Here is a 288358-nt window from a genome sequence, read left to right as displayed (position 1 = left end):
TAGCTGAATTTATGTGTATAATATGAATTGTAAGTAAAATACTTTGATTTATATATTTAGAGACATTGCAGTTATTTATAACAGGTGTATGTGTATACTATAATATCTAGTTTTGGTATTAAACTATTGAGTAGAAATCTTTGTGGATTATAGATTCCTTAAGTATTGGAAAAAAACTTGAGTAGACAAGACTTCTAGGGGAAAGTGTGAAATGGGTAGAAGTAACAAGACTGTATAGGAAAAGTGTACAAACCATACAAACATACTCAATATGCCCTATTTTCCTACTACATTTATGTATATTTATATACACACACATAATGTTTTTTGGGGTCTTTCAATTCTCAAAATACGGAATACATTTTTTCATGGGAAACGCTTCACTAAGGATCCCAGAACGATGACACACTCATAATATGGTTTTCTGCTACAAATATAATAACAATCAAGTTGAGCACCACAGGTTTAATGAATGGTAATGTTGGTGGAACCAGTTCATAATTTGTTAAAGTAAACAATCTCATAAGCATTCTGATAATAATGGCTCAAACATAAAAGGGGAGTCCGTTGGAAAATTGGCATTCGGTACATACCGTTTAAGTATAGAAACCAGTGAAGCCTAGGCCGCCTTTAACAAAAATCAGTTTGAACTCTTGTGCATGGCACCCTCATTTTATTTATTAATTACAGCTGAAACTTTGCTTCAACCTTTCCTTCAGTGTATCCTCTGGAAGCAAAACCTGGTTTCTAGCAAAGTTTTACTCATAAACTAGGATAGACACAAAGATGACATTTCCTTTCCGTCCAACATGAAGTCTCAGCGCTGCACTCCAGTCCTGTTCGAGCTCTGGGATCTGTCATTGAGCCATGTGCTGATGTGCAATGGGAAAGAAACTGCTACCAGCAGCAAATTATTACCTCAATAAGGAAAGAGAAGTTTCTTTATGTGGCGCAGTTCTATCTTACACCCTATTTTACAGTGTCTGGTGAAATTCCATAGACAACTATCTGAAGAAACTTTTTGACAAAATGATCTTCCTCCAGCAGTTTGACTGGAGTCAATATACAAATAATCAGATTGGGTACATGTTGGCAAACGCCCTCTCACTTTGAACTTGCCCACACATGCATACATGGGAGAGGGTTTGCGAGACGAGGAGAGAATGAAAAAAAAGTGTTGTTCAGTGCTACTGAATTAAATGTACCATAAACATATATTAAAAAATAAATAAATCATACATTTGGCGTTTACATTGTTTTAATCTTAAACCAGTCTTATTAAAATCAAGTAGGGTCAGAATCCCAGGGAGATAGGAGAGTGCCAGGGAAGAGGGTAAACTAAACGCAAATGAATCTATGTACCATTTTCATTTTTCCACCTTCTGTGATATTTTCTATTTCCTCTCCAGTCTCTCGTCTCAGTCTACCTCTGTCTAAGTTTTACTCCATGCTTCATGATTTGACTCGCCCGCCACTCAAAATACCTTTAATTAGCAGATAAATAGATTCTACTTATTTCGGTCATATGACTGACATCCTAGTCCACTCCTGGTCAGGAAAGAGTTGCCAGGGAAAGCTACAAGGTGCCTTGCGAGGAGACACACAAATTGGTTGAGGAGAAGAAGGGAGGCGGACCGACTCTTTATCAGACAAGCTGAAGGCTCCGGAAGAGATAATGTTTTGCTCAGTGAAGCCTGAAGAAGCCGGTGTTCGCGGCATATCAGCTCAACAATTTTACCAAGCTCCTACCTGCGTCCTATAAATACGGCTGTACTGAAAGGATTAGCACTGTGGTGAAGTTCCTGAGCTGACCTGCCACTCATACTGACTCCATCTAGTTTCGTCAAGTCCCTGAAAAATCAAATTTCAGGCTATTTAACTGAAAATGGCAGGTAAGCCTCAGTGGGTTGTCCTTTTTTAGGCTAAAACAGAAATCCTTAATTATAAATAATATGCGTAAAAGTCAACCAATTCAAAAATTAAAGAAACAGAATACAGGACAAAACAGAACCCATACTTTGTCCACAAATATTTAAAACATATGTACCCTGAAAATAGTTTTTTTAAATGGATTTGTTTATAATTATGTTAATAAGCAACAGCTCACCTTTCCAGTGGTGTCAGAGCCATCGATTATACACTGGCCTTTCTTGGCTTTTTCACCTGGTGCTTTATGTTCATATGCCCTGACTCGAGCACATGTCATCATGCTGTCAAAATACAAATAGACCGGATCCATTTCTTCCAGATTGACCTGTGAATTGATGCAGTGATGCTTAGATGCTAACAATGGAAATGAATAGTAATGACAGTGATAGGATTCTAGATGCAGCTAAGGCTAACTATGGGAGAAATTCGGTATAAGTCTCAACTTTATTAAATGGGTCTAATTACTGTATTCTGCCCTGCTGGGAGGATACGTGTAAATGGGCAGGTTTCCAATAAATTATTATTAGGCATTGGCACACTGTCAAGGTTGCTGTTTGCTCTGGCCATAGAACATCCAGCATATATAATTAGAAACTATATGGGTCTCCGTGGCTTAGCAATTCCTAACTGACCCAAGTGACTCTCTTAAAACATTGCTGCCAGTGGAGGAGGGGTCAGATTTTTTTCTGGCCTTAAAATTTATTGGACAAAGTCAATTAATTTTCCAGTTCAGAGGCACTATCCACAACAGTTTACACATTCCTATTTTTGCAATGGGTCACTAAATTTAAATATTTAGGATCTGAATATCCAATATCCCAGCAGATTATATTCCGCATAACATTACCCCTTTGATTGAATTCCTACATATAAAAACCCACACATGGAAAAAACAATGTCCCTCATGTTAACAAGTAGAATTGAAGAAAAATGATAATTCAACTAAAACTAAAAGGCATTCCAGCATTCGCCGGTCTGTATACCTATGCATAACTTTCTAAAAATTTAACAGCATGTATCCGGTCTGAGCGAACAGTAGAGCTATAATTAAATGACATCTATTACATAGATAGTGTGCATCTGGTGGGCTGGCACTTCACAACTTTATATTGTATTATTATGCACCTCAGTTGGTACATCTTAGAGAGTGGTTTTGGGATCCCTCTAATAATAGCTTGCAAAAGTATCTGATAAGAGTAAGTGGACTTCAATGATGCACACCTTTGCAGGCCCTTTTGAAGGGGAAAATCAAATAGAAACTTAGCCCCACTTATCATACAGGCTATCTGCATCTTGGGTGCAGAAAACTCCCTATTGGGTGGTACAGGAGTGAAATCAGATAAGACACTTTGTATAATGTATAAATGGGTATCTTTCTAAAACCAGGAGTTGATGGATTTTGGTTGGGATACATTGTTACAATAGTAAGAGATCTCTTTGCTGAAAAGCATTTTGAAACTTTTACAAAAATAGAGGTAGAATAGAATATTCCCAGAACATACTTTCACAGGTATCATTAATTTCTACTTGAGGCTCAGTCTGAGAATGGCAAGTCAAGGTTTGTGGTCTCCACCATGAAAATAAACCTTCAGCGTATAGGACCACATAAATGAATATCTAAAATATTACACTACTATTACTACTGCAACAACACTACTGATGAGGAATATAAATACAGATAGCCTCACAATGCTCCAAACAAAATAGGAAGATGACACAGAATGGGGAATAGCTTTATATTTTGTGAATAGCTAGAGAATCTACATTATGTACTAAACATCAGCAAATCCAGTTATAAAGATTTACATAGTGTTCAACTCATGTAAGATTAATGAAATTTGGAGGCAGCACCAGCTCAATTTGCTTTAAGTGCTGTGTAGGGGTCAGTACATTTTAGCATCTTCTATGGAAATGACTAAAAGTAAACATTTCCCGCCATTGGGGGACACTGCGAGACATTGGGGTATAGTAGTGGGTCTAAGAGTTTAGGCACTCATCAACTTCTTTGATCTTTACTCTCCTCCTCTACTATGCCCCTCTTCTCCTGTGGATACCTCAGTTTTTGTTTTTTTTTAAAGTGCCTAGGAGAGGACACGTGGGCTTAGGCTCCTGCCTATACTTAGTATAGTTTAGGTTTTTACATGTTTTTATTTTACTTTTTCTTTAGGTGCTGCGCGGGGAATCGATCCTAAGACCCAGAGGGGTGAACAGCCTGTTGGCTTCCTTCACTCTGGGTCTCTGCGCAGTTAAGCACCAGCAGATGCTCACTTGCCTTGCACCTCTTGTCCGGCAGTCATCCCCTAGAGATGAACGTTTTGGCTCATGAGTTCTATTTCTGCCATTAGGGCTTTAGGTGGCCCATATAGGAAATAGCCTGTAATTTTTTTTCCGGGGCCATTGTTAATAGTTGCGCGGAGGAGCTGCAGCGATCCACCTCCCCCGCCGACGGACATCCCGGCAAGCACCTCCACCTAGACTACGAGCATCGGGGGACTAGGTATCAATCGCGCTCCCTAGGAGGCAACTCGGATACCGGAGGGGACACCGCACACACTGCTTGGGCACTGTAATTACAGTGTGGATGCGATACACGCCGACAGCCATATTAAGTATGCTCTGATTGGCATTTCATAGAGGCAGCGATATTGGGGGCGGATTCAGAGGAGGAACTTCCCTCCACCCCCATCCTGCTTCCTGGCACAGAAGTGGCCATATTGGGACACAGAGATCGTTGGCTGCACGTCCTCTTCAGCGATCCCCACCAAGGAGCGAGTTTCTCTGAGGGATCCCACAGATAAAAAGTGTGATCACTCCCTCCGCTTAGCTTACATAGCATCAAGCAGTATGTTTAGACCCACCATGAAAGTGGCCTTGGCCAACAAAGCTATAATTAGTTAGTTAAAGGTATTTCAGGATAACACCCCACGCGCTGATCTCCTCTCCTTGGCCGAACATATTCAGGAGACTTCTGATAATGTAGGACAGGCAGCCCATGGATGCGGTGTCTGTCAATTCTGGATTCTGTTGTCTCATTATTGCATCTCGTCGTACCCAATGGCTACACTCGCGGGCGGCGGATGCAGATTAAAAACGAGCTCTAGAGATCTTGCCATTTGATGGGGTTACTCTGTTCGGATTAGAGCCAGAGAAAGTCATTCAGGTGGCTACAGGAGGTAAAAGTAACACGTTCCCCATGGGCCCCAATATACCACGTCAAGCATGTTTTCGGTCCTTTCGTTCATTTGCCCTGGGCCCCCCGTCGAAAGAACAGTCATCTGCCCCCAGGGCAGGGTACAGCAAAGGCAGGGGCGGTTAGGTGCGGAGCCTCCAGGCCAAGTGATAAGCCTGCAGCATGACCCTCCTTTCCCTCAGGAATCTGTGGTAGGGGCACTCATTCACTTCCAACGCCAGTGGTGGGCAGCCACCGTGGACGCTTGAACATGAGGAATTGTATCCCAGGGCTATGTCATAGACCCAGCTCTGTCTCCACCACCAAGGTTCTTCTATAACTCTATCGCCCTTTGTCCCCTCAGGCGCAGGAAACTTCAGGAAGCTATCCAGAAGTTGCTGACAGCTGGTGTATTTGTTCCCATCCCAGCACAGGAGAGAGGTCAGGTGTTTTACTCCAGCCTCTTCCTAGTGCCAAACCCAGATGGATCTTTACGCCCAATTTTAAATCTGCAGCCTCTAAACAAGCAGGTGATAGCTCAAAGGTTCAAGATGGAGTCCCTTCGGACTGTTATCGCAGGAATGGAGCAGGGAGAGTTCCTGGCTTCCATCGACATCAAGGATGCCTACCTACATGTTCCCATATGGAGGCGGCACCATTGTCTTCACCGCTTTGCGGTATGAACTTCCCACTTTCAGTTCAGGGCCCTACCCTTCGGCCTACCTACCGCTCTCCGAATGTTCACCAAGCTCACGACCATCAGGGTGAAGCTTCTGCGGCAGAAGGGAGTCACAATAGTCCCCTGTTTAGACAATCTTCTCCTGAAAGCTCCATCGGCAGAGCTCTTAACTCACTATATTCAGACCTCTATGCAGTTCCTGGAAGCCCATCGGTGGATTCTGAACCCACCAAAATCATCTCATTGCAGCTCAGCGAATGCGCTTTCTGGGTCTCGTGTTCGACACAGTGACCCAGAGTGTCTATTTACCGGAAGCCAAGGTCCTCGCCCTATTGCCCAGAACCAGGACCTTGTTGGCGCAGGCAGAGGTATTCCTCCTCAGTTGCATGAAGCTCCTGGGGACCATGGTTTCAGTATTCAAGGCCGTGCCTTTTGCTCAGTTTAACTCTCGACCTCTTCAACTAGAGATCCTTCAGAAGTGGTTGGGATCTCAGGAGCATTTAGACAGGCTGATTATTCGCCTGTCAAAACCCACTCGTCTCTCTCTGGCATGGTGTTGTCCAGACAAAATCTGGACAAGGGTCAGACCCTTCAGAGCGGCCCATGGACCTTAGTTACCACAGACGCAGGACTGTTAGGCTAGAGAGGGGCGACAGGGTCCCTAAGATTTCAGGGTCGCTGATCCACCCTAGGAAGCCATACTCTCGATCAATATCCTAGAACTCAGAGCGGTAGACAGGACATTGACGAGGGCTCAGAGGTTTCTAGCAGGGAAGCCTCTTCAAATTCACGGACGTGGCATAACTGAACCACGAAGGGGGAACTCGCAATCTAGGAACCATGCGGGAAACAGCCAGAATCATGGCATGGGCGGAGCGCCACATACACCAGATATCGGCCTCTTACATCCTAGGCTTTGAAAATTGGGAGGCCGACTTCCTCAGCAGGCAGAGGGTTCACCTGGGCGAATAGTCTCTCAGCAAGGAGGTCTTTGCCCTGCTATTGAAACGCTGGGGCATGCCGGAGCTCGATCTTATGGCATGCAGGCTAAACCATAAAGTCCCTCTGTATTGATCAAAGTCTCGAGACCCTCAAGCACACTTCACGAATGCCAAGTCAGTGCCATGACACTTCCGACTAGTGTGCCAGTTAATCCCAATACCCATGCTCTCGCGGGTATAAAAGAAGCTAAGAGAGCGGGTTCCGGCTATCCTGGTAGCTCCTCATTGGCCGCGAAGGGCATGGTCCTCAGACACACCGAGACTGTCAACGGATCCTCTGTTCCACCTGCCAATGCAACTGGATCTTCTCGTTAAGGGCCCTCTTCTCTGCCACAATTTAGATCGGCCAGCTTTGACGGCGTGGCTATTGAGACCTTAGTCCTCGGGCCAAAGGGTTTTCTCAACAGGTTATTGGCACTCTGATCAAGGCCAGGAAATCGTCCTCCTCAGCCATATATCAGAGATTTTATAAGGCATACATCCTTTGGTGTGAGGCACAGGGTTTCCACACATCCAGGTTTAGTCTTCCTAAGCTGCTGGCGTTCCTGCAGGCCGGCTTAGATAAAGGGCTCCATCTGGGGTCGTTTAAAGTTCAGGTCTCAACACTCTGCATCTATTTCCAGCGGAAACTGGCGGCTTTCAGAGATGTTCAGACCTTCCTGCAGGGGGTCCTTCATGTGCAGCCCCCTTTCGTTCACCTGGTAGAGCCCTGGGACCCCAACCTGGTGCTCTGGGCGCTCACCCATCCACCATTTGAACCTCTAGATTCTGTGGAGTTGCGTCACCTCATTTGGAAAATATTCCTCTTAGCTATCTTGTCAGCTCATAGAGTGTCGGAGTTAGCAGTGCTCTGCTGCACTTCCCCTTTCCTAGTTTTTCACGAAGATAGAGCAGTTATTCATACCAAACCTTCCTTTGTTGCCAAAGTCATGTCCAGGTTACACCTAAATCAAGAGATTGTAATGCCTGCATTCCACCATCCACCTTCTTCCCTTCCCACTTTGACCTCCACCTCTGATGACGATTTGCGGTTGCTGGATGTGGTCCGTGCTCTTCGGCATTATGTTGACCAATGTCCGTACAACCAAGGATCTCTTTATCCTGTACGATTCGCAAAAGCACGGTTGGCTGGCTACCAAACAGTCTATTGCCTGCTGAATCACTTCCACCATCAGACTGGCCTATGTCCGAGCATCTCTGCCTGTCCTGGTATCGCTGAAGGCTCACTCTACCAGTAATCAAAATCATGAATGTATACTTCACTAGAGACTGTAAATATAAAAAAAAACAAAAAAAGAACAACAGATTGGTCTAGGCGATTAACCTCTAAAAATGCTATTGCTGTTGATGACTCTTTCTGATAATACAGGCGCTCAGACCTCAAAACTTTTGTAGGATTTCCCTATGTTTGCAACCAATAATGACAAAATAGATGTGTTCATCTATACTAATTGTATTTGAGTTAAATTACTGCATCATTATATACTTTTGCAATATTTATGGTTTCCAAAATTTCCTGATGGTAACATTGGAAGCATTATTTCTATTCATCCTTGATACTGGACAAGGTTAGATATATTTAAGCTTATTTCAAATAGTACGAGACCTTATTGAACAGTTTATTTGCATTTGAATGGTGTGACTGGATCACATATAAATAACTTATGGTATGAATTTATTTAAAGGAAATAGCGCGGGGCGCTTATTTATATAAATTGCCAATGCACTTACTTTTAATATTGTGTATAATTTGAGATAGGAAATCGTTATTTCTGAGAACCGGGTAGTTGTTTTTCCTGTTTAGCCTCTCTAGAGGAAATGCATCATGTCTGATGTATATATTTGATACAATGAGCCTTTGTTTACAAAGCCTTTGGTGTATTGTGATGTGTGGAAGTGGCTTGTTTTAGGTTTTTGTTGTTCTGTGGGAATGTGTATTCAGTGAATGTCTGAAGAAGGTATTCATGTCAGAAAGACCTTTTGACTTGCCAGTATGTATTCTGCCTCTGAAATAAGACGCAGGATATCACAGCAAGGTTTTTAATCATTTCATAGCTAAGTGTAACTATTATTGGCTTTGCAATGCATGTAAATCCATGTTTAAACAGGTTATATCCTGATGCTAAAAATAGCCGGTGTCTGAACTGTATAAAAGGCACTAGCTTGTATTGGAAACTTGTTCTTCTGATTTTCATCTGACCTGATCACTGGTACCTCCAACTAGTGTGAGAGCAAATAAACATCTTGCTTCAAAGACCTGCTTGAAAACATATTCAATATTTCTGTATTCCTGTGACCTGCAGATTAGACCCTAACTCTAATCCGTTCTCCGGCTGTCTCTGAGGTTTAGATGCAAGCTTTCCGGTACCACCACTCCGCCTGCTACCCATGCAGCCCTGGTCAGTGTGATAGGCCAGGGGGGATCCACCCACAGCTTCCCTAATCCATAGTAAGAGGTCAGGAGTACCAGCCCAGGTACACCAGCAACGAGATACGCTAGCAGCATCAGTTACCCAGAAGAAACCCGGTACTGAAAACCGGTTAGGAGTCCAGTTGTGGCAACACGTGTAAGCCCCTCCTACTGCGGCAAGAGGGCGCATTTGGGATAACGAAAGGGAACGGTGGCAAAGTAAGCCCAGCCGGATCCCAGCAACAACAGACGGGGTGTAATACGCGGTCCATCCTGTCACAAATGGTTGTATAGTTCGAGTAATGTAGGCTATTATAGGAAAGGGGAGAATTTTATTGTGCCGTTTGTATTCTTTACGTAAAAGTATACAACTATACTTGATTCAAAACAAATGTAAACAAAATTATAAATGAAGGACTGCCTCAAAAATATGGAACATGCAAAAACAACACCAGATCCCAAAATATTGTTAAGGGCAGAGTACCGTGAGATCATAGACTGCTAGAACTGCTTCTCGAGATATTCACTTTTAGTAGCAACCTTTCTAAAGAACTTGAAAAATTCCACAGTACTCAGTTGCCACTAGGACTTAAGCTCGCATTTGTTGATCTAGCACTTGGCCAGTAGAGTGGAAATTACACGGTAGTAGGTAGTGAGCAAACAGGATGTTAGCAGCAGAACTCAAGAGCCAGATAGGCAGGGGTAAATGCAGAGTAATAAACAGGCCAAGGTCTGAAGCAGAAGAACACAGCAGAATCCTTTAAGCAAGCCAGAGGTCAGGATAGATAGAGAAATGTATGCAAATCCGCTTTACAAGCCAATGTTCAGGAGTGGAGAAGATAGCAGAATCCTTTAAAAAATCCAGGTCAAAACAGGTTAGGATACAGGGAACACTAGGGCAAGCTGAAACGAACACCAGCATTGGTAGGGTGCAAGGAAGAGGTTTATAAAGCCAGCAGCACCAATCAGAAATTGCAGGATAAATAGCTGCATGGATGTGGTAAGTATTAGCACAGCTAAGTCTGCTAGAATGGGAGCTGAAGAGAAGCTTGTTGCTATGTACCTAGCAAGGAGGTGAATCAGTGAACAGCAGGATTGATCCTACACATGGCTGTAGCAGTAATGCACAGATGACAGATGAGTCAAACAGGAGAGATCCTATTTCTTAATACAGTCCCTGGGTTTGTAGTGCAGTTATTATTGTCAATTAATACATTGGCCTGCTGTTCCAAAAACTACAGATGAATGTCATATTTTAATAAGTAAACCCCTACTTCTTATTAACAGTGAGCTGAACTTGAGACATAAATAATAAAAAGTAGAGGTCTATAAGAAGAGCATGCAAACTCCAGTTTAAAGCAGCCTTACGCAATATACATATTTTAAGAATCTGTGATTTAGCACCAAAAATTTTGATGGTTGGACATGAGGTTACTGGGGTATATGCCTTTTACAGCAAAAAGTTGCGCAATAAAGAGCAAATAATTACTAGACTAGTAAATAATCTGCTGCCATTACAAGGACAATCAATGACAGCTTGGGGTTCACATGTTTCATTCATTATTCATAGCTGTTAGCTAAAGGTATGTAGAAATATTCAAAACAAGCAGAGGTTTATAAATATTTTCGACATGTTCACCATCATCCTATCAGGATCCAGCCTCATTCAAAATTAATTAACATCGCTATGTTTGTAATATGCTTTTCTAAAAAAAAAGTCAATAAAAAGCTTTTCAATTAAAAAAAAATAATTAACATCAACTGCAGGTGTTGGGTAGATGCTCTGACCTCTTATAGCATCATTTACCAAATGTCACACATTGCAAAATCCAGATGAGCATGACTTAACCTGGGAGTTTGAGAGAGAGTTAAGACAGCAAACCGGAGGGACCACCCAGCCCCAAAGTGTGGATAAACAAATAATGTTCATTGGGTTCTTTAAATAAAAAGTACAAACACACTCACATACATGCAGTACATAAATCAATATATCAGGTCTGATTCATTAAGGAAAGTAAAGCAAACAAAATGAGTAACCTTGCACCAGGAAAAACCATGTTGCATTGGAGGGGGAGCTAAATTTAAAATGTGAGGACAGATTTATAGTTGGGGAAGGGCATGTCCTAGATCAACTTTAAATTTCAGTGTAAACATAAAGCTATCAAGTATTTGTGTGCTACATGAAAAAACCCAGAAAGTATTGTTAGGGCCCACGACCACAAAGATGAGTTTTTAAAACAGGTAGAGTCTTCACCTTTAGCAGCAGCCTTTCCCGTAGAGCTTTATATGCTCACAGGTATTCAGATGCCCCCAGTTCTTAGGCTCAGTATAGTAAAAGCTCATCCAATATGGCCTTAGCGCAGATGGAATCGGGGACGGTAGCCCAGACTGGAGCGGGTAGTCAGTAGCAGAAAGAGGTCAGGGGTCTGAAGCAAACAGGTAAATCGATATCCAAGGTCAAGGTCACATAAGTCCAGAATACCAGCCAAAAGGTCAGAGCAACAGGCAAGGTCCAAGGTACAGGCAAGGGTCACAACAATAGATCAGTCAAACAGGAATCCAACAGCAGGTCAGCACAGTACAGGAAACACTATAACCGACACGGAGGCTAAGCCCTCCCTGCCTTAAATACAGAAGGTAACCAATCAGGGTCCAGCCCTAGAACTAGCCCCAGATGCTGCCTAATAAATTAATACAAATTAATTAGCCCACAGGCTGTTCTTTAATCTGCGCGTGCGCGCCCGCCCGGTTGTCAGCGTTGCCGGGACGCGGCGCTGTATTAGAAAGCATCCCGACCGTTGCCATGGAGGTGGTCGGGAAGAGGAAAACTGGAAAGGACGTCCCGGCTGTTGCCATGACAGCCGGGACGCAGAAGGAGGAATCGACGTGACAAGTATTTAACTTATGTACAAAACAATAAAACTAATAAGCACCCTTTGCATTGTGACATGGTTTTGCCCAGGAGAAAACTTACTCTTTTTTTTTTTGAACTTATTTTCCTTAATGAATCAGAGATATTTCCTATGCACATATGTTTTTGTCAGTAAGCCTATTGAAGAACACTGCAGGTTAAAGGTCCTAAAGTTCTGTGTAAAAGTGAACAAAAAATAAAAAAAAAGGTTAAGAAACAGTAATATTTGATAAACTTACATTTTAATTTTAGAGGCACTTTTTCATACAATCAAGTTACAATAGGTTGTTTTAGAAAACCAGTGAATCTGCCAAGTGTTTGAGACATGGGGTCCTTACCACAGTGCTGGGTGTGTGCGAACGATCAGATTTACTTCCAGAGGAGGATTTGCTCTTCTCTAAATGTCCTTTGTGGTGTTGCACTTTGGATTCAACAAATTCAGCTTTTTCAGGAATACAAAGTGGCTCTGGATCATTCTCCACATCCAATCTATTCCAAATGGGAAATGATTTTGAGGACCGAAACTCTAAATCCCAGTCATCTGAAAATACCCAAAGAATAATAAAAAAAAATAAAAAATAAATAAATAAAAAAAAGTTAAAATCATAGCGTACTACTCATAATATCAACTTCAAAAGACAGGGAAAATGTTAACAACAAATAAAGCTTTACCAGGCAAATTTATTTTCTCCAGCAGCATAGGTATATCATCAGGACATTTTCTACAACTTTTAAGCAGCACTACATTTTGTGTATATTAAATTCATAAGACAAAAAAAATAAAATAAAAAGTAAAAACGAATAAAACAAATCAAAATTAAACACAAAAACACAAAAAAACAACTATTCCTATATTATGCTTATTATAAATATATAGTGAACAAGCCATAACATTTGCTCTACTTCCACAGTACAATTAATAAAGAAATTGTAAAATAAGTGAATGGAATTTCACAATGAAGGGAGTAGGAGAAGCAGTAGTATTGTATACCACCATATACCAGCCCACTCCGATCACTGCACACACACACTCCGTGCAAACAGACGGACAGAATTTCTAAAATACTCACTAAAATCAATAGATTTCTTCTTTTTTGTCGTACTGGCCCCACTCTTATGGTCATCTTCAACATTTTCAATGGGTTCTTCTTGTGCTGACCAGGGTGAATCATCTGTTTGTTTTGTTGGTTGAAGGTTCTCAGCATCTTCTTGTGTGGGCCTAACTGATTTAACCTTGAATCCATCTTTTCCAAGGTAAAGTTTGCTCTTCAGACAATGACAGCCAAGCATACAGGTTATTCGGCAACAGTGAGTAGGTCTGTGCTTTGCGTGACTTAAACTTGAACATATACAACCTAGACGGCAAAACTCTTTCTTGCATGATGTTGTCCGTTTGTTAATTATTTTGTAGATAGGCTTGTTTTTCAGAGAAGCCTTGGAGGAGAAAAAGAAGCTGCATATTGTTACTTTATTCTGCAGTGGCAAAAAAAACAATTTTTACAATCAATGGTTAATTATATTACATAGCTTACACCACAACATACATCACTGCACAATTATTACTGCCTTGCATGCATTCCAGGAAACCCTCTCTTAAATAACAATCCCTCTCCTTCACAGCACAACAAACAACACAGCCTTGAAACTGTGTGAAGATAAGCAAACAAAGGAAGAGCTAAAGAACAGATTTAGTGCAAAATCAAAGTGTTTGGCAGGCTTGTCAGTGAGGGAAGTCTGCCAAAGACGAGGTGCTGTACAGGGATGCCACCTTCCCCCAGGGCCCAACATAGAGAACAGACCCCTCTGCCTCTGTATAATTAGTGCAGGTCTGCTATGGCCAGGAGTTTCAAAAGTGCCAAAGCTCTTATGCCGCGTTCTTTCCTGCCCCCCCCCCATAGGTTGAAAGAGAAAACGATACCCATTTATAAGCCATGCGCTCAAACGAGTATGTCCAAACTCATGCAAACCTCCCATTCAATTCATTGCAAAGTACACAGAGGAGGATGTTCAACAATGTGGTATACATTTGAAATAAAGCCTGCTCTAACAGGCAACAGAATCTCCAATGCTAGACCGTTACAGACATGCCGATTCCAGGGATTGGCGAAAACTGCTACTTTGAACACTAAACCATCGTTACTCAGTCTATGGAAAAATAAATGTTTAGGTTTAGTTGCAATGACTATGTAACGGACAACGGCAGCTACATTCTTACCTGAGCTGTAATAAGAGTGGACAAAGAAATATCTGCGCGCTCCTCTGTGATTAAAGTGCGTGGCTTCCCTTCCCAGACAGCACACTCCTCCAGCTCCATAAGCTTCATTTGAGCTTTGGAAAATCCTAGAGGCTTCAGAGAGATTTGATGGCTCTGTAACTGAGCTTGGTGTAAAAGTGGCAACAAATTCTCTTCCACGGGAGGAACAGAGCTGGACTGAACTGTAACCTTCTGGTCTGCCACTGGTAATTTTCCTATACGTTGGACTGGGGCTGGATATTCCACCAAATCTGACGCAGTGAATTTATTCATGGAGTGTGCTTTAGTATTTTTCTTTTTCTCTGCAGAATGTCGTTTGCAAACTTTCTCCTTTATGGTTACAGGAGTTGGCACTATGGGTCTCAATTTAGATTTCGTAACTGGTGCCGAGATTTTGCGCGTATACTTCCGTTTTTTAGTTGGCAAGGGAAGCGGCTTAGAAGAATTTGAGGAGGATGTTGCATGCGGAGCCTGCTTCTTCAGCACACTGTCCAGAGTCCTTACATAACTACTGCTTTTCGTGGGAAGCTGGTAGCTGATAGAAGACACTGTCTCGTTTTGTGAAAATCCTTTGATATCCCCCATTAGCTTTGCTTCATTTTCTAGGTACTCATCAAGCTCATCACTGCAGAAGGCAGAGAGATTCTTCAAAGAGTGTTCTGTTCTGCTAGCTGTAGACAATGAATTTTTAGGCAGCAAAGTTAATAGAAGTTAAACATTTTCAATACTATGTACTACTTTCCAGAAAAAGCAACAGTCCTAATGTAGGTGGCTAACCTATGATTCATGCTTATTTTTGTTATAAACTTTTAATAGGTAGCAACAGCTATGAGATCTTTTATTTGAAAACACGTTAGCATGACAGACTAGAAAAACAGAAAGAATGAAAACTAAATAATTGGTGTTAATAAGTGCATATGATCAGACAAGGTTATTCTCCTGTAGCCCCTGTTTTAAGTTAAGTGATTGAATGTAATGAAGCGGTAATTTCAAAAGTAATTCAGTATATGTTGGGTATGGTTTTCCACCAAACAGAAAGAAACCCTGATATTTTGGATATTAGATCTCATACCTGTTCTTTGGAAGAAATACACATGTATGAAAAATGTGAGGATTTTAATAAAGTTTGATATGCAAACATTTACACTGTTTTCATACACACAGCAAAAATATAATATTCTTCTTCATCCACTCTGGGGGACACTGCTACCATGGGGTTGTATGAAGGCGCATGGAGTTGGTACTTAAATAGTTAACAACTAAGTTTGCTGCTGACTCCTCCCCTGTGCAACCTCAGACCCCAGTTTTGTTTAAGTGCCCAAGGTGTTGGGCTGTTTAAGTACTGCTCTGCAGTACTTGCTACTATATTATATTTTTTTTATTTTCTTAGTGTTACTAACATGTCAGTTCGGTTAGGAGTGGATTAGCGTCATGTTTTACACTGGTTCACTTAGGTTTTAACTGGAATATAGTTCCATTTATTAAAAAAAGAAGAACAAGAAAGAATATAGAAAAGAATCAGTCTGCAGCGACAGCCGCTATGCGACTGTCACTGTATTCTCCCGAGCGCCTCTGGCATAGAGCACGGGGACTTAGTCTGAGAAAAGGCCATTTTCAGGGGAATACCAAGTTTCCCACCGAGGTGGAGGGGGGGAAATGGATTTCATTTGGCCACAATCTGAGTACAGATTAAAAGGCTGCAATGCACAAAAAAAAAACAAAGTAGAGCTATAATAAGCAAAAGCCTCCAGTGAGCGGGTAGGATGATCCTCCCCAAAGTTTACAAAAGCCTCCAGTGCGGGGAGTGTAACAAAGCCCCCCCCCCATGCTGATTGGTGCACTCCAAAGGTGGGAAAATTCAGCTAGAGTTTACCTCGGACAGACTCCTGACTGAAATAATGGAGAATCCATCTGCTGCTGGCTTCCCTTCCTTGTTTTGAGGCTATTAGCCAGTCAGAGCTAGTAATCATTTTACTGTATTTTTCTCTGTGAAAGTTGCCTAATCAGTATCTCCTTAAAACAAAAAAAAAAGAAATAGAATGTCTGATAAGAACATGAATTCTTATGTAGAATTTTATTCCTGTTCAAAATGCTCTGCAAAATTACCTGTGGGGCAAAAAGACCAGGGAGCAGTTTGTGCACAGTGTGAAACTGTGTTCGGCAGTACCCCACGGGGAAATAATTAGTTAATGAGGTTCTTTGTGGTAATAGAGAGAATACGGTCTATATATATGTACCTACAGTTTAGGGTTTTATTATAGAAGGCTCTAAAGTTAATGGAGACAGTATTTTACATGAGTGTTCAGTCATATTATTATGAGACGTTCATTTTATTATCCAGAAATTAGCTATCTATGTGGTGTGATTGTTTATGGCCTGTTTCTTTTTAAATAATGACATATAGTGGTTAAAAACTGAGGAGGAGCATGTCATTTTCAGATCGGACTGCTCCCCCTTCACAAATAGGTATGTTCCTTGAAGCCAATTCATGAAACTGGACAGTAGACAGTTGAAGAAACTCCTGTTAAGTGCCAACTCCACCTCCACTCTCACAACCCCATGGTAGCAGTGTCCCCCAGATGGAATCGGAGAAACAGATCGTAAGCATAAAAATCCTCTTTTCTCCTAGCTCTACAGGGATAAACCCAGAGATGTACTCCCCAACACAATCTTTTGATATATATAACAGAATAATCCTCACAACAGAAGACTCTCAACACTAAGTTGATAGCTAAGTGAAGGAATTAGTAAATATTATAGAGATATCTATTTGTACAGATATGTGTAAGGCAAAACTGATGTCAACCCCTAGTCCCTCCAGAACCATGTCTAAGACAGAGTACCCGCAGATAGAAAGCAACTTGTCAGACAGACACAGTCTACTGCTGATAGAGAGCAGCCTGTCAGTTAGACCCTGCTACAGATCAGCGGTTTTCTGTGTCTGTTAGGTAAAACTGCACAGAGACTAAACAGCAGAAGGGAGGGAACACAGTGTCCCCTAGATGGAATCAGAGAAACAGATTTATCGTAAGTATCCTATCTGACATTGCTACCATGGGGACGTTCTAAAGCAGCCCCCTTAAAGGGAAGGACCGCTCTGACAGCCCAGCATGTAGAGCACTACTGACAAAAGCAGTGTCTGCTGGCGCAAATATATTGAATTGATAAAAATTTGTAAAAGTATGGACCAGGGTCCATGCGGCTGCTCTGCACAACTAGTCAGCTGAGGCCCCATTTTGTGCAGCCCAGGGCGCTCCCACTGAACGTGTATAATGGGCTACAATACGATCTGGCACAGGTCTGATAGCACTGTCATAAGCTTGCCTAATTGTAGAAGTAAGCCACCTAGCAAATCGATTGCTTAGAGCCCGGCCATCCTCTGTTAGAGGAGTTGAACAAAAATAAATAATCCGTGCGGCGAATCTTTGATATCCTCTTGACATAAATTCTTAGAGCCCTGACCACATCCAGAAACTCCATGGAACCTGTCCCTGAAGACTGTGGGCCACCCTTGACTACCAGAACCACTATTTCTTGGTTCACATGAAAGCTGGACACCACCTTTGATAGGAAAGCGGGAACTGTTCCGAGAACAGCCCTATCATCGTGAACGATAAGATATGGTTCCTGACAAGAGAGGGCACCAAATTCGGAAACTTTACGAGCCGATGCAATAGCTAGTAGAAATACAACTTTCATACTCAAGAACCGTAATTCTGCCATGTGTAACGTTTCAAAAGAAGGTCCTTGAAGCATATTAAGCATCAGGTTAAAGATCCCAGGGTGCTGCTGGTGAAACATGGAGGTTGGATATGCAGGACTCCTTGCAAGAAGGTCCTGACATCTGGAATGTCTGCCAAACGCAGGTGAAAATACACCGAAAGGGCACACATCTGTACTTTCAATGAACCTAGACGAAGGCCCGCATCCAGGCCATCCTGGAGAAAAAGCTAGAAAACGTGTGGGCATGGGTGGCTCTCACACCATCTGATTTAGGTTTGCCAGATGCGGTGGTAAATACGAGCCAAAACTCATTTTCTAACCCGAAGGAGGGTGTTAACTACTCGTGAAGAGAACCCTCTGGACCTCCACAGGCTGGCCTCAACAGCCATGCCATTAAATTGAGCTGAAGCAATTCCTGATGTGTGAATGGTTCTTGTTGAAGAAGGTCTTCTCGAAGAGGTATTGGACAAGCAGGGGTCACTAGTATGACTGGAATTCCACCTTGTTTCACTCGAAGGACTCTGGGAATCATAGGTATGGGAGGAAAAAGGTATCCCAACCTGAAGTCCCATGGCATTGTCATTACATCGATGGCCACCGCCAAGGGGTCTCTTGCTCTAGAGCAAAACGGAGGTACCTTCCTGCTGTGACACGTCATTAAGACCAGGTCCGGGGCCCCCAATCGTAGGACCAGAGACTGGAAGACCTCCAGATGGAGCGACCACTCGCCCGGTAATATTGCATGCAGACTGAGAAAGTCTGCTTCCCAGTTTTGGATTCCTGGAATAAAAATTACTGAGATAGCAGGAATGTGGTTCTCTGCCCAGGTCAAGATCTGAGCAGCTACCCTTATTGCTCCTGTCAGTCTGTGGTTACCAAGATCCAGGACCATGGGGCAAAGGACTTTCCCACTGTCAGATTGTCCTGGACCGTCCACTATCTGAGGGAAGCCTTCGCCTCTGGTGACAATTGTATAAGTTGTCTCTCTAATATCAGATGGGTCCTGCCCATTTCCTTAAGAGGTCCCATTGGAAGCAGCGTGAGTGCAGCCAACCATAAGAAATGGTCTAAGAGGTCGATACCAACTTTCCTAATAGACGCATGCACAAGTGGACCGATGGTCTGCGGCAGGTCATAACCCGAGCCGTCAGGTTCCTCAGGGATTGAGATCTGTCCTCCGGAAGGAAAACCTTTTGTTTGCTGGTGTCCATGATTAGTTCCAGAAAGGTAATTTTCTGTCACGGAATCAATTGTGACTTTTCTCGATTTATGATCCATCTGTGCGTCTCCAGGATCCCGATAGTGTGGACCAGATGCTGATTCACCAGGAGAGCTGAGGAGGCTTTTATGAGCAGATTGTCCAGCTAGGGCACTATTTGCCCTCCTCTGGAATGAAGAGAAGCTGCCATTCATTTTGTAAACACTCTTGGTGGTGTTGAAAGGCCAAGTGAGAGAGCTCTGAATTGGTAGTGATGGTCCCACTGTGAATATGAGAAGGGCCTGATGAGCCTTCCAGATAGGTATGTGAAGGTAGGCGTTCTTGATTTCTATAGACGCCATGAATTGATCTGGGTCCAGTCCATTGATGACAGACCTCAGGGATTCCATTTGAAATCTGACCATACGTAGGTGCTGGTTTAACGGTTTTAGATTTAGAACAGGCCAGAACGAGCAGTCGGGCTTTGGGACCAAAAAGAGACTGGAGTAGAATCCGTCTTTTTTGGTGTGCTAGAACCTGGCAGATAACTCCGGTGGAAATAAGAGAAGCAACACATGTAAGCACCGCCTCTTTAGAGGGTCGCAGGTGAATGTCCCTAAACCACCAACTCCGTATTTTGGGTCTTTTTGGAAATCCTTTCATGTCAACATGGGCTATAAAGTTCAGCCCGCCAATAGGGACCCCTTGCAACACGAGGACAGTCGCAAACGGGTAGAGATACTTACGCCAAAAGACGTCCAAATCCCAAGATCTAAAAAAATATAAAAATAAAATAAAAATAAATTAATAATAATAATCCGCTTGACGGGACCTTACTCTCCTCGCGACTATGGAGGTAGGGGTCACCTACATTTATTCAAATATCAGTGGGCGGCGTCCACCTGAGATATTTGGATCTTGGGGATCATGTCCAGAGTGGCAGAAACACCGGGGGTTTTATTCAAATCTGTTCTTAGTGCCTTAACCAACATCTACGAGTAGGCAATTTTTGGATGGGATCAGTCCTTTGTTTTTACAGTAGGAAGCTCTCATTAACAGTTCAGGCCATTCCCCTTTGGCTTTCCACAGCCCAGAGAGTTTTCACAAAGATTATGGCAGTAATGGCAGCACGTTTACGTGCATTGGGAGTGAACATTATTCCGCATTTGGACTATTTTCTCCTCAAACCCTTATCAGGTCATTTTCTCCATCAGTATCAGCCCGTCTATTCGAATTCTGAAGCAACATGGTTGGATAAACAATTATTCCACATCCAATTTGATGCCCTCACAGACAATGAGGTTTCTAGGATTAATAATGGACACCACTCCTCAGATCTTTCTCCAGAACCTTCTCTACAGATCCCTGCAACTCTCTGTATGGTTAATCCTGAGGCACCCTTGTCCTTCCATGCGCTTGGGCACGTGGATTCTAGGTTTGATGGTATCGGCATTCGGAACCCTCCCATACGGTCATTTCCACTCTTGTACGTTCAAGTGGAATCTAGTAAGACAATGGGGGGGTCCTCCTTTTTCATCTGGAGACCCCAACGAGTCAGATTTTCCAGGGAGACTCATCAACCTCTGAAAAGGTGGTTAGTTCAAGAACTTCTGATGATGTGGTCTTGAATTCTGGTGACCAGAGATGCCAGTCTGAAGGGCTGGGGAGCTGATCTCCAGCTTCGTCCCCAGGGTCTTTGGACAGACAGGGAGGCGCTTCAGCCCATGCTGTTAGTCCTCCAGGGAGCTCAGTCTCTCTTTCAAAGGAAAACAAGTCCACCTCCAATCCATCAATGCCACTGCAGTGGCATATGTAAATCGCCAAGGAGGAACAAGAAGCACAGGAGCTATGCAGATAGCGGAACAGGTCTTCTTGTGGGCGGAGAAATTCGTTCCAGCGATTTCGGTAGTGTTTATTCCCGGGGTGAAGAACTGGAAGCGGATAATCTCAGCAGGCATGCAATTCTTTCGGGAGAATGGAACTGCATCCTCAGGTGTTTCAGGAGTTAGTCCAAAAATGGGACCTGCCAGATATTGATCTGATGGCATCCAGACACAATCAAAAGATTCTGCACAAGAACCAGAGTTTCTCTGGCTGTGGCAGTGGATGTAATGTCCATGAGGTGGGACTCCTGTTTTGGATATCTCTCTCCACCAATTCTGATGATCTCACTGAATCTAGGGCGAATACTGTTGGAACGCCTTAACGGTCATTCCGTTGCCACCGAATTGGCCCAGGTGGCTCTGAATCGCCAACATCCTACTTTTGGTGGAAGGGTCAGGTTGGGTTCTTCAGACTTGCCTCAGCTGGATTTAATGCAGTGGCTGTTGAAGCCGACCTCTGGCGGTCAAAGTGGTTCTCTTTCAGGGTAGTGGAGAAATTTATGAAGGCTTGGAAGCAGGTATCAGCTAAAATCTATCACAGGGTGTGGAGGATCTATGTACAGTAGTGCGAGAAGAGGGGTCATAACTCTGCATCTTTCAGATTAGCCGTTTTCTGGCCTTTCCTCAGGATGGGTTGGAGATGGGACTAAGACTTGGTTCTTTGAAGGTTCAGGTCTCTGCGCTTTCTCTTTTCTTTCAGCGCCGGTTGGCTCTCCTCCCTGACGTTTGTACTTTCCTTCAGGGGGTGATTCATGTTCAACCTGCCAACATTCCTCCGTTGGCCCCGTGGGATTCAAACCCCTGGAGTCGGCTGATCTGCGTTTCTTGACGTGGAAGGTGGTGTTTTTGCTGGCCATTGCATCTACTCAACAGGTGTCGGAGCCTTGTCCTGTAGGGTTCCTTATCTGGTGTTCCATGAGGATAGGGCGGTTCATAAGACCGTACCTACTTTCTTTTCATATAAATCAGAAGATAACGGTTCCGGCCTTTAGAGAAGGGATTGGCCTCCTTCCTCGGTTAGTCTGGATGTGGTCCGGGCTTTAAAGTTTTATGTGGACAGGACTTCTGCTGGTTGCAGGACTGACTCTCTTTACGATTATCATAGGATAGGTTGGTCGGCCATCAAGCAGACCATTGCTCGTCGGATTAGGTCTATGATTCAGCTTGATTATGTGTCTAGGAGTCGGCCTGTGCCTCAGATTTTCACGGCACACTCTATCCGTCCAGTGGGGGCTTCCTGGGCTGCTCTCCATGGAGCATCTGCAGAGCAGCTCTGTAGGGCGGCGACCTAGTCCTCAGTTCAAACCTTTACGAGGTATTGCCAGTTCAACTTTTTTGCGTCTACGGACGCCAGTTTCAGTCACAGTGTTTTGAAGGCTGGTAGACCAGCCCCTTAGGGGCTACTTTAGAAGGGTCCCATGGTAGCAGGGTCCCCCAGAGAGGATGAAGGAGAAAAGAAGATTTTTGTACTTTCGTTAAAGCTCTTTCTCCGACTCCATCTAGGTGACACTGCGTTCCCTCCCTTTTGCTGTTCTACAGTTAGTTGTGTTGTTGAGCCCTTTTCTTGGGACTTTAGAATTACTCAGGTGTGTGGGGTGGCAAAGGGGAGGAGTCAGCAGCAAACTTAGTTGTTAACTATTTAAGTGCCAACTCCATGCGCCCTCATACAACCCCATGGTAGCAGTGTCCCCCAGATGGAATCGGAGAAAGAGATTTAACGCAAGTCCAAAAATCTTCATATTTCCATTCTTCCATATTTCCATGTCAATTTAAAGTACAAAGCAAACACAAAGAATTCAGTCTCAGAATCCACCAGTAAGTGAATAAAAACCATGTATATTTAAGCATGGAAGATGTAATGCTTATTGGGGTTATTCAATTGTTAACGATAAAAAATCTTAGCGTTAATACGGAAATTCCGCGAGTAAACTACCGTATTAACGCTTTTCGCGCGCAATATTACTGTATAAACGGTAATATTTTTTGAGCGCTCGTTTTTTTCGTCAACGCTAACAATTGAATACCCCCCTTAATGTCCGACTATCTGCCGTTACATCACAAAGCTTAAACCTAGAACCGGTCAACTCACCTTCAATTTTCAGTGGTGGGGCTGTTGTGTTCATAGAAAATTTATCACGCCAGCCTTTAATCTTTGTGTAATCTGTCGTCTTCCCAGTTCTGGAGACAAATGGGAATCCTGACGCTAAAAAATAAAGGATGGAGAGAAAACTACAGATAATAAAACATTACCTGCATATTTTAAATTGGCAAAATAAAATAAAAAAGACATTTTTAAGATATTTTAATGGTCACCAACACCGAGCACCATATTACACTATAAAAATAATATTTAATTGTTATAATTAAATTCAACACTTACCGTTATTAAGGTATCACTACAACTTTCCAAAAATCTCACTTGTGTACTACCCCATTTTCCATAATGTATTCTTCTGAAAAGACATTATGTGACTATTACTCACCTTGTGCACATAGGCCATAATTGTCCCATCTGGTATTATCAGTAAAACGAGGTAATGGAAGCTCAACTCCTAGATACCTTAGATCAATGCTCATTGTAAGATCTACAATGTTCAGTTTTAATCCCACTGCATAAAAAAAAAAAAAAAGAATATGGCTTTAACTGAAGCAACAGAGACAAATACATTTCCATACATCAAAAAATAAATAGAATTTAGAAAACATCTTTAAATTTGTCCAATACCTTGTTGTAGGGCTGGATGGATAACCTGCCTGTACCTCATTGTCCTCAATTGAGCTATCAGCTGTCTTTCTAACTCTGCAAATTTCCGCACTTCCGCTGAAAGAGAACCCCAGGTCACAAATGTTATGTAATGCATTACTTTCTTACCACAATAATTTTCTATTTGGAGGGTAAGGTGATGTCACATAACCACCTGGATTGAGCTGCCACAAGAGGGGACAGTGCACTAAACAGAAAAAACATACATAACCCCCTTCACGGTCAGACAGGATCAATTAATAAACATCAATGAGTGGAAGAAGAAGAAAAAATAGCTTTCCTGACAATGTGAACTGTTATTAGTGGTCTCTAAAAGTTCATTAACAAATTTTAAGCCACAAAGTTGGGAGCATTGTCTAGATCAAAGATGTCCAGAATATGGATTAAGAATCTCATTCTATTGTACAAAGCCTGGAACATGGTCTGGTAAACAGATAACCCATTTTTAAGGCTGCTATTTGCCAAAGAGTACAAATGTAAAAGGGGAAAAAACAGAAAACAAAGTCAGTCCAAAACCATCCACTCCTAAACAAAGCTAGGACAAAATGTTCATTAGGCAGAAAAAGGGTTTGCTATTTGTGCTAAAGTAGGGTCCTTTTCTAGAAATGCATTGAGCACGAGGATCAGCAGATATTGACTAAATTGGGAATAAACTTGCAACATTTAACTGAATTAAAAAAGAACATCAAAATGGAACGATGTGGCACAGTTTGGGCTTATACCCATGGTTCCCATGTAACATCCAAGGTACTTCACTTGCTTAAAACATAACTGGGAAATGTGGATTTCTAAGATCTCATCAATGCTACATTCCAGCATTTTATGTGTGTTGTACCTTCATAGGTGTTCGGATGTGAACCGGTGGGAGTGATTGTCATAGGAATCAATGATCCCCAAAAAAGCAGCATTTTCTGTTTTTAAACAGTTTGCCTCTTCCCACTGCCAGCTCTCAGATGTAAGCCGACCTGATCTGCTCCAAAAATAAGATGATTGGGCTATACAAGCAAAAATTGTGAAAAAAGTATTTTATTCATAAATATCAGCCATTGCATCCTCTGTGAAAAAAAGCCACAAATACCCCTTCACCTAAGGGGGGTCTATAAAAGCATTAACTAGGCTGGACATAGAAATCAGTCTATAAAAATGAGCACAATTAGCCAAGAGGGATCATCAACAACATTTGCTTTATTAAAAGGACAGTTGTCGAGTCTCTGCCCTGGTGGTGTCTCTTGACGCAGAAAAGGCTTTCGACAGAGTGTCATGGCCGTTCATAAGAGCTACTCTCAAGAAAATGGGATTCAGAGGACAATTCATGAATGTATTAGCCTCCCTATACCATAACCCCTCAGCAGCAGTGTGGGCTAATAGCGCCGCATCACAACCGTTTCAAATAGCGAACGGTGCTCGCCAGGGCTGCCCACTTTCCCCTTTGCTGCTTGCCCTAACAATGGAGCCACTAGCATCCCGAGTTCGCAATAACCCAATGATAGCAGGGATTCAGACAGGTGTAAATGACTATAAAATTTCCATGTACGCGGACGATATTTTGCTGACAATCACCAATCCTCTCTCTTCTCTCTTTGCAGGAGGAATTAGACAAATACGGAGAAATCTCTAATTTTAAAATTAATATGGATAAATCTGAAATCCTCCCCCTTAATATATCTCCTCATCTATTAGACTCCCTCAAACGTCAATCCACCTTTAGATGGCAATCGGATAAGCTTGAATATTTGGGGATCTATTTAACGAGCCAATATAGTCAGCTTTATGCGGCTAACTTCCCCCGGCTCTTGAATGCACTTAAGAGATCTCGAGAAACTTGTACATCTCGTGGCTAGGCCGCATAGAGGCGGTAAAAATGAATTTACTACCACAAATCCTATATCTATTTCAGGCATTACCTACATGGGTCCCTTCGCTTGCGCTAAAGACTTTACAGAAGCAGGTCTCTCGATTTATCTGGCGGGAAAACAACCTCGCGTGCAAGCCCGCACTCTTCATCATCGAACTTCGGAGGGGGGAGTGGGTCTCCCAAATATTTCTAAGTACTATATCGCTGCACACCTAACTCAACTAGTCCTGTTTCATTCTCCCCTTGGTACGAGGCTATGGGTTGACATAGAAGCTAACCTTATGCATGTTCTTTCGCCCTACACCCTTTTATGGATATCGATCAAACACCGACCGCCTCTCTCCTCACTTCCACCTACTACCCGTTTTTCACTCCAGATTTGGGACTACTGTACCCGAACATTCCATTTACTAGCGCATCGCAAAGTTATGTTTCCATTATGGAATAACCCAGCTTTCCCCCCTGGACAACAACAATCCTTTTATCAGCTCTGGTCTTCATGTGGATTCAGGTTCTTGAGAGACATAGCCCCCTTAGGTATTTTTCCTGAGTTTGCAGACCGCCAACGTCGACATGGCATCCCACATAACCGTTTATACCAATACCTACAACTAAGACACTTATATAATTCAATCCCAACACTTAAAACCATTTACTATCTTACACCTTTAGAATCCTTCAGCAAAAGTAAATCCCTCCCTACTGGATTAATCTCAACATTTTACACCATCCTGGTGGCATTTCGTCAACCCGACAAAGATCGGTATGAGCTTAAGTGGGAGGAAGACCTTGGAGAGGTATTAGAAGTGGAGGAGTGGGTTAGGATCAGAGCACGTGTTGCCAAGAGCTCTATATGTGTGAAGACTAAGGAGAATGCTTATAAATTACTTTATAGATGGTATTTGGTCCCTACTCGCCTAAAAGCCATTTATCCCGATTCCTCTAACTTATGTTGGAGGAACTGCGGGCAAGAGGGCTCCTTCCATCACATATGGTGGTCATGCCCTAAGATGGTGGGATTCTGGCAAAAAATCCATAACTTAGTACACAGAGTAACCACGCTACAACTTCCCCTCTGTCCTTCCTACACACTCCTACATAGAATTGACCCCGACATTGGTAAACAAACAGCAGCGCTTGTGGGCCACATTCTGAACGCCGCTAAAACTGCAGTAGCGTATATGATACAGTCGGGCATGAAAGGTTCATGTATACCAGCAGGAATTTGGTGGATAAGTATGAAAGAATATGGTATAGATGGAGGATATCCCCGTATGTCACGGAGGGATTGAGAGAAGTGAAACTCTCCTGATTGAAGCTTGGGGCAGACATCCAGCCGCCTATTATGTTATTAAGATCAACGATTGTATCTTGTATTGCCAAAGCTGTACCATTATTTCACTATATCTTGGAAAAATTTATATATCTCTACTTGGAAATGCGAATGTCAATGTTTTTTTGCTTTTTCTAACTGCATGGTGTACATATACTTGACAATACTTGTATCACTGTATGGGGTATAGTTGGGGGGGATAATTTACTGTGTTGGGTTTTTCTTTTTTGTTGTCTAAAGGAAAAAATGCAATAAAATTTTACCCGATTTAAAAAAAAACTGCAGTAGCAGCAAACTGGAAAAAAACAGAACCCCCCCACTCTAGCTGAAATCATAAACAGAATATGGCAGACTTATCGTTGTGAACACATCACAAGTAAAATAAATGATAAACCCATTAAGTTTCAAAATACCTGGCAACCTTGGCTAGCCGCCTACGGAGCAGATCAACCAGGAACCGATCAAAATCAGAGTTTAGGTTAAATGAAAAGTAAGATATTGTGACCCCGATTGCAAATGGTTTACTGAACACTTTGATGACATCAGGATGCCGGGCTGAGTTTCCTTCCCCCTCTCCCCTCCCCCCTTTTCTTTTCATTCTATCTATGTCTTTTTCTTTTTACCTTTAATTCAGTGGATATGTACCATATAACAATGTTCTTGAGAGCTTACTTTTATTAACAAATTGTTTGATTTACAGTCTAACCTGAAATTGTAAAACTTTCAATAAAATATACTTTAAAAAAAGAAAAGAAATTCTGCACAATATGTTCGTTATGTGTCTTTTTAAAAGCACATCTTATGTCATCTAAAAAATATTCAAGATTTAAAATTATTGTACTGCATAAATAGTTACCAGGATGCACTGACATGCTTATGTAAGTTTACAATTGTTATGACCAATGTATTTGCAGTGTGCTCACTGAATGTATGTGTTTTTTTTCTAATTAAAAAGGTTGGGATGACATAAAACGTTCCAACATGTTCTCCTTTTTAAAAAAAAAAAAAAAAAAAAAAAAAAAAAGAACAGTTGTACTACCTCTCCCTCCACTGGAGTCTGTCTGAGCTGAAAAACTGAATGTTCCAATAGTCTTTGGCTTCTCCCCTGTATGAACATCCAACGCTTCCTATAAAAAAGAAAAACATTCATCAAAGGGTTACAAACAAGTCCACCTCTACTCTTAAAGTGCACAAAATATCATATATAAATAAATAAAATGAATCCAACTGACCATGGGAGGGATGCACAGACTGCTCGAGCGACATCTTGAGGATTATGAAACAATGGTGTGGGTGCAGCCCTCATAGAATTTATAAGAATTGATATACGAGATCACATACCAAGATTGTGATCGTTAAAAACATCTACATGAGGCCTTTTTTGCGTTGGCATACCTGGGTGGTGATGCAAGCATATATAGACTTTGTGGACATTGTATATTTATCTTAAGTCAAATCCCAAAATAGCTGTGTTAAAGCTGCACTACCACCTAGCAAAATATTTGACCAATTTGTCCCTAACTTGAGCTGCTCTTTGCAGCCATTTTTCCTTGTGTGGCTACGATTCTTTTACAAGACGGACAGTAAACTTGTGTAAGGGGTGTGAGCGAGAGGACCAAACATAAATTACAAGCTGCAATCTCATTTTCAACTTGTCTTCTGGCTTATATCCCCCTCTGTTGCAATTTTAAAGAGGTAAAATCCATGTTTATGAATCCGTTTGGGGCACACTGTTTATAGAGGGTGATGCGCTGCATGTAAGGCACTAATAAAATAACTACTTGTCTGGTCTGCTCCTTCCACTCTAAGCCCCCTCTACAAAGACCCATGAAATTTTTAACTAACAAGCAAAGGATAAGACTTACCGTATTTACCCATGTATAAGACGCACCTTACCTTTGGCCCCGAAATTTGGAAAAAAAATATTACGGTAGCTGTCAAAAAAGGCAGGGAGAGTGTAATGGCCGGCTGCTCTGATAGTGATCAGAGCAGCAGGGCAGCACACTCTCCCTGCAATCGCTGCCACTGTGCCTTTGTCCCCCTCCTCCTGGATCCCCTCTGACACTCTCTGCCTGTCCTTGCCTGCTGGATCCCCGCTGACACTCTGCCTTCTGCATCCCCGCTGCCTGTCCCCCGCCTGCTGGATCGCGCTGACACTCTGCCTTCTGCATCCCCACTGCCTTTCCCCGCCTGCTGGATCGCGCTGACACGCTGCCTGTCCCCATCCTACTGGATCACCCCCCTCCGATGCCCCTGTAACGCTACCCCTGTATAAGACGCACCCAGGTTTTGGACCCAAAATTTTTGGGAAAAAGGTGCGTCTTATACATGGGGAAATACGGTAATTAACACGCAATAACCAGAGTAAAAATCGGAACATAAAAAGGGAAGTGAGCGTAGTGTTCCCCAAATGGATACAGAGAAATTAATTCTTACAGGGAGTACAAAATGTCTATTCTTTTCTCATTCATTTCATTTGGGGTACACCGCTTACCATGGGTACATTCCAAAGCTGCCCCTAGAGGTGGGTACGCTCAGATCAGAACTGGCGTCTTTAGAAATACAGATGTTCAACCTGTAGAAACTGGTGAAGGTGTGGATGGATAAACAGGTTGCTGCCCGACACAACTGTTCAACTGAGGCTCCATGCAGCGCCACCCAGGAGGCGCTTACCAAACTGGTAGAGTGTGCTGTAATTGTGACCGGATGGGCTTATTTCGCCACCCGGTCTGTTGGGGTAAGAAGGATGACGGGAAGTTCTTCCTGTAGTTTATGTGGGTTTCTCTCACCAGTCAGTAATCAACTGTTACTGACCACTATTACTGGTGTCACCTTGCCACCAGACACTTGCCAATCTGCGAATGCTAACTGCGTAATAGCTGTAGGAGAATCTCGATGCCACAACTAGGCTCCTTTGCATAGCCGAGAAACGCTTACTTCTGGGGTAGCTAGTATAGCTGCTGCAGCGCCACTTTGCTGTGGGGTGGTTGGTACCTCCTGACCACTTGCTATGGATCAGGACTGGTGGGTAGCAGGCAGAGCATGGATACAGAGACTGTGGGTTCAACACAGAACAGCCGAGGAACAGATTAAAATGTAAGCTCTTATCTGTTGGTCACAGGATACAGCAGGCAATAGGAGTCAGGCAAAATCTTCAAGCAGTGATGTGTATTTGCTCAAGGTGTCCTTACAAGGACCATTAGACACTAGTTGGAGGTACTAATGACCATCCAGAAATACAGATAGTATAATACAGTTAAAATGAAAAATACAGCTCTAATTTACTGTTTTTAACACATGTTGGCACGAGGGAACCCAGTCCCCTTGCTAACTGGCACCACAAAGTCTGAGATATTACATTAGATATTTAGCATCAGGATGTAATATATTCTCTAATTTTGGATTTAACAAAATTCACATCAATCTGTGATTTCTTAAATTACTTGTTGGTTGCATTATTCATGTAGTTTATCTACCTTTTTTAACAAGACAGGATAAAAAGTAATGACCCCCATCTGTGTATTCGGGCTAAGTGTTGATCAATCACAGCTTAAAAAGGCTTAATTAGCATGGGATTTCCTTTATTCAGACAGATGTAGAAACAAATTTCCTCCAACATGACATCAGTATATTTCCAATACAAAACTTAGTGGTGCAGTGTTTATCATTGCAAATGTACTAAGTGAAATAAATTTATATAATAAGTTATTTCTAAGTGACCCAGCCACAGTAATATCGTCAGGAACTGGGGTCATCCCTCCAAGATATAAGCCTGATGGATGGTAGCCTTGTTCCACCTCACAACTGTTTATTTCACTGCCGACCATCCTCTCCTGTGCGTACAAAAAGGACAAGGAGGATATCTATTCTACACAAGAAGGCGGATCGGTTCACATACATCCTCAAAGCCCTAGCCACATCCAACAGGAGAAGAGAGTATTCCCTTCCAGAAGCAAAATTCTGACATTAAGCAGGAATAACAATATCTTGTTTGAGATTAAATGTTGACACCACCTTGGACTGGAAAGAAGGCCTGGTGTGCAGAACAGCTCTGTCATTGTGAAAGACCAGAAATGGTGATCTGCAAGACAGGGCAACCAAGTCAGACACTCGTCTCTCAGAAGTGATAGCAAGCATAAAAGACACCTTTCAGGTAAGGAATTTAAAATCAACAGGTTTCAGAGGTTCAAGAACCGGCTTCTGTGGCACTGAAACAACTAAGTTCAGATCCCATCATGCTATTGGTGGATCAAAGAGCGATTGCACATGAAGAACCCCCAGAAGAAAAGGTCTGGACATCAGGTACTGTAGCCAGTTTTCTCTGGACAAATATAGATAATGCAGATACCGGAGAGTTATTCTCAACCCCCTGTCCAGGCCACCCTGTAAGAAGAGGTGAGCCAATCTAAAAGAAGAAAAAGTGGAAAGACAAAGATATATCAAATTTCAGAAAGGCCCTTTTCATTTTTACAAAGAATCACTGCCTCAACCACCATGCCGTCACAGCCAACCCTGCTAAATCCTGATGGAAAAATTGGCCTGGTTTAGAAGAACTTCTTTGAGAGTTAGTCTACATGGTGATTTTGCCGTCATGCTCAGAAAACCAGTATACCATGACCTTCTCAGTCAGCGAGATGCCACCAGAATTTCTGGCACGCTCTCCCTCTTGGCCTTCTTCAGTACCCGAGGTAGAACGGGAATCGAAGGGAAGAGAGATACTAGCTGGTACCGTCAAGAAATAGTCATGGCATCCAACAAGAATGCTTGCAGATCCCTGGTTCTTGAACAATACAGAGAGCTACTTTGTGGTTCGGCCGAGAGGCCATCATGTCTACCTACGACTGACCACACCTCTCCACAATTTGGTCGAACACATCTGGATTGAGGGACCATTCCCAGGGATGAATGGCATGCTGACTCAAGAAAATGGTCTTCCAATTGTCTACCACTGGAATAAAGGCAGCAGAGATTGCTGGAACATGATGTTCTGTTCAGCGCATGATCTTGGCCGCCTCCTTCATAGCAAAGGACTTCTGGCCCCCCCTTGGCGATTTACATACACCACAGCAGTGGCGTTGTCCGACTGCATTCGGATGGGTCTAATCCCATACAGAGAAGGATCGCCACTTTGTCCTCAGCTACCACAAAAGGGACTGACTGGCCTTTGGCGACAGTTTGAAAAACTGTGCTGTCAAATAAGGATTTCACCTCAACCACACAGTCAGTATCTCATTTTGGAATGTACGGGAGTGGAAGCAAGCAAACTCCACAGATTCGAAGCAAGATACCAGCTTCATGCAATGAAGAATGGAAACTTACCTGAGAGACAAGGCCTTCACTTGTTTTGGAGTAGCTGGAAACTTCTCCGCTGGCAATAACACTGACACCTGGGGGTAAATGTATGAATCTCCGGATTCTTCATCTCCGGCGTGTTCAGCCTCTTCAGCGCTTAAATTTAAAGCGGCGCTGCATTGTACAGGGAAGTTTCCCTTTACAATGCAGCGCCGCTTTAAATTTAAGCGCTGAAGAGGCTGAACACGCCGGAGATGAAGAATCCGGAGATTCATACATTTACCCCCTGGTGTCGAAAAGGAGACAAAGAAAAATCATGCACCGAGCTGGGACAAGACTGGGCTTTTGAAGGTTTAAAGACCCAGCCCTGTAATTCCTGTGTTTCTACAGTCAAGTGCAAATGAATTTGGAGAAGAGGGGCAGAGTTTGCATTTATCAAAAGGTAGTCCAAGTATGGTATGAATGTCAATCCTTTGGTCCTTAAGACAGCTGCCATGACCACCATAACATGCGTAAAATAGGATTTTTATACTTACATAAAATCCGTTTCTCCTAGTCCATTGGGGAACATTAGCAATATTGGGGCATAGTGTAGGGGAATAGGCATTTTGGGCACTTTAATAAGGCTTGACACTTGACCGTAGCTCCTACCCCTCTATTGAAATCCCTCAGTTTATATTTAACCAAGCTTTACAGAAAAGGTTACAATATAAAAGAGAAACAGAGAAAGAGGAAAACAACATCCTCTTGAACAAAAAACACAACATGTCGCACTAAAGGGGAAACCAGAGCGTCAAGGTTGGGCTCCCAGTGTCCCCAATGGACAAAAATAAATGGATTTTACCTAACTAAAAATCCTATTTGCTCCCGCATCCACTGGGGGACATTGGGAACATTAGGAAAGTCCTAAAGCCATCATCAGGGATGGGAACGTTCAGAAGAAGTGGTGCAAAACACCTTTCTCCCAAAGCTGGCATCTACTGATGCAAACACATGAAACGTGTAGAACCAGGTAAAAGTGTAAAAAGAGGACCAAGTGGCCGCCCTACACAGCTACTCAGTAACCATGCTGTGCAGACCAAGAAGCACTCATCGACCCTGTGGAGCGAGCCCAAAGATATCTGGAAAAGCCTGCCCAGCCCCACAATAAGTCTGACGAAATACAGCGATATCCCATAGAGTAAAAGTCACCTCAAAGGCTGGCCAGCCTCTCTTGAGCGCACAACATGGTTCCACATAAAGCTCGGACCACATCCAGAGAATGAAGAGAGACATTGTCTTCCGAAGACCAACATTTGGTTAGGGCAGGAATGAAAATGTCCTGATTTGTGGGAAACCGAGAACACATTAAGGAAGGAACGAGGGTTTGGTACGAAGAACAGACCTATCCTCAAGAAGAGAGTTGTAGGACAAGGCTGCAAGTACCAAAACTCTTATAGCCGAAGAAATGGCTAAAAGGAAAACAGTCTTCCATGTCAAAAACTTCAAACCCATTGTGTCCAAGGGTTCAAAATAAAATTAAATAAAAGTAAACAAAGTATGCAAGGGGCTGCCCAGCAGTCCCAATGCGTCCTACACGCTTAAGGCACTGAACTAAATGAAGGCCTATCAGGAGAGGGGGAGCAGCTAGGATTAAATGTCAAACTTTCTTAAAGTGCCCACATGGCTATCGTCCTACACTGTACCGCAATGTTCTTGGTGTCCCTCAATGAATATGGAAGAAATACCCTTGGTGTTGTAGACAAACCAAAGGGTAGTTCCCTGAATTGATAAAGGGATGTTTCCACCACAAACCTGAGAAGGCTGTGGTGGACTTACCACATTTGGATGTGGAGATACCCATCATTTATGTCCATAGAAGCAAGAAATTCGTCCCATTCCATTGCAGTGAACACCGAACGAACACACCCATCCTGCATTTGTCCACCTTCAAGTGTAAGTTTAGGGATTTCAGGTTTAGGGTGGGCCAGAGACAAGTTCGGTTTCTGCACAAGAAACAGATTTGTGTAGTAACCCCCAACCAAAAAAAACTTTTCAGCGCAGAGTATGATTATAGGGCAAGGCTAGCAGTTGCTGAGGATCTGCCTTCCCCAATTACAAAATCTAAATAATAAAAAAAATGGTGCAACTGCGCTCTCTGCTCTATAACAAAATTGTGTAGAGATTTGTGAATATTGATATCAATTTTATTATACAATGTATAAAACATTCAATAAAACCTAATCAATTGCCATATGAGCTCATATAGTCTAAAAAACTATTTATCCAAATTATATAAATGACACAAACACATTTGCAATGGTACATCAGAGCAAAGAAACCTCTAATATTCACCACTTCAATACTTCTATTTAGTCAGTGACCAGCTGACTCAAAGCTTGGGGGAACTCTGTGTTTTTAAGTTCAATCCTTAATTGTTTCCAAATGTTGAATATTGATCCACGGAAAAATTTTCTTCTACAAAATTATGATTCCGTAGAATTCTCACAAGGGGACTAAAGACTGAATGGCTTCCCTCAGTCACTCTTTTTGCATTGTCTACTGCGAACAGTACTGATGAAAAACCATCTGGGCAGAGGACTTCAGGAAATCTATGATGAAGCCCCAATCTATGACCGCTCGCCCAGGCATCTGAAGTGGTATTTCACCACCGAACCTGGAAGAGAAGTAGACCGACTCCCAAGACAGTTGCTTCTGAATAGGCAGATTGCCCGTCATCATTCCGATGGATTGGAAATCAGACCTCTAAGTTTATCAAAGAAACAAAAAAGGACCAAAACCTGGGACTCCCTAGTTTTGGGAGCATTCACATGCAGAATGAGAATTCTTTCCTCCCGTAGCCTGGCTAATGATTTTATCAAATTCAGGACCAAACAAGACCTGTAAATGGTAGGATCTCAAGAGTGTTCTTAGACTCCATGTCTGTGTCCCAAGCCATAAACCAAAGTATGAATATAGTAAAATAAATACATAAATAAATCAGTGAGTGAATGCATGAAATGAGTGAATGAAAATATGAACCTGGCACACTGCTGTCTATGGAGAAGTGCCTTTCTCGTGAGGCACTTAGAACAAAATGAGTCCCAGCAAGATAGGGGATAAGGAGTTTGGACAGTCAGATTTCTTTAAGTGCCCAACCCCATGAGCTTCTATACCTGATGGCTCCAGTGCCCCCTCACCCCTATATTGGATGAAAGATAGATACATAACTAAAAGGTCAAATATCATGCTCTTTCAAGGTATGCGGATTTGTATTAATAAACCTATATGTTAATGCTATTTTAAACGGTTATATACAAAGCAAATGGTGTTTTAGTAGAGAACCTGATCTGCACTCATTAGGGAGAGGCAGAATAAAGATTGTTAAGAATAAAATAGTTACTATGTAGATTAAAAAATATTTTTCCTGGTAGCAAAAAATCTGTATGCCAGTTATAATACAAAATACCTTAAATGTAAATTAAATGCTTACATAGTGCTTAGTAGAAAGTGCAGTCTCTCACTGAACACCACTATTTGCTCATTGTGACTGTAATGAAATTTGATGAATGAGAGTAAAATATTTTTGGGTTTGATAGGAAAAAACAAAACAAATTAGTTGTAGAACAAATATATTGAATGCTTTGCATTTAATTATTCTGTTACACATTGAAATGCAACAACACTTTCAAAGAATACAAAAAGTGGATTTGATCCAAATCTTGATACATATTTTGGTAGTTTTTTGTTAAACTCGGCCCATATAAAAAAATAGATATAATGGATTTCAAAAATCTGAAAAAGCATGACATGCTTTCACTAGAGCAAAACATGTGAGAAAGAAAAATAACTTTTTATCTGGGGCAATATAGTAAGATATATAACAGGATACCATAGCCAATGGTTGGTTCTCTGCTCTTAGACAAAGGCTACCGTGAACACTAAACTATTTTTTTTACCTTTGAAGAAAAAGCAACAAATAGGACTCCATCCACATCCTCGAGGTCTGGATTGAAATCTGGGCACAATCGTGGAGCTTCTATGGGACTGCCTTTTTTTGTAGGGCGTCCTACCTTAGAAACGTTATGCTTGCGAGGTCTCCCTCTCTTTTTCACTATGGGCGTCTCATTTCCAGGGGTCACTGTTACTGAAGATTTAGGTAGCAGGAAAGGGAGCTTCTTTTTCGGACCACATGAGGTGCTCAATGCAGTCTGCGGGGTGTCACATTTCGCATTAACTTTGGATTTACTTAATCTTTTTCTCTTGTCTGTTTTTGAGATGTCTTCTTCAATACTGGAAATAATGTTTGGGCTTTGAGAAATTTGACAACTCTCTACAGAAAGGGGAGTGTCACGTACCTCCGTGTTTTGTATTTTATTCTCAGACAATATAGGATCTTGCAAATCAGGAAGCTCCATAGAGTTTTTGGCAGTGACACATGGCTCCAGATATACCATAGGCAGACTGCCGCTGCCTAGTTTTAATAATTTTGCTTTGGCAACCCCAGAAGGGCTGTTTAGTGAGTGCTTCCTATCTGCGCGAGGCTTTGCCCTAAACTGTGCAAAGTGTCTCTCTAATATAGGATAGTCATTATCACTGTTTGAGTACTCATCCGTTACATCATTCTCAGATTCTTCTCGCTTAACTTCTACTCCTTCTACAGCTACTGTCTTATTATAATCATAGTTATCCTCGGGTTCCTGTTTGATTTCAACTTTAGGCTGCATAGATGGAGATGCCACACCAGAATGGTCATCAAAACTGTAAGAAATAAGAAGAAAACATGTTACATCCCAGCCAATCACCTTTGTCCATTTCTCTATACTCGCATCAAAAATATTGGCAACTTATGCTTCAAACAAAGCTTTAAGGGATTTAAAAATGTACATATTTTGCATATAGTCTATGTATATTTCAAATGATTTTGGAATTTACTATTTCTGTACATTAATCTATAGAATTTGCAATAATCCCTAAATTTCGCACTGTGCTAATGGTTTGTCAAATGACAATGTGCTGCAAGCAACAGGTAACTATGCAAACACGTAAAATACCTCTATCTCTATCACTAACTCAATGAGTGAACAGAGCAAGAGATATCTCTACTTGAGCATTAACTGCTGCGCAGGGCTCTTGTAGAGGCAGTGCACACCGAGACTTCAAAACAGAGAAACACCTTAACTCAACTCATCTATGAATATAAGAATAAATAACCACTACAGAGAAACATTGAGGTTTTATTTTTCTAAGGTTAATTATTAGCGAACTATCTACCTCTCTGTCAATTCTTATGATACTAAGTAACACGCTTTCCACTTTCTGTAGGATTACAGCAGCTCATTTACGGGCATTGTATTTAGGAAAATGTGCACTGAATTACAGCAACCAATTAGCATTTAAAGTTTACTATTGAAAAGAAATATACAGTCAAGTCCATAAATATTGGGACATTGACACAATTCTCATATTTTGGGCTCTATACACCACCACAATGGATTTGAAATGAAACTAACAAGATGTGCTTTAACTGCAGACTTTCAGCTTTAATTTGAGGTTATTTACATCCAAATCATGTGAACGGTGTAGGAATTACAACGGTTTCTATATGTGCCTCCCACTTTTTAAGAGATCAAAAGTAATGGGACAATCCACTCAAAAGCTATTTCATGGACATGTGTGAGCTATTCCCTCGTTATTTCATCCTCAATTAAGCAGGTTACAGGGCTGGAGTTGATTCTAGGGGTGACATTTGCATTTGGAATCTGTTGCTGGCGACTCTCAATATGAGATCCAAAGAGCTGTCACTATCAGTGAAGCAAGTCATCATTAGGCTGAAAAATCAAAACAAACCCATCAGAGAGATAGCAAAAACATTAGGTGTGGCCAAATCAACTGTTTGGAACATTCTTAAAAAGGAAAGAACGCACTGGAGAGCTCAGCAACACCAAAAGACCTGGAAGAGCACGGAAAACAACTGTGGTGGATGACAGGAATTTTTTCCCTGGTGAAGAAAAACCCCTTCACAACAGTTGGCCAAATCAAGAACACTCTCCAGGAGGTAGGTGTATATGTGTCAAAGTCAACAATCAAGAGAAGACTTCACAAGAGTGATTATAGAGGGTTCACCACAAACCATTTGTGAGCCACAAAAACAGGAAGACCAGATTAGTGTTTGGCAAACAACATATAAAAAAGCCATTACAGTTCTGGAACAACATCCTATGGACAGATGAGAAAAAGATCAACTTGTACCAGAGTGATGGGAAGAGAAGAGTATGGAGAAGGAAAGGAACTGCTCATGATCCAAAACATACCACCTCATCAGTGAAGCATGGTGGTGGTAGTGTCATGGCATGGGCATGTATGTCTGCCAATGGAACTGGTTCCCTTGTATTTATTGATGATGTGACTGCTGGTAAAAGCAGCAGGATGAATTCTGTTTCGAGCAATATTATCTGCTCATATTCAGCCAAATGCTTCAGAACTCATTGGACGGCGCTTCACAGTGCAGATGGACAATGACCCGAGGCATACTGCAAAAGCAACCAAAGAGTTTTTTAAGGCTAACAAGTGGAATGTTATGCAATGGCCAAGTCAATCACCTGACCTGAATCCGATTGAGCATGCATTTCACCTGAAGACAAAACTGAAGGGAAAATGGCCCAAGAACAAGCAGGAACTGAAGACATTTGCAGTAGAGGCGTGGCAGAGCATCACCAGGGATGAAACCCAGCGTCTGGTGAAATCTATGCCTTCCAGACTTCAGGCTGTAATTGACTGCAAAGGATTTGCAACAAAGTATTAAAAAGTGAAAGTTTGATGCAGAATTCTTTAGTTTGTCCCATTACTTTTGGTCCCTTAAAAAGTAGGAGGCACATATAGAAACCGTTGTAATTCCTACACCGTTCACCTGATTTGGTTGTAAATACCCTCAAATTAAAGCTGAAAGTCTGCAGTTAAAGCACATCTTGTTAGTTTCATTTCAAATTCATTGTGGTGGTGTATATCTGCATAGAGAAAAACTCAAAAGTATTCTTCTGGTTATTTTCCTATTTCCTAATACTGTACCTATTTACTATGTTACGAACGGAAGTACCAAACATTGGTATGCATTCAGTATTTGTGTATTGAATCAAGTAAAACAGCAAGTCATCTGAACCTTTTATTCAAGATCTTGAATGGCATGTTACTCTACGGTAAAATTACTATGTTCTTTTACCAATTAAAAAAAATAAACCAAAAGTACAATATTTAATTAAATTTCATTTTACACAACACATTTACAACAGTCACGGACAACATAGAATTTCTTTCACTCTACCTGTCAGGGTTATCTGCCTTTAGTTGTGAATTTTCTTTAAGTCTGGACAGTGGATTCATAAAATTTAGGAAGTCACGCTCAGCATTGAAAGCTTCATTCTCTGTGTCAACGTCTGAATACTCAGACATTCTGAATAATTCTCTCAACTTTTGGATACTTTCGGGATCATCATGTTCTGCTGATTTTTTGCTGCCTGCAGAGTCTTGGTCTGAATTTTTGGGCTTAGATTCTTTAGTGAACCGTCCCATTACAGCACCCTCCCGAAAACCTTTGGCAAAAGGATTGCAATCAATTTTAAGTTGGGTAATCTGAAAATTTTGATATGCTGTGACTGCAATAAATTCTGTCTGCGGGAAAGTGAATGTGTGCACATCAGGTCCATTAAGTTGAATTACTTCAGTGGCCTTCTCAGCAGGTACCACATGTAGCCGTGGCAAGTATCGGTGCATGGAGTGAAGGATGATGTGACCATCTTGGTCCAAAACATTGTTGGTCAACTTTAGTTTATAGAAGGAAACTGGCTGATGCATCCAATACTGTCCTGTAGATGGAGACTCTGGGTGAATAAACACCCTACCCAGAACGTGTGGTTCTGCTTTCCCACCAGGCTCCCACCACTTCCCATTCCACTTATACCGATAGGTGTCCAATGGTGTGATGTCCATAACAAGGATGTATTTCAGATAAGGGTCCAAACCAGATATCCAATAACGACAATAAGGAAACATACGTCTTCCTTGCTTTGTTAAAACCATTTCTGTGCTACAGCGGTAAAATTCATTCCACATGTTATTGTTGTCAAGGGTCACGGTAATTTCCTTAGAAACACAATCAGATGAAAGAAATATATCAGATTTCGATTTGTCAGGTGTGTTTGAGACAAATGGCGCAACAGAGGATACATCCTGGTTTGCTACAAGGATCCCTTCATCTTTCGAGCCATCACCCTGAGACTGGTGCAAAATGACAAAATATGCAGGAGTAGTTGATGGTGGTTTAATCCCGCATTCTTTGCCACCGTTTAGGGTCTGTAATTTCTCCATGATGTTGAGACTTCGAAGCTTAAGTAGTAAGCTATAGCTTGTACTGAAAATTCATCCCTCTAAAACAAATATATAAAAAGAAACATTTAACTAAACCATGAAAAGTGAGCAAGTTCTCTGCAAATAATGATGTGTTACGCAAACCAGTATTTTCTTAAACCTACCTCTAAAACACACACATGCAGTAGATGCTGTCTAAAGAACTGTCAAAGCATAAAAACCAGTGTACATTAAAAACAAAAAAAAACCTCAAATATAACTACATCGAAAAGTACATGTTTATTTTGCTTTATTAGGTCAGAACACTTAATTTGAGGTACTAAAAGTTAAACGACAATATGGTTTACTCTCAATACAAAAAGGATAATTGACCTATTCCCTTGATACACTCATACATTTGATTTTATGAATTAAAAGTTTGCCTTTCTATGGGTGATCTGATGCACTTGTTCAGTATCATGTACAGACCTTGAGCAGAAACCCAGGAATTGTATCAGTATTGTGTTTTGCACCACAACTATGAAATACAATATTTGAAAATTTCCTTTTAAAAGTTGCACTACCATTATTCACTAGTACATCGATTCAGCTTTAAAATAACAAATTATATGGGTTTTTTTACAACATGGAGAAAGAAAAATGATGGAAATAATAAGAGTGTGTCAGCATCCACTTGCCTGTACTGTAGAAGTACTTCAAAATTAAGGCATTATAACATCAAGTTTGTTAATAACCGTGCAGATATTTGCACGTAGACTGTCACTTCAACAAACACGTTTTGTAGCTCGTGGTTAAATAATTTCCTGTTATCTTTGCAATTAGCGAAGTTTCCCATCTGCCACATTGTACAGTGCCCACTTGTGTCCCTTACATAGGCAACTGATGTTCAGCTCTCCCTTGCAGTCCACACCGATCTACCCGCAGATAGAGTTCAGGAATACCTGCGACTGCCGGGGCTATACAGCAAATGCCTTGCGTTCTTCCCCCTTCCTGTGCGACCACTTGACCACTATTAGGCAGCGGCCGCCAACTGGAAGGAAGGGACGGAGGAATCACCTAATCCTGGCGGCAGATACCTTATCTGTACTGTGCATGGGGAGACGCGTGTCTCCACATCTACACTATAGGCTCTCTACTATGCACAGATAGCACAGTCAAATCTTATCCATTGGTGGACCTGTCACTATAGATTCATGATCAATAAAACATAGGACATTACCTAGCTACTTTTATACCGATACATTTTTGACATCCTTGCTTTGAAGGCATTTTTATTAATTTATTTAGCTATGTAAGTGACACTTTAACACAAGGGAATAGAAAGGTACGAAATATTGGGTTTTATATGAAGGAATACTATACCACTTGCTGTTAGAAAAATAATTATTTCAAAAGATTGATGGTTTCACATTACCAATCTTTCTACAATGTATTATAATCATTTAAGCACTAAAATTAAATTAATATTTGTTTAAACATTTTCCTCATAAATTTCAAAAACTGAAAATCATGAAGTAAAGATAAACTCTTTATAAACTGTGCTTAAATTCTATTTAATGTGGCCTCCTCAAACCAAAGACCAGTAATCATCACGTTTAATTGAAGTGCACATCATATGCAATATTATTGCTCAACTAATTTTCAACAACTTTCAATTTACAAAGGGAAATGTTATTCAACCACAAGCTGGGTGGGTCTACAGAAACTCAGAGCTAGTATCCATCGGAGGTCTAGCCCTACTGTATGACCAAAAAGTTCAGAAACATGAACATTTTAAAGACGTACCAAGAGCTTCTCTTGGACAGACGTTTCTGTTGAACCCAAAAAAATAAAATCGAAAAGACTTCTCTTTATAGTTAAAATTTAATATTTTTTTCATGTCAACAATCTTTTAAAGAACAATGAAATTAGCGAAAGATGTGGGAGGCAGTCTTCAAAAAGGTTTTTGTATTAATAGATCATTTCCAGAGCAAACCTAGGCTTTTGATACAGAAGCGGTTTTCCCTCTGCAGGAAAACATCTCTTCATATTTCAGTATTTTCCACATAATATCTGAGCAGTTTCTGAGTAGCAGTTTATTTTGTGGCAGGTGTAGGAGGAATAACAGACTTCTATGAAGCACTTATTTGTGTTAGTTGCTTTCCTGCTTAACCCTAAATGTGGCTCATCTGTCATCATCATCATTTATTTATATAGCGCCAGCAGATTCTGTAGCGCTTTACAATTGGGAACAAACATTGATAAAACAATACTGGGTATTACATACAGACAGAGAGGTAAGAGAACCCTGCTCGCAAGCTTACAATCTATGGGACAATGGGAGTTTGAAACACAAGGGCATGTGCTACATCATATTGCACAATGGACTAGCTAGAACGCAAAGGTAAAAGTATTGAGTGGGGGGTGTGTGTTGCAGTGTTGGTCAGAGGGTTGTTGTCTTGCGTTAGCTGTGTAGAGGATGGTAATAGGGTAATCTAGGGAAATTAAGATGGTGCCTGAGGAATATCATAACCTTGTCTGAAGAGGTGGGTGACATCATACAGAAAAGTAGAAACATTCATTCCAAAAAAACACTCCTTGTTTATCCTTGAAAGAGAAAAAAAAAAGAAAATAAAACAAGCTCAGCGTAAAAAACGACTGTCTTCTACTGGTACTTTCTTGGTAAAGAATTAGAAAATCAAATTTGGCTGTCTGTAGATTTATGTTTTACAACCGTAATTTTAAACTCCTATGGCTTGCTCTGATAGCAATAGAACAGGTTACCCAGTGAACAGTTTAAAAATATTTTTTACCATATTTTCAGGATAACCAATGTTTCTCGATAGTATACTTTTAAAGCTGAACTAAATGTATTCAAAATACAGCTTTTTATGTCTCAAATTATATATGGGTAAAATATATTGATTAACATCAGACCTACTGTCTCAGGCTCTCTCAACTGGGAGCTGCAGTTCCTCTCTCGAAATAGTGTTGTCAAAGTAGGTATTTTTTGTAGCTACATATGTTTTATAAATATTTTAAAAAAGCAACATGTATTTACAGTTTCAAGTCATTCATCCTGCTATACTGGATTGATTTTGCAGTTTTTGCTGAGAGCACAGCAAATGCACCCATTCCAGCTTGAAAAACAAGACAAAACTGACATTATACTGAGGAAAGGCTTATACAGAGGGTGACATAAAAACACACACATTTTAATGGATTTTTGTGCAAAGACTATGCCCGGTGGTAAGCGAGGGTTGCGTTATGAAAGTGTAGTGTAAATTATGAGCATGGTATATAACAACTGAAATACACTACCATGATTTTTAAATGAGACATATAAAACTGGTAAAATTAAACAACTCCAGTGGAATAGAATGCTGTTAAAGAGATTCCATCCTTTGTACACAAAAATGAAAAGAAATGGACAGATAGATCCTGAGAAAATCTGAACACTTTCACAAAGAAAAGACTAAGAATATATAATAAAACAAAGCATTGTAAAACCTCATGCACAGCATTTTTCATTGGAACTAGAATCAGTTCTACAATTTCAGTTTTTGCTGACTGGGGACAGTCATTATACCCTCGTCTCTCATAGTGTGGAGTACTATGCTAGGTGTGATATGTAAATAGGGAGGAATAGAAAAAAATATGTTGCCACATACAATACTGCTAACTGGGTAGATTATTTATCCAACTCTATTATGATTTGTGATTTGAAATGGACCATAACGTAAGTATGGCAACAAGCACAGAGCAACTGTGAAATTCTTAGCAAAAAAAGTACAGTCCACTATCTGATACAACATATTTTTGCAGATACAATTCAACTGTCATTATATATATATATATATATATATATATATATATATATATATATATATATATATATATACATATATACACACACACATATATACTACATTTCAGATAGTCTTTTCATTTTGTTTTTAAACCAATAACAATAATTTCAGCTGAATCCGAACTCTGCATTTCTGCTTATGTTATCATTCGCGTTATATAGTTCCCGACACAAACCATGTTTCCCTATATGGTTGAATATGGATACATCCTACTGACATGTAACCATCCTCAATGATCAAGTACTCCATACACTGTCTCCTCACAGCCTTATGTGGAGCTCGACCCTCCCTAACACTTCCGACAACGGCACTAGAACAGAATGTGTCAGTTTATGGGAACACAGCAATACATCTGCATGTACTGAAGACACTTCATCGAAGGTTGTGTAACAGGGACATGTTATACGAGTCGCAGCGATACATTGTTTTATACAATCACACATCTCAGAAGCCACGTTGGCTCGGTGTACCACTTACACTGCAGGCTCTGTATACATCGGATCTTTCCCCCCAATCACACACTCCCGGAAGCCAGCACACCTGAGATACGCGCAGGGGAGGGGTATGTTACCCCCTTTACAAACACGTGTCTTCATTTAAGTTCTTTTTTTTTGGAAATACCGAAGTTGCTCGGCAGCATTTTTCACACTATGGAGCCGTCAACTACACATGCGCAGTGAGCTGGTTACGTCACCCGCCTCGCATCGCCAGCAGGAAGAGCGCGAGGCTCCTATCACGTGCCGCTCACAAGACTAGGAAGCGGAGAAGCCACAACCCCTAGCACATGTCACACCACACCACACACCATCCCATATGTCCTGTCACACACCATCCCATATGTCCTGTCACACACCACACACCATCCCATATGTCCTGTCACACACCATCCCATATGTCCTGTCACACACCACCCCATATGTCCTGTCACACACCACCCCATATGTCCTGTCACACACCACACACCATCCCATATGTCCTGTCACACATCATCCCATATGTCCTGTCACACACCACCCCATATGTCCTGTCACACACCACACACCATCCCATATGTCCTGTCACACACCACACACCACCCCATATGTCCTGTCACACACCACCCCATATGTCCTGTCACACACCACCCCATATGTCCGGTCACACACAATCCCATATGTCCTGTCACACACCACCCCATATGTCCTGTCACACACCACCCCATATGTCCTGTCACACACCACCCCATATGTCCTGTCACACACCACCCCATATGTCCGGTCACACACCATCCCATATGTCCTGTCACACACCACCCCATATGTCCTGTCACACACCACACACCACCCCATATGTCCTGTCACACACCACCCCATATGTCCTGTCACACACCACCCCATATGTCCTGTCACACACCACCCCATATGTCCTGTCACACACCACCCCATATGTCCTGTCACACACCACCCCATATGTCCTGTCACACACCACCCCATATGTCCTGTCACACACCACACACCACCCCATATGTCCTGTCACACACCACCCCATATGTCCTGTCACACACCACCCCATATGTCCTGTCACACACCACACACCACCCCATATGTCCTGTCACACACCATCCCATATGTCCTGTCACACACCACCCCATATGTCCTGTCACACACCACCCCATATGTCCTGTCACACACCACCCCATATGTCCTGTCACACACCACCCCATATGTCCTGTCACACACCACCCCATATGTCCTGTCACACACCACACACCACCCCATATGTCCTGTCACACACCACCCCATATGTCCTGTCACACACCACCCCATATGTCCTGTCACACACCACCCCATATGTCCTGTCACACACCACCCCATATGTCCTGTCACACACCACACACCATCCCATATGTCCTGTCACACACCACCCCATATGTCCTGTCACACACCACCCCATATGTCCTGTCACACACCACCCCATATGTCCTGTCACACACCACCCCATATGTCCTGTCACACACCACACACCATCCCATATGTCCTGTCACACACCACCCCATATGTCCTGTCACACACCACCCCATATGTCCTGTCACACACCACCCCATATGTCCTGTCACACACCACCCCATATGTCCTGTCACACACCACACACCATCCCATATGTCCTGTCACACACCACCCCATATGTCCGGTCACACACCATCCCATATGTCCTGTCACACACCATCCCATATGTCCTGTCACACACCATCCCATATGTCCTGTCACACACCATCCCATATGTCCTGTCACACACCACCCCATATGTCCTGTCACACACCACCCCATATGTCCTGTCACACACCACCCCATATGTCCTGTCACACACCACCCCATATGTCCTGTCACACACCACCCCATATGTCCTGTCACACACCACCCCATATGTCCTGTCACACACCACACACCACCCCATATGTCCTGTCACACACCACCCCATATGTCCTGTCACACACCACCCCATATGTCCTGTCACACACCACACACCACCCCATATGTCCTGTCACACACCACCCCATATGTCCTGTCACACACCACCCCATATGTCCTGTCACACACCACCCCATATGTCCTGTCACACACCACCCCATATGTCCTGTCACACACCACACACCATCCCATATGTCCTGTCACACACCACCCCATATGTCCTGTCACACACCACCCCATATGTCCTGTCACACACCACCCCATATGTCCTGTCACACACCACCCCATATGTCCTGTCACACACCACACACCATCCCATATGTCCTGTCACACACCACCCCATATGTCCTGTCACACACCACCCCATATGTCCTGTCACACACCACCCCATATGTCCTGTCACACACCACCCCATATGTCCTGTCACACACCACCCCATATGTCCTGTCACACACCACACACCATCCCATATGTCCTGTCACACACCACCCCATATGTCCGGTCACACACCATCCCATATGTCCTGTCACACACCATCCCATATGTCCTGTCACACACCATCCCATATGTCCTGTCACACACCATCCCATATGTCCTGTCACACACCATCCCATATGTCCTGTCACACATCACACCAGCCTACCATCCCATATGTCCTGTCACACATCACACCAACCTACCATCCCATATGTCCTGTCACACACCATCCCATATGTCCTGTCACACACCATCCCATATGTCCTGTCACACACCATCCCATATGTCCTGTCACACACCATCCCATATGTCCTGTCACACACCATCTACCATCCCATATGTCCTGTCACACACACCACCTACCATCCCATATGTCCTGTCACACACCACCAACCATCCCGTATGTCCTGTCACACACCACCAACCATCCCATATGTCCTGTCACACACCACCAACCATCCCATATGTCCTGTCACACACCACCAACCATCCCATATGTCCTGTCACACACCACCAACCATCCCATGTCCTGTCACACACCACCAACCATCCCATGTCCTGTCACACACCACCAACCATTCATGTCCTATCACACACCTCCCATAATGTCATGTCCTGTCACACACCACCAACCATCCCATATGTCCCGTCACACACCACCAACCATCCATGTCCTATCACACACCTCCTATAAATGTCATGTCCTGTCACACACCACCAACCATCCCATGTCCTGTCACACACCTCCTATAATGTCATGTCCTGTCACACACCACCTATCATTCCATGTCCTGTCATGCACCTCCTATAATGTCATGTCCTGTCACGCACCACAACACCATCATCCCATGTAATACCACCTCAACACTATGATCGAATGTCAATTCACATCTGTTATTCCATGTCATATTGCACACAACCACAATTGTCTTATGTCTCATTACATGACATGTTTTATCCCATGTCAGTACACAATACAACACATTTCATCCCATTATATATCACATAACACCAATGTAATTGCCCAGGGCCCTTAAAAAAAATTCTGGACTTTATAAAATGCCATGGGGCGATTATGTTGGGCATTGGGCATGTCATGGGACTGTAATACTACATGTTGAACTGTCTTGATGTGACTGGGCTATTAAGCCACAACAGTACAATATGTAATAATATCATAGTATAAACTATCAATATAATCATGTGCAGGCTCTGTCAAAGGGAATACATTCCACACCTTCTTTGTACACTACTCAAAAGCAGTAATTACAAGCCAACTACCCCACTCCAGAAACAACATCTAATGCCAACATCCCATGCTGCAAAAATACTTATGCCCGATAATGATGGGCATGTGGATAAACGTGGAGGGAAAATTACCACTATAGATTTGTGTGCACTAACATGCTCCAATGATTCTTTCCTCTATAGCAGAAATACAGTAGCTTATTCCAATACAAATTACAGAAAAGTTTTGAGAGTCATTTGTAAAAATGGAGTACATAGCTTTACCTTCCTTTAACGAGATACAGCCCAACATTTTTTCCACAAATCCTTCAGCATCACTGCCTGAAGGACTTGAACTGTGATGCCTGCATCTGATTAGATGGATTCAGCATTTATCCTATATATTTGCTCTATACCAAAACATTTGTAAAGATTTCATGATGTCTGCAGGGTACAAAAGCTGTGGCATACTATATGTCAGTAACAGCTGTGCAAATGCTCTACCACCCTTTACTAGATGGTAGGGCAGCTTTAAAGATTAAACCCTGTTAACATTAATGCCAGTTAAGTCGGGGCACAATTTGTCATGTTACAGTATGGGTGGAATTCAATTCCCCAAGAATACTGCCTTGGCAAGTATATTACCGTTACTATGGTAAATGTAACCAGGCTTTCTGCTTGTCGCAGCGAGCCACGGCAAAAACCAAGAGTTGAAATTACTGTATTAACGGTAATTATGCGCACTATTACAGGAATGTTGGTTATAGTGGGCAGGCTGCGTTACTTTTTACAGTAACGCAGGCAGTTGAATTCCTCCCTGGGGGGAATTACTGTAAAAAATGTGGCCTGCGCACTAATGCCAATGTTGCAGTAATAGTGCATGTAATTAGCTGTTTGCGGGTTTAAAATTACCATATTAAAGGTAATAGATTTAGCGCCATGTTACTCAGAGAATTGAAACCCCCCCCCCCCACTTAGTGTGTCATAAAATATTTTAACCTTTAAAATGATTCTGTGTGCGGGTCACAGACCAGTGTATATTTGTTCTTTTTTGTGACTGTCATTTTGGTCGCTCACTTTTCCATTTAATTTACTATATTATTAGAATTCCATAATTGAACACCAGTATTTCAAGACCTATCAAGTTTGTATCTCCTACACTACAAATATATTTGTGTTCCAAACAAAATAGAAGTACTACTCTGGTGACAGCAGCATTGGCAGTGAGCTGCTCACACAGAAATAACCAGTCTGGATCGCATTTACAAACAGAGGGAGTCAGCATGAACTGGGGGAACTTGAAATATCACGAATTGCATACCAGACAAAGGGACCATTATTGTGAGGACGTTATGCACACAGCCAGCATTGCTGTGCACGTACTACAGGCAGACGGTGTAAACGGGAACAAAGGGTATCTCAGGCACAAGGAGAATACGGCCGGGCAGGAGGTACGGGTGTTATATGAATGGGCGGATAGCGCCTGCGCGCCACGTGGTTGAACACACAGCCAGCACCATCACGTGACCCACCAACCCCACCCATCCACACTCAGCCAGCATGCTTCCAGCCGCCATTTCTCGACTAGCGCAGCTCTACCATCGACAACAAAACCGCCCTCACTTGGTCGTGGTATGATGCAGGACATATAAGTGAAATCGGTCTCACTGTATTACTGTTATTCATGGCCACTTTCTCGCCTTGTAGCTTAAAAAAAAAAAAAATCTCTCCTCGCGAAGCGACCAATCAGACTTGGAGCAGACGGCGCCAAAACACACAATGCTAGACTTGCGCGGATTGGCTGTTAGGGACCACGTGATGATCTACACTTTCCATCTCGCCTGTGCGGTAAACAAAACACCTAACGGGAACACAGGCGTCAATCAGCCGCAGTTTTCACAAACCAATTCCCCTTTATATGCAAAACTGATCGCACCACTGCATTGACTTCATGATTTGGCATCTGACGGGGAATAATAGGAACTGCACGGGCTATTAATAGATAGTGGAGGATAACTTATAGGCTGCTCAGTACCTTTCCCAACGTGTGTCTTTTCCCGCGCAGTTCCCCTCGAGTGGCGCGACACACTCCACGCAACCCACACTACTCAGCTGATTATGTCGGAACCCTCGTGCGGTGGACGCCAGATTTGGGTTGATTGGTCAAGAAGGTATCACGTGTTAAATGATGTAGCCTCGCCCACTGTTGGAATCCAGTTAGCACGCAGCATGAAAGGTGTCTGCATGCGTGGCAGATCACAGTCGAGGTCAACAATATCAACTGAATCCTCGTCGCTAATCATCAATCACCCTTATCGGTATCATGCATAGAGTGACATAACCAGGGTGCTATTAAACCAACACCTAGTATCTGACAAAAAGATCTAAAGAAAAGCGTCAGAAGAGATAAAATGTCCTCTGGTTGGTTGCAAGGTCGAGCTAAGGAGACGTTAGAAATTACAAATTATTTATTGTTTATTTGTAGGGTGGTGCAAATTACACGGCACCAAACAGGCTCTGTAAAAATCACATGAATACAAGTTAAACACAGTGAAAACAACAGAGCAAATTCAGTTACAAATTATACAAGTAAAATTACCAATAGCATATAATTACAAATTCTAAGAGTATAGGATAGACTAAAACAGCAGATGCAAAGAAGTTAAGTGAGCTGTGTAACTGGTAAATGCGAGCTAGACAAGAAGGGGTCATTAGTGGTTCTAGAGAGGGAGATTGAGGCCTCTCCCCTGCAACCCTATCTACCTGTGCATAGCAGCTGGGAGGCAGACAGAGGATCTGGCCCAACCGCCAGAAAATTATTAGCACAAGGTTCCTCTGGAATGGCCATGAGATACCTGGTGTGGATGTTTTCTGACAGAAGTATCGCTGATTTCTGTTTGCGCTTCAAAGAGAAGTGGACATAGGTGGAAAAGAAAGAAGAGGGAGAGCCTAGCCTAGGGCTTAGGGTAGGCAGTGGTGAGGATTTGGGGTTTGAGAGAGCACTTCAAAGGTTTGGGGAGAGACTTGTTGTTTGAGCGGGGAAGGGCGTTCCAAAGGGTGGGAGAAGTTTTGGAGGCAGGTGTAAGAGATAATTATGATTTATAATAAACTTAATTGCCAAATAGATGGCTGCTGGGCAAGTGCATCCAAGTAAGTCATGTGAGATACTCTCATTTCAAAGGATTTTGCAGCCTTGCAATATTCAGTCATGTCATGCAAACAACACAGAAAATGTGTTGGAATCTTGGATAGCATTTGTCAAATTCGTATAATTGAATTGACGAAAGTATATTGGTTTAATATTGGTTTGCTGTGCGATTGCGAAGCGTACGCTACATAACACGTGGCGTGATGCGATCGCACGGTAAAATACGCACGCACACACTCGCATTACAACATTTAGTTATTTATATAATTCATATTCATATTGGTTTCGTCACTGTAATTTATGAGCAGATAATATTTGGTTTATTAGTAGTATATATATATATAAATATATATAATGATTATACGTACACTTCAGTAATATATATGGTTCAGGTTGTGGGAAAGGTGGCATGTCTGGTATCATACTAAAACCCTATTCATCAGCAGCTGTCCGGTGCAGTCGGCGAAGAGATCGCACATTGCATACTTTAGTTATTGATATTAGGGAATAATCCTTTGTATGATGCTGGCTATGAAAGGAGCAGACCCCCTGGAGAGACGACCCCCACCTTTGGATTCCTTAGATTGAATCAACCTATGATCTGTTTACCCTGGACCCACCCAACGTCTGGACCTATAGAAACAATCTACGTCATCTCTATTGTTCAAGTGTAACACTGTACTGTATATAATCATCGCTGCACACCCCCTGGTTCTCAGTCAACTCTGACACAGACATTTAGGGACATATTAAATTCTCGACGGAAACGCAGAAAATCTCGCGGTCCCCGCACGATTACCGTTATTACAGTAATCGTGCACGGAAAAATGTTAATACAGTAATTTACTCACTGGATTTCAGCTCGCGGCTCCCTGAGCCGCGAGCTGAAATCCAGCTATCTATTACCTTATTAACGGTAATAGTTTTTCCGCGGCGCGGAATAAAAATAATTGAATATGCCCCTTAGTGTTGGACAATGTTTTTAGAACCTATTAACATTGTTAACAAAATGTTGGATGCGGTGAATAACCTGTAGGGCTAAGGTGTGGGACTTGCGAGGTACTGCTAGAGATAGGAGGGTTTTTGAATGACTTAAGCTGTGTATTATATTATTGCCACATTGCTGACCAGACCACAAGACAGCTAATAGTAGATTGTTCTGCAGTATGATAGCATAATTTGACTTGTAACAGAAAGTCATATTACTGGTACTCATAAAACTGATTATATAGCCATTAATATTAAATGCCTACTTGTTAAATAATAAAAAAAAATGTTAACCTTGCTAAGTTCATCAGCATAGTGGAGACTTCTTGATTTAGCAATTATTGTTTGAACTAAATTGATCAGCCATGAGTGTATATATTATAGATTTGGTGCAGTATTTTTATGATGTTATTTGCATTTGATGTCTTTGTATTTGACTAGTGGCTCCAGTATGCATTCTTTAAATCAGTGGTTCCCAAACTTTCTCAGCTCGAGGCACCCTTAGGGTCACCATAATTTTTCCAAGGCACCCCTAAGCAAAAATAATTACCGGGTAGTCCCGTTTTTTAAGTAGTTGGGTCAAAATGACGTAAGATGTAAGAAGACCCCTTCACCATCACATTGTGCCCCTTTATCATATCACTCTGTGTCCCCCTCTTCACCATCTCACATCCTGTGTCCCCCTCTCTTCGCCATCTCACTCTGACCCCCCCTTCAGCGTCTCTCTCGGTCCCCCTCCTTCAGCGTCTCTCTCGGTCCCCCTCCTTTAGTGTCTCTCTGCCCTCCTCCTTCAGCGTCTCTGTCCCCCTCCTTCAGCGTCTCTCTCTGCGCTCCTCCTTCAGCGTCTCTCTGTCCCCCTCCTTCAGTGTCTCTCTGTCCTCCTCCTTTAGTGTCTCTCTCTGCCCTCCTCCTTCAGTGTCTCTCTATCCCCCACCTTCAGCGTCTCTCTGCCCTCCTCCTTCAGTGTCTCTCTCTGCCCTCCTCCTTCAGTGTCTCTGTCCCCCTCCTTCAGTGTCTCTCTCTGTCCCCCTCCTTCAGTGTCTCTCTGTCCCCCTCCTTCAGCGTCTCTGTCCCCCTCCTTCAGCCTGTCTCTCTGTCCTCCTCCTTCAGCCTGTCGCTCTGTGCCCCCTTCAGCCTCTGTGTCCCCCTTCAGTGTCTCTCTGTCCCCTTCAGCCTCTCTGTGTCCCCCTTCAGCGTCTATCTCTGTCCCCCTTCAGTGTCTCTCTCTGTCCCCTTCAGCCTGTGTCTCCCTTCAGCCTCTCTGTGTCTCCCTTCAGCCTCTCTCTGTCCACCTTCAGCCTCTCTGTCCCCTTCAGCCTCTCTCTGTCCCCTTCAGCGTCTCTCTGTCCCCTTCAGCCTCTCTCTGTCCCTTTCAGCCTCTCTCTGTCCCCTTAAAACTGATTATATAGCCATTAATATTAAATGCCTACTTGTTAAATAATTAAAAAAAAATGTTAACCTTGCTAAGTTCATCCTCCTTCAGCATCTCTGTCCCCCTCCTTCAGCCTATCTCTCTGTCCCCCTCCTTCAGCCTGTCGCTCTGTGCCCCCTTCAGCCTCTGTGTCCCCCTTCAGTGTCTCTCTGTCCCCTTCAGCCTCTCTGTGTCCCCCTTCAGCGTCTATCTCTGTCCCCCTTCAGTGTCTCTCTCTGTCCCCTTCAGCCTGTGTCCCCCTTCAGCCTCTCTGTGTCTCCCTTCAGCCTCTCTCTGTCCCCCTTCAGCCTCTCTCTCTGTCCCCTTCAGCCTCTCTCTGTCCCCTTCAGCGTCTCTCTGTCCCCTTCAGCGTCTCTCTGTCCCCTTCAGCCTCTCTCTGTCCCCTTCAGCCTCTCTCTGTCCCCTTCAGCGTCTCTCTCTGTCCCCCTTCAGTGTCTCTCTCTGTCCCCTTCAGCCTCACTGAAGGGGACAGAGTCCTTTGGACTATTATGACTGTATAAAAGAGAGAAATAAGAAAACTCACACATGACACAATTTTTCAATGAGTTAGTTGCAAATCACAAGTACCTCATTTGCCTCTACTTCATAGTAATATATCACATACTGCAGCCATGGAGAAAATTAATGTCTACCTAAACAAGGTTAATAAATTTGTCCAGACGTTTTAACAGAAATACCCCTCAGACTGGCTCCTCCCAAGGGGTTTTTGACCTATACATATAGTTTACAGTAAGCATACTATTTGAAATTCATCATGAAGTTGACCGTCAGTTTTGTTATGATGACCGGACATTTCTAGTTATGCTCATGGTGTTATACAGTATGTCATGAAATAAGCCGAAGCTGGAACAAGTGCAAGATCTTCTCTGGAAGTGAGTTTCCACTTTTGCTCAGCAGATATTAACTAAAAAAACGTAAAAACATATATGGACAGCACGGTGGCTTAGTGGTTAGCACTTCTGCCTCACAACACTGGGGTCATGAGTTCAATTCCCAACCATGGTCTTATCTGTGTGAAGTTTGTTTTCCCCATGTTTGTGTGAGTTTCCTCTGGGTGCTCCGGTTTCCTCCCACAATCCAAAACACATACTAGTAGGTTAATTAGCTGCTATTAAATTTACCTTATTCTCTCAATCAGTGTTTGTTAGGGATTTAGACTGTAAAGCTGGGTACACACTACAGAAATTTCAACCAACTTTTTATGCCGAGCGATTTTACATGTGACCGATGGTCCGATCGCTCGGTCCATGGACTGCATACACACTAGCCTTGTTTAGGAGGATAAAGGGAAGAGCGGACGTCCCTTTAGCGACTTTTTACAGCCATGTTGTCGTGAGCAATGACTGTAATTTCGTACTCACTGTTGTGGATCGGTCTGAATTTTATACACACTACACAGCGGAAACGAGATTGGACCGAAAATATTAAATGGTACGACCAACCAAATGAGGCAATAATCGTCCATTTGGGCAGACTTTCGACCATCGTGTCACTGCACACACTGACCCGACTTTTGAACGAGCGGTCCTATGTCGGCTGTTTGAGCTGATTATTGGACGAAAACAGTGTAGTGTGTACCCAGCTTAAGCCCCAATGGGGCAGGGACTGACATGTGTGTTCTCTGTGCAGTTCTGCAGAATTAGTGGCGCTATATAAATAGCTGATGATGATGATATTGGATAATGCACTCGCTACTATAAATGATATGGACATTAAAAGTCACATAGGAGTACTGTGATTATATGAAAAACACTGAGTGTAAGCTGGGTGTGTTTATACATGTCACATAAATCAAAGGAGACCTCTTATATTTTTAATAATTTGCAGTACAGGGTGTAGTATTACTTATATACAAAAACTTTCCTAAAGAATACCAGAAGTACCTCTGAGGTGCTGCTGTTATGACTTTGGACATTTCACCTCACATGCAGAAGTTAATAATCTTCTCAGAGTATATATTCCCACCCCTCACCTTGCTTGCCATTGATTGTTTCCTTTGAATTGTGTTTTGGACATCCTACTACCAGTGTTCTCCAGCTATCCGAATTATGTTCCAGTGCTTTGAACAATCTACAAATCTGTGTTTTGTTCCCGTGTCTCCTTGGATCTGTCTGTTACAGTTTGTCTACTTTTCCCTGCATTTGTAAGTCCTCATATTTTCTGCTATTTTATTATTTATATGCTGCCATTGTGATTGTTTTATCCAGGATAACAGGATACAAGACCCTGTATTTGTTTTTTGCTGTGCTACTGTCATCAGTAAAATCTTCCTTGGATGCCATTATTTCTTTACTACTGTGTGTGATGCACAGTGAATAAACCTGATATTTTTTCACCTACTCCTGAAGCCGAAAGCTGGGTACACACTGCCTAATTTTCCACCAACTTTTTATGCCGATCGATTTAACATCTGATCAATGGTCCGATCGCTCGGTCTATAGACTGCATACATACTAGCCTCGTTTTAGACGATAAATGGAAGAACGACTGTCCCGGTAGCGACTTTTACAGCCATGTTGTCGTGATTTCATACACACTGCAGCAATATTTGCAGGCCATGTAACGATATACCAAGGACATTAGCATAAAGGGGCAGAGCTTTCACTATAGTTAACACCAAAAAACGCATAAAAAACAGAAGACAACAAAATTCAGCTAAAATTCTCAAATATTCTTCACTCACAATGCTTCATTCTCATTCTGTAGTGCATCATCGCTATGTGGTCCACAGCAGAATCTAACGCCCATGTATGAGTGTATAAAATTACTGAGGAGCCTGTGTGGCGCCGAGGGACGAGAGAAGATGGTGGATGAGGAGCAGGTGTCGGTGGGGGCTGGAGCAATGGAGGCGGAGATTGTGCTAGATAGTAAAAGAGTAAAGTCAATGAGCTATGCTAGACGTATCAATGCAATAGATTACTGCTATTTCTATTCCGTTACAATCAGCTAATTCACAAGTCAGTGATGTGCGGATACTGCACCACATGAGACAGGTAGTGGCCTCTGAAATTTACATACACACCCCCCAATGGAGCCCCATTGGGGGGTGTGTATGTGGAGAAAGTATCGGAGGATTATCATGGATCGATCGTAAATTTATAAACACTACACAATGGAAAGGTGATTGGAATGAAAATATTGAACGGTACGACCAACTAACTGAGGTGACAATTGACCATTTGAGAAGACTTTCGACTATCGTGTCACTACATACACTGACCCGACTTTCGAACGAATGGTCGTATGTTGGCTGGTTGAGGCGAGACCACCCTTGTTTCTTCAGCTACAACCCCAGGGACCCTGTACCAACTTTTCTCTAAAGCTGAACATCTCTCTGGGAAGCATTTCCCAAATATAAACTCTCCCTGGGGTTTTAAAACATGTTGGTGAGGAACCCGAGACTAATATAACTGCATGTAAACACTATTCTAGTGTCTTTGTCACTATATATATATATATATTATACATGGCCGCCATCAGGGGGGTACTGATGTATGGGGCCCGGGCTCACCGGAGGGCCTGCTGCCCACCAATAAGCAGTTTCATCACTGCTGTGTTCTCCCCAACGTGTCCCTGCTGCTGCTGCTGTGAGTCTGGCAGTGTCAGGCATCTGTGAAACACAAATTTCATCTCCGATTAAAGTTTGACAGCTGCCTGTCACTGCCAGGCTCACAGCAGCAGCAGCAGGGACGCTGGGGAGGACACAGCAGAGATCGCAGGGGAATGTTGGCTCCGCCCATTTGACCATGTGATCAGCCTCCTCTTCCTATCAGATGATGGTGTGACCTCACATCACACAGAGGACTGCAGCAAGCAACTTATTTTTCATTCTGGACAGTGTAAGTAATTTTATTTTATTTGTACTCATCTTAAGCCAGTAGTTTACACTATTTATATTTTATATGGGATTTGCCCCTCATTCCTATTATTTTGTCACTTGGTAGTTTCACTTCAATAATAATATGTAGTGTTAATTTCAATATGTATATTATTCATTCAATATAGGATGTAATATATCCTTTTGATTTATTGTATGATAATGGTAGGATTAAGGGTATGGATATTATGATACATTAGGCAGATGTGCTAATGTATCTCTTATTTATTTTCTTCACTAGGGTAATTTTATTAATAATTAATTTAGTTGTTCACTATAGGGCACTGTATAGTATTAATAGGTTTGTTTAATTTTTCTCTTCTATCTACACTTTATATTTATGGAATATTAGGATTTATATAAATTGATATGTCTTTCTAAGGGTATTATATTACTGCTGAAAACGTTTTATAGGAATTATCCATTGACTTCAGGGTGATCAGGTTTGTATTTTTTATTTTTATCTTTTATTTTTTTATTTTTATTTTTATGTTTTACTGGATCGCTCACATATGTTCCATTTCTCTAAATGGGAGGACCCTTTAAAGCCTCACATTATAGTGCTAATGCTTTGCAACTTTCCTGTCATTTAATTTTCATTATAATTTCAATGCCTTGATACTTACCTTCTTGTCATTTGCTGAAAATGAAACATTCAGGGGCATATTCAATTAGCTTTCCGGTTCGCGGTAACGCGCGTTACCGCGAAACATGCGCAGTATTGCCGGTAATACGGTACCGCAATAACGCGGATTTTCGGACGCAACCCTATGGGCTGCGAACGAAAATCCACGTTATTGCGGTACCGTGGATTGACTTTGCGGGCCGTTCTGGCGCAATCCCGCGAACCGGAAAGCTATTTGAATATGCCCCTCAGTGTTTAACAGCATTTTCAATTCGTATTTACAAACATGTGGTAAGAACGGTTGTCCCCAAGCGTCACTAGCTATGACGCAAGTAAGGGGGTGGACCTATTTCTATAAATAGCAAATAGAAGGGTCGCCTCGGACTGCCTTGAAAAAGATACAAACGCGCGTCTGCGAGACAAGCTCAACGCCGGCTCCGTGCTATATAATTAAACTTTTAGGCATGGTTTGACTTAAAAACAACAGAATTACCATTGAGAGTGACCTTAATTTAAAGTAATAACTTCCCCCATCGCTAATTGAATATATCATGTCACAAGAAAGAATTACTAAGGGGACTTGTCTACTTAACAGGAGCCTGGGCTGCGTGCTTTTAGCGGCTATTTGTCGCTATCTTAACAGTCATTAATATTTTTCAGATTCAGCATATTTTTCTCTTAATTATTTCGCTAATCTTGTTTTTAATAAATACAATTTGATTATTATATTAATGCATATCAATAAAGCTTATGAACATGTTTTATTATAGACAGGACCATTTGAGTGCCCTATTAGCCACATTTTCTTTATTTCTCTTTCTCTAAGATTATTGTAGGATTTTCAACAAGCACAGTGTGGGGAGGATAGAGATAGAGTAAACTAAGTGCAGGTCTGTAAGGAAACATATATTATTATGTACTGTGTCCACCATAACAGAGAAAGTAAACAAACTAAATACTGTGCATAGAAAACCCTTGTTCACCACACACAGCACCACAGCTCATAGAGAGGGAGACATTAACTGTGCTTGCAGGGAGGGGAGAGGGGGACATTTACTGTGCTTGCGGGGAGAGGAGGGGGGGGACATTTACTTTGGGGGGAAGAGAAAATTTACGGTCATGAAGGAGTGGGGAGGAATGTACTGTGATGAGGGATAGGGAGCGCATGTATCTCGAAGAGGGAGGGGGGCACATGTATGGGGAGGGGTGGTCCCGCCAGATTAATTACTACTGGGCCCCACAGTTTCTGATGGCAGCCCTGTATATAAACACACTCTGTGTCCTTGGATTATAACACACCTTGCTAATACCTACCCACAGGTGACTAAAACAGTTTTTAGTGTTTGCTTGAATGCAGCACAGCTTTTCACCTCATATTTAGTGTACATATATAAAATGTGAATTTCTAGTTTCCAATCACAACAAAGACCAGTTTGTGCAAGTAATTATTGGATCATATTACTCCCTACTGGATTTAGTCTCCACAAATGCTTTAGAGAAAGTCACAGCAGTGAAGATAGAAGAAAGTCACCCACCTTGCTCCAGTTACAGAGAAAAGCTTCACAACCAGGGGCAGATTGGAAATTTAAAGTGTCCCTGGAAAATATTCTGAAAATAACCTCATGTAGGTGTGGCCAAATTGACAGGAGGCGGGGGCAAATATGGCTACCAATCAGTTGGATATGGGAAGACACCAGCACACAAGGAGTGTAGCTATCTCTTAGACAGTGTTAGGCCATCCTCCAACCACTTCCCCTTAATACACACTGGTGGCTTCCCCTTAAAGCACACCAGCATGAAAAGGGGCATACACCTCTGCAATTGGGGAAAAATCCTGAGTACAATAGACAGTCCCAATACAATGGAGAAAGTTGTCAGACTTGCAGCATTCACCACCTGCTGGTATCATAAGCTCAGATACTGCTTGGCCAGATCCTGGAATGCTGGGCCCTGTTTGGGATATATACTATTCACCTCCTGGAAAGTTGAGCAACTAATAGACACTCTATCCCCCCAACATTAAATCAATAGCTGCCATAAATCACCCTACCAGTTAAGTTATCAGAACCTGTTGTAGATGAGAACGTCCCCGTTAGCAACCCCCGTTCCCATGGAACCAGATATGTTCTCCAGTACTTGGTTGTCCCCAGGACTTAATCTTGAGTAGTGATAACTTAACTCAGGTAGGTGGGCACCCCAGAGGACTAGGTAGTGGGATGCTGAACAGCGATCTCTATGGTAACAGGGATGCAGGATGTACCTGGACCATATTAAGCAGATATACTCAGTAGCAGTAAGGTGTAGTACCAGCCTCCACCAGTATAACAAGTTGTCAGTGTTGAGTAGATGAAGGATGTAATGTCAGTAGTGGCCTATGTGGGGATGATGCTGAAGAGCAACAAACGGCAATCAAATGTGCAGAGGCAAGATCGAACTACAAATCTGGATGGGGAAACACAGCTGACACAGGAAGGTCCAATGAAGCAGATAGCGGGCACCATGATCCTGTGGCTGGGAGGTGGTATCACAGATGAAAGGCAGAGTCAAGCACCAGGCGAAAGAGTCAGGCAGCAATCAGGGGTGGTCAGGTCACAGGCAGAGTTCAAAACCGAGTATTAGACAAAAAGCAGAATATACACATGTGAACACTATAACTGCCAATGGTTCATTGAACCTGACAGGTATTTAAAGCAGTGGTAGCCAATCAGGGCAGTTGTCAGATTAAGCTGCAGGTGAGTGGAGTTCTTGTGATCAAATCCAGGCTGACTGCAACTACCTGCTTTTCCTAACAATAAGATTCACATTTTACAATTATCCCAATAGCACCACTTAGCCTCATCACATTATACCACTGCCTCTCCAAATTACACCAATGCATTCCCACCCTTCAGCCCCTCCACATTACATCAATGCCATCCAATTCCTCAGTCCTTTCACATTACACCAATGCCACCCCACTACTTAGCCCCTCCACATTATGCTAATTCCACCTCAACACCTCCATTTACACCAATGCCAAACTCAGCCCACGTTATACAAATTTCACCCCACCCCTCAACCTGGTCACAATAACAGGGCACCCCCAGGCTATCTACCCTTGCCAACAGGTGGAGAGTGTGCACAATCCCTGAAGTAGATGCATTGGATTATATTTATAATTGAACTCGCACATGATATTTCAGCACTACATGGCACTGATAGACATTAATAGTTGAATCAGCAGCATTTGAAATCCTCTAACACATGCCACCGTCTATACGCTAGCTACCAGTACAACAATAGCTGTTTCCTTTCACCCGCCCACCTCCAGCAAAACAGAGAGTAGAATTAGGATAAGTGGACTTAGAAACCATAAGATAGATGGAACCGGGAACTAGCACCTGCAAGGATAAGATACCCACACTCTGGTTTTTCTAATAAAATACTGCATTGAATCTTAGATCTTGTGCTCCAGTGAGCTATAAATTCAGCACCAATTAATTTTCCATTAATATGAGGTATAGTTAGACAGCTGTTATAAATTACAATTAAACCACTACATTCAGGACCAAATTAACAAGGCATCTTTCCGAAAAACACTAGAAGCTCTACTCTAATTGAGAATCTGATTATACACCCAGACTTATCTTTCCTCATCAAGGATAACATAACAAAGAGTGTTCACAAAGTATTCCTATTTTGTATATTGGCTAGAAAGGCCCATATAGAAAACATTTGTTTTTTTGGTCTACAAATTTCAAAAGGTATTGACATCTGTTCAGTTCTGCATAACTTTGATTTGTATCCTTTATTAAGACTTTCTAAGAAAAACAGAACAAGGTTATAATCTACACCATAGAGACCATTTTTTGTTGTAGTATTCTGACCTATGTTTTTTGGTTGTTTTTTTCTCCTTGTAAATAAGCTCAAGAAAAGCTTAAATCTTTGTATTTACGTTGTTTGAATTTTTGTTTTTGTTACACAAGACCATTCATCGAAGTCAAGGTCAAATTCAAGTATTATTGGGAAAACTGGCCACATTTTTCATATTTAATTTGACCGAGCGCTGGTGATTTTTTTTTATTTGTGCTGTTGGAAGGCTGTTTATCTTATACTTATAGCAGCTGTCATGTTCAACATACCCCAGATTCTAAGAGCGCTGGCATTAATATTACACATTTGTATTGAGACAATTCTAAACCCTAGATTATTATGTATCTATGTGCATACAATAAGATATATTAATGTATGCTTTGTACATTGGGCCTTTGTTTTGATTTGCAGGAGAATCCAGCTGTGGAAAACCTATTACCGTTAAGATGGTAATTTTAATCCTGCTTCTGAGCCGCAAGCAAAAAGCCGGCGTTGAAATTACCGTATTAACGGTAATTAAGCGCAATGTGTCCGAAATATTGGTAATAGTGCGCAGGCCACGTTACTTTTTACAGTAACAATTGAGGGCCAATTGAATTCCCACCTTAGTCTGACACTGCATCTGTGTTTTATTATGAAATATTCATTATTTTGGTCTTAAAAGAGATCAACATTGTTATTAAAAAAACATTGATTATGATCATAATGATTAGTACATAATACATCATTAGCTTGAAGCTGTATAACAGTGGTTTAAATTGAAAAAGATTCAAATGCACTCATTTAGTTGGTGAGCATAGCACCGTGGGGCTGAATTAGTAATTACTGAGCATTAAACAGACTTGCTACTGCAGTGATTTGAGCATCATGTAATGTCGTCAACTGGCGTACAGTATGAACTACGCAAGATGCTAAATATTTTAAAGACTTCCCTGTGGTGTTTCACTATGGGTTTTGAAGCCCTTCCTTACCAACACTTTAGATGAGCACACAGCTTGGTAATGTTTTTGATCTAATGTTCGGAGAAAGCATTGTTTTGAGAGAATATATATAAAAGTATAAAATATTTTTTCCTTTTTTGTAGATATTGATAAGTTACATTTAAAAAAGGGAATTTAATTTTCTGTGCAACACAAATAAAATCTTTTTAACTTTTTGAGTAGCTCATTTGGGTTTCCTTAAATAAGGATAAGAACATTTGCAATTAAGGAGTATTGAATCTACTAGCTTAGGATTCTGCTAAATGTTATTAAAATGTTTAAAGTATACCAGAAATTGCTAGAAAACCTTTATCTAAAAATTAAGCCATTTTCAAATTTAAGGAATGAATGGGTTATAGTCGTGGTATGGATGTCCACCCAATTTTCAGCAAAAACAAGTTGTTTATTTTTTCTCTGTTTGTTATGTGTTCGCGAAGGTTCCGAAAGGGGAAAAATAAAGTTTTGTTTTATAGCTTTCTAGACAGGCTGGCATATTACACTGGCACATAACAGCTGAAATATCTAGAAGCCAATACTTTTTTATATACACATTTTATTTTATACCAATATGATTTTAAGTTCCCCTTTCATTGCCCAGCAGATTTCCACTTCTTTCTCTTCTGCTCCTCACTTTCCAGCTGTTTCCCCCCTGCAGTTCTGTCTCTTACCTCTAGTAGGGACTACAACTCCACTACAAAGCAGAGTCATTACATCTGGAGTTAGCTTCTGCTGAAAATATTCCACTCCCATGGTACAAAAAGTTATGGAACATTCATTGAGATACCAGGCTGCTACCCGCAAAGCTAGGGACAGCATAAGTCCTCCTTACTACAGGCTAGGACCTTGTGGTGTTTAACTGGTTGGGGTGCTTCCTCTTCCCCATATCTTCGACTCCTAATCGCACACTGTCTAACCCAGTGGTTCCCAAACTTTTGCAGTTCACGGCACCCTTAGAGTCTCCAAATTTTTTCAAGGCACCCCTCCAAAATAATTACTGAGCAGTCCTGTTTTTGAAGTAGTTGGGTCAAAAAAATGTAATAAGTATTTAGGTCAGGACAGAAATACTTATTTAGTTGTATGCAAAAATGCCCCCTCTACATCCAGACACACTGCCCCCTCTGCATCCAGTCACGTTGCCCCCTCTCACACTGCCCCCTCTGCCATCTCTCACGCTGTCCCCTCTTACTGCCCTCTATCACGCTGTCCCCCTCCTCTGCCCTCTGTCACGCTGTTCCCCTCCTCTGTCACGCTGTCCCCCTCCTCTGCCACGGTGTCCCCCTCTGCTGCCCTGTCCTCCTCTGCTGCCCGCTGTCCTCCTCTGCTGCCCTCTGTTCTCCTCTGCTGCCCTATGTCCCCCTCTGCTGCCCGCTGCACCCCTCTGCTGCCCGCTGTCCTCCTCTGCTGCCCTCTGTCCTCCTCTGATGCCCTCTGTCTTTCTCTGATGCCTGCTGCCCCCCTCTGCTGCCTGCTGCCCCCCTCTGATGCCCTCTGTCCCCCTCTGATGCCCTCTTCTGCTGCCCACCGTCCTCCTCTGCTGCCCGCTGTCCTCCTCTGCTGCCCTATGTCCTCCTCTGCTGCCTGCTGCCCCCCTCCGCTTCTCCCAGCCATAAAAAAAATGAAAGAGCACATAAACTTACCAATCCGCCGGGCGCCGTGACCCAGCAGCCTCCTCTTTCCCACAGCTGTCACTGACGTCGATATTCAGTGACAGCTGCGGGAGAGAGGAGGCTGCTGGGTCCCGGCGCCCGGCGGATTGGTAAGTTTATGTGCTCTTTCATTTTTTTTTGGCTGGCGCGCGGCACCCCAGTGACAGCGCCGCGGCACCCCTGGGAGCCGCGGCGCACACTTTGGGAACCGCCGGTCTAACCCCTGGATTTTCACCATCAATCTGGGATAGCGTATATTTTTTTCAGAACTCCTTCCAAACTTTATTCATGTCTTGAGTTCACAGAGATGAGGGTGACTAAACTGCATGTTTAAAAAAGTGGAGATGTTGCCAATAGCAGCCAGTCAGATTCTAGTTAGCATTTATTTAGTTCATTCCACGAAATGACAGCTACAATCTGATTGGTTGCTATAAGCAACATCTCCACTATTACAGACCTACAGTTTAGTAAATATACCCCCTGGAGTGGAGAAATTATTTTCACTTGACCATGAGGGCTGCTGCATGCCGAGATCATCTGCCCTGTGCATCAGAGGGGTTGGGTTTTACTCCAATCTCTTCCTGCTGACATAGGAGATGTTTATTTCTGACCTGTATTTGATCTGAAAACCCTCAACAAATTCCACAGTAATATAAGATGGAGTCTCTTGTCAATGATACCCAGGTCATGAGGAAAGGGGGATTGCTGGTGTCCCTGAATATCTAGGATACTTACCTTTATATCCCAATATTAGTAGACCACCAACACTTCCTCCACTTCACTTTCAACGGGGGTCACTTCAAGTTTGGGCACTGCCTTTTGGTGTGGTAGAACAGAGAAGACCTTTTGGTTCCCTTCTGACCAAAGTCTGAAAAGGACATAGTGCCTGCAGCTGTAAGTCAAGTGTAATATTTAGCTTGAGATCTGGTATGGAAATTCCGTAACCCATTGATGGCAATAGAGCAGTCAGAGATACTGTGAGGTGTGGTGAGAGATAATAAGGTGCAGCAAAACCAGGTGCTTGATCTGTCAGGAAATCGAGGGTCATGAGCATAGGTGTCCTCTTCAAGAGATGTCAATAAACCAGAGTATTTAGTATGACAGTGTGCATGGTAGATCAGCGAGATATATCTTGCAGTAATGTGAGAGTAGGTCAGGTGGAGTAACCCTGGTAGAGCAGAGGCAGGAGAGTTGGACAAAAAGCGACAATCCCAATCAGCAAATGTCCTGGGTGGCAACTTCCAGAGGTGGGTGCTCAGAGATACACACCTACAGCAACTCACAGGCATACAGCGTCTACATTATCATTACAAAATTCAGCCACAAGCCAAGAAAAGGGCTGGATAGAAACTACCTAAGTTTTTACATAAGCACAATTTCTAATTCAGTTAACACACACTTTGCTTCTATTACCCCTGTATAACAAAATATTTTGTGTTCGTTGCTTTTTTAAAACTTTTTTTTATTGGACAAATAATGGATGCATTCCACAGTAATTATGCTATAATAGAACATCCTGAAAACATTGTTGTAGCATAATATATCAATCTTAGAAAATAAAATATTAAAGGAGATGGATTGCGTCAGCTAAAATGCATTATTTATTGAGTTTGACTGGGAGGCATGACAGCAGCAGGGTTGGCTGTATTGATTGTCACATGAGTGGATGAAAGCCCATCATGTGACGTTTACATCCAGACAGGCAACGTCTTCTTTGACCAGATACAACATGCTGCCGTGCCTTTTTTCTGGATGCAATAAATTATGTGATTCAACCATGGGTTTCCATACACTTTAAGTTATCTAGTTTTGTATATATTTTATTGATTTGGTGGCCCAGTGTGCAGTTGCACAATGCCGAGACTTCCACTCCAGTTAGGTCACACAATGCTTTGTGCTATTGTCATTCCAAGAGGAGGCTTTTTTACTAAGTTACCAGAAACACTTGTCAGCTAATGAAAATATGTTAATACATTTTCAGGGCATGTTTCGGACAGTTAGGGGCAGATTCGATTAGCAAAGCGGTGCCACCGATGTCCGACTGTGCAGTCTCCGAAACGTCCATAGAGACACATAACACCGATGTTCTGGCTGGAATCTCTGAACATTTTTCCACTCACCCCAAAGCGGTGGGAGGGAAAATAAGCGGAGATACCCTGCCATAATGGCTGACAATGTGCGCTGCCGGACATCGTCGGCAATTGAATTCCCCTCTTAGACTTCAATCAACGTCAAGTCGATCTTTTAGAATAAATATTAACAGTACAAAACAACCAGTTGGAAAGTTGATTTGGCCATCTACATAATACCCCATTCATACTGCACCAAAATCCCGGGTTTTTGCCGGGGCGAGCTCAAACGACCCGGGTCTTGGTGCAGTATGAATGGTACAAGTCAAAAATCCCGGGTCTAAAAACCCGGGTCTTCAACCCGGGATTTATCGAGGGGTAATTCCCGGGTCGCCTGCACTATGAATGGTGCAACCCGGGTTTTTCAACCCGGGTTGCACAGAAAACAAGCTGATTGGCTGTCTGCGTGTCTCTGGAGGATTTGGAATTAGGCATTTCTCATTCATTTGCCAAAAAGAGGCCATTAATTTTCCATCTAGAAGTCTAGTCTTTTGGGGTAATCATTGAAATATGCAATGCCTAGCTTTAAAAGCTCCTACAACTTCCCTTAAATATATGTTTCCCAATCTCTTTATGCCTTTCAGAAAGCCCTCCTAGACTAGTACGACTAAATATATAAGCCAATTGGAGGTATCCTTTATTCATTATTGTATTATTGTATTATTATATTGTGTATCACCATTTTTCAGCCAATGAAAACTGCTCTGGTGATGACTCACACAAATTGCCAGGGCACAGACTTGTGCAGTATGAATGGGGTCAACCCGGGAAATTCCCGGGTCCGAGGTGCAGTATGAATGGTGTTTCTGAGCTGGGACGCTCCGAGCCCCGGCAAAAACCCGGCTTGAAAAACCTGGGATATTGCCGGGGCGGCAGTAAGAAAGCGGTATAAGATAGCTGATGATGATGATGGCACTGGATAGATAGTTACCCACGCATATTTGGTTTCTTCAACAATTTGATTATACACCTGGCCAGTTTAAAGAGTACCTGTCATGCCTGTCAGTTTTAGAACAAAATGCAATGTACAGTTATTAATGCAAATACCATTGTTGAAAAAAATCAGCTGTAAAACTATAACCCTCACTGTGTCATAACTGCCATAAGCAATTTGGGGAAATAGCTGTTGGTATGGGCTGAAGTTTCTATGATACTGAGCTCATGTGATGATTTGAGTCAATGTGCTGATTAACGCTGGCAGCTTTATGTTGTCATAGGATATTTGTCAGGAGCGCAGTGAGCATGCACCTGCTAGTACATGGGTTATTCACTCCGTCAGTTATGCTCATGAATATTCAGGCAGCAATATGCACATCCGAACATTGAGGCTATGTTCAGCAGCTCCTCAAGCTGAATTGAATGTTTACATGTAGGGCTTCATTTAGAGTTGAACTCCCAGGCACAATAATCCACTTTGTTTTACTGTACATTTACATGAGTGTGGAACACTCCCTGGAGATGCGGCCTACTGTCTATAGAGTAGGCAGCATCTCCAGATACGCCTCTAGGAGGTATAAAAGTTGCAGCTCCCTGAGCTGTGTTGTAAAGATTTGTATTGATAATGATGATGATGATGACTATCGGTTTGTGACTTTACTAGTTACATTTTTTTGTAAGTAGTTAAAGACAAAAAAAAATATGCCCCCCCACCCCAAAAGGGTCACCTGGAAAGGGACAAAGAAAATGGGGTCCCCCTGCAAAAGCGACAACTCAAACCAGGCTATATTAGGCTGGTCACCCTATAACAGGCAGACCCTAGCCTTGTCAACACGAGGCTGAATTCTGCACGGGAATTGTCCCTGCAAAAGAGCATGTGGTCCCGTGAACAGCCCTAGGTACTGGTGGTTGGGGTCATATTTAAAAGATCAATAACCATTAACTGTGTGGGACTACATGTCCCAGCAAGACCTGAAAGCCATTAACTGCTTTTTGCATGTTGGCGCTTGTAGAACTACATGTGCCAGCATGCCCATAACTGCCAGGGTCAGATGCAATATGTAATTCCACACATTTCGGTAATAGTAAATTAAGACAAAAAGGGATTAAAATAAAACTGTATTAGAAATAAATATTCACTCAAACCCACCTTTCCATCTTTCCTTCTATCATGGATTTCTCCAACAGGAATACCCCCCCCCCCCCCACAAACCATGTTAAACAAAGTACTACCTTCTTCTAGCAGAGTCATAATGCGGATGAATGAAAAGGGGCCTGTTTGGGAATAGCCAATACGAGCAGTTTGCATCTGAGTGGCTGAGGCTTTAGAAAACTGTTCTGACTGTCTAGTTAGCAGCAGATTGTGCTTCATTTAAAAGGGTTTTGTTTTTTTGTCCCCATTGAATTAATTTTGGATTATTTCAGGATGGAAGACAAGATGTTCCCTATGGATTAAGAAATACAATAAAGATGGTAATGTGGGTTTAGGCGAGTATTTCTAATAAAGGTTGTTTTATTTATTTTTTTAAGGGTTTTGGCTGCCAGGGCTTTCTGAGAATTTTCATTCTACATGCTTAAATAACAATTATCTATCCTACATATTACCTATTCAACACAGGGCTAGTTTTTACAGGCACAATTCTCCAATGGAATTGAGCCCATGCTGACCAGTTTGAGGAGGAAGCACATAATGACAGGAGGGCACTGTGCTGTGGGTCTCTCTGATACATTTTGAACAGCCTGCCCTGGCAAAGCTTGGTGTGATTGCTGCTTTTACGGGGTACTCTTTGCCCATCCAAGTTAGCGGTAACCAGTCCAGGGTATAAGCTATGATGCTTGTTACCCTTATTTTCAGGAATGTACGGCAGTCATCATCATCATCATCATCATCATGTTGACAGTGGCCACACCCAGATAAGTCTAAAGTGTATTTTGATGTGACCACATATTTACACTATGTTTTGAGTTGCGCTTATGTTAAGATACAAAATAAACTTGTAAGACTGTAATTTTCCATATACTTTTGCAAGCTACTTCTTATCAGCCCTTTATTGTGCAATGAGCTGCTTGCAGTATCTTTTTTTTTTTTTTTTTTACACACATCCATAAGCGAGTAGACTAAAGCAGTTGAAAATGATTTTGGATATTTCTGACAAATTTGAAGTGGTTTTCACCCCAGTGAGTACAGTCCAGATCATAGTCAGATGTAAGGGATAACTCCAAAATCTGTGTTTGACTGTTTTCATTTTACACTAATTAGACCGTTCGTGTATTTTTCCTAATGAAAACCCCTGCCTAGCTCCTTTAGTTAGATGTTGCCTCTAATAGGACTGTTACCTGCAATAAGACATTTTCTGCAAGCACCACACAGAGCTGCATATGGATCTCCCCCTTCTCAGACTCTGGTGATGTCACAGAATGTGTAGCTTTTCTAGAACTAATAAGAGGATGTAAGCAAAATGGAACAAAAGCCTAAAAGCTACAACAACCCACCCCCTAATGAAAACACCTACAACAATACAGGCAACAGTAACACAGTAAAACAGTTAGTTGAGTTTGAGCATTATATTATGGGGGTAATATATATAGTGCCACATGTGTGTAACATAAATAATTATTGTCCCCATTATCGTAGCTTTGTAAGGTGCCACAGTACCATACAGTAGATACAGTAAAAAACAGTACATACATAAAACAGACATACAAGATAGACAAAATAAATACAGACATGAAAACAAAGGGTTGCTCATCAGAGAGATTACATTCTAAGTGGAAAAGAGGAGCAAATGTGGTTCAGAGTGGATATTGGGAAAGTTTTGAGGGTGCATTAGTGTGGATAGTGTTATCAGTGATAAGGTCATCTCTAAAAAAAAAAAAAAAAGATAATGGGTTTTTAGAGAACGTCTAAGGAATTGAAAGCTGTGTGAAAGTTTGATTGGGCGTGGTAGGAAATTCCATAAGTGGGGAGCAGCACGCGAGAAGTCTTGTAGGCGAGAGTGAGAGGTGGTTACCAGAGACAAGACAAGGCAAAGGTCAGACCTAGATCTAAGAGGAAGGGAGGGAGAGTATTTTGATATGAGATTTGAGATGTCTCCAGGTGTATGGTTGTTGAGGGCTTTGTAGGTAAGGGTAAGTAATTTGAATTTGATTCTAGAGGACACAGGGAGTCAGTGTAGGGATTTGCAAAGTGGTGCAGCAGATGTGAAGTGGTGAAAGAGGAAGATAAGTCTTGCAGCAGCATTTAGGATGGATTGAAGTGTGGATATATGGGTGTCAGGAATGCCAGCTATCAGGAGGTTGCAATAGCCAAGACGGGAGACGATGAGAGAATGGATGAGTTTTGGTAGCATGTTGAGTAAGAAAAGGGCGTATTCTGGCAAAGATTTTAAAAAGGAGTTGACAGGACTGGGAGAGAGTTTGGATGTGAGGAATAAAGTAGAGAGTGAAGTCAAGTGTGACACCAAGGCAGCGGGCTTGTGAGACTGAGGAAATTGTGGTGTTATTGACAGGCAGCGTTGAGTGCACGTGGTGACTTTAGCAGGACGGAAGATAATAACCTCTGTTTTGGACATGTTGAGCTTTAGGTAGTGTTGGGATCTGCATGTGAAGATGGCACGTGGTGACTTTGGAAGGACGGAAGATAATAACCTCTGTTTTGGACATGTTGAGCTTTAGGTAGTGTTGGGACCTGCATGTGAAGATAGCAGAAAGACAGTTGATAACGAGATAGTACAGAGGGAGAGCGGTCAAGGGAAGAGATATAGATTTGGGTGTCATCGGTGTAGAGGTGGTATTGGAGGCTGAATGAGCAAATTAGTGCCCCAAGACAAGAGGTGTATAATGAAAAAGTAAAGGGCCAAGAACAGAACCGTGTGGGACCCCAACAGATAGTGGGAGTGGAGAGGAGGATGTGCCAGAGGTAGAAACACTAAAGGAGCGGTTTGATAGATAGGAAATGAACCAGGAAAGAACTGTCACGAAGACCAATGAAGTGAAAGTTGTGTAGGAGAAGAGGGTGATCAACAGTGTCAAAAGCAACAGAGAGGTCCAGGAGAATGAGTATGGAAAAATGACCCTTAGACATTGCAGTAAGTAGATCATTGATAACGTTTGTGAGAGGAATAACAGTGGAATGTTTGGGACGGAAGCCTGATTGCAGAGAGTCGAGCATGGAATGAGAGGAGAGAAAGTGAGACTGGCGTTTGTACACTAATCGCTCAAGTAGTTTGGAGGCAAAGGGCAGGAGAGAAATAGTGTGGTAGTTGGAGAAAGGCTGGATCGAGAGATAGTTTCCTTAGAATTGGTGAGATGAACGCATGTTTAAAGGAGGATGGAAATGTGCCAGTGGAGAGAGACAAGTTGAAGAGATGAGCTATAGTTGGGCATGCAGTAAAGGAGAGGGAGCAGAGAAGTTAAGAGGACAGGTCATAGGGTGAGATGAAGAGATGAGTGCAGAGACTTCATATTCAGTTACTGGAGAGAATGAATTAAGGGTGGATTGGGGAGTGTAGGTAAAAGTGAGTAGAGTGGTGGAGTGAGCGGAATTTGGCATGAGGAAATATCTTGTCGAATGGTGTTGATTTTGTCTTTGAAATAGGTTGCAAAATAACGGGCTGTGAGGGAGGAAGGGGGAGGAGGTGCAGGTGGGCAGAGAAGTGAGTTGAAGGTGGCAAAGAGGCATTGTAGGTTAGAAGACTGGGTGGCTAGTAGAGATTTGAAGAATGTTTGTTTGGCAATTGAAATTGTAAGATGAAAGGATGAATTTATAGTAGAGGAAATTGGGATAGGATCGAAATTTCTTACAGTGCCGCTGTGCAGTGCGGGAGCAGTTTTGCAGGTAGTGGGTTTGTTTGGTGTGCCATGGTTGGGGTTTGGATCGTCGGAGACCATATGAAGTAGCTGGAGCTGCACTGTCTAGGGCTGAAGTGAGTATTTTGTTATAAAGTCATGGCCAAAATTTTTGCGAATGACACAAGTATTGGTTTTAACAAAGTTTGCTGCTTCAGTGTTTTTAGACCTTTTTGTCAGATGTTGCTATGGTATACTGAAGTAAATTTACAAGCATTTCATAAGTTCAAAGCTTTTATTGACAATCACATAAAGTTTATACAAAGTCAATATTTGTAGTGTTGACCCTTCTTTTTGAAGACCTCTGCAATTCGCCCTGGCATGCTGTCAATCAACCTATGGGCCACATACTCACTGATGGCCGTCCATTCTTGCCTAATCAATGCTTGGAGTTTGTCAGAATTTGTGGGTTTTTGTTTGTTCACACGCCTCTTGAGGATTGACCTCATGTTCTTAATTGGATTAAGGTATGCAGAGTTTCCTGGCCATAAACCCAAAATTTCAATGTTTTGATCCCCGAGCCACTTGGAGCACCTTGCCATAAGGCAAAAGTGATAACTATCATGCTGGAAAAGGCATTGCTTGACACCAAACTGTTCTAGGATGGTTGGGAGAAGTACCTCTTGGAGGATGTTTTGGTACCATTCTTTATTGATGACTCTGTTCTTAGACAAAATTGTGAATGAGCCCACTGCCTTGGTTGAGAAGCAAATGCTCATGAATGGTCTCAGGATGCTTTACTGTTGGCATGACACAGGACTGATGGTTGCGCTCACCTTTCTTTCTCCGGACAAGCGTTTTTCCAGATGCCCCAAACAATCTGAAAGGGCATTTATCGGAGAAAATGACTTTACCCCAGTCCTCAGCAGTCCAATCCCTGTACCCTTTGTAAAATATCTGTCTGTCCCTGGTGTTTTTCCTGGAGAGAAGTGGCTTCTTTGCTGGCGTTCTTGACACCGGGCCATCCTCCAAAAGTCTTCGCCTCACTGTGCGTGCAGATGCACTCACACCTGCCTGCTGCCATTCCTGAGCAAGCTCTGCACTGGTGGTGCCCCGATCCCGCAGCTGAATCAACTTTAGGAGACGTCCTGGCACTTGCTAGACGTTCTTGGGTGCCCTGAAGCCTTCTTCACAACTAATGCACCGCTCTACCTGAAGTTCTTGATCTGATAAATGGTTGATTTAAGTGCAATCTTACTAACAGCAATATCCTTGCCTGTGAAGCTCTCTTTGTGCAAAGCAATGATGACGCATGTGTTTCCTTGCATTAACCATGGCTAACAGAGGAAGAACAATGATTTCAACCACCACCCTCCTTTTAAAGCTTCCAGTCTGTTATTCTGACTCAATCAGCATGACAGAGTGTTCTCCAGCCTTGTTCTCGTCAACACTCTCACCAGTGTTAACGAGTGAATCATTGACCTGATGCCAGCTGGTCCCTTTGTGGCAGGGCTGAAACACAGTGGAAATGTTCTTTTTGGGATAAAGTTCATTGTCATGACAAAGAGGGGCTTTGAAATTAATTGCAATTCATCTGATCACTCTTCATGACATTCTAGAGTATATGCAAACGGACATAATAAAAACTGAGGCACCAGACTGTGCAAAATAATATTTGTGTCATTTTCAAAACTTTTGGCCATGACTGTAAAAAGAGGCAGCCTGATTAGGACAGGACAATGCAGTGAAATTAGCAATCAAACAATATTGCCTCCTTAATATAATTATATATTCACATTGTCCCCTTAATAAAATGAAAAATAAAATGTGTCCCCATAAGTTAATTATCAATATATTTGGCCCGTCAATCAATAAATATTGATTGTCCCCATAATTTATAAGTCAATGGTGCTTCCTCTTATGTCCTGAATGGCAAGATGTTCAAGCAGTATGTTTGAGCCATCTAGCCACTCCGAAGCAGGTATAAAAAAAAAAACACCTGTCCTCAGTCTGGCAATTTAGCTGTTTCCAATCTGCCACACATTGCGAACCATTTAAGCATCCTAGGCTCAAATTGCCCTATAGTAAATGCTGCGGTTTGGAGCACTAAATGGCCAACGATGTGGGGCAGTTAAAAACTACCAGAAAACATGATTTTTAGTAAATATACCCCTACTGTAATAGTAATGACTAGCAAAATCTTAAAAGTGCATTCCCCCATTATTTTGCACTTCCATGTCTCCTAAGAAAAACAGAATATTTCCGTTATTCCCAACAAGATGGACACACCTCATGCTTGAACTTTAGCTTGGAAGAAACAGTAATGTGCAAGAAAAAAAATTAGTAAAATAAATGAAGTCCTTAATGACTAGATCACTGGTAAAGTAAAATGAGTTATTTTATATATTATAGTCATTTTATAACATTTTAATTCAAACCACAAATTGGCAAAAAACAAGCAGTATTATATGAAGTAAATAGGAAAGAGTTACAGTAATGAAGCATTTCTACTTGATTTGTGTTGATGCTGCAATCTAACACAGTATGTACTTGCCACAGTATACTGCAATCTAACACAGTATGTACTTGCCACAGTATACTGCAATCTAACACAGTATGTACTTGCCACAGTGACTAAACTGGAGAGACACAAGGCCAGTGCATGAGTTAGGGGCGCCTGGCTGTGACATCACAGCCAAGCGCCAAAGTTTACAAATGTAGAGAAGCAGCCGCCGCAACTTCACTGCTAAGATGCTGCCAGTTGCTACCCCTCCATGTCAATGGTGGGCACTCAGTGTGAGTCCATCACAGTAATAAACAAGACACTAAATTAGTGACATTATACTTATTCAGTGTTATAGTAGACTGCTAACCCTTGTGTCCTAGTTAATTGCCAGGGCTTGCCTAATGGTAGGTCTGGTCTTGTGGAGACATGTTTAATCAGTTCTTAATATGAGCAAGACAATCACTAACATTGCATAAAGGTACAAATCTGTATGGTTTTAGTTTAGGTGTGTAACTTTGGTCAAAGCAAATACACCCTGATGTGTTGGTAAAAAGTAACTTTATTTTCTGGAATGTCTGAAGAGCCAGAAGAGCCATTGCACATTTGCTGCCCTGGACAGGTACTTTGTTGGACTATATGCCGAATACAACCTTGAACATGGTAAATTTTATACTAAGATTATGACATGGATGAATGTATTGCTCCCTGCACTGCTGCATTTATGTAGTGTATATAAGCCACACAATGATATTAAATGGTTTAAGAGGGTAAGGCTCATTTCTTGGGGAGGGGGGACCTCCTAACTTCCATTTACTACATATTGACACTACATGTTACTCTTCCTGTTGGCCCCCACCACACACACACACTGTTCCATGAGTCTTTAGCAGCACTTCTTACCAGGTACAAGTGCCTCCAGGTAATGTTATGTGGTCACCATACATCCTGACCTCAAACAGTTACATTACTAGGATATTACATTATCATCTCTGCCAATTTCTTTGCAGCTTTTAGGCATTGGACTAGTTGTATTTTATTGTGTGTTCAGTCAGCTTCATAGTTCAAGCAGCAATCAGACCACATGCAAAGCATCCATCAACATCATTTATTGAAATTGCAGTAAAAGAAGTCTAACCCCTAATTCTAATATGTGCCACTAGGTGGCGAGCCTGTTCTTTTCCTAACAGAGTACTCTGCCGTACCTTCAGAAAATTATATGCCAAAGTATTCAAGTGCCTAGAATTGAATGAATAGTCTGAAAAGTATCACAAAATAAAACATGCTGTGACATTCAAGATGGACAAAACCCCCAAATGTTTACATTTGACACCTAAACAGGCCGATAAAGATTGAATCTAATTTCTAATTAACCTATAATGGGTGCTGTGCCATAGGCTCCATTCCTGCCAGGGTAGCATGAATGTCGAGTTCTTCTTGTGTTTGTGTGTATTTACTCTGGGTGCTCTGGTTTCTAAAAACATACTGGTATCTGTAAAAGCACTGGATAGCTGTAACTCTGTCCCACCTGACTGTATATTATTATAGACCACCCATGCTAATGGTGCTCCACCTGAATGACTTGCCTGCTGCAAATCTCACTTATGTACTCTTAAGGGCATATTCAATTCCGATTCGCGGGATGGCGCCGGAACGGCCGCGAACATAATCCGCGGTACCGCAATAACGTGGATTTTCATTCGCAGCCCATAGGGCTGCGTACGAAAATCCGCGTTATTGCGATACTGTGTTACCGGCAGTAATGCGCATTTTCCGCGGTAACGCGCGTTACCGCAGATCGGATCGGAATTGAATATGCCCCTTAGCGCCTTATTTAGGAGCATATTCAATTAGCTACGGAGTGTCTCCGGAACGGTCATGTAGGTACCCTGCAGTGATTTTTCGCCGGTTCCCCCCCCCAATTGGTACAAATTTTCTGTAGTGTGTACCCGACCTTAATAGCAAATGTGTAAACAGATATAGGGTTGAGATGAGGCCTGTCCTAGCCAACTCTAAGTTAGTGTAAAAATAAAACTGCTCAGTATTTGAGTGCTACATACAAAAGGCGGCAGTATTTTCCCTGCAAGGTTTATCAAGGTGCAAATTTGCTGCCTTCAACAGGACTTGTTCCCAATTATAAATGCATAAATATATACAAAGTACTTAATATGTCTGTCAAAATGTACATATTATTTTGCCAACTTTCTAATGTCTGCATATTTCCCCCCATTATTTCTGTAACGGTTTACCAAACACCCCATTGTGTCAAATAATGCCACATACAGCTGTCTGAGCTTACCAAATACCCTTGGTGTGTCACATGATTCCAATAACCCCTTTAAGTCTTTATAACAGAATCCCCCCTAATATGTCATATCATTGATATGTACCTCCTTAAATTATACAAAGTAACACATTGTGTCAATGAAAGTTAGCTAAAACCCACTTGTTTTTATTTTATAATATTACAGTACATGATTTTTTACATTTAATAGGCTGAAACACCTCTCGGAAGTACCCTGTGGGTAAACTAGCTTGAGAAACTTTAATGCTTCATAGTTGTTCATATATATTGTGTTCTGTAAGTAACATATATGATAAATCCCAAAGTTATGCTTGTTAAAAGGATGTATTTGTATGTTACGTTAAAAATACCTATATGACAACTGGTTAAATAAAAGATGGACATTTCCATGTCATCCGAGAAGTAATTAAAGGAGGCTTATGGAAACTTGTGAAAAGGGAAAAGCTGATGTAACATATAACATCATAGTCCCTTTTTGTTTTCTACTAGTCTAGAACATAATGGGCAACAAGCAGGTCACCGTGTATGTACCTGTGGCCCGCAGCTTCTTTCTGCTTTATTCCCCCATCGACCCCTTTTCTCTGCTCTATGCCCTCTTGCTCCAGCTCTTATTCTCTCCATAATGCCCAGTTGAGCTTTACTGGCAGTCCCAGTTTTTATTGAATAATCAGAGCATAAGACTGAACTTTATTATATTAATTTGCAAAAAGCAGTCAACTTCTATATCAAATGAACTCCTCTACATCACATGACTTCCTTCGCACAATGCGGGGGATGTCCGACAGTGCCAGTAGCATATCTGAGATCAGAGGAGAAGAGACAAGCAGTCTGCACCACGTTGTCTTCCTCCATGGAAAAGAGCTCCATGATTCCTGCTCATTTCATGAAAGCAAGATTAGAATTTTTTAGAGTGCAATTAGATTAGTAGTGTGTGAGGGGTTAGTGGGTGGATTGAGGTTTTGTATGGTGTCACACATGTGGAATTTGTAAGGGGGGGGGATTTGGGGGTAAATGGGGTTCTAAAGTACACTTTGTTTTTGGACAAGAGGGCATTGTGGAGTATCTGAGGGGTCTTTGGGATGAGTGGGAGGTTTTAGGGGCATGTAGGTAAATCTGAAGGGTTATTTTGGAGTAAATGTGGGATCTATGCTAAGAGCATGCAGGGTCTCTTGCTTTGTTTAAATGTATTTTTAAACTTACTAAGATTAAGAGGTATATTTACTAAGCTGTGGTTTTGAAAAAGTAGAGATGGTGCCTATAGCAACTAGTCGGATTCTAGTTATCATTTATTTAGTACATTCTACAAAATGACAACTAGAATTGGTTGCTATAGGCAACATCTCCACTATTTCAAACCCGCAGTTATGTAAATATACCCCCAGGAGTAATGTGTGTCACTTGACAGTTACAGGTCAAAACATGCAACCATTCAAGTATATCAGATTGCTGTCACTAGTTTAGAAAATTAAAGCATCAGGTTACAGTACCTTTTCCTTGTGAACCAGTATTCATACTGATCTTAATTTTTTGTATAAATGTTTTTACATATAAAATGATTTGGTTGTACAGTAGCACTTCTTTATTGCTATTGACGAGATGCCCTAGTGCCTCACACAGCCTGCAATTCACCCCATGTGAATACAGATTTATTTATTTTTTCTCTTTTGATGCCCTTAGTCTAAACTTGAGTGACCTTAAACTGCTTGCTGAAAGTCACTGACCTTATCATTAATACCAACCACACAGTCGAAGGGCTATCATGGTCCCACAAATAAGAGATTAGGTTTAGCAGCGAGTAAATAAATCCGAACGAACAAAAAAGCAACATCTGATCATCTCGCCGTCCCACCAAAGCTACATAAGTTTGACTGATGCAAATAACTTCAAAGCCACACATTCTAGAAAAATATTATTTTGGTTCTGGAAGCATAAAAGGTACAACATTTGTTCGCTTAGCTGGAAAACCCTCCCAACATGATTAATTAAATACAACACATGCAATCACCCAGTTTGTTCTAGCACAACAAGAAATCTACAGAGTGATGCAACCACCAGTTTTTGCAGCTGAAAACTTCAGTAGTATGGTGATAATTGACAATTCTCCCTCTATTTCCCATTCTTTATAGTCAAAGTTTCTTTAAAGGTTTTTTATTAGGTTTCTTTAAAATAATAATAAAAAAAAGTCTATGCACCTGAATATATATCAGGGCTCTCTCGAACGTTTGTATTTCTTCCGATATTGCATTGAGAAGTTGACCTGGGGCTTCATATGAAGATGTGATGCCTTAGTAGGGGAGAAGGACAGCGTGGTAAGGCTGCGATACCATTTAAGTAGCCCAAAAAAAAGATTTACTATGAGTTTTATTCATGTAAAAAAAATATACATCTAAAGTCATCATAGGAGTGACTATCAAGGACTTAAATACGGGCAAATTCATTATTCTCAAATGTGAAGAGATAGATTTTGAAGTCAACTGATTTGTTGATTTTTTTGTTCCTAACAGTTGAAAAAAGAAAAGAAAAAGATTGAGGTTTTGTTTTGATGATAAAACGATATTGACTGATTTTAAACGACTGGCATTAATAGTAACCAATACAGTGACCATCTGGATCTTTTCTTGGGCATGGCTGATATAGTCATGTCACATGGCTTTAGAAGGAACCACTATAGTCTTGGTGCTATACAAGGGTATTGCAGCCTGTTTCAAGTCTCTTTGCAAAGATAAGAGGTGTGTACTAAAGGTTGATGACAACACAAGCTTCTTGAATTTCTTCTTCTTCATCCTCCTCCTCTTCATTTAAGAGACCTCTGGCTTCTGGGGTTTGTGTATTTGGAGGCCACTCATCTGCTTCTCTAAGGCACCCAGGGTTCACAATATAGCGATAGTTGCTATTGACTGCGGTTGCGCCACATGACCGTGAAGTGTCCGCACAGCAGTCCTCCTCATTGTCAAAAGCAGAGTGCAAAATAGAGTCTGCTGTGGAAGCTCCACAAGTCTCCCCGAGGTTTACGTACAGTGGATCTTGACTAGCCGATAACATGGACAGACGTCCCCAAATAGCTTCCAGACGTCTCTTAAGGTCTGAAAAGCTGGGTCTCCGCTTGGGCTCAGTGATCCAGCACTGGCACATCATCTCATACCTGCAGAGAGAGACATTTATTAAGACCTAATAATATTTAAAAAGCCTGTTTAAATTCAACTGAGAAACATTGCTAGAAGCCATTAAAATAATACAAATTACTTTGCAGTCTGATATTTAATGTGATGCTCTTCTTTAAAATAAAGATTTGCAGCATGTCAGTTAGAGTGAACTTGCTTATTGCATAACACTTGATTTGTGTGGTATGTGGTCGACTACTAGACATTCATTTGGTCGACATTCAGAAAGTCGACAGTATTAGGTCGACTTCTAGACATTCATTCGAATGACGGTCTACATTACAATTGTTGACTTAATAATATGGTCTACATTAGAATTGTCAACCTAATAATACGGTCGTTACTATTACGCCAACTTTCCAACCCTGTGTATATTATGTTGATCATATAAATGTGGATCATGTAATTGTTGAACATATGTATCACACCAATTTGTATATCTATACTTATTTAAAATAAAACTGCTGCAGTAACATTACAATTGTGGGAGAAGTTACAGATGGGGTGCACTATTGCACTTAGCTATTGTGATGGGAGGAGTGTGCACTGGAAACATGAGTTCCTCAAACTAGTGAGCCTAGACAAAAATATTATAATCATCTGTCTGTAGTCGTGGAGTGTCCTGTTGTCTTAATTTGCTGTAGTATTGTTTTAATTGATTATTTCTCTAATTTTTATTATTGAACTTTATTATATTGTATCCTATATTAATCTATCTGCAAACTGTCAGGCGCCGTCCCTGCTGTTCTTCAACGAAGTGGTGATGACGGTAGCCTGATGTTTCCGGCCGGGGGTGTCCCTGGCCGGCTTCCAGCTGTCGGGCGCACGCGTTCCTCGTCCCGTACCAACGGGACGTTATGTTCTTCCCGTTCCTGCAGGTCCGTCCTATCAGCTGCAACAAGTCTCTATATTAATCTCACTCTGGCACCATTAGGGTGCCAGAGTATCAGGTCTCCATTTTGGTCTCCCTCTTTCCTCCAGCGTTCCTTTTTACCTATCCTATTGGTTTTTACCCAACTTCCCTGACTATTCTCAATGTTCCTGCGTTCTGGTTATTGACCCCGGCTAGCTGACCATTCTCTGGATTCTCGTGACCCCTGACCTCAGCTTGGTTGACTTTGCTTCTGGATCTCCCCGTTGTACCGCCTGTCTCCGCTGGTTTGACCCGGACCGTCTTGACCCTTCTTCACCACGCTGGTAACTGTCTAGGTGGACCGCAACATGCGTACCCCTTGCAGCTAAGCCCAAACCTGCTTGCAGGGGTCCCTGGTGAAAACCAGGGGTACATTAGACTCTGTACCTCCTAGTTCAGTGGTGCAAATAACAGTTGGTGTTCTCAGTACATTCAGCGCCTTCTCAGCTTGACACAAGTTACCTATATCCCCACCTCATCTACTCATTTCTGAAACACCTTGTTTTCTATCACTAATCCTGTACACATCACAATTCAGTATCCAATTCTACCTACTTTATACACCTTTCAACATCTATTCCTATCCCATCTAACACACCTACCTTTTACACCGCTAATTCACGCCACAAATCATCCACTACCCCCAACTCTATCTCCTGCTCCGTCCCTCCTTTCTGCTATCCTAACCCCATATCCTTACCACTGCTACCCTCCCCACTCCCACCCTCATTATCAAACCCTTTCATGCACACCCCTCCCCATCACCCTACCTTTTTTCACCTCTATACCTAGCAAAGTTCCGAACTTCACTCATTCTACCATTACCTTTACTTAAGCATATTTTCACTTGATTTGTTTATACTGTATGTATAACACTAATAGTGCTCATTCTAATATTCACATCACTACCTCCTACAACCACTATCTCTCTATACCAGGAATCTCATACCTCCACTCATTCGCCCTCTATGGACTTGGACTACAACTGCACCACCATATACAACATCTATGGACCACAACTTCCTAGCAACCACACCAACTTAAGACTAGAGGTGCTCCACGACTGATATATTTGTGGGAGGAGCCAGAATGACAGAAGCTTCTCCCACTTTTGTGTTGTGGAATCAGAAACTGGAGAAGAGAGGGTTTATTTAAATGACAATAATTAATTAATAGGTGGTATACGAGGACATGGAGGAGAAAGAAAGTCAATGTGAAGGACCAAAAGCAAAAATTAAGGCTAAGTTAGGACTGGGGTCATGAGTTTGATTCCCCTTCATGGCCTTATCTGTGCAGAGTTTGTATCATCGTCATCACCATTTATCTATATAGCGCCACTAATTCCGCAGCGCTGTGCAGAGAACTCACTCACATCAGTCCCTGCCCCCATTGGGGCTTACAGTCTAAATTCCCTCACACACACACACACAGACGCACAGACTAGGGTCAACTTGTTAGCAGCCAATTAACCTACCAGTATGATTTTGGAGTGTGGGAGGAAACCGGAGCACCTGGAGGAAACCCACATAAACACGTGGAGAACATACAAACTCCACACAGATAAGACCACGGTCGGAAATTGAACTCATGACCCCAGTGCTGTGAGTCAGAAGTGCTAACCACTTAACCACCGTGCTGCCCCATAATATGCCCCTTCTATGTGCTTCCCATGTTTGCGTGGGCTTCCTCTGGTTTCCTCCCACACTTAAAAAAACATACTGGTAGGTTAATTGGTTGGTGTCAAAATTAACACTAGTGTTTGTGTATTAGGGCATTTAGACTGTAATCTCCAATGGAGGAGGGATTGATGTGAGTGACAAATATTCTCTATACAGCACTGCGGAATTGGTGGTGCTATATAAATAAATGATGACGATGAGGACTTTGTCGCCAAATACTAACATTTGTTGTAACAAGATAATCAATATATTCCATAAAATCAAAGATCTGAATTTTTGCACAAACCAATAGCACTACAGTGTTCAACAATATACTCTACAGACTACCAAAGACAACTACAACTAAAATATAAGATGATTTATAGGCTTACAGTTTGTCTGTTTTGAAAATAGAAGAGGAACCATGCGCAAAGAGAAGCTAATTTTACTGGCCGATGTACTCTGGCTTGGATTGGTCATTGGATCACATCCAATATGACCACTTATGTGTATGGCCAAATTTGCTCAATAATAGTGCCTTGTAGTAGGATCAGCAAATGTGTGGCAAACTTTAGACAATCAATGCAAATGTTGGGTCCCTATGGGTCTTCTTGCAGATCTGCACCTTTCAGCAGTGATAGTAAGTAACCCATAATGTCCTTATGATAATATCCTTACACTTGATTGGAAATTGGAAAAAAAAATAGATTTTATACTTGGGTTAAATCCTTTTCTCTTAGTCCATGGGGGACACTGGACCATGGAGTATAGAGCCTCCTTCAGGACATGAGCACTTTAAATAATTTTAACAATTAAATGCTCCTCTCTCTTTTACCTCCCCATTCTGCAGGGAAGTCAGTTATTTTACTTACCAAGCCCCACTGGATAGAACCAGAAACAAACAACAACTTCATCCCGGAAAAAGAAAACTTTAACTTTGGTAAACTTCTTCTCAGGATAAGTAGAGCGTAATAGGGCGCTCAGTGTCACCCATGAATTAAGAGAAAAGGATTTAACGTAAGTATAAAATCTCATTTTCTCTATCATCCACTGGGGGACACTAGACCATGGAGACGTACCAAAGCTACTTCCTTCGGGTGGCCACACTCACAAACCTGTAGCGCGCAGCACCCTATACCCAACCTAACGTCCTTAGACTTGTAAAGGTATGTATGGAGCCCCACGTGGCTGCCCGGCCAAACAGCTCAGCGGAAGCCCGATGCTGCTTCGTACACAAAATGCTCACAGATTACACCATTAAAGCCAGCTGTGCTAATCTCTGTCATGACTGGCTTCACCAGTCTGGTACCACAACTGCACCTGGACTCCTTCCTGTTTTACCCTTTTAGGGTGCGGGAAGCATCACCATTAGAGGGATCCAGTAATAATTCTAGAAGCTCATTGCAATAGAGTTATTTGTATATACCTGATGATGATGATGATGATGTATGCCACTGCAGTGGCATTGTCTAATTGAATCTGTGTGGGATTTCCCTGTGACAGAAGGTAACCCTGAGCTAGAGCGTTTAGCATCGCTCTTAATTCTAGAACACTTATCGGAAGCTTCTCAAGAACAGACAATGAAAGGAGACAGCCTCTCAGCACTAGAGGCAAGTATCTGTTGTCCCAACTGTCCAATCTTATATAGCAAAGGGACAGGCCCTATTAATGCTGCTAACTCAACTTCCCGAAGAGCAGCGTCCATCTGAGAGCCAACAGACACCCTGTTAATCTGAGTATGTCCACCTGAACATGAGTGCTGAGTGTCCCAGATCATCCTGCCGAATGAACCCGTCTGATAGCTTAACCCAAACAGCTTTTGAAAAGATAACCCCTCCCACTGTGTTATACTAACACTGAAAGAAAATCACACCCACTGTAAGTAATGTGGGATTGGCTAACCGCATGGCAATTAAAGCTGGTCCACAGGGCAACAGTAAGTGAGAAGGTAGGAAATCAATTTATCCCCTCACACAGGAATGTGAAGTGGACTCCTATAAATCAGCAGACAGACACACACAACTGCTTCTGCGGGTGGGCAGAATGTCCATCATGCAGCCTGTTATTTCGAGGACCTAGCTGATGGCATCTTAGTGGAACACGTCTGCTGTCCTCCATGAGGAGCCGGGAACTGCCGAAGCGATTCCTGACCCCTGTGCCTTTACCACTATGCGAAAAGGCCTGAAACTAAGAGTCCTGAGCTTACGGCAGATATACCAGAAGGAACTCTTTCACCTGTCTCCTGGCTAATTTGCTTATACAAGTCAACCCCGAACAGACATCACCGTAAAAGACAAGGACACCAAAAACTTTTTGACTCATCTGCCTCCCAAGCATTGAGCCTATTAGCTCTGCAAGCTGAGACCATCAAGATAAAAATTCTGGCCCCCGGTTTGACCAGCATCTAGGGCTGTGCGCCCAGATATACTTATTCCTTCCAGAAGTGTACCGACAAAGTCGCCATTACAGACCTATGCCATCCAGACTGCACACCTGCAAAGAGTTGCTCTGGCCACTTTTCTGTGGTCAAGTTGACCCAATCTGAAGCTAAAAATGCATCTCAGTAAAGCACCAGCCACTAACTGTTTTAAGAATGGTCTCAACTTTCTGTTTTTACCATTCTTAAGTGCTGTGGTATTGGTGGATAAGAATAGACGTGGCATTAGACAATCGCGCTATAGATGCAACCCCTTAGGTGGAATTTCTTTGTAACCTACTCTGGTAAGTGATAAAGGGTCTGATATCTGCATATAACATAAACCTATGTATAGGTTGGGTCCCTGACTCACACAGCAACTTTTTTGCGGAGAACAAACAAGGAAAGAAACTGCTTTTTCTTTCTTTTAAACAGCGTCCTTCAGACTCTACCCACTGTCCTAGATGTATAGTACCTGGGAACAGTCCACACTAAATCATCCACACCATGCTGTCGTGTAGAGTCCTTGTCAAAAACAAGCAATTCTCTTTGTTGGATTGCTCTGCTACCTCACCCTCTTTTTGGGAAGAGCACTCAGAAACCAACTCTCTCCAGGACCTGACTAAGACAGGACTGATTTTTTCGCAACATAGTCAGTGAAGTGTTCTCTAGAATATTTTCTAAGAAGACAGAAACTCTTACAAGACCCTGTACAGTTTTAACAAGGCATATCGCCTAAACAGGCTCATCTTGTGGCATTGCCAAGAGGCGCTTGGGGTAATCGGCTGAAGATTCAATGAAACCGATGGAAGGACAGGTCCCTTCTCCTACAACCAGTGGACATGAAGCGAGCTGATGGGTAAACCAGAACTAGACTGCGCTAGTGCCTTAGCCCAGGTTGGTTCCACCCAACTAGAGATAGAAAAGGAGAACCAGGTATCAACAGACAGCAATAAACTCATCAGTGAATTGTGCAGAAATATATCAAACCATCCCCAATGCAATCCCACTCCAGCTAGAAGTAACTACCTCCTGCTGGGGAAAATCAGGGGGGGAGAGCACATTATGCTACCTGTACCTCCACCCAACACTCAGTATGCATAAACCTCTCTTTATCCAACCTAAAAAGAAAAAGAGCAGAACAAAAGATAGATACAGAGTAAACAATATGGAAAAATGAACCAGGTATCAAAAGACACACATTTAATTCAGCAGATATAGAACACACAGTCTCCAATGCAATCCCACCCCAGGTAGAAATAACTACCTGCTGCTGGAGAGACAAAGGAGAGTTGCACTGCTGGCACATTGTCTGTTCTACAGTGTATTGATATTCAGTACACACCTGAAATCAGTCAGGGGGGGGGCGGGACAGTGTACATTATACTGCTTGCACCTCCCCCTAGGACTCAGTAGCCCTGGACCTCTCAATATTGAAAAGTGAACAAGGTATCAATAGACAATAAAACTCAACAGAATCTGAGTATATTATATATTACATATTTCCAATGCAATCCCACTCCATCTTCAGTACACATGAAACCAGTCAGGGAGGGGAGTGCATGATGCTGGCTTGGGCCTGCACCTCTCCTTACCCCTTCCCTAGGACTCAGTCATATACCTCTCTTTATCCCCATCATAAGGAAAAGTGCAGGTAAAGAGGCAGCAGGGCTGCTGGCAAAGTGACTAGTTTAGACTGATCCTCAGAACACAGCTGAAATCAGTCAGGGAGGAGGTGAATACTATGGTGCAGGGGTCTTTCTTTACACCTCCCCCCAGGGCGCAGCACGTCAGTGGCCCTCCTGTGCTGCTACTGTGCCTAGGACTTATCTTGCCGCTCTCTCGGTGCGGTCTGGTGCTGATCTAGCTACCCAATGGTGCGGTGGCAGCTCCGGGTTCCCAGCTACAACCTGCGGTGCAAGGCCCCAGGAGACAACAGACTGTGTCTCAGTGGCGGATCAAGGGGGGCGATCGCCCCCCCCTAGCAGGGGCTTGCTGCCGGCGGCTGCACACTGTGCAGGTTCGTTCAGCAGTGACAGTGTGCTGCCCGGCTGCTCTGATTGTGTTTTAAACACAATCAGAGCAGCGGGGCAGCACACTGTCACTGCCGAGCGGACCTGCACATACTGTGCAGCCGCCGGCAGCCTTAGAAATAAGAAAGGGGGCGGGGCCTAAATCGCGCCCCCCTAAAATCGCCCGGGGTATAGCAAAAGTCTGGATCCGCCCCTGCTGTGTCTACACAACACATCTTCGCTGCTTCCGTTTGCAGACAGCCCCCAAGACTGCCTGCCCTTAAAAATTGAAATAAAAATAAATAAAAGAAATAGTCTGCCGAGGAAACACCGTCCTGAGGACACTCTAAAAAAATAAAATAAAAAAAAATGGGACTTCCCTGCAGGATGGGGAGGTATAAAAGAGGGAGGAGCATTTAATTGTTAGAATTATTTAAAGTGTCCAAGTCCTGAAGAAGGCTCTATACCCATGGTCCAGTGTCCTCCTGTGGATGATAGAGAAAAAAAGCTATTTAATTGACAGCAAGAAGAACAAGATTATTTTGAAATATAATTATTATGTGGATTTTTTTGGTTGCCTTTGTAAAGTAATGTTCTCCCATGTTTGTAAGATGCCTCATTTCTGAAAAAACCATTCACACATATATAAATACAGTTTAAAGTTGCACCAACTAGTATAAGGTGGTAGTGCAGGGGCTCCCTCCCCGCAGTTGGCTAGATGGTAGTGCAGCTTTAGTAATGATTACAAAATGATAATATTACACTTACTTAACAAGTCTATTTTTTTGGTCTTTCTACATGACAACCATAAGGTGGCACTGCAATACCAACTTTCGCATTGCCTCTTACATCACCAAATTCTGTTTTCTTATTATAAAAGGCGGTGAACTGGGACTTTTCTACCCACCTGTGTGTTTAGTATCTCATAGGTGATTAAAAAATGGACATACACATAAGTTTAGGAATATCTTATTCAATAGATTACTGGAAGTAGTGAAACTGGAGCAGTTTATACAACGGCGAGTATTTTATTGTGGAAATGCAGAATGTGCCTTTAACTTTGTAGCTTTCTATAGGTTTCCACCCACCTCCCAATGTCAGGCCTGCATGAGATTAAAATGTTCTTTAAAAAGCCATTATTATTATTAAACTTTCTGACTCGTATTGGGATGTGGGCGAAGTTTGAACATGATTTTGTGCATGTTGATGATGTAATATGAATGGCTTTGTTGCATCATTCAGAAAAATGATAAAACCAGAAATAATCCATAGACATCGTTTTAAATGTTATTCTAGTTTAAAGAGTTCACAATGCAAGAAAAACAAGCAGACATAATATAATGAAGAATATCCTTTAAGAGTACCAGTCACCAGCACAACTGCACATTGAATCGATGCAGAGCAGACAACAAATAAATGAACATAAAGTGCATGTACAGCTGTATAGGTTCCTCTAAATTCATCCTTTTACTTGTCTGCATGAAGTAAGCCATCTTCTCAGCAACTTTTAATGATTGTGTAAACATGTCTTCTACTGAATGGGAAATATGCACTGCTCCTAAGAAAACATTTTACAACAATCAAACGGTAGGAAATCTGCCAGGATTCAGCATATATGGGCAGGGCCGTCTTTCCCATTAGGCACAATGGGCAGGTGCCCGGGGGCCCTGCAGCCTAGGGGGGCCCGTCGGAGGCAGCACAAAAAAAAAAAACCTGATATAAAAAAGAAGAAGAAAATACTTACCTTGCTGTCAGCTGGCGATCCGGCTCCCTCCATGGTCTCCTCCTCTGTGAGGCACTGGCAGTGCATGTCGGGCGTGACATCATCACGCCCACCAGACATCCATTGCGGAGCGCGACGGAGGAGGAGACCATGGAGGGAGCCGGATCGCCAGCTGACAGCAAGGTAAGTATTTTCTTCTTCTTTTTTCCCAGGTTTTTTTTTTGTGCTGCCTCCGACGGGCCCATATATATATATATATTATATATATATATATATATATATATATATATATATATATATATATATATATATATATTTATAGCCACATATATATATATATATATATATATATATATATATATATATATATATATACATATATATATATATATATATATATATATATATATATATATATATATATATATATTATATGTATAGGGGCCCCGGTGCACTGCTTTGCCCGGGGGGGCGAAAAGGTTGTTAAGAGGGCCCTGTATATGGGCCCCGTGCACTGCACCAATGGCTCCACCACTGTATGTGAGGGAGCAGGGAAGTTTAATCACTTCAATCATTTTTGTTTTGTTATCTTAAGAATTGGCAGTGACAAGTTAAATACAATGGGATCTATCTGGGTACTGCTCAAGTTATGGGCCCCACTCAACATACTTTTTTTGCACTAATCCAACAACTGAGATATCAGAATTCGTTAATGTCCACTGTAAGCTTCATACTCTAAGTTACTTCAATAAAGAGCAAGTATATTTCTCACGAGGTTATTCGAATACACAATCCCTGATCCCAATTTAATTTAACATTTTGTGAAGGTCATACCGAGTGTGGACTGGACTCCATTATTACCTTGGTATCTGGTCTATCACCCAGAATGTCCTTTTTATAATTAACCACAGTGCATGGGTAGCGCTCTTTTCACTCCTCTGTTGAAAGCCAGTAAGGACAGTTTGGAGGGTTGATGTATTTACGAAGGAGATTGACGCTTGAGAGCCTTTCTGCTTGTTTAAATTATTAGTAAGCAAGTTAGTCATTTATCTTTTTTGCTTAGGTAAGCCCCTATCACCATGTGTGACCTAGGGGGGTGCATGGGTAGCTCTAATGCACCTCTGTGTTTGCACTTTCCTCCGCAGTGGCTGGTTCTTGGGTGTGGGCATAAGTGACTAGAAGGTCCCCGCACAAACGAGTTTAAAAGCAATGTCTGTTAGCGGGTGTTGTTGCATGGCAGTGCAGTGCGATAGTTGTTGTAGTGAGTTGGGCACCAGATCATCTCTATATTGCAAAATAAAAACTCTTTATTGACAATCCTCCTCCTCATCCAGGACCATACCCTTGGGTTGCAGATAATAAAGAAACTATATATATCTCCTGTCTCCTATTTTTTTATGTTCCCCCTTGAAAATGTTAAAATTGGGGTTTGACGATAGACGAACAGACAACTATCATATACTGTTGGCAATAGGTTCAAGAAAAAAAAAAATCCATTCATGCCTAAACTTGTGATGCTCAGAGCAGGAAACCAAGAATGTTTAATATTCGGGGAAGTGTTACTTCCATGTGTGCTGCCTATGCAACTTTTATGTTGAAATAAAGATTAAAGAAAAGCTTCAAACATAATAAGATTCTTATGGTAAATCCACACTCCCCAACTATAAAAATGTCAGAACCTCTATAAATCTTGCGTTAACTGCAGCTGCTATAAGCACGAAAGTGCCAAGAATGGACCATTATCAATGTGTTGTGGGTTCAGAATTTCACGGAAACTGGACCCCCAACTTTCTGATAGCTGGACGGGCGAGGGTGGGTTACTTTAAAAAGTAATGTAAATGGTGTTAATGCATTTTACTCTGCTACCAGACTGAGCGATTTTGCAAGTACATCCAATTGACTAACATACATGTGGGAGCTGCTCCTAACCAATAATCAGGCCCCAGAGTAATATTCTGTGTAAGATGTTCTGTGTGTCATCCGGAGATTATGAAAATAAAACAGTGCAAGGTACACTGATATGGATTTCATGAAAGACTTTGTCAGAATGGATTTTGATTGATATCATAGAGCACACTTTAAAGATAAAAAGAGTTTACGCACAATATAGCAAAAAATGTGCAGAGGTGATTGGTCATAAAACACCTGGATTATAAAGCTGGTAGCCATGCACTCATTAGTACAGCTGATGCTCCATTCCCCCAGTACTGCAAGTGTTCAAAATTGTTCACATAATATGAATGACTCATGGTTTATAGAGCCTTCTTCTGCTATGGATTATTAATGTATATTCCTATAAGGAATTCCGAATACTGCAATGTTGGGACAGTGGGTTGCAGAGCCGGATTTAGACCTTATAGGGCCCTAGGCAAGATACTGGTTTGGGCCCCCCTCCCTGAAAAAATCCATAGCACTATAGTTTTTTAGCATAACATATAGCCCTATTCAGAGGCTGGCTGGCAAACTTTAGCCCAGGGGGGCAAGCACATAGCACTGGCCCATAAGCAGTGGCCTATTTTTAAAGGTTGGTCTCACCGCCGGCACTGGGAGGGCCCTCTGGGGACTGCTGAGCCCTAGGCAATTGCCTAGGTTGCCTAATGGTAAATCCGGCCCTGGTGGGTTGATTGTAACTTTAACACCCACTCCTTATATCCTATATTCTCCTCTATTACATGTATCCTGCAAAGAGCATTGATTTATAAAGAGGTTTACACTCCGTTGTATGTTGTATACAATTAAACAGGTAGCTTCTCTTAAACGAGATCTCTTTATGAAAAAAGGTTTTTGTTTTGCAGAAATAAACTCTTTCTGCCCAAATAGCAGAAATGTGTGCGATTCATGTCTGGGATCCTTGCGGTTCAGGAGAAACAACCTCACCCGTGCCTGCATTCCCATGTCCTCAGGATGCAAAGCCTGAAGTTTAAACATACTGTGCTGCATATAGATGCAGTCTATAGAGGTGAATAGATCAGGCACATTGTGAACCTCCGTCTGCAGCCGCTTACATTAGAACCCAGATTGTGACCTGGGAACTGGGGGCACTGACAGGAAGGAATCTACCAGATGAGATTAGAGCGTCCTGGAGTTATAAGAGGTTTAAATAAAAAAAGTAATTGCTCTTAAAGGTGAAAAGAGAGTTAAAGGATGCAATCATCATGAGGTAAGAGTAACATTTTAAAAGGTGGGATTCCATAAAGATAGAGAAAGCAGAAAGTGACAATTTTAGACCAAAAAAGAAATACGTGTCATTATATATAGTACCGCCACTTTAAAGACCACTTTCATAGACTATTCCCTATAGATATGGCACAAACGTGACAGCGGCAGAGGAAATTATACATAAAACTATATTTTGATATATGCAATTGTAATTTGTATATTAGCACATAATTGGTTATATTCTCCTGATAAGGACTTGTTAAATCCTATGAGCTGTTGTGGATCTAAACTACTAGCTGCTTCTAGGTGCCATTACACAGTAATGAAATTTGCAGAGCGTGAATTCATGCAGTCTCCGTTCCCTGGCATTCAGGCAAATTGTAAATACATTTACTTTTTAATGAGTAGCAGAAGCCACACTGAATGTACAGCAGATGTCCTCATTACGCCTTATTTTTTGATCAGCCTGTCTTTAGATCTTTCAGCTACATCTCACAAAAATAGATGTTTGCACAGTGTGTGCAGACTCCAACGTCTGCAGGATACGGCTCAGGTGGACACTTTACTTACAGCTCATCCAGGCAGTCTGGCGGCTCCTTCAACCTATTCCCAGCAACGAGGTAGCTGTAGATTTCAGAATTCTCAATGCCAGCGTAAGGGGTTTGTCCTAGGGTCACTATCTCCCAAAGAGTCACACCAAATGCCCACTAGGAAATAATTAGAAATTAAATAGTTACCCTGACAAGTAATACAAAACAGCAAAAGTAAGCACAACACATGTATGTAACCTTTTATCTGTAAATTGTTTATCTAGAAAAATTAGAAAGCCAGAAGAAAAGAAATTACTTTTGTTTACCAGTAAGTCATACACATAAGATGCTCATAATCACCAAGTGTCTTCCCCTATGGGCACTGTGAGAAGCGCTGATATACAAAATGTATGAGAATGGCAGAAGAAACATAGGAAAATATGTGGGTAATTTTAAACTGTAATTTACAATATTTTAAAAAAAGAAAAAAAAAACATAACCGGAAAATACCAAGTATTTAAGATTACAGATTCTATAAAATGTATTTTACTTTATAATCGGTTTGGGATATTAAAAAATGGTATTAGTTGTCCTTAGAAGGACCACTATTCCTAAAGCATACGTTGATCCGGTATGAAGATACAATTTGTAACAATCACACATGGATTTTGTTGTACATTAATAAATCATACACCTGTTTCACTTAAGGTTTCGGTGTAGGGTCAGACTGGGGTTTGGATTGGACATTTTTTTTTTTAAAGGACTAACAGCTATTAAGAAATATATGCAATTTTATTTGGAAATGTCAGACTGCCTGTCTTCTACTAGTGGGTGATAATAATATTGATACTGTGATAAGGACTCCAGGCATTTGACAGGACACAGTTCACAATTCTTCTTTTATTTTGTCAGGATAGCAGAAAATATGAATTTTTCTTCCATAAGACAAACAAAACCTAGCTCTGACTAACACAGTCCCATTGTCTAGTCACCGGTCCACTAGTTAGGCATCGGTCGCTCCGGCCCAAACAAAAGCACACACTTATATACCCAACTTCCACCCAAGCATTAATCATAGAACTTCCACCTGTGCGAGTTTACACTGTATGTCTGTGTAAAGCTGTCTCCCCACACTGCGGCCCGGTACACAGCCATTTCAGACTGAACTGTCTTGGGGAATGGCTACACTTGCCACAATACCTATATTCATATAACATATTTAATAGAATATGTCTATTTCACAGGTTTCCTAAATGCAGATCTGATACTCTGGAGTTTACACTATGTACTTTCACCTACTCTGAAATAGCCAATAACTTGATGCCCTGTAGATGGGAACCACTGGCAGGTTTCAGCATTGCCACATTCTGCCAAGAAATAATGTAGCCTTTTCCTCAATGGAAGGAAACGTTTGCATGTTTCCACTACTACTCAGTATCCCCCTTTGCTGCTATAAATGTTGAGGTATATACAGTAGCGGGCTGGGCTGGGCCAGGCGGCCGCGCGCCAGCGTCATCAATGACGCGGCCGCATCCCGTGTCATGTGATGCACCCGCCTGTGCGGCCCCCGGCCCGCACCTGGGTGTATATCTAACCAAATAGTGCCAAGAAGGAAATAAGGAGGGACAGGAAGTATGAATACAGAGCTGGACATTCTATTTTAACAAATCTTAGATTGTTGCAAAACAAACATTGTTTATATCCCCAACATGCAGGCGTCCATGTTTTCTATTGAATGTACAAGGTAACAATACTTAATTCCAGGATGAAGCACCCACCACATCACTGTACATGGTGTAAACATTGTCTGCCAGGCTCTCCAATGCCAGCCACTTTACAGGAAGCTTGGATGCACATCCTTGACGGTAATAGTCCCCACTGTAGATTTTCTTGGAGAGGCCAAAGTCTGCGACACACACCCTCATATCCTCATGTAACCTGAGACAAGTGTTGCAGGAAATGAGTCATCATGGATCTGATATTATACATTCAAGTCCTTACATCAGAACAGATACATTTCTGTATGGTACTCATGTTGCATTTGGGCAGTGTATAGATCGTACTTAACCCCTTATCCTCTAGTGTGTCTTTACAGGAAAAGATGACACAAATAAATGCTCATTTACATATGCAGGAATAGGATACCATGCACAATGAATCACATTTCTATGTATAATTGCATTAACTAAAAGGACAGCGATACAAATAAATATCAACATTCACAATATATTACAAAATGTTAGAAGCAATGCACAGAACTAAAGATATATACAGTGTATATATTATCATATCAAGAGATATTAAGAAAGGTTTATTTTACTAATATATTTAAAGTGGTACCCATTGTGACGCATTAATGAGTTAGTCACACATACAGAGGTGTCCTGCATAGACAAATTGTTTTCATAGAAAACCACATTTCTACACTAATTTGCATTTGATAGTGTGAATGAGATGTGTTTTATTGTTTGCTTTTTCTCTGCTAATTGAACATTCATAAATAAAATGACATATCTGCCACAGTTATTACAGACCCTCACCACTACAATGGCCAAAAGCCTATAATAACAGGGATGATAGCTTAGTTACTAGTTTTCTATGATGATCTTTCCCTGCCTGCTTAGCAGATACCTTAAGAGCGACAACAGAAAGAATAAATTTGCACCTTGCTCTTCCACATCTTAGACTTACTACTTTGTGGCACAATTAACTTACTTCTTCTGGTTAGTAAAAACAACTAACCCAGCACTGATAGGCACTGATGAAGCTCTTGACTAGCTTAATGTATAAAGATGGAAGCAAATGTGTGTGCATTATCAATGAAGGTAGTCCTGTCGGCACGGAAAGAGACCCCTCAATCATATACCAGGGGAACAGATAAGAGGAAATGGTTACCGTACAATCCATTATAAAGAAACCATAAATTGCCAGAACTGCTAAAGCAGTAATGTTTTGAGAACTGGTCCAGAAGAGGCGTTAACTATCATGGTCAATTATTTTGGGAAGGAACCTTTTTGTCACGTCAATCTCCAAAAGTAATGTTTTTTAGATACTTGCAATTGAGACATGCAATAGGGTTGCTGGTAGGACTGATTGGAGTTAAATTAGAATGCGATGTACTAGAGGAAGATGGGCTTTACTAAAAAAACAAAACAAAAACAACACAAAACAGTACCAGCATTGTATAAAATAACGTTACATGAACTTAATTCCTCTTCCATATACAATACTTCTATCCCTGGCGCCACATCTTACATTCAGAATAATCCAAATAAGATATAAAATATATTTATGTATTTTATTCTCAAGTAGTACTATATAATCAAAAAAAACATCAGCATATATATATACACTAGGTCTCAGTTCATTACACTCGTCAGTGTAATGTTTAGAGTCCTTGTTAAAAATGTTTTCCTCCTCAGTTGCGTGAGTACTCACGTTTATCCTGGCTGTGATGTTACTTCCATAGTTGTAAAATTTACAACTATGGAAGTAACATCACAGCCAGGATTTACAGTGTAAATAGTAGATAATATTCAATCTTCTCCTTAGCTGGTAGTGTCCTAACACAGTCCTTCGGCAGGTATGGGCTAAGGACACCGCTAACTACATGCGGTCCTTACTTCCTAGTTGCTTGGAATGCATAAGCGTTCCAACCCCCGAACTTCCGGTTCCACGGCCTGTTGCTCATTATTTAATTTTTCTTTCAATGCCACCAAGGCTTCTGACTATAGATATTGTTTTTTATCAGTTTGCTCAAATAAATCCAGGTGAAGAAAAATCGCTATCTGTGCTCAATGTACAGTTGGTCAATTTCTTTGGAACGCACTTTGCGTTCCAACCTCCGAACTTCCGGTTAACGGCACCTAGTTCACAAAGTAGCTTCTTTCTGTCTTAGCTAGTATTAAAGGTTATGAATCAAAGTCTGTGTCCTTGTGTGAGTTCCCATTCACACCCAACGCGTTTCACCTCTACAGGCTTCCTCAGGGATTGGGAATTTTGTGCGAGTTGATTTCTTAAATAATCAGCACTCTGACGTCAGTGTACACACCTCCCTACATCCGTAAGCACACCTGCTGATTATTCTGCAGTTTACTGACATAGTACAATCAACCTATATACTTAGATATATTATCCATGCATAAATTGTTTACATTGTACAAATATACTTCCTCATGTAATATGATACTATACAGCATATAATTATATAAAAAAATGTTTGTCTAGGCATTAAAGTTTTTCTAAAAAACTCCCCAACTCAAAATCAAAATTAAATCCTTTTGGTGCCAGAGTGGAAAGTTCAAATATCCATTTTGCTTCCTCTTTCGATATTTTAATCCTATAATCTTCTTCTCTCCATGACTTTTGGGTCTTTTTTATACCCATGAATTTTAAACATTGGAAGAATGTGTGGAATATATTAACACCAATACACTAAATTTAATATTTACAGCTAATATCAGTAATAACAAAGTTCATTACTTAGACTTAGAGATTTTTGTAGAGAATGGGAAACTGGAAACAAGAACTTATTTAAAGACGGTGGATTGTAATAACCATCTATTAGCAACAAGCAATCATCATAAGAATTGGATAAAAAAAACATCCCAAGTGGGCAATTTCTAAGAGTATAGAGGAATTGCTCAAAAGATACAGAGTATATAACAAAAGCAGGTCAAGTGAGAGATAGAATTATATTCTCGTTCCAAGAATCTGAGAATGTTAATGCGCAATTTGAGAGAATATATAAAATGGACAGACAAGAACCTTTGACCTGTAAAAATGAAACGGCTAGAAAGAAAGATCTAGAAGGAGAGATTAATAACCCAATATAGTGATCAGGCAATTAAATTGAAAAGAATTGTAGAGAAATACTGGCCTATTTTATTGAAAGATGAGAAATTACAAGGAATTATTCAAGAAAAACCATCAGTAATTTATAGAAAAAGTCAGAACATAAAGAATGAATTAGTGCAAAGTGCAATTCCATCAAAAGAACCCACAAAAGAAGGGACGTAGTTGAATGACAAAAGAACAGGCTTTTATCATTGCCATAGATGTCAAGCATGTAAAATCACTAACATCCAAAACCAGTAGAAAAATTTGTCAAATTAAAATAAAAAAAGTTTATTCCGTGAAAGATAAAATTACACGTGACACTAAAGAGGTGGTGTGTCTCCTGGAACGTCTGTGCAGCCTACAGTATGTTGGCCGCACTATGTAGGCTGCACTACTAGGAGTTTGACAGTGAGGTTGAGTGAGCACTGTAGGAACGTATGCAAACAAGTTGAAACACACAGTGTATCAGACCACTACGCCAAAAAGCATAATGCGGACCCCTCAAGTTTAAAATTCATGGGTATAAAAAAAAGACCCAAAAGTCATGGAGAGAAGGAGATTATAGGATTAAAATATCGAAAGAGGAAGCAAAATGGATATTTGAACTCTCCATTCTGGCACCAAAAGGATTGAATTTAGATTTTGAGTTCGGGAGATTTTTAGAAAAGCGTTAATGCCTAGACAAACGTTTTTTTCTATAATTATATGCTGTCTAGTATCATGTTGCATGAGGATGTATATTATTTGTACAATGCAAACAATTTATGCATGGATAATATATCTAATTAAGTACATAGGTTGATTGCACTATGTCAGTATACTGCAGGTGTGCTTACTGATGTAGGGAGGTGTGTACACTGACGTCAGAGAGTGCTGATTATTTAAGAAATCAACTCGCACAAAATTTTCAATCCCTGAGGAAGCCTGTAGAGGTGAAACGCGTTGGTGTTGAATGGGAACTCACACAAGGACACAGACTTTGATTCATAAGCTTTAATACTAGCCAAGCCAGAAAGAAGCCTTGGTGGCACTGAAAGAAAAATTAAAGAACGATCAACTGGCCATGGAACCGGAAGTTCGGGGGTTGGAACGCTTATGCATTCCAAGCAACTAGGAAGTAAGGACAGCATGTAGTTAGCGGTGTCCTTAGCCCGTACCTGCCGAAGGACTGTGTTAGGACACTACCAGCTAAGGAGAAGATTGAATACAAGTTAACCCGTGCATGATACTCATGCATTCTAGTCAAATCAAGCTACTTAAGGTGTTAAAAAGGTTCTTGTCATGCATTTGGGCCATAGCCCAGGCCTCCTCAGGGGAAGAGCGTTACTTCCCGACGTAAGCGCCCTTTTTTAACGTGGTTTTGTCCACATGTCACCACCTCATCATTCTTCTCAATCACCTCATCCTTCATTTTCATCGCCACATCTATCCAGACACAGGGATCTCTCTCAGCGGTCCTGAGTATCACACTCCTCTCACTCTGTCACCCCCGGCAACCACCAACCACTCCCCACTGTCACCCCCGGCAACCACCAACCACTCCCAACTGTCACTTCTCCTTCAAGAAAAATATATATATATTTTTTTTAAATCTTTATAAACACTTTTAACAATTAAGAAATTAAATTAACAAATTAAAAACATCTTAGTATACCAAATTTCAGCCCTTTCTGAATTTTTTTTTCCACACACACACTAAGAATTTAGTAGGTCAGTGTATAACTCCGCCCAGCAGGTGGCGCTGCAGCTTGGTTTTATTTTTTCCACACACACACACAGACAGACAGACTAACACACGCCACTAAGCATTTATATTATAGATTACCTACTATTTACAACTATGGAAGTAACATCAGAGCCAGGATTAATGCGAGTACTCACGCAACTGAGGAAAATATTTTTTAAAAAGGACTCAAAACATTTCACTGACGATTGTAATGAACTGAGACATAGTATACATATGCCGATGTTTTTATTGATTATATATTTGAGAATAAAATACAGAAATATATTTTATATCTTATTTGGACTATTTTGAATGTAAGATGTGGCGCCAGGGATAGAAATATTGTATATGGTTGAAATTCTAGCAGTCCGGATACTGCTACTAATCCTGACATTTCATTCAAATGTGCCTATAGTATATTTTGGTACTGTAATACAAGGCAGCCTTAATTACATTCTTAAGAGAAGCGCTATTTTCACTATTTATTAATTCCTCTTCAGATAAAGCCCTGATGAAATGGAAGGGAATTCGAGGACTTGGATGAATCTATGTATGAAGAGGTGTCTTTCAGTTTAATATCTACAGTAATCAATGCTAGAGATCATTAGAGTCAAACTAAATATATAATTTGCATCCATTATAAACTATGCTGATTAAAGGCAATGGTTATTATCCATATGAATACCTGTGGAAAATATCACACAGCATTGGGAACGTTTATGCACTTGGAATAGGAATGTCCCCTAATCCCAGACTATGCTATATTAATGTTTAAATAAGACTCACAAAACTGACTCTCCAGCAGCTTATCTTTCAGGCTAGTGGAGGATAGTGCCGACAAAGCTCAAGAGATTCTTATGAAGACTATGCATGTCCTATGCAAAGAAATATATTGCTAAACTTTATAAATATGTGACACAGGCACTGCTGTGCAACTGTGTATATGCCAGGGTAGGAAAAAAACTGCATCTCCTAGCAAGCTCCACTGCTGCTGGGGAGATGCCAGAGGAGAAGTTAAGCCAGCCCCGTGTATATGCCTACACAAAGGGAGAGAAAAAGGCGCCAAAATATGGGGAAATGTGAGGAAAAAATCTGAGGGAGAAGCCTGTGAAGACAGAAGCTGAAGGACGAATACACCAAGTTTTTGAGAGGAGAGAAAACAGAGCTGAAGCAGAGAGAGGCAGCAGCAACACAGCGAGAGAGATACTGAGAAGAAAGAAAAAATAGAAGCCTGAAGTTGTCATTTGGGACAGAATGGTAAACAGCCATTGCAGGGGAGTTGAAACAAGGAGCTTTGGAGTGGAGGAACTGCAGATAAGAATAGCTGGTTATATCACTTATTGGCTGGTGGGCTAATATACTACTCTTGGAATGAAGAGATTAGGAGTAGTGTGGGGAGTCCTGAAGATGTGTATTTGTGTTATGCTCTTGCTGATGCTAGGCTAAGATATCTTTTGCAAGATCAATAGAGATTAGGGAGAGAGGGTGGTTAGGTTTGAGAGACTGAGTTTGACCTACTTCAAGTAATATAGATGTTTGCTGAGCTAAAAAATTGCTACTGCTGTCAGAAGTTGTAGGACTACAGAAAAAAATAAAGCTGCTGAATAGAGAGAAGTGAGTTTGCCACCCACCATTTTGTGTGAATACATTTCAGCCCGTTATGACCAGCCATTTTGAGATTACAGAGAAATTTGTGCTATGTGCCACAAATCCCTGAGGAGACTATCCACGAATGCTATGAGTAAGCCTGACCTTTTTTATAGTGTACCCATAAAGAAGAGTCCTTCTTTATCGGCACATAAAGAAGGACATTTTCCTCTAATGCCTTATTATTTTCTTTCATCTCGGCTTTTACATATAAAAGTATTTGGACACCACTTTTGGAGTCAGAATGACAAGGTCGTGCTTGGTCATGACAGAACTTACAAGAAGATGCCTCAGTGACAGTTATAGAACTAGCACTCATAGAGAAAAGCGAAGGCCTCAATCTTTCCTTGCCACTGTGTGTGTAGAATGGCATGTTGGCAATTTTATTTTTTTCTGCCTGGATTACAGGTTTTTTTTCTTTACCAAGGTAAAGGTGTTTTTTTTACATTTTTGTTTCCCCGACTTAAAAACACTATGCACTTTAACACAGGCTTTAGCAGATGATTTAGAGGGATTACTATCATGTCTTCTGTGTACTGCTGTGAATCCATTTTGATAACATAGTAAAATGTCACTGCAGATTTTGAAGAACACTGCCAGCCCTATTATTTCTATTTCAGCAATGACAATTCGCAATGGAGCTGTCCTGTTTCTGTGTTAGCTATAACACAGTAGAATGTCACTGGAGACGTTGAAAAACACTGCTACCCCTCCTTTCTTTCTTTCCTATGACACTGACCAACTGCACTAGAGACTGCCAAGAACCGTACTACCCCTTCTGTGTCTCTCTGTGAAATGGCACTGGATCGCCGTGGAGGGTGGCACTTATAGAATCCAAAACTCGCAAGATCCGACGACGTAACAACGACGTTTTGACTCGGTTTTAATTCTGAGGGCACGCGAAAGTACCGAGCCAGCTCGGCACTCGGATCTGCTAAGTTCGGGTGGGTTCAGTTCTCAGGGAATCGAGCCTGAGCATCTCTACATAAAGTGTTTTTTTAAACCCAAATTAATTTTGAGAAATGTAAATTGTTATTTATCGCAAAGTTAGCGGATATCCACATGAATGCTATTTTGTAACGCTTGCAATTAGAAGAGTGAATTAACAAGGACAGTCAATAAGGATGCAAGCGCATATCTGTCCCATTTGCTGAGTGCTGCTTACAAAATAAAGAAAAATGGTTAATACAAGTTAAAATATAACGTTTATTAATGTAGTTAATAATGAAAAGGAGACACCATATCTCGAATCTCTTTTATCTATAACAATATTATTACAAAATATGTTTTAACCCTTGTTCGCTCTACTTTAGCAAAATCTGTATTTTCCAACTCATTTCAACATTGATCTTATCTACCCAAAGACCTACTATTCACCCTTTGTACAGGGACAAGTGCTGCTTCTTTGTTAACTGTATATATTTTTGTACTCTTCATTTTTGGAATAGGAAGGTTACTAATAAGGTTAATAAAATTCCAGGTCACATTCTCCCTCTGCTTTTACTGGTATATTTTTAACTAACCAGAGGTATGGGAATGGAAGAGGGAGAGGATAAGATACAGAAGAAGGGAACTGGAGAGTCTACGTTCAGTCCTACTGCCACATTCACCTGAAAAGCGTATAAGGTCAAGGGAGTGTGGGGGACATATCAGCCGATTTAACGTGCTGTAAAATAGTTATAAGTAGAAGGAGGAGCTCATGCATATTTAAGGAGATATATCCTTTTACATCTAGAATAGTTGGTGCAGAAACCCTAATTTATAAGAATAGGTGTTGACATATTTGCACCTTACACTGTATTATCATTGGCACATCAGTGATAACATGGGGAAGTATAACAGTGTATGGTTTAAAATACATGTTATCAGAATTATGAAATGCAGAATTCTGATAATTTTCAGAAATTGCTTCATAAGATTAGGTGTTACCAGTAGTCAAATAAAAACAAAAAACAACAAAGGCGTTGCTATAAGCTGCGACCTTATGGGGTCTTAAATAACAAGCCCTTTGTCATTGTTTCGTATTGTATTAGTAAAAAGGAATCTAAAGTGAGAATGAAATAAGATCTTCTGCCACTTGATGGGGAAGGGAGCAGACAAGACTCCATTAACTTTGGTGGAGAGGAGTGACTTGGGGTATTTTCCCTGTCTGGGCAGTTTAGATAAAGTCAATTGCTGAAATTTTATTATCTTGTGCTTCTCTAAATGGTATAAAGTCTAGTTCGTCGAAACGTATGAGGTTTTTATTTGATAATAATCTTAATCTGGAGAAACAATTGACCTGCAAAAAAAGGAAGAACTAAAATAATTTTGCAATGGCGAAACTGCCCCACAAAATTACTGCTTACATATGACCTAAATCACTACTAAAAGTACATAAACATAGAATTGCTTAGTGTTGCCTCACTGACACTGAGCTTATCGGTTGCCAAGCAACAGTATATTAACCTGTGTAAAGTAAATTAGAAACTAGCATAAAAACAAAATCACAAGTCTTTTTATGCCAGGGCTGTAGTTTAGCAAGGGGAAAAATAGATGTTTCCAGACAACAAGGTAAAATAGCTTTAGCCAACAGATGAGAAATGAAACATATGGTTAGAATACAGTTAATTTGCTTTTGTAATGATAAATTAAACAAAGTATGCGTGAGTTAGTCATGGAAAAGATGTCACTTTACTGAATTTTGAGAAACATTTCAGTTGTGAATCACAATTAAATTTAAAATCGTATAGCAAACTGGAAAATAAATCTGGAGGACTTGTCATCAGGTAGATAGTAGGTTTTTTTTTGTTTGTTTTTTTAAACCAAATAATCAAACAAATATAATTTCTAAAACTTGACCTCACTCAATGTAGAATTAATAATCTACATATAATTATAATAACAGTATTAACAAAATAACAATAAAAGAATATCTCTGTCTAGGAACAATCATCGGCTTATTTGCTTTGTTATTTTCCAGGCTCGCTGAGTAACGTAGCAACTGCATATATGCTCTGCGTTTGTGTCTACTTGTTCCACATTTTAGGAATTCTGTACCAAATATTTGTATTTAAAAAAAATAATAATAATTCAGTTCATAGGAACTCGTTATTTTACAAATGGATATCCCGAACTTGAATAGTATTTGTAGATATTCTTAATAAAATATCAAACAGAATACAACATGCATTAATATGGTTACATAACAATAATTAATATAAATTACTCTATGTTCTATAAATGTGCAGAAATTGATATTAATCAGTTAAAACAAAAGAGTCCTACGTGAATTAGTCAGCGGCACTGCCCAGTACGCGAGTACTTATGTAAAAGCCTGCTGGCATAATGTCCACACGGAAGGCAGTAAGACAAATTTATAGTTTTGATGCAAGGACATCTAATGCTTGTTTGGCCCTTCAAATTCTCCAAAAAGAAAAAATGAAGCCATCTGTGCTACTGGCTGCAATCTCCTACAGCTTCGGATCTGCAAATTAAATTAAGTAGTGAAATTCTGTTCTCTCAATCTGGTAGCAGGGCATGTTTGCATGGTTCTTTTATTAAATCATATAGTCCTCTCTCTGTACAATATTTAATGTAAGGATATTGTATCTTGGATGTCCAAGATTTCATCAGTCACAGGCTGTGTAAGCCTGATAGGCTGTGTCAGCAAGTGTGGATTTCTTCTAAGTGAGGATTTTTTTACAAGTCTATTAAAAATTTAGATAACATAGTAAGAGTTACACAAGAGTTGAACAAGAGGAGAACAAGAGGAGAACAAAAGGAGAATATGCTACCTGAAAACACTGCTACATGAGAAAAACATTCAACAATCATCTGGGAGCTCTGAAATCCTCCACCACCTGCATTGTGCACTGCCTGCACACACCCTGCTGATCCGTTTCTCAACCTTAATTCTTGCAGCTGCTGTTTTATTATGACTTGTTGGTTTCACGTATACTGTTGCTCGTATTCCCACCTTCAAAACACACTTGTTGCTCCACTTACCCACAATCTTTAACTGGCTTTCCCCTTGTTCCCCCTTGCACTCTGTTCATACACAGCAGCCTCAGTGCACCTTCCATTGTGGCTAATGTTGTATAATCCCTCTCCACTTCTGCCCCGCCACTGTCTTGTCTGTTTCTTACCTATCCCTTATCTCTGCTGTCCTAACTACTTCACATTGCCTTGCTGATTCTTTTACATATTTTCTTCCTCTTCACTCTCCTACTACTTCTACAGTCTCTCACTTTACTCACCTGTCCTATTCTCACCTATTTCTCACCTCACTTGTAACCTGTCACAGTCCTTTCCTTCTGCCATACTCTCATTTGTCTTTTCCATGCAAAATGTTTATTTTTATTTTTTTCTCTCCTATTTCATGACTTTGCAAGGTCTCAATTACTACATCTCCTGTACCTTACTACTCTGCATTCAACACTTCCACCCACTCCCCTCATGGCTCCCCACATCACTACTCCATACTACAGACCAAGCCTATCCCCTTCATCCCGTTACTCCTGCCTCCACCACATAATCACCCTTTCCCCCCCTAAACATCCAATCCCGCCAACCTTATTCCCCTGATTCCTCTTATTCACCTTCCCCTGTCCTGTGCACTCTGGAACGCAAGATGTGTGTGCAACAAACTCACTCCCATTCATGACCTCTTCTTCTCCCATTTCTTTGGTCTCCTGACCCTTACAGAAACGTGAATCTCCCCCTTTGATACTGCTTCCCCTGTTGCACTCTCCCACGAAGGGCTATCCTTCTACTACACTTCCCATCCTGGGGACTGCCAAGAAGGTGGTGTAGGTGTCCTACTGTCTCCTGGCTACACCTTCAGTGTTATTCCCAGTGAACCCTCCTTCTCCTTCAATTCCTTTGACGTTCACTCCATCCGCCTCTTCTCCCCAATCCACCTTCGTGTCTGCGGCCATCTATCGTCCCCCTGGCCCATCCTCTGAATTTCTTGATAACTTTGCCGCTTGGCTTTTCCATTTCCTCCCTTCTGATCTTCCCACTATTATCATTGGTGATTTTAACATCCCTACTGACTCTCCTATTACTACTGCTGGCTCTAAATTCCTCAGTCTCACTTTCTGCCATGGCCTCTCCCAATTGACAACTTCCACTACCCACGTTGATGGATACTTCCAGGATCTAGTGTTCTCCCTTCTCTGTGACATCTCCAACTTCTCCAATTCTGTCTTCCCCTGCTCTGACCACAATCTCCTTTCCTTTACACTTTCTTTACCCCTTGTCCCAACTTTTCCATCCAAAGGTGCTCAGAACACTGTGTTCCATCAACAGCATTGACCCCATCATCTTTGCGTCCACTCTCGAAACCCTTATCTTGCTCCCATTTCTTCCCTATCATGTCCCAATGCTGCTGTTTCTCTTTACAACTCCAGACTCTCTGTTGCCCTTGAAACTGCAGCTCCCGCCACCTCCCTTCATCCTTGCCAATCTAAGCCCCAATCCTGGCACTCCCCTCTTACTAAATTCCTCCAAAAGTGCTCCTGCTTCTCTGAACCTCAATGGTAGAAATACTGCTCCAATGTTGACTTCATCCACTATAAATCCATCCTTTCCTCCTACTATTCTGCCCTTGCTCTTGCCAAACAAACCTATTTTGCATCCCTCATCTCCTCCCTGTCAAGTAAACCCCAAAGTCTCTTTGCTACCATTATTTCTCTACTGTATCCTCCCCAATCTCCTCCCTGCTTGACCATCCTCACTTTTGACTTTGCCACCTACTTCAAAAGACAAAATTGACTACTTGCAATGATATCTGTTCTTGTCAGACTTGCCTCCCCCCACCTGCCCTCTCTATCACACGCTCTGCCAACCTTGGCTCCTACCCTCCTGTAACTGTGTCTGAGATCATCTCTCTTCTCTCCTCCTCTTCTTCTACAACTTGTCCTTAGATCCTGTCCCCTCCTTGTTCACCTCTTTAACCTCTCGCTCTCTCCACTGGTATCTTCCCCTCAGCCTTCAAGAATGCTCTCATCTCTCCTTGTCTCGAGGTACATACTACCCGGCCACTCTGCTCCGCCTCTGACCTCCGCCTCAATTCACCTCTCGTTACATCCTCCCATGCTCGCCTTCAAGGCTTCTGCCGTGCTGCCCCTAATCTTGGGAACTACCTAACCAAGTTATAGGTGATGAGAACAGGAGGGACGAGGGCACTAGAGCTTACAATCTAAAGGGAAATGGCCATACAAACGGTTGACACATGGGCATAAGCCAATATAAGTATCTTGCCTTAAGCTTCTGTAGAGCTCTGTTTTATAACAAAAGCGTGCATAAGTTTTAGTATACATTGCCATCACAAGCAATCGCCAACGTGAATCAATAAACAAACTTCCCTGTTTGCAGAAAAATATTCAAGGGCAGTCTTTTTTACCTCTTTTACATAAAACACTGTCTAGTTTTTAATCAGAGTAATACAGTCCCACTGACATACAGATGATAGCCTCCAGTCAGGAAAGAATAAGAATATATTTGATATAAAGCAATATAAAATATATGCACATTTATAAATAGATGTGGGGTTTAACCAATAGTGTTTTTACTTTTCATTCACAGCTAACTCGGCATGGAGTAATCAGGTGGATTAATTTGTTGGTTTTTTGGGGGGGTTTTAACAACCAAACTGCCCAGACATCTCTTGGCATGTGGAGCCAAAATAAATAATTAATCCAATTAAAATCTGATCAAAATCAGTTAGATTGTTATTGGGCATGTTTATAAAATCCAGCTGGAATATATAATATAAGATAGATGTAATAGCTCTCTTAAAATACATAGCAATGAAAATTAATGAAATCCGTATATATTTTGTAGGTATGTAATTAATAAATGATTACATTTTCTTCCTAAGGAAGTCTCCCTTACCCACCCTCCACTACTATGTCCCATCAAATAGCAGTCAAGTGGGGCGTACATGTAGGGACACTACACTTCACCTCTCGATCGCCATTGGACTTCCCTCAAAAGTGCCCTTTTCTGAGCCTTACAGGAGCAGATAGAATTTAAAGGGCGAGTGTACTGAAAGTGCCTCTGATGGACCAGGTACCACAGCGATCCAAACAGGCTCCGATTATAGTGCACACCTCTAGTTAACAACCATAGTAATCTTACAAGAAGGGTCCAATTCTAAAGAAATTCCAGCGTTCTAGTGGAGATACGGAGGGCGGTGAAATAGTGCCAGGGAAGGGACCATCACAAGAAAGTTAGTCATTGGCAGACTTCCTTAGAAAAAACCCCCCTCCTTTTTAAATTGAGTTTCCCATTAAATGAAGGGCGCTTTTTTCAAGACATATTGGTAAATATTTACTTCCAAAGAAATAAAGATCTTGCAAAACATGCCTTCCGGCTAAACAAATTAATGAGGAGATAACAAACTGTTCTACTCGTATTACAGGGATCATTTTATATAAGCCAATAAACTTTACCTTAACAGCCAACTTGTATCATTTGCCTCTAAAAGAGTGAATGTGTTTGAGAGTAAAAATGCTGCACATTCATTCCACTGTATTTAACCAGTTCAGAATCTAGAAACATCTGATATTGTTTTGGAACATTCTTGTGTTCTAAACCAAAAGGCAGCTTCAGGGCTTGACAATCTTCCAGGCTAACTGAATGATCTGGACAGGGCTACGGGTTCAGGTGCACTGTTCATGCTGGGGCCCTCTGCACAGCATGGCTCTGGGCAACAGACACAAATGAGGGTTAATGACTTTACTGGCTTCCAGGCAGCCAATTTCCTCTCTCTGCTCTTCATCGAACATTTGCTGTTCTAGTCATCAGCATGGCATGTGTTCCTGTGCCAACTTGTCTCAGACAAGAGATTGGTGTTTTCTGAAACGCCATTTGTGCCTCACTTCCCATCGACATTATGTTTTTCATACGCACATAATTTGACACCATGGGAATCTGATGGCAGAGATTGGATTTTTCTAGTATCTGTGTCATAGACTAAGGTTAAGAGTGCTAGTCAGAAACCTTGTCTGAATATCAGGATCAAATCTATGTAACAAAGCTGCAGAGTTCAGCCATATGTATCAAACAAAACGCAGAAGTAGATCCTTGCAAATGAGTCGCCATATGGTGCCTTATGGAATGCCACATTTCAGTAAATATGGCCCTTACAGCTCCTATGCTGCAGGCAACAAACATTACATTTTTATCTCTGTGGCATATGGATTAATTGTGCTTCACAATGCCATATGCTGTTAGCACTGCAAAGGAATAAATTAGTACATTACCTCTGGCTGAAATCTCAAAATGCATTCAATATTACAGAGGTCTAAAAATACACAAGTTAGTTTTACTAAATGTGCGTTAATCTTGCATTGCGTAGGTAAAAAACAGCATGTAACAAGTATGTACTAGAAAAGTGGAGTACACATTCCTAGGTGCTAACTGGCAAATATTAGCTCAGGGGGGAAAGACTCCGCTCAGCAGCCTATTAGAAACATTTTTTTTTAAAATCACTTAATTTTTATTGTAGAGTTTAGACAAAAGACCTAGTATAATGAAATAAAACAAATGAAACAAAAAACAAAACAAAAGATAAAGCTGCACAGCATAAATAGTTATATGATGTAGGCGAGTTTGAACCAAGCGGAACAGATGGACACATGGATATATATATATATATATATACACACACACACACACACACACACACATATATATATACATAGTGGACAGTTATAAAACTTGCCATCAGCTCCCACTATGAAGGAGCGGTTAGAATTAGAACTAGATTGGATTTTAATAAAGCAGGAACATTTTAAAAGGAAAACAAATGCAGGTAGCCCAGTGACCCAGCCCAAGGTAGTCCACCATGGGACTGGCCCAGGGGGCCCACAGCCAAGCCGTTCCTTTGCACCTATGGTTCCATCTGAATGTGCAAACTGCTTCGAAGCTGAGAGATTTGCAACAATTAAATGGCAGAAATCACAGCTTCCAAATATTTATTGTACCCAGAGAACTACAAAGCCGGTGTCACTGACAGAAAGGGCTCCTAAATGTTTGCACATGGCACACTGACTTTTGTTCTCCATTCTGTAAATTGGGCAAATACACAATAATTATGCAGTAAAAGGTATCAAATAAATCATGTTTAAGTGTGTACCCCACAGAGGTTATGCTCTTTTTCTACTCAGAGATTCAATAAAATGTGCAATTTGGCCAGGGATGACCAAACTAATTACCCAACTGAACAAACAGTTCCTGCTGAACGAATTGTGAAAAATTATACTAACAACATTGCATAGCCTGTATCTATATATGCAGGAGCCTGTAGGCACACAACCTTTGTGCTCTAAAAAACGCCTCATCTTCTAAACCACTTGTGGGCAACATGCGGCCTAGCCTTCTCTCATAGACGGCTGCTCCCAACCTTATTAGAACGGGGCAGCTGACTTCTGCATCACGTGACCTCCTTTCCACATTACAGGAAGGTCACACAGAATACTTGAAGGAGGAATAAATGCACTGTGCACTCCTTCCTGTGTATGGCCCCTTTGAAGGCTAGAGGGCTGCTTCTATGGCCATCCAACTACTTCATGTTGCCCCTCACTGATCAAAACACACCTCTTTCAAACAAATCATTTATTTTCCTGGCTGATCCTTTAACACAAAACAGAATATAGTTACACTACCTTGCACAATTAATTCCATTTCCAGAAAATCATGTAAATGTATAAGTCTCCAACTTCTGTTAAAATTTCCTCAATCTCTTAATTTATTTTTTTGCCAATGAAAGAACAAACTGCATGCTGTTCAAGCAAAGCACCACCTCTCAGCCTACCGTGCCGAACGTCAAATCAGGGTTTTTCACGTACTTACATGCAATTGCGGGTGGCAAGATCTCTGTGTATGAAGTTTTTTGCACTGAGATATTCCATGCCGCTGCAGATATCAATCATGAACCTGATTAAGGTTTGTACAGGCAGTGTCTGTGGACAAATAAATATGGTCCATTAGGCAAATCAATAGATACATTTAAGGTATCAATACAATGTTTTAAGTCATAAATTGCAACAGAGATGGCTTTGCATTTACATGCAACACACATATGCAAGTATGTACATATTCATGTGATTCCATCACACACTTGGAAAATGGAAACAGAAATAGCCAAAGGCCAACACATCTCACACAAAGGTGCAACAGTCAACCATCGGGAAGAACCTTGAAAAATATCCCTTTATGAGGGGTGAAACGCGTTGGTGGTAATAAACTGAACAGTGGGACAGACGATCTAGCAGAGAGAACTCTGGGAATTTCGAGCGCTTTCATCTGGGATTAAATAATTTACTTCTCTGTTATTTCATTATTCTCAGTCTAGTAGAACATCAAATCCCACCGCAGCTGGGGAACTGTTATGTATTGTATATGTGTTTTAATGTTAGTGCAATATGTTTACAATTATATAAAAGGCTAATGCACGAGATGCAGTTCTAACTTTTGTTTTTAATGCTATAACCGTGAACGATCAACACAATTTCAATATGGAGTGAAAACAATCGGATGACATGCCGATTAAATAAGTTCATTCTGTAAGCAGAACCACAAAAGGGGCTCTGGAGATTTGTATTGTTTGCTCACGGTGTACATTCTAGATGTCTTCCTTCCATTAATATCAACTGCTTGGACAAACTACTCATCTGAGGATACTTACCATACAATGACTTTCCATTTTTTGAAAAAAGAAAAAAAAGGCCTCTGAGGATCTACACTGTGATGAGTCTATATTAGAGGCTAAATAGAGTATTGTAAGTATGTAACCTATCTTTCTGTTCTCTGACTGCTGCATATGGTTAGCACTTCTACACTGTTAAAACTCTTAAGGGCTGATAAAAAAAAAAAAGTGAAAGCCTCAACGTTCAGAGTGGTAGATTTCTCAAACCTTCTAAAAAGGAGAGTTGGTGGTGTTGCCCATAGCAACCAATCAGATTCTAGCTATCATTTATCTAATGCATTCTAGAAAATGATAGCTAGAATTTGATTGGCTGCTATGGGCAACACCACAACTCTCCTTTTTAGAAGGTTTGATAAATCTACCCCTATATATGAGGTTACCGTTGGCAAAAGGGCTTGTTTTTTATTTGCACTATAGAAAACATACTGGTAGATTAATTGGTTGCTGACAAAATGGATTCCCTCACGTGGTTATCCAATATTTGGCCCTCTTGGACACACTTGGAAGCGGGATCATGTTTGATGACATCTAGAGACCCCCATTTAATTGTTGGGACTTTACTGCTCTATGTATTGTTTATTTGTGTTACAGTTATCTATGTATGGAGCTGGCATTCCTATATGTGTGAACCATCTAGCGCTGTAAGTTACCAAATATTTGTTTCAAAATCTGTTTAGGAGTTGGTGGCTCCTTCTATGGTAATTTAGGCTGCTTTTTTGGTATATATCAGCGCCCACTCTTGATTACATTGTATTATACTTTATTTTGACATTTGCTCCCATTAATCAATTTTGTACTAGACTGACAAAGTTAGAATCTGATTAGTTGTTATTGGCAACTTATTATAGAAGCTATTAGGCCAGCACTGTTTTAAATTCCAACTACTATTCAACATGTCTTTGCTTAGATATACATAGAGGTGAAACTATTTCTCTGTATAGGCTATAAATCCCCAAGGTACTGTATTTTGAGAATCTTATCCCACATGTAGTAGATTAACTGGATATAAAGGGATTATTGGACGGACAGTTATTGGCAGTTTACTGAACGTCATGTTCTGTCTGCAAAGTCTTTTCACATTACTCTTTATATATTCATATCATATAAGGGAAAAAGTGTACTTTTAAGACTTAAAAGGCATAGTTGCATTTCAGCCAGGGTTCTGTTTCGAAGAGTTGGATTTCCAGCAATTTGATTGGTCAATAGTGCCGGCCATTTACAACAAGGGCATTTGGTACTCTGGCTGTTTAATAGCGGTGGCTATCTAGAAGAGTGAGGATAACCACTAGACGGCTCACAGCTCCGATTGGTTGATTTGGGCTTTCATAACATTCTTACCATCCCTATCTCAGATAAAAGACCTTTGGAGACAGCCAGCAGAGCCCTACAACCTTTGATACTCATTAAAACCAGTTTGATGGCTGGTATCACGTGGAAGAGATTTTTCTAAGCTGGAATAATACAGAATTCAATAACCCATGTGACATCAGCCTTACAACTCACCAATGCAAAGGCTTTTTTTTTTTTTCTTTTTTTTAAAAAATAAAAATAAAATAAAAATGAAAAAAATAATAATTTCCAAGTGATTTAAAAGATCACGCTGTGAAAAATCACAGCATGATCCAGTTCTCAAAAGAAAACCTAAGGGAGAAATACTGCAGGCACAGGTAACAGACACGAATGAACGATGCCACAAAAGCATTTGTTGATGTTGGATTTTTTATAGCTTCATGTGTGATCGCAGAACGATAATTACTAAAGTTAAATAAGTAAGGATCAACAACAACAAAACAATTAAAAACAAGCATGTAAAGAAGAAGACCCCTTCACTTACAATGGGCTCTTCTCCAATGCGTGACATCAGTAGGAAGGTGTGAAGATCGCCATGCTTCATGAACGGTAGAATCACCATCGGAACCGGCAGTCTTCCCTTGGTACGACTTCTCAAACTTACCCCTGAGTTTGAAAGGAATATGCAGAATTAAAATCACCTGACTCACAAGGTTACTGGATGAATGGCCAAGATGGAATTTGAGTATAAATTGATCACAAACAATATATTTCTATATTAGTGTATAGGATATTACTACATTTTTTTTACAATGTAAACAAGTAATATAGGGAAGCATAATCACTTCAATCAGTACAAACACCATAACTATTACCAGGTGATACTGAAGTTAAATTCAAATTCGGAAACATCTTACTTGATGACTTTTATTAGCAACATACAACTTTGTGAAATGGCGACAATAGCTGGCTATAAGAATGTACCAGCTAAACCTTTGAAAGTGTTGTTGTGCGATTTGTTTTCATACCCAGACAGCCGGACTAGAAGATAGGGGAGGTATATACTCATTAAATGGAACACTGAGCTGATTTTTAATGTCCCTTTTCTGCCTTACTCTGACAATGGAAAATTGAATGTAGACTTTTTTTGAAACACACTCATAAGGTTATTCAACTAGTGGTGATTCAGAGCTTTCTGTGACCCTCAGCTCTCGCTTGAATCCCTATAGGATCTGCTTCCAAATTTGTATTTACAACAAATAGGGAACTATTCAATTTCTGCGTTTCATCAAAAGCGAAAACACAAGGAATTTATTACTCATGTGCAATGCACCCAATGAGATTTTTTTTTCCGGTCTTTGTAATCTAATGGGAGAAAAAAAACCCAAACACAACAGCTCTCCATGAATGTTTAATGCTGTGATACAGAGTCCCATTAGCCAATCACAAGCATTTTCTCACACTAGCCAGCAGCTAATATAGGCCCATTGGATTACCAAGAGAGAAGCATTTTTTTTATTGGATTACAAATACAGGAGAATTCTCCACTGGATTACCATGAAGAACAACGATCAACAACTTTTCATAATAAAGTGGTGATCAAGGGGTTTCGATGAGTTTTTTAATTCAAATAAACTTTTAAAATAAACTTACCGTATATACTCGTGTATAAGCCGACTTTTTCAGCACATTTTTTATGCTGAAAAAGTCCCCCCTCGGCTTATACACGAGTGAACTTACCTGGTCTCCGGTCCCTCAGCTCTTTACTTCCGCAGTGGAACGCATGTGCGTTCCAATGACAGGAAGTTCGGCATTTGGAACGCAAGTTTGCGTTCCAAATGCCGAACTTCCTGTCATTGGAACGCACATGCGTTTCACTGCGGAAGTAAAGAGCTGAGGGACCGGAGACCAGGTAAGTAAGTAAAAGGCTGAACATTCCTAATATATTGTACTGAAGATTAATAACTGTTATGGATTTGTCAGACTAGACTGAGTGAGCCTTTGAGTGAGCACTATAGGGCGACATTCATGACCCAGTACGATTAGTAGACGCGTGTTCCAGCCATGTACACATCAAGGAGGGATTTTCATTGGCATGTTTCTGGCAGATATGACACAAGTAACAATGTTCTCCAACATCCATTTAGTCTGCCATGATAGGTAGTGCTCGGCAAACGCACACAAGTATCTGGTAAATCTATTCTTGCCCGTTGAAAATCTCTTGTCTGGCTTTCAAACAGGACACTTAAATAAATGAATCATGTCTGCTGAACACTTCATCATATCCACATAGGTTTCAACCACAGAAGTCCATTTATATTTAAATATGGACATTTTCATTGTCACTGCTATTCCTTCTGATGTGTGGGCTCTATTGATTGCTGAATGTTTTCATTTCTTGAAACATTTTTTTTTTGCAACAATCTTTGCGCTTGCAGTGGCTGTAGGGAGGCTGGAATGTGCAAAATGTATAATATTACTTTATATAAAGTGCAAAACTAAATCTTAAACAGTTATAGCTTTCTAATCTTTCCTTTGCTCTGTACACACCAGAATAGTCTTCAGTCCAAAAGAGAAAATGTAATGTAGCTGCAGGTCAGGGAGATGTACAGTAGTTTGTAGTAACACTGACGTGCTAGAACTTACTGACTGGTTAGCCAGTGCTGTAAAGGAATAATTATTTTTTTCTCTTCCCTGTGGCAACATACTAGTAGGTTAATCAATCTCTCGGTCTCTCTCTCTCTGTCTCCCCTCATTAGGTAATAATAGCTGTATATGTATTTATCTAATGCATAGAAGCCATCCCCCAATATTTTTATTTTTTAAATTTACCAGTAGCTGCTGCATTTCCCACCCTAGGCTTATACTCGAGTCAATAAGTTTTCCCACTTTTTTGTGGTAAAATTAGGTGCCTCGGCTTATATTCGGGTCGACTTATACTCGAGTATATACGGTATATTGTGGAATTACATATTTCAGCAGGCTCTGGCAGCCAATGACGGAAAGGGCATGCTGTCTATAGTTCAACAAGCTTCAGCATACCCTTACAGTCAATGGCTGCCAGTGCCTGCTGAAACATGTACATATTCAATTCCGATCCCGATCCGCGGTAACGCGCGTTACCGCGGAAAATGCGCACTACTGCCGGTAATACAGTACCGCAATAACGCGGATTTTCGTACGCAGCCCTATGGGCTGCGAACGAAAATCCACGTTATTGCGGTACCGTGGATTAAGTTTGCGGCTCGTTCCGGCGCGATCCCACGGATCGGGATCGGAATTGAATATGCCCCGTAGTTTCACAATAACAAGACAAAATTGCTGGTGAATCAAAGCTCCATACAAAACTTCTCTCCACACCCTGCATTTTTTCACGAGATCCTACAAGCAAAAGCCTCGTGTTGTCCGTTTAGGACAGTACTGCTAGTCTAAAAACAGACATTAGAGTGTACTTGAATAGCAGTATGCAGTACTACGCCACTTGTAATCAAGATGGAGCTTAATCGGTGCTGTACACTTTGTAATGACCGTATAGGTCAAAATTATCTAAAACCTAAATGGTTATCTCATTCCTCACTGTAAATGCCAACGTTTGTCAAATTCTAAAAATGTAAACGTGATTACATAGTGTAACATAAAATCACAACATGAAAAAGAAATAGAAACTTGCTTTGCAGTACAATCTACACTGCCTTGTTTTTTTAAAATGTAGTGAAACGAGATGATGGGTCTGATTCATTACGGAACATAAATGCATACGTGCTGTATTTTGCGCAAATTTGCACTGCGCATGCGCAGAACCGGACAGTACGTCAGTGAACGCAGCAACATCCAATTCATCTTCGAGTGCAAAGGTCCTTTACTACAGCCTATGATTTCATGGAAAGAACTGAAAGTGGAATGGGCTTCTGCATGTAGTCAATGTACTGTTAGGGTGTGCCAAGGTAGAGCGCACGCAGCAGCTTCAGATTCAAGCTTTGGGCATCTGAAAGGTATGTGTTTTCCAGTCATCACTTGCACCAGCTGATGAGTCGCATATGCAAGCTATAACATGTGTTTGCATTTTAGGTACAGTAGACATTAATAACTTCCTAACAAGTGTGTTTTTTTCTTTTTTAATGTTCTGTCATTGATGACTATATTATTAACAGGTAACAATCATTGAATAGTTTTTTTGTTTTTTTCTGTGGGCTCTTTTGTGACTATATTCCACATAAGAATTGGACGTATCCTGCAGTGTATTGTCTGACTAGACCTATATTGATCAAGAGACTTATTTTTACATTTGCTCCTTGTTGAATACTGATGTGCTTATGCCTGATGTACGTATGTTGATGAATCAGGCCTGGTCTGTTCGAAGGTTATTTTGATGGAAAAGCCACCAGATGGCACTGTTCTATTATTGTTTATGTAATAATTATACTGATAACTGTATCATCATCTATTTAGCGCCACTAATTCCGCAGCGCTGTACAGAAAACTCACTCACATCAGTCCCTGCCCCAAAGGAGTTACAGTCTAAATTCCCTAACACAAACACACACCCAGACTAGGGTCAATTTGATAGCTGCCAATTAACCTACCAGTATGTTTTTGAAGTGTGGGAGGAAACCGGAGCACCTGGGGGAAACATACGCAAACACGGGGAGAAAATACAAACTCCACATAGATAAGACCATGGTCGGGAATCAAACTCATGACCCTAGTTCTGTGAGGCAGAACTACTAACCACTTAGCCACTGTGCTGCCCATGCAAAGAGTTTAAAAGCTACAAGTCCATATTTAATGGGTCAAATTTCTAACATACTCAGCTGATGAATCATTTTAATTTAAATGTGCGTCTGTGTTTGCAAGTACAAATGCTGCACATTGTAAAATATTCAGTTCATTAAGTATCCAATATTGTTTTTTGGAACAATCTCCTGTCCTAGAACTAAATGACAACCCAATACTTGACTAATGGTCTGAGCAATGTGCGGGATCAGGTTCTGGTTCTGCACACGGCAGCTCTAGGAAGTAGACAAATGTTAACCAACACTGCTACCATTTTCTATGCTACTAGGTGACACTGTATTACTCCTTGTACAGTAATGTTTTACTAAACACACAGTGTATGTGTAAATAAACCCTGGTTAATTTGAACTGGTGACCAAGCCTCTCCAGCTATCTTTTCTTGGCTGCGATAAGAACTAGCCAGTACAAAGGCAAAGAGAAAACACTCCACTTTTCTTTGTGACAAAATATTTATAGCCACTGAGAGCAGACCTAACCTTCAGTCCAAACGTTTATGAAGATAGTATTTATAGAATTCTGCTATCATGGCCACACAATCCAGTTCTTCGTTCTACCACAAATATGGGATTTGTGGTCAGTTTGGCTACACACTTGGAAAGTCATATTTCTGAACTAACAGATTTAAATGTAATATCCTTGCTTTCAGGTCCTCAGTGACCTCCTTCACACAGATTGTGTTCCTCAGTTATGGCTGACCTAATTTTCAGTTCTAGCCAGTCAAATCTGATTGGACCCTATTTTGACATATTCAGAATGAATGTTTGGGGGGGGATTTCACAAATGTGGCCAACAAGTATTTACAAACCATTATTAAATATGACATTAATTTATTTAGAAAGGTTTCTGAATTAAATGTCACCACCACTGAAATGTTACAATGTCTTTTTTTACCATCAAGTATTTTAGGGCACCAAATCAGTGTCACAATAAAAAACTATCAAATTCAGTTGAAACAAACACTTAACATATGTGGGGAAAGGTTAAGCTTTGGAGAGAACAAAATATTTTCACACAGACATGCATTAAATATTCTGTTACATGGGCTTTCATGTTGGTAATATTATGTAAAGTGAATTTCCCTCTGTGTTGACATAACGATAGGAAATCGATATTCCTATATCTGATTGCTACTACTGCTGACATAGCAACAATCTTCATAATACTCATTTTCAAAGCCAAATGCATTTAGCCCATGTGATAGATGGAAGGGCAGATAAATAATGGAATGAAAAAAACAAACCAAAAAAAACCATACAAACTGATCTATGGTACTGTGTTATGTGGACCTGGGATTTATTTCATTTAAATATTAAGGCAGCGCGGTAGATAGTGTTAGCACTTCTGCCTCACAGCACTGGAGTTATGAGTTTGATTCCCAGCCATGGTCTTATTTGTATCTTTGAGGAGTTTGCATGTTCTCCTGTTTGCGTGGGTTTCCTCCGGGTGCTCCGTTTTCCTCCCACACTCCAAAAACATACTGGTAGGTTAATTGGCTGCTATCAAATTGACCCTAGTCTCTCTCTCTGTTTGTGTGTGTGTGTGTGTGTGTATATGTTAGGGAATTTAGACTGTAAGCTCCAATGGGGCAGGGACTGATGTGAGTGCGTTCTCTGTACAGTGCTGCGGAATTAGTGGTGCTATATAAATAGATGATGATGGAAGTACAGTAGCTGGGAACAATCTCGTGATCCCTATTTCTATGATATAAAGAAAAATCCACAGGAGCAACATTGCCATATTCTTCCCTGCTGATCAATTAAGATCATAATCATCCACTATTTAAATAACGCCACTAATTCCACAGCGCTGTACAAAGAACTCACTCACATCAGTCCCTGCCCCAAAGGAGCTTACAGTCTAAATCTGGATAAGGGGACATTGTAACTTTTCACTATATGTTACAAATTGTAAATATGTATATTGTATCTTGTGGAGATTGCAGTGATTCATTGTGCTTAAAGTGAAGCCAGGTGGGTTATGGGTAAGGATCAGATTGCAAGATACAGGTGAGGGGGAGGCCAATTAGTATCCATTGTTCTCAACAGGACTAGTCCAGACATTTTGTCTGCAACCCAACAGGGTGCTTCTTTGGAAGCACAGCTCATCTCCCACTTCCCCTCCAAACCCCTGATTCAGCAGCCACCAATGTTTAAGAGGGAGAGAGCCAGGGGTTTGTCCAGTGAGTGGAAAGCACTGTGGAAATTTGACCCTGCATATAAGGAACCACTTGAGGCGAGGAGGGGTGTTCATGCTGTGGATTGATTCCTGGAAGGTGCAATCTCTGGTGTCGAGTTGCCGTTCTCTACCAGTGAATTATATCTGCAGATCCATGGGTCTTGAAGTCAGGACAGCCAGGTGACTGTAACTCCTTAAGCTAGTGGGGAAAGGGACAAGACTTGCGCGAGGAACAAGACAAACACAATGGGGGTGATGGGGAACAAGTGGAATGGATAGGAGAAACATGAGGGAGGAACTTGTCTTAGGATGGGGCAGTGTAGGCAAGCGTGATGAGATTACTTTTAGGGAGCACTTTAAGGATTGAAGGTATGGGGCAAGTCTGGTCATGCAGGACAGGGTGTTCCAAAGGTGGGAAGCAGCGCAGGGGGAAGTGTGGTGTAGTGATAAGAGAGGCAAAGATCATCGGTAGAACAGAGCGGGCATATAGGAAGGTATTTCTTGACAAAGTCGGAAATGTAGGTGGGGAAGCATTAAACGGGGCTTTATAGGGGAGGGTAAGCAGCTTGAATTGTATTCAACTGCCCTATGAAAACAAAAGTTTCCAAGGTTTAATTGCGTTTACAAGCTGGTTCTGTATATGCGACTATTATAAGTACACCTGCCATAAACCTAGTTCATATGCTTCAGATACAGCCCTAGCCGCCTCTAGAGATGGCATATGGTCTGAAATACGCTATTTTTGCATGCACATTTTTAGGCCATAAATTACGCCCAAGTTGTGTTCAACTCTGCATCAGTCTTAAAGTCCACACTGCTCACTCTAAGGGGCATATTCAATTAGCTTTCTGGTTCACGGGATCATGCCGGAACGGCCCGCAAAGTCAATCCACGGTACCGCAATAACGTGGATTTTCGTTCGCAGCCCATAGGGTTGCGTACGAAAATCCGCGTTAATGCGGTACCGTATTAACGGCAATACTGCGCAGGATTTGCGGTAACGCGCGTTACCGCGAACCGGAAAGCTAATTGAATATGCCCCTAAGATCTGCTTATTCCTTATCATTTCACTGACAAAGTCCGGTTTGGTATAAACAAAAGTATAATCTAAATCTGCTGTTCTGTACTTGCAAAGTAACAAGCACACCAATGACAGTAAACAGCAGAGATGCACGAGAGGGGCGCTATATTTGGCTACCAGCAAGTCTGAATTGTGTTTGCCATCTCTTTGTTTGCTCTTTTTTGTATATTCAGACATCCCTCCAATAATACCATACCTTTGTCTTGCCAGTAGAAGACATCTTCAGGTTATTGTACTGTGAGAGGATGATCACAAATCATTAAGATTGACAGGAGGGCTCTAGGTGATTGATATTTATTTTCTTTACAAACAATGGCAACTCTAGGGACTCTAAAAATGGTATAGTATACCTGGAAAAGTGTGGAATGGGGCATGTTTGGTCAAATTGGGACCTTGATTTAATTTGGCCTGATTAATGTCCCATAATATGACAGTTGCAGTCACATGTATAGTAGTAGTAGTAGTAGTAGTAATGAATAGTAATATGCCACTAGTAGTGATCCTGAGTAATATGACAGAGATAGATGTATGCCAATAGTTATTGCCCAGTAACATGCCAGCAGTAGACGTTATATATGCCAGTAGTAGCTGCCCAGCAATATGTCAGCAGGAATAGCCATGAATACGTCTGTAGTGCAGTGCTTTGCGGTTACACCTTTTTTTTAGTGAAGTTACAATTCCCAAGATCTAGCTGCGAGTTTCATAACACAATAAGTGGCGTGTTTTTGGCACGTTAAATTATCCCTATTACTATAACTGTTAAAACAGAGAACAAAATCTTAGAACATTTTCACAACGTGATGTATATATTATCTAGTCACATAATTAGATGCAATGTACGCTGTCAATCTGCATCTAGAACACATGCACGTTTTAAAATCCATCTGCATTTAGCAACATTGACATATCCCAAATTCACTCCCCCCACCCACAACATAATGATCTATATGAACTTTTTCATTCACCCAAGCAGGAATTCAGTTAATGATTTGAGATAGTAAATACATAACCCGTGGCAGAATAAGGCCATACTGGGCTCTGAACTCAACCGTGAACTTTTCTCTAGAATAGACAAAATAAAGTTACAGTGTATGTATATGCAGACCATATTTATTTGAGGGGCAGCATCTAGGTTTATGCACTATTTGTCTGGCCTATACATAGTATAGGCCTTTATTCTGTGTTTGGAAGTGCATCAATACAGAAGCTTTACATAATAGAAATGTACACATGTGGGAAAAAGTAAAAAATCACTTCAAAATACTACCTAATGGAATACTTAGTCCAGTATTTATTTATTAACTGTTATTTATATAGTTCCTATATATTACACTGAGCTGTACAGAGATGTATTTATTCCAATCAGTCCCTGCCCTGGTGGAGCTCACAATCTATATTACCACAAGGACACACACACTGAGGTTAAATTTAGCAACTTTTTTCACCTCCCCTCCGAATGATCCGTAATGACACAGAAGCGTAATTTTGCTGGGCGAGGGGGGGGGGGGGGGGGGGGTAAAGCAAAATCACTAGGAAGTCGGCAGGATGTGAGAGAATGTCCTGTCTCCTGGGAGTCAGAAATCACCTTTAAGATAAGTTTTTTTCCCCTCACTTACTGACCTTTCTAAAATATAACTACTCAAAATGTTTTGTGCATCAAGTTCCTTCAAAAAATGTGGGGGTTTGGGGGTCTACTTCAGTCCATTTGCAGCAGAGTGATGCAAGTTTCCATTTTTCAAGCGATTTCCAAGTAGATTTCCAAATCACGGAAAGTACTAAAGACAAATCAACCTACAAATTACGTTTGCATATAACTGTATGCAGATTCTAGATTGGCTTAGGTTTTAGAAAAAATACTAATAAAAATAACCTATTAATTGGTCATATGATATTTTTTTTTTGTTTGCATGTTACAGTAAGATTCTCCATGCTTGCAATAAAGTTTAAAAACAAAAAAAAAAGACTATTAAAGTGAACGCAAATCTTACAGACAATTTTAGGACTGAACCAATATTCATGTATGCAATGGTGTCCTTTAACAAACAGAAAATGAGAAAAACATACATTTAAATAAAAGTTAAACAGTGTAATAAACTTGCCTTCACTTGATATTGTCAAGCAGATTGTGTTTAGAGGCTATAGTGCTGATATATTAGTAGTAATGCTATACCTATAGCAAGCTACAAATAAAAGTTTAAATATAATTCTACGCATAATTGTCAAATATTCTAAACTTTTTAAACATACCCAAAAATACTACAAGTCATCAACATAGCTCATATTTGCCAACTCTCCCGGAATGTCTGCGAGACTTCTGAAATCCAGGTAGATCTCCCGGACTCCAGTGAGAACAGGCAATTCTCCCGCATCCTGCCCATTTCCAAGTGATGTGGGCAGAATGGGAGCCTAAAGGATGCGCTTTGTGGTGAATAGGGTAATTATGGCCCTGACTCCCGCTACAAAATAAACTGGTAGGTTAATTGGCTGCTAACAAAATTGACCCTAGTCTGTCTCTGTGTGTGTGTGTGTGTGTGTGTGTGTGTGTGTGTGTTAGGGAATTTAGACTGTAAGCCCCAATGGGGCAGGGACTGATGTGAGTGCGTTCTCTGTACAGCGCTGCGGAATTAGTGGCGCTACAAAAATAAATGATGATGATGAAATATCAGTTTCGCTGCTGGGGGCAGGGCCAAAATTACGCGATTGACCATGCCTCATCCCCTTCCGCCCTCCCACCACGTTCCCTGTACGGGATCTCCTGGGGCTCCATAACTCAATGTTGGCTAGTGCAACATAATTGGCAAAGCAAGCAGAATATACTATAGGTCACATCAAACTTTTTTTTACCTATTAGTTTGCAGACGTTTGGATGGTCAAACTCCTTCATAAAGGCAGCTTCTCTCAAGAATTCTTCAATATCGCTGGAGCAGAAAATTTCCGCTGGCAGGAGAAAGGAAAATATTAGAAGAGGCGAAAAGTGCGGAGGAACAAATTAGAATCTGGAAGGCTCATTATATCTGTGCTGCAACTGAAATCTGTGCATGTCTATTGGAATCACTTCTAACAAAGTTCTTGTGATGTAGATGCCAGGAATAGTTTAAAGACCTTCCATAAAGACTAGCACATAAAAAACCTTTGCTCATCTGCTCTCAGTTTTATGCCCAAAGCAGAATGGAGCAATGTATAGCAGTGTGTGGAGGTGTAATACTTCATTATTAAGCGTTTATTATATTTACAAAGTGATGCAAAACTTGATTGATGTATTACTGCATTTGAGCAGCAATTATTATAACGGTTGACACAATTACATTATAAGTGTATACATAATTGATTTTGACATGGGTCATTACACATCTAATAGAAGGCTTCAAATTCACATACATATGTTGTCTATAGCAACCAATCAGATCCTACCTTTCATTTATTTAGTACATTCTACAAAATGACAGCTGGAATTTGATTGGTTATTATAGGCAACATCTCCACTTTTTCAAACCTGCAGTTTAATAAATATACCTCCTAATGTTACAATTCGGCAATTTTTCTTAGTCCCAAATAATGCCTGTGAACCAGCTTTTGTGTCCCATGGATCATTTTTAAATGAACAAAGTAACTTTACTGTAAAAATAACCCCAAAAAAACAAATAAAAAACAAAGGGGTATGTAATACTTAATAAGTAACTAAAATAAATTGGGAACTTGACATCTGCCATCCTGCCCCCAATCTTTTGACCTCCTTACCCCATCTCACTCGACTCTCCCCCAACCTTCAAGTCCTTCAAACGCTCGCTCAAAACGTTCCTGTTTGTTCAAGCTCGCCTATCCTACCACCTCCTAACCATTCTATCCATCACCTCCTCTTCCTCGCCTGCCATCTCCATTTTCTCCCAGTTGGTCCTACTATCTCTCACCACCCCTCCCTCTAGAATGTAAGCTCTCGCGGACAGGGTCATCTCTACCTATTGTCCCACATCTGTCTACTGTCTGACTCCTTTGTATGTCCCGTCACGTCTTTTGCTGCACTCCGTGTGAGTCCCCATAACATTACTCACACTCATCTGTGCTACTTGTGTGCACAATCTCATCTATTTCTTACTTGCTTCTGTATCCGGTGCTATGGAATCTGTGGCGCTTTATAAATAAATAATAATTAATGAAATAGCTGGTAACAAAGGGCATGCATTCACAAAGTGCAAAGTGGCCTAGGTCTGGGCAAAATTCCTTCTGGTGGTGGTGAGTGCCTCAAGTTGAGGAAATTTCCACCAAACTGTATGACATTTGCAGATAAGCCAAAGTGTGCACCATCTGATTGGAGGAATTGTGTGAAGTGACGACGTTACATACTAAGTACTTGCTGGAGTTGATGAACCGACGTTCCTAGTTTGGTGAGAGGAATGCATGAGGGGAGAGCAATGCAAGAGGAGTCATTTTATTTTTTTGCTCAAATGTAATAAATAAATAGCTTAAAACAGTAAGGCAGCCCTAATGTCCCCTTACTCTTATACTTTTGCGCAATGCACCTCTTAAGATCTCCCGCCGGCCCACAAACAAAAGCACACTTGAGGACACAATATTTGAAAGCCATAAATTCATTTGTATGTGTAATGTGCCAGTACCTTATGAATAATAAATAACTGCTCTCACAGTGTCCTCGCCGTTAGAGCATTGTGTCATTTAGTAAAAGTAGAAAAATATAAGGGATAACAATGGAAAATTTACATATAAATATTATTTTGACCTATACATGTAGACCACACATGTCCTCTCATACATTTACGCCCAAATGTATGTACATTATCAATCTCCGGATTCTTCATCTCCGGCGTGTTCAGCGTCTTCAGCGCTTAAATTTAAAGCGGCGCTGCATTGTAAAGGGAAGTTTCCCTTTACAATGCAGCGCCGCTTTCAATTTAAGCGCTGAAGAGGCTGAACACGCCGGAGATGAAGAATCCGGAGATTCATACATTTACCCCTTGGTATCTTAAAATGAACAGTATGAGAGTTCTATTTCATAGATGAATTATAACCGTGAAGGTTACTAAGGGCAGAATCCTTAAATAGTGCCCCTGAAATCTACATTTCAAAACAAAGGACAAGAAGAACCGTTTTATTGTAAACGTTAAGCCTCATTGATCATCAATATTCGTAAATAAAAAAATCAAAATCATTACCCATTGTGCTACACTTACTCTTTAACATCTTCACAGCAACCTTCTGCAATGACCCATCGTGCATCTTCAACTGAGCCTCCCTGACCGAGCCGAACTCTCCTGAAAGGTAAATGAGAGTAGACAATTAAGTAAAATAAATATCGTAATAAAACAGAAGAGATCATCTTCTTGCCCATAAGCCATTAACAAGCATTGACAACAGGTAAGTATGCTGTGAAACAAGTAGTAAAACAGAATAAAGTATTAAAAAAGCTTTGAATTTTTAACGCTCGTCACTTAAGAATGGGAAAAAAAATGCGGCGCTTCTATCATGTTCCGGCATATTAAGAATACACTTCATTACTCTGCTTTGCAGCTGGGCTTGTAGTTTTGATAGTACTTTTGAATGGTTGCATTTAATATGGAGGTTGAATGTGTACAAATACAGGGGTCTATTTATGAACCCAGAGCAGCAACCCTCAATATATACAGCTGCAAATCGCAGCAAAGAAGTGCATCTGCAATTTACTATGCCATGGCTGCCCCAACATTGACCCTGACCAACCTCCCTTTCTCCCCCCCACGACCACCATGAAGTGTTTTATCCTATTCACTGGCATATAGCACATAGCGTTTCCTCGTCAGAGATCCAGTGACACCGGAGGAGATGACCAGTAACGCCATCCTGAGATGGCATTACTGTGCTGTGAAAAAATTAAAATTGCTGTTGTCCCCATAGAGGTCTCTGTGGACAATAGTATGCCCTGATAATTAATACCGGAGAAATCTATGATTTCCCCGACGCCAACCCTTTGATTAAATAACCAAAAGTGGTGAAAGAGCATTTTGCCAGCATTTTGGCTCTTCACCACTCTTTTTAAGTAATTAATAAGTATTAAATGTATTTTTTAACCTCAAATGATTTGTTTCATCCAATGGAGTGGCAGACAACCCTTAATAGAACTAATGCAGCCATTGCTAAGAATTAACTATTCAATACAGCCCTCAGTGAGATTTGAGTTTGACATGTCTACAATAATAGGACATATAAACCCTTAACATATCCTGTAAGCTAGTACAGACAGACATAATGATCACTTTTCACCCCTCCGATAAATGATAGCTGTAGACCGTGCTACTTTCTAAACATTAATATCTCATGACCTCATGAAGTCTACAAGAGCTCAATTCTCAGCACTTGCCTTTTCCCAGTGTCCGTCCCAAAGTGAACTGCTGCTGCTGAATGAGGACATCTGTAAGTTTGGATTTCAGCTCATCACTTATCCCAACACTGTCCACTATGGGTACAGAAATTATACATATATTAAAATTCTGCCAATACTAATGTCACAGATAAATTCCAAAGTTTCACCGACGACACTGACCAGATTTCCCTAAGCAACATTACAAATTATTAACTTGTGCCAATCACCTGTACACGGTGGAGGCAGCCATTTTGTGGCTTGAGCCAAGATTCGGCCTATCAACTCAGTAGGAACACAAGACATCACGTTGTGCTTAATACCTCAGTGATGTCACTAGTTCCCAGTGGATGACATGGCAGACAAAATGGCCGCCTCCATTGTGTCCAAGTGAGTGGTAAATTAAATATCCCTGCAAACGCACTGGGATTGAACTCAGGGTGATTGTTGGATCTATTTACAGCATGGAGACAAAATCAGATACTTGTATCATTTGACAAAACCACCAAAACACTGAATACATTTCCTGATCGAATCCTTCTAATTCTCAGGTATGGAATTAATTTTGGGCTTACTTACAGATATCTGCACCAGTAATGCAGTGTATGTGGCCGACAGAGTGCAGAGCTTTGTGTACAGTAACTTTTGTATGATCCATCTACCATAAATCACTTTTTTAGGTCAGCTGTATAAACTATACAAAAATTGAGTTTCCATATCATGCTATGTTCCTTAACAGAGAGGGAGCATTTTGACTTACATGTGGCTTCCATCACCTCTGTCCCTCTCCTGTTAAAAGACCTGGCTGCTGTAAACTGGACCATTGGACCTCCCCGGCCCAACATTGTGCCAAACATGTGTCTGTGGAAAAAATATTTATAAAAACATAAAACACAACCAGTTAATTTTAAATTGTTGATTCAATTACTATATAAATAAAATATCATATTAGGCATCCGTTCCACAAATGCTTACTAACTGTAAACTACACACAGTGAAGGCTGCCATTTTGTAAGCTGAACTAATAATGTCATCACAGTGAAGCCAATCAATTTACGCAGAACAAGTGAGGTCACTGCGTTTTGAGACACAAATGACAAATCCATTCCACTAATCAGAGGCCAGGAGTTAACAAGGCGGCAAACCGTTTAATATAACTAATCACACTCTTAAGAATCAACTGCATCCATAGTCAGTGTCTGTCCTCCCATCCATCTTTTTATTATTTCTCTTTACAACTATATTAAGGTTTTCTGATCCCTTCAAAACCTATTATACCTACAGCTCAAACTAAATATTAATTTATACTATATAAGAAGTACAGTTCACTTACCCAAATCTTGTTTTTTTTCTTCTCTTTCGTAGAAAGATTAATGTCATAGCCACAACTGTGACTAAGGCAGTGAGAATACCCAACACCAGAGGGACCCAGGACATTCTAGTGTGAGTGCGTCTTTGTTGGCCTACAAGTACACACAATATTCCCAGTAAGGCACAAAAATAAAGTGATGTTTGTGTACCATTGCTTTATACATTATATAGTGCTACAGTGCGCTCTGATATTTCTAGGCCAGACCCAGTTGTCGACACTACAAATCTAACTTCTATTGATTATATTCACACAAATTACATTCCTGTTAGCCTTAGATTTATTGAAGAAAAAAAAATTGCTGTCTATCTAAAAATATATATAGCATTACATTCAGGGCAGACTGGTGTCCTGGATTTCAGGCTCATTGAAAAAAATAAAATAAAATAAAATAATCTCTTGTCTGAGGTGACAGCGGGGGAAAAATAACTGCAACATTTTACAGATTGTTTCATCTATTTGAGGAAACTATTAGTTTTGTTTTAGTAGAACAAAAAGGACAGTAAACTATACATGATGATTTTATAGCTCAATCATTTTAACATACCAAACAAATTTAGTTAGTATAGTAAGAGATATACAAGAGATGAACAAGAGGAGAACAGGAGGGTAAACTTCTACCTGTAATACTCCTATATGAGGACAACATTCCACAATCAGCCGTGAGCTCTGATACCCTCCACCACCTGCATTGTCAACTGCATGGACACTCCCTGCTGATCTGTTTCTCTCACTTATTTTTGGCTGGTACAGTTTTAATATGACTTGTTGATTCCACTTATGCTGCTTGTATTCCCACCTTCAAACCGCACTGTTGCTCCACTTAACTTGAATTGTTAACTGGCTCCCTCTTGTCCTGTGGACTTATGTAACCAGATAAGTGCACCTTGTATTATGCCTTATGTTATACATTTGCCTTCCAATTATTCCTAATGTCACTGTCTAATCTAACTGTTTTTCTAAACACACCCATCTGGTATCTCTACTGTCCTAACTGCTTCCTATTCCCTGGCTCATATTTTACATCTTTTCTTCCGCTTTTCTCTGCTTCTTGCGCTGCACTTTCTCGCTTTCCTCAGCTTTCCTCACTTCACTTGTAAGCTCTTACCATCCTTGATTTCTGTATTAATTTCAACTGTGTCTTACACACCTTCTCTAGCTTTATCATGATTTGCTCCTCTCTCACTTCTGTCCTCTCCCTCTATCCACTGCTTCCCCTGTGCAACTTTCCATATTCTTCTGCCTCCGCACTCCCCCCTCCCTATTTCACTCCTCTTTTCTCTTCTGTGCCCCCGATCTTACTCGCTGCCCCTCGACAATTTTTCCCTCTCTCCTCCTTTTCCTCACTCACACCCTTTTCCTCTTGTCCCCTTCACTCTTCTCTCAGCGTCAGTCTGTTCCTACCTACCTCCTCCCTCTCTTTCCCCCCAGGAAATCTATTCCCTCACATCACTCCTTTCTTCTGCCTCTCCCATTTATAAACACCCTCATCTGCCCCATCTCTTCTCTCGCACACCTCTTGCTCCCCTGCCCCCATCTCCTGTCTGCTGACAAGTCCCCTCTTATTTCTGCTTCTCATCCAATTCCAACCCTCTTTCCCTGTCATGCCCATCGCTCCATATCATACTCGCCCTTCATTTGAGTAACCCCAACATTCTCATCCACATCTCTCCTCTTCCCTCTCTTCCACTATCCCGTGGTCTCTGGAATGCCAGGTCAGTCTAACAAACTGACCTCTATCCATGATCTCTTTATGTCTAGATCCTTTAACCTGCTTGTCATCGCTGAAACCTGGCTATCCCCTGAGGACACTACCTCTCCAGCTGCTCTCTCTTTCCGGGGCTTGTCCTTCTCCCACAGACCCAGACCTGGGGACCAGCAATGTGGTGGCGTCTGCATACTTCTTTCCCCCTGCTGCTCTTTTCGGGTTCTTTCCCCTGAACCCTCCCTCTCTTTTTCCTACTTTGAGGTACACTCTTTCCCCCTATTCCACCTCCGTATTGCTGTTATCTACCGTCCTCCTGGTCCTGTCTCTCAAATCCTTGATCAATTTGCCACCTGGCTCCCTCACTTTCTCTCCTCTGGCCTTCCCTCCCTCATCTTGGGGGACTTTAATATTCCTATAGACAATCCCTCAGACCCTGCTGCCTCCAAACTTCTCTCCCTTGGTCTCTCTCAATAGACCTCCTCTCCCTCCCACCGCAGTGGCCACCCCCTTAATCTGTTTTTTTTCACACCTTGGTACTGTCTCCAACCTCATTAATTCACCTTTTCCTCTCTCGGACCACCATCTCCTCTCTTTTAGCATCTTTCCACTCCTCTCACCCATCCCCCAAGGTTACTCTCACCAGGCGGAATCTTGACACAGTTGATCCTACCACATTCTCTTCCTCCCTGAGCCCGCTCCTCTCCCTCATCACCACTCTTTCTTGTCCCGATGAGGCTGTCTCCTTTTACACTCTTACATTGCACTTGACTCTGTCGCTCCGGCTGTCACCGTCAAGCTTCGTTGGCGCCTGTCTCAACCGTGGCACTCAAAACTTACCCACTATCTTCAAAAATGCTCCCACAGTGCAGAACAGCTCTGGAGAAAGTCAAGCACTCATGCTGACTTCCTCCCACTTCAAGTTCATGCTTGCGTCTTGCAGTTCGGCCCTATCGCTCTCTAAACAATCCTTCTTTAAGGCTCTCATTTCTTCCCAATCCTCCAACCCCCATCTGATTTTTGCCACCTTCAACTCCCTCCTCTCCCCTCCCCCACTCCCTGCTGTCGACTTTGCTACCCACTTCACCTCCATCTTGAGTCAATACCTCATGACATCTCCCAGCAGTTCCTCCTACTTATAGATTTTTGTTCTTCATATCTTGTTCTTTATGTATCATGTTGTGTCATGGGTCACTGTTTTCTCTATATGGCATGTACGGCGCTGCGGACCCTTTGTAGCACCTTATAAATTAAAGATAATAATAATAATAATAATAATAATAATAATAATACTGTCCTTTAGTGAAGCACTACCACATGATCTATTATTAAATGATAATGCTTAAACTATTACAATAGGAAATGTTTTATAATCATTTAATGTTACCTTATCACTAAGTATTGAATGAATAGCCACGATAACCTAAAGGAATGCTCTATGTTTTGTGAAAGAAAAAATGGGTAAATTATTGATGGGAGTTGTATATGTCCCAGGTTTCTGTCCTATGTGTTTTAAAACCCCAGGGAGATTGCTTGTGTTTTATAAAGAGCTTCCCAAATATCCTTTCGGCTGCAGAAAGTGTTGGTGTAGGGTTCCTGGGGTTATGAATAAAGAGAGATGGGTAGGCTCCATTCATTAGGCCCATTTCCGGTCTTCTAATTAACCAAGCAAAGTGTCTGGCAAGTTGGGAGTTGCACCTGTGAGGTGCAGTCAAAAGGCTGTGAGGCTGTTCTCTCTCTCTCACTGCCAGGGGAACAAGTTAGAGGCCTGCTGAGAGACACTGCCGTTGTTACATGTAACTTCTGTGCTTTGTGTGAGCCGGACAGGCTACAATTTGTTTCTATGTTTTGTTTATTTTATTCGACTAAATAAAACTAGCTGCAGCTACTTGTACCGAAGCACAGGACTGGCGTGCTATTAATTGGCTGTTGCCTGAGAAGTGCTGACATTTACCCCAGGAAACGGCAACCCTAACCTAAAATTAAAAAATAAATAAAAAAAATGACAATTAAAAAATGACTCCAGGTAACAGGAAAGTACATATCTCTCTCTCTATCTCTGTATCCAGTGCTCGGAGTGGGGCGGTATGTGACGATATACCATACTGGCACTACTTCTTCCCACTTCTATTAAGCTCACACATGCTCTGCTATCTATGCAGAGCATGCGTGCATTAGACCTGCAGCCAGGGGCGGATCTAGAGAATACTTCTACCCGGGGCGATTTAGGGAGGGGGGGGGGGGGGGGGGATTTAGGCCCCGCCCCCTTTTTGACATCTGAGGCTGCTGGCAGCTGCATACTATGTGCAGGTCCGTTCAGCAGTGAGTGTGCTGCCCGGATGCTCTGATAAAACACAATCAGAGCGGCCGGGCAGCACACTGTCCCTGCCGAATGGACCTGCACATAGTGTGCAGCCGCCGGCAGCAAGCCCCTGCTAGGGGTGGGTGGGGGGGCGATCGCCCCGATCGCTCCCCCATGGATCCGCCACTGCCTGCAGCTGATTAGTTTTCCACTTCCTCTCTTACCCTATGTGTGTTTGTGCCCGTCTCCTCCCTACTCTTCGTATGCATGTGTGTGTCTGTGTTCGATCTACCTACCTCCCTTATGTGTCTGAGTTCCTTCTCTCTGCCATCCCTGTACGTGTGTCTGATAAGTAACATGGGATGCATCACTTGACCGCATGCCGTCCTATGCGTGCAGGGCAGACTGCAAGAGAGGCAAAGAAGTCTCCTACACAGCACTGCTGAATGAAGATAAGTGTGAGGGAAGGGGCACGGGTCTTATGTTCTTAATGTAATAAGGGAGGGGAGGGGGATTTATATTAATGTATTGAAGGAAGTAGGGTAGAAGTGATTTGTCATACTGTAATGAGGGAAGAAGGGGCTGTTTTAAAGCAATGAGGGAAGGAAGGTTTCTTCATGTAATTAGGGAAGGGAGGGGGTGTTTCTTAATGTAATGAGAGGTGGCCTGTTAATTTAATGATGGACTGTGGGTGGAGGCTAAGTTGTGATTATGATTTAATTAATGTCGGTTGAGGGAAAAAAGTTTGGAGTGAGGGAAATAGTATTTCAATTTAATATATACATCCATTTCATTTTGGGGCTGGTTGGTGGAAAATAGGGCTTTAATAGGTAGGCCTAATTATAAAACCTGGGTGTCCTTGTGATTTAATGCCAGGGTTTCTATATTTCATGTGCCTGTTTTTTTCCAAATAGGGCACCAACATTATTATATAAATATATATTGTGGCAAGAGCCCGCTACTGCAGAAGTACACGCGTACAAATTCTTCCTTTTTATGGTTCTTTATTGTCAGGATGGTAATTATGTTTTTACACCGTATATTTGCACAGCAATTATGGAGACCCTCAACGCTTACTATGCATAGTCCAGCTCCCTGTCCAGATCAGCCAGCTAGCCCAGTGTTGATCTCCCTGAACAATAAAACAAGCAGAGTTTTATACCTGACACCTCCCACAGGCCTAGCTTGATGGACAGGTGACGCACCCACCTTCTCTTTAAAAGGAAACGCCCATCCCTGGCTCTGTTTAGACTATCAGACCCACCCTGTCTGTTTGCTGAGAGGAAGCAGCTTTTAAATCATGTAAGTAAACCAATTTTAAACTACACATATGTTTTTACCTGGTTTAATCTCCACCTAGGTACATAACTGTGCCAATGTTTTACTCTACTTCCCTGCTTTCTCTGCATATCGCCAGCTAAATGCCTCCTTTTGTTACTATATATATATATATATATATGTGTAGTGTGTATATCTATATACACACAGTGCTGTCTATATTTCACTGTTTGTTCAGAATCTGTAGGCTGTTTAATTTTTGAAGTAGGTAACTAAACAGTACAAACAAGAGACAAGGTGATGTATTGCGGGGGAGAAAAATTGAATGCAAAAGGAATTTGGGGAAGGCAGAGATTTAAACAAGAGCTTTTTGAAATGAGCATCAAGAAAGACATATGCGAGGAGTGCACCAGGCTGAATGTGGCACATACACAACTTGCCCACTCGAAATTTTGCATAATCACTATTCAGATTCCATGAATAGAACCTGCAGGTGCATACATGAGTTCAGCTTTATGAGCTAATGCCGATACAAGTCGCCAACCAAATCGGGCACAAAGGAAATGAAAAATGCAGCAGCCTGCCAGGAAAGTTATTTTTGGAACATTTCATCAGGCATTGCTTATACAAATCTCCCAAGTTAAATAAATGAGCGCTAGCTGTTCAGGATGCTTTAAAGTCGAGAAACAAAAAAGGACAATCACAACTCATTTGCTTTAAAATTATAAATAATTAAACAATTATCGGCTAACTCTGCAGAGATTCATTAATGCAAGTTACTCTTACAGAGAATTGTAACATAATTGGGTTAACCCTTTGCGTGTCAGGTGGATTGCTGCATACAATGTCTTGTAATAGCCAATTATTACACCAATTATAACCTTCATTCTCCAAGAGTCTCTGCAATTTAGCATGTTAATGTTGTATGAAGAAAATTATTTCTGTGGCATATTTATATAGAAGGAGATGGTTTTTAATGTCTGGGAGGGACTGTAAGGATGTTTTATTTGTTTTTTCCCCTTAGGCAGATCCCTTACTCATAACAACTTAATGACCAGAGGTCCTTTAAACCTCATTGACCAGATCAATAGCCAGGTATCTCTTAGTTGGTATTGAGAATTCTATTATTATTGTTATTCAACTCAACCTTTTTTTTTTCTGGGACAGACAGGCAACATAATGGAACAAAAAAAAAAATGCAATCTATATGGGAAATAGCCATACAAAAACTGTGCCAAATGTTACTGCCATGCAGTCAGCACAAAACCATTCATTTACACTACAATTAAATTACTTCTATTGAATGTGTGTATATATATTAAGATCTGATGCAGCTATAGACAAAAAAAGGTTGGATTGTATTAATCTCATTCATTTTTAGGAATTTCACCTGGATCTTATGGCAGACTGACGGTGGAGACTTGATTCTCCATGGCTGGCACTAGAAGTTGTTCTAGCGGCACCATGCGTTCATGTGTCAGAGCTCAATTTAAATACTGTACAGAGATTGGGAGGTAAGAAACCAAATTAAATAATTCCTGGAACCAAGACTGGACCCATATACGGTCACCGTCAGCAGTGGTCCAGCAATGATGGCTTGGTCAGTAGTGTGCTGTGAACATCTTTACTGAAGTTATATGTGTGCACAGACAGTGTTGTGGCATCATTTTTTGGGATTGCTTAAATGTCCAATCGTACAATGAGATTAAAGACAATATTTTTTTTATATTTGCTATGTAAAATCTTCTCTTAAACTGCATTAAATACGGTTGCTAACTATCCTACTTTATCACAGTCAGGTTTTGAAATGTAACCAGTCTTCTGATGGTCTTTCAAGGAATATGGGCAAAGAATGATGGAGAGATTACTAAAAAAAAAAATACAGGATCTACACATAAATAGCTCAAACCGCTATCTTTGCTATCCCCCTGTACATTAAGTGGTCAGATATCATACTAATGTCTTATTATAGAATGAACGTAATGCACAAAAACAACTGGAGAGTGGAGATCAATATATTATACTGAAAATGTAGAACGGTTTGCAGAACTCTACTTGCTGAATAAACCAGTGGTTGTTCCAAATCTGATATGTTTAAAAATGATTGCATGGGAAAGGACAGCACAGAATAATTAAATAATTGCCCTTTTTGTTATACGTTTATTCATATTTTTATTGGATATGGAACAATACAGTCAAAAACAAAACATTCGGGTAATGGGGTATTATTTCTCTTTAAATTCAAATTTTCTTATCAATGTTTAACAATGCACAGACCATAACTGCTGCTAAACATAGTTTCCTTTAAAGATGATGACAAGCCAATCAGCATTAGCACTGTGAGCGGTGTTGTAGCTCAGCTCAGTATATTCTATTGAGGTGAAGTGAGTAGTATATATTGAATATTTATTTACCCAGGGAACTTCACAGGGTGTCTACTCACCAGCCTCTTCTTTGGAAGCTACAAGAAGAAAATCACTCCAAGGTCCACAACCAGCGAAGTTAGCCACGCAGACCCGGACGGTTAGATCTTTCTGGGGGTCCCACATGGTCAGGTTGGCTTGGTTTCCCTGGACAAACACTTCGCCCTATTTATAAAAAAAAAATACAAATGAATAAATAACTAAATGATGAACTAAAAGATAAAACAGATAGCAGGTACTTGATTCTGCCTTTTGGTTTATTTTGTGTTATGTACATAATTAATATATACATATATACACACACACACACACACACACACACACACACACACACACACACACATATATATAGTGATGTCCTGTAGTCAATGTCAAACTGATATTTTAGTGATTTGCAGGTCTGGCACTAACACCAGCCCCTTCCTTGGCACCAGCCACTAATGCACTGCATCAAAGATCAAAGGTCCATTCTATTCCTCCCCTTCCTTCATTCTCCTCCTCAACCCCTCTCCATCCTGCATGCTTCCAGAGGACAGAAGCAGGTAGCTAGGAATGGTGGCTTAAGCTCTATTACCCTCATGTTGCCATCCCAACTACACTGTAAACACCACCTCTCATAACAGATAGTATCCAAATGCTACTTTGCTGCTAATAGTGCTGCTACCATTGGCTGTTATCAACAATACACTACCTGTAGTTCTGAAAAATACAGGAAGTAGCATACTACTGTGTCAAATAATTGGATGAAATCGTTTCAAATTAATAAACATCAATTGTATTGGTTTTTTTATGAAATTGTGAATGGTATGCTACTACGTACAAGGGCAAATACAATTTTACTGGTGAACATAAATAAATACATTTACACACATACATTCATTTTGTAAATAGTTCACTGTAAATATAGTTCCAGCACATATTCTTTTATATTTAATGTAATACTTAGAGGTTTAATATTATAATGTTAATGGCATCCAACGCTCAGGATATAGGGAACGTATCATGTTTAGTGTCATATCAATCTACATTTTACCATCAGGAATTCGCTACCATCGGCTAAGCAATCGCTTCTTGCAAGTCAGCTAGTTATGGAAGATATATGATTAATGCTTAAAATGATACAGTGTTTGGAAGGTTAATAGGTTGGTTTGAACCAGTATTTCGGCGAGCTCCAGAGGCAAGACACATATGCAGCAATGAGTAATCTGCCTCTATCTTTGGAGAGCATCCTTTGAATCAACCTATGACCTGCATTATACTGGACTGGACTAAATCCTAAACCAATGGAGAATACTTTTACAATTATCTTGTTTACTTTATGAGATTATCACTATTTTTTATGTAACACAAATTGTACATAAACCAGGCACTGAGTCCACCATTCAGTCTACTTTGACTCCAGGCTTCAGGACTGAATGACTGTTAGCTGGATCCAGTGGGCTGCATATGTATCGGTTGTACTTTGTATTATTATAGTGATCAGCTTAATCTCACTATTAAATTTCTTTTGTGCTTTGGAACCACATTGATTGCAGCGGCTAAAATTTATTTGTAGCAACAATATGAACATTACAGTGCTAACAATAGCAGCGTTCTAAATTATTACATTATTTGGTATAGCAGCAGTTGACACTGTTCCTGGTGTATCCTCTGAAGGGTTCTGATGTGGTTCATATGGTGGTCACAATCTAGGCTCCAACCTAGGCTATGCCATTGGCTGTAGTGATAACAGGTGCAGCTTAACTATACAACCATAAAGCAGTAAAAATTAAGACATTTATGCAAAATATCATCAATTCAAATGCATTCACTATATATTGTAAGTTGTCGATCATCTGCCACCCCTATCTCAAAGACTTTGGCTCTGCCTACGGCTATATATAGCATTTTATCTGGCAACATAGTAAGGAATTCTAGAAGATTTTATCACTTTATTTCAGAAAGAGCATCCCGTATATAGTTACCACTCTCACAGCAGGCATCAATTTCGAGACTTTCAATTTGAGCCACTGGTAACTCGTAATCATGTGACCAATTTTTTTAAATCAATATAAGGAATGGAAAACAATACACATAAAAAAAGGAAAATATACCACAACAACTCAACATTGATGACTTTTCCATTGTTTAGAAATCTCAAAGGAGATCTGGAGAAGACCCTAAACAGGTCATTAGAGCAAATAGATGCAAGTGGCAAGACTATGAGAGAAAACAGAAGATGTATGAGGAGTACAGGTGATTGAAATATAAGGGTAACGTTATATATTCAGTCATAATACGTACGTCGGCATTTTATTTATTTATTATTTTATTAGAGAGTTTAGCTAATTTTGGAACTGTGTTATCCAGCATTAGGGAACCTCAGTTATTGATTGCAGTGTTATTGGTGTTTATTTGATAACATGTATGCTTTATTTGTGTTAATATACTGGTTTGCCCCTGTTATATTGTCCTATATTTACTTAAAAGCTCACATCTTTCATTGTACTCACTTACAGATCACAAGAAAATCGTTCACAGTTTCCATCATCAAGTTGCAAAGGACTTTGTCAGGCTCAGCACCTTCTGTTGTTCTGTAGACTCTCTTTCAGTCACAACGGCTACTTTCTACTCATTTTACTTTGCACCTCTATGGGGCGCGTGGTAAAATGGACGGATATTTCTGTTCTGTAAAACTATCTGCAGCAAACTGTCTCTGAAATGGTCCGAGACACTTCGCAGCTAATTGAAATCCCCCCCCCAATAGGTTGTTTTTTGGTAATATTTTATTACATTTTGCCCAGTTATATGTAAAGAAACTGCATTTGTAAATGAATGTGCTTTAAAGTTAAGGGAACTACAAAGTTCATCATGTCCATCAGGTGGCATGGTTGTTAATAAATAGCTCTAGCTAGATCAACTCCAACCTTTCTGTGTTTCCTTTGCTTTTGAGAAAATGCGCAGTGATAGACTAAGTAGCTCACAACCAGTAGGGACAAGGATGCCCATAGTTCTACTAGTGTGAGGATACACATTTTCTATTTAAAAAATATTTTCCTTTAAACCAAAACGCATTTGCCTAGAACCCCAAGAGCTGTCACAATGGTCTTTTAGAATATTGCATGATTGCCTCGGAAATCCATGGTGTTCTAAAGTCATTGCAGCCTTCAACAGTCAAATCACATTTTGACGCGTCACTGGGAAACAACGTTTCCCAATTACTATAAGTTGCCACTACTTCAGTTCCAGAATGTAGAGATTTCAAATTGGTGCTTTAAAACACTAGTGTGACATCAGTCATGCCCATAGCACCTGCATGATGACAACTTTATTAGTTCTATGGTGTGAAGGGGCCAGGGAAAAACCTTAAGGGAGGAAATGCTACATTATGCATTTCATTATAACTTAATGACTATTTTAAATGAACACAGTGTGAAATAAAACCACCCTCAAAGCTCATAAAACCTCATATTATAACACAAATGCAGTTTTAAATGATAGAGGCCAAAATCAAGGCGGTCAAAGGCTGCAAAGTGTCCAATTCAAATGACCAATGAAGGACACAGACCATAGAAGCCCCCAGAAGACCAATAGATGCAAGTTAGCCTTAGACACGACTAACACACTGCAACTATTAACACACATGAATGCTATTAGAAATCCAGTGTTCATCTACACAAAACTATATAGCTAAAAGAAATATTCAAAAGAGGGACAATTAGCAGGCACAGTGGAATAGTATAAATATATATATATAGTCGAAGTCAGCAAATTGAATAAAGTCATTTCAATTAATATCGAGTAAACTTGGTTGTCTTTGTCTGAAAAGATGCGTAGAGCACACTACGGCATGGAAGGGTGTATCCAGCCGGGAATAAATGTTTAAAGTAATACTGACAATAAAATGCTAATAAATGCTATTAGACTAGTTGAAACTGGATTCTTGGCGGGAAAGTCGGAGCACATCCCCTGGAGAGATGACCCCCACCTTTGGATATTTTGGTTTGAACTGGCCTATGATCTGCAACATCCTGTACCTTCCTGAAATGTGGACCAATAGAAGCAAGCCACATCATCTGCATTGTTTTACTGTATTTCTGACTGCATATAAGCAGGAGCTCTTCAAATAGTGAGCAGTCTTCTTTGACCACAGACTTCAGACCTGAATGACTGTTCACTGGATCCAGGACGCCTGCGATAAGTAACGGCTGTACTTGTTTTATTTCTCTTCAATTAATCTTCTACTTTTGGATAATAAATATTTATGCGTTGGAAACACAAATCGAGATTCGACAATGGTTATCGGATAGCGACAAAATGTGCATAACTATATATATATATATTATATATATAAAATCTATATCATATATATATATATATATATCTATCTCAGGTAGTTATTTTAGACAACTTGTATTCTCAGTATTCTGGAATTAAGATACAGCAGATAATATATACAGTAGAATGAGGATTTCTTACTTGTGTTACATTCTCCTGTTCCCACTGCACTTTATATCCCAGCAGGCTGCAGTTTTGCATACCTGGCGCAACCTCTTCCCATTCTAGCATCAAGCCAGAGTCAGTCCTGGTCAGGTGGACATTCTGTGGCACAAGCAGGGGCACTGTGGACGAAAAAAGAAAATTAATACTATTCAATATGAAATAAAGTTAATCATTAATCATTGGGGTGGTCAGAGGTCGAGTGTGGACACTGGAGACAGTCATATAGTTCAACAGGAGCTTTATTAGGCACATACAATACAGGAACAGGAGCGAGGAGGGCGAAGGACAGGAGTGAAGGAACTATATATAACAAACAATATTTACACCTGCTGTAATCTACTCCATGCTAGCTAGGTCCTTTCCTCACATGTTCTCACCCTGTCACAACTATCCATAAAACAAAATAATTTCAATGGGAAACTTTACTGAATTGGCCTATAATTGACTAGATAACAATGAGGGATTCCAGATAATTTAAAAGGTCAATGCATTGAGATACTGGTCAGACCTGCCCATTTTGATCAAGGTGCGGCATTTAAAAAAGGTTATGTACTGTAAATATATATATATATATATATATATATATATACACATTTACACGCAAGTTAACCCGTGCATGATACTCATGCATTTTTTTTGTCAAATAATGTCAGTATACCAAATTTCAGGTCATTCGAATGAGCCCTTTCTGAGAAAATAGTCTTTTCCACAGACACACACACACTAACACACGCCGCTACACATGCAGGGGCGGATCTAGAAAATGTTTGTTCCCCGGGGGGATGTTAGGGCGGGGCGATTTAGGCCCTGCCCCCTTTCTGACTTCTGAGGCTGCCCAGTATGTGCAGGTCCGCTCGGCAGTGACAGTGTGCTGCCCGGCTGCTCTGATTGTGTTTAAAACACAATCAGAGCAGCCGGGCAGCACACTGTCACTGCCAAACGGACCTGCACAGTGTGCAGCCGTCGGCAGCAAACCCCTGCTAGGGGGGGGCGATTGCCCCGATCACACCCCCCTGGATCCGCCACTGTACACATGTGTGTTCATGAGGTAAAATTACCTCACGAAAATGAGTTTGACCCCTCAACTCGTCAATAATGTCAGTATACCAAATTTCAGCCCTTTGAGGTTTTTTTTTACACACACACTAAGAATTTAGTAGGTCAGTTAACCTGTGCATGATACTCATGCATTCTAGTCAAATCAAGCTACTTAAGGTGTTAAAAACTCCCCACTGTCACCCCCGGCAACCACCAACCACTCCCAACTGTCACTTCTCCTTCAAGAAATATATAGGTCAGTGTATAACTCTGCCCAGCAGGTGGCGCTGCAGCTTGGGTCTTTTTTTCCACACACGCCACTAGGCATTTATATAGTAGATATATATATATATATATATATATATATATATATATATATATATATATATATATATATATATATATATATATATATACACACACACAAACACACACACACATATATATACACACACACGACATAAAATGGAGAACATCCCTTGAATTACCTGTTTGTACAAATAAGTACAGTTTCACCAAATAAAACAAGCAATCTATTCAATTTTGTAACATTGGAGATGGATCCAATATCTTGGGCTGATTGGCCAGCTCTATGTAGCTCTATGTATGGGCAACTTAAAACATCTTGACTAAAAGGGGGAACTGATATGACCACGTAGGACCTGACTGCAATGCACTTGTGGACACAGTGGAACCTCAACTCAAAGCAATTTAATGGTGGTCAAGCAGGGTTACCCCAGCATCAGTGCAACACTTTTTTTTTTTCTTAACTATTTATTTTAAAACCACATTATCAGTCTACATGAGTTTACAAGCATACGGACAGTTCAACAGTATGTTGCAATTGGCACAAGTATTCAAACAAGCATCGTAGAGTAACATAACTTGCTTCACAGATGTGTGATATTCAAGACTCATGTGCAGAGGATAAATGAAACAACTGGGATGGGGCGGTGAATATATGTTTTACAGGGGGGGGGGGGTGTTGAGGAGTTGGGTGGAGGGTATACACAGGGATAGGGTGGGAGATGGGAGGATGAGTGTTTTGTTCAGGTAATCCCAGGTACTGGGAAGTGATGTGTGTGTAAACACGGTGTCTATACCCCCTGGTACAACAATTTTTAAAATTTTTAGGTGATTCATACCTTTAATATCAGAATTTCATCACTAGTTTGAACGGTTTTGAGATTTTGACTATACATTAATGAAAATGTATCTACAAACCCAAGCTTCAAAAATAGGACTGTGATGATAAATGCAAAACATGTTCTGCTCCCATTAGAAGTGTCACAACATTTGTGTACAGTTTACCATCTCCAGCTAACAATACCCAAATCACGAGCGGATGACACACTGAGCAGGTATTGAAGCAGTGACTCAAACGGATAAGAAATCAATGTCAGTCGCTTCAGCTCTGACTTGTTCAAAAGACATTTGTATGTAAATCTTAAAATATGCAGAAAACATCTTTCAGAATATTCAGTGTACAAAACAGCTTCTGAATGTGTTCCGATATCTCTTTGAAAACCATGGTAAGGCAAAGACTTTTTGTAGAACATAAAAGGAATATATTTCCTGGAAACTCCAGGACAAGAAAAAAAAAAAGATGATAATATATTGTGTGTGTGTTGTTAGGCCTCAAAATGTAAACCCCCCCCCCCCCCCAAATCAGAGCATTACCTGTACTTTTTATCTTTCCTCTTCCAGAAGACCAACAAATTTCGCAGCAAATTACCAAATTAAATATAACATGCATTACTAACTAGAGCAGCTGTGGGGAATAGGAATGTCATGATTTGGCCTTTTCAGCTTGTAATTTTGCAAGTGTATTGGTTGACGAGTGCCATCTCATCTAACCCACTATTGAAAAACTCTATGAAATATAAAAGGTAGTGTAGATAAAAGCTCATACTGCTTTAGCCAGTATTCTTATTATCTTTTGTTTATAAAGCGTGGACATATTACATAATGCTGTACATTAAGAGGATCATGGGACAAACAAATGACATGACATAGAACATAAAAAGGTCCCCGACCAAATGGGCTTACAATCTAAGAGGTGCGGAGAACAATTGATACATAAGGTAGTGCAAGAACAATTGTGGCTGCTGGTGGGGAAAGTGGGTATGGCTACTGTAAAGCAGCAGCACTATCAGCCAACAATATTAAAGCAGTCGTTGGTGACTGGCGTTTCTGTGCATGCTGGTGCCATCAATGTTGGAATGAGGTGAAACCGTGAAAAGCGGAGAGGTGAAACAAGAACTAGTCACCGTAGAAATCGTAAAACAGACAGTTGTGTCAAATATAAATGTTCCTCTTTATCTCAGTCTGGAATAGCTGTAAACCTGGTGTTTCCAGTACCATTTTATTGCAAAACTATACATTTTTGATGACCCTGGCCTGACACTCATCTAGCCTCCCCTTCTGATCAGGTGACTAAGTAGCACAGATGTAAATTGTTCTGAAATCAGCCTCGCTCACTATATATATATATATATATATATATATATATATATATATATATATATATATATATATATATATATTTATACATATACACACACATACATACACACACACACACAATATATATATTGGGAGACAGACGTGCTTTCTGCGCAAAATGTTTTTCTCACAAAGTTTTTAAAGTGTTGAACATTCATTGAACAACAACTGAAGACATCCAGAAATAAGCTACATCTACTACAAATCTCACGTTGCACTACACTGGACATTGCAACCAGGCATTTTTTCCAACTACATTTCCTAAGTTTGCCTTAGTTTCTAGCCCTTTATTCTTAAATCCCACTGTTTAACAAATTCCTTTTCTTATTCTCCTTTCTTGGCATTATCTTCAGAACTATATCATCCTTCACTCTCCCTGCAATCCTCATTACTCCACTCACCTCTAACACTCATGAGCGGTTTTCCTATTTATATATCCTTATATTGTCGAGAGGACATAAAAAGGTCACATCTTACAGTCATCTTTCTCTCTTTCTGCTTCTGTTAGCTTGTGACATATAACCAAATCCACATCCCCCCCACATCCCAACATACATGTGTATATTATTCAGAACACTACCGAATTCCAGCAAACCTCAAACATATCACCTGTCTCCCATCTCTTTCAAAGTCCTTTAAATGTGCTCTATGGAATCCATGCTCTGTTTGTCAGAAACTTAACTCCATATACGACCCCTTACTCTCAAACAGCCTCTACCTTCTAGCAATAACAGAAACATGGCTCATGCAATCAGATACTGCCTAACCTGCAGCACTTTGGTATGGTGGCCTCCATTTCACAGAGACCTGGAAACAGAGAAGGAGGTGGGGTTGGACTACTTCTTTCCCCAAACTGCACATTCAAAGTTCTACCAAATGTCCCACCACTCACGTTCATTTCTTTTGAAGTACATGCTATTCGGGTTTTCAACCCATTATCTATGTGTGTTGCTGTGATCTATCACCCTCCTGAACCACAACAACAATTTCTTGAAAATTTCTTAGCATGGATCCCTCACTTCTTATCCTTTGACATTCCCACCATCATCATGGGTGATTTTAACATCTCCATTGATAATTCACATTGTGCTTTCAAAACTACTCTTTAACTCCTCCCTCAGGTTCTCCCAGTGGATCGATTTGTCTACTCATCAGAATGGCCACTGGGAGAGAACAGTTGATCATAGTTTGGAGAACACAAGATCATCACCTTATCAGCTACAAGCTTTCCCCCCAGTACTTTAACCGCTCTGCTATTAAAACTATAACAAACCTCCTCATACCCACAGAAATCTTAACGCTATTAGTTTTCTACCTTTCGCCAACACCTTTTCTCCCCAATTTTTACATTCTCCTCTCCAGATATGGTAGTACCACATTTTCACCAAATCCTAGCAATAGCCCTTGATCAAGTGGCTCCAGTTACTCTTCATACTCTCCATTGACTTGAGCTTGAGCTCAGATGTGGCACACTAAAGTAAAGCATCATTTGATAAACTTTCTTGCAAAGCTGCATGTCATTGGTGTACATCACATACCTCAAATGACTTCTTCACATATCCTGCTATCTACCATTCCTACTGAAATGCTCTGGACACTGCTAAACAAACATACTTCTAATCTCTCATCTCTGCTCAGGTTTCTAACCCCAAACACCTGTTTAAACACATTTAAATCTAATCTCAAGCCTCCAACTACCGTCAGTGCCCAAGATCTTGCTTCCTACTTCAAGGACAATGCTATCATCTTACTCAACAACCAGCTCATTTCCTTCTCACCCTCTGACACCCTCTCTTCATTTGATCCCACAAATGAAGCCAAAATATCTTCTCTCTTCTTGCCTTCCTACTCTACTACCTGTCCTCATGATCCTATCGCCTCACAAATCAGTAGATCTCGTCTACTGTGCTTATCCCGACTAACTAAAATCTGTAATCTCTCATATTCTCCTGGTATATGTTCGTCATTATTCAAACACGCATTGATTTCTCCTATTCTGAAAAAACTAAATTTTGACCCAAAGGCTCTATTACCATCCCATCTCTCACCTCCCATGCCCTCCAAGCTTCTTGAGAGAAATGACTACATTGGCCTCACAACCTACTAGATCCTCTTCAGTCGGGCTTTTATTCCCAACATTCCAGAGACTGCACTGACAAAAGTTGTCAATGATTTGATGACTGCTAAATGTAAAAGGCCAATACTCGCTTCTAATTCTCCTGGACCTCTCTGCTGCTTTTGACACTGTGACCACTCTTCTCAAACAAACACTACAATCCCTAGGTCTTCAGGACACTGTTCAATCCTGGTTTTCATCCTACCTATCCAATCGCTTTTTATGAGTTGGAGTACCATAAGGCTCAGTCCTATGTCCTTTGCTCTTCTCTATCTATACCACTAGTCTTTGTAAACTAATAAGGTCCTTTGAATTTCAGTATCATCTCTATGCAGATGATACCCAAATATATCCATCTTCTCCGGATCTCTCACCATCTATTTTACCCTGTGTTACTGACTGTCTTTCTGTCATCTCTTCTTGGATGTCCTTTCGTCAACTCTTAATCTCGCAAAAACAGAGCGAAGAATCAGCCAACAGAAGTTACCTAGCTGACATTTCTATTTCTGTTTAGAACATGACATAAAATCCTACCCCACAAAATCTCTGCCTAGGGGTGATTCTTGACTAAAAGCTATCCTTTGTTCAGCACACCCAATCTAGATCTACCTCCTCTTACATACTTGTAAAAAACATTTTTAAAATAAGGCCATATCTCACACAAGACACTGCACAAAACTTTAATACATGCACTCATCTCCCATATTGACTATTACCATCTTTACCAGTCTTCCCCTAATCAAACTGTAAAATCTACAATCTGTTTTTGCATGTAGCAGCTAGATTGATTTTCTTTGCAAATCGTTCTTCCACTGCTGAGCCACTCTGTCAATCTCCATGTCGGTAACCTGTTTATTACAGAATCCAATATAAATACTTCTACTAACATAACAGGCCATCAACAAAACTGCACCAACATACATTTCTTCACTTGTCTCATTATCTCCCAACTCTACACCTTCATTCTACACAAGTTCTGCATCTCTCATTCATACTGTCATTGCTCCCATTCCAGCTACAGAACTTTTTTCGTGCCACACCCACTTCATGGAATGCCCATCCTCGCACAATAAGACTTTCATCTAGTCATCAACTTTCAAGCATTCTCTGAAAACCCATCTCTTCATGCTAGCTTATAAAATTCCTTAACCTCCCTAGAGGTTCCTATTTTCGCTGTTCACGCAGTTCACACAAGACAACAACTCTCTGACCCTCTCACAAACAATGCTGAGTAACTGGATCATATAGCCCACTAACCACTTTTTACCTTTGCAATCTGGCTGAATCAATCTGCAATATGTAGCACTTTACCTCATGTATCAAACTCCCATTGTCCAATAGATTGTAAGCTTGGGTCCTCTTACCTCTCTGTCTGTATATATTACCCAGTACTGTTTTATTACTGTGTTTGTTCCCAAATGTAAAGTCATACAGAATATGCTCTGCTGGCATTATTTACTTACACACACACACACACACACACACACATATATATATATTCTAATCTATACATCTATACACCGTGTATTTGTGCATTTATCTTCTAACCGTTATTGTTAAAGATAAAAAGTACAGGCATCAACTTTAAATTACAAAAGTGCATTCTGTACTGCTTTGGTATAAATTGAAACATTAATTTACAAAATGATGTACAATATTAACAGCTTGATCCATTTGCACGTTTTCCAAGATCAATGTTCAAATACAAAAGTTACCACTAACTCAAAAACAAAAATGTATTTTAAGGAAATTCACTATGTTGTATATGCATTCTTCATGGCGTTATCAAAAATTTCCAATTACTTCCATTTCAAATTCCCTACTGTTTTTCAGATATTCTCACACATCTGATTTACCTCCGTTACTATGCATATGCACTGTCCTCTGGTTGCCAGAGTCAAAACTAAGTTGTCGAATTTCACCATCCGAGCCATTACAATGAACAGCATTGCAGGAATAACTAAATCATATACATCATGGCCAAAAGTTTTGAGAATGACACAAGTATTGGTTTTCACAAAGTTTGCTTCTTCAGTGTTTTTAGACCTTTTTGTCAGATGTTGCTATTGTATACTGAAGTAAAACTACAGGCATTTAATAAGTGTCAAAGGCTTTTATTGACAATTACATTAAGTTTATGCAAAGAGTCAATATTTGCAGTGTTGACCCTTCTTTTTGAAGACCTCTGAAATTCGCCCTGGCATGCTGTCAATCAACTTCTGTGCCACATACTGACTGATGGCCACCCATTCTTGCCTAATAAGTGCTTGGAGTTTGTCAGAATTTGTGGGATTTTGTTTGTCCACTCGCCTCTTGAGGATTGACCACAAGTTCTCAATGGGATTAAGGTCTGGGGAGTTTCCTGACCATGGACCAAAAATTTCGATGTTTTGATCCCCGAGCTACTTGGTTAACACTTTTGCCTTATGGCAAGATGCTGCATCATGCTGGAAAAGACATTGTTTGTCACCAAACTTGGATTGTTGGGAGAAGTTGCTCTTGGATGATGTTTTGGTACCATTCTTTATTCATGGCTGTGTTCTTAGGCAAGATTTGTGAGTGAGCACACTCCCTTGGCTGAGAAGCAACCCCACACATGAATGGTCTCAGGATGCTTTACTGGTGGCATGACACGGGACCAATGGTATTGCTCATCTTTCCTTTTCCGGACAAGCGTTTTTCCAGATGCCCCAAACAATATGCAAGGGGCATTCATCAGAGAAAATGATTTTATCCCAGTTCTCAGCAGTCCAATCCCTGTACCTTTTGCAGCATATCAGTCTGTCCCTGATGTTTTTCCTGGAGAGAAGTGGCTTCTTTGCTGGCCTTCTTGACACCAGGTTATCCTCCAAAAGTCTTCGCCTCACCGTGCGTGCAGATGCACTCACACCTGCCTGCTGCCATTCCTGAGCAAGCTCTGCACTGATGGTGCCCCGATCCCACAGCTGAATCAACTTTAGGAGACGGTCCTGGCGCTTTCTGGACGTTCTTGGGCTCCCTGAAGCCTTCTTCACAACTATTAAGCATCTCTCCTTGAAGTTCTTGATGATCTGATAAATGGTTGATTTAAATGCAATCTTACTAGCAGCAATATCCTTGCCTGTGAAGCCCTTTTTGTGCAAAGCAATGATGACTGCACGTGTTACCTTTCAGATAACCATGGTTAACAGAAGAAAAACAATGATTTCAAGCGCCACCCTCCTTTTAAAGCTTCCAGTCTGTTATTCTAACTAAATCAGCATGACAGAGTGATCTCCAGCCTTGTCCTCATCAACGCTCTCACCTGTGTTAATGAGAGAATCACTGACCTGATGTCAGCTAGGCCTTTTGTGGCAGGGCTGAAATGCAGTGAAAATGTTGTTTTTGGGATAACGTTCATTGTCATGGCAAAGAGGGACTTTGAAAATATTTGCAATTCATCTGATCACTCTTCATGACATTCTGGAGTATATGCAAATTACCATAAAAAAAACTGATACAGCAGTCTTGAAAAAAAAGTTTGTATCATTCTCAAAACTTTTGGCCATGACTAATACTTGAGTGCTTGGGGTGGACACTTTCTTTTTTTAAAAAAAAAATGTAAAGCTTCCTTTACATTTTGAAGAAGATTCAAAAAGTTTATAAAATAGCATTCTAGCTGTCCAAAAGTGCAACACCAGCCATATGCATTTATAGCATGGGACAATTAAAATGTGGACAGATTTCAATCACCTTCAGCCATCCTTGGTGGTTGCTGGAATTCATACATGCTGCAATTTCTGTCCAATTTTATCTAAATCAACCAAATTGTCTGACAAATCTGCCACCTGTAGCCTTTTTAGTTGGGAATAAACATGTATTTTAAATACTGTATAAAATTATATATACAGTTTTAAATCTGCACCTGTACTGTTAGCACTATCATCTGTAATCTCCAGAAAGTGACATCCTGTTATATTCCCGGGCCCGGCAAATCAGAAAGAATAAGGGGGGTAATACCATTACTGGATAGTTTTTGGATAGAGTGTGTATTTATGTGTATGTATGTATACACACACAAATATACATATATGCACAAACACACTTACAAGTCTAAGCAGCAACAGAAAAAAACCTATCGCCATGATTACGCAATAAAACTTCAACGAGGCATTACTCACAGTAAGCGGTGAGGTTTTAGTTAGGGCTTTCTGGGCAAGTCTCAGGGTACATGCACTTGAGTAGGCTGGCTAGCCCATTTTGCGCGTGTATAGTGGTAAAAATATTAAAGATAAATATATTTTATTTAAATAAAAATTTGCTAAAAGTATATAATGCATTATTTAAATATAGCAAGTTTTCATTATTATTTTTCTGTATAATAGTAGATCCATCTTAATTAGGAAAACATGGGCAATAGCTGTGCTATTGGCAGCATTAAACCCTTAATAGAAAGGGAGAAGCCCTATCACTGGCAGGTAAGGGGCGTTTTTCTCCATTTGATAAATAAGGAGAAAACTATCCAGTTGTGGTATTATTCCAATATAAAATTGTAATCCCTAGTGTTTGTCCACTTTAAATAAATATTATGATTGCACAAAATACAGGCAGTGATACATCACTTAAAATCTCGTTATTTAACGTAAACTGTATAACTGGAGATTTCAAACCACTTGAAAACACATAAATTGGAGGACATGTTTCAACTAGATTATATGCATTCTCTGTATCCTTGCACTTTCTGCCAAATTCTGGTAATAAAAAACTATAATCTAACAAGGTCTAGCAAGGACTCGCCCAGTCTGCTGAACTGTAGAGGATTTTAACAATTGTTTGTTTGTTACATAACTGGAGCTGTGACAGCTGAGAATTATGGTGTATAAATATTACCACGGATTAAGTAATTGAATCAAAGGATCCTGACACTAGAGTGTTCTTTGTCGAGCAGTACAAACTTTGTAAGGAGAGGGGAACTTTGAATATTAGGCACCTTGTAAACAATGCCCTTCCTAATTGTGTTACATCACTCATTGTGAGAGAACTGGCAACACAATATGGCTGAGGGAAATCACAAGTTGCCCTGGGTCCCAATAAGGGAGCTACACAATATGTCTGCTGATAAGCCTCAGATAGCACTATGAAGTGTTCTCACAGTCTTGTGGTTGGCTAGTAAAGTTGGTGAATAGATATTACCATCCAATCACAGAATAACCTGCTACAAATCAATAGGAAGATGATCAGTAAAAGCTACAATGGCTACATTTGAACTCCATGAGAGTAGCCTACAACCCCCTGGTCACTAGATGTCCATCACTGCTTTATAGTGTAAAGTTTGCCAGTGACGGTGAAATAAGATTGGGTACACCAGTCAAACAACTGGCCTGCTTGCAGACATGTATTTTATTAAGTTTAAAGCAGAACTGAAATGCTTAAATTTAGAATACAAGTATATGTATTTATGTTCTAAACCAGTGATGGGCACAGGCAGCTCTAGGGCCACATGCGCATGTGCCCGGGGGCCCAACGGGAAAGGGGGCCCCAGGCAGGATGAAAATAAAAAATCCTGTAAAAAAAAAAACAAAACCAAAAAACACTTGCCTTTTGCGGTCACCTCTTCCGTGCTGCACTCGCAGTGAATGTCGGGCGTGATGAAGTCATCATGCCCGATATTGACTGCGAGCACAGCACTGAGGAGTGCAGAACTGAGAACAGCGACTCAGCAAAAAGAAGAGAACGGGATCAGACTCGGGAAACAAGGCAACAGAACGGTAAGTTAAGGGGGATTTGATTCTCTAGCTGAAGGGAGCACATGTAAAAAAAAGTGATATATATATATATATATATATATATATATATATATATATATATATATACACATATACACACACATATACACATACATATATATATATATATATATATATATGTATATATATATATATCAACTATATAAATGCCTTTGACTAGAATGCATGAGTATCATGCACGGGTTAACTTGTCTACTATATAAATGGCTAGTGGCGTGTGTGGAAAAAAAAACAACCAAGCTGCAGCGCCACCTGCTGGGCAGAGTTATACACTGACCAATATATTTCTTGAAGGAGAAGTGACAGTTGGGAGTGGTTGGTGGTTGCCGGGGGTGACAGTGGGGAGTTTTTAACACCTTAAGTAGCTTGATGAAGGATGTGGCGATGAAAATGAAGGATGAGGTGATGGAGAAGAATGATGAGGTGGTGACATGTGGACAAAACCACGTTAAAAAAGGGTGCTTGCGTCGGGAAGTAACGCTCTTCCCCTGAGGAGGCCTGGGCTAGGCCCAAATGCATGACAAGAACCTTTTTAACACCTTAAGTAGCTTGATTTGACTAGAATGCATGAGTATCATGCACGGGTTAACATACATACATACACATATATATATATATATACATACACACACACATATTTACATCTCTATACACACACACACACCCCGGTGCACTGCTTTGCCTTGGGGCCCATAATGTTGTTAAGATGGCCATGCACATGCGGCCCTCAAAGCCTTAACCTGTGCCCCCTGGCTCCTTCCTGCTTTGTCCTCATTTACTTTGTTACATTTATAGCTTGTAACACTTCATCATCACCATTTATTTATATAGAGCAACCATTTACGCTGCGCTGTACAGAGAACTCACTCACATCAGTCCCTGCCCCATTGGGGCTTACAGTCTAAATTCCTTAACGCACACACACAGACAGGCAGACACACAGAGACAAACAGACTTGATTAAAATGCCTGCCGATAGGTGTAACTTTCTTTAATTAAATGTATTGTTTTAAATTATTCCTGCGATGAAGGGTAACGTGCAGCGCTTTTGAAGGTTAGAGGGTTGTACCGAAGTGTATCAGGTTGTCCATCACTGCTAACAGCTCTACTATCCCACAGTTTGCTGCATAGAAATGGCAATAATAGTATTTATGATAACAGCTGTTTATTGAGGTAGTATGGTCATAATTAATAGATTGTCCTTTTCCATATTTGTAAAAAATTCTTAATGGGCATTTATGTACTATAGCATATAGCAGTAGGAGAGATGTATTTATGGAAGGAAGCAAAACTATTACAGTGTTCCGTAAACAGAGCTGTTGCGACCACAGTAAAATATTGTAGTATAACTTTTAATACAACTTCAAAATGTTATTTTGGTCTTAAATTTCCATTACAATATAGAAACGTCTGCACTTTCTGCAAAACAGACCAACATGCCTAAATGAGATTATCAGTCATTCACCCCACACATACACATAATGGCAGGATACAGAACAGGAACATTTTATGCATTGTGATGCCATCGGAGAAACCTCAGCCACTGGAGCCTTTGCCTTTCTGTGACTATTGATTGAAAAACCCATTACAGCATTGCTGAACAATGCATAGAGACCTTGTAGAGTGATTTATTGCAAGGAAGTAAAAATAGAATATCAGAGAAACAAGGCAGAAAGGTATGTCAATATGTGTCAAAATAAATGTATGCCAATTTTATAAAACTTACTTTTAAAGGCTTTAGGGCAGATAGGATATAAAATATATCAAAACCTGTTCATTATTTAGGAGACAGATTTATCATGTTTTCAAGTATTTTAAAAAAGGAAGATGACCAACACTAATAAGTGGAATGACCAAATCCAATTATGGAAATTCCATGGTTCTATTGAGAGTTTCACTGGGAACAGAGAAAAGTTTTGTTAAAGATACTCATCCTGCCTTTCCCAGTTTTGTGGAGGGCATGGAAGAACAACCTACTGCCAATCACATCACCAGAATGTTCTTGGCAAAACAGTGTATTTCAGATGAGGAATGTGCTCTGGGACGCAGTTGCCTGCCAACTTGTGTGATTATGTTAGTAAGGGCAGTGCTGCGTGTGACAGGGGAAGTGTCTTGATAGAGTAGGACAGTGGATCCCAAACTTTCTTAGTTCGAGGCACCCTTAGGGTCTCCATAATTTTTTCAAGCCACCCCTAAGCCAAAATAATTACCAAGTAGTCACCCATCTCCCTTACCACCAGCCCTGGCCACGGCACCCCAAGGAGGTGGCCACGGCACCCCGGGGAGCCACGGCACCCAGTTTGGGAACCACTGAAGTAAGAGAATGGAAGCCACAGACTGAAAGTTAGGCAGTGGAAGGAACAGGCTCCTTAGCAGCACAGAGTAGTGATCTGAGGCCCCAGTCAAAACAATTCTGGAAGAATATTGTGTCAAACACACCTCTATATGAACCAAAGTGTCAGTAATGTCAACTATAAGCAAACCATTTCATATTTTAGGTTGATAGAACACCAATGTTTTTATTTTGTTTTTTAAATGAGGGGGACATATTCACCCGGACATAGGCAGCTTCTGTCTGAAATGATATATTCTGGAGACAGCTGGAGAATTGCTAATATATAAAATGTTTACTGTATTTCCCATACTATAAATTAATGATGGTTTAACACAAAACATACAGATCTAAAACAAAAATTCACATGAGAGCGATGCCTCCCTCCCATCCTGACCTACCATCATCTAAAAATATAATATAAAAAAAAAACCTGGATATGTTACAGAGTGCATGGAGAACAGTGTATCCAGACTGGGAAGATGGAAAGATCAGGCTGTTCTCAGATGAGCTGTGTATTCCATGCTGGCAGGAACAACCACTTTAGGTTATGTTATCCTACTTCAAGGGAAAATGTACCATGTTATGAGTAGAGTTTAACGTCTACTTTATTTCTGTATGAACAAACTGTGAATCAAATGTAAATTAATTATACCTATGGCATTGAATTTCACTAGATATATAGTAGTATGAATGGTAACTGATAAGGTATAAATTATTAGCCTTAGACAGGGGTAAATGTATAGGTTGTGTATCTGTATTGGAGCCTGAGGGCTGCTCGTAATGACACACTTCCCATGTCAATCAACAGTATTTGGCCTCTTCCTGCAAATGAATGTCACAGGCATGAATAAGGGTTACTGGTAAGAGCGTAGATCCTGTGCTATGGGTGCTGCAATTCTCATAATCCAGTTCTCCTAGCTCCTTCATACCAACAAAGTGTGAGTTTTGTAGCAATTCTGACAGGTTAGTTTGGGCATTTATATCAACATTGGAAGGTTTAGGGGTCTATTTATTAAGTGATGAAGAGCCAAAATGCCAGTGCAAATGCTGGCAAAAGGCTCTTTCATCGCTTTTTGCTATTGAAGAATCGGTTAACACCGTAGAATTCAGATATTTCCGGTCTTAACCCCCATTAACAGAGCGTATCACTATCCCCATAGACGTCTATGGGGACAGCAGCATTAGTCAATTCAGAAAGCAAAATAATCCTTTTAGATAGAGTCATCAGTCTTTTATAATGGGATCCAGTTGAAGCCTCTCCGACTTCGCTGGATCCCTCCCTATACATATAGCACTTCCTCCATTCCCCAGCAGCGTCAGGCTGCAGGGGGATAGTAACAAAAAAAAAAAAAAAAATCATGGGAGGAGAGGTGCCTTCAGAGCGCTCCTAGAGCAACTCCAGCACCATAAAGTAAAAATTGCATTCTATTATGCATCACTGATAATGTGGAAAGCCTCATCATAATTGTAATCTTTTACATGAACCAAGTAATTAACTTGAATTTACAGTGTTTTGAAATCATTTGTGGTAAGATTAGTGTCATTCATTGCAATAGAAAAAAGGGTGGTGAAGGGGGGCTCAAACTGTATTCCTGCACAGAAGTTTGCCTTTGGCTATGGTCCCCATTGCCACCTATTGGGAAACGTATTAATAAAATATTGGTTCGGTGTCCTCATGATAAGAATGGTGATATCTTTAGAAGGGATAACAGGGATTAACAGTAAATGGTTAACAACATACTTGACAACTTTTGAATTCTCCCCTACAGGAGATCCTGGAGGAGAAGTGGCATGGGGTTATGGAGCAGCAAACTGGCCACGTTTTGGAAACAGCATTTTGCACTGGGGGGTGAGGCCAAAATGGCGAGAATGGACACAAAACACTTCATTAAAACCAGTGTCCCACCAGTTTTTTTGTTTGTACTTTCATGTGTGTATTACTTTCAGGCTTACATAACCAACTGATTTCACAATGCTTATATAATAGGCATTTGGGACTATTGCACATGCTCAAGCTTTCTTATCTGCATTAAACCAATAGAAGTCCGAGATCATGCTTATGCATTATATGCAAATGATTTTAGAGTCCTTGTCAATAAAAGCACACTTGCTATGACATAACATCACCTCAGTTTGGAATGCTGCAGAATTGCCAAGTACCTGTTTGTTACCAGTAGTTTTTTCTAGCTTTCAAGTTTACGTATAGCTGTGCGGAGAAAGGCGGGGTCCTAGGAAAATCTGTGATTAAGCATATCTACAGGATAATCTGTTGGAAACAGTTCAGTATTTTTTTATATTTACTGTTTATACTAATTATTTTGCATCATATTATGCCTTGCATATTATATGAACTCTTTTATATTAATTCTTTACATTAAATAAACTATACACCTGTTAGACAACCTGAGTTGATCCATTGCACCCCAAACCCTCAATTTCAAACAACTGGGAACAATGGTTAATAGTTAAAATAAATAAACCTTAAGTATAGTGATTTCTCTGGAACAGGCACATCGTGACCTTCACAGTTGTGTGCATAAACTTTTCCTTACAAAGAAAGAACTTGAAAGTTTTGCCATTGCATATAGACTTTTTATGTGGTTTAATAAAGCTTTTGTCTTTAGTGGTCAACCATTCTAGGCTTTGAAAGGCTACCTGAAGTGTCTCAAATGGACTTTAAGTTGGGGAATGTGTATGCGTAGAAATTAAGGCCTCAGCCACGATGATGTCAGCATTAATCCAAATATCTTCAGTTATGATACAAATATATAAGCAGAACTCTTATATGTATGTGTGTTACTAAAATTCTTAACAAATAGAAAAAAAAAAAAAAAAGATACTTGCATTGGTCCTTTGAAATATGGTGTTCCAGTAAGCGAGAAATACATTTAAAATTTCTAAGCAGCATTCTGGAAAATCATAGCCAAAAGTATGGACCCCAGTTTTTACTAAACAAAGTAAAAAAGTAACTTTCCATATATAGTGGGTAAATAGTTCCGCTAAAATGATCTTTAATTAAAATCTAAAATTTAAATAAAAGAATAAAATCATTTAAAGCATGATTAGGCCATATTTGAAATAATTTTTTCTATTGTTAAACAAATAATTTGAATAACCTGCCATATATATATAAATAATAATTCTGGCACTTCTCCACAAATTGGAATGTTTCTAAAGAAAATTTTGCACTGCGTCTTGGCTATTTTGCATTCCACTATTTACCCAATTCCGCTGTTTACCTTCTACAATAGTCTCTTATGTATATCCTAACTTACGAATGCAGAATAAGCTACTGCTGAAATTGCAAAGCCCCAGGGAAAGGATGAAATGTGACATATTTCCTGAATCTACAGTGAGGAAATACCTGTAATGCTTCTTTCAGTAAAAAAAAGAGTTATGTAGGCTTCTTCCACTATGATTGCATGACCCACAGGTCATCTCATTTTCATTACTTTGCAGGAACGTTAGCAAATACACCATCTGTAAAAGTGTTTCGCAATGCTGTTTCCCACAATATTGCACAGAGGAAACACTCAGATAACCATAAGTGGGAACTTTCAGGTTCTGACCCTAAGTTTATGGCCAAAATATCCATGTTTTGCAATAACCTCTTGGAATTACATCACTTAAGACTACTATTGTAAAACGTAGGTTAAGTTACATCTTGATGTTTTTTACACAATAAAGAAGGAAATGCCTAGCTCCAAATATCATTTATAGAAATAGCAGATTCTAAAAGTGGACACTTTAAAAGACCCTCTGATCCACCATGACTTGCTCAATCAACTGGCCACACACTTATCCACAATGGCCACACACTTATCCACAATGGCCATGCTCCACCAACTGGCCATGCTCCACCAACTGGCCACATAGTGATACACAAAGGCCATGCTCCACCAACTGGCCAGACAGTGATGTACACAGGCCATACCCTTAACCCGTGAGGCTGGTCCCTCATACTTGCAGTAAACCCAGGACTGTTGGGACCATGTGTGTGAAAATTCTTAACAAATTAAAAGAATTAAACACAAATATTGATCTTCTTATTTAAGTCAATATGATATTGCTATTAAAGACTTAAAGCATACTAGGGTCCACTTTTTTAGAGAATGTCCAGCTGGGCTCCTATAACTGTAGGCACTGCCAATTCAGTTGCTTACAGCTTAAACAGGTTATGCCAGGTCCATAATAACACAAAGCATGTGCCCACTTATCAACCCCATCTATAAAATGTAACTTGTCATAATGTACAAATCACGGCCCCGCAGTGCATGTTGCCATCTAGGTGACACGAGCTCCAGCAATTTCATCAAAAACTCATATGCATGTTCCCTGAGCAAAGACAAATGGGGATTGAGATCACCCTTAGGAGACTAGGTACCTCATTATAATACAGGAACAGAATTTTCACAAGCCCGCAGCTTGAAGATAGTGAGTGGAAAAACCCACCCAGAAAATATTAAGTGCTTTAATACATTAGTACAGGGTTTCCCAAATCCACTTATCAGGGAGCCCTAACAATGCATGTTTTCCATATCTCCTTGCTTGAACACAGGGCTTATACATTACTGACTAACACAGTTTAAAAGATCAACAGGTGGTATTATTATTTCACATATGAGTTGGAAAATGTGACCTGATAGGACTTCCTGAGGACTAGGTTTGAGAAACAGGGCAGCACCGTGGCTAAGTGGTTAGCACTTCTGCCTTACAGCACTGGAGTTCAATTCCTTATCTGTGAGGAGTTTGTATGTTCTCCCCGTGTTTGTGTGGGTTTCCTCCGGGTGCTCCGGTTTCATTCCAAAAACATACTGGTAGGTTAATTGGCTGCTAACAAATTGACCCTAGTGTGTGTGTGTGTGTGTGTGTGTGTGTGTGTGTGTGTGTGTGTGTGTGTGTGTGTGTGTGTGTGTGTGTGTGTGTGTGTGTGTGTGTGTGTGTGTTAGGGAATTTAGACTGTAAGCCCCAATGGGGCAGGGACTGATGTGAGCGAGTTCTCTGTACATTGCTGCGGAATGAGTGGCGCCATATAAATAAATGGTGATGATGATGATTCGTATATAAAAATGATGGTGATGGGTCATCTTTAAATACTATGCTTATGTTTCTTATATATTAAAAAGTATATGTAGAAGATTTCACATTCTGACAGAATATGCAATTATATTTCTAATCAAATGTAATAAATGGGACATTTACAACTCTACTTTTTACTTAAAATGTACACTTTTGCATTCCACTATTTACCTGATTCCAGTGTTTGAAAAGAAAGCCAATCAGTGAAAACTGAAGCTCCCACTTCATTAGCACACTGCAGACGGATGCTGTGATTGGTCAGTGGCTTAAGTTCTTCTAAGACTGTGGAACACAGCGATATATTGATATGCTGCGAGTACATTTCATAAGGATCATGCGACTCCAGAACCTAAAAGGGTTAAAGGTAGGACGTTGTTAGCAGATGTATATTAAAACTATGGTAACACTATAAAAAAGTACCTCAAGAAATGTATATATTTTTAACATTCTAGGTAATATGAAAGATATGTCATTAAGCCACTCCCCTCCATGCTCCCTGTCCTAACCAGGCTTTAAAACAACTGTATCCACAAGCTGTGATTGGTTTAAGTGGAGGACAGCGAGAGCACATTTGTTTATTATACTGAACAGTTACAGGCTAGGTGTCTGCTAGTCAACTGGTCTGCTCCTAATTGACCATCAAATCCATCAGTAACTCAAACGGACACCACTGTACCGCAAAGAAACCTTAACCTTCAGTTTGACATGGTTCCATAATTATTTTACTCCACAGATGCACTTATAGGTACCGAATAGGCTGGTGGACAGGAATATATGGTCATGCACATTCACTGGGGATATGCCAACAGAGGTAACAATCATGTAATCCCTGTACGAATGACACCTGGCTGAGGGTTTTATGGGCTCAGGAACCTTCATCACCTTCCTGGAACCACATTACTAAGAACATACAAGTGATAAGGAAAACAGCCTGAGTTATCCTGGCTGAAATAGACAAATGAGGTAAAACTTGCTCATATTCTTTCGACTCGGGAGCTAGCTCAGATTAATGTCTAGTGGGGTGATGAACCTGTCACCTAACAACCTGAAAAACCACCTGGGTGGACATAACCTTGAAGGGCACTTGTCACCTATACAGCCAAGTTCTATGAGACTACAGCCTATCAATTGACCAGGAACCACAGATCCATGTTAATTGGTCATGAAGTCCCTCAGAAATGTCACTGGTTACTAGTGAACTGTTTGGCTGCATTCTAATAAAAATTGGTTCAGTCCACACAATTAGATCTCCACCCCCCCCCCCCCCCCTACCACCAAGACACATGGTTTTGCCAAGGTGCAAGATTCTACCTGGATTTTCTCCTAACTCTAAATAGGTTTAGTTCAGAGACAGTGTTCACATTAATGAGCTTGCCTTATTATCCAGGTACGGTCTAGAAAAAGTAGCAGAAGACAGCAGGTATAAATATAAAATCATGTGCACTTAGTCGAGATTCAGTGATCTGTGGCAGGAGACTCATGTTACATATATAGGAACTACTGAGCCACCAAAAAAAAAAAAAACAAGAGTCAGCCAAGATAATCAGCGGGAAAGTACTAATCTGCTTGTGGAGAAATGGGTATTTCAGGAATGTGGTGCAGGCTTAGAAATGCAGAAAGCAGAGTTGTGTTGTAACATAAAAACATATCAGGGACAGAGGGGGCAGTTTAAAAGGAACACAACCCCTACACATCCATTATTTCATATTATCCTACTGACCTAAATACAGAAAAGAGTCAAGAATGGGCTGTAATACAATGTGTATAATGCTTGTCCTAGCTGAATTATGCATAGGATGATTTAACATAGATGAGAAATAAAACTGTAAAAATAAAACTAAACAAAATAATGTTTCCAAACATGCATTCACTATATCAAACAACTAGTTTGAGTCTTTTGACATACGCAGAAATACTTTATAGCACAGAATGCAGTGCTGGATATAAAGTATCAGAATGTTGCTGTTTGTACTGTGAATGAATAGGCACTTTCACATGTATTTGGATGCTGGACTGATCTTTATCATTAGAACAGTCACAGTAATTGTAGTTACTAGTTCAAATGCATAGTCAGATCCCTAATTTGGGTTGCAATCTGTATACATTCAGCATTGTTAGACTTTGGTCTTCACTACTAGATAAGCATCATTGATAAGAGTGAGTGTTTAAAGTACACATTCAGATCCCTTATAAGTAGTCTAGTATGTTTCATTCAAGGAAATAGATTTATAGCATACAAGCCTGGAACATATGTAAATTAGGAAGAATGAAACAACTAGTCACTAGCCAATATCCCTTATTTGTGTTCATTATTACACACCGGCGCAGCGGTATACCTGCTAACATTTCTAATTGGAAAATTGAATAAGGTAAGCCACACCTCCAATCCGACTAAACTACCCTTTTCTGGCAGGCCACACCCCTTTTGTTAGCCAAAACCCAGGACTGTAGTACCAAAATAGTGACTGCAGACTTTAAGGATTAAATATTTAAACTTCGTAGCTAATTACCATAGGTCTTGGGTGGTGGTCAATCCATGAGCCACCAATACACATTGTTGGCGCCTGGTCACCCACTGAAATACTCAGAATTATTTAATATAAAGTCTCATATTCGAAAAATCTCCAACAATATTAACAGTCACTTCACCGAGTTTATGGAAAAATACAGAAAGCCCCTCACCCCACACACTTGTTTTCTCTGGGAGTCCGAAATTAAATAAGAAAAAACTGGGTCACCTTACTGCCCTAGGCTACCCTCCAAAAAAGACGCTATTATAACTCTATAGCTATTATATGGCACTGGATGTGCCCTCCAGCTTATAATGTGAACCGGAGCCAACCCATATCAAAGGGAAGCCTTTAATTGACATGGTCTCAGTCACATGTGCTGAAGTAAATGTCTTTAAATGGGCTATAAAACACGGTTCATTGCGTTCATTATTGCACAACACCCTGTGTGTACCTATTTGGTGAACTCTGCCATTACCTGATCACGTCTTCAGCAGGAATAAAAACAGCTGTCAACGAGGACTAGGCAGGAGAATACAGCGCCAGCTAGGTATGGAAATAGTGAAATGGACAGGAGGAGAAGTAGCTGATCCAGTCAGAACCCATGTTTACTACATACTTGTGGGACAGGTAGCTGCAGTTAGGTCCAGCAGAGGAGTCCGCTCTCTCCTCTCCTGGCAACATGGGATCCACAGCTGTGTCTTAGGTTTGCTTTACAGATGGTACAACTCCTTTAGAAATCTGGTGTGGTTGCAATTACTGGGAACCGAGCTTCAGAATCAACAAGCTAAATTTACATAAAAGGCAGCTAAGGGAAAACACAGTCAATGCATGTATACAATTTGCATTGATTTGCTATGATGCTTGCTTGGTATGACAAATCAGTTGTCAAGCAAGCATGGATCATTAAATATGAAAGCACCGAAAACTCTTACAAAATTTTGTATAGATGGTATTTGGTCCCCTCTCGTCTCCACTCTATCTTTCCGACTGCTAGCGACAGATGTTGGAGAGGGTGTGGTTTGCGGGGTACCCTGCTGCACGTTTGGTGGTGTTGCCCTAAATTGCGACTTTATTGGCAACAATTTCATAATCTCATCAAGGATATTACACTGGTTAAAATGCCCGAGTCCCCCCTATACTCGCTTCTTCCTAGACGGCTCCCGGACATTAGTCGCTCCACGCAAAAACTTATTAATCATATATTAAATGCCTCTAAATGTTTAATTGCCGCTCTATGGAAAAACGCCTCTCCCCCCTCACTCTCAGCCACTATCAACAAAGTTTGGTCAGTTTATAGGATGGAAAGTATCACAGCTCTCCTCAAAGACAAACCAGTGAACTTCAAAAACACATGGTCTTCCTGGACGAATCACTATGATGCTGAACCTCCCTTGACAACCGGTTGACAAATCTCTGTTGGTTTGGATAGGTACCCCCGTCAGGTTTAAGAAGGATCATTGCGCATATAAGTTCTGGAAAATTCTGATTTAATTCGTTCTTCATATAGCCACACGGGTCAATGCCTCTCTACCCTACAATCTGAGGCATAATACAATGAGTAGAATATTCTCCTGTTCCCCTCCCTTTCCTTCCCCTATTGTTCGTCTCCCCCCTCCCTCTGAAAAATAAAACCAAACAACATTTTTCTTTTTCTTTTCCATAAACAACATACCGGATTTTAGAGAATTAATCTAAGTCTTTCTATTATTATGTGCAAACTCTATTGAATTTCATATGTATACAGTATGTTTATACATTCTCTTGGTATGTTTCAATCTCATTGTTTTGTTTTGAAAAAACCCCAATAAAAATTACTTTGAAAACAAAATAAATAAATAGGGAAGCACCACTGTTTAAAACACCAAATAAGTCATTTGTTAATGTGCTCAACGCAACAGATAGAACAAAGAATTGTTGTTAACATACAGCTATTCCCAGTGTAATGTATAGTCTAAAATTGATTTAGAAATAAGAAAGAAATGATCATTAACCATACAACAAAAGCTACACACATGACCAGGTACAGATAATCTCCTGAGACATTATGGGGGGGGTATTCAATTGTTCCTCCGGGCGCCGCCGGAACGAGCGCGTTAAAACTATTACCGTTTATACGGTAATATTGCGCGTAATTACCGTTCATACGGTAATTTACTCGCTCAATTGAGCGAGTAATTACCGCATAAACGGTAATAGTTTTAACGAGCTCATTTCGGCGGCGCCCGGAAGAACAATTGAATACCCCCCCTATGGCTGCTAAATCCATTCTAGTAGGTCCAAACTAGCCTTCCCACCTACTAAGGGAGTTTTATCATTAAGCATTCTTTTCTTACAAGGGTTACATTTCTACATAGACAATTTTCATATCTGTAGTAAAGAAAATAGGTAACTAGATTTGAAAGTACTGGGGAAAAAACAAAACAAAAAACAAAATAGTGTACATGAAGATTGATGTTGTATTAAATTAAAGAATGGAGCCATATGCTGTAAGTAACTTTGGCAAGACAACAGGCTATCTAAAGTAAAAACAAACAGTGTAATATTACTACAAGTAGACAAATATACAAGTTTTGAACAAAAATGGAACACCAATTATATTTGAAGGTATGCCTTCCACAAGGAATATGTTTTGTATACAGTTGTAAGTAACATACAGTTGACAAGGCTGTCAGAAGAGCCCTCACGGATTAAGATACTGTTAGTGAAAAGCAAAGAGAATTGTGACAATCTGTAGTTTAACTACATAATACAAACATGGAGCAGGAGCAGTCATATTTATAAAGACAGCGTTACACAGACAGCATAGCATGGAAGCCATTTGTCTGTACTTGTCTGTGAAGCACATGCTCTCGAAATGTCATCACTAACACATTGACAATAATCTATCACTACAGACTGAAGCCCATTCTGAAGGTTTATTCCTGGATAATAGTGTTAGGAAAGTTTCACATATTCATAACTCTTCCTTTGTGTATCATCATCAGGTTTGCCGGTAGCAGTAGTTTGGCGAGACGGTGACTCTACGTTGCACGCAAACCTACCTGTCAAACCCCCCCTCCCTCCCAATTGCCTTACTAGTGTTGATTCATAAACATTGCATGCATAATCTCTTCCCAGAATCAAGACTTTTTTTAGGGGTTGCAAAATTGTAACAGGGAGAGGTATAAACTGAAATTCATTTTAAAATATAGGAGAATAGTTGTTCTCTAATGTCAAAAAAAAAATAAAAAAATGAAAGAAAACTAAGGTTTTAATCTTGATATATTCCCATGGTAAGGGCTAAACATAACCTTGGGCTTATGCTTGAAGTTAAGCGAGTAAGGCTAGGTACACACTACAGAAGATTTCTCCCGAAGCCATATCCGTAACAATTTTACCAATGATGGGGGAAAAAAAAAAAAGTCCCGATCAGCATGCCAATTCATATGTACACATATACATGGTTTTAAAAGATTTACCCTCAAATCTGTGCTCTTCATCTGCCATAAGCATCTGCCAAAATGATCATGACTCTGTAAAGTTGACGAAGATTCTGAATGTGAGTGCATACACACTGCAGGATTGGAAGGACATCGTTGTATCAATGAACAAGAATTTTAGTCCAGTTTAAAAATCAAATGAAAAGATGCAATGTGCTTAGGAACGGCCATCGTTCATCGTTTCAGTGTACACACTAGTGCAATATGGGGCCAAACATTCGTTTATCGTGTGATTGGCACAATAATTGGCCTGTAGTGTGTACCCAAACTAGGAGAGACAAGAATGGCAAAGAGAGCAATACGATCTCACTGGACGGATACCAGGACTGATTGAATGAGAAAAGGGTTGTACCGCATTCTAAAACTTAAAATGAAGTGTGGGGTATTAAACCTTTAATTCTATTTTTCATGTGATTTCAGGTGTTATAAGTGGCAAAAATGTTCACTGTCAATAACACCACAATTTCCTCAGTCTCCCAAGCCCGCTGCCTTGGTGTCATACAAGACCTGTTCTTTATTCCTCACATCCAGACTCTTTCCCAGTCGACACCACTTTAGATATATACGGCCTTTTCTTACCCCACATGCTACCAATACTCTTATCCGTTCTCTCATCATCTTCTGTCTCGACTACTGCAATCTACTGCTATCTGGCATTCATGACACTCACGTATCCCCATCATAAATGCTGTGGCAAGACCGATCTTCCCTCCCACCGCTCCACATCTGCTGCAACATTTTGCAAATCCCTACACTGGCTCCCTGTGTGCTCCAGAATCCAATTCAAATTACTCACCCATAACTACAAAGCCCTCAACAACACTACATGCATACATCTCAAATCTCATATCAAAATACTCTCCCTCCCGCCCTCTTACCTGCGCCTTGTCTGATCTCTGGTAACCACTTCACCCTCCCATCTACAAGACTTCACCAATGCTACTACCTTCTTATGAAATTCCCTACCACACCTAATCAGGCTTTCCCACAGTCTTATTTAAAAAAAGAGATGACTTTTCATAGAGCATCTAGAGCTTTCTACAGACTCCTCTCTGAACCACACATGTTCCTCTTGCTTCAGCTGTGCCCTTTTCCACTTAGAATGTAAGCTCTCTGATGAGCAGGGTCCTCCATACCCTGTTTTCAAGTCTGCATTTATTGTATTTACCTTGTATGTCCATGTTTTTTTGTATGTCCTGTTTTCACCACTGTACGGCAGCTTACAAATCTACAATTGTAATAATTATAATAGTAAACTGGAGACTATATGGTTTTGGCTCATGAGTCCTTCAAACAGTCACTCAAAACTCATCTTTTCAAGCTCGACTATCCCACCTTCTAGCCATTCTATCCATCACCTCCTCTTTCTCGCCTGCCATCTCCAACCTACTGTCCCTCACCACCCCTCCCTCTAGAATACAAGCTCTCACAGGTAGGGTCCTCTCTACCATGTCTGTCTACTGCATCTATTTGTTACTTGCTTCTGTATCGGGCACTACGGAATCCTTGGCGTCTTATAAATAAAAATATAATAATATTATTATTATTATTATTATTATTATTAATAATAACAATAATAATAATATATATTGAATGTGAGAGTTATGTGATATAAATTGTATTTGAGGTTAATAGTGTTGAGAAATGTATTTGGAATTTTATGTGTTGTTGAATTCCAAAATGGAGGAGTTTGTATACAACTCTAACCCATACACACCCCCCACACAGTAGAAGTTTATACACACACCCTTACTCTGTGTGTGTGTGTCAGCTGTTATAGTAACACATTTATGAAACAGGCAATGAATGTTATGTATTGTATTAACATCTATGCTATACCGTCTGTGCTAAGTAAATAAAGCTTGTTGGTCTTCTGCAATATACTTTAATACACTGTTTTACACTACATATGGGAGTTACAATTAGAATGTTAATTAAGAATACAAAACATTTTAAATGAAGCTACATCTTGTGTGTACTCTATCTTGAAAATATAAGCATGAGCTTATAATATAATACTAGTCCTGTGGCATTAGAGCAGACTAGGAAGTATATTCCTTGGGTTAAACCAGAACTACCCTGCAAGGAGTTTGTTGACATATAGTCATAAATATGTTATGAAATGGTCATCAACACATTTTCCAGGCTATTCAGTACCTTCGCACCCTTTAAATGTGTGATTAGGCAAAATATGCACATGCCTAGGTGGTGTCAAAAGCATACCCATCAACATTTAAAAAACAAATCTGGGTCAAAATAAGTTCCAACCATCATCCAACAAAAACAAACCCAATCCATTTACGCCCTAAACAATCAAACCATTATTAGCATTTGGACAAAGCCTTGCCCATTTCCTATTATGCCTGCCACTTTCTGGGTCCAAGAATCAGGACAACCCTACCAAAACACTTACAAGTAGGTGACGCCACATCATACCTTCCAATGGCATCTTCAGAAATACAATTCTATATACACACAACACACATAGGTTTAAATTGACCTTCATTTTAAAAAATACCAGGGGGCAAATTTATCAAGCTGCAGGTTTGAAAAAGTGGCGATGTTGCTTATAGCAACCAATCAGATTCTAGCTGTCATTTATTTAGTAGATTCTACAAAATGACATATAGAATCTGATTGGTTACTATAGGCAACATCTCCACTTTTTTGTTTGACACATTTACACCCAAGTGTCTACAAGTCTGCAATCCAATCCCAAATGAAATGCTAAACAAAAAACAAGTTACACCATCATTAGCTGTGTTATATTGAAGGATTTTTATCAGAGATGCCTCCTGCTTAAAACACTTAGGAGTTGATGTTTCTTCAAGTAAAACGAGTATATTTCTATTCTCAAGTTTGCTGTATGAGTCAGACCCATAAAACAGAGTCAGCAGATTTACTGAACCACAGGCAGTTTGGAAAAACACAGCCATTAGCTTGCTTTTTCATCACCCCAGTGAAAATTACTTGTTGGCTTTTAGCAAGAAAAAGGTTAAAGCAACCAAAGCAGCCCATCGGCAATATTAATGTATATAATCTGAACATCTATCCATACAAGTTTCTTGTTAAACATATACGTTACAAATGGTTTGCTCTTGTTCTCTCTGGAATCCTGCAGGTTACTATAGTAACCTGTATTCTGTACCGGGCTCTGGAGAAGAATCCACTTCATCCCCCCTGGGCAAGTAATACTTTTACACAACAACTTGTAGTAAAACAAAGGCTGTAGGAACAGGATTCTGAATTATAAACGAACAAAAGTACTGCAAAATGTAACATAAACAATACTTCTTTCGACTACGACTGCAAGCTTTTGGGACAAAAATGCACCTGTTCAGGCGGGGTGTGAAGGTGCGTTTGTGTCTCCAAAGCTTGCCATCTAAATGGAATATTAGCCGATAAATAAAGCATTACAAGTGTGGGATCTGGTGTCTGGAAACCAATTATACAGAACATTCAGAATGATAAGTAAATAATTGTGCAGTTTGGTAACAATTTCATACAGATATGATCACTAAGCTCCTACAACACTCATTAGGAGGAATATTGCTAATCAGTATAATGAGAAGGCAAGTATATAATAAGCATGGAATAAGGAAATCTGGGATATGGACAGTTCAAAAGTGATATTTGTTTCACCCTTTGTTGCTCTACTGAACAACTGAGGTCGGTATTGCTAGAATAAGTACTTAAATATTCTTCACTAAATCAAAATCCCCCATCCCCAGCATAACACCTTCCCCAATATCGGCATCACTTTTAACCCTTTCATGATCAGAGGGGGTTGCACGTTAATGGCTGGAACGTTTTCTTTATTTTTTTATTCTGCATTGGCTTTGATAGGAAAAATGTTTTGCTATTTCAAAGTCTAAGTAAACAAGTGTCACGTTTCTTTCTTCAAGAGATTGTGAATTAATTTAGTAGCATACTGGATTAAATATATATTTATTTTTTGGGCATCTCTGAGAAAATGGAGGGGGGGGGGGGATTCACAAAATAAACAATTTTCCTGACTTCTTCCCACAGTTACTTTAACTAGTTTAACGCAACTCTAGGAAAGTTCCCTGTTCCCTGGAGATTTCCCCAAGGGTACAACAGACTAGTACTTGTGTTCTAAGGTCTGAGATGTGTTGCATGTTAGATCTCCCATGCATTCAACAGCATCTTTCTGTGACATCACAGACTTTCCGGTTACAAACATGTAGATGTATTAGAGCTATTAACATATGATGTTCTCTTTAAAACCATATATAGTGATTGGGGGGCTAAGTACCACTCTCTATTGTTTTTGGCCACACAAATAGAGCCCCTCCAATCCACTGCTGTCACTGACAGTGGGGGCCCAGAACAGGGGGTGGTGGCAGCTCACACGCACCATTTAATGTACATACAGCACTGCTGCTTACGTCCCATCCACATATGTATATAGTGGGCAGGCAGAAGAGCATGTAAAGTCACTGTGGTATACTAATATATAGGAAAACATTTGTGTTAATGAACTAAATAATATACAGGTGTGGAATCTATTGTTCAGAATGCTTGTGACTTTGTATAGAAGGTTTTATTTCTGTAATTTGAAGTACTAAGACCAAAAATATACCAAGTCAAATTTAATAATTACTATTTGTCGGTCCCCACACTGCATTGGACTACACCCTCTTCATAAATGGATTTAGCAGCGCTCCTGTACTATAGCAGCAGGCACTTGGTAAGTGTCTCCAGTCTGGGAGAGTGACTGCGCATTATTTTCTTCTGGCTTTTGGTAACTATTTTCTAGATAACAGACGCTATACATGAAATAAATGAATGTATTTTGTACTTACCAAACCTGTCCAGCATGCAGTCTATTATATCCTCAAGGAAAGGCAGCCATTTTCTAGAAGGCTACTGCTTTTCTATGTTGTCTCATTCTGTGACTTTGGAAAACCACAGCTTGTATGACTGGCTTGAAGTCTCCTCAGTAACAAATGCTCTGGTACACAGTGCAGAGTGATGCAAATGGGGGAAGTAATGTTACAGATAGTGTAACTGCCAGAACATTCTTTATCATTCAAGCTTTTTCTCCCATATAATTCCACCCTTATACATAGAGTTATGAGGGTGGCTGGACCAGTTAGCACTGGAGGGAATAATTAAACTTGTCTATTTTAACAAAGCTGCAGTGTAAAGTCAGAGTAAGCTTGAAGATGTACCTTCGTGCTTCATAGATGATGATTAGATATTTTGGGTGTGGTTATTATTTAAGTGGAATAACACAAAGGCCTAGTTCCTGAGCCTTGTGCAGAATTACCTCATCTAGCTCTAAACAAGTATCGTCTGATATCCACATACCTGCATTGTGCAAAAAAGGAGCGGAGAATAGTTGTCGAACCCTGGACTCCATGTCACAGCTGCTGTGGTGCTCGTCACCTTACTCAGAGTTAAGTTGTATGGTGGATAGGGCAGCCCTGTGAAGAGAAATATACATAATAAATGAAACTTTACAGTTTTACTGATGGGTTCAGCATCATGTATGTCTTACATTAATTGTGAAAGTGAGGCACCATCAGGAATGTCTTTTACACATACCTCCCAAAAGTGTCCGACAGTGGGACAGGGGTGTGGCCATGACCCAAGGGGGCTGCCTAATACTGTAAAGCGCTAGGGTGCTCATTAGAAATCTCCCTTCCATCCAATGTTTCCACCCACGGACAAATATATTCCCGGGCGGGGCAGATCCCTGAAATCGGGACGGTTGGGAGGTATGATTACATGTAGTATATTTGTGTGTATGAAGTTTTTTTCTATTCCATTGCTCTAAAAGCACTAATCCATGCAACACAGTTACATGACAGATCTCTGCAAAAATATAGGACAAGACCCAAAATACGCCAGCTATGAGCTGGTGCAAAATTCAAGTCCTTTTGCATAGTGAAAATGGCCATTTGCACCTCTGCACCCCTTTATCGCATTTCAATGATCTCATTCCACAAAAAAATAAAAATCTTATTGAACACGGATCATCAAAAGCAGTTGCAGAGGTGCCGCTATTCTGTTCTTTGCAAGGAATGTCCTCACTCCTTTCGCAACGCCTCCATCTTACATTGCAAATCCATGCCCCTTGCCAGAAATCTAGGCGCAATTTTACAAACCAAATCACACGGCGAGTCTTAATCTAATACTATACTGCACGTCTTACATTTTGTTCTTCAGAAATGACCACCATTGGGTCTGTGCTGTAAAAAGATATATACAATATTCATTTCTATTCCCAAGTTGTAGCCTGTATGAAATAATGAAGTAACACAATTTCCAGGAACACTGTTAGATTGATGCATCTGCTGACAACTCATTACAAACTAATGAGACCTGACAACTGGAGAACACAGCAAACATACAATTATATTGTATTTAAATAACCCACTTCAACGCTTGTGAACACAGAATAAGTCAATAATCTTCCTCAATAATGTAGCACTTGGAAGAAAATATACTGCATGCATAATAAAAAGTAACAGTGGTAGTTTTTCAGACCAACTTAAAGTCTGAATTATGAACTTTTTTATATAGATGAACATTTCAAATATATATTGTTGTGCTTTTGATTGCAGATCTGTTTTTATTGTTTTTTGAGCATGGTAATGCTCTGTTTGGTTATAGATTGGTTACAGTACCATGAACATTCTATGGCACTGCCTGTCTACAGGTTGGTCTATCACTACTACTATGATTGGTCCTGGAGCTAGTCCATTCTGAAGATTCTAATATTTTGATTGGCTACGGGTTACTCTAGCCCTGTGAAGGTTCTAATAAAACCTGACTGGCTATTGCTTGGTCTAGCCTGCGAGTTATCTAATGTTTGGCATTTGAACATTGGCTCAAGCCCTGACTATTAAGTCACAAAAAAGAATTCTCACATACAGATACATTGGGATTAAAAACAATGATATTTATAGAATAACATATCCAGGGACAAGGAGTATATTTGTCTCATTATTACATTTTATTTATGAGTGTATGTGGAAACTATCACGTGATGAGGTTTGCACTGTTGCAATGCATTTTGGCAGGAGAACAAATTATACAAACATAAATTTACTAGGTCATTACAGTGTACACACATGTACAAAAGCCTGCATATTTAGTAGACATATATACATATGCACATCCCATCTCAACTCTTTAAAAACAGAAAGCAGACTCAGAAGAGATCTGGAAAGCAGGAAATCCCTACAATTAAATTGTATTTTGCAAAACTATTTCAACAATTCCAAATAAAATGAAAAGGTGGTAAAAAGAATACGGTTTATAAAGAAATTAAGTTTAAAACATATTTAGCTAAGCTGATGGCACCTTGTGAAAAATTAAATGAATTATTTTGATACATATTTCCCTACAGTAAACTATAACAGAGACTTGCCCAATAAATCTGTCACCACAAAAAGAGTTGATGAGAAATGAAAGCTGGCGAGGTCACACACATGTATTACTGGATGCTCCTGTAACACGTAACATGCACTCTGTCACTTTATAGCAGATATATCATATCCTCTGCTTTGTTAGATTTATGCCTAGGGGATGTGTACAATGTGCTTGTGGTTACACAGATCACTGGCTCATCCACTTTCTTCAACCCTGACCTAGATTCTCTTTGTCTTCATCCATAACCACACAACCAAAGTATGGCCATGCATATCAATCAGCCAGCTCAGGCAACGCAGGAAATCTTCTGTTCTTAGACTCGGATTCCATCGCTCAAACGCTCTCCCTACAATTAAGCGGCCCCCACATCTCCATAATCCAATTGCAAAAGGTCTACAGATCAGTTGTCTTCACCCTTTCTGATTTTAAAATGTTTATTATCGTTGTTTTTTCAACCTGCAGACCAAGCTTTTGAACTGTAACTCTTAATTCTTTAACTTAAAAATGATCATTTCAATCTAAAATTGAATTTCACTGTACTCGCCTTGTCCTAAAGTTTAATAATCTATCTCATAAGACAAGTAACTCAAGTTTTACTCTGTCATTTAATAAAAAATAAGAGAATATGACAAAGTCATGAGAAACTATAAGCCTACTCTTACTGCTTTCATATTAATAGGTCATTTGAGTCAGGTGTTGGTAATCAAATGCACTTCATTATTTGGTCATAAGAAGCAGAATCTTGGGCAGTTTGGCACATTCATGTTCGTGTTGACACCGTGCTATGGACACAAGACATCAGCAAACGGTTATTGCTCTACACTCAGGAAAGAGATGGGAGGCCATTTCCAAACAATTTACAGTCCGGCTTTGTACAGTTAAAAATATTATTTATAAATGGAGATCATCAGACACTTACCAGTCAAACCAGAAATGGAAATCCCAGCAAAATCACCCAAAGATCAGACCATATGACATTCGTAGAAATAGCAAATACTCTAGAGGCCACTGTCAACACAGTAACTGTTACAAGTTCATTACCCAAGCCTTCCATCAAAGCCATATTCATACATCCTTTTTCTGATGGCAGCCATAAGAAAGCCCCTTTCTCCACACAAAACACCCAATATAACAATACAGCTTAGGTTTGTGAAGCATCTGAAGGAACCACAAGAGTTCTGGAACAATATCCTCTGGACCACCAACACCAAATTAAAGTTGCTTGGTCTTAATACATAACACCCTCTTTGGTGAAGAGCAAACACGGTGCATCACCACAAGAGCCTCATACGAACAGTTAAGTACAGTGGTAGAGGGGTAATATTTGTAGGAACAAAACTTGAAGACCTTAAAATCATGGAGTCCACAATACCACCCACCTCATTATAAACAGAGTATTCTAGAGGAAGACGTGTGCCCATTTGTCTAACAACTAAAGTATGGCCATTACTGAATTATGCAAGAGGACATACCATAACCCCATTGATATGCTGTGGCAGGATCTTAAGAGAACTGTGCAAAAATTAATACCCCTCAAACATGAATGAACTGGAGCAGTGTTGTAAGGAGGAGTGGACCAAATGCATCATATAAAGTCTAAAGAGACTGATCTGCTCATACAGAAATCATAATAGAATTGCTAGGATTGACTAGGGCTCATCACACCTGATTGATACTAAGGCAGGGTATATACTACAGTGTTTTCAGCCGATTAACAGGCCAATCAATTGAAAAATGACCGCTCTGTCCGATATTGCATTAGTGAGTATGCTGCAACAATGAATGAATATCGTTCCAAAGCACAACGTATCGTTCATTTGATTTTTAAACCGGACTAATACATTCAATGATGGAACAATGTTGATGCTCTCATGACCGGCAGTGTCCATAAATCTCTATGGAGTGTACAGTCTTAGGGCTAGATTTACTAAGCTGCGGGTTTGAAAAAGTTTGGATGTTGCCTATAGCAACCAATCAGATTCTAGCTTTCATTTATTTAGTACATTCTACAAAATGACAGCTAGAATCTGATTGGTTGCTATAGGCAACATCCCCACTTTTTCAAACCCGTAGCTTAGTAAATCTAGCCCTTAATCTTTTCAGCCAATGGTTATGACAGATGAAGAGCACAGATCTAAAGGTAAATCTTGTATAACGTGTATAGTGAGTACACAAGAATCGGCATGCTGATCGGGACTTTTTTTTTTTTTTTTTTTTCAATCGTATCGCATTAGAAATTTTCAATATTGTGCCCCTAGCCTAACTATGAGTAGAGGGAGTTCTATGACATAATAGTTTTGGACTTTTCTGGTCACTTTCAGATATATAAGATTAGCAACACTTTAGTTTATACATCGTAGTTTTTGTTTTTTTGCTAGTTCGAACACGGTGTTTTTCATTTTTCAGTGTGCGTGTGTTATTCTTAATTTTTTTACATTTTTTAATTGGTTGTTGGTAGCCTGCACACAATGAGGTTGCTTAGCAACTAAAGCTTACGGTTACTATTTCCAGGTTTTATTTTTGGCTATTTGCAATTTATATGCACTTTTCTTTTCAAAATGATCTTTCTTATTCTATATATGCAACTTCAACTTGATATGTGCTTTGTAAACTGTTTAAATAGTTTTTTTGCTTTTGGAGCCACCTTAATGGTTAGCACTTCTGCCTCACAGCACTAGGGTCATGACTTTGATTCCCGACCTTATCGGTGTGGAGTTTATATTTTGTCCCCGAGTTTGTGTGGGTTCCCTCCCGGGTGCTCCAGTTTCCTCCCACACTCCAAAAACATACTGGTAAGTTAACTGGCTCATGACAAAATTAAACTTAATCTGTATGTTAGGAAATTTAGACTGTAAGCAGGGACAGATATTCTCTGTACTGCACTTTGGAATTCTTGGCACTTTATAAATGATGATGATATTGACTGAGATAGATATATTAGTGATAGGGGATGGGTCATCACCTAAGGATCCATTTATTTATTAAAAGTGTACAGAATATATGACCGATTTCTTCACAACACAAATGTACTCCAAATTTACAGCTCAATTTACTTGTGAGCTTCAAAACATTTCTAGCTACTGAAACACCATTCTCTTCCATAAAAAATAAAAAATATACATTTGTTTATACTTTTATTTTAAAAGTAAACTCCACATGCCTTTGTTGTGCCCCAAAGAGCATACTTCAGTATCTAGCTCAAGGCAATCATTTGCAATATACAGCCCCATTTTCCATTCATGTAAATTGTAGTTTGCGCTAAAGGCTTCCTTCTGGTTATCAGGGGCAACAGCCTCCCTGGGCTGAGCAATGTATAGACCAGTGATAGGCAACACAACACACTTCAGAGGCCGCACGGGGCAGCTCTATCACCTTCAAATGGGCCACATATTACCCTTCATTTCAGTGATAATTTAAACATAGAAACATAGACTTTGACGGCAGATAAGAACCACTTGGCCCATCTAGTCTGACCGTTGTTTTATTAACCTGTGGGAACCACAAACCTTACTTGAGGCTTTATTCTTTGTAGGGATATCCTTATGTCTATCCCAAGCATGTTTAAATTGCTCTACTGTATTAGCCTATACCACCTCTGATGGGAGGCTATTCCACTTATCTACTACCCTTTCTGTGAAGTAATTTTTCCTCAAATTTCCTCTGAACCTACTTCCCTCCAGTTTCAGTGCATGTCCCTGTGTTCTAGTACTTCTCTTCCTTTGAAGAATGTTTTCCTCCTGTACCTTGTTAAGACCCTTAATATATTTGAAAGTTTCTATCATGTTCTCCCTTCCCTAGTTGTAATAACATAGCAGGTATTTTATCATAAGATAAACAAATCTGACATCAAAGCATGAAGGAGCTATGGAGCGAAGGTGAACACTAGTTTAGCCCCTCCCACCACATGACCTACTGCCAATGTCATGTAATCTATCAATCACAATGAGGCTTAATGAAAACTGCAGTGTGTTTGAGTTTAAATGATCAATGATCTTAAAATACTGTATATATGGCAACATTTCAGATAATATTTAGTTCTACTGAGCAAGAGACTCGCACAGAATTTCTTTAATTACAAGAAGCCACTGAGCCTACACTTTACAAGGCATTAGATTTTGAGAAATCATTGGTTATGTTGGAGCCACCCAATCCAATTTGATCAGCAATAATATCAGATCGCATATAATTAGGACTAGATAAATTAGATTTTTTTGACAATGTAGCACGTGTGCTGAACGATTGTACATAATATTTTAGAATGGTCAGTAGATCTGTAGATCCAAAATCCTTAGGCTAGGTACACATTGGAGAATTTTCTGACCAAGCTGTTTTCTACAACGATTATATCTACAACTGAAGGTCCGATCGGTCGGGCAATTCACACATACTAGACAATTTGGTCTTATAACTGTTTTGAGAACGACATCACAACATGCATTCATTCATTTATGTCACACTGATTAATAGCGCCTTGTTATAGCTATCCACATGCCATAATATATTTAGTTAGCGTCTGTGACTCAAACAAAATATTCAGTCAATTTAGAACAATTTATTTCATCTACAGCGCACTCCACAGTTAGTCACCAGGACATGTTCATCGCAAGCATCAACTGGAAAGACCATAACTCTGTAAACTCTATGGAGATTGTGAGTCCATACACACTACATGATGGAACGAGATTATTAAACAGTACGACCAACCAAATGAAATGACAATCGGCACTTTGGAACAACGGTGGTTCATTGTGTAAGTATAAACACTTACGCGATATGTGGGCGAGCGCTCGTTTATCGGGTGCCTGGCCCGATAATTGGCTGATAAACCTCCAGTGTATGCCCAGCCTTAGTGTGTGGGGTAATCTTTAGATCATTTACATAGATAATTTGCAATAATAGGATTGTATTGTGAAAACAAATTGTACAGTGTTTAAGGTGAAGATATTTGAAGTGACTGCCAATAGAAAAAAAGAAACAATGATTGTAGATGACCATTCACGGACATATGGCAACTAGCTTTTACACAAGATGGCATTTGACATGCACAGGGAATTAAAGAGTGATTACAAGAAGGTGCCAAGAACAATAAGGACTTGGAATTCCAGGTAAAATTATGAATTATACCAATTAAATCCCCACAGATCCTCACTTTTTCTGAAACCTCTGTAAAATTACTTTATTCTCTGCAACCTTGTGCAATCTCCACATGAATAATTGTGAGTTTATTTATTTATTTACTGTTGAGCTTGAATGCACAAACACGCACAGGCAATCAATGCAAAAACAAACTTGCATCCCAATTTTTGCAAATATAACCAGAACACAATTAAAATAAAAATAAGTGTCAGTTTTTTACACCGATTTCAGAAACACGGATTTCCTTTGCCAGTAATGACAGTGGTTACTGACAAAGCGCCAAGTGTTTGACTCTGGCCATATTATAATCTGCAAATGGGAAGAAGTATAGCCCTAGTGTGTCAAGCTATAAGGGCTGATCTTTAGAGATGGATGAAAATTTTGAACTGGTTTGTAATCTGTTCACATCTCACCGGTTCGAAGGACTCAAACGTATTTGCAGTACAATCATCAGCAGACCACAATATGAACTATGGGTATAATTATGCAGCTTTCATTAATATTTATTTTTTACAAAACATTATTGAAATAATATTTTAAATAGAAAAAATGTAACTGTTCAACTGTCTCCCTTTAAAAAAAATAAAACAAAATGATAACAATTATATATGCCACTGGATCAAGTCGCAGCAGTCCTGCCCATCTCTACTGCGTCCCCCTCCCTGCCGGTAGTGAGGCTCCCGATTGACTCACATTTCCATGCTGAGGGTATATACACCTGGTACCAATGTTTCCCGACAGCGCCCGAGCACTGTAAGCTGCAAGTCCTAGTGCAGTAGAAATCTGACCTTGGTCACCCCCTGGCGGATGAGGACTGGGATCATATTTTCAAGAAAGTATACATGATGGTGAGATGCATTAACCACTCGGAGATGCTCATTAAAATGATTCATAGATTATATTACACCCCAGTTAAATTGCATAAGATTTGGCCCACGGTATCCCAGTCCTGTTGGAGCGAGTGTGGGGAAGTTGGATCACTCTTCCACAATTTCTGAACTTGCCCCAAAATTAATGTTTAGTGTTTGGATTAATCCGACAAGTAACGTCATTAGCTATAACAACCATCTCTGGCCCTTCTCCAACTATACCAACCAGATTTCTCGGTTAACCACTGGTAGATTGCGGGTCATATTTTAATTGCCGCTAGAGCAGCTATCGCTCAGCAATGGAAAAGTCCAGTTCCTCCACCTCTCTTCAAAATTATAACAAAGACCCAGCATAGTTCTGTGAAACTATTGTCTTCAAGTATTCCACTTCAGTGCCCCCCCACCCCGATGAAGTGGTTCACCTAGTCTATTACGCTTCTCATATGGTTGTAGCCTCACCCTCTAGGGCTCATGTTTCTTCTTCTGGGCAGACCATACGAATGGCCCTCCATGCAGTCCATTGACATCCCTCTTGGGGGCGGCTCCCGGTGACATCCCTCCCTCCACTTTTTTTCTTTAGTTCGTAGTTTACCCCCATTTTTGTCTTTTTTGGTTTGATGTGTATTTGTTCATGATACCTGATGCGTTTACCTGCCGTTTGAACTGTGATTGCTGGTGTATATTTCTTGGGGGGGGGGGGAAATTTTAATAAAAATAGTTTTGAGTTAAAAAAGCAAAAAAAAAAAGAAAAGACTAAATGATAAAATTTTAAACATTCTGGTTATTTTATCTAATTTAAGAACCAATTCACTGAATGGGTTTGAGGAAAATGTGGGCAGTTTGATCATCTCTACTGATCCTCATTAAAAAAAAATAAAAAATGAAAATTGTAGAAATTAAACAGTATAAACGGTTTACAGCACAGTCACTGTGGGAAATAAAAAAAAAAAGTTTGTTCAGACTGAGGCGTTCAACAGAGAACACAGAACCTTTATTCGACAGTACAAATCTCCTCCTATTACCAGTCCTCATCAGGCCATCAGCACCAATTGTCCCAAAATCACTAAGATACATTGTAGGTTTATGTAAATTTTTAATCAGATGAACACAAAACATAATTTGCTGATGAAATTCTAGGTAAATATCAATGTTTGTTAACTTACGTGCACACAATTGTTGTTAACATAAAAACAGGCATGTTGAAACATATCAGGTCCGTTCAGCATACATTTTGTTGAAAATGAAAAGTACTGTGTAATTACTGCTTTCACACAGACACACAAAAAGTATGCATTGTTTACATGCATTTTACAGCTTTTGTAGAAATCGGTTTTGTATATTATGCGTTTCTAAGTTCAGCCACAGACTCAAAAAGTCTGTCAAACAGGTAAAAGATAAAAGCCATCAAAAACAAAAAAAAACAAACTGCTGACAATCACGACAGATTTATCTACTGAAATAATTCAAGGTTGGATTAAACAGCAAGGCAACATTAAAGCAACAACAATGGGTTAGAGCGTTCTAAATGTAACAAAACCAACAATAGACACCAACAATAATACTATATTTTTAGAACAGAGACACCCACATAACTTGAATTTAGTTTCACCTATCAAACCAAACCCTCGCTTCTCTCCGGATGTTAAGTGTAGTAAAACAATTATAAACGTATATTCCCAATAAGAGCTTGAATTATGGGAAAAGAAACATTCTGAATTAAAAGTTTGCTATAAGTATGGCAGGCTCTTTGGGTTAATGCTTTGCTGTTGGGTCTTTATATAGTGAAACAGGCTCATAGGAAGTCAGAATATCTACCTACAAAGGGCCAGATTCAAGTCCTGGTGTACAACTAGCAATATTTTTTTTAAAAAAAATAATAGAGCACAGAACATGAATATGGTCAGAACTACACTCAAGTCCAAGGGGTATATTTACTAAACTGCGGGTCTGAAAAGGTGGAGATGTTACCTATAGCAACCAATCAGATTCTAGCTGTCATTCTGTAGAATGTACTAAATAAATGACAGCTAGACTCTGATTGGTTGCTATAGGCAACATCTCCACTTTTTCAAACCCGCAGTTTAGTAAATACACCCCCCAAATGTATCCCAATGTGATATCAATTTCAATCTGGGTATAAGTATGCTCTGTCTAAAAGTTACTTGCCATATGGAGACAGATAGAATTGACTGGAGTATACACACACAAGCGTGCAGCGTTCAGTTCAATAAAAAGGTCACATCAGAACACATAAAAAACAAATAATATATATAATATTATAATATAAATGAACGCATAACAGTATAATTATTAATAAAAATATGGATTTTAATTTTATTTTATATCAAGTACATAGAGAGGTTATTAATGTGTACTGTACATAAAATGTGCTTAAATCCCTCTCCTTTTAAATGATATAAACATAAAATGGAAATGTCCTGGTTCTGTCTTTGTTTTGCAACCCGCTAAGTGGTTCAAAGCTTACGGTTCTTTTATATTCTTACGCATACCACAGATTTTCTACTGCATTGTTCATTATGTTGACAGTCAATGCAGATTATATAAATATATATATATATATATATATATATATATATATATTAAAAAAAACATACAAACACATGTTCTGTGCTAGCTATCGAGAGAAACCCAGGACTTGAGTCGGCTGCCTCGGTATTGTACATCACCTACGTTAATCCGCCTCTCCCTCCCCCATTATGGCTCGTAAGTGTCATTTATGTTAAGTTACGAATTGCATGCAGTTGCGTTCATTGGCGTAAAGTCCATTTCTTGGCAGGCAGAGCTATTTCACGCAAAATACTGCACACAAACGGACTTATGTCTGAACATCAATCAGGTCAAAAATGTTTTGCCCTTGATTGGGAAACAAAGGTTTTTTTTACTGGAAAAGAAAATAGGAACACATGAGAGAAATAAGAATAGAATTTACTAGAGATAAATGTGAATATTCTTTAACAAAAACATAGTTGGTTTCTAAAGTAGATTCAAATTTTGCAGGTATTTTGTCTTAATGGATGTAATGGACCCATTGGGCCTGTCTGCAAATAGAACTCCACTACCTAGTTTTCACTGTAGATGGCTTATACACAAGAGTGTACGTATGTTCGCCCCCAACGCCGTATGTATGTATGTATGCATGCATGTATATACCACCATCCCCTGACGAACAAGAGCAGAACTACCCCATATTTATTTCATTTATGGCCAGGAAAGGATTTGGGGATAGGTTGCTAAGTGACCATACATTAAGTTTTGCCAAAAGATTCTCTTTGTTCCAAACCAACAACTAGTTACAGAGGTTTAATTAATATTGGTCATGGAATTTAAACCTTTGCTGGATGGGTAACAACACACAAGAGACATTTTCCCCATGATAAGCCAGGTTTTCCCACATTTCAAAATGTAAAAGGTTTATCATTAACAGATGAGAGGTGGGAGAACACTATTACAGAGCAATGCTTTCATGCAAAAAGATCTGGAGCACAGACTTGAAATAAATTAACATATCAATGCTATTGTTTGAATGGGGTATTTCTAAGGCTGGATACACGGACCAATGCGTTCTCTACAACGATATTACTAACGACTGAAAAAAAAAAAAAAATCCCGATCAGCATGGCGACCATGACTGTAAACTCTATAGCGATCCTAATTGTGAGTGCTCACACACTGCAGGATTGGAAGGATGTTGTTCCAAAGCTGAACAAGATTTATAGTTCTGCTGAACAATCAAATCACACGATGGTCGGTGCTTTGGAACGGCTATTGTTCATCGTCTAAGTATACACACTAAGGCTAGGTACTCACTACAGTTTTTTTAGCCAATTATCGGGCCAAAGATCAGATAAACGACCGTTTGGCTGGCTATTGTGTTGCACGACGAAAGACAGTCATTCCAAAGGATCAATCGTTGTTTCAATTGATAGGTCGGTAGGACTAAAAATCTCGTTTCAACCACCTTACGATCTTGCAGTGTGTATGCACCCACACGACTGTCTGCCCAGAGAGAGAGCAGGAACCTGTCACGGTGTCTGTGTTGGTAAATGTAGAAAGTGCTGTAGGTGGATTAATTTGTCCGTTTGTTCTGAGACTGAATATTTAATTTCAGAGTCACAGAAGCTAACGAAATTTATAATCAGATTGTGGAAAAGTCAAAGTTTAGTTTGTGTGTTATAATCAGTGTGACAGGAATGACTGACTACACTGCTGAAGAGCACAGATCAGAAGGTAAATCATGTAAAGTGTGTACACATGAATCGGCAGACTGATTGGAAATTCAGTTGTAGGTAAAATCATTGTAAGTAACACATTGGTCAGAAAATTCTGTAGTGTAGTGTAATACCTAGTCTAATGCAATATCGGGCTGAAAGGTCATGTATTGATTGGGCAGATAGTTAGCTAAAAACAATGTAGTGTATACCCAGCCTGAGCAGGTTTGCGTTAATCATTTTAGCAGACACGGTAGTGATATAAGTAAAAGAAAAGTTTGGAAATGAGCCAGAAATCGGTACTGTAGGTCACTGTCCAATACATATCCAGAGGGCCAAGTCCAAGAAGACAGCATTATTGTTAAGGGGAAGCAGGAGCTGGGGATGGGCATTAGCCTAGAGATTTGGGGCTAGATTTACTAAACGGCGGGTTTGAAAAAGTGGAGATGTTGCCTATGGCAACCAATCAAATTCTAGCTTTCATTTATTTAGTGCATTCAACAAAATGACAGCTAGAATCTGATTGGTTGCCATAGGCAACATCTCCACTTTTTCAAACCCGCAGTTTAGTAAATATACCCCCTTGTCTAAAATCTGGAAATGGACACAAAATCCTCAATTTGCCCACAGTATAAAAATATTATTTCCAATTATTATATGGTGGGTGCTATATCAATACTTTCCATTCTCCCAAAATTTCCATTCTGTGGTGGAGAAAGGAACTTAATATGTTTATTGTTTTTGCAAATACTTCGTAACATGATCCTATTGGTCAATTATTATCCACGTTTCAAATTCCACAGTCACGGGCACCTTTTAAATTTCTGGTGGGATGTGGGCTTCAGGATAGCCCTAATAAAGCAAAATAACTTGCCATAGATAGCAGTGAAACATCCCATTGCTATCAAGTGGAAAAATCCTCCTTCAGCTACAGAATATCAGGAGTGGATTCTAGATGTAAGATACAAGGAGTGACACTGTGAATAAGTGGATGGATCTTTGGGAATTTAGGATCATCAGGACAGATGTGAGATGTGTGCTATTGACTTGAGGGGTCTGCTGGCTATATGTCAGGATCGGAAAACTATGTTCACTTATAAATTTCTGGGGTTGCAGTGTAATGTTCATTTGACTATGTTCAAATGTATTTGCTACTAAAATGATATAGAGCATATTATTATTTAAAGAAAAACAGTGTGCTTGCTTTGAATATCTTCACGCCACGATATACCGTTTTTGGATGAAAAAATAAATGTCATATTATGGTTTTATGAAGCAAAATCTCTCACCTTTAACATGAACAATAGCAGCTCTGGATGATGACACCCCCTTTGAGTTGTGAGCTTCACAAGAGAACACCGTAGTTTGACGAATCCCTGAGAACAAAATAAGACAGAAAACGTTATGGCTGCATACAGACTCAATCTGCATTGTAAACACCACCATACTAATCTTGTATGCTGTTCTCAGAATCTGTCCTTATTCTATAGATGTGTGGTCAACCATACAGTATCTTGCTCTGTACTATATAGGTTAGAATTTACTTACGGAAATCTTTAGGCTAGATTCATGAACATGTCCACTACTACATGATCGATATATTTTATACCCTAACAGCAGATTGACATACAGAAAATAAAAAATATTGTCCCTTTTCCATGTTTTCTCGGTAGGGCAGAGTGCCAACTAAAAAATTGATTGAGCAACTTCCACTTCTGTATAGCTTACAAATACAATCAGCTAAGTAATATAGATATTTTAAAGAACAGTCTTTTCTAGAGTCGAAATTCTGATGTTGGAAACGAAGCAAGCTAACTAAAGCATTTTTCAACTTTAATTTTCTTAAAAGTTACATTTGCAGATATTGTGTATGTTGCTCCAGAGTGAAACGGAGATTTTGTTAAATGCATTTTTAGCAAACAATACATAGATATCTTTTACTCCCTCCATCCTACCCATATGTTGTAGCTCCCGATTTTGAATGCAAATAATCTCTTATGGATAAAAACAAGGGAACTTCAAAGCCTAAATCATGCCCTATTAAAAAGCGTTTGTGCTTGCACTTGGTGAAGGAACACAAATATTCTGCCACTGTTTATAATGATGTGCCCGCTAGGTGGCTCCATTTGATTGGTAGATTATTGTGATTATCTTTTATTTATGAGCCGCCAATAGGCTTCCACAGTGTATAAAATGAGGTTAGAATATACAACAAAAAGACAAATAACAAAAGTACTAAAGTGACCAAATTAAATACTAATTTACATAATTACATTAAAAAACTGCAAAATTACATAATTAGGTAAGGAAAAAACAAAAACTAGGAGAGACGGCCCTATTCGTTAGAGCTTACATTCTGGAGGGGATGGGCAGACACAGAAAGGATGAAACGGAGTGGGGGTGCAGAGGTAGGGTAGGTGGCGGCTGAAAAGTTAGGAGGACGGCTGGTAGACTTCAATCAACAGATGAGTTTTAAAGTGCATGTTTGAAGACTTGGAGTATGTTGGATAGTCTAATTGGGAGTGTGAATGCATTCCAGAGGTTGGGAACAGAGCAGGATAAATCATGAAGGCGGGAGTTGAGAATTCATTGTCTGTCTACAAAGCATACAAAATATAAATATAATATTTTAGGGTTACAATGATGGACGTTGCACTCCGCATTACAAGTGCTAAAGAGTCTCCATCTCCAACAATGCAAAGCACAGTATCAGCTATCGGCTCACTTTCCCCTTCGCAGTTGGCACCGCAGATGATAGAGCAGAAAGACACACCCAGAAGGAGCTAAGAGTGCTGTGTACATCTACAAAAAGTGCAGAGGTTGCTCAGGACACCGAATTGGTAGGATGGTACGAGCTAGATAAAGAAAAAAGAAAAAAAAAAGGTAACAAAAGGAGACTGGGTTGGAACTGTGTCAAGACTGAAGACCTGTAGCAGAAGGAGGGTCAGGGAAGAAAACAAGATTTTGGGAATGAGAAGCATTAAAGTGGGGGTCAGATGTGGAGGCCCAGGAAACAGAAGATGGTGGTATTCAGAAATCATAAAGTGTGCAGAGGTCAGGTTCTACCACTGCTTTCCGCAGTGTACACTTACAGGTTATAGCAGAGCTCAACGTGCAATTTTTATGATTTATACCAGAAAAATGTTTACGCAGCTCCTGTAATCACCAAAACACACAAACAACCAGTACAATTCACTCTGAGCCATTGCTTTAATGTCTACTGTCCTATTTGTTCAACAGATCTGAACAATGGATTCCATCCAAATTCTTGCATTGTGTGAACCTGTTAATTTGCCACTCACATATCTTCAGCTCAACGCTAAACAGGTTTTGCTAGTGTGTGGCTAAAGATTTACCTGCAATGTGGTATGAATTGGATAGACTCCGGGCTCGTTCACACACGTGCACGTAAGTGTGTAAAAACACATGAAAACTAAGACGTGCTTCATGCATTTTCCATGTGCTGTCGTGGTTGGACTTTTACCAGTACCATCTATTGTACTAGTGCATGTTATCGCAGGACAAATAGGTTTTGCTGAACTTGGAGTTATTATTTTAAATTACAATGGTGGGAATGACACCATTAACTCTTAGCAGACATACTTTAATGGGATTTTCATTCAGTTATGTGTGAAAATGTGGATAGGTATAAATGAGCAATCAGACTCCAATTATTAAATTATGTCTAGTATAATAAGGAATAGACTAGAGCAAAAAAAAAAAAAAAAACCAGTTCGCAAATACATTTGTCATAGCTGTTAGGAAGTTTTTTTGTTGTTGTTTTGTTTTTTTTGTAGATTTAAATTATTTTGCATGTGACAGATGGGGTATTAATGTAATGTGTAGTGCAAAATGGACAGGGTGGCATTAACAGGTTAAATAGAGCAGAATACCCTGCAACAAGGAATTAAAGGGAATTTAAAGGTACCCCAAGCATATTGTTTGACTCCGCTGTTAGCGGACGTGCCTATAGTGAATTAGTGTTTCCTGTCCACAAAGCTAGATTATGCCCCTATGCTATATAATAAATAAATAAAGCAAACAGAAATGTCACATTAGTTGTTGTATTAGTTCAGTCCTATTTATAGTACACACGGTAGGATTTAGTCACTGCCCACAGCTGGAGCTCTTCCTCATATAGCAGTATCTGTAATCTTGGATAAACCTGCAATGAAGTATGAGATGTGTGTTTTACGTTACCAGCCCACTTGTTTTGCAGAATTAACTGCTGCATACACAATTCTCCAGAGACTCTATCACATCCATTGTCGGGTTTATGTTAAAGGCTTTAAAGTATTGTTTCTTACAGAGCGCACAACAGACAGACGTGGAAACAGGTAAACCTGGTTTGTTTGACAGGTGTTATGAAATACTATTTTACAACAGAAGCCTCTGTCAGAAATGAAAAGAAATCTGGATGAATGGCAACATCCCTTTGTCCTCAAAAGAGATCGTCTCATCGCAGTACAATGAACGAGGCTCTGTGCAATTCATCTGACAACGTAATTATTAATATTTTGATTAATTATGAATATTTCATCTAACTGGTCACTTTTCTTTTTTTTTTTAAACTACTATTTGTAGTGACATGTAAAAGAACTTGAGATGGATTTATAATCACTGCTGCTATAGGCCTTTTCATAATTATCATTTAGAGCTATAGAAGGTATTTGTTTAGAATTTACAAAACACACTTCATCATCACCATTTATTTATATAGCGCTACTAATTCTGCAGCGCTGTACAGAGAACTCACTCACATCACTCCCTGCCCCATTGGGGCTTACAGTCTAAATTCCCTAACACACAGACACACACACAGACACAGACTAGGGTCAATTTGTTAGCAGCCAATTTACCTACTAGTATGTTTTTTTTTGGAGTGTGGGAGGAAACCGGAGCACCCGGAGGAAACCCACGCAAACACGGGGAGAACATACAAACTCCTCACAGATAAGGCCATGGTCGAGAATTTAACTCATGACCCCAGCGCTGTAAGGCAGAAGTGCTAACCACTACGCCACGGTGCTGCCCTTATAAATGCATATTTTTACAATGCGCCAATGGCAGCTTATTTTAAGTATACCTGACTTTGAGCCATTGTCTGGGCTATACCACTAGGAACATGCCTGCAAACAGCCCAGATTTTGGTAGCCAAACCCAAAATGGATGTGGTGGATCGTGTCCTAGTGCACCCCAAATTTCCAATTGGGAATGTTGTCAGGTATGAAGCAGAGACATCACTGAGGCATAAGCAAATTAATAGGCTGCACTGTCCAAAAAAAAAAAATGTCTGCATTGTGTAAGTGAGAGGTATGTTTTATTGTTGACTGTCTCCCCTCATTGTTTTTTTTTTTTTAAAGCCACTGAACTTAGTGGTTTTAAGTAGAAATACTTAACGTTCTTTGCAGCCAGGGCGGTAACTAGGGCTGCGCGATAGGGGGCGACCGCCCAGGGGCGCAACGCTGAAAGGGGGCGCAATTTAGGAATGTTTTAGGTTCATTTGGTTAAAATTGAGGGCTAGGGGGGTGGTATTTGTCTTTCTCGCCCCAGGCGCTAGAATCCTAAGTTACGGCTCTGTTTGCAGCAGTTATTACATATATATGCATTAGTTCCAGGAGTTTATTAAAAACAAAATTAACTTTTGCAAAGGCTACAAAATGAAATATTTTTCTGTCATTATATGAAAACTTTTACAAACATACCTGTGAATGTAAATGTATTCTTTAGTCTATAAACTTTTAAAATATCAGGGCTTGCCTAGTTTACAGTGTCCATATAAGGACATCATCAAATGTCATAATCCAACAGGGGAATTGCATCTCTTTTAAATGTCTGATGCCTAACACCTAACTGTCAGTGTCAAACCAATTCTTACTATGAAGTGAAACCTCACACTGACTTTTGACAATGACACTTGTCGCTGTCACTTGTCAGCATCATCTCATTTTTTTGTTCTGAAGGCCTCACACACACTCTTGCTATTTTAAAGCATTTAACAAGCGCTCTCAAAAAATGTATTAAAGGCCCTGTTACAAGGACAGCCTAAAAAATAAAATGTAGGTGAATGGAGTACACACAAAAATTCGGAGAAATGTTTGCTTTGCTTCAATTGCAACAGTGCATGCAGGGTTCAGAAGAATTAACTGTTGGTAGGATCATTTACTAAGAACATAATACACTATGTTGCGAGGAAGCACAGACTTGTTGAGTACCATGATTCAAATGTTCTGCTGTGATACCATGAATGACAAAGTCAGGCATCAAAGTCAATTCAGGTCTTATTTGAAATGATAAAGTGTATTGACGCGGACAAGTGACTATAATGCTTAACTACGTCAGGTTCAGCATCAGACCCAATAGTACAACTAATGACTAATACGGATGTTTGATGATAACTAAATTAGATTCTGATGTTTGATCATCATATTTCTACTAGTTGACAGTGTGCATTAAACAGAAATTAATTAGTGCAATTACCTTAAATTACCTATTTACTCGTGGCTGATGCCATAATTATAGACTGCCTTCTTCCCCTATGCATGGAATGGTACAAACATTAAGAATCCACCAGGGAGAAGAGAGATAAAAGTTGAATAACTAAAAGAGTAAGTATTTCTAGATAACAATACATACAAGCTATATGTCATGCAAAGTACAAAAAAAAAATGGTTATCCACTGCAAAAGGTATATTATACCTTAAAACTTGTCAAGTCACTATTTGGATATTGCTGTTTAAGAAAGGCTACTTTCACAGCAACCACTGAAATGAGAGACATACATTAAATAAATGGGAGTGTTTAGAAAAATATTCATAATTCTATTTCACCCTTTCCAGCAAGTTGCCACAATAGGAGGGAAGGACTTCTCTATCGAAGTCGAAAGAGACTGATAGTCTTGTAGTCTTGCCTTACAGAAATGCACCGTGTGGGTTAGTGCATCTATACACAGGGACAGAGTCAGTAAATTTACAGCAGCAGGACTTCTATAGATGTGGGATTTGATGGTCTGGAATGACAGGTTTTTTACCTGTATGCATCCATCTGAAATGTTACGTTTCAGTGGTCCATATGATAAAAGATAAGAGGTGGAATGAAAACAGAATGGGGCTTCTCTCACTGTTGGATAAAGGATATTTGTAAGGTGCATTTGACTAAGGCAACGCACATTTCCTGGTTGTCTGACTGTCCCTAGTTTTGAAACGGGTCAGGACAGAACAACCTGAGCCAGCTCATCGGAATATTCATAGTAGCACAGAGTATTTCACAAGATGGGTGTGTTGATCTTGTTGGAGGCAGTGACCGGCCCACTTAATAAGAACAAGGCGCCATGTGACAGGGGCAGTGACATGATGTGAGGAATGATGTGGGAAACGGAGGCAAGCAGGAAGCCACAGACTAATAGTTTGATAGAAGAAGGAGCAGAGTCCCTCCAACAGCACAATGTAGAGGCTCCTGTCAAACTAATGCTAGAATATTGTGCTGTCAAACATGTCTTTATGTGAATCAATGTCTGTATATCCAACCTATAATACCCAGGACTCACATGCATGCCCACATAAAGGTGGACCAGGTGTTCACGATTTTCTACAAAATTTCTAAATACATCCTTTTGCACTCTACTTTCTTGACCTATGTATCAGTGACAATAAAAGCAGACCTGACAAATTTGTTTTCCACTTTCACGCTGCGTTGGATCACATCCAAAAAAAAGATCTCAATTAGAAAACCTCCCACCCACACTCACATACTCACTTTTTATATGGGTCCCCAGATGGACCTAGTAGGAATTGTTTTCAGATGTAGAACGCATACACCAACATTCCCTGCCCTTTAGGCATTAGGAAAAGTGAAGGCGTTGATCATAACAACCAGACAGATTCTAGCTATCATTTTCTAGCATGTACCAGATATTTTAGTACATCTACCCTCAAGTGGGAGAGAACACATATAGAAGTCTAATCAGGGACCACAGAATGGGTTCCACTCCTTGTACTGGTTCTTTGATCAAAACATCCAATAATGTTCCTTAATATAATCCCCTCTTTTTTAGACTGTAGGAACCATATGCCTGATGTGTTGATAACAAAAGTAAAAAGTTGGCTACAAATAGTTTAATATTAACCATTATATTAATGTTAACCATACTTTTATTTTCACTGGATGAGCGCATCAATCTGTCTTCATTGTAGCTCAAACCATAGAGAAAATAATGCATTCTCCAGTACAATATACATATTTTTAAACTTATCTCCCCCAAACTGAGGAGTTTCTCCATCAAAACAATAGTTTTATCAAAGGTACAATGCTATTAAAAATAAAAACACTGCATTGACACTAAGAAAAATAAGGTTGATTTATATAAAAACCTAGATTGTATGTATATTTGTAAAAAAAAGGATTATACACTATAACTAATTTTAATGTATACATTTTCAACAAACTTTTAAAAATTGACTCAAAATATTAATTTTAAATACATAAATCTTCATAAACAATCAACCACTAAAAAAAACAAAAAAAATGCTTTAATCAAAGAACAAAATAAATTTTGCAGTGATTGTCTTCTATTATCGTCATCCAGAACCACCAGCACAATCTTTGTTGTTTTATATGGGGAATGTGTTGTCCGGCAAAACCAGGCAAACCTTACTGCCAGCAGTGATCCTTTGATGTATAGGATGAATTCCTTTCATAGGCAACAACAGGGAAGTGACAAAAAATTAATATCAGGTACTCACCTTCTACAACCAGAATAGACGGGGAATTCTCGGGTTTCCTGAGAACAGGGGAATCTCCCATCCACCAGATAATAGTCAGTGGCTCTGGTGGTCCAACAGCCGCACAAGAAATACTGAAGGAGGTGTTTGGTAACACAGCCATGTCCTTCGGCTCTGTGGTGAAGTATGGGATACCTGGGTACAAGTTACAAAAATAAATTGGCTACATTAGCAGATTTTCTATTATTTCCAAGTGGGCTGCATTCAGAACAGTATTGGTTGTCAAAGATGACGGAAAAAACTATTCCCAACTGCACTGCAAGTATTTTACAGCCTTGATCAGAAGTTTTTAAAAGTCATCTTAAAGTAAGCATTGCTAAATATTCACCAGTATAACAACTTTTTTTGTGAAACTTCCTTATAGTGTTTATGAATAGGAAGCATTAACGTATAAAGAAATGGTCATTAAGTAGCTTATTGTCTAAATGAATATACAAAAAAATTCTCATCACGTTTCAAAAATAACAAACCTGGTTTATTTCTGAATTTGACTGCAAAACAGTCATTTAAAACCACAATACATGACAGAACTTTTCTGAGTTTGGCACATTTGTCTATGATAACTGCAGAAGCACACCTCTTGTGCACACCTGTAGCACAAGAGAGGTTGCTGGTACAAAGTTTTAGAACATGCATGTAAGACCTATGCAAAGGTATAAGTACAAAAAGAGCACTCAGTCTGTAGACTAAGGCTGGACACACACTACAGTGTTTGCAGCTAACTATCGGGCCAATCAAATGATAAACGACTGCTCGGCCTGATATCGAATTAGTGGGCATGCTGCGGCGATGAACCATCATTGTTCCAAAACACGTTGTATCGTTTCATTTGCCTTTTAAACCGGACTAAAAATGTAATTTAAGGATGGAACAATGTTGTTCCAATTCTGCAGTGTGCGTGCACTCAGGACCGGCAGTGTACATAGACCTCTATGGAGTGTGCAGAGTCACAATCTTTTCAGCCGATGGTTATGGCAGATGAAGAGCACAGTTCTCCAGGTAAATATTGTAAAACGTGTATAGTGTGTGCATACGGGTCGGCATGCTGATCAGGACTTTTATTTTTTTCAGTCGTTGGTAAAATCGTTAAAGGTGTTGCAGTGGGAGAACTTTTCTGCAGTGTATACCCAGCTTTACATTAATAAAGTCATCTGCAGTAAGGCGATCCTTATTCTTCTAAATTCAAATTCTACATTACAATATTAGAATTGTTTTAATCTAAATTATAGATATGCCTCCATCAGTGAATTCATACACACAGACAGTTACGTCCTGCACCAAAAGACCACAAACTACATAAAACCTAGACAAGCAGATGCAAAGACAATGGTTCTAACCAAGCCTGTGACCACAACATGCTCTGGGCCACGCTCAGTATACTAATGAAGAAAGGATATATCATTAGTGTGATTCTGCTGCTGGCTGAGGAGGAAAACTGCTTATTTCAGCAAGATCCCACAATCAGCTGCCAGTGAAGCCACATTGAGCACTTTCACTCTCTACAGCACCTTGTAGTAGATGGGAGCTGTAATAGGAAGGTAGGATCAAAGAAAAAGTTGAGCAGGTCATAAAGTAAGAGTATCGGCAGCCAGTGGAGTGGTGAGATAAATGGAGGAGGTAGATAGCAATATGTGGAGAGGGACTGCATTGGAAGTGTGGCTGTGATTTGGGAGATTGATATTATTGGACTTTAGGGGCAGCATTTTTTTTATATTGTTGTTTGGATGGATTATAGAATTTTAGCTTGAAGCCTGGGTTGCATGTTTGATTTATCGACAATAATTAATGGACATGGCCCTGACCTGTAGGGTAAATTATAGTGTGACGGTTCAATGTACCCATTATTTTCAACCCGGTGTGGTTGTTTAAAGTTCTGGAAATTCCAGTATTCTAAAAACAGAACACTGTCATTCGATGCAGTCAGCTGAAAACCATCAGACTATAATCCATCTCACATTTGGCACACACAGCATAACCTCACTTTCACCTCATACTGCTGTAAACTGTGAAGCTAATTTCTGCCATTCTTCACCTTTCCCATCCTGTACATCAGGTTTTGCCCCCCAGCCAAACAAACTTGTTGCTTCAGTAGGTTTTGCTATATATAGGAGAGTTTGAGAAACATAGGGGCAAACTCATTCTAATAAATGTGCTAAGATCCTCCATTGTAGCTCTCTCATGCCATAAAGTATTAATATTGTTTATGTGTATGGGCCACAGATTTCATAGCACCTATCATAGTCGTACAGACAGTGGTCAAGGTGGAACTTTAGAAGTGGCGGTATGGAAACTGTAAGTGAATGGAATTTAATAGTTTTACAATGAGGACAGCAGCAGGAGAAGCAACAATATGGCATACCAACGAATACCAGCCCATTTCGACCGCAGATATAACATACATAAAAACCGTAAACATGACAACATGGGTACAGAGCAGAATAATAAAAACATGGATGAAACTAACAGAAAAAACAGCAAAGCATACAGAAACCATTTGGCATAAGACATGACCTGGACAAACTATACATAAATGCACATGGGAGATGGGTACTTACCTTCCACCACAATCCAGATATAGTCTGACACTGCCTTCAATCCATTATACTCTGCCTCACACCAGTATATTCCAGCATCAGGACGCTCCACATTTTTCAAGCTGAAGATACAGTTGTATAAACTGGTTATTTGTGCTCTTGAGTTAGTGCATAAATAACACTATACCATGTAACAGTACTGTTCTTTACAGGAGCAAAAAAGTAGGTTTCCACTTTATATTACTAGAGCATCCCTTGTCTTATATTACAACTTAGGTGGGGATCCCTTCCCTAGGACGCTGACCACTCACTATCTAGCAGCGTCTCAGCACTCACATATAGCCGGAATTCCAGGCGACCACCTTTCTCTACAGCAGGGGAAAGCCATTGATCTTAATGAAAGTTGGCTTTAGATTGGATGATTGTCTACTTTCATAAACAGCACAGTGTTGGATCTCCCGTAAAGTGAAAGGTGGTGAAATTGAACATGGATCCTGTTGCTCAGCATTTAGGACACCCTGACTTTTCAGAAAACACATAATCTGAGACACCTGGGTAGTCATAGAGCCACAATGGCTGCTAAGTCTATCAGGAATCTGGAACGGTTTAGTTATTAATAAACTTAAACTCTAAGCAAATAGGATTCCTGCAATTAACAGTTTGCTTATCCGGCACCCTGGCTAGCGAATACTTAAAAGAGCCTGTTTATGTGCCTAACTTATTCTATTCAAATTCTACCAAGGGGCTCAAGGAACCTAAATGTGAGACACAAGAGATTAACTGACCGTGAGCTCTAGTCTACATTGGAGATTATTAAACACCATTATTCATACAGAATGTATTTATACAATCCCAATTTAGTCTTGCATGGATATGAAATACTGCTTAAACCTATATGGTACAGTTCCACCTCCGATATATTTTTATCTGTTCTGAGAATACCAAAGACCTTGTGCATGCCATTTGGCACAGCTTCATATTTATCTTGGTACGGGTAAACGAGTGTCTATATATGGAAATGTTGGTGCAGTCTGCTTATGCCTGTTAATAATACACAGGCCATGATTTGTAGAGCCAGCCTGGACCAGATACAGCACCTGAGGAAGCTGATCCAATGATCTTCATCCTCTGGAATGTACATCTGGTCAGCACTCTGTAATGGAACGCCATCCTTCATCCACTGGATTTCTGGCTCCTGTATGCCCAGTAAACTGCAGTTCAGCTTGGCTTCATGACCTTGAGACACTGTCAGGTTGTACCCGTGACCTGTAAACCGCAGTCCAGTAGCCCTTCCTATATCAACGACAAGAAATAGATAGAATACAAGTCAAGTTGGCTCAATGACCAGTCTTTCAATGCACTTTCATTAATTATCTTAAATATTACAAATTCACCTTAAAAAAAAATATTGGTTGGTTTTTCGCCAGTCATTGCACAGTGTATGTGACTTCACAAAAGAATTGTTCTGAACAATTAAGCTCTGATCAGATTTAAACCACCAAGGCACTAAGGGGTATATTTACTAAACTGTGAGTTTGAAAAGTGGAGATGTTGCCTATAGCAACCAGATTCTAGCTGTCATTTTATAGAATGTACTAAATAAATGATAGCTAGAATCTGATTGGTTGCTATAGGCAACATCTCCACTTTTTCAAACCCACAGTTTAGTAAATATACCCATAAGAATTGTAGATCTCCTTGGAGGCCCCAATTCGGCTCTACTGAGCATTCACTTGCATGGAACTGGAAGCCTGGACAGAGTAAACCTGGCAAAGGCTCTTTCACCACCTTTTCTTATCCAATCAAATGGTTAACGCTGGAGAAATTATAGATTTTTCCAGCATTAACCTAATTGCTGGCTCTTATCGCTATCCCCATAGACCTCTACGGGGAAGGCAGCATTAGGTAATTAATCAAGCTGCTAAAAGCAACACCTTCTCAGGATGATGCTACCGATGTATTTCAAAACAAATCCAGTTGAAGCTTCTCCCAGGAGAAAGCACTATGCACATAGTAGTTTCTCCATTCGCTGGCAGTGCTAGGCTGCTGGTGAACAGAAAACAAGTCTTTGTTGAGGAGTGGTTCGATGCTGGGACTAACAGAACAGCCCTGGTACACTAAAGCACATCTGCGATTTGCAGTGGTACGCACTGATTGCTACCGCGCTGGGCTCATAAAGAGACCTCTATATCTGGTTAGTTAACAACAACAGCAAACCCAGAAGTGGAAGGTGCACATGTCTGGTCAACTTTATATTGTTCTCTGGTCACTTGGTCTGGATCTGTGCAATGAGAGCTTTCAGATTCAGACATTCTGTTCTGGGCACCATAAAACTAACCACATACAGCACACTGAACAATTTAATTGTACACATTTAGCCAAATTAATCGTTTTACATCAAATCGGTGATTAATTTAGCAACACACAGATCCAGTCTGCCCTAGCTCTGTAGCCAAATGCAAGTTATCCTCCATTATCAGCCATGTTAAGCAATGAAGGGATCTTCAATAGAATTAAAAACAGAAAAAACCTGTGTAGAAAGGGAAAAAAGTTCCCAATAAATCAAATATTACATTATTATTATTAATATTTATTTATAAGGCGCCACAAGGCATCCGCAGCGCCGTACAGAGACAAACAAAATTACAATACAATGGGAGACAGCACAGTACAGTAAACACAGCAACTCAGTAAGCTCAATGCACAGCTAGAGAGGGCGGGGAAGGGGGAGGGAGGATCCGCAAACGACGGGGCCCAAAAAGGAGGGCGCAGAAGACAGGGAGACCCCCAGGGGGTTGGAGGGAGCGAGAGTGGACGTGGGGTGGAGGACCCTCGAGGAGGAGGGCTAAGTAGCTGGAGAGCAGAGTTAGAAGTGGTGGAAACAGGAGATTATTATAATAGTTTATTATTATAAATTATTATAATAGTCCTCTAAAACTTGGCATACTGAACCCTTTATTAAGCGAGCTTTTATTATATTTCAGAAAGTATTTTAAAAAAACATACAAATCAGAAAAAGAGAGAATGCAAGTCCTATCAGTGAACATTTGCATGTTAATCTGTTTCTAACAGTCTTCCCCGCTCTCTGTTCTCTAGAAGATTGTCATTACTGGGGAAGTAGGTGGTGGGATACAGAGGATTCCGTTAGTCACTGTATATTTTTGGCCCATCACATCTGTCAAAGCCTTTTGCAAGCAACAATAATGATGTCACTCACACAAATTAAGAGCAAAAGCCAGAGAGACGTCACTAAGACAAACTGGGGAGAAAGGAAATAAAAACAAGCTGAGCGCATTCACAAGTATTAGGACATCAGATTTATTAAGCTATAAACCATACAGAAACTGCATGTTTAGACATAATTTAGTATCATAGTGATTTAGCAAAAGCCGAACATAGGAGATATCATAAATATCTCCTGCATTAGGCTAAGTATCGCATTAAACCATAATCAACACAGTTCTCAATGGGAACTGCAGTTTGGACCAATTTAAAAGCTTGGCTTTTCGGAGCTTGACTCAGATGGCTAACACTATATGAAGATGGAGTTAGCCATTCTGCCTGATCAGGAAAGCAGTGCAGGAGAAGGATCCTTGGAGCATACTCCTGCAGGCTTCGTGCTCTCCTCTCCTACTACTAATACTGAAAATGATCATTAAAGATTCCAGGTCAGATCCTGGAATTCTTAGTATAGTATTTTTAATGAATGGATGCGGTACATCATCCTTTATCATTTTGATAGAGGATGAAAATTAACAGGTGTGGAGGGGGGGGGGGGGGGATATAGCAATTAATAATAGGCTCCTTAATATTCTTAAATATGCATAAAGTAGAATAATAAAATGTATGAGAGGTGCTGGTTCACATTATATAAGAGAGACACATTTTCTGTTGATTTCCATAGCTACTAGTTTGGCTAACCTTGTATATCTTCCAATGCGCTCATTGGCTACAAGTTTAGCTAACCTTGTATATCTTCTAATGCGCTCATTGGCTACAGGTTTAGCTAGCCATGTATATCTTCCAATGCGCTCATTGGCTACAGGATTAGCTAGCCTTGTATATCTTCCAATGCACTCATTGGCTACAGGTTTAGCTAGCCTTGTATATCTTCCAATGCGCTCATTGGCTACAGGTTTAGCTAACCTTGTATATCTTCCAATGCGCTCATTGGCTACAAGTTTAGCTAACCTTGTATATCTTCTAATGCGCTCAATGGCTACAGGTTTAGCTAGCCATGTATATCTTCCAATGCGCTCATTGGCTACAGGATTAGCTAGCCTCGTATATCTTCCAATGCACTCATTGGCTACAGGTTTAGCTAGCCTTGTATATCTTCCAATGCGCTCATTGGCTACAGGTTTAGTTAGCCTTGTATATCTTCCAATGCACTCATTGGCTACAGGTTTAGCTAGCCTTGTATATCTTCCAATGCGCTCATTGGCTACAGGTTTAGCTAGCCTTGTATATCTTCCAATGCGCTCATTGGCTACAGGTTTAGCTAGCATTGTATATCTTCCAATGCGCTCATTGGCTACAGGTTTAGTTAGCCTTGTATATCTTCCAATGCGCTCATTGGCTACAGGTTTAGCTAGCCTTGTATATCTTCCAATGCGCTCATTGGCTACAGGTTTAGCTAGCATTGTATATCTTCCAATGCGCTCATTGGCTACAGGTTTAGTTAGCCTTGTATATCTTCCAATGCGCTCATTGGCTACAGGTTTAGCTAGCCATGTGAACTTCTAATGCTCTGACACTACTTTCTTTAAAGAAGCTAAAATTTGGACATTGCGAAAACATAGGCAACCACACCTCAGTGAAACAAACCTTAGACGTATTCTTACACAAGACAAACCAGTTTATGTGCAGTAATTTACTGCAGATCAGTTGAGTCATTCAATACAGACCACCACATCCAAAATACACATGGTTGTCTGGTTCTATTACAATTAGTTAAAATGTTGTTGCATGCTTGCAATTGTTTGCATGAAGCCATGCAGCTGCCTCTGCACTAGTTACAACACGCAGCATGTGCATTTGATATGTGGCCATTATTTAAATTCCTGACCCGGCAACCACATGCAGGGAGCATCCATTTTTCTTGCAACCCTTAAGTCAAATCTACAAGATACCGCAATACTGTTGATCAATGTCTACAATGAAAACTGTAAAAAGGAGTTTATATTTAGTGGGCAGGAAAAAAAAATTGCAGCATAGAGTCTGCCTGAGGAAGATCGATTACGCTGTCACCAGTTATTTATACACACGTTCTGATCAAAGAGCGGCGTCTGAATTTTGTATTGTAAAATACTTAGTCCTCAGTACTCCCTAACAAAGTGCTGTCTCATTATTTTATCTACAAAGCAGAATAATAAAACTAAAAGCTTTATTAAATGGCCCTGCAACATTGTGGAGGACAATACACTTCTGTGCACACTGCCAAGTTCCCTCCGGCTTTCCTGCTCCTATTTCTTCCCTGGTCATTATCAGTCTTTCAGTCCAGCGCACTTTAAAGACTCAGGGGCTATTTATGAAAAATCTTGTTGTTGCAATGATGCACTCTCACTGCAATCCTCTCCACATATTGCTAATACTAAAGCAATCAGAGGTGGAACACGTCAATGCCATTCCCACCCCCCAATTTATGCTATTGTCCAGCCTTCCTCCTCTAAGAGCAGCTCAAATGCATTAAAGGGGTGACCCAGGATAACCGAAACCCCCATTACTTCTGGGGTCTGCAACAACAGCACCCCCTGCAGTGGTGGTAGTTCCACCACTGGCAGGGATACCTGATAAATAGGCTCCCCCATGCATAAGACTGTGTTTTCTCCCTTTGTTAAACAGATCCGGTCTGTGTATTCTGTTAGATGAACAGGACGCCTTCTCACTGAACTATAATTCAAAGAACAGATAGGGCTTACTTTTTCCTGACCCATAAACAGTAAAACACATGAGCAGTCTGTGGATGCAGATGGGCCCGAATTTAAACTTGTGACCTTCTAAGTCAGTTTTTTTTTTGAGGCAACATAAAACTCCCCATGGCCGTAGTTCTCTATGAAACCAACAACCACTACATACCATGCATGGTTGCCCGCTTATAATATGAAAAAATACTTTTTAAGTATTCAAAATAAAAAAAAACACACAAAAACAATACTGTGCAGAGAGGGGAAATTACCGCCGCTTCACCGCTGCCTCCCTAGGGCCTGGGACTAACAAATCTAAGCTTTGGTGCGTAGAGCTTGCATTTTTAGCAACTGTTCTAGGTTAAGATTTGTCCCTGTATATGTCCCTATTTTTCAATACTGACCAACTTTACAGTACAATTTCTCTGATTATATTTAAGATATTGTGTTGTATAGAAAATTATCACGATCCATTCTCTTCCATGGTCATTATAAGTTGAACTGGAGCATTTCAAAATACACTATAAGCAAGTTTAATGCCCCAAGATCTGTAGGAAAGACCGGCATATGATATGCTTAGATGTGATTTAAATGGATATACTTGTCGACATGATGAACTAATTGAAATTGCAAAATATCACCGGATGCAGGAATTTTCAGGGGATGTTTTGTTTAATATTGCCAGCGTTCTTATTTCAGATAATTAAAGTATACATTATCATCATTATTTATTTATATAGCGCCACTAATTCTGCAGCGCTGTACAGAGAACTCATTCACATCAGTCCCTGCCCCACTGGGGCTTACAGTCTAAATTCCCTAATAAACAAACATACACAGACAGAGAGACTAGGGTCAATTTGATAGCAGCAAATTAACCTACCAGTATGTTTTTGGAATATGGGAGGAACACTCGCAAACACAGGGAGAACAGACAAACTCCACACAGGTCGGGAATTGAACTCATGACCCCAGTGCTGTGAGGCAGAAGTGCTAACCACTTAGCCACTGTTATTTAAGCAAATAAACCCACCCAGAGGGGGTAATATCTGCCAATTTGGTGTTTTTAAAATACATTTGCCCTAAAAGAGTGGAACCCCATAATATGCTCATCTGACTTGTCAAAACATTATTGTATTTGGTCTGGAGAATCTGGTCATCTGACCTGTCAGACCATTTGAATACATTGTAGATCAAGACCAATTGTTCCGCCTGCCTACAAAAAAAACACAAGATCTGTCTGCTCTGACCTTTAGCATGTGTGACCTGATTGGCCAAAGATCTGGTTGCTCATCAATGTTTGTTTATTTGCATGGCATCACACTGTGCATTACTTAATTATCATGAGCAAAAAATGCAATGAGAGAAAACATTAGGACTCTGCCAAGTAACACTACTTTCACATTATTTAGAAATAATTAAAAAAGCCACAAAAAAAACCCCAAAAACACGAACAACGCTATGGGCCCGAGTCATTAAGGAAAGAAAGGCAAAAAAAAAAAAAAAAAGAAGTAAATGTTCTCTGGGACAAACCATGTTACAATGCAAGGGGTGCAAATTAGTTTATTATTTTGCACATAAGTTAAATACTGGCTGTTTTTTTCATGTGGCACACATACTTGATAGCTTTAATTTTACAATGAAATTTAAAATTGATCTAGGACATGCTGTATCCCAACTACCAATCTGTCCGCACACTTTTAAATTTTTTACTTATTCCAATGCAACATGGTTTTGCCCAGGTGCAAAGTTACTCCTTTTTTATGCATTGCTTTCCTTAATGACTCAGACCCTATATGTATAGGATTTCTTTTCCCTCCAACACAAGGACAATCCAGAATACATGGACCTTTCAGCGTCCCCAGTTTAATGAGCCTATTACTATTCAGAGAGTAGTCACAAACATTGACTACATCTGGTTACCATATTAAGCTCTTTTTATAATGAGGCAAATCCTCTCACTTTTATCTAATTGACATATTTAACACCTAAGATGCTCTCTTTCTGCAGCATTCATTTGCCGAAGTGCTACTTTACATCTTACTATGTAATTACACTTCTGAATATGTTTCCTGTTTTATAATCGCTGCTCAAGTGACTGGAAACCTATAAAGGCACACTGGCAATAAAAGTATATAGTCATTTTTTCATAGCATATACTCACAATAGTAGACTGGGGACATTTCCAATTCTTTCAAAAGATTGTGGGGTTTTTTTAAGCACAGGTAATACCAAAAAAATGATGCCGCACAAACGTATGCATGTTTGCATTTTTTGGAGACATTTTTTCCCCTAGCTTTCTTTGCTGTCCTTTCTCATGAATTGGAGGAAAAAATGAGAACAAGAAAAAAAAAAAACCACAAACAAATGCAGAGGAAGAGGGATAAAAAAATAAAAAAAAAAGTAATAAAAGTGTGTGAAAGAGCAGAAAAGCGTCCCCACATACACACAAACAATGCAGCACATGACATTATATTATGATATAATATAATATATAGCAGATATGCTCAATGTGCAGTCTTGCTTTAAATCCCTGCCAGGAGCACTAATAAACAATTTAACGAGAAGGGCATTGGTCAAAGGCAGGGGTCATTTTTAAGCATAATATATTATAATTTTGGCAGTGTGCCCCAACTTATGACTATAAAACAGTGAATTCATAAAAACAGTGATTCTATGGCCCCTATTTATGTACCACCACATTTTATGCACAATTGAATTCAATCCTCATCACAAAAATAAGGATTGATTTAAAATGCATGTTTATTAAAAATCTTCAACGGGAACAGCAGTCAAAAAAAACTGCTGCTCCTGCAAAGTACAAAACTTACCTATGTCACTCCCTCTTCTCTTCAGATGATGACTCCACAGCCTCCTTCAAACTCTGTGTGCCCATGCGCTGACGGAAAACCTTGGGCATGCGCACAGACATCCTTGGACAGTACTTAAAGAAAGACAAGCAACATGTGACAGTGAGGGATCATATTACATACAAAATTTCTCCCTGGGAGATCGAGGGCAGAAGTCATGTGACAGGGGATAGGAGGGGCGGGGTTACGTTGTTGTGTCACTATAGCCCCGCCCCACTATAAAATGCCGAAATTCATGGCATGGAATAGCGCCGGCGGGGCTTAATGACACAATTAAGCCCCGTCATTCAATGCCGTGAATTTTGGCGAAAACGGGAGGTTTGCCTTCCCTTCCGGGAAGACTCTCTGAACTTCGGGAGCCTCCCGGGAATGCCTAGAGAGTAGGCAAGTATGCATATGATCCCACCACACATGCGCCGTAGAGCTCTGCTCTTCAGAGCAGAGCTGACCATAGCTGAAAACTAATACATACAGCGTACATTAACAAGAACAAGTTCCCGAAAATTCAAGATTTTCGGAAACATTTGCGGTATATGGCAGTCCCCATAGACATTTATGGGAACTGCTCTGGATTTCGAAGAAAAATACAAAGCAGCAGAGCAATGCACGGTTAATAAATGTGCACAGTACTTAAATGTGTGTTGGTCACTCCAAAAAAACGGCTGTTTTCGGGGGATTTTCATGAACAGAAGCAATAATAAATAGGTCCCTATATCTCGTACATTTAGGCTTTTGAATAAAATATACACTCAGTAAAGCAAACGTATTATAATATGCTGTCACTGTTATGTGCATTCAATATTCCAAGTGATTTAAAGCAGTTATATGACACTTCGTTGTATTTCTTGGTCCTTAACTGGTGGAATACTCAAAGGACATGCAGTCTGTTAGAAGTTCTTTAGATATGTAAAGCTAAAATTAATACTTAATACAAGGGATAATTTAACCTGTTCTAAGATGACCATCTGAAGATCTGGATTTAAAATTCCCTTTACTCTCTGTACATGGTCTAAATAATTTGTACTGCAATATGTTCTAAACAAAATATAAAAGTGTATGTTGAGTTTACATTTCCTTCATGTTCTTTTCAGATGTTTGTAGAATCACACTTATATAAATGGAAAATGTTAGAGATCCTTTCATTAAAATCCAAAATGCGATTAAAGAGCAAGCTCATTTATTATTACCTCCTGTATGCACATTATCATCATCAGTTCACCCCAATCCCATGATCGTTAAATAATAATACGTGATCAGTTTCACAATGCAGACACCGACTCAATATCTGTTCCAATCAAGATCAGTTCTACCCCATTCATACTGCGCCAAAAACCCTGGTTTTTGCCGGGGCAAGCCCAGACGACCTGGGTCGAGGTGCAATATGAATGGTGTCAGGTCTAATGCTGGGTCGCCTGCACTATGAATGGGGAGACCCGGATTTTTCAAACTGAGTCTCACCAAACACAATTATAAAGTTGAAAAAAAAAAAAAAAGAAAAAAAGAAGAGGAGCCAATCAGAGCTCCTCTTGTGATGTTGCCATAGAGACCCAGGCAGACTCTACCCAGGAATTTCTCTCCGTGGGAGCCTCTGTCCCCCGGCAATATCCCGGGTTCATATACCCGGGATATTGCCGAGGCGGCAGTATGAAAGCGGTATTAGACACAAGGGACCACAACAGATTTGTAAACAAAGTAAGCCATCTCCAAATTGATGGCCTTCCATGCTGCATATGTTTGTGTACCGGAAGGGATAGAGGAAGTGGACATAAAATGAGATGCATTGTTGCAAATCCATCTCTCAATCAATGCTCTCATATCATTTATAAGCTGTGACGAGAATATTAATGGTGTGCTACTTAAAATATCTTGGAGGTTTTTTTAGTAAAAAATAGATAACAAAGTAAAATATTTTGGTAATAAATAATTTACCACAAATACGGTAATTTACAGTTCATATAACCTATAAATTGTAGTTTTATTACACAAATATTTTAATTATGTCATTTGTTATACCAGCTGTGGCTAGCCTTGAATCGTGTTTTCTCTGACAGCGCTTATTACTTCTATTGACATATTTTAAAGAAACTGCAGCAAAATACTTAAAGAAAAATTAACTAATTTTTTCAGGGGAAAGTCCCCAAACCAAGAACGGACAACCTAAAGGCACTTCAGTTGTTGCTGGATTACACCTCCATGGGAGATATATCAGCGGGGACACAAAAGCTGAAGGTTGCTATACTATGACTTTTAAACTTACGCATGACTCATAACCAAGAGGGGATTAATATACTCCAGGCTATCCCGTAAGAGGCAAATGTCTTTGTTACAATGACAAATCAGTTTCTCAGCTCTGCTCTTCATGGAGGCTTATAGTTCATATTTTTCATGTCTCCCATCAGGAGCATAGGTGAATTAATTAGGTAGTGACTGGCTCCACATCCACTAGTGCTGCTATTTAACACACACACACACACACATATACATATATACACTGAACACACTTGAACAGAGATGTTCAATCAGACCTCTTGCCGGAGGCGTTTAATATCAAGCACCTAGCCATTGTCACAAATCGGGATCTTAGCCGCACTTACCTCATCCGCCGCTGTCATATCACGGCTACCTGGGTCCCTTCTGGTCATCTGCAGCATTCCCGTTCTCCACACCTTCATTTGTAAACAAACACATACTGTCTGTCCTGCTGCATGGGCGCGGCCATCTTGGATGCAGTCAGGTGATCATTCCAAACCAACCAGATTCAGAAGCTGTGATCACATGAACTGATCAGCCAATAGTTGTTTGGGACATCCTATTTAAACCTGCTGCTGTGATCTGTTCATTGCCAGAACAACACACTTCTCTCCAGAGGATAGTTCTTGGCTCCAGTGTTCCTGTCTGCATTCCTAAGTGCAGTGTTCCTGACTGCATTACAAGTGCAGTGTTCCTGACTGCATTACAAGTGCAGTGTTCCTGACTGCATTACAAGTGCAGTGTTCCTGACTGCATTACAAGTGCAGTGTTCCTGTCTACATTTCCAGACTGCTAATTCCCCTGCTATATTCTACAATCAGCACGAACATGAGCAAGAAGTTCATCCAGGCTGCTAAGTTCTGTTTCACTCCTGCTCCAGCTAGTCCCAAGGGTCCCGAATCGGATCAAGAAATTCAGACGACCGTGACAGTTTGTTCTGGCCTAATGGATCCGCTAGGGGAACATACCCCGAGGGAGGACTCTGTCCAAATATTAGCTGAACGCATTGAGAGACAAGAAACTAACCAGGGGCAAATTTTGAGATTGCTGCAGGATGTTTCTACACGTATGGATACCTTGCAGTTATTCCGCAGTCAACCATCCCATACTCCGCCTGAGCCAGTAATACCTGCTACACTACTTACTTCATCCAGACTCCATCTTCCCACGCCAGCTAAATACAATGGCGATCCGAAGAATTGCCGCGGGTTTCTCAACCAGTGTAGTATACACTTTGAATTACAACCCGGAAATTTCCCCACTGCACGTACCAAAACTGCTTATATTGTTTCGCTACTATCAGGGCAAGCTCTGGCATGGGCATCACCGCTCTGGGAAAAATCTGACCCAATTTTATTTGACATTGATAGCTTCCTGTCAACCTTCCGCAGAATATTCGACGAGCCTGGAAGAACAACGTCAGCCGCTTTAGATATTCTGCGCCTTCGGCAAGGGCAGCAGTCTGTGGGCCAATATGCCGTTCAATTTCAAACACTTTCCTCTGAACTATCTTGGAATAACGATGCTCTTGTTGCGGTTTTCTGGCAGGGCCTGTCTGACCACATTAAGGATGTATTAGCGTCTCGGGACTTACCTACAACGCTAGACCAATTGATTACCACCTGCAATCGGGTTGATCTTCGGTTCAGAGAAAGAGCTCTAGAAAAGAGGAAGCTGAAACACCCCAAGTTCCACCCTATTCAACGGGTCCGTGTACCGTCTCCTTTCCCTGAAGGACCCATGCAATTAGGCAAAGCACGTCTTTTACCCACCGAGCGAGAACGGCGAGTTAGAGAGAAACTTTGCTTATACTGTGCCAGTTCCGGACATCTGTTACATCATTGTCCTCGTAAGCCGGGTAAACACAACCTCCTAGCTGACGATGAGGAAGTGAGCCTAGGAGTGGCTCTTCGCTCCCCACAAGGCAAGGACTGTATTATCCCAGTCACTCTGAAACACGCTCAAGGCTCCCAATACATTTCAGCCCTGCTGGATTCTGGAGCAGCTGGGAATTTCATGTCTGCCAGATTAGCTGCTGAACTAGCCATTCCACTAGAGAAAATTCCAGTGACCATCTTTCTCTCTGCGGTTGACGGTAGCCGTATTCCAGGGGGTACCATTACGCATCAGACTTCTCCAGTGACGCTCCAAATAGGAGTTCTGCATTCCGAGTCTCTTACCTTTTTGGTCATCCCAGAAGCCACTAGCCCTGTGGTTCTCGGGTTTCCATGGCTTCAAACGCATAACCCCCATATTGACTGGTCGACTCCACAAATCCTGGCGTGGGCTCCAACTTGTTTCGGGTCCTGTTTACAACGTGTTCTTTCACATTGCTCCACCTCTGATAAGGAAGTTTTACCAGTTCCTTCTGCCTACCAAGAGTTCACAGACGTTTTCAGTAAGCAGGCCGCTGAAACTCTACCACCTCATCGGGATTGGGACTGTCCCATTGATCTTGTTCCGGGTAAAACCCCACCGCGTGGCAGAGTCTACCCTCTTTCTATCCCTGAGACAAAATCTATGTCTGAATATGTAAAAGAGAACTTGGAAAGGGGCTTTATTCGCCCATCCTCTTCACCGGCAGGAGCCGGGTTCTTTTTTGTAAAAAAAAAAAGATGGTGGATTACGTCCCTGCATCGATTACCGAGGTCTCAACGACATTACCATCAAGAACCGGTATCCTCTGCCCCTCATCACAGAGTTATTTGACAGAGTCAAAGGTGCGCAAATATTTACGAAGTTGGATCTCCGCGGGGCCTACAATTTGATCCGTATCAGGCGTGGCGATGAATGGAAAACCGCCTTTAACACCAGGGATGGGCACTACGAATATCTTGTCATGCCATTCGGTCTGAGCAATGCCCCAGCGGTTTTTCAGAATTTCATAAACGAAATCTTTCGGGACTTACTGTACCATACTATTGTGGTATATTTGGACGATATCCTCGTTTTCTCCTCTGATATCCAGTCCCATCGCAGACATGTTAAAGAGGTCCTCAGCCGTCTCAGAAGGAATAAACTGTATTGCAAGCTTGAAAAATGCACCTTCGAAGTTGAATCCATTCCATTCTTGGGGTATATCATCTCGGGCACCGGTCTCCGTATGGACCCAGAGAAGGTGCAAGCTATTCTTAACTGGCCTCAACCATCTACACTAAAGGCAGTACAGCGATTTCTGGGATTTGCTAACTACTATCGAAAATTTATTCGTGGCTACTCTACTGTAGTAGCACCACTCACCGCCCTCACCAAAAAAGGAGCTAATCCTGCCAAGTGGTCTGAAGAAGCCCAATCTGCTTTTCAACTTCTGAAACAAGCATTTATTTCTGCTCCCATACTGAGGCAACCAGATTTAACCTGTCCATTCTACTTGGAAGTTGATGCCTCATCTGTCGGAGTAGGGGCAGTTCTCTCCCAAAAACCAGCTGATGAGCAATGGCATCCCTGCGGGTTCTTCTCCCGAAAATTTTTACCAGCTGAACGAAATTATGCCATAGGGGACAAAGAGCTGCTTGCCATCAAATTGGCGCTTGAAGAGTGGAGACATTTACTTGAGGGAGCTCGTTATCCTGTCACAATATACACGGATCACAAGAATCTGCTCTACCTTAAAACTGCACAGTGCATGAATCCACGTCAGGCCCGATGGGCACTATTCTTTTCTCGATTTGATATCCATGTCACCTTCCGTCCCGGTTCCAAAAATCGCAAGGCCGATGCTCTGTCACGTTCTATGGTAAAAGAAGAAGATTCCATCATTGTGGATCCACGGCCTATTATCAGCCCACTCAGCATCGCAGTCAGTAGACCCGACAATACACCTCCCCAGGGGAAAACTTTTGTTCCTGAGAATCTGCGTAAAAAATTGCTCCAATGGGCACATTGTTCCAGATTTGCCGGTCATGCTGGCATCCGCAAAACTCAATCTTTCATATTGAGAAGCTACTGGTGGCCTACGCTTCATCAGGATGTTCAGCAATTTGTTTCCGCATGTGGCAGCTGTGCCCAACATAAAAGTTCAAGACAATCTTCAGCTGGTAAACTTTTGCCTCTGCCTATTCCCACCAAACCCTGGACCCATATTTCTATGGACTTTGTTTCCGATTTGCCCAATTCTAATAATTTCAATACCATCTGGGTCATCGTTGACCGATTCTCTAAAATGGCGCATTTTGTTCCTCTCCGTGGACTCCCATCAGCACCTATCCTGGCTCAGCAATTTATAAAGGAGATCTTCCGTTTGCATGGGTGTCCTGAAGAAATCGTCTCAGATAGAGGAGTTCAGTTTGTGGCGAAATTCTGGAGATCCTTGTGCCAAGCACTACAGATCAAACTAAACTTCTCTTCGGCCTATCATCCCCAATCCAACGGGCAAACGGAAAGAGTTAATCAAGACCTAGAAACATTTCTCCGTTTGTACATATCCTCTTCTCAAGACGACTGGGTAGATCTGCTTCCTTGGGCAGAATTTGCTCATAATAATCATTATCACGAATCCTCTGCTTCCACTCCATTTCATACGGTCTATGGCCTACACCCCAGGGTACCCTTGTTTACTCCACTTCCTACAGCCTCAGTACCTGCCTCTGAAATTTTCCTAAAGAATTTTTCAGGCCACTGGCGCCAGGTACGGGAATCTCTACTTAAAGCGTCCCAACGCTACAAAATTCAGGCCGACAAAAAGCGACGAGCCATTCCAAGCTTGAAACCCGGAGACAGAGTCTGGCTGTCTACTCGCAATCTACGCCTCAGAGTTCCATCTATGAAATTCGCTCCTCGCTTTATTGGACCGTTTAACATCTCCCGAGTCATCAATCCAGTGTCCTACAAATTACATCTACCATCTTACCTCAGGGTACCCAACACCTTCCATATCTCTCTCTTGAAACCACTGGTGCTAAATCGGTTTTATACACCCAAACTGGTTTCTCCTGAAGTGCAGACTGAACATGGTAACGAATATGAAATTAAAGAGATCTTGGACTCTCGGTTTCGACATAAAACCTTACAATAACTAGTCGACTGGAAAGGCTATGGTCCAGAAGAGAGGGCCTGGATCAAAGCTTCTGATGTTCACGCTCCATCTCTCATCAAAAAATTTCACCGCAAGTTTCCAACTAAGCCCCAATCTAAGTGTCCAGTGGCCACTCGTAAGGGAGGGGGTACTGTCACAAATCGGGATCTTAGCCGCACTTACCTCATCCGCCGCTGTCATATCACGGCTACCTGGGTCCCTTCTGGTCATCTGCAGCATTCCCGTTCTCCACACCTTCATTTGTAAACAAACACATACTGTCTGTCCTGCTGCATGGGCGCGGCCATCTTGGATGCAGTCAGGTGATCATTCCAAACCAACCAGATTCAGAAGCTGTGATCACATGAACTGATCAGCCAATAGTTGTTTGGGACATCCTATTTAAACCTGCTGCTGTGATCTGTTCATTGCCAGAACAACACACTTCTCTCCAGAGGATAGTTCTTGGCTCCAGTGTTCCTGTCTGCATTCCTAAGTGCAGTGTTCCTGACTGCATTACAAGTGCAGTGTTCCTGACTGCATTACAAGTGCAGTGTTCCTGACTGCATTACAAGTGCAGTAATCCTGTCTGCACTCCTAAGTGCAGTGTTCCTGACTGCATTACAAGTGCAGTGTTCCTGACTGCATTACAAGTGCAGTGTTCCTGACTGCATTACAAGTGCAGTGTTCCTGTCTACATTTCCAGACTGCTAATTCCCCTGCTATATTCTACAATCAGCACGAACATGAGCAAGAAGTTCATCCAGGCTGCTAAGTTCTGTTTCACTCCTGCTCCAGCTAGTCCCAAGGGTCCCGAATCGGATCAAGAAATTCAGACGACCGTGACAGCCATGCAGTCTCCATTTGCAAAGATTTGTGATACAAAATGGTCATTCTGAAGAGCTCAGTGACTTCAAGCGTGGTACTGTGATAGGATGCCACCTTTGCAATAAGACGGTTCATGAAATTTCACCCCTGCTGAATATTCCATGGTCAACTGTAAGTAATATTGTTAGAAAGTGGAAGAGTTTAGTAACAACAGCAACTCAGCCTCGAAGTGGAAGACCACGTAAAATCAAAGAGCAGGGTCAACGAGTGCCAAGGCGCCTGGTGTGTAAAAGTCGCCAACGCTTTGTTGATTCCATAGCTGAAGAGTTCCGAATTTCCAAGGCATTAATGTAAGCACAAAAACTGTTTGGCGGGAGTTTAATGGAATGCGATTCCATGGCCGAGCAGCTGCATGCAAGCCTCACATCACCAACACCAATGACAAGCGTTGGATGGAGTGGTGTAAAGCATACTGACACTGGAGTGTGGAGCAGTGGAAACGTGTACTGTGGAGAATCACAGTTTTCTGTTTGTCAGTAAGATGTGCGAGTCTGGGTTTGGCGAATGCAGGGAGAACGTTACTTGCTTGACTGCATTATTACAACTGTTTGGTGACGGAGGGATAATGGTATGGGGCTGTTTTGGGCTAGCCCCCTTATCTCCAGTGAAGGACAATCTTAATGCCTCAGCATACCAACTTATTTTGGAAGATGCTAAGCTTTTAACTTTGTGGCAACAGGTTGGGGAAGGCCCTTTTCTCCGGAGATTGCGAGCCAGGCCTTCTCGTCCAACATCAGTACCTGACCTCAAATGCTCTACAGAATGAATGAGCACAAATTCCCTTAGAAACATTCCAACGTATCATGGAAAGCCTTCCAAGAAGAGTGGACGCTGTTATCACTGCAAAAGGGGGACCAACTCCATATTAAAGTATATGTATTTGAATACACTGTCATTACAGTTCCTGTTGGTGCAATGGTCAAGCATTCGAATACTCTGTCCATATAGTGTGTGTGTGTGTTGTGGACAAGCAAAAAACATGCACAGTAGCAGTCCCTCAGATCTGGTTTTATTCATGAAAGAACAGCGCATTAAAGGCCAAATATGGGAGCAGGCACAAAAGGGAGTGAAGAGTGGGGAGAGAGAACATGTAGCACCAGTTCTGCCACCGCTGTAGTCTATGAGAATGCGTACAAAGTTTACTATAGATGAAATCTCATTCCTGACAAGCTTGCCAAAACGTATCCTTCCATTACCTCAGCCTGTTGGGGAGGACGTGGACACCATGGTACATTCATACATATCAGGTGGTCATGCGCAAAAATAGCCCCCTTATGGGACAGGGTCAGAGCCCTCCTCTCCTTGCTACTTTTGTACCACTCTGTGTCATTCATCTAAACTAGCATTTCATATCCTTGCTGCTGCCAGATGCCAGTTTGCCAAGATTTGAAAAACAGAGGGACTCCCTCCACTTCTGCCCTAAAGTCGCATATTTAATTCATTGCCCAGTTGGAGATTTCTTATCATCTACATAAGGGTGATAAATTCCAACAGATGTGAGCACCTGGCTTTCCCTGTAATTCTAAACTCGTTCCACCTCCCTTTAGTATTCTATATCTTTGCTATCTGCTGAGCAGGCCGCTAATATCCCTATGCACTACTACATCATCATCATTTATTTATATAGCACCACTGATTCTGCAGCGCTGTACAGAGAACTCATTCACATCAGTCCCTGCCCCATTGGAACTTACAATCTAAATTCCCTAATATACAGAGATACTAGGGTCAATTTTAATATCAGCCAATTAACATACTAGTATGTTTTTGGAGTGTGGGTGGAAACCGGAACACCCAGAGGAAACCCACGCAAACACGGGGAGAGCATACAAACTCCACACAGATAAGGCCATGGTCGGGAATTGAACTCATGACCCCAGCGCTGTGAGGCAGAAGTGCTAACCACTAAGCCACCATGCTGCCCCTTGAGCCTTACCTACCTGTGGTACAATCCTTCACAGGTGATGAACAATCCCCTAACCCCACATCCCCTCCACTCCCCCATATTTCCCAATCTAAAATTAAGAAAGGAAAATAAAAAATGTACAAATACTTTTTGATGTTTTGAGTTGTACAATTTTAATGTACTGTGTGTGGTCTCCTCATTATGACTCTCTTGCATGTCTTAATCTGCCTTTTGTATTTGAAAAATAAAAATATAAAATAATATAGGACAAATAAGAACACTGCATTAAAAACGTTAGAACCCAGCACCCATACATATACATATGTTGAGACATGAGCCACAAAAAAGTATTTTCATATACATCATATAATATATATATATATATATATATATATATATATATATATATATATATATATATATATATATATATATAAATATAATATATATATATAATATATATATATATAATATATATATATATATAATATATATATATATATAATATATATATATAATATATATATATATAATATATATATATATAATATATATATATAATATAATATATATAATATAATATAATATAATATAATATAATATATATATATATATATATATATATATATATATATATATATATATATATATATATATATATACATACATATATATACACACACACACGTTAACCCGTGCATGATATTCATGCATTCTAGTCAAATCAAGCTACTTAAAGGTGTTAAAAAGGTTCTTGTCATGCATTTGGGGCTAGGCCAGGCCTCCTCAGGGGAAGAGCGTTACTTCCCGACGTAAGCACCCTTTTTTAACGTGGTTTTGTCCACATGTCACCACCTCATCATTCTTCTCCATCACCTCATCCTTCATCGCCACATCCTTAATCTCCGTCGTCTTACTGTTCTAAAACCTCTCGATACACAACGTTTCTGCTAAACACCTTATCGCTGTGCTCAATCAGTCTTCCTTGAAGGGCAGTATTCATAACCTGCACTTTCACATCACTGCTTCTCCGTGCCCATGAAAATGCGACATACAATTGTCCATGACCAAACACAGGCTCTGGTAAATAAATACCCACACGGTCAAGAGTTTGAGCCATCAACTGGTAAATTTAGCCTTTACCAACCCTCCCACGGGGGGAAGGGGGGATGATGGAAGTTAACTGACTTCACTATTATAATTTTTTTGTCAAATAATGTCAGTATACCAAATTTCAAGTCAATTGGATGAGCCCTTTCTGAGAAAATAGTTTCTTACACACACACACACACACACACACACACACGCCGTTAGGCTTATATATATTAGATATATATATAGATATATATATATATGCAAAGCATATCTCAATTATATTAACACATGTTAAAAATTGTAACAGCTGCATTACTATCTAAGGTGGTGACTATTTTAGCTAATTTGAGCAGGATTACTAATTACAAGTTGTAATGTTTGTGACTGCGGCTTCTGATCGGTCACTTTCACGTTAACATCCCACAGATGTTAATGGTGGTAAATAGCTCCAGGAGGTAATAGAGCTTTAAAAACTTAGACCATATGTTTTAAGAACGGGCTTGTAAGCAGAAAAGTACTATTTTGTATCTGAAATATCAACTATAAATATTAACAGAAAATACAATTAATATTATAAGGCTTTCAAATTACATTCACACTGTTTATGCTAGTATTTAGTGGAAATCTAAAGGTTTCTTGGTTCAGCACACACTTCCCAATAAAACAAAATGCCTTAATACTCTGTTACAGTAATTGTTACCAAATGTTTTCACACATTATCTAGTGAAACAACTGGTTTGCCCACTGGTAATTAGTGTATAGTGTAATTTTAAACCATTCAGCTGCCAGCTGTGGACAGCTGGATAAAGTACCCACCCTGTATGTCATATGAATATTTCTCAACAAGAGGCAAGTATGTAAAGTGAATTACCACGTCTTAGTCCAACAATGTTTCAAATTATATGCTTCAGTGAGTCACGTTGTGGCCACCACCCTATCTCTCATAAGAACACTTCCCAAAACTGATGTCAACAGATTCCACCCAACAGGGAAGTGACCAGTTTCTCTTTTCTCATGTGATAAAAGTTGGCTAAGCTAAAGCACATATATAACTTAATATCCTATCTCATAAAAATATCAAGTATCAGATATGGGATATAGATACTTCACAGTCATTACAGTTTCTCATTGATCGATCAAATTAATCTCAACTATTGATCTCTATCAAAAATGGTTCTGTGCAAACCCGCAGAGTACGATTTAAAAAAACCAAAACCTGTGATCACGTCAAGAATGAAAGACTGAGTGATATTCACGAGAGTGGCAGCAAGTTAAATCAACATTTTAGCGGCATATTCAATTAAATGTGAAGTGTCTCCGGAATGGACCTGAAGGGTCCGCTGAATCACGGATTTCGTTCGCCCCCCACCATAAGGTTGTGAAGGGAAATCCGCCATGTTGCGGTACCATATTGACACTTTATTTGCTTTATTGTGTATTTTTATACACAAATTATTATATATATATATATATATTCCAAAAACATGCCTGTAGGTTAATTGGCATCTGACAGGATATCCTCTCTGTGCTCCACAGCAAAGTTTCTAGTATAGCGAACTTCTAGTCAAACTAGATGTAGAATACCATGTAGTAGAGCACACAAAATTACCAGACCAGCGCTTAGGTGAACCTTTTACTCTGTTATTTGAGGCTCATAAATCATGCAAAAAAAGAGTCAGCAGATTTTTTCCCCCCACCATTAAAAATGCATTCTGTAGCCTTAAGAATATTCAATAGAAATATCAGACATACCAATCCAAGAACAGAGGGATTACTTCTAATTCTATGGATCTAGTTTAGTAACGTAATGAGTATGCAGGGTATCAATGCCAGCACTTATAGCAACATTACTAGAAAAACTTTTAAATCTGCTAACAAGTCGCTACTAGACTACTTTAAAATCAGTCCTTCTAGCCTTGCTTAAAATATTGGTTGAAACATCCCTCCGAACTGTCCCATTTTAAGTGGGACAGTACCTATTCTAGGGGACCATCCCGCTGTCTCAGCAGTCAGGAGTTTTACCCCGTTGAGAGGTGTGTCCCACTGTTGCCTTAGTGAATGTAGACATCCCCCCAACATGGCATGACCATGCCCCCTTTTTCAGAGGCGCTCCGCCGTTCCAAGTGACTGACGATTATGGACCTGGAAAATTGAATATTTGATAAGCAAAGGGATACGTCCGTTGTATCGTATGAAATAAAGATTTTGCGATGACATCACTGTTGTTCCAAAGCACAAGAGTTTTATTCGCAAAATTTATTACAAGGCAAAGTATTGCATGGTCAGCACCCACAACAAGCTTTAATGAGAACACTCTGGTTTCCAAATCCAGTGATGAACAATTTATGCACTGTACAGTCACAAAAAGCAGTGACATCACAAAATTACACAGATGCAGTATTAAGGTTCACATCCATAGGTCGATGGACCATAGGTCCCAAGAACTCGATGCCCCATTGGTCGATTTGACTAGTCATTGTTACTTGAGGTAGGGGGCAGTGGCGGATCCAGGGGGGGGCTAGCAGACACTTGCTGCCGACGGCTGCACAGTATGTGCAGGTCCGTCCAGCCGTGACAGGCAGGGACAGTGTGCTGCCCGGCTGCTCTGACTGTGTTTAAAACACAATCAGAGCAGCCAGGCAGCACACTGTCCCTGCCTGTCATGGCTGGACAGACCTGCACATAGTGTGCAGCCGTTGGCAGCCTAAGTTGTTAGAAAGGGGCGGGGCCTAAATCGCCCCCCCCTAAATCGCCCCGGGTACAGCATTTTTCTAGATCCGCCCCTGGTAGGGGGTCATCTTTCCATGTGTGGCCAGGTGTCCTATCTCAGGCTCCCACGTCGTGACCTGCATAACTTGGTTCTTTTATGACCTCTCTGGAGTTGCTCTTCGTGTATGAAAAGCAATATTAGTTATACCTAACATTTGCAACGTGCAAACGCTTCATAAATACTACCGGAAACAGTCTCATTCGATTGTGAACAGAATGAGACCAAACTTGATGTAATTAACACGTTGGAAACATCAGCTTCTTCACCACATTATATTTTGTATTAATTGAAAGAAATACATTAAACTTATTTACATGTTGCTAGATAATGGTTCGGTCGCTTATTGATTGCATCGCAACCAATATGTGTGTACAGAAATTATTGATTACCACCTTCATCCAATTATCTACCTTCAACAAAAGGATCGCATGCCTATTTGGTAGGAAAATGGAACGCATTGTCATAGGGATGACAATGCGACACAATTTTCAGTGTTCCTTGAAAGTTATTTTTGTCAAAATCTACTACTGTGTGTAACAAAAGGCCACATCCTCCAGTATTTGAGAGCGCCCCTCCCTTCCCCTTGGTTACCTGAATTGACTTGCGAGGACTGGTTCTAATGTCCCCTGCAGGAAAAAATTAACTTTACTCTAAGCCTCACATTCAGAGTGATCAGCAACAGTTGCAATTGACTGTGAGACATGGCAGACAAGGAGTTAACAAGAATATACAGCATATATTGATTTTGAATGTATCTACACTTCCACCTCTGTATATCCAACCATGTAGAGAATACAGTACTTAAAGATAGCCCCAGAGAGTCCCTGTTCTTGAAATATTGATTTTTTTCAATACCTGACCTTAGATTCATGATAATAACTGTACTCTTCAGAAACAGTTGGTTTAGTAGTGGATTAAAGAGGTTAGAGGATATTAAAGGCAACCTGTAAGAAAGGGTGCTGGGTATTTTAATATGATCTTCCCAAGAGCAGGCTTCATCTATTATACCAGTGTGTATAACTATTACACCAATCATTTTGCATGCTTAATTAATATTGATGCAATCCCACAGAACAGAATAAATGGTCTCCTAAATAAAATATGGGACGCCAGGAGAGATATGCATAAAACTGGGACACAATCTTCGCAACCTTGGGATTACAGCCGTTACGTTACCAGTTACACACAATGACAGAGTTTTGTTGGTTTCTTTAGGTTATGTGTTTATTTTCAGGTTTTATGTGAAGAGTAAAAGACAGGAATAGACAGATTAGTATGCAAGGGTTTTTCCCCCTCAGTATCAAGCTGTCAACTGTGAACTGACAGTCAGCATCTGTACATAGATCTTTAGGAGAACAGAACTGAAAATCTGTCATTGGTTTTCCTTTTTTCTATTTGCTTTGTTCCAGACATAAAAATTGACCAAAATTCTGTTTGATGTTTTTGCTTCAGGATAACACAGATGCGTAAACCAGCAGGCAAATGGGTGTTAAATAGCAGAGTATATATTCATTAATAAAAAAAAACAAAAAAACCCAAAAAAAACTGGGTTTTTATAATTCAGTCCTTATAGCTGAACCAAGGCTAAAATAATAAAAATAATTTTTTTCATGTTCTATCGGGGTGCACATTATTACCGTTAGCGCGGTAATTTAAACGACGATTTTTGCTCGCAGCTCCCTGAGCGGTGATCAGTATTAAAATTACCGCACTAACGTTAGGGATACACACGCTGCGTTGTTCTTTAGAACGCGGGGAGCTAAATCTCCCCCTCTATGTTTATACCGGTCTTCTCTCAGGGAATAAACCGCAGTTGCGTATGCCTAAAACTACCAGGAATCCCCATCAACACTGAATCAGGACTGGCTTATTATAGAGTGCTGATCAATCAGATCTGTAATGAATCCCTATGTGGGTGGTAAAATTGGATGGAGATCCAGTATTCTGTACCAAGGATACATTTCAGGATCTGCTCATATAGATCTATAGATTGTAAGCTTGCGAACAGGGCCCTCTTCCCTTTCGGTCAGTATGTCTGTATTACACAGTATTGTTTATTACTGTGTTTGTAGAGATTCCGTTTTGCTGTGTCAAGATTTGCTTAAACTTCGCTTAAACTTCCCTTTACAAGGCAGCGCCGCTTTAAATTTAAGCGCTGAAGACGCCGAACTCGCGGGTGTTAAAGAACCCGGAGCTTCATACATTTACCCCCAGGTGGTAGATTTACTAAAGTGTTCCATAACAACCAGTCAGATTTTAGTTATAATTTTGTAGAATAAACTAGATAAAGGATAGCTAGAAAAAAACAACAAAAGAAAACCTATATATAATTCTCTGCCATATTGCTATGTATAATAACTTCCAGATTTAAAAAAAAAAAAAAAAAAAAAGGGTTTTAGCTGGTACCTTCCCCCATTTGGCTATTGCCTACATACTTTAACACTTACCTGCACTAACAGTTTATTTCTATAATGACAAACATAAGTACCTCATCCTTTATAATTCATTACAATAATAATTCATTATTATTATTATAATTCATTATTGCGTGGGTTTCCTCCGGGTGCTCCGGTTTCCTCCCACACTCCAGAAATATACTTGTAGGTTAATTGGCTGCTATCAAAAAAATTGACCACCACGTGTGTGTGTGTGTGTGTGTGTGTTAGGGAATTTAGACTGTAAGATCCAATGGGGCAGGGACTGATGTGAACGAGTTCTCTGTACAGCGCTGCGGAATTAGTGGCGCTATATAAATAAATGGTGATGATGATAATTACAATGGAAAACAAAACCTGCAATGTTGCATTCAGTTGTCCTAGTGCCGATAAAGATGCACCTGTCTTTTGGCTGTATATTAATATTAATATAGTACATATCACAGCAGTATAACACCTTTGTATACTTAGTTGATTTGGGTTTGCAAAATAAGGGGACAATTTTATTAAGCCTTACACTGTTTCCGCATGGTTTTAAGCAGCTGTTTAACAAACACATAACGCAGGAGATATCATAGATATTTCCAGTATTAGGCCAAATATTGCATTAAACCGCGGTCCCCATAATTCTCAATGGAGACTGCAGTATGGGCCACTTTACCAAGCTCCGAAAAGCCTAACTGAAGATGGCATAGGCCATGCTGCCCTGGGGGGAGAGCATAGCATGAAGAGATCTTAGGAACTCTCTGGCAGGTTTCGTGCTCTCCTTTCCATTAATGAACGAAAATGGCTCTGCACATGCTCGACTTACAAAGTTATTGTTAAAGTAAAGTCATTGCCGGGACAGCCCCTTATTACGCTGTTCCGGGATGATTTTTTTTTATTTTATTTTTTACATAAATGACAGCGTAATATCATTGCTATAAGGGATAATAATTATCGGGGGAAACGCGCCCATTCATAGATTGGCCCTAATATCCCCTTGTCTTTGTATAGTAATCTGAAGGTTGCGAGTACTGTCTTTTTGGTTTAACATTTCACCAACTTATCATTAGGTGTTTTCTCACCAGAGCAGCGTATAGCAGGAGTCCTACTAATTGTGATTTGAAATGTAAGCAATAGCCACAGAGAGCATGTTCCCAATTACAGAAGTGTTAACCATGTGCGCTAGATAGAATCTTAAAATGATGACACCAGAAATTAACCCTTTAAAAACACAGAGCTCAGAGGCTCCCAGTCTTCGTGGTGTTTCAACACCTGCTGGCACAAAATCAAACAATAGATTTTAAAACCAAAGTGATTTCAGCTGCATTTACAATTACAATGTTCTCATCTACAACCCCAATGACAAATTTTCAATCTTCATAAAGAGTTTTTCCACTACCTATAAATTCTTGTCACATATCCCACATGGCATCATGACACACAGACGAGTTCTGGAACAATTAATGGCAATTGACATAGTTATACACCACAGTGGATCATACAAAGAAAATAAGCCTTCTGTCACAGCTGATATCAACTTTATTGGCATTCATCATCATCATCATCTATTTATATAGCGCCACTAATTCTGCAGCCCTGCACAGAGAAGTCATTCACATCAGTCCCTGCCCCATTGGAGCTTACATTCTAAATTCCCTAACATACACACACAGACAGAGAGAGACTAAGGGCAATTTAATAGCAGCCAATTAACCTACCAGTATGTTTTTGGAGCGTGGGAGGAAACCGGAGCACTCAGAGGAAACCCACGCAAACACGGGGAGAACATACAAACTCCTCACAGATAAGGCCATGGTCGGGAATCAAACTCATGACCCCAGTGCCGTGAGGCAGAAGTGCTAACCACTAAGCCACCGCGTCAGTCCATTACAGTAAAAAAACAAAACTACATGACAAACGAAAACAAGACAAACTCGAGCTTTAAGTGTGTTTTTTCAGTGAGGCAAAACATTCTCTTAGGACCAAGACATTTTGCTATCATCACTATTGAGGGCCAACTATTTCTCATAGAGGACTTTGCAAACAGAATAAGTATTGCTTCCCTCTTTCCATTGATGAACGATTCTAAGCTGCTATAGATTCTGATAAACTGTGCCAGATTTAAAGTAGGACCAATATTGAGAAATGTAATCTAGACAAAAGATGGCAACTATTTACAGAACAAACTTCAAAATGTACACCCAAAATTGTTTCAGAAATGTGGAAGCCCTATTCTAAGGAGACTGGTGTCAAATGTGCAGGATTTCTCCTCTATGTTCCTCTGCATCTGTAACAAAAGGCATAGAAGGTAAGGGTCTTGCTGCCTTCAGGTAACGTTACCCAATTAAGGTCCAAACCTGTGGTCCTAGCAAAATGAAATGTTCAATTTGGCCATACACGTAATTGAATACTTTAATACTCTTCCAATATTAATCTCTCAGTCTTCCCACTCTTCAAATCGGAGGACACATGAGTAGGCCTATTAATGAGTAGTGCTTCAATATAATGTCCCTTTAAAGCAACCAGGATTTTTGATAATTATTTAAACAGTATTATATGGTCACTCTTTGCGGCACATAACATTGATACAAGTTACGTTGGACATCAAGATGTAGGTAGATATATTTTTTCAGTGAAAGGTAATTTGTTCTCGTAATTACCTTGCTAATACAATAGGCATTGATGATCACATTAAAGTATAAATAGAAACCTGGGATATGTTACTGCAGACTAATGGTTCTCAGCAGCACGATGGCCTTAATTTATAGGAAGCGTAGATAAATATTCAAGACGGAAAGGAGCCATCTCTGCTGCCATTACATGGCTATAGTGGACAATACTGGCACATTGGCTGATTATGAAAATCTGGTCGATCATTTTGAGGAATGCTCGTAAAGCGTGTTGGCAGATAACCGCCGTGTGATGTGATCCAGTCATTCGACCCAAACTCTGATCTTTCCAAATTGGCCTTCTATGTGTGTTGGCAAATTGCAAATCGGTCCAATTGTCCAGTGCTCAGGCCTGGAAACAGGATGGACTGCTTGTGTTCAGGGCTATCATTTGCTGAAATCTAGGGTAATCTTCCAAGAACATAGAGAAAAAAAACAAAAAAAAAAAACACAAAACATAGTGGCAATGCCATTTAAAATCCTGAAATTATAAAATGTATACATTATTACACACACAGTTTAAATTTCCCAGAATGCATTCTCAGCAATAAATGTATTATTTTTTTTTTTTTTTTTTTTAAGAATTTCATGACATTTTTCCTTTAATAACACAGTGAACAGTTTTTCCTGAACAATACAAAGCGTATGTGGGAGCACAAAGTAAGACACCATGCCAAGTGTTGCCGTTTCAGCTTTCATTGGGCCCCTGCCATCGGTTCAGACTGCACAATAACTCATTAGGGTTTTATAAAAAAAACAGAGGGCCAGGATCCCAGCCACCTCTATATAAATGTACAAGAAGCTCCCACATTTAGAACGTGGGTGGACTGACGGAATGAGAGAGAGCAGCTACCTACGGTTTGCAGCTGTGTATTAGCATCTCTCAGCGGCTTCTTGCTATGCATTGATAAGAGGTGAGGATGTCTGATCCTGAACGTGCTCCCTTGGGGAATATACCTACAGATTACTGCTTAAAGCTGCCACATAATCTAAGCAACAGGGGGCTCAATTACCTACACTGTAATTAGTCACTCACTGCGACAAACATCTGCAATATTTTTAGAAGAGTGGTGACAATACAATAACTACCATCTTAAGGGACAAATAAAGGCTAGCTGTTCAGATATAGTTCAAAGAAGTTGGAATTTAACCCTTTGTGCAAATTGTTGCATTATTTTCACAATAAAAGACCAGTATGCCACCAAATGTATATTTTTCAATTATGAAACATGAAAGTAAAACGCCTTGTACATTGTTAACCTAAACCCCCACCCCATTCCGTTCTAGACACTTAATAGTCACAAGTGTGGCTGGATCACCACAATGTTAGATTTGGCCATTGCGATCATTCCGTTATGTGGCAAGATCAGGCCAATTTGCTTAAATCACTTCCTTTTTACCAGCAATGTTGGGAGCTGTGTGGCCAAAGTTACAGAGCAGGTTAAAAAAAAAAAAAAGAGACCCACGAATTCAAAGGGAAATGTAAGCAATGCTGTTTGTTTATTGGTTAACCAATGTAAATAGATTTAAATCAGAATACAGAAATATACACATTAATTTCACCCAGAAAATGTCCAATCTGTAATCTTCATAAATGTTGTAATACATATACACATACATTTTTCTCACTATATTCATAGGACAACCTACCTAACAACTGTGTAGGAAATTGCATAACATTTGCCTATTAATATCTCATACAGACGATATACATGAAGTTTAAAATGCATTGAAGGCAAAGTGGTTTACAGCGAAGAGAAGAGTCTGCGTGACCAACAGAGATATGTTGCTGTCTGATAGAGTTGAAGTCTGAGTTCCACTGATATGACCGAACTAGCTGGTTTATGAAAGTGTGAAGCAGAAGATCCAGTAAGGCAAGATAGACAAAAGAAGAGTAGTGAAGGCAATTTGAAAATCCCTCTATCAGTTGACAACATTTTGTTCACTCTTCTTTCAAGAAAATGTTTTCTGGGTATTCTCCATAAACAAGAGAACAATATGTTCAAAGAGGTAGGAGACCTTGTTTGAGCCTTCTGTGTAAATACGACTAATAATATTATTACATTTTTATTTACATATAGCATCATATTGTGCAGCAGTTTAATCATACACAGCAGTCTTTACCTCACAAACACACACACACACACACACACACACACACACACACACACTAGGGTCCATCTTGTTAGCAGCCAAAAAACCTACAAGAATGGGGTTTTTTTTTTTCACACACTCCACAGTGCCCTGGTCGGTATCAAATTCATGGTCCCAGCAGCAACTCTAAAGAACAGTGCCAGTCCATACATAGTAGTAGTTCTGTGAGTTTATCGAGTACGTCTGAGCATGTTTTTGAATATATTTACACAAAACCTTGTTTCACTCACCCAGAAAGACATCCATCTAAATAAATATATATATATATATATATATATATATATATATATATATACACACACACACACAAGTTAACCCGTGCATGATACTCATGCATTCTAGTCAAATCAAGCTACTTAAGGTGTTAAAGAGGTTCTTGTCATGCATTTGGGCCATAGCCCAGGCCTCCTCAGGGGAAGAGCGTTACTTCCCGACGCAAGCGCCCTTTTTTAACGTGGTTTTGTCCACATGTCACCACCTCATCATTCTTTTCCATCACCTCATCCTTCATTTTCATCGCCACATCTATCCAGACACAGGGATCTTTCTCAGCGGTCCTGAGTATCACACTCCTCTCACTCTGTCACCCTCGGCAACCACCAACCACTCCCCACTGTCACCCCCGGCAACCACCAACCACTCCCAACTGTCACTTCTCCCTCAAGAAATATATATATATATATATATATATATATATATATATATATATATATATATATATATATATATTTTTAAAATCTTTATAAACACTTTTAACAATTAACAAATTAAAAACATCTTAGTATACCAAATTTCAGCCCTTTCTGAATTTTTTTTTCCACACACACACTAAGAATTTAGTTGGTCAGTGTATAACTCCGCCCAGCAGGTGGCGCTGCAGCTTGGTTTTATTTTTTCCACACACACACACAGACAGACTAACACACGCCACTAAGCATTTATATTATATATATATACACATACATACACACACACACACCTCAGAATGTCACTTTTTAAAAAAAAATAAAAAAAATTAAAATGAAAAATTGTCCCTTTAAATGAATGTTAACTTTACTAAAATTGTCACCACACCAAATAACTAAGTGGTGAGTAAGACAGCACAAGAATTACATGCAGCAAATCTGAAGTTCACCTGCAGCCCTCATTACCAGTCTCTTAGCATATTTGACTCCAAAAGTTTGCTCACAGCCTAAACATAGGGTTAGCTGAACACTGAGGGGTTCCTGTGAGGGAAGCGGTGGTTAGGATCATTTTATTCATATTTACCAAGAAGGCAATGCAGTTTTAAATATACAAATGGCATGACCATTTTAAACATTTTTTTCTTTTTAACCTGACCATTAACTAAAAGAGATAATACATAAGTCGCTTGACAAATCGGGGCCTCAGAGTACCCTTACAATGTCTTAATCCGGCCCTGCTTACGCGTGATTGATGTAAGCATGATGTTGTATTTAGATTTAATTCAATCTTTATTGTCAGTGTTAATCAAAGTTAAAACGTTTGGGTGTAACAATGTGATGATGGATAAGTTATCATTTATGTACCAGAAACTATAATTATTTGCTGGCTATAGGTAGATAAGGACCATTGTTTAGAAGTTATTGTTTGATATTGCCATGCAATCCTTCCTCAGTATTTCATAATGTGCCATTGGGTGGCACTGATCAATTGAACTGCACTGGAAATAAATCGTACTCCCGCAACACAGCAAATTGTAACATTGTCCTTCACAGTAATAAACATAAACATACAGCCAGGTATAGCTCATTGTGTTGAACACACTATGCTGTACTGAATATTTATAGAAATATAAGAATTGAAATACTGCTTGTAAATTAGGAAATATACATTTATACTTTACATACTGCTGCTGGGCAGACGTTCTAAGCACATTACACACAGCACAGTAGAAGTGGACCTTGGTGTACTACAATCCCCAGCATGCTATATTACATTATTATGATTAGGTATTTTTCTCTTGTAGGCTTTAAATGCTCATATTTAATTTTGACTAAATTATTTTCAGCATTTTATAAGAACGGAACATGAAAAATGGTTTTCTTGAAACAAGATCATCGTAGAAGATATCACGCAATTGGTCGCAGTGGTATTTCCATTGACAAATCCTAAGAACCTGTCACCTTCTCTGGAAATCTGGAACATTTGACAACTATGTTTGTTCACATTTCAAGGGTCAGTAGATTTAAGAGCCGATACAAGAAAATTGCACACAGATAACCTGCCAAAAGTCTAAACCTGGGGTTGGTATCAACATCATCATCATTTTATATAGCACCAACATATTCCGTAGCGCATATTCAACAGCTGCTGTAAATCTAAAAAGGTAGTCCAGACCTTAACAATACAACACACAAAGTAGTTGCATTCAGCGCTATGTTAAATTAACAATAAGACATTATATAGTATAACACCCAGATTTTAGGTGTAGAAATAATGAAATGTCTATGAGGATTGTATCAAATCTAACATCTATCAAAACATCTCTCTCGAAAAAATCAAGAGGCACAAAGTCCATGTTAATTTAGTGTCTTTTCCAGGATATCTTTATTTTGTTTCATACACACATAGTAAATTTATTTACTATTTACTACAGTCCTGAGTACATCTTCAAGCATGCCTCGTGGATCAGACCCACTAAGATACAGAGAAAACAAACATCAGAGATTCATACGGAATACGTACCGCTTCCTGCATTATTCTGGATTACATTTAATGGTCTGGACATCAGTCCCATTATTGACTGTTTCGATATGCCCTCATGTTCTTTCACAGTGCATAAATTATCCATTTTCGCGAGACGTTAGATTTGATACAATCCTGAGAGACATTGAATATTGCTACACCTAAAATTTGTGTGTTATATAAGGCATACTTGCCAACTCTCCCGGAATGTGCGGGAGACTCCTGAAATTCGGGTCGGTCTCACGGACTCCCGGGAGAGCAGGCAAGTCTCCCGCATCCCGCAACTGCCTTCCCAAAATGACGCGATTCGCGATGCATCGCATCATGTTGGCCCCACCCCCGCGACAAAACAGCATTTCCCGTCGCGGGGGTGGGGCCAAAATGGCGCATATGGCCACGTCCCGCCCCCTCCAGTTACGCCCCTCTCCCGGATAGAACTTGCCGAAAGTAGGCAAGTATAATATAATGTCATTTTGTTAATACATCATAGAACATGGGTTGTTCACTTTCAGATAATCCTCTATTCTTTTGCTGACCAACGCACTTTAAACACATTGAGGTCAAAAGAGTGACCTCCTGAATGCATGTAACACAACCACATGTTAAACATATTTGCATTTGATATGTGGTTTTACTGGCACTTGAACTTGTCTATAAAAAAAACCCAAAACAAAACACATCCTCAAATCAAATGTCAGTGGGCACCCAGCCTTATGAAAACAATACATATGCAATAATTGCTTATTTGCAATATAGGTGGGTGGTGCCCAAAGCATGGTATGTTACAACATAGAAAAATTCATTATTTTTTTTTAGATGCATTCTGTGACCTTTAAATATTCCTGCTGTTAGCTTTTGCTTCTCATTAAAAAAAAAAAATCAATACAGTAAGAACTCTGCTTTACTTTGCAGTGCACAAGCTACAGATTCAGTGGAACTTTGAATCGGTCTGACTCAGAGGCTGAGAAAAATATAATTAGTGATGTCATAGTCCAGAGAGATGTTTTGCAACACAAGCAGCTATCATGTATCCTCAGAAATAAGACAGGATTTGCAAACAATCTCCCGCTGGGAGATTGAGCACAGAACACCCACAAGAAAATAAAAAGTAAATAAAATCAGCCTCCATAAACCAGATAGGACACTAATCCTATTTACAAAGTGTGTTTTACTGTAATGTGTTTTACTTTAAGCACAGTCATATCATTAACATTAAATTCAATAACAAAAACACAAAACAAAATCTTAGTTTGTACAAAAGCAAACATCTGATACTCACACATATACAATAAATATGCTATTCAACAACAGCTATTAGTGCTGGGGAATTCAGATCCGCTGACCAGATGAAAACACAGTAGAGGGGGGCATGTAGCATATGTACGTCCGCTTTTAGAAGAGTGAACATTTCTATGTGAAGGTAATATTAAACACTGGCTGTTAGGGAGTATATTAAACATGTTAAAAACAATAAGACATAAAATATATGCAAAGTATTAAAAAAAAAGCCCACATAGGTGACTTATTCTTTAAAGTCAGTGAGGTTAGTATATTTTCCTGAAATATGACATCATCTAGTAAGCAACTTCAGCGCTGTTACCAAGTAGAAGGAAAGGGAAGATACTACTGTTTGCCCATTTTGGAACATGGTCATATATTATTTCGTGCTTGCTTCACTCAAGGGGAAACGGTAATGGTGTTCAATAAGAAGGTTTTAGGGGCCTATTTACTATTCTGCAAATCACAGCAATGCATAATTCAGTACCGCTGCTATTTACTATGCCGCAGCTGCTCTTGGAGCCCAGGGCAAAGCCTCCCCTATTCAACAAAGTAATTTTACTCTTCACCGGCAGCCCAACGCTGCCGCCAAATGCTGAAAGTGAAATGTGTATGCACAGCTAACATCTTCACATGGTGATTTGACCCGATGGGGAGGGACCAAGCGAAGCCGCTCCAACTTCATCGGACCCCATAGGAACAGGTAAGGTAGCACCAGCCTGAGATAGCTACATAGGCATAATATTTTTTTCTGCTTGATAAATCACTCTCATCACAAACTCCATAGGAGTTCTAAGGGGACTGCTGTAACAAACGAAAAGAAGGTTAATGCAGGAGATCACTCGTGTTAACAGCTTGATAAATTGAGTTAGTCCCGCGATAGCCACTCTCCAGATTAAACAGCCCGGAATTTTGGGCTATCGCAGTGTGTTAATAAGACTCATTAAGCTGAAGCTTAGGATCTGTATACATTGTTGCTTCCTATGTGTTACTTTACATTATACTAGAGCAGATTTTGCTGCAACTTAAACCTGACACGTGCCGAGTAACCGAATTGAAAGATGAATGGCCAGCACACCGCAGGTTTAACACTTATGGCTTGTCTGTCTATAGTTCCTTATACATTGGAAGTTCATCTGTTGGAATGGTTTAAAAAGTACAGAGGCAAAGAGTGGAAAGTACACACAGGTGGTTTTACCTGCCTCTCCAGATGCTTGGTGCTGTGTTTTTTGAAAGCTGAATTACCAAATATTTACCAATCCATTGCTGGGCCGCATAGCAAATTTGGGGATGGGGAGGGGAGGCATTCCGGAAGCAAAAACTCAAGACACCTCTGGAGTATATGGACTGGTATTGCCAGGCCGTCCTGACTATTCACTGTAGCTGCTGCAACTGTTCATTTCATATTCACTTTTGCTCAAGATGCAATATGGTTATAGTTCTACTAAACTCAATAAAGGCACATTACAAATACAAATGAACAACTGGACCTCAAGCATTTGATGTATGTTTACAGTATGTGCAAACAATGAAAAGCTTAGGAAAAGCTTAGGACACATAACATTCAAGTGCTGACGTAAACACATAGCAAATGCAATATAAAGAGGTCCATTTAAAACCCAAATTACATTGGGTCATAGTACACACATTCCAAGGTTTGGTTTAGACCATAAATGCACAACCTCTGGTCCCCCAATGCCCTGAAAGTAATTGTTTCCACCAGAAGTCAGCAGGACTGGTACAGGGGGGCCCAGCATTCCAGGCGATACCGATACTGCAGTAGTATTTCCGTTACAGTCACCTTATACATGTCCTGACCCACAATGCACCTGGTCTCACTGAGGTCAGAAAGACTAGCAACAAATCAGAATGAATCAGATCCACTCTTATTTGCTGCCAAATGGCACTGAATTGTACACCTCAATCTCACAAGTAAAACATGTTTAAATTAGGTTTAGCTGCCTCTGCCTGGGAGTCACCTTATCCTCATAACCACAGTTAATACAGAGGGGGAGGCAGAGGGGCAAGGAGGCATTGAGGACAAATGTTGAAGAGGCATTGTGTGCCCCCTGTATGGTATGACCACACCCCCTCTGGTGGCATGCGCACACTTCTAGTCCCATGGCAACCTTCACAATTTTGAGAGGTCATCTGTTTCCTATAGTAGAATTGATGGGACAATGCAATGAAAAGTCCCATCAGAGCCTTGCACACTTTCATGTATTGTGAAAAGTAAAATATTGCTGATTTTTAGAATAAGCAATGTTTTAGTGCCCCAACACTCCCCAAAGTGTTTTTTTTACAGTTTTATTGGAAAACATAAAATAAATATTGCATTTACAAATGTGTTGCACAGACAAGCATTGGCACAGTTGTGACTGCTCCCCCAGTCCTAATAATATATTTTACATTTTTAAGCATTCTAGCATGTTATTTTAGAACCTTCAACATGAGTATAATCTGCCATTGTGCTCTTTGGACCATAAAAATCTTGTGCAACCCGGTTTTGGACACCCTTATGTAGATTTCACAGAATAGTTTTATTGCTAGAAACAGGGGAGCCTCTAAGGCTGGGTACACACTACAGAAAATTTCTCCGGATGTCACATCGTTAATGATTTTACCAACGACTGAAAGTCCCGATCAGCAGCCGATTCATGCGTACACACTAAACCTGTCTTACAAGATTCCCCTTCAGATCTGTGCTCTTCATCTGTTGTAACCATCGGCTGAAAAGATCATGACTCTGCACACTCCACAGGGATCTATGGGCACTGCCGGTCAGGAGTACATACACACTGATTTTTAAATCGGACTAAAAATCTTGTTCAACGATGGAATGATATTGTTCCAATTCTGCAAAGGATATGATGATCTTTGGAGCTATAATCGGTAATCATTGCAGCGTATACACTAATACGATATCAGACCGAATGGTCGTTTATCATGTGATTAGCGCGATAATCTGCTGAAAACCCTTTCGTGTGTACCCAGCCTCTCTCAACAGACTGCCCAAAGGTTAAACACAAGAAGCATACACTAGATTCTGGACACTGTACCTGCACCAACCTTGTGTAAACTATACATCTTTGGTATCCCAATACTCAAGAAAATAAGCTAGTTACACTTAAGTGTATACTGTGGAAAAGCAATAAGCAACTGTTAACAAAAAATTGCAATATTTATAAACAAAAAATCATATTCAATTAAACAATGCAATCACTGTGCAGTTTAATACTTTACATAGAAATCAACAAAACATCAAGAATCTATACTGCCAAGAAGTTTGCTTGAGAATCACAGTCCTGGTAGCAAAAAACTTGCTTATCAGGGCTGTTAGGAGAAAGATTTATGCATTGTGAAGAGAAACCAGAAGCCATAGACTTTAATCATTATCAGGACAACCTATCGTAGGTAGGACGACATTGAACTTGATTTAACGGGCACAAAGCAGACAAGGTCAGTAAATAGTTCTTCTTTTCCATCTCCTCTCTCAGCTTTCCAAGGCTAGCACTTTATATACAGTACTGACAACAGAGGTGCTGCACGAGTATGACTCATAGCATTAACCAAGGAGAAAAATATTTCACAATATTGCCATCGTTAGACTGTGGCTACCTAATCACTTGCTGTCAAAGGGGATTGCTGGATTCTCATCTCGCTTTATGCAGTACTGAATGGTCAATGTGCACATTTACAAATATGTTGCTTTAGTTTTCTGGAGAAGGGAAAACTCTATACTTCCAAATATGGAGGTGTAATTAGGTGCATCTACTTTGTTACTACACAGTGCATGTTGAAGCAGCAAAAAAATAGTCATTGTCTCTGAGCGTTTTAAAATGATGGCCATAATTTATTAAACACAAATTTTGTGTTAATATTTAAAAGGAGTGGCAGATTAAACTCTAAAACACAACAAGGGTGTTAAGAAAACCATATTGTGTGTTTGTTGACTGGGTTATCGCCCAATAAAAAAATAATAAAATTAAATTAAAAAAATTGAAATGCCTGGTTTCATTGTCATTAATATGTACATAAATCTAGGTCTACTCTAGATACTGAGTAGCACACACGTATGTGTTTATTCAAATTAGTGCATGATAACTACTGGGCCAGTCTAATAAATGCCTGATACAAACTATGTCAGGTAAACACTGGTCAAGGTGCAAGTGGTAATATCAAGATTTGGCAAAGTGTCATCTAGAATCATTGCTCTTTTAGAAGAGAATATGATTCAATAATCAGAAGTCTGAATCTATTTCCACTTACAACAAAAGCAGCATCCCTCCACAGTGCTTTTCCTGGCAGCAAGAATCCTGAATAGCAGATTTTTAATAGAGGGTCACTTTAAATGTCAAAATATTCTACACTTTAAAAGTATTGGTCATCAGTGTTTATTCCCTACATTTCTGTAAAGTGTATACACAGACACCCTACCCCCCAGGAGGAAGCCATGTCAATGCAGTCCCTGGGGGTAACCTCTAATCCACTGTCAAACATGTCAAATTAGCATTTACTATGGTGCCATGGACCTCACCAGTCTCCCACGGCTGTCTTAGCAGTGTCACCTAGTCCCATCTCTCGATTCTGTCCGGTCCCCATCAGGACCCTGCACTTAGGAGATTGTGCGTCGTTAACCCGATTGCATCCCCATAGTATTACTATTGCCTTCTACTAGCGATTGGTCTTGCACCGACCTAGGACGAATACAGAGATCTGTAGGTCCCAGGACAAGTTGCTATGTAAATCCTGAGGCTAGCAGCTGTCGTGGAGCTACAAGCCTTAGCATGTCCCGCCAGCGGCTGGCAGGACATGCTGTGTCTTGTAGTTCCACAACTGCATGAGAGCCACAGGTCGTCTTCCTATGTCCTAAACTATTTAGAGAAGGAATTCAGTACCACTTACAATTATCAGATAAATCACTGTAGTTCCCCGCCCTGAAACTGACCCAGCTCTTGTTCTCATCTTACCTGCCGACTGCAGGGTGACAGTGGCTAGAAGGAGCCCCGTGATGAGGCTAGCCGGCCCGGGGTAGACCATGCTTCCTCACCGCCTATCCATCCTCCTGTGGGGTTCACCGTGTCCGGCAAGGGCTGTGCATACAGCAGCGATTCCAGGCACCGATCCAGCTAAACAGTCTCCCGATAAATCACTGCAGCAAAGATCACCTAACCCCTTGGTCTCCTGGACGAGCTGCTTCCCATTCACTTCTCCCGCTGATCAATGAGTGACAGCTCCCACTAACCACCATGTAACGCGGTCGTGCAGCCAGTGGTCGCCACTCGTAACCTCCTTGACACAGAGATGGTCTATGGCAGAATCCAGATCAACAGATGATGATGCTGCGCCTGGTACTGCATGTATGACAGTCAATACACCCAGCTACCAGCACCCCACGTTTTACAGAGTGCATGGGCTCCATATCACCCTCACTTTACCTCCTATAAACAGGGATAAATCTGTACTAGTCACCTTCCCAGGAAATAAATATACACCCGCTATAACAATCCTCAATAGTCCACGTTGGGAGGGAAAAAAGACGACTGGTTTGTTCCACAGATCTCTGTATCCAGGTCCACATGAAAGCAACCATACAAGGCTACAGACACCGACCCCGCTCCGGAGAACCCCGATGTCTCCTCCTTTTCCTGAGCAATACAAAGTGCTATCTATACAAGGAGGACTGAGCGCTTGGAGTGCAGCAGGAAGAGGCGTGCAATCCCCGGCTGGCTCCTCTGCGCCTATGCTCTACTATGCTCCCTCTGCTGGTAGACTTGTAGCATCACCGGTAAATTCTGGAGTATGAGGGTAGGGATTCTCTTGTGACAAATTACAATATTATGTTTAGGTCAGACTACATGATTAATCAGGGAGACCCAAACACAATGGGTTGTCTTAATTGCATTCAAGCACACCGTTTTTTTACACAGCCATTGTGATTTGTTTTATATAAATACAAAGTATTCCGCGCTATACCTAAATAATGGATATGCCGGGAGCTATAAACAAAATGGTTTTATCAGATATTACAACAATTAGTCATGTGTTAAAATGCACAAACATATACAGTAAAATACATAATTCCATATGCAGGTTAAAACATGTATGGATAATGGTCACAGACCTAGGTGTATTCAGTAGAGAACTGATAAGTACAAGGAAAATGTCCAACAAACAATCTTAATAAACAGACAGATAAAATAAGTACAATATAATGGCTGGGTTATAGTCCTGGAGGATATCGCGGTCCGTTGAAACTTGACTAAATGTCCAAGTTGTAAAAGAATTGGTCACAATACTTGCGCTTAGTAGTGGTCCAGATACCCAGAGATTGTCCTGTAAATCCAGTAGATGGAGTTGGTAGTGTGCAGGCAGTCCGAGCGGCGGTGGGTAAATATTGTCCAGTGTTTAGTAAACCAATTTCTGAGTAAACACAATAGCGGTAATACAGATGCCACGGGCGGCGTGTGTCCTAGCCTTGAACACACGCCTGGCCGGATGTGACGTATCGGGTGTGAGTAATCCGGAAGTGAATGCTGATTGGCCGACGCGTTTCGTCACCTAGGTGACTTTCTCAAGGCAGTAGTTTGGTATGTGAAGGAGACGAGGTATTTATACATAGTACAGTGTTGAGTGGCAGTTAGTTCCTGAATTCAGAAATGTTCCAGTGTGTTGCGAATCTACATCCGTTGTACATAGCGACTTGGGGTATCATCAATTCCCCATTTGTGGATACAGACATCATTCATAAGGAACAGACATAGCATAAAAAAGGGGGGGGGGATAGGAAACACATAGTGGCAACAAAGCGGAGTATATACATGAATTATTAGATGGGTGAACAAGACATCTGTAGACTTGGTTGGTGATAGCAATTGTATTAATGGAGAGATGGAGATAGTGGATTTGTGCATGTGTATACACATGACAGTAAGTGTGGTTCATTAAACGTTATTTGCGTCATGTGCATAGTAAATAAATAAATACCCATCAGATTCCTATGTGTATCAAATGGATTATACTGAGAATGTTAAGTAAAATGAAATAAGAAAAAATAAGAAAAAATAATAATAATAAATAAAAAAATATATAAATAAATAAATGTAAATATAATAATAAACATAAAAGAGGGGGGAATAGAAAATGAAAATAATGATAAATATGAATATACCAATAGAAATAAAGATAAAAATAAAAATAAAAATAAAAATAAATATAAAAATAAAAATAAAAATAAAAATAAAAAATAATGAAGATAAAATCGAAATAGAGTGAAAATATGGAATATAGTAGAGGTAGATAAATAAATTTGGCGTACTGAATATTGACGCCCTATCATGCTGTGGTACATATTTTCGTATACGTAGGTAATTATGTACGTGGGTCATAGATGGGAATTAATGAAAATAAGTCCCTGATATTGTTAGCGACATAGTAGGATTCCGTTGTTCTACTAGGATAATAGTAGTCAGTGCTATTCATGCGATACTTGCAGAATTATGCGGTGGTTAGGTCTGGTCGTCAGTATGAGTCCGTACTACACCACTGGGTAGGGAGGTCAACTCTCCAGATACCACACTGTGCTGGACCCGATCTTCCCCAACGTTCGCACGTTGGATACTGATCGGGCCCACCCAGTATCGCTTCCGAGTTCGGGATGGGATCGGGCATGGACTGGGTGGTATGCCAGCACGGTGTGGATCTGACCTTGCCGTACGTGGTGTAGATTTACAGACAACTACATACATCAAACTCTATGTTAAGACCTTTTGGAGTCTGTGTGTCCAACTCGAATATCCATCTATGTTCTTCTTTGTTTATATTTTTGGTGAGGTTTCCACCTCGCCAGTTCCTCTTGATCTTAGAGATAGCTGTGAATTTGAGGGAGGATGGATCACTATTATGTTTGAGGTGAAAGTGCTGTGAAACGCTGTGGGTATGTAAGCTACGTTTGATGTTCCGTACATGCTCTGCTAACCTGGTTTTCAACGGTCGAATTGTCCGTCCTACATATTGTAGTGGGCACGGACATTGGAGGAGGTATACTACTTCTTTAGTTTCACAGGTGATGAAGTCCTTGACTGTGTAGGTTTGTTTGGTAGTGATGGATTGGAAAGTATTAGTAGGCTTAGTACTTCTCACACCACATGTCCTGCACGCTATACAGTTGCCACAACTGTAGAAGCCAGTCTGTTGTTGGTGTGGGGTCAATGTGGTTTGTATGGTGGTTTTTGGTAGGAAGTGGTTCTGAACCAACTTCTTTTTGAGATCAGGTGCTTTACGGAAAATGATGCTTGGTTTTGGGGGGAGAATGTGACATAAATCAGGGTCCTGTTTAAGTATATTCCAGTGTGAATTAATAATTTTCTGAATTTTGAATGCTTTATTGTTGTAATCGGTGATGAATAGTATTTTATCTTGTTGTATTGAATTGGTATGTGGATCTTTAGGTTGCAACAGGGACTTCCTATCTCTTGTTTCGGCTTTAATGTATGCCGAATTAATGTTTTCTATAGGGTAATCTTTATCCAAGAATTGTTGTTTCAATTGTTGTCCTTGTTCTGCAAAATGGTCTAGTTGGGAACAATTCCTACGGATTCTTGTAAATTGGCCGTACGGTATATTGTTTAGCCATTGAGGGTGATGGTTACTGGTGGCAAGGATGTAACTGTTGACATCTACTGGTTTTTGATATGTTTTGGTTTCCAAATGATTAGCTTGGATGAAAATGAGTAGATCTAAGAATTCTACTTCCTCACGACTATACTTGGTGGTGAATGTCAGGTTATATGGATTGTTGTTGAGTTCTTGCAGGAAATTAGTAAGGGACGTCTCGTCACCTCTCCAGATAGCAAATATATCGTCAATATATCTGTGCCATAGGACCAGGCCTGACCCATGTTGGTGGTTGGACCATATGTATTGGTCCTCCCACCTGCTCATGAAGATATTAGCGTAACTTGGGGCAAACCTGGTCCCCATTGCTGTACCTCTGGTCTGTAGATAGAATGTGTTTTGGAACCAAAAATAGTTGTGATTGAGTATGAAGCGAATGCTGTCCAGAATGAATTGGACCTGTAGTGGTTGTATACTGGGATCTGTTGAAAGGAGGTGTTCGATACTTTGGAGTCCCTGATGGTGGGCAATGACCGTATAGAGTGAGGTGACGTCGCTTGTGACAAAGCCAGAGATCGTCACTCCACTCCACGTTGGTCAAGATATTGAGGATGTGGGTAGTGTCTCTAATGTAGGACTTCTGAGCTTTCACGTATGGTTGCAGGAAATGGTCAATATACTGTGATAAGTTGGATGTGATGGAATTTATACCGGAAATGATAGGTCTTCCTGGAGGTTGAATAGCATTTTTATGTATTTTTGGCAAATAGTAGAATACTGGGATAGTGGGGTGTGTGACAGATATGAAGTCAAATTCTTTCTTAGTGAGAATCCCTTGTTCTAAACCTGTGTTAAGCAGTTTGGTTAATGATTGCTGAAATGGGACGGTTGGATCTGCATTTAACTTGGTATATGTAGTTGAGTCATTCAGAATGTTAGTGGCTACCGTGATATAGTCTTGTTTGTTCAGCAGCACAATACCTCCACCCTTGTCGGCAGGCTTAATGACTATGTTGGTGTTCTGTTGTAGTTCCTTTAAAGCAATGATTTCCGCTGGGGTAAGATTAATACGATTTGGCCTGTCATGGGTGGTCATCTTTTGGAAATCATCCATAACCAGATGTTCAAAGGTTTGAATGAGGGGACCTTTGAGGAACGTGGGGTTAAACTTTGATGTTGGTCTGAGTACGCTATGTTTATAAGTGGATGTGGTAGCTTCCCTAATTTGTGGTGGGTGTTTAAGGAAATATTTTTTGAGAGTAAGTTTCCTAGTGAACCTATGTAAGTCAAGATACATTTCAAATTTGTTTGGTTTATTTGAAGGGGCAAATTTCAAACCCTTATGTAACAGTGATGCATGTGGCATTTGTAGTGGAAAATCACTAAGGTTGAAAATTCCTTGTTGTAGCTCCTCCTTTGAGAGTGTCTTTAGGTTACTTTTACTTTTTTTGCCCCCTCTTCGACCTCTGTGTCGTTTTGGTGGAGTTTTCTTTTTATTTGGGGAGTTTGGGAAATTGATTGATGTGTGGGAACTGATATTGGATCTGGTATTGGGTCGTACGGGGTACTCCTAAAAAAGAGGGAGTTGGTGTTGGACTGATGTTGGTAGATCTTATATTGTCTAGTTCTTGATTTGTGCTCATATGGATGGAGGCTTCACTTTGTATAGTGTCTGTTAAATTAAGATCAAGCCAACCTTGTCCGAATGATTCTCGCACTAATTTATCATATTGAGGGTCATGATCGATTTCATAGATAGAGAAGGATAGATCCTCTTCTGATGAGGATGTTACAGTTTCCCGTCTGGGATTTGGTTGTTTGTATTCTGGGGGATTCTGTCTGGAATGTAATCTTGTCATATATTGTTGATAAGTAAGATTGAGTTGTTTGTATATGGGATTCTTGCTTGGTAATCTGGGGCTGTTACGTCCTAATGTTTTATTTGGTGATTGCTGTGTCCGATTTGTGTATTTGTTCTGATGTATGTCTCGTGAATTGCTGGTAGTCTTAATAAGTGGTCGTTTATGTTTTTTATATGTCGGGCCTTTAATCCCAAATTTATCTCTCAAAAGTTTCCTCTTTTTAGTTTGTATCAGTAAGGTTTCTTTTTTATTTAGCCTGGTTTTTATCAGTTTTTCAAGTGTAGCGTATTCGTGCTGAGCTTTAAATGGGTGGAGGATACTATCAAGCTGATTGATATCTGAGTCTAATTGAATTAGTTCACTAGTCCTTACTTCTAGAATCAGTTCAATAAGGCTTCTGGAACATGTGTCCAGAATTTCTTGCCATTTAGTAAGAAATGCAGGGTCTTGTAGATGGTGGGTAGGATTCTTTTTAATGCGTAGTCCTTTAGGTATGATGCTCTCTTGTTTATACCACAGTAAGGTGTGTTTGTCCCACCATAGTTTATTCTCTTGTTCTAATAGTTTTTCAAGCTGTAAGAAGTGTTGGCAGAAAGTGCCTCCATTGGTACCTATATCTACAGTATTTTGTAAATTGAGGAATGATTCTGCAGCCCTAGTGGATCTGGTATTTCTAAATTCAGAAATCCCCATGAGGGAATGTGTTGTTAGTGTTACCTGTGTGCAGCGACCTAATGGATTAGATTAGTGAATCGATAATAAGGAAGGAAGCGCACTACAGGGTCTTATAAGTAAGCAGCAGAATAGCAGGGAAATCCAACCTGATATAATACATAAATACAAAGTATTCCGCGCTATACCTAAATAATGGATATGCCGGGAGCTATAAACAAAATGGTTTTATCAGATATTACAACAATTAGTCATGTGTTAAAATGCACAAACATATACAGTAAAATACATAATTCCATATGCAGGTTAAAACATGTATGGATAATGGTCACAGACCTAGGTGTATTCAGTAGAGAACTGATAAGTACAAGGAAAATGTCCAACAAACAATCTTAATAAACAGACAGATAAAATAAGTACAATATAGTGGCTGGGTTATAGTCCTGGAGGATATCGCGGTCCGTTGAAACTTGACTAAATGTCCAAGTTGTAAAAGAATTGGTCACAATACTTGCGCTTAGTAGTGGTCCAGATACCCAGAGATTGTCCTGTAAATCCAGTAGATGGAGTTGGTAGTGTGCAGGCAGTCCGAGCGGCGATGGGTAAATATTGTCCAGTGTTTAGTAAACCAATTTCTGAGTAAACACAATAGCGGTAATACAGATGCCACGGGCGGCGTGTGTCCTAGCCTTGAACACACGCCTGGCCGGATGTGACGTATCGGGTGTGAGTAATCCGGAAGTGAATGCTGATTGGCCGACGCGTTTCGTCACCTAGGTGACTTTCTCAAGGCAGTAGTTTGGTATGTGAAGGAGACGAGGTATTTATACATAGTACAGTGTTGAGTGGCAGTTAGTTCCTGAATTCAGAAATGTTCCAGTGTGTTGCGAATCTACATCCGTTGTACATAGCGACTTGGGGTATCATCAATTCCCCATTTGTGGATACAGACATCATTCATAAGGAACAGACATAGCATAAAAAAGGGGGGGGGGATAGGAAACACATAGTGGCAACAAAGCGGAGTATATACATGAATTATTAGATGGGTGAACAAGACATCTGTAGACTTGGTTGGTGATAGCAATTGTATTAATGGAGAGATGGAGATAGTGGATTTGTGCATGTGTATACACATGACAGTAAGTGTGGTTCATTAAACGTTATTTGCGTCATGTGCATAGTAAATAATGGTGTAGTACGGACTCATACTGACGACCAGACCTAACCACCGCATAATTCTGCAAGTATCGCATGAATAGCACTGACTACTATTATCCTAGTAGAACAACGGAATCCTACTATGTCGCTAACAATATCAGGGACTTATTTTCATTAATTCCCATCTATGACCCACGTACATAATTACCTACGTATACGAAAATATGTACCACAGCATGATAGGGCGTCAATATTCAGTACGCCAAATTTATTTATCTACCTCTACTATATTCCATATTTTCACTCTATTTCGATTTTATCTTCATTATTTTTTATTTTTATTTTTATTTTTATTTTTATATTTATTTTTATTTTTATTTTTATTTTTATCTTTATTTCTATTGGTATATTCATATTTATCATTATTTTCATTTTCTATTCCCCCCTCTTTTATGTTTATTATTATATTTACATTTATTTATTTATATATTTTTTTATTTATTATTATTATTTTTTCTTATTTTTTCTTATTTCATTTTACTTAACATTCTCAGTATAATCCATTTGATACACATAGGAATCTGATGGGTATTTATTTATTTACTATGCACATGACGCAAATAACGTTTAATGAACCACACTTACTGTCATGTGTATACACATGCACAAATCCACTATCTCCATCTCTCCATTAATACAATTGCTATCACCAACCAAGTCTACAGATGTCTTGTTCACCCATCTAATAATTCATGTATATACTCCGCTTTGTTGCCACTATGTGTTTCCTATCCCCCCCCCTTTTTTATGCTATGTCTGTTCCTTATGAATGATGTCTGTATCCACAAATGGGGAATTGATGATACCCCAAGTCGCTATGTACAACGGATGTAGATTCGCAACACACTGGAACAGTTCTGAATTCAGGAACTAACTGCCACTCAACACTGTACTATGTATAAATACCTCGTCTCCTTCACATACCAAACTACTGCCTTGAGAAAGTCACCTAGGTGACGAAACGCGTCGGCCAATCAGCATTCACTTCCGGATTACTCACACCCGATACGCCACATCCGGCCAGGCGTGTGTTCAAGGCTAGGACACACGCCGCCCGTGGCATCTGTATTACCGCTATTGTGTTTACTCAGAAATTGGTTTACTAAACACTGGACAATATTTACCCACCGCCGCTCGGACCGCCTGCACACTACCAACTCCATCTACTGGATTTACAGGACAATCTCTGGGTATCTGGACCACTACTAAGCGCAAGTATTGTGACCAATTCTTTTACAACTTGGACATTTAGTCAAGTTTCAACGGACCGCGATATCCTCCAGGACTATAACCCAGCCATTATATTGTACTTATTTTATCTGTCTGTTTATTAAGATTGTTTGTTGGACATTTTCCTTGTACTTATCAGTTCTCTACTGAATACACCTAGGTCTGTGACCATTATCCATACATGTTTTAACCTGCATATGGAATTATGTATTTTACTGTATATGTTTGTGCATTTTAACACATGACTAATTGTTGTAATATCTGATAAAACCATTTTGTTTATAGCTCCCGGCATATCCATTATTTAGGTATAGCGCGGAATACTTTGTATTTATGTATTATATCAGGTTGGATTTCCCTGCTATTCTGCTGCTTACTTATAAGACCCTGTAGTGCGCTTCCTTCCTTATTGTGATTTGTTTTGACCTGTGTCTCCATTAATCAGGTGATCTGGTAACCTTTGTGTTATCTGTAATGTCAAAATTTTTTCAACATGTCTGTTAGGAACCCCTCTAGCCGGTACAGCACAACATGGAGTCTGCTCTGCCAGTCAGGTGTTCACTGGAGCCCCTAGTGGTGGGGACAGTTTTGGCCGCAGACTAGCAGAGGGTCGTGAAGTGCGTACCGGCTAGGGAGAACCCAGGAAAGTGGAGTGAAGTCCAGGCAAGGGTCGAGGGCCGGCAGCAAACAGGGAATCCAATACACAAGCCGGGGTCAAGGGTCACAGTCACGGTAGCTAGGTCCAGATACAGGCAAGAATGTCAGGGTCACAAGAAACACAGGCAAGGTCCAAATCCAGGCAAGGGGTCATACACAGGCAATCCAATCGTAATATCCACAGGACAGAACTAGGAACACAGCAGGTCAGCAAACTGGCAACAGGAAGGCTGCAGACCTCACTGCCTTAAATATACAAGTGGACCAATCAGAGCCTTGCTCTGCAAACACACCCAGGGGCTGGCTGATTAACATATAATAGCTTAATAGCCATCAGGCTATTAGAGGTCTCTGCACACGCGCCCGGCTGCCCCCTTGTTGCCGGGACGCGGCGCTGCCTTGCAGAGCGTCCGGCCGTTGCCTTGGCACACAGGAAGCGAGCCGCGGCGGCTGTGAGTACCGCCGCGGCTTGTGACAATGTCCCAAGTTATCCAATTACACAATGGTGTACCCTGTCCAGGGGCAGGCAGAGATGGGGGGCACCTGCCCCCCTCAATCTAGTCACATAGGCACGGTCACTGGGCAACCTGCATTTTTTCCTTTAAAATGTTCTTAATAGGCTGTTGAGTTAGTCTTGCTCCCAGAGCTGGATTAAGGCTCTAGGGGGCCGGGGGCACTTAAGCTGGGGGGCCCCTGATGTTATATGTTTATCATTTTAGACAAATACACAGGCAATACTATGTGCACTTCTGTTAGATGCATGCAGTTCTGCCTTCATGAGCAGTACGATGTAAAGCAGGACATACCTCCCAACTGTCCAGTTGGACAAAATCCTGACTAAGTGAGATAGTCACCCAAATTCGGGACTGCCCCACCAGATTCAGGACAGTTGGCAGAATGTCCTGCTCTCTCCTACCTGTTCTTGTCTCTTTCACCACCTGTGGCTGCTGGTGTCTTTAGTTGCTGCTTGTCTGGGTCCTGGAATGTTGGGGGCCCTATTTGGAAAAAAAAATATGTAGATGTAATTTAGAAAACTCCAACCCAGTGTTAAATCAATAGCACCCACATTTAATAATGAGGCCCCAACATTAAAATATTTTAAAGTATTTGCATTTGATAAATAGATCTTTTCTCTCCAACCAGCCCTGATATTAAATTAATAGCACACACAATTAAGTAATACACCTATTTCACTCCACCTAGCCCCAGCATTAAATTAATAGTTCTCCCAATTAATAAATTAACCTATTTCCCTCCCTCCAAACAGCCCCAGTGATAAATTATTAACAATTATGTTAATAAATGTAACCATTTCCCACAACCATACCCAGCATTAAATAATTCATATTCACATTTAATAAATAGCCCTTCTTCTCCTCATACCCACCCACAGTCCACCATTAAATTAATAGATCACATCTTATTACATTGAGAAAAACCCCACTCCCCTTCCCTCATTACATCAAGAAACCCCCCCTTCCCTTATTACTTTAAAACAACCCCTTCTTCCCTCATTACAGTAAGACAAATCCCCCTCCCCTCCTTAGATTCATACACATACCCCCCCCCCCTTCCCTAATTACATAAAAAAAACTTCCCTCATTACTTTAAAAAATACCCCCTTCATCCTCCATTACTGTAAGGAAAATCCCCTCACTTCATTATATTAATACAAATCCAGCACTCCTCCCTTATTACATTAAGAAAATACCCCCCCCCCCCTTTCCCCCCTTCTCTCACACTTATCTTCATTCAGCAGAGCTGTGTAGGAGACTCCTCTGTCTCTCTGGAAGCTGCAAGCAGGGGATGGCAGCTGGTCATGTGACTTGTCAGAGGGAGGGAGGCCAGAGAGAACGATCCCAGAGACGTAGAAGGAAGGCAGGGAGGGAGGACTGACACAGACACACACACATGTAGAGCAGGGAAGAGATAGACACAAACACACATAAGGTAAGATAGGGAGGGGGGGACGGATCAGCTACAGGTCTTCTTTTTATTTTTAAAATGCAAAAAACTGCATCTGTTATCAATCGGGGGGGTATGTGCTACGTGCCCCCTGTGCCCTCCCTTAATCCGGCTCTACTTGCCCGCCAGACTAAAATTTGCCAGCCCTCCCCTGACCCTGTCCTTTATACTTATTGTAAACTTACAGTCCTACTCTGCATTCCTCTGCTAGCTTACTGCTCTACATTTTTCAAACAGGCCAAATTGGTGTCAGTGCCAGGCAATTTGTTTCTACAACATATTTGAAGACAGGAAATCCCATATTAATTAAGCATTTGGTCTGATAGGGACCAACATATTCCTTTATCTTGCAAGCACAACTGGAGTTCGTCATCCTTTACATCCTGCTTGTTCTATATGTTAGAGCAGGGGCGGACCTAGTCTGTACTTTTAAGGAGGGTGATTTAGCATAATCATGCCCCCCTTCATTCTGATTGGCCAGCCCCGATTGGCACTGCCCCCTCCCGTGATTGGCCCCGCCCCTCCCGTTTTGATCAGCGGCATCTTGGAGCAATTTAAAGTTAGGTTTGTGCTGCTAGGAGGGGGGGGGGGGGGGGTGATTGCCCCGATCGCAAACAACCCCCCCCCATCCCCTGGATCCGCCACCGTTTAGAGATATAGGGAATCTAACTGAATAATGAAACAGAAAGTAGTTTGGGAAATCACAGATTGATGTAAATTGTGTTCCGTTTAAATTGTGTTACCTTTATATTGTGTTAAATCCAATTTTGGAGAATATATCGCGTCCTGATGCTAAACATGAAATGTGCTATCTCAGAAATCCTCATGTTATATATATGACGCTAAGAGCTTTATTTCCACCGAGAGCTCTTAGGAGCTAGTATTGCGTCATGTATGAGCGTTTTTTATTTTGCCGTTCCAAGGATCCCTGGATTTATTACAGATAAAAAGCCTGGATCTAGGTGAGCATAAAGAGGGTGGATGAGGGTAGTGTAGGGGTGTTTTTATTTAAATTAAAAATATTATTTTGTCTATGTTTTATTTACATTTTTCCTGGGTACCAGGACATACTGGCACTTGTGGTTCCCTAAGTGCCAGCATTCCCTGACAGCCATGGGTATGCTGGTGCTTGTAGTACTACAAGTGCCAGTTGGCCAAGCATTTAATGTGAGGCACTGTGGGAGATGTAGTTCTTTATCCACACACTGTACTACAGTGTCTTTTGACATGGTAGGAACAGGATTAATGGCTACCATGTTTCTTTTAAAACATGCCACAATGATTTATGAAGCAATATGAAGTCTTTTGCAGACAATTAAATTTTTTGCTCAGGGTGACAGGCATGACTGGGCATAATGAGGCATGCCTTATTAGAGATAATTGCAACTATGCACCAGATTAGGAGCCAGAATCACTAAAACAAGATTTCATTGACCTACATAGGCTGTCTCTTTCTTATTCTTCCTGTCTCCTTCTCACCCCTTCCCTTTCCCCGTCCACTTCCCAGGTGAATTGATGCTCATATTTTTCTTTTGCTTTCTGACATAATTCTCCTTATGATACCATATAGGACTTTCCTGCCTTTCTTCAACCATGGCACTCAAAGTACTCTCGATTAACGTCAATGGCCTGAATTCGCCTACTAAACGGACGGTGGTCCTGGAAGCCTGCAGGAGAGAGAGAGCCGATATAGCTTTTCTCCAGGAGACTCATCTTACGGGCCACCATACTCTGCGGATTGCAATAAATGTGGTGTTGCAAAATTAATACACAACAGGGTTCCCTTTTCCTTAACTAAATCATATTCTGACCCAGATGGCTGTTATTTGATTCTTATTGGCACTCTTTGCTCTGAACAAATCACACTCATCTCTCTTTATGCACCTAATCAGGGTCAGAGCTCCTTCTTTTCGGAGGTGTTTAAACGTATTGGGCGCCTTGCAAAGGGTTATCCAACATTAGATAGATCCTCTGGCTTTGCTACCCAGAGAGCTCCAATGACGAAATGTAGTAAATCTAATGACTGATTGTTATTTTCTGTTGAATTTATGTATAACACTGTGAATATTTTATGTAACCTTTCAAAGTTGTTTTTGTTAACTGACCTAAAGCTAGGTACACACTACATGAAACTTCAAACGATGCGATAGCTTTACCAACTTTCTCCACGACAGAGAAAAAAAACAGCACCAATCAGCATGACGATAACTGTGTACACAATAGAACGATTTACCTTCAGATCTGTGTGTGTCTCATACATGTGACAGGATCCCTGGCTGAAGCAAGATGCTGGCAGCACCAGCACTCTGTGCTGTCCCCTGTGTGTCTCTGTAATAAATCTCCTCCTGTCATGCACTTTGAAGTCATGTGCTCTCAGGGGTGAAAGGTCTGCACTGAAGTCCTGGCTTTCTGCAGTTTGTCACGCTGTCAAGCAACTTTCTAGTTCCATCGGGGTTAGCTGCAGCAGTGAAGGACAAGTAGAGAGGGGGGCAGCTGGGAAAACTGCATGCATCCGAACGGAGTGACTGGTAGCTGTGACAGCTGATCGGTAGGTGATTGGAACGATAATATTAAACATGCTGACCAACTAAATGAAACGACGATCGGATACATGGGACGACTGTCGTTCAGCATGTAGGCATACACACTGAAGCGATATCTGGCCGAACAGTCGTTTATCGGCTGATTGACCCGATAATTGACTGAAAAAACACCAGTGTGTACCCAGCTTAAGTCTGACCTAGGCAAGTGTCAATGGTCTTTTGAAAGTAGCCAGGCCCAGAGACAGATAAGATCTCTGAATAGTTTGTGTATGCAGAGGAATTAGACTTAGCCAGGCCAAACGAACAGAGGTGAGAAATCAGGTCTTGTGAAATGCCAGGTCTCAGGACATCCATAATTTATTTCGAAAGCCCTGTGTCATTTTAGGAATCCATCTAACTTAGGGGAAAATAAAATTCCAAAGCTGGGGGATGAGGAGCCATCAAGAAATGGTTTAAAAATCCCTTGCATCAGTAGTACAGTGTTCATTTCTTTGAGGGAGTCTATCAAGACTGAAATGTCCCATCCTTCTCAACTGTGTTCCCTCACACATCAAGGGGTAAATGTATCAAGGTGCGATTTTGCAAATCCAGCGATTTTCTCAGGTGAGTTGAAACTCGCTGATATATGAAGCTGAGATTTCATGTAAAATCGCCAGAGATGTGTTTCTGTCAAAATCGCTATTTCCAAAATCGACAGTCACAATAATAAAGTCTCAAATGTATGAAGCTGCAATTAAGCAAACTCTCCTGAGTTTTCTGTAAAAATTGCATGATGCTTGCTAGTAGCGTGATTACTAAGCACATCACTGTTACACTGGCCCTGTCTATAGAGCCGCTGGTGCGGCAGCTGTCAAATGTGTGAAAATAGATAAAAGTTTTTAAAAAAAACCGTAGGGTCCCCCCACCCAGCCACTATTAACCCTAGTGCTGCCAGCCTACTACTGGTTACGTGAAAATCGGTGAAAAATTTGCGCGTGGTCCCCCAGATTTTCACATAACCAGCACTAGGCAAAACAGCCGGGGTGGGTGGCACTATAGCAGGGGGATACGCGGCAGGGGTCCCCTTGCCAACATGACAAACTAACCCCAGGCTTTTAAGTGCTGGGCTGGATTCCCTAGGGAGTGGGGTCCACCGAAAACAATGAGCGGGCCCCCCTCTAGGGACACCCAGCCCAGTCCTGAAAGCAGTAGGGCTCTTCCTACACCTCTGGGTGGTGGGTGTAGGGTAATAACGGCAGAAGTTAATGTAAAAAAATAAATGGACACCATTTTGTTTTGTGGAACTACAAGTCCCAACCAGCCCGGGCTGCCATAAACAGTGTGGGCATGCTGATGCCTGTATAACTACAAGCACCAGCATACCCATGGCAGCCAGGGCATGCTGGCACTTGGAGAACCACAAGTGCCAACATGCCCTGACACCCATGGCTGTCTGAGACCTGCAGTTCCACAATTTTTTTTTTTTTAAAAAAAACCACCACTCCCTGTTTTAAACCACCAAATTTTAATAAAAATAATAAAACTCCAATCAAAACAATACACACCCTCATTAATACCACATATATTTATTACAAATAAGAAAACCCCAAAATACTTACCAATCAGAATTCTTCTTCTTTTGACAGCAGCTTTTAAACCATGTCCCAAATAAATTTTGCATCCATATCACTAAGCAGCACAGCCAACTTTTTCAAGCTAATTATCCTAAGCTGCTCTCCCAAGTCAAATCTGACCTAGAAATCTGGAATCAACATCTCATCTCCTGAATAGGACACATAAATTTGATTAAAATGAACATTTTACCCAGATGCCTATATATTTTTCAAGCTTCGCCTATATGTATCCCTCCCTATGTGTTTTAATTTTTACAACACTACACGTCACATTTCATATGGGGTTGTCCCAGAATTCGTCTCCTCGTCCTACAGAGGTCGGCACAAGGTGGCTGTTTAGAGGTTCCCAATTTTAAACACTATTTTCTAGCGGCACAACTTGCCCAATGTGTTCTGTGGAACACCCCTGGCTCCTCCAGAGTTTGGGTCTTGATCGAAGCTGAAAGCGCGGGCATCTCCTCATCTCCTCTGTGGCTCCTTCGTCCTAGCCGTCCACAGTCTGCTACTCACTACCCATTTATAGCTCACTCGTTATTCCTCTGTGACCAAGCGAATAAAAGATTCAAGCTGGCTCCGGCTCCTAGTCCAATCTTCCACTCTTCGACAATCCTAATTTCCCACCAGAATGTATATTGTCATCTTTTGAATCTTGGAAACCGAAAGGTGTCCATTATCTTAATGACATCACCTTCATTCCATGACCTAAAAACAAATTTTGATATTCCTAACACATGCTTCTTTCAGTACTTACAACTTAGGAATTGTCATGCAACTAATAAACAAAGACTGGGAATCAGGCCATTGACCTTTTTTGAGTCACTTTCCCTTCGCAGGTTCTCTACCAAAGGCCTCATATCCCTTTTTAATTGGGAGCTTAGGGTTCCTCACGTAGGCGACCGAGATTCGCATGAGCAGGCTTGGAAGGAAGATCTAGAGGAGCCCCTGAATAACGATGACTGGGAAGAAATTAGAACAAACACCGCCTTTAGTTCAATCTGTGTAAAATTTAAAGAAAACCCATATAAACTCTTGTATCGTTGGTATTTGGTTCCAACCAAGCTCCATAAAATCTTCACTGCCTTGTCCAGTGCCTGCTGGAGAGGATGTGTGATGGATGGCTCCTTCCTCCATATATGGTGACAGTGCCCCGAGCTTGCCCCGTCCTGGATGGAACTTCGGAACTTTGCATACGATTATTGCAAATTGACATTGCCTTCTCTCCCACATTCTTTCTCCTCCCACTTGGGATTCCATCTACCACTATCCATCAATTGAAGATGTTTAGACACATAGGGGTATATTTACTAAACTGCGGGTTTCAAAAAGGGGAGATGTTGCCTATAGCAACCAATCAGATTCTAGCTATCATTTATTTAGTGCATTCTACTAATTGACAGCTAGAATCTGATTGGTTGTTAAAGGCAACATCTTCACTTTTTCAAACCCGCAGTTTAGTAAATATACCCCATAGTCTCTGCTGCTTTATGTCAAATTGTCTTTGACTGGAAACAACCACTTGCTCCAACACTGCAAACGATTATTAGCAGGATCTGGTACACATATAAAATGGAATATATGACGAGTATCATCCACAATACATCTAAATCGTTTAACAAAGTGTGGGCACCATGGGCGTCCTACTTTCAAATTCAGACTCCCTTTTAAACATGATTTTTAAGTTCTCAGCTCTGTTCCACCTGTTCTTCACCCTCTATCCTGCCCTTTCTCTCCCTTTCTTCTTGAGTCAGTTTTCTGCTTTGTTATTTCTCTCTCTCCTCTTTTTGGCGGCTCGCCACACCGCCTCCCTCTTCTCTGACGATACTATCTAACCCCATTTCTTCCAATTTCTTTATTTTCTTCTTTTGGAAAAATGGCTCAGGGCTAGATTTACTAAGCTGCGGTTTGAAAAAGTGGGGATGTTGCCTATAGCAACCAATCAGATTCTAGCTTTCATTTATTAAGTACCTTCTACAAAATGATAGCTAGAATCTGATTGGTTGCTATTGGCAACATCCCCACTTTTGCAAACCCGCAGCTTAGTAAATCTAGCCCTCAGTGTCTAAACTTTTCAGTTTTCTAGAAGGATATTTATTCTGTTATGGGTACACACTCCTATCTACCTATGCAGACTGGTTTTTTTTCTTCTCAACCACTTTTCAACCACCACTGTGCCCTAGTATTGTTTATATGTTCATATGCTTTTTGCTTCGTCACTGATTGTTGCTTACCGTTGACCTCTGCAAAAATAAAGTCTTCAAAAAAACCCAAAAACAAACAAGATTTAATTTTGTAGATTGGATATTAAAACGGACTATATGGACTGTAGATGGAGTATATTTTAAGTGTTACGCTAGAGATTTTTCTTTATGTCAGTAGATTATATCAGTAAAATTGTCAGCTGTAAATATATTCCCAGAGACATCCATTAAATGTTATTGCAAGATGTCCCACAAGTTATTTTCCTCTAGCATTTCACTTTCAATCTCCGCTGACACCGTTTTAGTTGTAATGAAATAGATGATAAATGTTATCTGACAATTACCTGACTCATTACATTGAGTTATAGCATCTAACTATAATTATATAGTATATCGACTGCTACAAAGCAATGACTTGTAGTTGCTTTTCTTCTTTGTAAGTCAAACCTTAAAATCAGTATTTAGAGTATCAATTTTCAGGAGCGATTGGAGGCAACAGGAAATTGCAGCAGGCAAGTCACTGAACAATCGCTCATGAAAATATACTCAGCGATTTTCCAGTGTCAAAACTACACTCTGAAAAATCACCACAGTGCCAGGACCCTAAAGTTAGTGGTGCGCTGTCAATTTTTCTGCAGAAATTATGTTGGTAAAAGTGTCAGTGGTTATTGGAGGATGACCTGTGATTTTCCTCTAGTGATTAGCTGTCAATCATTGCTGATAGTGTTTTGCCCCAGCAAATAAAACTGTACATGAAAATGCAGCTCTATTAAAATCAATATTATATGACAATTCTATTTTGCAACCAATGTTTATTTGACTTATCGCTCAGTTGTAAAGCACTCCAGAGTATGTTGGTGTTTTTTAAAAAATAAATAAATAATAATATTATGTGCTTTCCTCCCATGGTGTTTCCTTGACGTATGCATCTTCAGGAAATATTTTGTTGCAGGAGAATTATCGTCAGGAAATTGAAAGGGTCAGTAGAGGGCATCTCACTAGAGTACTGAATAGATCCTGGCATAATGTAACATCATTATTATCACGCTCTGCAAGTCTTCAGTAGTAGTTATTTACTATGCCACCTATTGAATGGAAAAATAAACCCCTTTAAAAATCATTTAAAACAGCTGCATACCAGTAGCCCTTTCCCCATTCTCTCATGGTTACATTTCGTATATCTTATCACCAAGCAAGAAGGTAGTAATGTTGAAAAAAATAAACATGTCTATCAACATTGCAGACATTCTGATTGATCCAGAGGAAGGCAAGAACAAAACCTACACTATGACTATTGTCAATTTAACTTCACAGGGTAAAAGAAAATCTTTCATGACCCCAATAATTATGATGACAGTCAAATCATTTTGTGAATCAATCATATAATATACTCTCTTAGTTATAAGGGGGGGGGGGGGGCACCCCTCTGTGCTTCCTTATGCTTATAGGTTGGCATTGGTTAGCTTTACAGTACTGGACGGAGAGTGGGTTAGCAAAAGTAGCCTAGGGGTGCAAAAAATGTAAATCTGGGGCTGTGGATGCTGAACTAACACTGCACATGCCATGCTTATGTGCCTCTCCCTCCCTATCTTCCCTGCATTATGGTAAACTGCTAATGATGGCACCTGGAAAATCAATCCCTGATTGAATAAGTGATTCCTGTGCTCTGGGGAAATTAGTTCTGTGTTTGCTTTAAGTACATATAATTAACTGTAAATACATATGATTTTATTGGTGGTATAATGAAGGTGTGATATGGCCTATGTCTGTTCTAGATGGTACTTGTAGTCAGAAAAGGCAGCTGCATTGGGTCACATGAGCTTATATTGACCACACATGGCTGATCTTGGCATGATTTTGGTCATTTGGTATTGCTGTTTAACTTGCATTTGAGAAATGGAATTTCATGTTTATGTAATCAATGTGTTAAGTTAAAGCAATTGTTTCCTGGAATCATTCATACAAGTATTCTGAAGTATAGATCCAAATTATTGGCCCAAAGTGGATAGCAGCCGTAGAGATGTACAATATGACCTCACATTAAACAAAGATCTAGAAATTTAATGCTAAGTCCAGAGTCTTACGATACACAATAAGTAATGCTGGACACACACAGTCATTTAAACTGACCTAATTAGCTGTAGGGTGTACAGATGATAGCCATATGTTTGGCGCCACCATGTGGTACAAATATATTTTTATTATGTTTTGCCTGTACCTTTGACTCTCATGTCATTAGTATTACTCTGATTATCATGGCTACTATTAACTAGCATTCTGTGTCTGTCCATATTACAAGCATCTGAAACAATGTGTCAGAAGTTACTTAGCCCACAAATGCTGCTGCTTTTTAGATGCACAACTTTACGGGTTGTGATAAGCTCTGTGACGGCAAGAAATGGACAATGATTGCCTGGATATTACAGACACCCTCCCAGTGAGATTAAGTGTAAAGCCATTCTGAAGACAGAGCACATTATTATCAGGACTGTGAGAATGTCAGAGCTGAGTTTGAAAATTTTGCTGTAGCTACAGCATACATGCCAACTTATGAGGTCTTCCTTCCGGGAGGGGAGATCTTGCTGGCGATTTTTTTTTTTTTTTGGGGGGGGGGGGGGGGGGGGGGGCGTGGCCAAGTGGGACGCATCATGTGGCCTTACCCCCTAGGCTGTCTGAACCATTCTACTTTATTACAGTATTTATTCTATGTTTGAAGTGAGTGTAGCAATTTGTTAAGCACCTCACTACATCTCTCACAGCTATAGAACATTTATCTATGGTTATATTCAAAAGCATAATGTGACAGCGCAAACAGTCTACAACAACAGTCTATAAACAACTAGAATCCCGTGTGCTGCTATAGGTAAAGACTCCCGAAGGTAAATGTATGAAGCTCTGATCTCTGCAAGCTACTGGAAATCGGCGACTTTGCAGGGAAAATTTAAAGCGGTGAAGGCTTGTAAAGGCAAGTTTGTCGGATTCCGGCAGCTTGCAGAAATCAGAGTTTCATGCATTTACCCCCCCCCCCCCCCGATCTCTTATTGAAGTAATAAAAGGAAAAGACCTTCAGCGACAGTAGGGACTACTGTTGTTCAATAAAAAATTGCTCTGTACAAAGAAATGTATAAATGTCCAAACTGCTACAGTATGATAGTCCAAATGTAAAATGTCCTGATCTCCACAGATTCTGTATGTGTCTTTACCATGAAATACCAATGCACAGATGGATCTTGTTATCTTGGATCTTGGGATGCATCTCCACACCAATATGTAAACAGATTATTGACAGATGATTAGAGGGATCAGTTCATAAGGATACCAAGATAAGAATAACAGGCACTTACAGTTTAGTTGCATGTGTGTTGAGAGTTGGGCACACAATCTATTCAGTTCACGATGATCCTTGGAACGTCTTGAGTGTGGATTGAGCCCAGCTCACATGTATGTCATCAGCACCATATGTAGGAATAGGAATCCATGTTATAAAAATAAAAACATTTATTAAACAAACAAAATATCCACTCACATGTGAAAGCTCCGTGGCAATGGAAGGTTTGAAATGAACATTAATAGCATGTGCAGCAAAGCTGAGTAGCTCAACGCATTTCGTTGGTAAACAAGTTTTTCTTGAGGACCCCTTTTGATCACATACACATCTCCAGTATATACACGGACCTGTTGACAATCAGGAAGGAGATCTACAGTGATCTAACTGTAAGTGATTACTTTTTACTAGCCCTATTGTGTCACAACTACACTAATGTCCCTGCACTTGTTTGTGCTTTAATTAGATATGGCAAGAGATACAGACTCTGTATAGACTCTGCACAATAAACAGGAAAAGACACTTGGCCCTTTTGGATACATACAACACGTATTATATAAGAACATTAAAAATAAAGACTTTGCTATTGGATGACACTTTTGAAAATTCCAAGGACACTATTAGAGTATAGGTGTTTGATATGTAATTTATGCAATATAAGTACTAGATATAGATATGTATATATATATAGATAGATAACACAATCAGTGATTGAGCGCTATTAGCATTTTTCAAATAACAAGATTGTTGCTTTGTATCATTTTTATTTTATGTAATTAATTTTTTCCTTTTTTATTTCTATTCCTATGAATATGTCCATGATTGGATTTCATGTATATATTTATTTATATTCACGTAGAAATTAGTATAATCCCTACTGTGCGCTGAAGCTCTTTTCCTTTTATCTATGGTTACATAAACTTTGAGAAAGACTCACCAGTAGTTGAAACGCATTGGTGGAAGGGAGTTATATGACATTTATTTGGTGTACGCTGCCAAGATTGGTTCCATCTGAATAAGAGGTATCCCTTTGCGTTTTCACCACCTTGGGGAGACTACAAACAAGATTGATAACACACTGCATGTTTGCTTCTGATTCTGGTAGTTGTTCCTACAGATACAAACCTTTTTTATATGAATTTTTTGATAATTATTGTAATGTGGTTCTAACTTTTTTTAACATGTTCAAATATTTGTGAGTTTAAAACAATATTGCACCAGATATTTTTACTTTTTCTGCATATCTCCTATACATCTATGATGAGGATCTAAGACATGTACATCACATGCGGGGAAGATTGCTGTATCATAAAGACATTTACTGAAGGCTACATATAAAGAACAAGTTAACCCGTGCATGATACTCATGCATTCTAGTCAAATCAAGATACTTAAGGTCTTAAAAAGGTTCTTGTCATGCATTTGGGTCTAGCCCAGGCCTCCTCAGGGGAAGATCTTTACTTCCCGACGCAAGCGCCCTTTTTAATGTGTGTTCATGAGGTAAAATTACCTCACGAAAATGAGTTTGACCCCTCAACTCGTAAATTTAGCCTTTACTACCCCTCCCACGGGGGGAAGGGGGGATGATGGAAGTTAACTGACTTGACTATTCAAATTTTTTTGTCAAATAATGTCAGTATACCAAATTTCAGGTCAATTGGATGAGCCCTTTCTGAGAAAATAGTTTTTTCCACACACACACACACACACTAACGCACGCCTCTACACATGTGTGTTCATGAGGTAAAATTACCTCACGAAAATGAGTTTGAGCCCTACCAAATTTCAGCCCTTTTTGATTTTTTTTCCCCACACACACTAAGAATTTAGTAGGTCAGTGTATAACTCTGCCCAGCAGGTGGCGCTGCAACTTGTTTTTTTTTTTTTTTCACACACAGACGCCACTAAGCATTTATATATTAGATTGTTCCTGTAAGTTTATTACCACTAGGTGGATTCATGTTTGTAAGATAGGGTGCACTGTGTATCAATATGAAGATTGAATAACACTTAAAAAAAATATTTTGTGAGCTGATTACCATTGGAGGTGCTTATTTGGAGCACTCGAGAACACAAATCCTTAGGAGCATACTTTATATTTTATAAATATGTATGTACAGAATTTTCTTTTCTATGTACCATATGTTTATTGAGTTGGATTAAATATATGGAAATTAAGACGATATAGAGATCTTGTCACCGCGTTTGAAATAAGTATACCATATATATTTCTCATATTTTGGGCACTAAGAATTTAGACAGAAACTTGGCTGACTTTATTTATTTCTATTATTTATGTATAGCATTCAGTCATAGTTAAATCATATAGTTCAAATATGTTGATTTATAGACTCTTCTCTGTCTGAAGAGAGTGTAGGAAGTTGTTAAGCACTTGTAATATGTATATATAATTGATAAAAAAAAAAGTAAAAATCATATATATTTACGGCATACTAATAGGACCATAGTAGAAAATACTTGTTGTACCATTTGTACAGGATGAGCGCTTGAAATGGTTATGTATGTCTAAATCATTATATTGAGATGACATATAACTATATCTGGTTGCTGTATAGATTTGATTATTGATTTGATCTTTGTTGTGAGCAGTTCAGTGATCGAAGTGGGGCACAGTGTGATGGAGAGGGCACCTTGGGATGGAAGGACAAATTGTAATGGATGGGCACGGTGTGATGAAGGTAGGCATAGTGTGATGAAGGAGCGCACAGTGTGATGGAGAGGGCACAGTGTGATATGAAGGGGGCACAGTGTGATATGAAGGGGGCACAGTGTGATGATCGAGGGGCCAAAGTGAGAATTCACTAGTGAGAGGGAATAATAGGAGCAGGAGGAGGGATAGAAAGAGAGGATCAAGGAGTAAGGCAGAAGCGAGAGAAGGGGGATGTGAGGCATAGGGAGAGCAGGTAGGAAGGAAGAGAGGGGGATACCTGCAATAAAGATAGGGACAAATAGGAAAAGAGAAGGGAAATAAGGGAAAGATAAAGGGTAAAATGGAAGATATAAGGAAAGTTGTATTATACTATTATGAAGATATGAGGGAAAATGTAAGTACACAAAGGAGACAGGAGGGAAAGGTGGAGGGACACAGAGGAAAGATAATTAGACACAGGAAAGGTGGGGGACACAGGCTGGATAGCCTTGCATCATTTAATATGTTTTAGATTATACTATATATGTTAAAATGCATCTAAAATTAATTCCACTCTATCAAAATCCGTTATCCCTAGGTGGCCCCCAGGATCCCTACTGTTCATTTCAAAGTGAAAGTTCCATACCAGCAATTCTAAATTTCCACTTCGTCCATTGGAGCAATTCAAATATGTATATCTTGTTATGTATCAATCATTGAATGCTGTATTCAGTAGAAGTTTTATAGTCCATTTAAATATGGTCTCTGTTGGAAAATAAAAGTATTTTGAAAGAAAATTCTGGTTTAATTGCTACTATTCCTTGATAAGACTTACATAAAGGCCTATACAGTTGACAAGTGCTGTGGTACAGATGCAGGTTCTGCAAAGGTGTAATGAGCCTATGGACTTGTCCATATATTTTATACTGGCCATAACAGGTTAATGAGACTTTATTTTGGATATATATCTGTACATATGTTTATAACTAATGTTGTATACACTTGCATACAGGAACAAATAGATGACATAAATAGCATATAAAGAACGTCTAGTATTGATTTGCTCTGTAAAAATTACTGTATTTCCTAGTGCTTACATTGTACATTTATAAAACAGAGAACATAGGATGCAACATTATAGATCTAAATATGAACACAAACAAAGACGTGGCTTTCTGCAGAATTGTTGGACAGATGGTCGCGAGTATGTACATACTTCCACATTTGCACAACATCATTCCATCGTTGATTGTGATTTTTAGAAAGTTTAGAAAGCCAAATCAAACGATGCTATGATACATGATTAAAACATGATCTTGGGAGCTCACTTTAGCAATATCTGATCAAACGGTCGTTTATCGTGTTATTTGCACAATAATTGCATAAGTGTGTACCCTGCTGTAGACTATCATAAGGGCAAGCCCTGATTTTGAAGTAGTCAGTATTTGGAGTCAAATCCCTACATTGTGCTTTATGCTATTTTCTGTCATTGATTTTTACTTTTTTTAAATTGCAAAGTATGTAGCACCATCTACAGGCAGTTACTTTGATCTGCATGGTAAATACATAATTGTCAAAAGCTGTAATACTTTATTAAAACAAGAACCACATGTGGGGAGGCATCAATATTTTTACCCGGATACTGTAAAAATCTGGGAGACTCAGGACACAAGGATAAAAAAATATTACAGGAAGAATGTGTCAATTTGTTGCTATGGACTTGAGATGGTGGAGCGGCATTGCCAGGCCTTTGTGACATGATCACACCCACTCTATGGGGTGGCCACACCATCTCTCATGACCACCCATGGGGAGTTTTTGACCATGTTGACAGGTGTGACATAACTACATAGAGATTCTTCCTTTCCATGTTCTACATATTTTAGATGATTAAACAACTTAAGCTTTACTACATCAAACTAGGGATGAGCGCACTCGGATTTATGAAATCCGAGCCCACCCGAACGTTGCGGATCCGAGTCGGATCCGAGACAGATCCGGGTATTGGCGCCAAATTCAAAAGTGAAACTGAGGCTCTGACTCATAATCCCGTTGTCGGATCTCGCGATACTCGGATCCTATAAATTCCCCGCTAGTCGCCGCCATCTTCACTCGGGCATTGATCAGGGTAGAGGGAGGGTGTGTTAGGTGGTCCTCTGTGCTGTTTAGTTCTGTGCTGTTTAGTTCTGCGCTGTGCTGTGCTGTGCTGTGCTGTGCTGTGTTCTGCAGTATCAGTCCAGTGGTGCTGTGTGCTGTGCTCTGTCCTTCTGAGGTCAGTGGTGCTGCTGGGTCCTGTGCTGTGTCCTGTTCAGTCCAGTGGTGCTGTGTCCTGTGCTCTGTGCTTCTAAGGGCATAGTTATTTCCCCAATATTCCCCTGTGTTTAAAAAAATAAAAAAAAGTTTTTTTAAAAAATACCAAAAACTACTTTAATTTTTTTTAATTACCACAAAATTTGCACAACCAATCCTGCAGTATAAGCCCATTGGTACTGCAATATTACCAAGTTCACACATTCAGCAGTAAAAGTCCAGTGGTACTGCAATATTACAAAGTTTACACATTCTGCAGTATCAGTCCAGTGGTGCTGTGTCCTGTGCTCTGTCCTGCTGAGTTCCGTAGTGCTGCTGGGTCCTGTGCCGTGTCCTGTTCAGTCCAGTGGTGCTGTGTCCTGTGCTCTGTGCTTCTAAGGGCATAGTTATTTCCCCACTATTCCCAAGTTTTTTAAAAATAAAAAAAAAGTAAAAAAAAATAAAAATTTAAAAAAAAATAAATATATAATAATTATAACCAAATTTGCAAAACCAATCCAGCAGTATAAGTCCATTGGTACTGCAATATTACCAAGTTCACACATTCTGCAGTATCTTGTGCTACATATAATGGAGACCAAAAATTTGGAGGATAAAGTAGGGAAAGATCAAGACCCACTTCCTCCTAATGCTGAAGCTGCTGCCACTAGTCATGACATAGACGATGAAATGCCATCAACGTCGTCTTCCAAGCCCGATGCCCAATCTCGTAGTACCGGGCATGTAAAATCCAAAAAGCCCAAGTTAAGAAAAAGTAGCAAAAAGAGAAACTTTAAATCATCTGAGGAGAAACGTAAAGTTGCCAATATGCCATTTACGACACGGAGTGGCAAGGAACGGCTTAGGCCCTGGCCCGTGTTCATGACTAGTGGTTCAGCTTCACCCACGGATCTTAGCCCTCCTCCTCCTCCCCCCCCCTACAAAAAATTGAAGAGAGTTATGCTGTCAGCAACAAAACAGCAAACAACTCTGCCTTCTAAAGAGAAATTATCACAAATCCACAAGGCGAGTCCAAGGATGTTGGTGGTTGTCAAGCCTGACCTTCCCATCACTGTACGGGAAGAGGTGGCTCGGGAGGAGGCTATTGATGATGTAGCTGGCGCTGTGGAGGAACTTGATGATGAGGATGGTGATGTGGTTATTGTAAATGAGGCACCAGGGGGGGAAACAGCTGATGTCCATGGATGAAAAAGCCCATCGTCATGCCTGGTCAGAAGACCAAAAAATGCACCTCTTCGGTCTGGAGTTATTTTTATCCAAATCCAGACAACCAATGTATGGCCATATGTAGCTTATGTAAAGCTCAAATAAGCAGGGGTAAGGATCTTGCCCACCTAGGAACATCCTCCCTTATACGTCACCTGAATAACCTTCATAGTTCAGTGGTTAGTTCAGGAACTGGGGCTAGGACCCTCATCGGTACAGGGACACCTAAATCCCGTGGTCCAGTTGGATACACACCAGCAACACCCTCCTCGTCAACTTCCTCCACAATCTCCATCAGATTCAGTCCTGCAGCCCAAGTCAGCAGCCAGACTGAGTCCTCCTCAATACGGGATTCATCCGAGGAATCCTGCAGCGGTACGCCTACTACTGCCACTGCTGCTGTTGCTGCTGTTAGTCGGTCATCTTCCCAGAGGGGAAGTCGTAAGACCGCTAAGTCTTTCACAAAACAATTGACCGTCCAACAGTCGTTTGCCATGACCACAAAATACGATAGTAGTCACCCTATTGCAAAGCGTATAACTGCGGCTGTAACTGCAATGTTGGTGTTAGACGTGCGCCCGGTGTCCGCCATCAGTGGAGTGGGATTTAGAGGGTTGATGGAGGTATTGTGTCCCCGGTACCAAATCCCCTCGAGATTCCACTTCACTAGGCAGGCGATACCAAAAATGTACAGAGAAGTACGATCAAGTGTCCTCAGTGCTCTTAAAAATGCGGTTGTACCCACTGTCCACTTAACCACGGACATGTGGACAAGTGGTTCTGGGCAAACGAAGGACTATATGACTGTGACAGCCCACTGGGTAGATGCATCCCCTTCCGCAGCAACAGCAACAGCTGCATCAGTAGCAGCATCTACAAAATGGCTGCTCATGCAAAGGCAGGCAACATTGTGCATTACAGGCTTTAATAAGAGGCACAACGCTGACAACATATTAGAGAAAATGAGGGAAATTATCTCCCAGTGGCTTACCCCACTTAGACTCTCATGGGGATTTGTGGTGTCAGACAATGCCAGTAACATTGTGCGGGCATTAAATATGGGCAATTTCCAGCACGTCCCATGTTTTGCCCACACCATTAATTTGGTGGTGCAGCATTACCTCAAGAGTGACAGGGGTGTGCAGGAGATGCTTGCGGTGGCGCGCAAAATTGCTGGACACTTTCGGCATTCAGCCAGTGCCTACCGCAGACTAGAGGCACATCAAAAAAGCATGAACCTGCCCTGCCATCACCTCAAACAAGAGGTTGTGACGCGCTGGAACTCCACCCTCTATATGCTGCAGAGGATGGAGGAGCAGCAAAAGGCCATTCAGGCCTACACAGCCACCTACGACATAGGCAAAGGAGTGGGGATGCGCCTCAGTCAAGCGCAGTGGAGACTGATTTCCGTGTTGTGCAAGGTTCTGCAGCCATTTGAACTTGCCACACGAGAAGTCAGTTCCGACACTGCCAGCTTGAGTCAGGTCATTCCCCTGATCAGGCTGTTGCAGAAGCAGCTGGAGAAAGTGAGGGAGGAGCTGGTAAGCCATTGCGATTACACCAAGCATGTAGCTCTTGTGGATGTAGCCCTTCGTACGCTTTGCCAGGATCCGAGGGTGGTCACTCTTTTAAAGTCAGAGGAATACATTCTGGCCACCGTGCTCGATCCTCGGTTTAAAGCGTATGTTGTGTCTCTGTTTCCGGCGGACACAAGTCTACAGCGGTGCAAAGACCTGCTGGTCAGGAGATTGTCCTCTGAAGAGGACCGTGACATGCCAACAGCTCCACCCTCATTTTCTTCCACATCTATGGCTGCGAGGAAAAAGCTCAGTTTTCCCAAAAGAGGCACTGGCGGGGATGCTGATAACATCTGGTCCGGACTGAAGGACCTGCCAACCATTGCAGACATGTCTACTCTCGCTGCATTGGATGCTGTCACAATAGAAAAAATTATGTGGATGATTACTTTGCTGACACCATCCAAGTAGACATGTCAGACAGTCCATATTGTTACTGGCAGGAAAAAAAGGCAGTTTGGAAGCCCCTGTATAAACTGGCTCTATTTTACCTGAGTTGTCCCCCTCCAGTGTGTACTCGGAAAGAGTTTTTAGTGCAGCGGGGAACCTGGTCAGTGAGCGGCGAAGGAGGTTGCTTCCTCACAACGTTGAAAAAATGATGTTTATAAAAATGAATAATCAATTCCTCAATGAAGTACAGCACTGCCCTCCAGATACTACAGAGGGACCTGTGGTTGTGGAGTCCAGCGGGGACGAATTGATAATGTGTGATGAGGAGGAAGTACACACTGTAGGGGGAGAGGAATCAGAGGTTGAGGATGAGGACGACATCTTGCCTCAGTAGAGCCTGTTTAGTCTGTACAGGGAGAGATGAATAGCTTTTTTGGTGTGGGGGCCCAAACAAACCAATCATTTCAGCCAAAGTTGTTTGGTAGGCCCTGTCGCTGAAATGATTGGTTTGTTAAAGTGTGCATGTCCTATTTCAACAACATAAGGGTGGGTGTGAGGGCCCCAAGGACAATTCCATCTTGGACCTTTTTTTTTTGCATTATATGACCAATCAACAGTCGTTTGCCATGTTCAAAAAGTAAAACCAAATTTAAAAAAATAAAAAAAATACAAGAAATTAAACCAAAAGTAAAATGCAGTGTCATAATTTAAAACAAGAGGTATTGACGTGCTCTAAAACTACTGTATTGTTGTTTATATTTTATAAACACTACACTTGAAAGCTTGAGTCTTTCAATAAAAAAGTAACTGTCCATTGCACGAATATTTGCAACAGGGACAATTTTAGGGTTAAGAAAGTCAACTGATAACACTTCGACGCTGTCTGTCTTTATAAACACTACACTTGGAAGTTGGAGGAGGTATTGTGGCCCCGGCACCAAATTTACTACCGGGGCCACTCCACTGTGCAGTCCATATTTAGGTGTATCAGATATTAAACAACGGTGACAGTTGATGCCCAATTTTTTAATTATATTGTGGCCTCGGTACCAAATTGTGTACCGGGGCCACCACACTACGCAGTCCAGATACTTGTTTGGTGGAATTCAGACCAGTTGAGGGTTTTATTATTATTATATTGTGTGGACCACTCTATCTATACCACACTACAACTCTATATACCACTCTATTTCATACTTTAATTCTATTTAATACTTTAATTCTATTTCATACTTTAATTCTATTTCATACTTTAATTCTATTTCATACTTTAATTCTATTACTAATTACCATAAAGAGGAACAAAATAAACCAATTTTACCAAAAGTATAATATGACTTAGACTTACAAACACTACACTTGAAAGATCGTGCCTTTAAATGAAAAAGTCAGTCTTCATTGCACGACTATGTGCAACAGGGACAGTTTTTTGGGTTTACAAAGTCAAACAATAACACTTTGACCCTGTCTGTCTGGGATCTCAATGACGAATTGTCTGTACCATGTTTGGAGGAGGTATTGTGGCCCCGGTATCAAATTGGGTACCGGGGCCACCCCACTATGCAGTCCAGATACTTGTTTGGTGGAATTCTGACACGTGGAGGGTTTTTTAATTATATTGTGGCCTCGGTACCAAATTGTGTACCGGGGCCACCACACTACGCAGTCAAGATAGATAGATGCGTATCATAGATAAAGTACATTCAGTGGTGTGGGGCAAATTGAAAAATATTCAAAATGCACTGACATTATCAAAAACAAGAGGTTGTCACACGCTAAAACTCCAACATGTATATGATGGAGAGGATGGAGGAGCAGCCGTATGTGTAGTGTAATGCAGATCTGTTGAAGGTTTTTTATATATTTTATTGTGGTGCCCAGTGCCCACTCCTCTACGCAGTCCAGGTACATTTATTGGTGCGATTCATAAAAGTTTAGGGTTTTTAAGATATTGTGGTGACCCACTCCTCTACGCAGTCCAGGTACATTTATTGGTGCGATTCATAAAAGTTCAGGGTTTTTAATATATATTGTGGTGACCCACTCCTCTACGCAGTCCAGGTACAATTATTGGTGCGAATCATAAAAGTTCAGGGTTTTTAATATATTGTGGTGACCCACTCCTCTACGCAGTCCAGGTACATTTATTGGTGCGATTCATAAAAGTTCTGGGTTTTTAAGATATTGTGGTGACCCACTCCTCTACGCAGTCCAGGTACATTTATTGGTGCGAATCATAAAAGTTCAGGGTTTTTAATATATATTGTGGTGACCCACTCCTCTACGCAGTCCAGGTACATTTATTGGTGCGATTCATAAAAGTTCAGGGTTTTTAATATATATTGTGGTGACCCACTCCTCTACGCAGTCCAGGTACATTTATTGGTGCGATTCATAAAAGTTCTGGGTTTTTAAGATATTGTGGTGACCCACTCCTCTACGCAGTCCAGGTACATTTATTGGTGCGAATCATAAAAGTTCAGGGTTTTTAATATATATTGTGGTGACCCACTCCTCTACGCAGTCCAGGTACATTTATTGGTGCGATTCATAAAAGTTCAGGGTTTTTAATATATATTGTGGTGACCCACTCCTCTACGCAGTCCAGGTACAATTATTGGTGCGAATCATAAAAGTTCAGGGTTTTTAATATATTGTGGTGACCCACTCCTCTACGCAGTCCAGGTACATTTATTGGTGCGATTCATAAAAGTTCTGGGTTTTTAAGATATTGTGGTGACCCACTCCTCTACGCAGTCCAGGTACATTTATTGGTGCGAATCATAAAAGTTCAGGGTTTTTAATATATATTGTGGTGACCCACTCCTCTACGCAGTCCAGGTACATTTATTGGTGCGATTCATAAAAGTTCAGGGTTTTTAATATATATTGTGGTGACCCACTCCTCTACGCAGTCCAGGTACAATTATTGGTGCGAATCATAAAAGTTCAGGGTTTTTAATATATTGTGGTGACCCACTCCTCTACGCAGTCCAGGTACATTTATTGGTGCGATTCATAAAAGTTCTGGGTTTTTAAGATATTGTGGTGACCCACTCCTCTACGCAGTCCAGGTACATTTATTGGTGCGAATCATAAAAGTTCAGGGTTTTTAATATATATTGTGGTGACCCACTCCTCTACGCAGTCCAGGTACATTTATTGGTGCGAATCATAAAAGTTCAGGGTTTTTAATATATATTGTGGTGACCCACTCCTCTAGGCAGTCCAGGTACATTTATTGGTGCGAATCATAAAAGTTCAGGGTTTTTAATATATATTGTGGTGACCCACTCCTCTACGCAGTCCAGGTACATTTATTGGTGCGATTCATAAAAGTTCAGGGTTTTTAATATATATTGTGGTGACCCACTCCTCTACGCAGTCCAGGTACATTTATTGGTGCGAATCATAAAAGTTCAGGGTTTTTAATATATATTGTGGTGACCCACTCCTCTACGCAGTCCAGAAAGATACCTTGTTGCAACGTTTTGGACTAATAACTATATTGTGAGGTGTTCAGAATACACTGTAAATTAGTGGAAATGCTCGTTATTGAATGTTATTGAGGTTAATAATAGCCTAGGAGTGAAAATAAGCCCAAAAACTTGATTTTTAAACTTTTTATGTTTTTTTGCAAAAAAATCCGAATCCAAAACCTTAAATCCGAACCGAGACCTTTCGTCAAGTGTTTTGCGAGACAAATCCGAACCTCAAAAATAACGAAAATCCGGACCAAAAACACAAAACACGAGACCTCAAAAGTCGCCGGTGCACATCCCTACATCAAACGAGTATATTTTGGCCAATGTGACCCTCAGACAAAAAGGTTGTGCACACCTGCTTTAATACATTTGGAAAGATGCATAGACAAGAGTAGAAAAATAAATTAATAAGAAAATTGAGTTTGTAACACTACCTGAGCACTTCCATTGACTCCATTTTGCAGGGCAATATGATTTATAGGGCAGGAGTGAGCGTGATATACCGCCCAACTTTCCCGCTAGTAGGAAAAATTGTCCTGGCTTTTGGGACAGTTGGGAGGTATGTGCACAATATGCACAACAAAATAATTTGGCATGCAGACAGAACTAATGTTAGTTTTCATGTTTGGTAGAGGACTGCAGAACCACTGCTATTGTGGTCGCTGTTATTGTTGGATGAAATGACAGATAATGTTCTGTTTCTGGAAAGGAGAAAATAGCTACGAGGATGGACCAGCTCGACGAGGTGGCAGGACAAAATGATTATAGGAAAGGGTCCAGTATCCAGGGCCAACATGTTTGTGGGAGTCTAATCTGTATAATGGCCATTCATCTATAACAATAGGCTTCTGGACCAAACAACTTCCAGGAGCCCAGAGGATCTGCACACCCCTAGAAAACTGGCTGCTCATCATCATCATCATCATCATTTATTTATATAGCGCCAGCAGACAATAAACAGTAATAAAACAATACTTGGTAATACATACATACGTAGAGGTAAGAAGGCCCCGATCACAAGCTTACAATCTATGGGACAATGGTTTGATACACAAGTGTAAGTGCTATATCATATTGAATATTTGTCCAGCTAGAATGGAAAGGTTACAAAGTATTTAGTGGGCTGTGTGATCAGTCACACAACTATGTTGGTCAGAGGGTTGTTGCCTTGTGTTAGCTGTGTACAGGGTGGTAATAGGGTAACCTAGTGAGATTAAGAGGGTGGTAGAGGAATACTATAAGCTTCTCTGAAGAGGTGGGTTTTCAGAGAACGCTTGAAGGTTTGAAGACTAGAGGAAAGTCTTGTGGTGCGAGGCAGTGAATTCCATAAAGTGGGTGCCGTCCAAAAAAAGTACTGTAACCAAGAATGGGAGGAAGTGAGAAGAAAGGAAGAGAGATGCAGATCTTGTGCAGAATGGAGGTGTCGAGTTGGGAGATATTTTGAGACAAGTGAGGAGATGTATGTTGGTGCGATTTTGTTGATCGCCTTGTATGTTAGTAGACAAATTTTATATTGGATTCCTTGAAAAACAGGCAACCAATGTAGAGACTGACAGAGTGGCTCAGCAGATGTAAAACGATTCGCAAGAAAAATCAATCTAGCCACTGCGTGCAAAATAGTTTGTAGGGGCTCGAGTCTGATTTTGGGAAGACCAGTAAGGAGGGAATTACAATAGTCGATGCGGGAGATGACGAGTGCCTGAATTATAGTTTTTGCAGTGTCTTGTGTGAGATATGTACATATTCAGGAAATGTTTTTTAGATGTATGCAACATGATGTAAATATAGATTTTATGTGGGGATCAAAGGATAGTTGCAAGTCAAGGATTACACTTAGGCAGCGAGCTTGCAGGGTGGGATTTATGGTCATGTTGTTAACAAAAATAGAAATGTCAGGCAGTAAGCTTCTATTGTTGGGTGGAAATATTAATCAATTCTGTTTTTGAAAGATTGAGAATTAGTCAGACAGTCAGTAACGCGAGACAACATAGATGGTGAGAGATCAGAAGAGGATAGATAAATTTGTGTATCATCCACATAGAGTTGATTCCCATAGATTGTAAGCTTGCGAGCAGGGCCTTCTCACCTCTTTGTCTGTTTTACCCAGTTTGTTTATTAGTTTATTATGTTTGTCCCCAATTGTAAAGCGCTACGGAATATGTTGGCGCTATATAAATAAATGATGATGATGATGATGATGATGATACTGAAATCCAAAGGAGTTTATTAGTTTTCCTAGGGTAGTGGTGTAGATAGAAAATAGCAGAGGACCTAGGACTGAGCCTTGTGATACTCCAACTGATAAAGGAAGAAGAGTGGAGGTTGCTCCAGAGAAATTAACACTGAAAGAGCGATTAGATAGGTAGGATGAGATCCAGGAAATTACAGTGTCTTGAAGACCTAGGGATTGCAGCGTCTGTATGAGGAGACAGTAGTCAAGAGTGTCAAATGCAGCAGAGAGATCCAGGAGAATTAGAACAGAGTAATCAACTTTAGTTTTAGCTGTGATCAGATCATTGACAAGCTTGGTCAGCGCAGTCTCTGTGGAGTGTTGAGAGCGAAAGCCTTTTTGAAGAGGATCCAATAGGTTGTTTGCAGAAAGGAAACGTGTGAGGCAAGTGTAGGCAATTCTCTTGAGAAGTTTGGAGGGGCATGGGAGCTGAGAGATGGGGCAGTAATTTGAGAGAGAGTTTGGGTCAGAATTTTGTTTTTTTAGAATAGGAGTAATCACTGTGTGCTTGAATAGTGATGGAAAGATACCAGTAGAGAGAAATATTTTACAGATTTTAGTTAGAGGTGGAATAAGCACATTAGACAGGGATCTACCAATTTGTGAGGGTATGGGATCAAAAGGACAGGAGGTAGAGTAGGAAAATAAGAAGAGAGTAGAAACTTCCTCTTCATTTGTGGGATCAAATGAAGAGAAAGTGTCAGAGGATGCTGGGTAGGAATTGAGCGGATTGCTAGTCGAGGGAGATGATAGCATTTCAAGTTTGATCTTATCAATCTTGTCCTTGAAATAGGAAGCAAGATCCTGGGCACTGATGGTAGTCGGAGAATTTGGGGTGGGAGGATTGAGAATAGATTTAAATGTGTTAAAAAAGCGTTTGGGGTTAGAAGCCTGAGCATAGATGAGAGATTGGAAGTAAACTTGTTTAGCAGTATCCAGAGCACTTGGATAGGAGTGGTAGATAGCTTTTACAGCTTTACAGCAAGTGAAGACCACCATGGGAGGGCTGGCAAATTTTAGCCCGAGGGGCAAGACTCGACTCAGCAGTCTGTTAGGAACATTTTAAAGGAATAAAAAAAGGAAGGTGGCCCAGTGACCCAGCCCAAGGTAGCCCACTATGGGACCGGCCAGGTGGGCAGATGCTCCCTGCCCCTGGAGACCACCCACCACATAAAAAATTAGAGATGGGCGGGTCCGGTTCTCCGAGAACCAAACCCACCCGAACTTTGGGTATCCGAGTACCGAGCTGAGCAGCTCGGTACTCTCCCGCCCATTTCGAATCCAAATCGAGGCCGAACGTCATTGTGACGTCGTTGGATCTCGGGGCTCGGTTCTCGCGATACTTCAACTTTATAAATACACGCCTCCACAGCAATCCATCGCCATTTGACAGAGGGAGAGAGCAGGGTGTAGTCATAGGCTAATTAGAGCAGGGACAGAGAATACAATATTGTTCTTCCAATTGCTCTAACCAAAATCGCTAGTGCAGAGAGGAGGATAGAGGTTTATTATTTTTTCTTCATATTTGGCACTCCCCAGCGCTTTTGGGGTGTCCCCCATAATTGTGCATAAATATTTCTGGCTGTCAAAAGTCATATCTGTCAGCAGTATCTACTAAATAATTTTTAGCACTCCTCAGTGCTTTTGGGGTGTCCTCCCTAATTGTGCATTAATATTTCTGGCTGTCAAAAGTCATATCTGTCAGCAGTATCTACTAAATAATTTTTAGCACTCCTCAGTGCTTTTGGGGTGTCCTCCCTAATTGTGCATTAATATTTCTGGCTGTCAAAAGTCATAACTGTCAGCAGTATCTACTAAATAATTTTTAGCACTCCTCAGTGCTTTTGGGGTGTCCTCCCTAATTGTGCATTAATATTTCTGGCTGTCAAAAGTCATATCTGTCAGCAGTATCTACTAAATAATTTTTAGCACTCCTCAGTGCTTTTGGGGTGTCCTCCCTAACTGTGCATTAATATTTCTGGCTGTCAAAAGTCATATCTGTCAGCAGTATCTACTAAATAATTTTTAGCACTCCTCAGTGCTTTTGGGGTGTCCTCCCTAATTGTGCATTAATATTTCTGGCTGTCAAAAGTCATAACTGTCAGCAGTATCCACTAAATAATTTTTAGCACTCCTCAGTGCTTTTGGGGTGTCTTCCCTAATTGTGCATTAATATTTCTGGCTGTCAAAAGTCATATCTGTCAGCAGTATCTACTAAATAATTTTTAGCACTCCTCAGTGCTTTTGGGGTGTCCTCCCTAATTGTGCATTAATATTTCTGGCTGTCAAAAGTCATATCTGTCAGCAGTATCTACTAAATAATTTTTAGCACTCCTCAGTGCTTTTGGGGTGTCCTCCCTAATTGTGCATTAATATTTCTGGCTGTCAAAAGTCATATCTGTCAGCAGTATCTACCAAATAATTTTTAGCACTCCCCAGTGGTTTGCGCTCAGAATGGATTCAAAGCAGTCCACATATGATCTGAATGAGCAACCAGGTTCTGTCACCAGTCCTGATGTTAGTGTTCCCAGTATGTCATCTGGCCAAGGCGATGTCAAACAACAGAGTGTTTCCAAATTAGTGCAAAAAACAAAAACAAAAAAAAAATTTACTGTATTGAAGCGAAAAAGAAGTGTAACTGAGCAAAAGTTAAGTGACGATAAAAAAAAATTGCAAACATGCCATTCTAAACACGCAGTGGCAAAGAGAGAATGAGGCCTTCACCTTTGGGTATTAGTGGCAGATCCCAAAAAGTTACCCAGCCTACAATTGGTGCACAACTACTGTTACGCGTCAAAGCCGAGCTGCAAGATAACAGGGAGGCATTACAGGAGAATATTTGCTCTGATTCACAAATGACAACAATCCCTGTGGAGAGTCCATCCAACAGTGGGATGTCTAATCGTGAGCATTCTGCTGATGTGTGCCTTAAGAGCCTGAGTGTAGCCGGTGATACCCAAATTGAGGATGCCACTTTGGAATTAGAAGAGGATGAGGGGGAGATTTGTGTAGGCGACGAGGGCGCTAATGATGATGTTGATGATTATGATGCAGACAGATACCAAATTGCCTTTCTCAATTTCTATTTATATTCTAGATTATATAACGGCTGAATAGTTTTCTATTTTACTCCTAGTGGAGAGAGGATCTGATGCAGACAGATACCAAACTGCCTTTGTCCATTTCAATTTATATTATACAGTATATAACGGCTGAATTTATTAGTATTTTATACAAGTGGAGGGGGGCCTAGAGAGACAGAAACCAAACTGGCTTTCTCCATGTCAATTAATATTGTACATTCTATAACGGCTGGATTTTTTGGTATTTTATACAAGTGGAGGGGGGCCTAGAGAGACAGAAACCAAACTGGCTTTCTCCATGTCAATTAATATTGTACAGTCTATAATGGCTGAATTTTTTGTTTTTTTAAAAAAGTGGAGGGGGGCCTATAGAGACAGAAAGCAAACTGTCTTTTTTTATTTCTTTACATATTTAACTATAAGTGTAGGGTGTAATATACATCCAAAGACGATGGCTGCATTGCCAATATGCATAGATGGAGAGGAAGACAATCTGTTTTGTGTGTAGAATAAATGAAGGCCTACCAACGAAGAATTAAACAGTTTTTTTGGATGATTTATTACCTCAACAATTAGATTTCTTATCTCTAAAACAGTTGTAGCACTAAATTGGGTTATTTTAGGCACAAAAACATGTATTTTCCAACAAAATAGCAAAACAAAACCAAAACCAAAACCAAAACACGCAATGACGGTTTTGCAAAACCAAAACCAAAACCAAAACACGACGGTAATCCAGATCCAAAACCGAATCCAAAACCAAAACACGGGGGTCAGTGACCATCTCTATAAAAAATACCACTCACAGTTCACACTGATTTACTTATTGCTGGGTGGGTAACAAATGAAGAAACTACAATGGCTAAAAGTCAGACTTTACTAAACGAAAGTGATGCTTTGAAGACAAGTAGACACATTTCTACATTTGAAATCCGAGACATTTCTAATCAATTAGCTGAACTGGTCACTTTCACTTCTGATCAAAAAAAGCGGTCACATACCAACTCCAGCCCTCCCCAGTGAAGGAGGTTCCACTTTTCAAACAATGATGAGAAACAAAAAGTGTAGTGTACATGAGCCTGTAAAGGTGGTGCAGAAAATATACTAAACTATAGGCTGTAATGATGGTTCTTTGAGAAGCACAAGGGTACTCCACTTACTTTTATACAGATAATTGGGATGTGTCACAATCTTGCCTTCCAGAGACTAAGGGCTAGATTTACTAAGCTGCGGGTTTGAAAAAGTGGGGATGTTGCCTATAGCAACCAATCAGATTCTAGCTGTCATTTTGTAGAAGGTACTAAATAAATGAAAGCTAGAATCTGATTGGTTGCCATAGGCAACATCCCCACTTTTTCAAACTCGCAGCTTAGTAAATCTAGCCCTAAGTCTAAGTCTACGCTCAGTAGGTATTCCTGGCTTTTAGTTCTCCAACTGTGCCTGATGAGTCGTGATTACTACCCTTTAAGTAAGCAACTTTGCTAGGTTTATTACTTTACTGCAATCTTTGAGTCCTTCTGCTGAACCCTCTGACTGATATTCCAGATACCTGAACTTTGGCTAAACCTCTGATGTAATGGGTTTCCATTATCCCTGACCTTGGTTTGTTATTTGGACTATGCTTTTGTGTGCAGTTCAGTTACACTAGCCTTGTTTCCTACTCAACATATTTACAAGTATTTCCAGTGTTTTCTGTATACAGTATTTAAGCTCCCGTGGCTACAGTGTGTCTCCAGCCCTGCTATTGCTCAGCCTGGTTACTTGCATTGCTTACTCCAGCCTTGATTCCTACTCAGTATATTACCAGTGTGTTCCTGTATGCCATCTATAAGCTCCTGTGACTACTTTGGGTGTCCAATCCTGCTATTGCTTAGGCTGGTCACGTGAATCAGCTATTCCTGTCTTGTTTTCTGTTAAGTGTATCTGCAAGTATTACTAGTGGGCTTCTGTATGCAATCCTCAACTTCTGTGACACCTGAACCAGTATCTTCAGCCCTGCTATTGTTCAGCCTGGAATCCTGCATTACTCCTGCCACCTTGTCCAGCTGGTCCATCCTCTGAACTCATTTATCATTATTTATGTAGCTGTTTATACTGCAGACCGGATTCATGTCTACCATGTGATAAAGAGCTCTGATTTTATAAAAACATCTGCCGTATGGTCTTCAGTTCTGGGACTTCACAGTTTTGTGACAGTTTGACCTAGTTCTCCATCATGTACCTCGCTTGGGACCCATCTGACTCTGACCTTATTGCCTGATCTGATAAGAGGTCTTTCAGTTCCTGCCCTGACCAGCCCAACATCATTAAAGTACCCTGCTAATAAGTCACTGGGATGAAGTGCCAGCTGGTGAAGAATTCAGGCCTATTGGTGATCCACATTCATGTCTTATAGAAAAGCACAAGGTAGCAGTTCCACCAGGTATGAGCCACAGATGCTGAGAATGATAAACAGTACAGTCTATGCCAGTGGTTCCCAAACATTTTTAGTTTGCGGCACCCTTAGAGTCTCCATAATTTTTTCAAGACACCCCTCCAAAATAATTACCGAGCAGTCCCGTTTTATAAGTAGTTGGGTCAAAAAAACGTAATAAGTATTTAGGTCAGGACAGAAATACTTATTTAGTTGTATGCAAAAATAATACACATAAATCCAAGGGAAAATAATATATTTATATTTTTTTTTCAATTATATTTCTGTCAAAGAATAATTTACAGCTAACTCACACTGTGCCCTCCTTCATCTCCACACACTCTGTGACCACCTTCATCTCCACACACTCTGTGACCGCCTTCATCTCCACACACTCTGTGCCTCCCTTCATCTCCACTCACTCTGTGCCTCCCTTCATCTCCACTCACTCTGCTCCCTCTGCATCCTCCTCTCACTCGGCCCCCTCTGCATCATCCACTCACTCTGCCCCCTCTGCATCATCCACTCACTCTGCCCCCTCTACATCCTCACTCTGCCCCCTCTGCATCTCGGGGGCCAGGTAGAGAAAAAAACAAAAAAACAAAAGCCAATCCGGCGGCTGTCAGGACCAAGCATCCTCCTCTCTCCTGCCGCTTGTCACTGAATGTCGGGCGTGATGACATCATGCCCGACATTCAGTGAGAAACGAGGAGGGTGGATGCTGGGTCCCGGGCGCTGCCGGATTGGTAAGGTTTTTTTTGTTTTGTTTTTCTCTACCTGGCCGCGGCACCCCTGTGACCCACGGCACACACTTTGGGAACCTAGGGTCTATGCAACAAGTTTAATAATGTAATGCCAGTAGTGACCTGTATGGAGATGGCACTGGAGAGCAGCAAAGTGCATGGAATGGAGCAGAAGCCAGATCGAGCTCTAAATCAGGACGATGAAACACAGTAAACACAGGTGAGTCCTATGGAGCAGACAGCGGGCACCACCTGGGGCTCTTTATCATCATCAGCTATTTATTTAGTGTCACTATTTCAGCAGTGCTGTAAAGTGAATCCACTCACATCAGTCCCTACCCCATTGGAACTTACAGTCTAAATTCCCTAATACATACACATACACACACACACACACACACACATACACACACAGACACAGACACACACAGACTAAGGTACATTTTTTTATAGCAGATAATTAACTGACTTGTATGTTTTTGGAGTATGGGAGGAAACAGGAGCACCCGGAGGAAACCCACGCAAACACAGGGAGAACATACAATTAGGCTGAATTAGAATTGAACTAATGACCCCAGTGCTGTGAAGCAGAAGTGCTAACCACTAAGCCACGGTGCTGCCCACTCTTGGAGAAATGGCTACACATAGCTGCTCCTGGGCTCCGCGAGACAAAAAAGCTATAATGCTCTGTTACCTCCCTACATGGTAGTGCAGATTTAAGAAACATGTCTGGCTAACTGAAGCATGGTCAAAGTCCTCCATATGACAATCAGCATAAAAAAAAATATTCTAATAGAATGCATTCATTTATGCAGACGAGATGTAGTGAATGTTCGGGCTCCCACATCTTCAGACTTTTTACCCTCTACTATATTACAACATGCAGAAAGCAGATTTTACAATTTGCTAAGTCATTTTGATAGAGAAAGATTTCTCAGGATTTCTCAGTGATACCATCTCCCATATGACTGGTGTCCTTATTAAGTGTAAGCACATGTAATAAAGAGATGCTCTGAGTATATTGCCTGCACTGGAAAAATCAATAACAATTCTATAATTCTTAAAGTCTTTTATTACGATCTCTAGTAAAATAAAGAGCAGAAATATGAGCCAATTGAGTTCATATTTAGCAGCTGGCTGTCTCTCCTTTGTAGTACAGCAGCATCGATAAAACAACATGTTAATGCCATCTCCTCCATCTAAAATTATATGAATGTATGTTAGGGACTTTAGACTGTAAGCTCCAATGGGGCAGGGACTGATGTGAGTGAGTTCTCTGTACAGAGCTGCGGAATCAGTGGCGCTATATAAATAAATGGTGATGATGATGATGAAAATGACCAGTCATAGAAAAACAGTCATACATTGGGAGATGTAGCATTGTTTATATAGGAGGCTCAGGAGGGCATACTATAACCTAACCCTAAAATCCAATGCCTGTACAACAATAAGCTGGTTCCCGCAAAATTCAGTTTCATAAAAATTCAGTTATAATACTATGGACTGTAAAGCAATCTGATGCTTGAGACTCTGGAAATTCATAAGGACATGTTGAGTATTGTAAGACATAGATAGACAATTTGATACATAAGAGCATTTGCCCCCAGGCAACCCCTTTATTGAATGCAATCCACAGGGCACAGACACTGTTTAATATCTACCAGCATAGACCTAATTGCATTTATCATTTAAAAATAACTTGAAGGGAAACTTTGCTGATCAGTTGAATCTATATACATGGTTTGAGGATCTATTCATATAGACATTTACATGTATTTACAAAACATAATCATTTTGAAATTAAAAAAACAGGATGCTCATATAACCTGATGTTTGCTCAGGCCATAAAATCAACACCACACAAATTTTTGGATCCCAGATAAGGTATAACAGCTATAGAAACATGTCTTCACTTATTCATCTGAGTCTAAATTGTGGAAAAGACACCATTGAGAGTTAAAGTTTATGGGTAGAAATAAAGGACCTATAGTTTTAACAGAAAACAGATTTGATAAACAGTGTGTCTAACATCCTCGTTGGAGGACAATTTGTCATTCTCAACTGTACCTGATTTGTCCATCATCCTGTGAGATATTCCCGTGCCTTAAAGTCCAAAGAAGTTCTAGCTGTTGGCAGCATGCAGTGTGTATCACTCAGCTCATGGTGGAATTTCAAGCAGTAGACTACTTTCCAGAAAGTATTTTGAGTCTTGTAGGTCTCTGGCTGGCGCTCTTAATTTTGGGTTCCCATCATTTGAAAGACTAGGACACTCATGTGATCTAATGTTTTCTTATACCATAAAAGCCACCATAGACTTCCTGCTGGTCAGCAAATAAGATAGCAAGTATAGAAATCCCCGCTCATTCTGTAAACTAGGGTGCACCACGATTACGATTCACTGAATGATTCACTGTAAAGTAGGCATTCTAAGGTGAATAATCGATAAGAACAAGGGTCTACAACCTTATGATCTCCAGCTTTTACCAGATGTTACGCTATCAGATATCCAAATGGCTCCAAAGCACATTTATAACCAATCTCTAGTGGTGATGATATGCATAGGAGTGCACTTCTGCCATATTTTTTAAACCTTAAACTAAGAATACTACAATTTTGGATACATGAAAATAGGATCAGATGCATGGGGTGCAAATGAACTATAGATCACTAGTCTAACCACATTTTGAATATGGGGAACAGGTTTGAGGTCCTGTCTAAAAGGGGGCTCAAAGGTGAACAACTTTATTCATTGAGGGAATGACAGGGTTACAGTAATGGAAAGAATAGACAAATTTGAATTTACATTGCAAATGTGTGCCTTAGAGGTAGCCTAATTACTATAAGTATATCCAATGGCAATAAAAGATCTGTCTAATGAGCTATTTTAACTAGGACTGTGTTGATGACAAGGAGCATTCGCTTCAGCTGGAGGAAAGATGTTTTCACCATCATCATCAGTTCAGAAAGATTGGATGACTTTGGTATCTTCAGTTATGATTATTAGAATGCATTATTATAGTGGTTGATCTAGGGCAGGGGTAGGCAACCTGCGGCTCTCCAGGTGTTGTGAAACTACAAATCCCAGCATGCTTTGCCAGTAGATAACCAGCAGATAAGTGGCAAGACATGCTGGGATTTGTAGTTTCACAACACCTGGAGAGCCGCAGGTTGCCTACCCCTGATCTAGGGAGTTAATTTGATTGTCATTTAAGCGTTCAGGAAGAAATTTTGCTTGGTTTTGTTTTGCTCTCTTCTGGATCAACAAATCTAGTCCATGTAAGAAATTGTTGAAATTCATGGTCAGATGTCTTTTTTCAACTTTGCTAACTTTTGGTTCTATTTATTAAGATCTGGTGATAGGTAATTTTCCATCTCTGCTTATCGTAGCTATGTAATACAATGAAATACAATTGTTCAAAAAGTAAAACTTTCAAAAGCAATGCACCTCATCTAAATCTGTACTAATAATTAATTGATTTTATAAGACGTAATTTCAACAACAGTGTATGCAAGCCCTTAGAGTACTGGAAGATGAAGCTCATTTAGTGCTGTCTAAAATAGCTTGCTCTCAGCAACAAACCATTTCAGAATGTTGTAGAGATAGATGCTAGTGATACAAGTTCTAATATTCAGTTACATGGAGTATAAATACAAGTACACAGGAAAGGATCGATGTCTAAAAGGAGAACTGGAAACAATTATTGTAACATGAGACACAGGAGGCAACAGACGTAAAGGTATTATCTTCTCCACAGGCACACAAAAATAGTATCTTAATCACAAGGAGGGCACTGTTTTATCCTACTGTAACATCAAATTCTTTTCAGCTATTAATACCACTTTCTCTAATTCCCTTTTTTCTAATTATCTACTTACCTATTGTCTTATTATACCACTTCCAACATCCCTTCCACTATGGGTAGAACATGGTATTGCTGGGCCCCATAGCACAATTTGTGAGTGGGCATAGAAATTCCGGCCCACCCCTCCAGATGCCCCCAATCTGCTCTTCTGAGCATGTGTTGGAGCGGGTGTGCATATGTATGTGTGTGTACGTGTGTGTGAGCCTGCGCGCGCGTGTGTGTGTCTGTGTGTGTGTACTTGCATTCATATGCTTTTGGGGACATTGTCCTGTTTACACACCAACACTGTATGGACCTGAGTCGTGGTGGGGACAACAATTGAGGTCCCCACCAAGCTTCTCAAGGCTAATCAATGCAGGGGACCTTGCTGATATACTCAGCATAAAAATCTGGCAATTCCCCGCGAGTCACATTTGTCGAAACAAAAGTGTGCGTGTGTCCAATGTGGAGGGGAGAGTGTGTGAGCATCCCACCACTAGAGACCAGTATACCGTCCAAATGCATAGCAGGAGCAGGAAAAGGAAATGACTGCATCCTGCCGGCGCTATGTACACCAAGTGAGTAAAGATACAGTCAAATCTGTCTGCTGCTAAAGGTAAAGTGGGGACAGTAAAGCATGATAGAGCCCACCGGTAGCTCTGACTACAGCCCAGAGAGCAGTGGAGATGAGTATGACCCTGACACTTCGGAGGAGAGTGGTGATGCCCCGTTGCCCACCAGAGCAGCAAAGTGCAGGTACTGAGAGACAGGTTCTATGTATGACCATTCTCGACCTTTTGGTCAGAGAGACGACACGGTGTTTGTTCAAACACTATCCAGAAACAGTGATGGCTCCAGGGCATATAACAAAAAGCAGTACTGCCTGTACTGTGAGAAGGTCCTCTTAAAAATTGCCCAGCATATGGAGCATGTTCACTACAATGAGACTGAAGTAGCCTGGGCTCTGAAATTCCCCAAGCACTCGAAAGAAAGGTGCACGCAAATGGCACATCTTCGCACTAGGGGCAACTTTGCACACAATGATGAGGCAATGAGGGCAAGCCATGGCGTTCTGTTCCAGTGCAAACTTCCACACAAAGAGATGGATGCTAAAGACTTCATGCACTGTGTAGCCTGACAGGGCTTGCTTGCAAGTAAATACCTATGGCGACACATGAAGAGATGTAAGCTAAACCGAAGGAGCAACAAGCTCACACCTGGCAAGAATAAAGTCAGCCTGTTCCACCTGACATCAATGGTGGCTTTTGGGAGCTCTTGAGTGACATGACCCAGGATGAAGTCTTGGGGGTAAATGTATTAACCTCCGGATTCTTGAACTCCCGCGAGTTTGGTGTCTTCAGCGCTTAAATTTAAAGTGGCACTGCCTTGTAAAGGGAAACTTTCCTTTACAAGGCTGCGCCTCTTTAAATTTAAGCGCTGAAGACGCCGAACTCGCGGGAGTTCAAGAATCCGGAGGTTAATACATTTACCCCTTAGTCACAATCAAAAATGATCGATGCATCATGCAAATGGGACAGCATGTGTTCAACTGGGTCAGATCGGATGTTGGCAGGCACGAGTACATCCGTCAGAAGCTTAGAGAAATGGACAGGATATTGCTACAGGCCAGAAGAGCTACCCCTTTGGAGAGGATGGGAGATTTTATTGTCCCATCAAATTTTCTGCACGTAGTAGATGCTGTGAAGTGGGTAGGCACTCAAGATTGGCAACAGCCTGTAAAAGATAGCGAGCATTGTGAAGTGCTGAGCCATGATGGAGGGCTGCATTGCTGTGGTTGAAAACACACAAAATTTCAGGAAGCTATATGAGGCAAGATGAAACGAGTTGATCTCATCGGCTGCCTTGAAAACTCTTAAGGAGTCCAAGTGGAACATGGCTCAGCTCTTACCTTTCACGGAAGATGTGAAAAAGATGCACTTGTACCTCGATGAGAAGCAGCAAGTCTACCGAAGTGGTCTATCCACCGAGCCTACGATTAACCATTGGGCACTCCTTGCAAAAGTCACCCTGGCACAGGTGATCTTGTTCAATCGAAGAAGGGAAAGGGAAGTTTAAAAAATGTTGGTGACTACCTTCTTCTCAAGAGATACCTTGGATCTACACGAAGATGTTTCCCTAGCGCTTTCCGAAGTTGAGATAAATCTCTGCTGGCACTTCACTCGCATTGAAATCCGAGGAAAACAAGGGAGAAAAGTTCCCACCCTGCTGACACCACCCATGAAAGCTGCAATGGAACTTCTCGCAGAAAAGCGTGACAAATGTGGAGTGGATAGCCAAAATGTCTACATGTTTGCCAGACCAGCTGCCTTATCACACTTCAGAGGCTCCGATTGCATACGACTGCCCGAGAGTGTGGGGCCAAGTGTCCCCACACACTGTCTTCCACGAAACTTCGAAAGCACATTGCCACTCTATCGAAGGTCTTCAACCTAAACAACACAGACTTCCAGTTGGTAGATTTCCTTGGGCATGACATCTGGCTGCACCGGAAGTATTACCGCCTCCCAGAAGGTACGCTCCAACCTTGCCAAATTAGCTAACTGTTAATGGCTCTTGAGAGTGGCAGAGTGGCCGAATTAAAAGGAAAGAATTTGGATGAGATGCACATTGATCCGGATGGTAAGTAGAAAATCTGGGGGTAAATGTATTAAGCTCCGGGTTCTTCAACACCCGCGAGTTCGGCGTCTTCAGCGCTTAAATTTAAAGCGGCGCTGCCTTGTAAAGGGAAACTTCCCTTTACAAGGCAGCGCCGCTTTAAATTTGCCCATGTGGGCAACCCCCTCTTGCACCCCAGTCTGTACATGGTGAGTGCAGAGGATCTATGTCTGTTTTTGTTTATACAATGTAAGTCCCATGACTCTTGCACCCCATTCTTTACATTAATTAATTCCAACTTGTGTCAGGTGAGTCCCAGGTCTCCCATGGCTGCTAGTGCTAGGGAAAGACTTGCCTTTAAAAGCTGTGTGCAGGTAAGCCTTAAGCCCAGATAAATAGCATAGCATTTGATCATGTTAGGACTGACCAGAATGGGAAGACTTTGGCGTAAGTTGTTCAGCTTAACATATATTGCAATATGTGGAACTAACATTCCCTGTTTTTAATATAGAACAGTACTTGGTCCAGCATTAATTAGGTGTTTGGAGAGTGCAGAGTATCCCTGTTTTCATATATATATATATATATATATATATATATATATACTTACCAATGTGCATCCTTGCCACTGCAGCTCCCATAGCTCTAATATATAACAACGGCACCATATACTTTAACATTGTTATATAAAAATAATCAGTTATTGTTGTCCACAATATATCTCAGTACATAGTGATAATGAGCTCAAACTGGACCAGGTGTAACAAGGTTGTCTGCATAACTAATGTGTACAGGATGTATGAGAACTCTTTTTACAGATCCTGCATCATTTTTGATACAAGTATTCCTGAAAACTTTAGAGTGCAAGTTGTCTTTGTATTATAGTTCATCAACTTTATGTGTAGATATCAGATGTGTTAAACTGTATTACAATCCATCTACCAGTAACTTCTCTGGCAGTCTGCAGCCTCATGCTGCAGACAGGGTTAAGTTTCCACACTTCTCCACACACAGAGCACAGAATCACAGGTGGAGCACATGGGTGTGACTAATTAATTAAAAGTTCAGCTAGTTAATGCTTGGGAGGAAGCTTAAATAGCTGGACTTGTGTTGTGGGATGGGCGACTGACACCAGTCTATTAAAGTAATTCTATCGTTTTCAAATAAGCATTGCATAGGCGATTGTATTGTGTTTCTAACGCACAAAGTGATTTATTTTAGCAGATGTAAATAGTCAACAATTCAATACATTATTATATTATGATACAGTACAGTACAGCCAATACCAAAAGATACATACATACCGCTGTTATCGCATGCGCTCGCTGCGCTAACCACGGGCACCCCTGGACAGTGATTCACCTTTGAATACTGTGATCAGTGAAGACTGAGGGCCGTGGGGGTGCAGCTATGATTATATACAGTACAGTGTTACACAGTAAACAATAGAGATGACATAGCTTGCTTCTATAGGTCCAGACAAGGGTGGTTCCAGGTAAACAGGTCATAGGCTGATTCAATCTAAGGAATCCAAAGGTGGGGGTCGCCTCTCCAGGGGATGTGCTCCAGTTACAATGAATTCATTGGCATTTCACATTCTGATATCACTCTGGCTATTTATTCCCTAACATCAATAACTAGAGTATGCAATATGCGATCTCTTCGGCGATGGAACCGGACAGCTGCTGATGAATAGGGGATTAGCATGATATCAGACATGAAACATTTCCCATAACCTGAACCTTGGATAACACTAAAGTGTACATATAATCATAATATATAAACTAATAATAAACCAAATACTGTCTGCTCATAAATTACTGTGTAATGGATCCAATATGAATATGAATTACATAAATAACTAAATGTTGTCATGCGAGTGTGTGCGTGCGTATTTTACCGTGCGATCGCCGTATGCCACGTGTAGCATAGCATACTGAGTGCAATCGGCCAATAAAACAATATTAACCAATATACTTTCGTTCATCCAATTATACGACTTTGACAGTTCCACCCTTTGATAGTACAATAAACTATCACCTTAAAGATGTTATATGCAGGATCTCAGTACCACGTTTCATTGCTATGTAATGCAAATCCCCCTTGGGGTATGACCACGCTGTTTGTAGATCTAAACAAGTTATCATAAGAGAGAGTCTTAATCCTCAAAACGATTTCTTCTTTTACTATAGACCGTACATTTCTGGAGCTTGGAGATAACCTTTTGTATGCCCTTCAAGGGTGCAATAAAACACTTAATACATTATTTGGAAAGGTACAAAGTACAATAGAACATGTATTAGCTATACAGAATACTCTACTACAGTTCTTCAAGTTTAACAGGTTCATCTGTCCAACGCATATCTTTAAGCTCGGAATACATTTAAACACTTCATGTTGTCATGGGCACTAGGAGTCTTTGCCCAGGATATCACCAGATGATGTACTTACCAGAGTAATATAGCTGGTACTATGGTTCTCTGGTAGCAGGGTGACAACGGAACAGGAGAATCAGCAGATGGTGAGAGAATGCTCAAAGAAAGTCTATGACTAGCAGCAACTGGTAATGAGTAGATGAATGTACACGAGGAACCAGATGAACAAGTAAACGTGAGGAGAGTCAGTGGTCTGCGTACAGCAAGTTGTACCACTGCTATAGGGAGGAGGAATGTCCAGGAGTAGCGAGGAGGTAGTGAGAGTCAGTGGTCTGCGTATAGCAAGTTGTACCACTGTCTATAGTGAAGGAATGGATACCAGGTGCAAGTAGGTAACGGGGAAGTCAGTGGTCTGCGTATAGCAAGTCGTACCACTGCTTATGTGAGAGGATACTAGAAACTGGTGTCACAGGGAAACAGGAGTCAGTGGTCTGCGTCAGCAAGTTGTACCACTGCTATATATATGTGAGGAGGGGCACGAGGAGATGAATGTAATGCAGAGGATACACGGGGCACACGGAACTTGATTCCACGATGATATCCACAATACAATAATAACTGACAAGCGCTGCTTGAAGTATACAAAGTCACTAGAGCGATCCAGGTAATAGGACACAAAGTCAATAGTCACAATAGCTTCAGTAGATAGAAGACTCCGGAGATGAACACACCACAGTCCAGATGGATATGCAATACAAAAGCAAAGTCAATGGAAGGTATGCATACCGCGGTTCAGGAGAGCAGGCTGTCAGTGAGACGTGCAGGGATACGTGAACGGCTGAACGCCGGCAGGAGGAGAAACCACTGGAGGATGGAAGCGGTAATCAGGTTGGTGCAGCGCACGGCAGGTAACCAGTATCAACGGAGCAATACTCAGGAAGCAGTAGTTAGTAAAACTGGAAACATGATGAACACGGGAGAGTTGAGGCTGTCTGGTATCCGGCAGTAGTAGCGGAGGCAGCGGAGGGAAGACACGCTGAACACGGGAGAGTAGAGGCGGTCTGGAATCCGGTAGTAGAAGCAGATAGGAATCAGTGGAGAGCTGACACGATGAACACAGGAGAGTTGAGGCGGACAGGAATCCGGCAGCAGTAGCAGATAGGAATCAGCTGAGTGCAGGCACGATGAACACAGGAGAGTTGAAGTGGTCTGGAAACCACAAACGTAGTAGACGGGAATCAGCTGGAGCTGAATACACGAGGAAACACAGGAACACCTTCAGAGGCTCATGGGGAATGAGACTCCAAGATCAGGCAACCAGGTAATGATCACAGGTGGTTTAAATAGGGAGGGTTGCCTGATCATCCAATCAATTAAAAGCAACAGGTACTGAAGGTTTAATAAGGGCTGCACATGCGCAGACCCTCAGGATGGCGAACGGCCACGGTTCCTGAACACAGGAGAAATGGCACTCACAGTCCGGTGAGTGACACATGTTCATCACTAGCATCATCCTATGTCTATCAATAATGTCATATACAACCTCCTTCAGCTTGCGTTAATATACACACATCTAATAATGTCATCAGTTCTTTTCATCAACACTTGTGGGCGGGCTATTGTCTGTTCGTTCTTCTCAGTCTCCCAATACTCAGATTTAACAGTGATTGACTTGCAAAGCATTGGGAGACTTCAGACTAAGGGACCTAGGTGTTGTACTTTTTTTCCCTAGTGACCTCCCACCCATAGTTCGGGTACCTCAAGAATATTTAGTGGGAAAAGAACTAGTCCTACTTGATATAATCACTGAGGTATGTGAGAGCACGCCCAGCACTTTGTTTGGTCTAAAACCTTACCCTCCCAAGAATGATAATCATTCTCAAGGATGCCTGCTCAAGTCCGAATATTACTGGACTGGCATCGCTGGGTGTACCTCCTTTTAAATATGGGGTCACCGCACTTACGGACGTAATGCTACTCAGACAATAGCCCCTCGCACTTTCTCCAAGCTCCAGGGTTTCCAAATTTTCCTTTACCCCTGAATTGAATAGAGTAATTGGCTGGACCGATTATGCTACTAACTTCTCCTTCATCCCCAATACCTCATTATCATTACCCGAACCAGCCTCTGTCACCTGCTAATTGACCGTCCTGAGAAGAGAATGAAATGAAAGAACACAAAACAGGAAAAACTACAACTTCATGCTGGACAACTGTCTTAGCCTTTGGCTCAGGTGCTACTAACTGCATTTGAGGCCTTCCAGAACAGACTCATGAGTGCCCTTTGACCCTTCTCTGAGTGTTGGCCCCTCTGCAGTGGGTGGAATGGGCACCAGTGTGTCTCTGCTACCCTTGAAGCCGTGCTGCTGGTAGCCTACACCTGGTATCTGTCTGTCAAATAACCTGAGCCTAAGAAATTACTGCTCCACAACTTACTCTCCCGATCCAACATCCTGACAATTAGTGTGACATTTCAGGAAACAGTGTTTTGGACGTTCTCGGTTGCTGTCTCACTATTTACCTTCTCTCAAGGTCTAACCTAGTTTTTTCAGTTACAATCTCATCCCAAGAGGGGTCAAGAACATCTCAAAAATCGTCAGGTTAAGAGGCTACTCAGGAGTGACCTTTTGGTAGCGGGGAAGGACTAGTGGCCGAACCTCTAAGTCACTTCAATCGAGTTCCAACTCTTATTCTATTCAATTCGTTCTACCTAGTACCATCACTTTATGTTCACACTGGTTTGTGGCTAATTAATAGTATTTGATTTGTTACCACTACTCATACATTATACCTCTATTATCAATAACATGAATACCCCTATCATCTATTATAACTCTAGGACTATCACATTAAATAACAAAAGCTTTGAGTATGACACAGTAATACATTAGACATATTTCAATACACCTTTACCCAGACATATTTCATTGGTACACCACTGTATACTTGAGAATCCTGCATGGTGGTAATTGGATGACGGTAATTGGATGACGTGGATTTGTTTCACCTGGAGAAATTCTTCAGGTAACCCAAATCTTCATATATTAACCAATATGTGTATGTGTGCATGAATGTGTGAGTGTGTGTTCTCATTTTAAAACTAAAACAATACAACGAAAAACAAAACAAAACATAGATTTTTTAGCTGTCACATAAAACCCTGCTGTCTATTTGACAGCTATGTTCGCCCTGGTGTGACAGCCATGTATGGTCGTGTGTGTAAGTGTGGACTTTACTAGCAGTTACTTCAGTTGGTAACTGTGTCACTGTATAAAGTCCTCTATGTAGTGTCCTACTCATGTGCTGGTACTGTTATAAAAAGATTTTTCAGTTTACTCAACATCGCCCCCTAGACTAGAAAAAAAGCTGAAGACCAATGTATATCAATCGATTTTTCCCTCTGCCAACTCACATGTCATTCTCAGTACCTCACATTCAGCTACTTGACTAGGTGAGAAAGACAAAGGGGTCTATTTCTATAATACTTTCTTCAAATATAACAGTATCCAGTACATGTCTGTCTAACTTTAAAAAAATATAAAACATGAAAATTCTACATTTTCTAGGGTTTCACATTATGTCGTATTTTGTGGTAAAAATCCTACTCCAATGTTCTATACAGAGATGCATATCTGTATGCCTATCCTCTAGCAATCTCCTGTCCCCACCCTTTGTGCATCCATATAAAGGCACATTTTGTACAGGAGGCACGAACCAAAACAAAAACAAAAAAAACAAAACAGATATGCAATCTATAAAACATGAATCGTATTTCCACAACAGAACCTTTCTGCTTAAAATCAGCAGTTTCTATACACATGAAAACAAAACCCCTGAATGTTTCTGTAACTCATGTCAATCTAGTGTGTGTTTCCCTGAATTTGTCTTATGTAAAAAATAAAAAAAAATATGTCTTAGCCCCATTGATGAGACTGTGTCTGTTTTTATATCTACCAGAGCAGAGAGAGAGAGAGAGAGAGAGAGAGAGAGAGAGAGAGAGAGAGAGAGAAAAGAAAGAGAGAGAGAGAAAGATAAAGAGAGAGAAAGATAGAGGGGTACTAGCATTTGTGTAAAGAATGAGAAATAAGAAAGCAATGAATAATGGGAATACAAAGATTTGAATATAAACATACATGCAGAAAGG

General features: G+C 40.6%; 2 protein-coding genes across 4 annotated transcripts in view; both read right to left on the bottom strand.

Moving 5' to 3' along the window:
* Positions 1 to 50904, bottom strand: part of MGA (MAX dimerization protein MGA) — a 70767-nt gene extending 19863 nt beyond the window's left edge. For 2 of the 3 annotated variants that reach the window (XM_075192867.1, XM_075192865.1), the window contains exons 1-11: positions 50779 to 50904; positions 39702 to 40803; positions 36340 to 37141; positions 28149 to 28236; positions 23883 to 23978; positions 23641 to 23766; positions 23247 to 23360; positions 14315 to 15024; positions 13170 to 13533; positions 12438 to 12640; positions 2108 to 2254 (exon numbers count right to left, since the gene is read on the bottom strand). In XM_075192867.1, the coding sequence (XP_075048968.1) occupies positions 2108 to 2254; positions 12438 to 12640; positions 13170 to 13533; positions 14315 to 15024; positions 23247 to 23360; positions 23641 to 23766; positions 23883 to 23978; positions 28149 to 28236; positions 36340 to 37141; positions 39702 to 40744 (3693 nt within the window). In that variant the 5' untranslated portion in view covers positions 40745 to 40803; positions 50779 to 50904. Of the gene's footprint in view, positions 1 to 2107; positions 2255 to 12437; positions 12641 to 13169; positions 13534 to 14314; positions 15025 to 23246; positions 23361 to 23640; positions 23767 to 23882; positions 23979 to 28148; positions 28237 to 36339; positions 37142 to 39701; positions 40804 to 45069; positions 45256 to 50778 lie in introns of those variants that run through there. The other variant, XM_075192866.1, reaches the window with a different exon arrangement.
* A 28943-nt stretch (positions 50905 to 79847) lies between these two features.
* TYRO3 (TYRO3 protein tyrosine kinase) lies at positions 79848 to 235053 on the bottom strand. Its single transcript, XM_075192721.1, has 19 exons — positions 234363 to 235053; positions 196561 to 196756; positions 195485 to 195585; positions 192891 to 193064; positions 185439 to 185525; positions 171846 to 171961; positions 160691 to 160868; positions 141659 to 141801; positions 137221 to 137365; positions 129457 to 129586; positions 128884 to 128984; positions 128124 to 128219; positions 126961 to 127041; positions 124619 to 124711; positions 114269 to 114390; positions 111579 to 111688; positions 95302 to 95461; positions 93564 to 93700; positions 79848 to 81093 (listed from the first exon to the last, which is right to left on the bottom strand). Exons 1-19 carry the CDS (start codon positions 234430 to 234432, stop codon positions 80688 to 80690), a joined length of 2646 nt encoding a protein of 881 aa, XP_075048822.1. The 5' UTR covers positions 234433 to 235053; the 3' UTR covers positions 79848 to 80687.
* Between the last annotated feature and the right edge of the window lie 53305 nt (positions 235054 to 288358).

The sequence above is a fragment of the Mixophyes fleayi genome, chromosome 12 (genome assembly GCF_038048845.1).
Source record: "Mixophyes fleayi isolate aMixFle1 chromosome 12, aMixFle1.hap1, whole genome shotgun sequence".
NCBI classification, from domain to species: Eukaryota; Metazoa; Chordata; class Amphibia; order Anura; family Limnodynastidae; genus Mixophyes; species Mixophyes fleayi.
Note: the sequence above shows the minus strand (reverse complement) of the source record. Positions and strands in the feature narration are given on the sequence as shown.

Excerpts from the sequence above, each read along its gene's own strand:
- TYRO3 (XM_075192721.1), bottom strand. The coding sequence starts at position 234,432 with ATGGTCTACCCCGGGCCGGCTAGCCTCATCACGGGGCTCCTTCTAGCC. Across the intron at positions 160,869-171,845 it reads TCCTTTTTTGCACAATGCAG|GTTCTGGAGTCGCATGATCC; the intron begins GTATGTGGATAT and ends TAACCCTTTTAG. Across the intron at positions 81,094-93,563 it reads CCAGACTGCCTGGATGAGCT|GTATGAGATGATGTGCCAGT; the intron begins GTAAGTAAAGTG and ends CTCTCTCTGCAG.